Raw genomic sequence first — 288,358 nt, 5'->3', positions numbered from 1 at the left:
GCAGTTGTGGGTTTGAAGTGGGGGTGCAAGCGTCTCTGTTAGGGGTCATAATGCAGTTGTGGGTTTGAATTAGGGGGGGCAAGCGTCTCTATTAGGGGTCATAATGCAGTTGTGGGTTTGAATTAGGGGGGGCAAGCGTCTCTGTTAGGGGTCATAATGCAGTTGTGGGTTTGAAGTGGGGGTGCAAGCGTCTCTGTTAGGGGTCATAATGTAGTTGTGGGTTTGAAGTGGGGGGGCAAGCGTCTCTGTTAGGGGTCATAATGCAGTTGTGGGTTTGAAGTGGGGGGGCAAGCGTCTCTGTTAGGGGTCATAATGCAGTTGTGGGTTTGAAGTGGGGGTGCAAGCGTCTCTGTTAGGGGTCATAATGCAGTTGTGGGTTTGAAGTGGGGGGGCAAGCGTCTCTGTTAGGGGTCATAATGCAGTTGTGGGTTTGAAGTGGGGGTGCAAGCGTCTCTGTTAGGGGTCATAATGCAGTTGTGGGTTTGAAGTGGGGGTGCAAGCGTCTCTGTTAGGGGTCATAATGCAGTTGTGGGTTTGAAGTGGGGGTGCAAGCGTCTCTGTTAGGGGTCATAATGCAGTTGTGGGTTTGAAGTGGGGGTGCAAGCGTCTCTGTTAGGGGTCATAATGCAGTTGTGGGTTTGAATTAGGGGGGGCAAGCGTCTCTATTAGGGGTCATAATGCAGTTGTGGGTTTGAATTAGGGGGGGCAAGCGTCTCTATTAGGGGTCATAATGCAGTTGTGGGTTTGAATTAGGGGGGGCAAGCGTCTCTATTAGGGGTCATAATGCAGTTGTGGGTTTGAATTAGGGGGGGCAAGCGTCTCTGTTAGGGGTCATAATGCAGTTGTGGGTTTGAAGTGGGGGGGCAAGCGTCTCTGTTAGGGGTCATAATGCAGTTGTGGGTTTGAAGTGGGGGGGCAAGCGTCTCTGTTAGGGGTCATAATGCAGTTGTGGGTTTGAAGTGGGGGGGCAAGCGTCTCTGTTAGGGGTCATAATGCAGTTGTGGGTTTGAAGTGGGGGTGCAAGCGTCTCTGTTAGGGGTCATAATGCAGTTGTGGGTTTGAAGTGGGGGGGCAAGCGTCTCTGTTAGGGGTCATAATGCAGTTGTGGGTTTGAAGTGGGGGGGCAAGCGTCTCTGTTAGGGGTCATAATGCAGTTGTGGGTTTGAAGTGGGGGGGCAAGCGTCTCTGTTAGGGGTCATAATGCAGTTGTGGGTTTGAATTAGGGGGGGCAAGCGTCTCTGTTAGGGGTCATAATGCAGTTGTGGGTTTGAATTAGGGCGGGCAAGCGTCTCTGTTAGGGGTCATAATGCAGTTGTGGGTTTGAATTAGGGGGGGCAAGCGTCTCTGTTAGGGGTCATAATGCAGTTGTGGGTTTGAATTAGGGGGGGCAAGCGTCTGTTAGGGGTCATAATGCGATCAGCAGAGGGCCCATGGTTAGACCACCGAGTTGACTTGAGGTAAGCGCCGGAGGGCCGTGCAGATAGAATGTCAGTTGGAGGGCTGGGTTCGGGGTTGTGGAGAGACCAGACGTGCTGTGCCATGCATCGCCGTTCCATTCTGTGCCTCAGAGGCTCCACGTGGAGAAGAGGGAATTTTGTCGAACCTGTTCCCTTCCAGCTGGAGAGATGAGATTATACACTCCGCCAACCACATGACAGAGAAATGCTCGGTGTGTGTGTCTGTGTGTCTGTGTGTGGGAAAGAGAGAGAGAGAGAGAGAGACCAGAAAGGGCATCAGACAACTCCTTTGCCAGACCTCCTGGGGCAAAATGCATGCTTGAATACTTTAAGACACGAACAAAATAGTTTCACGGTAACATTAGCTGGTAACATGGAGAGAAAATCCCTTTCAAGATTAAACGCACACACAAAAAACCACACACACACACACACACACACACACACACACACACACACACACACACACACAATGCAAGTTTCAGCAAGTATCAGAAATCCAGACAATTAATTTATTGTTCTTTTCTGGTTATTTGTTCCTCTGGTGGAATTTATGTTATGGGTGGCATTGATGAAATCACCCACACAAACTTTGTGTTATGTATTGTAGGTGTTGTTCAGGTAACAATAAGAGTAATGTTTTGTTTTACATATTTCCGATATAACAATGATAACACAGCGTGATTCTTCCATGCAGTTTTATGTTTTCTTTCCCCCTTTTTCTCCTTTTCCAAATTCTTCCGATATAAATCACTTTTATGTTGGTCGGCCATTCTGAAATCAAGGCAGTTGGAAAAGCATGCATGGAAGAAAAAAAAAAAGATGCAAAATGACCCTTTCTTTGCCTCTGGACCCAGAGATCCGTGGTATTTGTAGGTGGTCTCAGTAATGTCGCGGATGGTTTTTAGTGAAACAGCGGGTTTTTGGTTTGCTCTGCGGTGTGTGTGCGCCCCTCTGTCTGTTTGACACATTCCAACACTGCACCCCTCTCCAAGGCTCCTAACTACCATTCAGTCGCTATGGTTACAGCCATACATCCATGCCAGCCCTTCACACTCAAAGACATATTTGTTTGGCTAGTGTAACTACGTTCCGGCAAAAAGAAAGAACAGCTTTTTAGCATAACACCTGCTAATCTTGGGATTTAGCTCTTTGAAGAGGATTGCTGATCAGAAATTCAAATAATATGATCTGGATGCTAATCTGAATGTTAATCCCATGGCCCCTGGCTCCTGTCTTTCAATAGCACTGTTTTATTTGCTTTTTCTTCTTTCATTTTCTCTCACTCTCCTCCAATTAAGCTCTCTAGTCTACTCCCTCAAGGTTCTTTTGGGTGGTTTCATCTTTGAATGCATGTGGAGATTTGAGATGGTTTGTGATTTGGATACTTCTGGATAGAGCAACTATGGTTGTCCATCCTGAAGAGAATTTAAGTTTTTAAATTGAGATATTTATTAACCCTGTTTAATGAATGAATCCTACCATAGTCCTTCAAACACCACCATCTTCTGACTATAAGGCCAAATCCCCCTCAGCCATATCTGATGTTGTAGTTGTTGCTAAATGTGATGAATATTGTGACTGTGCATGCCATGCACTATTTGTTGTTGGTGGTGGTGCCCTTCCCCCCAACAATCTCCTTTTATAAAATAGCCAATTTTCTTGGCTATTTTAATTTTTCCTCTCTCGTTTTGGTTTCTTTGCTAGCGAATGACGTTATCTGTATGTGTGTGTGTGTGTGTGTGTGTGTGGGGGGGGGGGGGGGGGGGGTTTCTTTAAATTATATTATAAATTGGATAAATACGTTTAAAAGGCCAGATGATAATGAAAGACAGACTAGACCAAAACACATACATCCTTACTGTAGGCTATAAGCTATTGTTTCTTATTGTCTGTCATGAGTAGTTATATAGCGTCCATGTAGGTATACATTAGTCTAAAATATCAAACATCAAACATATCACCAACCTTGCCTGCTGACTGCCAAGAGTCGGACTTAAGATAGACTGATAATATTAAGTCCAAAGACGAAGCTAGTCGGACTTAAGATAGACTGATAATATTAAGTCCAGAGACGAAACTAGTCAGACTTAAGATAGACTGATAATATTAAGTCCAAAGACGAGGCTAGTCAGACTTATGATAGACTGATACATGTAATATTAAGTCCAAAGACGAGGCTAGTCAGACTTAAGATAGACTGATAATGGTAAGTCCAAAGACGAGGCTAGTCAGACTTAAGATAGACTGATAATATTAAGTCCAAAGACGAGGCTAGTCAGACTTATGATAGACTGATACATGTAATATTAAGTCCAAAGACGAGGCTAGTCAGACTTAAGATAGACTGATAATATTAAGTCCAGAGACGAGGCTAGTCAGACTTAACACATTCACTGCCAGCCTTTTTTTTTTTACTGTAGGTAGGTTCTGCCAGAGGGTTTTTTTGAGGATTCTGGCTCATTTTACAAGAGCCGAGGATTATTTTCTGCTTGGACTTTGTGAACACAAAGTTCACAAAAGTACTAATAGAATGTGTGCTTTCTCTGTCTAAAAGAGTTAGTTTGTAGAGTTAGTAGTTATGTAGATATTAGCCGTTGAGTACAGCATGGTTTCAGCGTCTGAGAGTGAAAGCTGAGATAATCGCAGTTTTGTGAAATTCAATCAAACAGGCAGAACAGTCACTTTAACCATTTATTTTTGGCATCAGTGAGAGATCAGACATCTAAACAATATAGTTCTGAACGCCCTCTCCTTCAAACTCCTCCCTCCGTGGGCGTGTCTGGTGGCTTTCAGCAGCGTTTGTCACAAGCGAGTGTTCTGCTGCTGCTGCTGCTGCTGCGAGTTTGAGCAGCCTCCCTCCCTGGCAGCGAGTGTGGATAGGGCTCACTTGTTTCTTGGGTTTGAGAGCTTTGATGAAGCTTTGTGCGATTCTAGGCTTTATGCTGCGTGTTTCAAAGTGTGTTTTCCACCCAGTCTATTTTTGGAATCCCCCACCGCCAGCTCCCAGCGCGATAATGCGCGAAAGTGAAAGCGTTTTCGCCAATCCATTTTACAGTAGAGAATGGTTTCCTCGCGCGTTACCCTACAGTTTTGGCTCTGCTTTTCCTAGTGTGGAGAGCACTGTCGCCACTTAGTGGGTCCGTGGAATGGGTTGTACACGTTCGCTGACTCCAATATTTTTATAGGAGACGTGGGGAGCGTTGATCCACGTCCCACCATCAAAAAAAATATATTTTTTTAAGCCGAGATATCTCGTCATTGGCAGTGAACCGTTGGATTCTGTAAGCCGAGATATCTCGTCAATGGCAGTGAACGTGTTAAGATAGACTGATAATATTAAGTCCAAAGACGAGGCTAGTCAGACTTAAGATAGACTGATAATATTAAGTCCAAAGACGAGGCTAGTCAGACTTAAGATAGACTGATAATATTAAGTCCAAAGACGAGGCTAGTCAGACTTAAGATAGACTGATAATATTAAGTCCAAAGACGAGGCTAGTCAGACTTAAGATAGACTGATAATATTAAGTCCAAAGACAAGGCTAGTCAGGCTTAAGGCCGCTGTGTTGGTAAAGACACAGAGAATCAAGGGCGCTGGCAAAGCAGGATCACAAACAAATGAATCCGGATCTTGTGAACAAGTCCTAAGTCCTGGTCGCCTCGCATTCTTCTCCCCCAAACTAATTTTGGGCTTAGACTGAATCTCCATTAGGTAAACAGAGCCTCTCTCATGGACCCAGCCTCCATCACAAAGATCTCCAGATCATCTCTGCCCATTAAGACCTGGGCAAACACTTTACTTCACACCGATACTAAAGATCGGCGGAAGACGGGGAGGGAAGGGGGGGGTCTCACAGAAGGGCTTTTTTCGCCTTCTTTCCCCCAGATTGTGTGTCTTTCTCCTTCGCTACCTATTAATCCACTATCTTTCAGCCCTGGTAAACTCCTCAAGATGGACATTGGCTGGTTCGGGGTGGAGAGGGGTCAAGCTCCATTGGCCTCTGCACGGAGCTGTGGAATTTTTCATTAGTGCACAGCTGGGTCACAAGTGGCTCCAAAGCCGTCTTAATATTGTGTAGGCCCACAGATTAGAGCTGAGAGAAGGAGCCCAACGCGTGATGCTCTCCACCAGACCCTGTCTTTGCATATTTGCAGACTTGTGCTTTAGAACACCTCATATTACTGTTTGTTTTATGTCTTAGACCCACAACCTCCGGGTCAACAGTAATTATAAAGTCCCTCCAATCCAAATGTTGTGTTTTAACCATTTCGCGCGCCGAATCTGAAAGAGATGAGCACATTTATTTTCTTACTGCGGAGCGAGTAAACTATCCCAGCCACTGGTTGAGACTCCTACTTTTTCCACTGCAATAGAACATTTATATTGCCGTTATTTCAATGAAAGATTTGCTATTGGATTGCCCGGACACCAGATCGTGGTTGTTTTCATTTCTCCAGAGGTGATGTAAGCACTATGACTCGTAGTGTACCCCCCCCCCCGCCACACACACACACACACACACACACACACACACACACACGCGCGCGCAATCTTAGAGCCCCTCTCATAAAAAAAATAGAAAATAAAAATACAGAAACGCTGTATCTGTGGACAGTTATAGGCAGCCATAGCTCCATAACATGTGATAGCCATTAGACGTATTGTAGCCATCACTCTCTCTGCTTCCCTGGCTCTCGCAGAAGCAGCAATCAGCGGCGATGTGCTGCGCGGAGCAGGCCCGAGCTCCTTAATGGCGGGCTCTGCTCCACCTCAGCTAGATTAGCTTGGAAGGGGCAGACGAAAGAGAGCGCCCGGGCGATAGAATTATTAAAAAATATAAAATGGGTGCAGAGGAATTTACAGTGGCTTTTAATGGGAGCTGCCCGGGCCTCTCTCTGTTCTCGACTCCGTGCTTTTAGAGAGTGCGTGTTGTAAAGATGTCACGTCTCCAGCAGAGATGGCCCTTGCAAACAGCTTGGCTTACTGGGGCCGGCCTAAGTGACAAGAGGCAGAGCCGAGGCACTTTATAACCGCCTTGTAATTCACAGTCTCCTCGTTTATTTGGTTAAGGATCAACCCGGGCCGCTCTGAAAACGGGTAAAGATATGCGGGACGAAAACCCAGAGAAAACCATACGTCGCCATTTCTCCTGATTTTCTCACTCGTTGCTCAGAGTGAGTGTGGCCCCGTATTGTTTGTTCTGGGGCTCGAAAGAAGTGAGTCTAAATGTGACGTTGCGTTCATTTTACATACTCCCGGACAGCAGCTGTCCAAACAGCATCATGTGTGCTTGCCTGCTTACTCCTCTATTTAGCTGTGTACTTAGCCTCCTCTGCTGCCCACTGTACTGTCCTTTCACCGTGCCGGCTTTGTTCTACCTGTGTGGCTCGGGGAGGCAAATTCTTTCCATCCAGCATGCAGAGAGGGAGGCTGTTCTGCAGAGAGGGAGGCTGTTTTCCTGGATCAGACTGAGACTCATTTAGCAGGTACATGTGAAGCAGAAGCAAGGGGGTCACGTGACGCTGCGACACCATCCTCGGCACGCGCCTGCTGCCTTTGGCATTTTGCACAAACACACGGTATTGTAGGGGGGGGGGGGGGGGGGGAACAGACCTTTGACTGACAACGCATCGTGTAGCAGAAGTACCCTATCTGGGCTTTACATCAGTATCAATATGACACAAATATTCCCATATCAAGCCTCTTGTTTGCATATGATATGCATATGATATCAACCTGAGCCACAGCAACTCCCACCTGTTAAATAGCACAGTGGCAATATAAAGCTGGAAGGTAGTCAAACGCGAACGCAAGATTTATTGACAATATTTGCATGTTTTATAAGGAGGATATTGATTTATATAGATCTGTTGGCGTATACACACGGCGATACGCTAAACTGTATTTCACCGCTTGGGCTAATCTGTAAAACACACAGCCACCGGAATGAGATCATTTGAATAACGACTTGCGGGTTAGGATTTCTTTGTGCAGCTGTGTGATACAGCGTTACTGTACCTAGATACGCCTGGCTGTCTGTCTGGGTGATACAGCGTTACTGTACCTAGATACGCCTGGCTGTCTGTCTCGTCTGAAGAGCTGCACATTCCAGCACAGAGCAGCTCATAGCCATAGAAATCAAGATGGCCGTGTTTGTTTTGACAGAAGGGGACGTGTGGGATAAGATGACCCAGGAAACCCTTAGGGCCAGGTATAGCCACTGATTTCCCCATTCAATATGATTCCGATACACAGGGTCCCGATTCGATTTGATCTCTGATTCAATACGATACAATTCGATATCGATATTTCAGTTACAATACCAATTTTGCTTGGATGTGAAAGAGATTATCAAAGAACTAATGCTGTAAATTGTAGAAGGAACCCTCTAAGTTGGTGCATTATTAAAAAAAATATTAATGTTTACAGCTGTTTACGAGATCTAAGAACCAAACCACGGGAGTCCACTGAGGTTAAAGCTTCAAGCATCCATGGGAAAAAGCATTATATTAAAAGATCAATATTGGGATTCATGAATCGATATCAGTTCCTTCAAATGAATATCGATTTGATATCAATATATATATATATTTTTTATCCCAGCCCCAGATAAGATGATCCTGGAAACCCTCCTTTAGTTCAGACTTCTGTCTTTTCACATGCACAGCGTGGTTCTATTGGACCACTAGTACAGTATGTGTGTTCTGTTTGTAATGTAGGGCAGGTGCACACACTAACACGCGTCTCCTCTGCTACTATCTTTGCCGTTTGTGCAATGCCAAGAGCAATCAGCTCGTCTCATTGGTCTCCGGTGAGCTCGCGGGCAGCCGGTTGCGGCGCGGGGAAACAAGCAGGAGCCCGTGGCCACAGCTCGGTGATGAAGACGGCGCCTTTGGGCCATTAGTGGTGTACACATCTCCCGTTAATGTGTTTTACTTTTACCTGCTGGGAGTTTAATTAAAAAACAAAGAGCCTCAATTTAAAGGCCATTATTATGCTAATGTAGTAAGCGCGGGATGGTGATTAAGCAGCTTTTAGAGCTGACTGGAGCCGGCCCTCGGGACCAGAAGGATGGCACTTTCTATTTGCCTTCATTACTTTCCATGAATCTGTGCTCCAAAGAGAAGTGCTGATACCATGAAACCGGGTCAGTTGCTGAGATCACTTATGCACACCGCACTATCGGTACCATTTCGTATACTGTACTTTTCAATATTGCACTCGGTGTCTTAACTGTTGAGGAAAGTTGGTTTTAATGTCCTTTTAATTAGTTCATTTTGTTTTAATTAATTAGAAACATGTTTAGGCTGATTGTGTTTACTTGTGTGTTATAATAATCCCATTCCATTGCATGTTATTATATCTGCTTTTACCTCAGCCCCATCTGCAAGCAATTAAACACTTGTATCAGCTCATTTCAGGATGCTATTTTTAGAGCAGTGTGGTCAGCGTGCAAGGTGTGCCGTATCTAGAGAGGACAGCAGGGCCAGAGCTACATAGCAAAGTAATTTTCATAATGTCGGGATGAAGTTGAAAAGGTTTCGCCTTCATTCATCTGGATGTAGTGAAACATCTGGCCATCAAATGTTTTTCCTCTTTAGCTTGCATCCACACTTACTGAAGCTATTGATGCTGTTGCTCTGAGCCAATTTCACATAAGGTGTGTCAGGGAGCTTAGAAGGGACTGTTAAACAGCTGAGGACATCTGCTGCCTCTTTTCCAGACAACAAGCAGATATTGGATTTATAAGGTTCCACCTGAGATTTTGGACAACAATGAGTTCATTGTGGAATATAGTTCTATAAACAGCTCTACTTTAAAGGTGCTACTGATAACATTCAACGTTGATAACATTCTAGATGTTGCACTCCCCCTCCCCCCTTCCACTGCATTCACATCACAACATGGCTGTTGCTCGGAAACAGAACCTACTACAGTATAGTCTTGTTTAGGCCTATGGCCTGTAGATTCAAGAATTAAAAAAAAATATCAACAACCTCAGAAATGCTACACAGACATAAACAGAACATTCATTTCGGACCCGTCAACATTTTTATATATTTAGGCTAAGTGATACTTTTATTCCATACCTTTCTAAAATCTCAGTGGATGTATCATCGATTGATTTATTGTTATTATTATTACTATTACTATTCTTCTTCTTATTGTTGTTGTTGTTGTTGTTGTTGTTATTATTTAAAAGAAATCCAAAAATTATTCGTCTACATAAAAAATATATCAATAGGACATTTAAATTGGGTTAAAATGGGTAAAATTGAAATTATTATTTTTTATATTTCGGGAAAACATCCTCTATTTCAAAAGCAGACCAAACTTTCAAATCTGAAGCTGACGATGAGTTGGGAGTGTAGCAGACAGACGGCCAGCAGCAGAGGAAAGACAGATCGGAGACGTAGCATGCAGTAAATCAGGAAGTATCAAGCGCGCGCGCTTGACCGATTGCTCCACATGCCCTGGGTTCTGCCCGGAGGCCTTTGTCTGACCTGCCTCGCAGGCCTTCGTGTGATTGGCTGACCTGCCTCGCAGGCCTCATGTGATTGGCTGACCTGTCTCGCAGGCCTCATGTGATTGGCATGGCCACAGGTTTCCTGCCCCAACACCACAGCCCATCTTCAAAGTAATAGCTTACAGCTGCTGCCTGGATAATCCTCATCCCCTCTGTCTTTGAAGGGATGCGGTGACATAATAGCCCGGCCTATTCTTCCCTAAATTGTTATGGTATTGCTCTGAGTGTTGTTCAATAGCGCAGGGGAGTAGGTGAGACTGTTGCACGTGTTGCTAAATGTAGCATGATTATCAAGCGCCATAAGCATCTCCATACCCCCCCTTCCCGCCCGCCCTTACCCGGCGTTCATTCTTCGGGCTCTCTCTTTTATCCCACCCAGTCTTCCTGATCCTTATCACTATGGCAGAAGCATTAAATGTAATGTCTGTAGAGGGGAAATCATTGGCACCATGTGGCGAAAGCTTAAGATGTTGTCACACTTTAAGTTGCCTATAATCTGTTCAAAGGGATGGTGCATACTTCTCCCAAAGTGCCATGAAAGAGGGGGAAAGAGAGACCAGGAGAGAGACCCAAAGTCTCTCAGCTGCACTTGGCTCAGCTGAAGTGTTCATCAGACGAAATCACTGCCGGTCCAACAGCTTGGTCTTCTTAATAATGCTATTTTTTATTTATTTATTTATTTTTTACTAAAAACACAACAGCCTTTACAAGCCTCAGCGGTGTGATGCGATCTGTCAAGCAGAGGCAGAGAGATTCTCTCCGAGACGACCATCGATAACGTAGGAGGGAACAGACGAGGGGATTACGTGGACATAGGATTAAACAGAAGGACATAATGATTCCTTTGGGAGAGAGCTATGTGCTGAGATGGGCACCTTTTTTCCTCATTTATGAGTGTGGTTCTGGGGAGGCCCGGGTGGTTCTGGGGAGGCCCGGGTCAATATTGACACTTCTCTGCTTGAGATGTGCTCATTGATCCACTCAGGAGGGTCTCCTCACTTGATCTGTGCGCTCAGGTGTGGGAGGAGGCAAGCGAGAGACGGGACATGAGTTTGGTGGTCTCTCCTTTAGTGGCTCGCTCTCTCTCCCTCTCTGTCCCCTCCCTACCTCCCTCTCTCTCTCTCTCTCTCTCTCTCTCTCTCTCTCTCTCTCTCTCCCCCTCTCTCCCTGTCCTTTATAAACAGACAAGCGTAGGTGCTGATCACCCCAATGTTGACCTGCTCCTGCGTCAGTGGGAGTCGTATTACTCCGAGCGGTTGAAATGCTGAGGGCCCAGGAAAGTGGATTTGAAGGCGATACACGCCTTTGCGCGATGGGTCACTGGGATCAAGTAGAATAGCAGAGGCGCAGACTGGTATATGATCACCTAAATCACATTAAGTCAGATTCCAGTCACAACTACAGCTCCTTCATCTCGTCTCTGATGTCCCAGCAGATCTTTACGGAGAGAGCTTACACCACAATCTAGCCTCCTTTTCGGGGCTAATGCCATCCCCGGATGCCAGCAGAGCCCCCCGTGTTGTTGATCTGCTTATTAGGTGGTGATTTTTGATATATTATGTACAGTATATAAATATATAAATGCATAATCATTTACACCTTCTCCCCCTGTCTTCTGCTGGCATGCTGGCCCAATGGCCTGGGCCTCAATGCACTAATCAGGTAATGTTAGGGAGGTTGAATGGCGTGCCTCCCCCTGGTCAGCCTTCACTGCTCACACAGCGGTGTTGTTTTAAAGAGCATTCTTTAGCAGCTGAACTTGGAAAGGTATTAAAGTAGGATTAGGCTCCTCCACAATCCACTGCTTGTGTCATTCAGGGAGTTGTGTTCTGCTCTCCCCACTGCCACCTCCCCACTCCTCCTCTGTTTGATTGTGGCGAGCCGCGGGAGTGGGACTGACTGTGCCTTTTCAAAGGAGAGGGGTAGGGTTAAATCCCTAGTCCACTGCTCCCTGCTAATTCTCCTTGTTCCTTAGAGAAGGATTTACTTCTGCTGCCAGCTTCTCAAAGGCCCTCTCTGCCCATCCGAAAAGTCGCCGTTGCCTTCCTGGGGAGGTGTGGTTGCCATAGAAGGGGCGTCATGCATGGCTATTCCATCTGAACCCCGCTGAGAATGGGGAGCGGGGACTGAAAACAGGCCGAAAGTCCGGATTAGAGCCGAGGACAAAAGCAGGACAGGAAGATTCCAGAAGGCACGAATGGGAATTACAGCGGCAAAAATAATGCAAAGTGACAGAGAGGGGAAATAGAAAAATAATGGCTTACAAGATTAGACTCGGCGAAGGAAAAGGAAGAAAGGAAACCGGGGGCTTGAATGAGAATGTTTTCATCTGGATGAGAAGATTTGAGAGAGGCGCTTGTAGGTGAATGCGGAATCCTGGACATATCAAAACCATGCTAACAAGTCATTTCCTCCGCTTCTTTTTGGGGTCTCTTTCTTAGGCTAAGCCCGCCAGTCATTAGCTAAACATTAGAGTTAGAGCTGGGAACTATCTTGACAGATTCATCACCTCCTTTTCCCCCGATCCCAGCATGCAACAGGCTAATCCCTTTGAAAATTGGAAACAATTGTGGTCCTTGAATCTTCCGTTTATCTTTAGAGGTACGAGTCGATGAGAGGTTATTATTATTATTATTATTATTATTTTCTGAGTGTTCTTAACAGTCTTGATAGTTTCTCAGTGAGCAAAGTTGGTGAATTGTTTAGAAGATAAATCCAGGTTGGCAGGTCACTTAAACACGAAGCCCGCTTGTTTGAGAAACATGCCAAAATTTCCTTTTCAAGGGATTATCCTTGAGCTTTTTCCATAGTTGAATAATAATCTTCTTAACTTATTGTAATAAGATTCAAGATTAAAGGATTTTATTAACCCCGCGAGTGCCAGTTTTTGATATCTCTGTTGTTTTGCTGTTGCACGAGAGTGAAAAACAAAATAAGGCGCTAGAGCTGCTGTTTGCTGTGTCGGGGATTAACGGTCGTTGCTATTTCTTTCATTATAAGCGATGAACACGATCTAGAAGCGGGTAAAATTACCTATCAATTTGTTGCGATGTAATTAAGATAGCGAATGTGAAATTGAACAATGGAAATTGGACTTATACCAATGCTGTGCTGATAACGATCTGCTGGGCAGAAAGCAGAGCAATTATTTTAGGAAGCTGTAGCACGGGCGGCAACAAAAACCACACTAACTTGTTTCCGCCATTGCATACAGCTGCGGGAGTGAGCTGCGTGCCATACACACACACACACACACACATACACATGCACACGCACACAACACATGCACACCATATCAGTACTCAATCAGCACCTACAACGATATTACCATAACAAAACCATCCTCGTATTTACACATTATATTCATCACTATCGCTCATCCCTGTGTCCCGAACCAGCAGATGATGTCAATTGCTGCTCTCTCTCTCTCTGCCTCCCTGCCTGCCTGCCCGCCTGCCCTGCACAATGAAATAGATGTTCACCACAAACAGATAGGCGGCTGCCAGCTGTCTTCCAGACCAGGGCAAACAAAGAGGCCACTAATAAATCCAGCTTTACGGCTGGACAAGATCAACCACACGCCCCGACTTCTTGCTCACATTTAATGTGGCTTCTTCTGAACAACAAGAGGAGGAATTAAATGCCTCTCAGCCACCAATAAAACAATGCAAACATCTTCCTCACAGGAGATAAAAGAAGATGGAGGTGTTGTCTGGGAAATGGTGAGATAGAGGCGGCGGAGTAGAGCCAGGCATAATATTAGACTGTAAGATGAGATATGAACAGACCACAAGGCAGCCCCAGTAGTGAGAGATGAATCATCATCATCAGCACTCAGATAGGCTGTCTGTCTGATGGCTGGAAGACAACACGCCATCGCCCAAGCAATTGTAGTTTCTCAATAACGGGGGGGGGGGGGGGGGGGGGCCTATAATTGTAGAATCTCCACGTGAATTTGAAAACAAATGTTGGTTCATTTGAAAACGTCCCACAAATGAAAACAACATTGTTATGTATAGGCAACTAACAGTTGGTTATGTTTAGGCAACTAAAACAACTTGGTTAAGGATGGTTTGGGTTACGGTTAAAAACGGGACGTGTCGGAAGGCTCTCGGCTGAAAGATGAGGAAGTCACTCATACATCAATGCCACGCCTGTGGACCAACATTGCAATGTCACAATTGTGTTGAGAGACTGGGCTGGTGTAGAATATATGGATCTGAAAGAAGTGGTAAGCAGAGGACTTGATTGGCATCATCAGGGTTTTGGCTGAATCTCAGTGCTTTCATTAAGCAGAACAAAATGACCCATCTTCTCTTTCAGCTGGGTGAGAGAGAGTGTATGTGTCTCTTTCAGCTGTGTGTGTGTGTGTGTGTGTGTGTGTGTGTGTGTGTGTGTGTGTGTGTGTGTGTGTGTGTGTGTGTGTGTGCGTGTGCGTGTGAGAGAGAGAGAGGGAGGGTATGGGTCTCTTTCAGCTGTGTGTGAGAGAGAGAGAGGGAGGGTATGGGTCTCTTTCAGCTGTGTGTGTGAGAGAGGGTCTGGGTCTCTTTCAGCTGTGTGTGAGAGAGGGTCTGGGTCTCTTTCAGCTGTGTGTGTGAGAGAGGGTCTGGGTCTCTTTCAGCTGTGTGTGAGAGAGGGTCTGGGTCTCTTTCAGCTGTGTGAGAGAGAGTGTATGGGTCTCTTTCAGCTGTGTGTGAGAGAGGGTCTGGGTCTCTTTCAGCTGTTTGTGAGAGAGGGTATGGGTCTCTTTCAGCTGTGTGAGAGAGAGGGTCTGGGTCTCTTTCAGCTGTGTGAGAGAGAGAGGGTCTGGGTCTCTTTCAGCTGTGTGAGAGAGAGAGGGTCTGGGTCTCTTTCAGCTGTGTGAGAGAGAGGGTATGGGTCTCTTTCAGCTGTGTGAGAGAGAGGGTCTGGGTCTCTTTCAGCTGTGTGAGAGAGAGAGGGTCTGGGTCTCTTTCAGCTGTGTGAGAGAGGGTCTGGGTCTCTTTCAGCTGTGAGAGAGAGGGTATGGGTCTCTTTCAGCTGTGTGAGAGAGGGTATGGGTCTCTTTCAGCTGTGTGAGAGAGATAGGGTCTGGGTCTCTTTCAGCTGTGTGAGAGAGAGGGAGGGTCTGGGTCTCTTTCAGCTGTGTGAGAGAGAGGGTCTGGGTCTCTTTCGGCTGTGTGTGTGTGAGAGAGGGAGGGTCTGGGTCTCTTTCAGCTGTGTGAGAGAGAGAGGGTCTGGGTCTCTTTCAGCTGTGTGAGAGAGAGGGAGGGTCTGGGTCTCTTTCAGCTGTGTGAGAGAGAGAGGGTCTGGGTCTCTTTCAGCTGTGTGAGAGAGAGGGTCTGGGTGCCCATGACTGAACAGGGTTGGGATGATGCAGGGCTGGGTCCACCCTAGACATTTTAACAGATGAGCTACTGTCAAAGGAATCACCTCCTTGGCTGCCCACAGGATCAGCCGGCCAACTTGACTCTTAATCAAAACCCCCTGATGGACAAGTCAAGGGGGGAAAACGACAAAGCCACACATCTAGGAAAGGACTACAGCTAGCTAGGTCGGGGCAATATGGACCAAAAAGCATATCTCACTATTTTTAAGCTGAATGGCCATATATATATATATATATATATATATATATATATATATATATATATATATATATATATATATATACTGTATATATAGTATATATATATCTCAGTATTTTCTATGAAGGGGGCTAAATGTTCAGCTTTTACAGTGAAAGCCACATGTGAGATGTATGGCTGGGCGATACGGACAGAATCAAATATCACAATATTTTTTGACCAAATACCTCGATATCGATATTGCCACAATATTGTAGGGATGACTATTGGTGCTCTCACAAAATATTTACACAATGAGTAATGTGGTGGATATAATGACTAAGTGGATAAAGGCAAATAATAGAACACTAGAACAGTCTGGTAAGTTCATAAAATGATATCACTTTACTGTAATGCAGCCTTTAAAACCAGGAAAAGACAACACTTACGCCATATCGCCATATATAAAATCTAAGACGATATCTAATCTCATATCACAATATATATATATTTTTTATATATCTAATTTTCAATTTTCTGAACAAAGCACAGACAAGACAAACGAACACACTCAGACACAGGAAAAGAAAAGAAAAAATAACATACATATATTATCAACATTCGATATTACAATGTGATTACCAGCCACATAAGGTGCTTAAGTGCTTGTGAGAGACATTGTGTCCGGGATCCCACGCAAGGGGTCCATGAGAAACCAGCCAGGCGAGTCACCCATCACCCCTAACCTCGTCGAGTCGAGTCGAAGGTAGGCTAGAAACGGGTCCCAAATGGTTGAAAACTTTTTAAGTGAATTGGTCTTCAGGAACCTATATAACAGAGGTCATGTCCGTCAACCACAGTTGGAAAGAAGGTGAAGAGGACTTTCATTCCTTCAAAATGATTTATTTTGGTAAAATTGTCCCGTGTCAGAGACTGTTGCACGGAGATGGCGAAAATCTCATATCACAATATTGAAGTGGGAAAAACTGTCAAATTCCCCCAAACTACTGTATCTCTGAACTATCTCTTTAAACAAATCACACACATTTAGGCTATTCTATGTGATCTCCTTTTGATAACAAATAATAACTAATGTAATATGTTTTCACTTCCATTCACTGAGCCTCCCCTGAAACTGCTTGGAGCCCCCCTGGGGAGGGAGGCCCGCCTCCCACATTGAAAACCTCTGATGTAACTCGTTACTTTGTCCTCACTACAACTCCATATGGTCGTTTTTCCATAGGTTGTTTGCGACCAAGTGCAGTGGATGCATGGAGAAGATCGCCCCCACGGAGTTTGTGATGCGCGCTCTGGAGTGCGTCTACCACCTGAACTGCTTCTGCTGCTGCGTGTGCGAGCGGCAGCTGAGGAAAGGCGACGAGTTTGTCCTGAAGGAGGGTCAGCTGCTCTGCAAGGTGGACTACGAGAGGGAGAAGGACCTGCTCAGCTCCGTCAGCCCCGATGACTCAGACTCAGGTGAGCTCTCTGCCCTCTCTCACACAGGAGTCAGAACCACACGGTGGTGCTACCATGGTGTGGCACCAGGGTGTTGTATTCTCTATGCTGTATTACCGCTACAGTGCGAGCCCCCATAGAAGTCCTCCGTCATGGATCTATACTCATCTGGGTTACTTGCAAGATAGAGCTGCAATGATTAATCGATTCATGTCAACTATTAAATTAATCTGCAGCTATTTTGTTAATCAACTAATCGGTTTGAGTAATTAAAAGAAAATCGAAATTCTCTGATTCCAGCTTCTTAATGAGAATATTTTCTGGTTTCTTTACTCCTCTAGGACAGTAAACGGAAAATATTGTTGGGGTTGTGGATAAAACCAGGCATTTGAGGATGTCATCTTGGGCTTCGGGCAACACTGATCGACATTTTTCACCGTTTTCTGTCATTTTAGAGACTAAACAACGATTCGATTAAACGAGAAAATAATCGACAGATTAATCGCCATTGAAAATAATCGTTCATTGCAGCCCTATTGTCACACACAACATGTGTATGTCATTCAACTGGTTCCTGGCTCATTCATTTTTTGGTGGGAATTTCCCCTACACACACACACAGAGCAATGTGGAGGAGTAGCTTGCTGCAGTCCAGGCAGTAAAAGAGTGGGACTTCTAAAGTTGGCTCCATCTGCGGCGTTTTGATGGCTGATTTTGTAGTATTCTAATTTGGGCCGGCAGCGTCGAGGTTTATGATATACAGTAGGAAGTGGAAACAGCACCAGAGCCAAGCCGAAGCCACCCTGTCTTAATGGCTATCCATGCGTGGGCAGGATCTGGTGCTGGAAAGAATGAAATCAGTGTATCATGGTGAGTGACAGAGGGATTTGGGGCCTTTCTGCAGCAAGCCAAGCTGCCCCTCCGCTCTTATCAGCTGGAGTGTTCCTCGCCTATAGCCCCGCCCCCTCCACACACACAACGAGGCATCTCGCCAAGCCCCACTGTTCACTCCCATCTGGCTCACATTTAAACACGCACAAAAGGGAATTTGTCAAATGCATCTGTGCCTGTGTCAACTTTTGTCAACTCATGGGAATATTTGCTTTGCTTCCCTCGCTCGTTCGCTTGTGTCCCGTGTCAGTGTATCACAGAGGCACGTCTTTTGTTTGCGCGGCTCCCAAATCCAAGATGGGGGGGGGGGGGGGGGGGGGGGGGGGGAATGTTGACATGAACAGAGGTTAACCTCGGCATGTGGCAGATGAAATGTAGGTTTCTTAGTGGAGAAAATGTCGAGACATATCAGAACCAGATGACACGAGACACTGAGCCGTCATCTCCTCGCAGTCGCTAGAGCCCCACATCATTAGGCTTCATTAACAGTGCTGCTGGTTCTGATTTGGGAATGCTGCTCTTCAGTCTCGCAGGCCGCAGATTGAAGGATACTTACTGTTTGGTTTTTTTTGTATTTACTTCATTTTTTCACGTTTAGATGGTCCTTTGGCCTGAGGGACATTGTAAAAGAGGATGAGGAAATAATCAACCCTATAATTCATTCATTTACCATTAATGGTGGCTGAATTTCACTGATATTTTGTATGGCTTTTACGAGAAAACCAACAATGTATTCAAGTTTGGTTTGTTTTTGTACTGCTCTCAGTACAAAGAAATCCATGAACATCACATCAAATATGATAATTATTCTTTTAAGTAATGAATTGCTCTGGGCCAGTATTGAAGATGTTATTATTTTTTGTGCGATAGCTGAACACACTTTGTGATTTTAATGTAACATCTCAGAAATCGAACAAAGCCAATATATCACATCGTTTTAATGGCATATTGTAGGATAGAGCCATAAAAAATCAACAGATTTTACTACCCAAAAGTGTAATATCCTGCTATAGACGGTAAAAATGAAGCAATCCATTATAGAAGTTGTCACTATATGAGGTCTGAAATAGAGAGAGAGAAAAAAATCACATCTTGTATGTATCTTGTGGTGCCTTTTCATGTTGTACTAGATATAGTATTCCTTATCAAAGATTGATTTTGTGTAAATCAGCCAAAGCTGAGAGCAATCAGTTATAAGTGACACAGTGTCCAGTTCAATGACAAATGTGCATATTTCATTGTACTCTCCTAGCAAACGCCACAGACTTCTGTAAGCCTAATCGCGCATGTGGCCTATTCTTTTTGTAACAAATTGATAACAAAGTATCAAAAACACATGTGTCTCCTTTGATTATGCACTTGTGGTGTCTGAATCTCCTGGAATAAGGGAAGAACGAAAATATATTTATCAGCAGACTGTCACTGACTAAAGGGGTGTAGTCAGTTCAAACCCACGCTGATGGTGTAGAAAAATGACTCTCTCTGCAGAGAAAAGTGACGATGAGGAGTTGGACATCAAGCCGGAGAAAGGCGTAGGAGGCCAGGGGAAGGGCGATGATGGGAAGGATCCCAGGAGGCCCAAAAGACCACGCACCATCCTGACCACTCAGCAGAGACGGGCCTTCAAAGCCTCCTTTGAGGTGTCCTCCAAACCCTGCAGAAAGGTAAGACTAGCTGCAACAATTATCGTTTCTTTAGTCTTCTATGACAGTAAACTGATTATCTTTGGGTTGTGGACTGCCAGGACAAAAGAAGACATTTGAGGATGTCATCTTGGGCTTTGGAGGAAAAGTGATAGACATTTTTCACCATTTTGAGACATTTTATAAACCAAACGACGAATCGATTAGTCGAGAAAATAATTTAGATGAATCAATCATGAAAATACTCGTTGCAGTTGCAGCCCTACTTATATGATCATGTCGACGTGTGGCGAGGCAACAACACATTTTACACGTTGGATAGACATCGCTGCCTCCTCTTCTGTTCTGAACACTGAATCTTCTATCCGCGGGCCGGGTGTGTGTGTGTGTGTGTGCTGGGCGTAATGGACACATGGCGATTTAAATGCACACCACGAGCCCTACAGTAGTTTCGCAAATAAAATTCTCAAATTCAAAAAAGTCTCCCCCACCTCACAGTTGCGCTTTGAAGTGGCAAGCAGCACTCTGGTCTGTGTTAACTGAGGTAGTGGTGTAACGCAGTCCGCCTGCACCAAATGACATACTGAGAGAGGAGAAGTGCCTGTATAGACCTATAGGCCCTGAAAAACACGCTCTGCTACCCGCTGCAAGGCTTTGAAGAGGCAATAAGCAAGGAGGTCCAAAAAAGACCACTGCATTAATTCAACATTCATTTGGAATCAAAGCAAATGAAAAGAGGCAAAGTGCCCATTTGGACCGGCGCCAGTTATGTAAAGGACACAAACGATTTCAATGTGCTGTGAAGTGTTGTTGTTGTCTTCCTTGTCTGACGCTGGGAGTCTTTTGTCTGGGTGTCTTCAGGTGAGGGAGACGCTGGCCGCAGAGACGGGACTCAGCGTCCGGGTGGTTCAGGTGTGGTTCCAGAACCAGAGAGCTAAGGTGAGCGTTACTGTAATAACACCACCACTTCACACGCATTAATCCTGTTTTTATTTAGCCATTTGTGTCGAGACACAACAGCCTAGTTCCATCTCCCGTTCGCAGGGAGAGGAATCCAACTCATAAATCACGACAACTATGTGTGTATTAAACTTATCGCCGCATTCCTCTCACAAAAGTAAAGTTAAAGTGCAAGGGGCTGCAAATCTACCTCACCCGTACGTTGTCTACGCCCTCCTCTCTTCCGATGATTATCTGTGAAGAGCTTTGATATTGGACGATGAAGTGCAGTTTTATGCAGTTCATTCAAGGGTGAACAGCGAGGAGCATCCTTTTCAAATTAAGGAGAGTGCATGTTAGTTTTGGGAGTTCCTCTCCTCCTCACAGCTTTCACTCCTTTTCAGATGAAGAAGTTGGCAAGAAGACAGCAGCAACAACAAGAACAACAGAATTCTCAAAGGCTTGGCCAAGGTACGACCAACTCTGCACACGACACAATAGAGGATCCTTTGTCTCAATACTGTTTCGCAGTGCAATTATTTTAAATACATTTGATATATTATTTATGTATATTTTACATGTCACAACTATGAGGTGAGGGGTTCCCGCGCGGTGCACGGCTCACAATTGCTCACCAGTTGAGCAGGCGAGCGAGCACGCTAGAAATGACCGCGCGAAGCGCACAATATCTCTAGTATATTTAATTTATATATTTCCCCCCACATTTTTCTAAATTATACATATATCTTACGTTATACAAGTACTTTGAAGCGTACTCGTAAGTGTAAATGTCTGCATCAGGCCAATCAGATGCTGTAAATGATTAGTTCTATTTGTTCACTGCTAAACTGGAACATCATTGGAAACATTGAATCACGGTGGGGTTTCTCACACTGTGTGCTGCTGTTAAAGCCCTAGTTATTACTATGAGCTGCGTGTCTTTACTGTAGCCAGGTAGTTTAGTTTAATTACTCCAGGGTGGAGATGTACCAGAGTTCACACATTCGCCGTGTAGTAAACAGCGAATAATACATCAGAAGTACGTCACTGCGTAAACAAGAGCGCGCTGCACATCAAAAGTACGAGTTGGGAAAACTTTTGGAAGCCAAGCGGAATGAATGGCAGACATCATTTCACAAGGCCTCACCACTGCAAAGGAAAGTGCAGGGGGTTGGGCTGCAGTGACGAAGCCACAAGGCCTGTGTGTCCCACTCACCACTCACTGAGCCAAGAGCAGTGTTTTTGAAGACTCGCTCTGGGCCACACTAAAGAGTTGGCTGTGGAAATACTAATAGACAGACACACACAGGCAAACCCAGGTAGTCGCAGTGCATAGCTAACTCGCAAAACAACAGTCTCGCCTGATGCGTTAGCATTACAAAGCTATTCATTATTACCAGTTTGCAGTCTAGCCAACAGCTAAGACAGCCAAGTATGTAAAGATCACCACGGCTAATACTGTTATGATGACAGGGTCAGAAAAATCCAGAACTACAGACATTTACATTCAGTTTAGATTGCGATGATCTAAGATTACCTGCTTTGGATGAGAATCTGCCAAGTAAGGGGGACGAGACTATACCACGCTGTCATGATCCATGTCATGGTTTTCCCCCCACTTCTCCCCATCTCCTCTGTGTGCATCCATTGTGCTTCACCGCAATTTACATTCTGCACACTCATCCCACTCTACGACCCGAATAAAACAAGTTTTGCGTTTTCTTCTCTCCCGCGCGGTGTTTCCCCCGCGTGCTCTCGCCTCGTCTCGTCTCGCCGGCCCGCCCCCTGCAGAGGTGATGTCCAATCGGATGGAGGGGATGATGAGCTCCTTCACGCCGCTGGCCCCGCCACAGCAGCAGCTGGTCGCCATGGATCAGAACGGCTACAGCACAGACCCCTTCCAACAGGGGCTCACCCCCCCACAGATGCCCGGAGACCACATGAACCCATATGGTGAGCATCCCACCACCTCCACCTACCCCCCATTCCCCAGCTCCAAAAACACACGCACATGCCTGTCCCTTGATCAACCTCATGGCTCCTCAGTGTGGGACATGTGTTCAGGCCGCAGCCCCCCTGATCTAAAGCCGATCACAGAGAGTACGAGCAGCTTCCCCTCCTCCCACATGAGATAACACAAGCGTACTCGTAAGACGTCGGGTTTTGATGTTCATTTTCAAATCAAATATGGTTTTAACCCCCAACCCCCAACCCCCCCCTTCCCCACACACACACACACACACACACACACACACACACACACACACACACACACACACACACACACACACACACACACACACACACACACACACACACACACACACACACACACACACACACACACACACACACACTTCTGAGGCACTGTTATTTTACACGATGGCTGCCAATGGTGGTAAAAGCATGCGGTCATTGTGGATAGTTTGTAATAAACGCTGATCAGAATATTGAGTGAGGCTTGTGTGAAATGACGTATCCCAATGGAAACAAACTGTGTTTGATTTCTGTGCGACTCAGCGAGGGATTCTGATGCAAACGAGGAGGGAAAGATCAGTCAATCAAGCGTTCGTCTACAGGATGTAACTGGAAGAGCACATTTCTGAGTGCTGTCCTCGACAAGTCCCAGAGGGACCATTTCCTGAAGTTCATAGCTCCCTTATAATTTGCTTCCATTTAGTTCTTCTCGGTGGTAAGAACCCAAATCCCCGGTCTCATCACTCTCCTTTTGGTTTGGGGAAAAGAACAATATTGGCCAAGGCATTAAAAGATATGTCTCATCACAGTGTCCCCATTTTGTGCAACACTATCATTAAGATCCAGAGTGTAATAAAGTTAACTATTCCCTCCAGAGAAATAACGCGTTGAGGTTTTATGAAAGGCGTAAACAGTTGCTATTAACCAGATCTGTTAGGAGGATTACATGCTCCCTCATAGACCGCAATTGTCCCAGGGAGGCTAGCAAAAAGTGAGCTTTGATGATCCAAAACAGTTTTCACAATTGTGATGACACACAATAGCAATTGCTCAAAGTGACTATTAGTAATTATAATTTCGCAACACCGTCGTAAATCTCGGATACCAGATTGCTTGCCGATGGCAGCCGACGCAGCATTCTTGTGGTTGTGAACGCTACTCTCCCAAACCGCGACTGCTATTTCCAAATCCTCTCTCCACAGGTAACGACTCTGTATTCCACGACATAGACAGTGACACATCTTTAACCAGCCTCAGTGACTGCTTCATGGCGTCGTCAGAAGTCAACTCCATGCAAGCCCGCGTGGGGAACCCCATCGACCGGCTCTACTCCATGCAGAACTCGTACTTCGCCTCATGAAAGAGTGCCAACACCAGCACGGAAAATAAACTGCCCATCTCAACGTGACGCCGGATGGCCAGGAGTTTCTACACTAATATGGACATGACAGAAGAAACGACTTCTTGCTGGCAGTAGCTCCTGGTTATGTGCGGGAAGCTTACTCAAAGATAGTAAAAAAAAACACTGTTGTAGAACAGTGGAAGATTCCGGGGGAAAAGACTTCAATATTGTTAGACATTATTTGGTAGCATTGCTTATCTGTCACAGGAGATATTACTCCCTTTCTTTGTTCACTTAAAGAAAATGAGTCGATATTGAAGCCACTGATCACACAGTCTCAAAACCAAATAACAGTGAGTTTATACAGTGCATGATCAATTGTAAACTAAATCTTTTGTAAGCCCCCCTGGTTAAGATGTGGTGTTTGGACTGTTTCTTCTCTACACTACATGGGTTTCCATGTTCAGCGTTAGCATTTTGATCACTTTCAATAGGTTTAGATATTGTGTCGATAGTAAATAGGTGCAGCATGTCTGCAAGAGTGACTGTAAATTTGTGTATGTATGAGAGTTTGCGTGTGAGACAGAATTGTTTAGAGGAGAAAAAAAAAGGCGGAGAATTTGGTGGACAAGTAGGATCAGTGAAGTGTAAATACTTTCCCCAGGCAAATTGGATGTGCATGTTAAAAATGGAAAACATTCTATTTATTTAACTATAACAGGCTCTTGAAGGTACATATTAAAACTGAAAAGCTTTATTTAAAAAAGGAGAACGTTTTTTTTTTTGTCGAGCAATTAGCGAGTACATGAGTATCACGACTCATCTGTATGCCTTTTCAATATGAAGATTAACCCTTTTGTTTTTGTTTTCAGCCAAGCTGTAAATGAGCAATGTGCTATTTATTTCGTACAGACCAGAAACCTTTCCATGTCATTGTCATAATGTGCATTCTCAACATGTTAAAGTTGCTAAATGACCAAAGTTGACTGGTTTGATGAATAAACAATGTCTTTCTCCTGATAACATTCAATAAATGCCATTCAGTGATCATTCATATGTCAACATTTCGAATCCCACGAGAAGTTCCTCCTATCACCCACAGTGACCGTGAATGATGACAACAAGCATTTGTATTATGCAAATATTCTGAACTGGGTTTTGCATCAGGAGGACTGCAGTTTAGCATTTGCGGTGAAATTGCAACCATCTCCCTTTCAGTCACCTAAGTTGCTCTTCTGTGTCTGAGGTGTCAAGACACTTGTAGCCGATCCAACGTGTGACTTGTCGCTGAAGGTATGAGGCAGTTGTTGTAGCAGAAGCAGGCACGTGTAGCAGCGAGGGTGAGAAGTAGGAGGAAAGTTCAGATGACATACCAACCCAGCTGCATGACTGGAGTGCAGGCCACGCCCCTCACCTCGGGGGCCTGTCGGGCGGCCGCTTGGATGTACCATCTGGGTGCTCCTTCATCCCTGTGACAGCTCCTCAATGTGGCCAGGCAAGCTTACATGTACCTCACCCCACCCTGCAGCAGCACCTACCTACACCCCAGCAGCACCTACACCCCACCCTGCAGCAGCACCTACCTACACCCCAGCAGCACCTACACCCCACCCTGCAGCAGCACCTACACCCCACCCTGCAGCAGCACCTACCTACACCCCAGCAGCACCCAGCACAGCATCTCCACCAGAGCTCTCTCTCTCTTATCCAACTTTACCTGCTGAACATGGCTATGTTCCCTTAAAGGATAAATTCACCCAAAAATGAAAATACAGTAATCTACAAAGCATTCATGGAGTTTTCCGTTACAGCATTCTCCTAAACAATTAAAGTGAATGGTCTGTTTAAAACGTGTAAAAAAAAAAAAACCTGTTCGTCTGGCGTAATCCAAGTCTCCCGAAGCCCTGAAATGCCAAGTTGACTTGAAAAGATGTAATTTACGGTAGGCTACGTTTAAAAGTTGGTCGCCATTCACTGCAATTGTTTAGGAGAATGCTGGAACTCTGTTTCCCTGGAAAACTCCACGAATGTCTTGTGGACTAAAAAACCTCCCCCGACCTTCCACCGGCACGGGGGTGAGTAGATAATGACAGAATTTTCTTTTTTGGCTGAACTTATCCTTTAACCTCCCACACAAAAACATGCTATGAAGTTTGAAATGCTGCCAGCAACGGCTTACAATCATTAAGCTTGTCATGTGACAATACAGCCAAATGGTACATTTAAGAATGTTCTGTGTTACAATTAGTTTATATTCATGACAGTTTTTTTTTTAACAATCTTGACAGCTATTCCTGGACAGAAAGAGAACATGAAATTGGAAAATGCTGGGAGGGTTGAGAGTTGAACTGCTCCACTGGTGTGGCAGTGTGATATATATCTCTACTATCAACTCTTGGATCTGACAGCCAGGTGTTGGAAGGAAGGTTAGACTGCCATTTATCTTCACTTGTCAGGCTGCTAGTATCCTTACCCCTGGCCCTGAAGGAGCATGCAGTGACATCATCTTAGTCTCATACCTTATTGGATGACCTGTCTGCGTATGCTTTACCCCAGCCAATCACAAACCGTCATTTTTGACTTTGCTGTGTTGGTTTGCTTTCCTCATTACCAGATGATCTGCGTTATGCTTTGCTAAATTTGCATAGAAATGTATATACATGATATTTAACTCAATGTCTAAGCCAGCGGTTCCCACCTTTTCTGACTCATGGCCCACTTGAAAATGTAAAAAACATGTGCGGCCCAAATCCGACTGTAAACAGTACGGAGGCCAAAGCACTTTTTATTTGAACGATAAAAGGAGCTGTCCATCAGCACCACACAGAAATCAGAAACTAAAAGTGAGGGGCTGTCTGCAATAGGCTAATTAATGAATAATTGACTCCAAATTAAATAACATCATTGATTCAACAATGGGGAAATGCATTCTTATACATAATAATATCCTGCCCGTAATGTTTTGTAAAATGATTTGGCGGCCCACTTGCAATACCTTCGCGGCCCACAGGTTGGGAATGGTTGGTCTAAGCCAAATTCAAGTCTAAACTGTGTGTGTGTGTGTGTGTGTGTGTGTGTGTGTGAGTGTGTGTGTGTGTGTGTGTGTGTGTGTGTGCGTGCATGTGTGTGTGTGTGCATGTATGTGTGCGTGCATGTATGTGTGTGTGTGTGTGTGTGTGTGTGCATGTGTGCGTGTGTGTGCGTGCATGCGTGCTTGCGTGTGTCTATGAATAAGGCCGACGATGACAGCACGCAGGTTCAGGTGATGGCTCTAGTGTGTGTGGATTACAGTGTGAAAGACTCAGTAAACAGAGGTGACAATGAGCTCCATTTACAGTCAACATGGATGGAAGCTGCCATGCACACGCTGTGTTTGCCCTGGATAGATAGTACGATTGGTGAGGACCTCTCCCTCCTCAGGTCAGGCCAGGTGAGCCAACAGAGAGGTGTTCAGGTGTAGAGGAAGACAGAGAGGCCTGCCACTAGCATTGTAGTGAGAATGTGACCCTTCATCAAACCCTTCAAAAGGGCGTCCGGGTAGATTCCCTGCCTACCAACACGAGAGTAGCAGGTTCAAGGCCCTGTGTTACCTCCGGCTTGGTCGGGCATCCATACAGGCACAATTGGCTGTTTCTGCATGTGGGAAGTTGGATTAAGGGTATGCATCCTGGTCACTGCACTAGCACCTCCTCTGGTCGGTAGGGGCGCCTGTTCAGGGGAGAGGGGAACTGGGGGGAATAGCATGATCCTCCCACGCGCTATACGTCCTGCCGGGGAAACTCCTCGCTGTCAGGTGAAAAGAAGCGGCTGGCGACTGCACATGTGGCGGAGGAAGCATGTGCTAGTCTACAGCTCTCCCCAGATCGGCAGAGGGGGTGGAGCAACGACCGGGACAGCAGGGGAAATTGGCCAAGTACAATTGGGGAGAAAATGTGGGGGAAATCTGAAAGAACTTGAAAAAAAAAAAGTAAAAAAAATATCTCGCATGGTATTTTTGTGAAAGACATTTTTGTGAAAGGCATCTCTGTTAAAAACTATACACTGTTCTAATTGTTAGCGCATTAGAGGTCTGCTATCATTATTGCTATCATCAACAACGCCCAAGGGTCTAGTTTCACAAGTCTGAGCGTATCTAATTTTGTCCAAACTGTCCAACATTTACCTTTCTCCACCCAGGCTCTGCACTGCAACCCAATCGCCTGAAGAAAATGTCGGCATTGTATGTTTCTGCAATCCACGGATACGTAGCCTACACGTAAATATGAAACTAAACGTCGGCCTTTCACGTTTCTAAAACGTGGCATTTATGTTTCTGCAAACCTACCAACTCAATGTAAATTTTGAAACAAAACAGCAGTTAATTTAAATCTTTCTGCCTTTCCAACGTGAGACGCAAATACAACTTTGGTTATGTTTATTCAACTCAAACAACTTGGTTAAGGTTGGGATTATGGCTTGGGTTGGGCTTAAATAACAAAAACGTGAAATTGACTTATTGAAACCTAGACTTTGGAAACCCTGGGTACCGAACACAGCCCTCTGGTGTGAAAGGCAAGTGTAAGACTCATCATAGAGTGTAGGCTCTAACATTGATATACACATATGACATATCTAGAAATGTGATATGCGACATATTTTTGGTTCAGAAACGTGATATTCTACATATACGTGGATTGCAGAAACGTATAACGCAGACATTTTATTCCGGCGACCAGGCTGTGCACTGCATTAATGGGGGTAAGCAGGGTATAAAAATATAATTAGCCCAGGATGGTCTTTATCGACCATTTGCACCTACGTCCTCGTGCTCGTGTACTTCCTGTGGTTTTTTTTCTTGCTTCCTGTCCCCACTCTCTCCAGCTGAAGTCGACCGCGTGCCAAACAGAAGAGGCAAGGAGTGAATGTGGCCTATGTCGCCGCTTGTTCGCTGGCACTGGCACTTGAATCGGCCAAAGAAGACTCTCAGAGGCCGAGGTAGTGTGGCCTGGATATGAAAACAGTTCTGCTGAAACCTGAGCTGGAGACACGCACACACACACACACACACACAAACTCAAGGAACGTTAAAGAGTTGGCCTTCAGTAAACTGTTCACACATTTTCTCTTCTGCCGTTCTGGCACCGCATAGGAAATGAGTCTAGCGACAATATTTTCATTAGATAACCAAAATCCTGAAATTTTCCGCCTAAGACACAATTGGAGGTTTGTGATTCGTTTTCTCACTTAACGATTCGCTTCACGCTCCGACCCCTGAAAAGAGGCGTGACCAAAGACAGAGGCTCGATAATAGAGAGGCAAAGTGACCGCCTACTTCCTGCTTCAGCACTGTACCAGACATTTTCATCCGCCATTTATTTTCCCATAGACATTTCGTAAAATGCTTATAAAAATAGTTTTACTTGGTCAAACCAAACGGTTCAGCTATATTTAGAATCGGGACTCGGGAGAGACCATAGAACATTTCACTCGACCAAAAAAAAAAAAAAAACGACATCGATTCCCCCCCCCCCCCATTAAATCCGAATTTGTTTTTACGTTTTGGTCCTAGTGAAATGTTATGTGGTCTCTCCTGTTTATAAATATATCTGAACCGTTTAGTTTGAGGAAGTAAAACTATTTTTATAAGCATTTTACGAAATGTCTATGGGAAAATAAATGGGGGATAAAAATCTCTGGTACAGTGCTGATGCAGGAAGTAGGCGGTCACTTTGCCTCTCCATAAGCAGTGAGGCTCAGTGTGAGTGAGTGACACTTTCAAACCACACAAATGCATTCACTCTGACATGGCCTATCATTGTTTTATATTTACTGTACTTTTAAATGGTACAGTACGCCCCCGACAGCTTCTAATGCACATTCTCAACTGTCACTTCTCAACATTATACATTTACAACAGACCCATGTCGCTTTTATTTGTTGGGTCAAACCAAGCCCCAATTAATTATATAGCACGGGCCAGGCCAAGCAAGCGCAGTGGCAGACAGACATTTGTGGGCTCAATGCAGTCTAAGATCTCTTCTCATGATTTCACGCAGTTCACAAGAGTTCACAGCTAGTCCAAGAGGGAGCAGGGGGAGCTTTTGGGTGTTTTTGTTGGGCATTTTCCATGGCGTGCGGTTAATTGTTAGGGGAGACTTTTAACCAGTGTCTGACACATATTCTTTGAGCCTTGAGGGCTTGTGCGTAATCAGATGACAGACTATGCTGTGGTTTTGACCAGAAAGAAAGAGGGGTCACAGCCAGCCATTCAAGCATGTCCTCACAGCCAAGCATTTTTTGCTTTACTGTGTCACTCAGAAACGCACACAAGTCTCCCAGCCGCCGACGTATGAGACATTGTTTGCATGCCGGTCTGACATGGTAGTAGTAAGAGTGGTTTATATTGATCCCACAGCGGGGAATCCTTTTATTGCTGAAATACCACAAGTGATACAACACAACACAAAGAACAAACAGGGACAGTGCTCAGAGAGGAGAGCACATTGGTAATATACAGAATCACAGAGTAAATCAAAATCAATGCCAACAACACAGGGAAGCCACACTAAAAGGAAGGGTCAGGTAATCCACTGTATTCATTCCGATACCTCACTGCAGTGGTTCTCAAACTTTTTCACACCAAGGACCCGTAAACCGACACAAATTAAACCATGGACCCCCATTTGATACGATTTTGTCCCAGAGCCCCCCATTTGATCAGATCTTTTTGCTTTTAGATGTTTTATTACAGAAAGTGTATGAAACCGATGACCAAAATAGTCATATATTCTGTCATTGTGTTAGAATTATAGTGAAAATAAATTATTCCCCTTTTGGCTGCGGACCCCCTGGAACCCCCACAAAGACTCCTGGGGGTCCCCGGACCCCACTTTGAGAACCACTGCCTCATTGGTCTAGGAAGAAATGAGCATTTTGAACCTCTCTGTAGACATTTCTGGGATGTAAACCTATCGCTGCAGCTCCTGCCTGTGCTCCTCTGCTGAGAAAGAGCTAGTGCGGGATTCACCCCTGACTGCCCAGGGGTAGATATAGCCCCGCCCCTCACTGCCCAGGGGTAGATATAGCCCTGGGTAGGGCGCCATAATCCCCAGCGCTATTGGAAACCATCTGTTTTGGTTTTCATTTTTCTGCGTTATTAGTGCTTATTGGTACATGGTCTAGGAATGTAGCCAGGGTGTTTGAAGTGGAGGAGGAAGGTGATGCCAGGGGCATTGGTTGAAGGAATGGTGACCTTAAGGTCTAACACAAGCCAGCACTCCTAACCTCCAGGAGTCCATCCCTTGATGTTGGAATCCAAGTCCTGCACACTCCTACCTCAGACGCCCTGGACTTTGCAGTTTGCCATTTCGTTTTGGCAACGTAGCAATTTTTTGTTTCATGAGACTTCAATGCACTATAACTCTATCCAGATTGTTCTATTTTCTTCATCAACCGTCCTAGATCTCATTTGTCTCTAATATATAAGGGGAATACTGATGGAGTTTTGTTTAATTTAAACTGAGAATAAAATTAAAAAAGAAAAAAAAAAGATGGAAAACATAAAAGTAGCCAGGATGATTTTTGAGGATCAGGATGCATTTACTGGCTCAGAACTGATAGCGCTATCGTAATATTAGACACTATAAGGTTCTCTTGGATATTAAAGTTCAGACAAACATACTAATTGTCCAGAAATTGAATTTCTCTTTATTATCAAATGTATCGCCTCCAGGCAGTGCATTGGTTAACACTGCAGATTTTAACTCTCTCTCTCTCTCTCTCTCTCTCTAAGCACTAAGAGAAAGTTGTTCATGCTTAGAAATCTCAAATAGGTTGTCTTACTGTAGATCACAAAAATATAATATAGAAATGCATGAATAAAGTGGCATTCTCCTTTAATAAGGGTTTAGTGACAACACAGATTAAAAGATATTTGTTTAGCATAAAAACAATAAACACATTGATTTATAATTAGTATTGATATGTTTTCTGGACCATGAAATGCAACGTTAACTGATACCTGTGTGTGTGTGTTCCTCACTAATCCTTGACTTAAGTTACCTTTTGGCAAATATAGCTGACACCAGTATTGACAAAGTCAACTTCTGACAAAGGACTGTTCACCAGTGTGCTGCAAGGATGTGCGTTTGTCAAAAATGGAGTGGAGAATTCAATCTGTCACCGAGGCAGATCAAGTCAGCAATCATATTAACCACAAGGGTTGGAAGCGAGTGTGCCTGCAGTTCAGGTTACTCAAGCAATTTAAAAATCGTGTCAATAAAGATTCCTTTTTATGTGCGTTACTCCTCCTCCCAAAACATGTTTGCATATAAAAGAGTAACTTTATCAGTTTAATTTGAAAGCTTGTTAAACTTTGAACACTGTCTCTCAGCACAGCGTGATTCTGTTTCTCCTGTCTGGGTGAAACTGAAAGAGGAGAGGAGAGGAGAGGAGAGGAGAGGAGAGGAGAGGAGAGGAGAGGAGAGGAGAGGAGAGGAGAGGAGAGAGCCTCCTGACTCGCACAGGGCCTTTGGGGTAGAGTTGCTGTTCCTCCAAACGTTGCCTCTGGACGGGACAGGGGGATGTGGCGCGGGACACGTTGCCTCTGGACGGGACGGGGGAGGATGTGACGCGGGACAAGGTGAGCCCTCTCAGCTGTATATTTAAGCTGTGGATTTTTCGACAGAACTCACCTGTGAGGCTGATAAATCACAGGCAGTGTATAACGCTCAGGGCCGACCGCGGACAGTAAATCTGAAAGTCAACAGCCAATAAGGGCTAAACCAAACTGTTGGGGAATTCTGTTTTGGCACACTTCCTGTCATGTACTCTCTATTTATTACATGCCCTTATGAGAGGCCTTTTGCTTGGCTTGCTGGAGACCATCACATCGACCGACCTGTAATACATACCTTTGCTCTGAAAATAAAGCTTGACCTCTGTCCTTTATGTGGCAAGTCATAAAAGAAGCCTGTTACAACGTTGTCTGTTTATATAAATTAGATCCAATTTGAAGTCATTCCCAAAGGGTCTTTAGAAAACTGTAAATCGGCGGCCGGTGAGTGCCACGCTGGACTATTGATGCCGTGCTTCCAGGGCAACTATTGCACGGAGATCGTTCTAATGACCGCTGGGTCACACTTGACCTCCTGGGTGACCTGCTCTATAACCTGATCATCGGTATATTGTTAGGAGACAGAGGTCGGTGTTGCCGTGCCCTGCGGTGCCCTTCTCCAGCGCATCATTATCAGTTCATAATCACAATCATAATCCATAATGTTACATATGAATACATTTGTCAGTGGTGTCTCTGTGCCCCCTCTCCTCCCCCCTGGAGACAAACTCCCCTAATACAGCTTTGATTTGGAGGGCATTGATTACCCTCGCTCGCTCTCCTCCAGCTAACAGCAGACAATCATCCTTTGTGTGCCGGGACGGCCCATTGCCTGTTTTTGACAGTTTTATTACGAGCGCTAAAACAGCCCAAATAAACTGCAGACCAACAGCCTCCTCCTCCTCCTCCTCCTCCTCTGACGAGCTCTTTCAAAAGGTTAGTAAATTTCAGCATATGGATTTCTTGGTGTCTCTCCCAAATGTCATGGTTTAATTATTAACTGTGGGGCCATTTTGGCGAGAGATTTGCACTTTTACAATATTGTTGTGCCTGGTGAGGTTAAGTGTTGAAAGTGCAAGGGAGGCCATTGTCCTTCGTCTGCGTGTAATGAAGATGGATTTAGAGATGAAGGCTTGGGTGTAATAAAGACAGGGTGACCTTTAACGCCTTGTCACGAAGACTAGGGAAACATTTTGATTTGTCTGAAGAAACAGACAAATAATCTACTTCAAGACATTTTTGTTCACGATTCTTTTTTCTTTTTTTTGCCGTAGTCTATGGAATGTTTCTTCTTCTTCTTCTTTTTACTCAACTGCATGAAGTTACAGCAATAGAAGTTTGGTCTATATTCCTGTGCTATAAGTGTTATCCTTGTAACTGTTCAGCGAGAGTCATTGTTTTTCCCCGTTGTTCAATCGACCCCATCGGGATCTACGGGCTCTAACTCAAGATTATAACCAATCACAAACAGCAGAGGTCGTGACCTCCCAGAGTGGCCCTTATGAGTAGATATCGATTACGCTACAGTGGGTCAGCTAAGTGGAGCCACCAGAGCTGAACACAGCCACGTACTGTCCTGTGTTTTTTTTGTTGTTGAGCAGAGCAATATCTGGCCTATAATCCCAGCCCCAACCCCTGCACATATATCAGCGTGTGCGAGTCCGCAGCGGGCTTCAGTTTCTCAGAACTCCAAGCCTCCGTAGCGGTGCGTCCGAGCAGGCTCCCCGAAACTCAGAAATTCCTCCCGCCGCCGCAGGCTTCTCCGGGGCACCGACTTGGCCGACTCCCAAGATGGTATATGGCAGCGCATGAGTTCACATAGGTCCTCTCCCCCGCCTTCAGATATGTCATCGGGCGCGCCGTGCCCTCCTGACTGAACGCTCTCTTGTTGACTTCCTCTGCTGACGAGGGAGGCTTGACCCGCTCCGCGGCGTTGAGTGCTAACCACTGAGCAGGGCCTTGAAACAGAATAAGCAAAACTCTGTTATGAAATACTTTACGTTGCCAAATATCATGTTATATATATACACTGTAGCGTTCTGTATGGAAGTAGCCTCTTTTTCGGGAGCCGGCGGTGATGTTTGACACTCATTCATACGCTACAGAGATCCGCTGTATATGATTTAATGAGTCTGTTTCAAATGATTGTTTTGCGTTTGCAAGGATTGACTACATGATGATAAACAAGGTGTTGAAGGATGTGGAGCTGCACAATCCATAGATTGACAGAATGGCCTGATCTTCTTCCTCAGGTTGTCTCGGGAGCGGGAGGCTCCGGAGGAGGCAGCAAGCCCTGACAGAGAGCTGCCATCGCACACGGCAGAAAAACCTACCCACAAACCCTTGCCTGTGGCTGGCCCTTTGAAGGTATACATGTCATTTCTTGTCAACTTGCCTTGGGAACATTGGATTCCATCCTCAAAGTTGTCCTGAGTTTGTGTTCAAACTGTCTGGAACGATGCTGAAGATAAACCACTTCAATGTCACGCGAGCGAGTACAAAGTCATTAATCCTCTCAGTCAATATTAACCATCTCCAAAAAATGTCTGTGGCCGTCTCGCTCAGATACTGGTTTGACTTCTTCAGGTCAGACAGGCTCCGACAGAGTGACGTGATGCAACGTGTTTATGTACTGGGGGGAATATAGAGTGAAATATGAAATATAGAAATCACAGGGGAGAACTTAAAGCTATAGTGCGGAACTGTTGTAGCGCGGGACTTTTGTCTCCCCCTTCTGGCAGTGAGAGTGCGTGCCCTGCATTCATTGGTGTCGTAAAAATGAATTCCCGGGCGTTTCCTTTGCTCTTCGTTGTGACGTTGTTATGTCCGATAACATCTGGAAAACCTAGAAGAGCTGCAGAATGTAATTATTTTATCCACATTGAAATGAGCAGAGGACTAACTGGAGTAGGCCTACTGTGAAATACAGAGAGTTATCTGGTGGTGATGGGCTTATCATCAACATTGTGGAAACTTGTTCGGTCGGCAAGGGCTCGAATGTAACGGACGTTCATTTTATGCTATATGAAAACGTTACGCCCTATAGCTTTAATTTACTCTCAGTTTGCACAATAGCATGGTATCCTTCTACATTCACATGTCTGGTCTGCCGAGTGTCTGAGCGAATAGACAGACACCGGGGCTGACGGGGAACATGGCATATTTGTGTCAGCTCGCCAATTGGAACGGAACAACATTAATAGACCATGCGGGCTGTAATACAATTAAAACCGTAAATATGCAAAGTACACGAGGGCGCCACCGCTGTGCCGTATCAACAGAGACAGATGCCAGCCATCTTTAGAGTTCTTGACAAAGATCCCCCCCCCAGTAAATGATATCACAGTGATCAAACTGGATTAATCAGTGACGACCGGGAGCTTGGATTTCAGCACGACTTCAGCCTAAAAAACCCTCTCAAAGTGTAAATGATCTCAGCAGGAGGAGGCCGGCTCTAAAACAATAAACCAATGCGAGGCGGACGTGTAGAAACAACTCGCCTTACTTTGGGCCAGCAAGAACCCAGTAGGCTGCCGGTGCTGAACGATGGCGTCATGAGTGTAGCTTTCCTATTTTCTATAGGCTATCTGGCTGGCAAAAAGAGGAGAAATACTCAATACATCTTCCCTTCCCACACTTCTTCCCAGGCAAATGACTTAATGATTATTTTTGGTTCCTCGTTACGATCTCTTTGATTTGAAAGGAGTGTTGTTGCAAACCTCCTGCGTGTCTGAACAGGGCACACTTGATATGCTCCAAGGCGACGGCAATACAAAGCGTGTTGGAGATAGTGGGAGCTCAGCTGACACAGGCCTGTCTGGCGCACTCATCCTGGCCTACTGACATGTTCTGTCTTCTCGCAAAGGGATTTATTGTCTCTTTCATCAGTTTCGATCTTGCGGTCTGTGTTCAATTGGTTGATTGAGCCGACGGTTCCAGTTGCCGCCTAGCAATTTCCATAGACGTGCACAAATTGTCACTCAAGTGATGGTTCAATAATATAGCCTTTACAGCCTTTGCCCAAGGACCTGTAGGCCATTACAAGGCCATTACCAGTGAAATCCTTGTCTGGACAAGTGGAGGGAAGCTAATGTGTTGGTGTGACGAGAGATTCTCCGTGTGAGGGTTGCAGCAAGAGGCAAACAGGAGGATCAATGGCAAATTAAGCGAGTAGCTGTGTGTGCAGTGAGTTTGTTGCTACAGTGTAGCCTGCGGTTCTCATCATTAAAGAAATCATAAAAAAAATAGAAAGTTGTTGTTGGGAGTGAACACATCCCATATTAATGCCTTGGAAATACTCCAGCGGTTGCCTCAAATTATAGACAAGCTTTTATTCACTTTTGTTGCAAACGTGCAAAACTACAAAAACATCTCTACAACGATGCCCTCCTTTAGGTTTTGAATGTATTTGAGATTTGACACGTGATCCAGTGAGAAACACTCGGGCCTTGTGATGACAGCTGCTGACAGCTGATGTTAACAGTGGCATGCGTTAGAATGTTTTGAAATCTTTTAAAAATGATTGACTATTTAAAATGACAACAAAGCTTGAGGTTGATGCAAACAACTATGCAGAAAATTAAAGTGTAATTCTGCCAGTAGAGGATTTGACAAATTGGGTAAAGTTGGTTTTAATCAACATATTGCCTTAATATAGCCCGTTTTTCATCATAAAAATGAGACGTCTAGACAATTTCATTGCTGCCACTGTTTCTGACAAGCTTAATTCTAGACTTCCACATCTGTCTTTATTTTCCTATGGGTTTTAACTGTCTATCACAATGCGGTTTCCAAAATTTGCTGGGTGTTTCTCAAAGTACCCACACACAAATCTTTCCAACTCTAATAAATTGACCATCATATTTTCTCCATGGTTAACCATATATACTTTATTCATTCCTTAAGATGTTTATTCAGTAAATAGCCAAATACATCAATGTGTATCAATTCCTTTTGTGCTTTGTTTTTGTATTAAACCATAAAATACACTCACAAGCAAGCTGTGGTGAACTTCAAATCAATACTGAAGACAGAATCTGCCCTAAAGCATCACTTTTAAAGCTTTAACCAGGCGGCAAAGTGGACCTTGGACAGATGAAGCCTATACGGAAGTGATAAAAGCTGTAGTTCTTCAAATAACCACTTAAGACTGGCTCCAAAAGGGAGTCATTCCCCGTTCACCCCCATGTTAAAATGCCCGAATTTACAACAGGGTTAAACATGTCTACAGCCTGGGTCCAAAAATGATTTTGGTCTATATAACTGTATTTCACCTTTCATGACAACTGTACAAGGGGTGAATTTTTACATAACTCACCCGTTTAGAATAAAATAGACGATAGACAGGTCGATTGACAGGTCATCTGTCCAATGATCGCACTGCTTGCTGATCACGGACCAATAGCAGGCAGAGCTGCGGCTCTGTGGGAAACCCCTGATCTCGCGCCGTACGAGAACCAAGATGGCAGCAGCCAAAACGCCAAACTAGAGGCTTCAGAGCGCGAGTCGACAAACCAAGGGGTGAGCTCACGGTGACTCCATCCATATTTTTTATACGGTCTATGTATGTAGTAAATTAAAATGAGCAGCATAGCCTACAAAATTCTATAGGCTAAACTGACCATGACATGAAACTATATTAGTATGCGCTCCTCTGCGGAGTGGAGCAACGTTCTGGTTGGGAGGGGGGAGGAATGTTGTGTCTTGGATTAATTAAGCTGAGGAACTCCCAGTTTGGGGAGCTTAGCATGTGCAGGGTGATGTTTTCTTCAGAGTCTTTTCCACAGGGATAGGTTTGCACTCATCTTTGATAGTTAACCCCATGTGACCCTTCCCTAGAGCCAGTCCCACTCCCACCTCCCACCTCCCAGCTCCTGCTTCTCATTAGAGCCTGTCCACTGGTCTGACTGGGTCTAAGTAGACCGCCACCCAGGCCACTGACACACTGTTCATACAAAAAAACGCTACATTATATCCCACTAAAACAAGAGATCTCAAAGTTTTGGTGACTGAGGGCCAATTTAAGGACTCAACATTGGATTGAGGGCCGCCCAAGAAAAAACAGAACGTGAAATGATTCCAAAACAAATTTTCTCCAATAGTCTATTCTAGACTGAATGTCATGTTAACTGTGAATCACATGAGAAGTGTATCCATTGTTTTCTGGAGGAGAAAAAAAATCTTATTTGTATTATGTATTATGTTTGAACACAGACAGAGAGATAGACACACACACACACACACACACACACACACACACACACACACACACACACACACACACACACACACACACACACACACACACACACACACACACACACACACACACACACACACACACACACACCTGCCAACAGTATGCTGTGAAAAAGAGGACCTCTTTGAAAATGCTTTATCCCCTCGCCAAAAATGTAGCCTAAATTTGGAGCATTATTTAGCCACCTTGCCGACAAGCTAGCATGAGATGGTTGGTACCAATCGATGCCGTAGGTCTTCTAGTTTCATATGGTACCAGAAAGGTCCCTCTGGCTTTAAAACTGAGCCCGGTACAGCCTCTGAAACCTATTGAGAATCAGACCAAAATACCGTCCTGTCACCTAACTCATCGCGGGACAACACAAATGTTCCTGAGGGCCGCAATTGGCCCACAGGCCGCACTTTGAGAACCCCTGCACTAAAAGGTAGTTCAGTTTCACTATTCTTCTGTGTGTGTGTGTGTGTGTGTGTGTGTGTGTGTGTGTGTTTGTATCTGTGTATCCCTGCGTGTTGTATACCAGTGATTTAGACATCACTGATTACTTCACATTAGGGGGAAAAAATCATCGCTAGCTCTATTTACAGTCAAATCAATGTGCGTATTTTGCATATTTCACTGAAATTAGCCTACCATTCCACCAATTAAACAATTTACTTTGGCATGTGCTAGTGTTCATGTGCCAAGTAAACATATTACTGCTTTTCACTGTGAATTACATTAAAGACCTTCACATATAAAGATCCATTTATCAACTCAGCAGATGACAGACTTGAATGCTTTGGTTACAAATTTCTTCACTGGTATAGTGTTAATAAAATGTTGAGTGTTATGAAAACATTAATTGAAATCACATGCACAGACACACCACACACACACACACACACACACACAGACACACACACACGCATGCGCGCATGCATGCATGCACACACACACACACACACACACACACACGCACGCACGCACACACACACTCACACACACACACACACACACACACACACACACACACACACACACACACACACACACACACACACACACACACACACACACACACACACACACACACACACAGCCTTTCTACAGTAGCATGCATACACTAAGGTGACATGACGGTATTTGGTCTGATTCTCAATAGGTTTACTGTCTTTCAGAGGCTGTACCGGGCTCAGTTTTAAAGCCAGAGGGACATTTCTGGTACCATATGAAACTAGAAGACCTACGGCATCGATTGGTACCAACCATCTCATGCTAGCTTGTCAGCAAGGTGGCTAAATCATGCTCTAAAGTTAGGCCAACATTTTTGGCGACGGAAAAAGCATTTTCAAAGAGGTCCTCTTTTTCACAGCATAATGTTGGCAGGTGTGTGTGTGTGTGTGTGTGTGTGTGTGTGTGTGTGTGTGTGTGTGTCTATCTCTCCGTCTGTCTGTGTTAAAACATAATACATCATACAAATGTGATTTATTTTCTCCTCCAGAAAACACAAAATACATTTCTCACATGATTCACAGTTAGCATGACATTTTTAGTCTAGAATAGGCTATTAAAAGAAAATATTTGTTTTGGAATTATTTCATGTGCCGTTTTTTCTTGGGCGGCCCTCAATCCAATGTTGGGTCCCTAAAATGGCCCTCGGTCATGAAAGCTTTGAGAACCATTGTTTTATATTCCAAATTAAATCAACTCACAATATATAGGCTACTAAAAAAAACACATACAAATAAGTGAATGTTAATTGTCATTCATCTCTCTGACAAATAGATCTCCTAAATTATTTGGCCGCGCCGCGCGAGATAAGCTGTTTTGATGAACATTTTTTGCAGCTAAGGTGACAGGGTTGAAATTGCAGCTGAGTCATTACCCTGTATCATTGCTATCTGGCTCTATGATGAGACGTGAATTTGTCTGACCTCCCAAAGGGGCAGCACAAAGGGCTGAATTCAAAGCAGGGCACCCAGGGGCCAGGCTGGCGGCGGGCCCAGCTGAGAGGAGCACCAGCCAGCCACCACCTGCATACTGCTGCTACTGGCCCCGGTCTCCCTGGATCTGCCCCCGCACCCCACCCTACCCCCACATTACCCCCACCCACTGACATGCCCCCCGCACCCCACCCTACCCCCACATTACCCCCACCCACTGACACGCCTCATCTGCATCCCAGTCATATCCTATACTCCCACTCCTAATATCTGCCCGGTCCATCTCATCTGTCGGCGTGACGACGGCAACACTGTGGCCTCAGCTGTGTGTGAGCGCTCCTTTCATTCTGTCACTATATGTGCTGTTGCCTGGCTGCCTCTCACACACACACAGCAGTGACAGCTTTTCTCTCCCCGCTCCTGCTCTCTGTCTCGCCCGTGTGATTGTGAGATTAGGATTTGCTGTTATTTTAGTTTCACATGTCAAAGTTTAATGTCGTCGAGATGGAGATTAGGATGGAATATCGGTAGCTGATATTGTCTTTTTTTTAAATGAAATCTTCAACACCTTCACTCTATTTTCTTTTGCCTGATCCAATGTTAAAGTCCAAAAGATCCAAAGTGGCCTACACACATCTTAGCGCTGCTCCAAAACATTAGCCTATGTATTTTTGTTGTGTTGGTCAAAATAGCAATTGTCATTTTATGGCTGAACATAAATTTGATATCATGTGTGACATATTATACTGTATGTGCAATCAATGTGGTTCATTTAATCAGTACTTTCAGAAATATGCACTGTCTAGCCATAACATTTCACAAACAAAAGGTACTGTATGAAGAAAAATAAGCAATTGAAAAGTCCAAGTTTCTATTTCACCAAAGTTGTTTTAGTCCAATGATGACTGCTATCCTATGACAAGGGCAATTATGACACTTATTTCAGCTGTTGAATTAATATAAATGTTTGCAAAATGTCCAGGGCCCAGACTTTGGGTTATTGATAAGGATTTGATTATTTGTCTTTTTGCCTTTCATATGGTGAACCCCCACACAGCTGAAGTGTTTCTCTCCTGGCTCAACAGCAATGTGTTTCTCTCCCAGTTCAATACTGCCCCCTAGAAAACAGTTAGTGAACTGCAGTCCCAGAAATGGGTAAGTGTATGGATCAGGGTGTAAAAAGATGGCAGCCCCCTGGACTGATGCATTTAGTCCCATCTGATCCTACAGAGGTTCTGAACTGGCAAGAGCAATGATAACATTTGGACACTTAAACATTTGGACATTTATGGGACACATAATGATGTCAAGCCAGAAGATCGGCAACGTTATGCACATAGTCCATTGGAGGCAGGCTTTGTAGTGTAATTAAAAGGTTGGAAAAGCCAGACAAAATAATAATATACTCATAATTATTCATCATAAGGATTATAGTTAATAACAATGGGGATAATTACGATTAGCATCCTTGCCAAACAATAAAAGCTCTCATCCAATCCTTGTTTATCTGCTAGAGTCAACCATAGTTACAATTTTCACCTTTATTATAGTCACTGTTTATAATTCATTTCCCGTCAAGACCAAAATGTCAAAACCCAAACGACCTTTTGCCCCTGAACAAAAACAATATCACAACATTGAGCTGGGAAGACAACGGGGCCAGACAGGGAGCACTGGGATGCCAGTCCCAGACAATGAGAGAGTGAAAACGGAGGACGGAAGAAATTCTCCTCCCAGCTGTAGACCAAGTCGGATCCCTATCCCGAATTCCTGAGCTGTCTGGAGGAGCCCTGGGGGCTGGCAGAATGGCAGGGTGCGTTGTGGGAGTCTGTCCTGTTTCTGTAAGCCCAGGCGGGGGGTTCGGGGGAGCTTTCTGGGGCTCGTTTGATAACGCTGCATTGCTGACCCCCTCACGCTCCCACTGTCTCTGCCCCAGCGTCTGGCTCACACCGAGGCATCGGCAACCCCCTATAGGCCTGTCTCGCAGATTCATGCCAGTGCTAATTCACCAGGGTGTTGTGCATGACAGCGTTTGACACTGCATCAACTTCCGAGGTGGACTAATGGCATGGGAGAGTTCAGGGCAGGTTAAAGCCGTGGTTCTTAAACTTCTTCATGTCAAGGACCCCTAAATGGACACAAATTACACCATGGACCCCCATCTGATAAGATTTTGTCACATGGACCCCCATCTGATAAGATTTTGTCACATGGACCCCCACCCATCTGATAAGACTTTGTCACATGGACCCCCACCCATCTGATAAGACTTTGTCACATGGACCCCCACCCATCTGATAAGACTTTGTCACATGGACCCCCACCCATCTGATAAGACTTTGTCACATGGACCCCCACCCATCTGATAAGACTTTGTCACATGGACCCCCACCCATCTGATAAGACTTTGTCACATGGACCCCCACCCATCTGATAAGACTTTGTCACATGGACCCCCACCCATCTGATAAGACTTTGTCACATGGACCCCCACCCATCTGATAAGACTTTGTCACATGGACCCCCACCCATCTGATAAGATTTTGTCACATGGACCCCCATCTGATAAGATTTTGTCACATGGACCCCCACCCATCTGATAAGACTTTGTCACATGGACCCCCACCCATCTGATAAGACTTTGTCACATGGACCTCCATCTGATAAGATTTTGTCACATGGACCTCCATCTGATAAGATTTTGTCACATGGACCTCCATCTGATAAGATTTTGTCACATGGACCCCCATCTGATAAGACTTTGTCACATGGACCCCCATCTGATAAGATTTCTTTATTTTAGATTATTACAGAAAGTGCATGAAAACCATGACCAAAAATAGTCATACATTCTGTCATTGTGTTAGTTATGAATGGAATTATAGTGAAAATAAATGATTCTCCTTTTTGCTGGGGGTTCCAGAGGGGGTCCCTGGACCCCACTTTGAGAACCACTGGGTTAAAGGGTTAGTGTGCTTTACTGAACCTGATCATCTAAGTAATTTTGAGAGGGGAGGGACCAAGAACATACGGACGCCTGGGGCGAGACGTGGCACAGAAGAATGGCACGCTGCAGCCTACTCTATGTGTGTGTGTGTGTGTGTGTGTGTGTGTGTGTGTGTGTGTGTGTGTGTGTGTGTGTGTGTGCGTGTGCGTGTGTGTTTGTGGTTTTGTGCATGTGTGGGTGTGTGCACGTATTTAGTCAGAGCACTAGCAACACCCAAACACCACTCAGACATTTCAGACGTTAACCCTGATGCTGCTGATGCCATATATGTAATGCAAGGACTCGTCCAGGTGCAAAACGGATTGACTTAGGACTAGTTAACAAACTAATTAACAAACTTTGAATAGTTTGTTAATTAGAGATTCAGAGCAACTAGAATAGCTATTCAAAGTGCAAACAACATGACAAAAAAAAGCACAATTATAATGCATTTGGCTTCAGAAACGTGTATGTCTCTGTTGAGTTACTAAATGAAATGGAGCAGAATTGAAAGCACTGAGCGGTCACAGATGTGTGGGTGAAAGAAATAGTTCTGATGGAAACCAAATCCTGTGCATTGCTGCTTCAGCAGAAAAATCAAACAACTGGAGAGAACTATTTCAGTTGCGGAACTCGCCAAAACTTGGCAATTGTTCTCTTTCTTTGATGTTCCACACACTCCTGCATTACGATAAATATACAGCTGAGGCACGGAAACCATTACAAACGGCCATGGCCGGTGAAGGTATCTAGCTAGAATACCTGGTGGTACCAAGCAGTCCCCTTCACCGACATGGAGGTCTAACAGGCACATTTTTGCAGGCAGACACTGATATGAGAGAAAAGCTGCACATTGCCCGCTCATAATCGGTTTCAGGCTGTCATACTGCATGAAAGTTGACATGTCATATCATGTATGTTCATCAGCCTGCTGTACCTCTCTCTCTCTCTCTCTCTCTCTGACTGCAGCTCTGTGTCGGACCAGTTCTGCCTCCGAGGGGGGCGGTTCTGGAGGCGATCCATTATCAGTAACGGGTCAGGGTCACACAATGGGGGCACTTTGTCAGATCTGTTGGGGATGCACTGCGGTAGGCAAGGGCCTCGCTTTGATCTCCGTGCGTATGTTCACCGGAGTGTGCCATGTCTGAAAGCTGATCCACTCTCTGACATTTCCCTCCCCAACCCATCTCAGGATCTATATCTGTCCTTTGAAAAAAAAAAAAAAAAAAAATGAGAGAGTGAAAAAAATTGACTATGTCTTTAAGAAGCGAAATTACAGACTCGTGCTACTAACAGCCGCTGCAGATAACATCTTTTTCTTTGGTGGTGTCTCTTAATTATATCAAAGTTAAATGGGTGCGTTAAAAGTTTGTGTGTGTGTGTGCGGGTGTGTGGGTGTGCATGCGTGCGTGCAAGTGTGCATCTGCGTCTTAGATAGGAGCCCGGGACAGCCCGGTGTTTGTCGTTTTTGTAGTCCTGAGGGCCCCTGGTGGGTGTGCTCACTTTAAAGGGCCCAGTGAACTGTGAGGACTTGAGACATGAGACTGTGCCGCCCAACTGGCCCCGGGACACGGGTTCACCCAGAGAATGTGAGCTGTGCCGGGGAACTGGGCCGCGACGAGACGGGCTCCCACAAACCTCCACTCCATTCCACAACACAGCAGTCCCATTTGAATCATTCTGTTCTCACTTGTCAGCGGGGGAAACTCGAGCTTGCCTCGGTTACTTGTTACTGATTCACATCAAAATCTGCCATCTTTCTTACAACTGCAGTGTCACTGTTGCAGATTTCTCGATATTTTATTTCCGTATCTGCGGAATTAGTTATGACTCAGGTATGTTTCCATCCAACTGTGGGCTAAAGCCAGTTTCATGCAAGCTTTTGGAATAAAATGTTGTTGTTTTGTATATTTCTGTCAGCTGGGTTGAATCAAATAAACAAACGTCCTGAATGGCAAAAAACAAAAAACAAAAACAAAACAAAAAACAAAAACAAAACAAAACAAAAACTTGTAGTCTTTCAAAAGAAAGAATTAGAAAGGTTAGTTATTTTGCTTTCCCATCATGATTTACCACATCATTTTTGTATTGAGAGAGAGAAAAAATTCCTTCAAATACTTTATTCTAATTCCATAATGTGAAAATAGCCTACACATCATAATGTGAAAATAGCCTACTTTAGGAAACTCAGCTAAGATCTGTACTTTACTGATATCAGAATACCGCTTTTGTTTATCATTCCAATAGATCACTTTTGATGAGTTCTTTAGTAAGAAGCTCGCGAGAGCATCAGAGCCTACTGTAGGCCTGCGTGTGATTTATTTTTAGCTATGGGGATAGCTTGAGAGAGATTGCACCCTCCCAAGAGAGAAAAACAGACTACAGAAGTAAAGCCCTGCCAACAGCGAACTCCAGCTGAGTTTCGATATCAGGTTATAATGTTTGCTGTTTTAACATGAGCCTCTGTTCTCTTTTCTCCTGTTGTTTCTTCTCCTCTTCAAGGGTTAGACAGGCAGACACAGCCCCGAGGGCTGAATCTCCCCAGCTGGGATCTTAGGTTAAGCTCTTAAGAGAGAATACCACATGTTGTTGACTTTTTGGCGCATTTCTTTCATTGCAAACTTTATTTTTACATGATGCATCGGCCAATTCTTTGTTGTTGTAATTCGGGACGTGGTCCCTTTAATTGCACTGATTTTTAAAACGTCATTTCCCACTTATGTCAGGGGTTGTAACAACAAGCCGCGTCCGCGCCGGCCTGCTGTGCTGTGCCCCTGATAACACAGCGTGTGTCATTCAAACATTTACAGCTATCAGATTGAATCACAAGCAACAAACCTCTTCCTGCTTTGCATTCCTGTATTCGAAAGCTACTTGTGCAGAAACTCGCTGCGAGGCAAGCTACTAAGTTATTGTCTTCAAAGAACAAAGACATTTTCTCAATGCAGAAAGCAGACACTGATAAATTTGTAGTTTCGTGTGCTTTACATTGACACAAATCTATATCGGCAGGATATTTGATAGAGCTTTGAAGCGAATGGAGCTCTATGGCAGGACTTGGGAGACATTGGTGAAATGATACAAATAAGGGTAACACTTTCAAGGTCGTGTCTATAATGCATTATTATGAGCACATTCATAAGACATTATAATGCATTTATTTTACAAGGCTTTATAAAACTTTTTTTATAAATGTTTATAATCATGTATGGCAACTCATAACATGGTTTATAAAGTATTATAAGTGGGTGTCGGTGGACATAATGTATTACAAGTTCAGCATTCCGAATGTTTTATACCTCCATGCCAAAGCGACAACAGTGTTTGAAAGAGTCATCTTTTTTGTTTTACACTTTACTTGCAGCCAGCAAGCAAATACTGCTCATAGGTCCTCATAACTGTGTTATAATATCATCCAATTACATGAAACATTTGATCATGTGACTCTAGTTAATTTGCATTTCCCCTCAGACAAGACAGGACACTGCTTTCATGTCTGAAATTTACCTCGATTTGCTAGAAAGATTAACAACATTTCACCTTTTTGCCAACTAGGGCGCTGCTTAATGATATCACTAGGTTGACTGTACAGTACAGTACAGTACAGTACAGTACAGTAGTGGAGTACAGGCTGGTTAAGTGTTGGTAGTGAGGATTTTGAATTCTAACACTCACAGCTGTTGTGATTCTGACTTGGTCTGTGGTTGTTTTGATTCATCAAAACGTTCAAAACCCTTACTACCAACACGTAACTGTACTCCACTACTGTACTGTACTGTACTGTACTGCACTGCACTGTACAGTCAACCTAGTGATGTCAGCTAGCAGCGCCCTAGTTGAAAGCAGTGTCTTGTCTTGTCTGAGGTGAAATGCAAATGAACCAGACTCATATGATCAAATGTCCCCGTTAAAGCGTATGTGCTATTATAATACATTATGTCCACCACTTATAATACTTTACCATGTAAAAAGTTGCCATGCATGATTATAAACATTTATAAAGGGTTTTATTAAGCATTTTATGAATGTGCTCATAATGCATCATAGACATGACCTTCACAGAAAGTGTTACCGAAATGGGCAAAAAATAAAATAAAAATAAATATACAAAAGCAGCATTTTCCTCGATGTTTACAGAGCACCATTCATGCTGTGCTCTGGGTGAGGTCTGACGGATGTCAATTAAAGGGCTATTTAAATATTTAAGCAACAAAGTTTGCAAGTCGTCCCTTGGGTGCAGTTATGGAGGGGGGGGGGTGTGGGGGTGGGGGGGGGGGGGGTAATGCAGCCTCAGCTCTCCCAGGAGCAGCTGAATGCCAGGCAGGCAGTGTGGATAGCTGGGGAGGCATCGCGGCTAAGGTTACAGTGTGAATTAAAGCTGACACTAAGAAGCGCTCCTCACAATGACCTGCAGAAAACAGCAGACAAAAGAGGCCATTTTCCAGCGGGACAAAGGGGAGGTTAGTGCAGATACCTGAGCCCGGCCTGGCCTAGTCAGCGTGTCTGTGGCAGGAGGAACGGCTGGTGCCGCCCGGGGGACCACCACCGCCACACCAAGCCAGCGGGACAAGAAACACACCGACAGGCACATTCCTACACAGCCATAACACACCAGGACACACACAGGACACAGGCACACACACACACGCACACGCACACGCACACGCACACGCACACGCACACGCACGCGCACACACACACACACACACACACACACACACACACACACACACACACACACACACACACACATACACACACACAGCTCCTGGTCTCCAGAATAAAATGTTGACATTGTACGTCTCTGCAGGCCACAGATTCGCAGGATGTCAACGTTTCTGAAGCAAAAACACATGGCTTATAAACACATCTAGATATCGATGTGTACAGAATGATGCAGCAATCTTCATTGGCCCTGGGCCGTTCATCTGTCAGCCAAGATCCTTGGCAGATTAAATAACTTAACTTAACTTAACATAACAACTTCAACCAATTCAACCTCTTAATAAACAGCATTCGCCTTTTTCACTTCCCACCCAATTCACCCATTTTTTGTCTAAAATGCGGGAAGTAACACAGGTGCAAGCACAAACATTAATGAGGGTTTCCAATTTCCAATCCATTTAGGTGATCCAGTGCCGGGGCACCTCGTTAATGTTTTGCTTGCACCTGTGTTACTTCCTGCCTTTTACACACAAAATGGGTAAATTGGGTGGGACGTGAAAAAGGCTAATAGATATCATTAGTTTCTCTAAAGCAATGTCCCTCTTGGTGTAACAAAGTTATAGTCTGCCATTGGAATAGTGCAGCAGCCAACGTTATACAGTCTGCTGCTATTGAAGTAGTGCAGTGGCCAACGTTATACAGTCTGCTGCTATTGAAATAGCACGGTGGCCAGTAAGGGTATTGTGGTCGGAGGGTATAAACACTTGCCTTTCACACCGGAGAACCATGTTGGCATTCCAGCATGTTTAAAGTCGACATTTCAATCGTAAGTCACATTTAAACTTTTTGATATTTAAGCCTAACCCAAACCATAATCCTTTTTACAGTTCTTACGGTCACCATTGTGACCGGTGGGATTAAATGGCTTCCAAAGTCGTTTTACTTGCCTAAACATACCAAAGTTGTTAAAGTTGTTTTATTTGCGTTTAACATTGGAAAGGCGGAGAGAGTTCTTCAAAATAACCGCAGTTTTGTTTCAAATCTATGCTGAGATCCTATCGTAAAACGTGACGTAAAATACCAATGTTTTCTTCTGGCAATGGGGTTGCACACGCACCCTCACAGATGCATGCAGGCACACAGAAATATATTGAACGAGATGAAGTGACAATTTGCAATACATTGTTTTTTGGTAGTAATATCGATGCTGTCAGTGGTTTGAGTCGTGGTTTACTGTGTCTCTGGTTAGATACACACACACACACACACACACACACACACACACGACATGATTTCACACAACAGTTCAGAACACAGAGAGATCGTCAGAGATCTGTTGTGGTCCCCGGAGGCCTCTTCATCTGTAAAACATTTGTAACTTTTCAGATCTAGTCGGAAATATAATTTTCTCTGCGGTGAAACTGATTCAATCACTGCTATAGATACTTCTGATGAAATTTACATGAACCAAAATACTTTCCAGGACAGCCTAGCGCTCTAGTAGCACCCCCCCCCCTCCTCCTCCAATCTGCCTATGAATGCTTCTGAATTCCAGAAGAGTTTGTGCTATCGCCCTTCATCTGCTGTCACCATGGTCCTCAGCATGCTTTCACCTCCATCCTAATCCCCCACTTCACATCTGAAAGTCAGGCTGACAGCTCTGGCTCTTCTCCTCTCCCTCGGCCTGTGCCCAGTCTGTCTATCTCAGGAGCATCCACCTGCTCTTGGTGTGGTGGAAACCATATATATTATTTATATATTCCCCCGCCCCCACCTTCGCCATCTTGGTTATTTGGAGCCAGAAGTGACGTGGATTCCGACGAGAAGAACCGCAGCACTGCCTGCGATTGGTCCGTGATCGGCGAGCTGTGCGATCACTGGACAGGCGACCTGTCAATCACGTCCCAAAACATAGTCTTTCCTAGAAATTGGATCCTTATTTACCAAATGACCATCATGCTGTTTTAAAGAAGACTTGGAACTGCCGATTGAGAGTGAGACCATAAACTCATTAGCTAAGTGTTTACTGGGGCCATAAATCAAGTGAGAACGACGGCCATTTTCCCCATTCACTTCCATGTAACCAGACTTCTTTTTAGAGCCAGTGGAGTCGCCCTCTGCAGGCCATTCGAAAGAATGTAGGTTTAAGTTACTTCTGCGGGCGCACTGGCTTCACAAACGGACCTACGAGCTAGCCCACTGAGGGCAAATTACAGGTAGGCCTTAATTGAAGTACCATGATTTCCATGTGGGGGGGATCCAGCATGCAGAGGATGACAAATGGATATGGCGTGCGTGGAGTTTTGTGGTTAGAAGTTATCACCACTCTAAATTATCTTGTAAATATACATCGACCGCGTCAAATTGGGACCATCAATATTTCCCCTCGTCCCAAGTTGTCTTAATAATTGATATGCTAGTTCAATCAGCTCTGCATGATGCACAGTGCATACTTGGTAATATCTTCCCTTTTTCTTTTCTTTTTTGCAGATAATACACCGTTTACTTCTAGCCAAGTTGACAGCTTCCTGGCATTGCAGTCATTTCAACTGGCACTCCTAAATTGGCCCTCTGAGGGCCACAGCTTACTCTGGTACCAAATTGGGCTCTTCAGCTTCCCATTTGGAAGCCTGCTTGTATATTCACAGTGTCACCCTCTCGATGCAGTGTTCACTCTTAGCCCTCTCTTGGACACAGCAGCGGCAGACATTAGGTATTAAGCTAACCAGTTATAAAGTTTGCTTCTACATAGCTGACAGTTGAGAAATATAACCACAATATCAACAACTGCTGACACACTTCTTGTGTCACAATCTTGTTATAATTAATTAGAGGAAATGTGCAGTCGACAATAACATGACGGTTTTCCATATGGCCTTAGGTCAAATCTAACCCTGTTTGAAAATACCTTATTTTTTACTGTGTCAATGGAGCTCAAGTGCCCCTCCTCATTTTAACCTATAGCTTAAAATTGGATATAAAACGACACAACAAAACACATATAATAACAATATTTAAGTGAAATGTGGCGTAGCGAATGTTGCTCTGTGGGATTGGCAGTGTTGACTGAATGATGACATGATTTACATGACATCGTTTATGAACACCGCCCCATTGGCACCACCATCTATCAGAGAAGCACTGAAATGAAATGTTGAAATTGTCATTGTAAGTAAATAAAAGGGGCTCTATGGGGAGAAACTGGTGTTACGATGTGCTTTTATAGGAAAAGTTTCCTTTATCAGGAAGCTAGTAAAGAATGATAGTTCTTTATTGATTGTTACATGTTTCACTTTAGAAATAAAGTGAAATAAACATATTAAAATAGGTCTATAAATCACCCAAATGTTTTTGAGTAGTTTCCACCTCAGATAGTTTTTTTTCTTCATTGATTATTCACGAATATCTATATAATAGAAAATTAACTTACAAAGTTAAACCAATTTTAATTTATAAATAACATGGCACTTCTCAATATACCCTTGCATTCATGACTATTCAATTATCGTCCATGCCCTCTATATTTTCTATATTTAATATCAGGAATATTCAGTAATTACAAATAATAACAGTTGTTAATACACCGGAACTGCTTTTCAAGTAGGCTATAGTAACAAAGAATCAATGAGTCAATTGCAAATGTTTTAACTAACTGATATCAAATTTTGAATCGTAAGCCACTCGATAGTAGTAGCCGAGATGTTAGGTTAGTCATTTCTGACACGACTGTTTAATGGTGACTTTTTATTGACACAAGTTTTGACATTAAATGCAAAGCATAGTAATGCTGCATAGTCAGACGGACTAGCCCCAGCAGGAAACCAGCAGCTTATATGTCTCCGGTCTCTACTGATTAACATGGATAACTCTGACCCACAGATGGGGTGAGGATTCCTGTCTAATTGAATTACTGTCAGTCTCCTAACTTCCAAATATTGTCTTGAACTTATACCCCTCTGTGTTGCCAGAAACTATTTACATTAAATAGGCTGGATTTTTTTCTTTCTTAGCCACAATTTTGTCTTGGGCTTTGCTAAAGGGAATGATGTTGATGGCATTATTTTTTTTCCAACAACTTTTATTATTTACAGGGACAGATAGGCTATGGGGCAAGCATCTGGTAGTGTCTTTTAGACAATTAGTGGGTAAAACATGCTGCTTTACAACAAACAACCCAGTTACTTAGTGAACGAATGACCAACTTGATCTCACCCCATTTCGTACAAATACTAGACGACAGTATTACACTTTCAAAATGCGTGCATTTAGGCCACTGAAGTCCAATTCCACGTGCAGTTTATCCGCATTTTATACCGTCAATTTGCTCGGCAGCGGCCTATTTACGAGACTGTAGTCTCACGAGACTGTGGTTACGTTAACGACCGGCAGCGGCGCCCTCTTGAGGTCGCGACCAGCGTACACACTGCACGCAATTTGGACATTTGACGTATTCACTCCATGTCATTTAATCGTGGAAAAGCGTGTTATTTGTGCTATTATTTAAGAGATCGGGCTGCAGTGACGGAGCCCTCTTATAAGACAAAAGCACGCATGCTTCTTTTTGGGAAAGAAACTCCGAGCAGGTCAGCTTGAAGACAGTCAGTTTGGGCATGCTCAGTAGGCTTCTTCTCGATTATACAGAACAAACCACCTGCTGTGTTTTGGCCCCAAAATATTCTGCTTAAAAGGTCTGATAATATGTATTCAATTATGCTGAACCCACGAGGGCATACATACAGTACATCTGTACATTGTAATCTAGAGGTCTGATCTCGGAGAGGGAGGACAGTGGTTGAAGGGAGAAAGCTTGTCTGTGAGTGTTAGTCTCATTCTTAGGTTAAGGCCAAAGTGATGTCACTTATTGCATCGCTGTGGAATGAGGTGTGAAAACATGGCTGCCAACCCTCTTCCCCCTCTGGCCCGTCGAAGCCCAGAGGCAAGACGTATGGGGGCAGTGTGTGCTACGCACGTTACCCAGTTTGCATCGCGAGGCAATGCAGATAGGGATTCCTCAGCAATAAGAATATCCCAATGGATAAACAGCTTCATTCTCACTTGTTAGCATCTAGCAACAGCTCCCTAATATAAAATGTATTCGACTTGGGCCATTCGCGACGCAGCAAACATGAACATTCTATTAAATATGCATATATCTGTCCGTGTCGGATTCCAAAGTGGACAGTCGAAGATTTATGGCACCGTTGACCCTCATTGCTTTGCTGCTTCCTCAAGAGAAGCTGCCACAGGCTGTGTGCCAAATGCTTTAAAATTTAAAGAGGTGATGAAGAAACTATCCAGGAGGAGACAAAAACACATCACTTCTACTACAATAAGACCTTCCTCTTCCTTCCCTCCAGCCTCTCCTTCCCGGTTGATCCGTTTTACCCTTGAGCACTCATTGCCAGCCATTTGGACTTGTTCTTATATTAGGACGATTGGCCATTCGACTAACAATAGTGATTACGTATGTGGAAAGCCTGGGAAAATGTGTAGTAACTCAAACTATCCTGTGTAAAAAAGAAATAATCCCTACAGCACCTGCGTATGGGGCAGGAATAAAGACTTCATTAAAATAAACTGCATAATACAGTTTGGAGAAATTGAAGAAATCCCGGGCTTAGCTTCCAACAGACAGTCCTTTGATACGATGAGGTGTGAATGACCAACAAGCTTTTACACTGCCAATGCTGCAGAGCCACAGATATTGGAAACTCCATCACTGTGATTGCCATGTGAGCAGCACTGCTCGTGCCTCCTCCCCGCCTGACTGCAGGATGAGGGAGGCTGAGGGATCCATGGCCGTGGGAGCCATTTTTTCTCTCCCTCTTCGGGGCTTTCGCTGCAAGCAGAAACACCTGCGTTCTTCGTGGGCTCTTCAGTGCGAGTAAAAGGGCATCCATGCTCCCTCAAAATGTCAGAAAGCGACATAATTCTATTGCTTCCGACACGCTCTCTCCATAGAGGCTATAGGAAGAAGAAACGCCCTTCTAAAAGGCGACGAGATTGACATACCTTTCTAAGAGTAATGGAGGGAACAAGAAGTCCCTTAGCCTCACGGCAGTTCACTGATTTGTCCGCACTTGCTGGTAAACTGATGAAGCACCTCAGGAGTGCCTCATAACTGCTCCGTATTGACCTGAAAAGCATTTGCTGACCACAAATAGTAGCATGAACAGGAGGGCAGTTCTCCTGTGGGCAGGAGATGAGTTTCTCTGGCAGGCACACAGGATCTAACTGTCTGGTCCTCCCTGTGCTGGCCTGACCTTCCACTGCAGCAGCAGCAGCTCTTTCAGGCCTCCAGCCTGCGAATCTCTCCTCTGCAGGATGGATTGGGTTCCAGGACCCTCTCTGCCCCTCCTGGGACCGACCCAACCCGGGGGGAACAGGAGGCCTCTCCCCCTCCTGGGACCGACCCAACCCGGGGAACAGGAGGCTTTCATGGGAGATCACAGGTGCTTATTTACAAAATGGCAATTTTCTTCTTCCATAATTCCATGTTACCGCATTACCAGATCTTATCGTGAGGCCAGTATCTCATTCCTGAGGTTTTAGACTTTAATGAAAGATGCTTTGCCTCCGGCCACTGGGGGCTAAATCAACAAGCCTAGGATTCCTCTTGGCCTTTGTTAGGGAATACCAGAGGCGGGGAGAGGACCGAGCCGAGGTCAGAGACAAGACATGGAGCTGAAGATGCAAATGCTATTCCAAAACAGCCTTGTATGCAACCTACAGTAGTCCACACTTGCAAGCCTATCTCTCTATATGCCACCTTTTTAATCCTTCCCTGGTCACAACTGTATTATTATTATACAGGCAGCTTAAATATCAAAATGAATATGTATACTCGGAGATATGCATACTGTGGGTGGCATAATGATGCAAAATGAATATCTTATTATTGTTCATAAATTATCAAATTTTGATAATAATCATAATAATTTTAATAATAATTACTCTTTATTCCCGTAGTAAAAAAAAAGAAGAAAAGCCATGGAATCTGACAGAAACTATCTCAACAATAAGTGTTGTGGAGATGTAATTTCAGCCACTTAGGATCATTAAAAAGAGATCATATTGAATATCACTTCTCGAGAGTGGAAAGAGAAAGCGAGAAAGAAATAAAGAAGAGATTTGTTTGTCAGTCAATTCTGACCTCACTCAATCTCCTTAGCCCTGTGAAAGAGGGGGGGGGGTGGGGGTCGGGGTCAGCTTTCTGTAAATCTGCTGATGAAATGTTGACAAAACAGCCAATTTTCTGTAATTTCGCCGCGGCCCCTCTTTCAGCAGCTCACTCACTCAGGACCCCTTCATTTCAAACAGCCAGCACACTGCGACCTCTGACATGTATCTCGTCCCCGACTCCTTTGGCCGGGCAGAGAGACGTAACAGTCGTGCCTCTTAGGTCAGGTGGATGCCGTTTAAGAAGCGGGCTTCATAAAGGACGCCTTTGTCTGCCCAGCGGGCTCTCCTGGGCCCCCAGTAAAAGGATAAGAAATGTAGTTAATAGCTCAGGAGTGGCCTAATCATCAGCTGCCATTACTGCTCCAATATGAGCAGAGATGACAGAGTTATCAATAAGAAAGGGCCAGCTGAAGCCTCATCTTGATCTTTGCTCCACTAATCAGGGCTTTCATTTGAGCTAAGCACCGGGCAGCACACCTCTCCTCCTCTTCATGCTGTGCCAGATATCACTCATCTTTACAAGCCACTCTGTATTCCCCCCAACCCCAGGCCACCATTTCCACAAATTGGCGTAATTTCTCAGGCAAATATATGACACATCTGAGAGCTAATTATCCCCGCAATGCATGTGCTTTTTGTACGTACTGGTGCAGGTCTCTTAGTTTAAATTCATTCTGTGTTTTTTTTTCTTGGCTAGCTTTGGTTGGAGCCAAGCTGATTTCAAAATGAAATGAAATTAATTTTTTAAATAAAGATATATGTCAAACTGACTGTCATTGTGGCAGAGAAATATGTGATATGCTTGCGCCGTGTTTACTTTAATAGTAGATTGTGCTCTTCCAAAATTACAAGAAAGATTTGTGGCATGTTTTTTTTTGTTTCCATTGTCCATGGTCACAGTGCCAATACAAAGATTAGTACAGAGTAGAGCTGTCATGTGCATGGAAGGAGACATTTGCAAAACAAGAATGAGACCTATGTTTTCAAAAGGCTGTTCATCATCCAGTCCACAATACATAATAGTCTTTGTCACTGGCTTCAGAGAACAAATTCCCCTTACCACATGCAGAATGTTACATATCCAAAAAGGGGATGATGTATACGCTTTTCCCATTGGTATAAGTCACTCTAATGCCAATATTTCTCTTGTTCATTCTTCCACAAAAAAGCCCCTCCGTCAAGGAGAAACCTGAGAGGGGCAGAGAGGTGCTCCCGCACCTGGACGAGCTGGCCCTTTCTTTTACAGTCATGGTGAGGATCAGGCACTGACTGACTCAAACACCTGCTATTGGGAAATATGTTCTCCATCAGTGAGCTATAGACTATTTCTGGACAGGAGCACTGGGAGGCCATTGTTCTCCCAGTGCACTGACGGCCAAGGTATTCTGGGACTCCTGGCGCACATAGAAAACAATGTGTTATTCATGTTCAACTTAAAAAACTGGGCGCCTTATTCAATATTACTAAACTAACAAATAGTTTGTGCTTGTTTACTGACACTTACAGTGAAAATTGAAGATTGTGACACAATGGTCATTAACCCCAGTTAAAATTTGAAGATACAGTAGCTACACTAAAACCTATTAGATAGAATGAGCATCCATATCTGATGAAAAAAACACTTTGCTATCAATTGAATTGATGGACCAAAATCAGGAGGAGATTTAACCCAAGATACAAAATCAGATTTTCTTTTTTTTACTAGAGTATATTACCCACACCGTATCAAATTTCCTTCAAGACAATTAAGACATATTCATCTTTGATATTTCTATAATCTGTAGTCTCAGGCTTAGCACAAAACAGTGGAGCTCCTTATTCCTTCAGCCTGATACATGATATCTGGTCCTTAAACAAATCTGGTCCCTGCGCTTATACAGTCTTATAGAGGGGGCAGGGGGGGTTTGTAGAGGGGGGTTATAGAGGGGCAGGGGGGGTTTGGGGATTTTGCAATGTCATCTGGGATTAAAAAGGGGGCAGCACATCAGCGCCCCCGGGCCGCACCACCTGGAGCCCCTATATGATCCCTGGCGCTGCACCACTCAAAACCAGCCCCATTAGCTTACCGCCAAATAATTCCTGGTCAAGCAAATGACACTGAGCTAACAAAGCCCTATTTCAGGAAAGATTACAACTTCAACAGGAAAGCCTTTGATTATGAGTCTGTTTGAAATGTTATCAATACCCTGATCATTCCTGCAGGTCAACAAAACCATCTCTAATCAGCATACCTTGGCTGCACCTTCAGCTGTGCATCAATCTCCTGAAGAAAGCCAATGACTGTCGAGGAATAGAGGAGTGACTTGTTTAACAAGGAGCACGTGCAATGACAAAGCGATTCTTCTCTGTATGTTGATCACCCACCTGCACCCAGATTAGGTCAGATATTCACCTGAGCTGCCAAGCTGTCACTCACATGCAATAAAAAAAAAGAAACACACACACAGCACACATTCATTCCTGTCTGCTACAAGTATTGCAGACACGGTGCCACAGACAGAGGACCAGCGGGCAAGAGCTCACCCATTGCTTTCTTCCAACAGAAAAACAAGCCCCTGAAAACATTGAGAAATGGCCAACAAAATAAAACACAGCACATGTTTGCAAGCAGTTATCATATAATAATAGTGCTGCTAATAAGATAAACCGAAAAAGGACCATGGACTTTGATATTAAAGTTAGGGTCACAATAATATACACTTGGTTAAATAGCCTATAATAATGCGATCAAAGGTGATAAATGAGCCTACACATTGGTTTGAAAGGTACACATTCTGAAATCAGATTTGTGAACGTGCAAAGCATGCTAATATAAAGTTATGTACTTTGCAGGAATACAGATTTTATTCAAAGCTCTATACAGAAAACAGATTACTACAGAAAACTCACCTCTTTGCGTACATTGGTCCATGGCCAGAAAACATGAAGCTAAATTTAAGTCCTGTTCTTTTGAGCTCCTGCATGATGGTTACACTTATTTTCCATGATGCTGCTCTTGTAGTTTTATAGGATTAATGGGAGAACAATGCAGATAATCTGAGATATTTTCCATTGTCTTCTTGAGGAAATACTTTGATCTTTGTGTGCATAAAGTAATCCTGCAATGTATCCAACATTTTCAAAGTCTTCATTCAACAACCTGTAACTATAATGGACAAAGTTTTTCAAACAGATGTTTTAAAACCAGATTATTATACCTTGATTGTTCCCCCCCCCCCCTCAAAATTGTTCACCAATTGACATGGCCTGACATATATGGTAAATTAAGATACTCTGTAATCCCCTTTGATTGGTTGAATGGAATATTTACCTTTTTACTCTAACCCACTCAACTCTATGACAACTGTTTATTCAATAATGGAAGGGAGAACTGGGATTTGTTTCATCATCAATTTAGTCTCTGGCGCCCCTTTGTGGTATCTATAGAGAACTGAATGAATGCATTTTTGGAAACAATGGATTACGAAACTATAACATGTTCCAACACAGGCAAACGGGTGGATTGACCAAAATGTATCATATAGCTATGTTGTATAATATCTTATTCTTAAAAAATGACTACGAAATCGATACTTCTGATGAGTTTAATGTTGCCCAATGCCGTCAGGGACTTTATGGAGACCCCCTCAGCATTTTTGTATGATGAAGTATTTGTCAATTTAGGAAAATTTCAAATTATGAAATTGTAGTAGGCCTAGGCTATAATATTATGATATGATATTATCACTGTCATTTAGCAGTCAATACCAAAAAGAAAACTGATATTCTAGCTTTAAACGTGTGAGCAAATGAAACTGACATGACATGTCATGTGGTAATCAGGAGATAGGAAAATGAGTATAGGCCTGCCCACTTTATCTGTTGAGAACAATTGGGAGATTTTGTTTAACTGTACTTTACCTTGATATTTGTAAGTGCACATGTCCTCCTCCATCGCGTCATCTATTACAAGAACATGATGTCTCGGTACACTGACAGGAGCATGGGAGGGGCTGCTGCAAGACACACAGACAGAATGAATGCAAAGACCCCAAAGAACACTTCCTGTTGATGAAAAAATTGCAGCAGCAACTGTCTGACACATCTGGACTGGAGAGGGGGGGAGGCCTGGCTGCTGTAGTGTTAGCGAACTACTGGGGGAATGGACAACGTTTGATCTGCAAGACGGTGAGTCCGCAACACTTCAACATTGGCTTCACCGATGAGCTTAATGTGTTTAATTATGTCTGCGCGTCTTTGCACTTGTTGTAGGTAAATGGGAAACGATTGCCAGCGACCGTACGCTATCAGGCTAGCTAACGTTAGCAACCGATTGCTAGCTAGGGCTAGCCGCTAACGTTATTAGCAAGCTGGCTTGGCCGGGGATGGTTGCTGCTATCTAGCGTTAGCGGTGAACATATCTCACATGACAACTGACGCGCCCGCCTTCAAACTAACAACTCGAGATAAAGAACGCGTTATCAAGCGCGTGTACAAATAAATACATGTAGCTTAAGTGTAAACTAACCAGATAGGCGCGGATCCAACTCTGTCTGAAAGTTAAGCCATTTCTCCGGAATGCTCGCTTGATGCTAGGTAGCTAGCTTAGCTAACAGTGATTAACGTTAGTTGTGTTCCTTGATAATGGGTTGCTCGACCCTTCGAAACGACGCAAGTCTTGTACTACACATCTAATATGTTAGCGTTATAGACAACCATCAAATAACAGTTGGATGTGCTCGTTAGCCAAGCTAGTTGGCGAGGTAGACCGCCATCAAAACTGACGTTATGGCTGGCTATAAACTTTTACGTTAGAGACATGGAATAATATTTGCCCAGTGTATTGACATTGCAATTGCCATAATGTCAACATTACTTGCTAAATGTTGCCCACTCGTCCACTTATATGCCCATGCAAGTTGCATGATGAAGCCAACGATGTGAAACGTGATTCTTAATGGATAATGTAGGCTAGGTAGGTGTAGCAGAGACTTGCAGTAAATAACCCCAAATGATATCCCGAGTTTGGGGATGCCGTAGGCGGCGGCCCACATAGGACCCAGTCGGTCTCAGAACTAAAACAGTACCCCAATGATTTTCGCAGGGCTCTAATGTTAACGTTAGCAGCCAAATGGATAAAGTTGCCACTGATAAACATTGCCTTTGCTGATGATAACCATTGGCCATCTTGAAAACTCGGGGATGTTATGGCAGGAAGGGACAAAGTGCAGGGGTATGTCAGGTTATGCAGTACACCTGGGTTCATCCAGGGCTGTGCTTGTTTTTACCGTCAACATTCTGTGACATCCCATTTCTTTGAAATGTCTGATTCTGTCTGTGTTCAAAAGCTACCATACAGCATGCCACTTTCCTTGGCAATTACAGTTGGAGCCAGGCTAAATATTTTCACCATAAGGCATGTAAGAACAGAAGGATGCCAAACCCAATTACACCTTTTGCAAGAGTAGGCGTTATATGGCTTTGCACCCGTTCAACCCTGCATTTTATAGTCCTAGTTCTCCTCAGGATAAGCTGTAAAATTGTATTGGTTTTTAACCACACGCTGAACTCTGAGTCGATTGAGCAATACACTCCATTAGGTGATAACAGGTAATGTCTGTGAAAACAGTTATTGTGAGGGCCATCTTGATAAACCTGTAATAGAGATGACGATGATGGGCTTGTTAGTTTTGACATCATTATGGTGAGAACATGGCAAAGAAAACTGCTGAATAGACTCGTCTAAAGTCTCAGTTTGGGTGTGGCTCAAAGTGTCGGAGGTTACTGAGAAAGTTGTATTTCTCTGCCCAGTGTCTTCCCGTTGCATGACAGTATGTATATCAGTAACCAGTAATCAGTATTAGGCCATACCGAGCCATTTCGCAACGCCTGATATTTTTCCTCTGCTATTTTTGACGACCTTTGTGTGTACTCGTGTATGTGCCGCGCGCGCGCGTGTGTGAGAGAGGGAAATTAGGAATCTAGGCCTTCTTCTAGTTGTTGTACTGTGCCATTGTTAATGGGAAAACCCACCCTAAGACACTTAAGATGTTATTTTGTGTCTTGTGATTCTCTGTAAAGTCCTTTGAGACGCTTGTGATGTAGGGCTATATAAATAGACTTGACTTAAACTCTTTAAAAAAACAGCTATATGGTGCACTTTGCATTTCTGGCCCCATTTTGTTCGCTGCTGTATTTTTCTTATCCCCATCAACAACTGGCCAAACCTAGACAACGGCACGGCACGGCTACATATTTCCAGAACAGCTACAATAGAGCTTGATAGCAGAAAGATTTTCACATATTTAAAATACAAACTTTTTCAACGATCCAAAACATAAAAGGTCAACATTTGGTTTTGGCGTTAGGGCTAGGCCCCAACTGGAAGTGGCGTGGTGCTGTCATCATCAGTCATCATACTACTTAATATTGTGATGTTGATAATATTGTGGTATGCTGCTATTATACGGCAAAAGTGTGCTTCCATGATAACCTTTCTTCACTGTCACTCTACGCTGCATGTTATTTTCCCATAAGTTAATGTAGGCTGAGAATGAAGATGTGGTTTTAAAAAAGAGCAAAAGAAAACATCAAGGGCCACTTTCAAGACCCTTGTGTTCATCTGACAAGCATGTCAGTAGGCTAAAATGAAATATGAGCACGCCCCCCGCCCCCCAATTCTATATTATACTCTTAAAAATCAAATGGGAGAATAGACCCATAGAAGTAGCCAGTGGTCCAGTGCCAGTGGTCCTCAACCTTTTTACGCCAACTTAGTACCACCTCAGGAATTCCCAGCATATGCAAGTATGAGAGGGAGGGAGAGCCCCGCATACCACAGGTTGAGAACCACTGCCCTGAGCTATTTTAATAAGGTCTGTTATTCTCACACCAACAAAGTTCCTTTACATGAAACCTCTCCTTTAATGTTGCAAAATGTAGGCTATTTTTACCCCCTCTTTTACTATCTGTTTCATATTGCTCTTCCAACCTCTGCTTGTTAAGCAATTTTGGTCCAGTCTGCCCCATAAGCTGTTTTTCAAAATAGGCGAAATGCTGCTGATGTTGAGGAAAGCATTCATTATTGCTTGCTTGCTGACTTTAGTTTTTCCTCTAAATGTATTTTTCTTTTCTTTTCTTTTTTTTATTGTTTGACTGACATGCCCAAGTTCTGGACTCGTGTGGGCAGCTGGTCTAGGTGATGTCTGTCCACCAGGGTTGTGCTGACTGACCTTATGACGAGTCAAACATACCCACCGACGTGCTTCATATCTGCCTCAGTCAAGCAGCCGAGTCAAGTAGGTTTCTTACTGGGCAAAAGGAGGAACTTGAGCCGCAAATGGGAGTTTTTGAGCTGAGTTGAAGCATTTAGGGTTTTCCCACGTGAGCCATGCATGTGACCCTCACCCAGCAGCATGTGCATCTCAAGCACTCAGCATGCATTCTTTGGCCGTCCTTCAACTTGGCTGGGTTCAGTAGTATGCATGATGTTGGCAGACATTAGCCGATATGTTTTCCCTGTACGCACTAGGCTTACATGCTAGATTTGGAGGCTGCTAATGGGGGGAAGGAGTGAAAATAATGTGCACATCTTTACTATTCTGTCTGTTTTGCTACTTCTTCTCTTTGCCCTCTCCTGTGCCATGCCAGGCTGAAAACATATGGTTTTGCTGGACAGGTGTCTTCTTGGCAAGCCCTGGCAATCGGAGAAAGTGTTTACGTTCTCAAAGTGCTGACAGGGACTCGATGTGCAGAAGATCATGCAGGATTTGCCAGCGAGAGGCAGGCAGGGAGGAGGTGGTGTGGTGGTGGTGGTGAGAGAGATTGGAGAGAGAGGGGCAGATGGAGTGGGGGGAGCGGAGGGCTAAGCTGGAGAAATGACACACACAGACTAGGTTTTGTAACGTGCCAGTTTGCCTTTACAGGCGTAGCAGTAAGTCACCGACCAGTGCCAGCGTAAGAAAACCTGATTGTGAAACCTCAAGTGTAGTCGAGCAAGTTCTGTGGCGTCGGTCGGGCTGGGTCCTATTTCTGTTAATATTTTATAACCAGCCCAAATCAGTCAATTAGAAGTTGAAAGACTAGCATGCCATTGCCACCATTGGGAGCAGCAAGGCATAGCAATGGGCGGGAGCTGTCATTTTGCCCAACTATTCCACTAAAATCTTAATTTATAACTCATTTGCTAGGAAATAAATTGAATGCTAAGTTGCTAACAGAGGCAATTGATGTCCAAAGATATGACATTATTACCACAATGGAAGAGTTGCAAAGAGATTGCTTCATTACTGACTCTCAAGTATGCTATACGCTATATATCAACGTGGCCTTGAAGAAAAGCAGTGTAAGAGAGTCTGTTGAAGAGCAGGCTGAGGATAGCTCTCTTCATGCTCTCTTGCCAAGCAGAACCAGATTTTCTTCTTTCTCTGCCAACTGGCGCCTATAGGCTTTTATGTTTCCCTCATACGTGAGTTAGGATCCGTCCATTATCTCTACACTCATATTAGGCCTCTGGAAGCTACAGAACACTCAAAAGTACTCCATGTACTGTGATCCAACCACATGCTGTGTTACAAAACCTAATGTGTAGAATGCTTTGCATGCCAAACATAGGCCAATCATGTGCACTGTGTCATCGGTCGTAAAGTAGGATGTGCCATTTTTCTGTGCTTATTTCCTGATAGCATTTGGCATGGTGCCAGTGCTATGGTATGCCACCATGCCAAATGTACATACAAATGAACAACTTCTAGTGTTAATCTGTATGCCGCAAATGATTTGAATGGCTCGTTTCGTTTTATTTATCACCACAACAAAATTTTATGCAAAATGTCCAAAGAGTTAATCATTTCCTTCACTATCCTTGATGACAGAGCAGGTTTAGGTTATTCATTAAAGAATATGGAAACTGTATTCCACTCAAATCTTAATCTATAACTTATTTGCTAGGAAATAATTTGAACGCAAACAGAGGCGATTCATGTCCAAAGCTGTATGAGATCAACAAGCATTACCCCATGATGGAGAAGTTCCAAAAGAGGTCGCTTGTAAGTAAGAGACTCTGCTGAAGACCAGGCTAAGGCTAGCTTGCTTCATGGCATGCTCTCCTGCTGAGCAGAACCAGATTTTCTTCTTTCTCTGCCAAATGCCGCCTATAGACCTTTCTGTTTGCCTCATGCACTGTTCTGCTTTACCAGTGAGTTTGGATCCTTCCATATCTCTGCAGTCATATAGGGCCTCGGAAAGCTCCTAGCCACTAGGAGCTTAGGACCTACTGCGTGCAGAACCCTGAAAAGTACTGTATGTACTGTGATCCAACCATTGCAATATTGCCCAAATGCATCATGGCACAATGCCAAATGCTAGCTCCTCCCTAAAATATGGCATGGAAGAGACTTGTCTCTGTCTGAGCTGTTAAAATCATCTGTCTTTAATATCTAAGGAGGAATAATATAGATTGAGCTTCTTTACGCCTCCACCGACGATAGCCGTGGTGGCCGGAGCCATTGTTTTGGGGTCGTCTGTATGTACGTCCATGCTTGTTAACGTGATATCTCAGGAACGCCTTGGCGGAATTTCTTCCAATTCGGCTCAAACGTCCACTTGAACTCAAGGATGAACCGATTACATTTTGGGGGTCAAAGTTCAAAGGTCGCTGTGACCGCCCGTTCCATCCAGGAAAGGGGCGGGGCTAGATAAAAGGGGTCATAGCTAGTCGTAGAGGGTCAGGTTTGGAGGGGTGGGTAGGGGGAGTGGTTGGGGGGATGTGGGTGTGTTAGGGTTAGGAGGACCATTTTTCTAATGTTGAAAATGAGTCGCCATGTTGTTGGGGTACCCCAAAAAGAACTGCCTAAAGTGCCATAAGGCTGAATGTCCCCACACTGAGCCGTGGGTGTCGAGGTATTTGTGCTTGTACGAATCTCTGGACAGACATGGATGAAGAATTTTTGTATGACTCATGCATGGAATAGGTGAAATAGGCGTTTAGGCGTTTCTAGGTAAAGTGGTCAACAACAAGGTCCCTGAGGGACGATTAGCTAGGTGGTGTGGTTTCCTTTCATTGTGTGAAATTGGGCTTTGCGTGCAAAGCTGCCTATAAATGCTCATGTGTGGTAATAATTCAACAGATTCATATCTTCACAGCGACTGAGAGGTTGTCCTATTATTTCGACATATTATATAGTATATCATATAGAATTATCCACGACAGAGGCGGTAATATTTCTAGTTTTTTTTCTTTCTTTTTTCTTTTTTGCAGTTTTAGGTTACCAGTTTGTTTTGCTGTGGTGGTCCACCAAATCGTCGTCTTCTTGATTTTGCGACCTCTCAACACAAGAGGTTGACTGATCCTAAAATGGACGGACTATCTCATGTTTTGCATGCCGTCTCAAAACTTGGATGAGGCCACTCTTCTCCTTCACAGTCATTCCTTTGGCAAATTTACTGTGAAATTGCCCAGCTGCTGGATCTGATTTCCAATCCACATTTCCCAGATTGCACTCTGGTTCTCTCAGGAGAGTCAGTATAGTCAGCATCAATAGACCTATCTCTCTGGCTTATGTAAGATTGTGAATGAATCACTGAATTCACTCATTATGCACAATTAGTAGCATTTGAGTCTGGATGGCCTAAAATGGTGTATCACTTAGATTGCAGTGCTTAGGCATGTCTTTAAGTATTTATTTCTTGCTTCCTTCCCTCCTGAAAAGAAGTGGATTTTCGCTTGTTTTTTCTGTCAAAGATTGATAAAGCTCAAGGGACAAACTATTCCATACTGTGTCAAATACATACAGTATTTTCTCAGGCTATTGTGAACATGAAGTCAGTGTTTGTATTGTAATGCACATTGAGTGCATTACAGCAAAACACTAGTATATTTTAGGTACAGTATATTTTAAGCACAGGATTTCAGAGTGCTCATAACATAGGCATAGCTAGTAAGTATCATATCTTCAGTGCCTACTGCCCAGGTGGGGTATCTCGTCGTAAGGGCCTTTCTGTCTGTGTGGAGTTTGCATGTTCTCCCCGTGCTCCGCCAGGGGGGTTCCTCCGTATATAACCCCCCCCCCCCCCCATTAAAAACATGCAGAAGATCAGATCGTCATCGTCATCCGACCAGTGACGACAACATCCGAAGTCGGTCCCCGGGCGCTGTACGAGAAAGCAACCACTGCTCCTGGCCTTCCCCCCGGAGGAAAAGGACAAAGCCAGGATGGGTTAAATGCAGAGGACAAATTTCACCGGCCACCGTCAGCATGTGTGTGTTTGTGGCCCTCCGTGCATGTGTTGATGTGTAACCGTGTGACAATAAAGACGGGCTTGTCCGTCTGAAATCGTGTTTTTAAGTGTGTCTCTGTTTTACAGCCATTTTCAGCAATCTTGAGAACTTTCCAATTGAATTTGAGATCTGCAATTTATAGACCAGAAAGAGGAATGCTCAAATTGTACAATTCTTTGACAGCACATTGAAAATGGACTTCCGGGGCGATGGCTCACAGAGCAGTACCATGTAAGGCTCACTCCTTCCTGCAGTGACCCGGGTTCGAATCCGGCCCACGCTCCTTTGCTGCATGTCCTCCCCTCTCTCTCTCTCTCTCTCTCTCTCACTGATACTTTCCTCCTGTCTCTCTCACTATCTCGCTGTCCAATAAAGCATATAGAAAATGCCAAAAATAACTCTTCGAGAAAAAAGAAAAGGGGCTTCTATTTCTTCCCTGGCAGCCCATCTCAAACAGGCATCTCGAGGCCTAGGGAAGCCGATAGCCAGTTAACTGTGCAAAAGACCGGATGAAAATGCAGCAAATTTAATTGGGCGATCGAGCAACTCCGTTTCTTCCTCTCACTCATTAATTTTTGGCAAATAATAAATAGGACTTTAAAGAGTAAAACGTGTTGCCAGACTTGAAAAGAGGCTTGTAAGCTAAAGCTAGCTAATATTACACCCTTGAGGTCAGTGTTTCAAAGGCTTAACGTTTTCTGTTTTTTCCCCCACCGTCCTCCTTTTTTCCCCCTTTCTCCTCCAGGCTGTCGACAAACTGGAGCGCTATATCCGAGACATGGACGACGGCAGCAGCTACATAGAGTTTGACGTGCCGGAGTTCAGCAACACCGTCCTGAGCCAACTCAATGAGCTGCGGCTGCAGGGGAAGCTGTGTGACATCATCGTCCACATCCAGGGCCAGCCATTTCGAGCGCACAAGGCCGTGCTGGCCGCCAGCTCGCCCTACTTCCGGGACCACTCGGCGCTCGGCACCATGAGCGGCCTCTCCATCTCGGTCATCAAGAGCCCCGAGGTGTTTGAGCAGCTCCTCACCTTCTGCTACACGGGCCACATCGCCCTGCAGCTCAAGGAGGTCATCAGCTTCCTCACGGCCGCCAGCTTCCTGCAGATGCAGGCCATCATCGACAAGTGCACCCAGATCCTGGAGAGCATCCACTCCAAGATCAGCGTGCCGGTCATCGTCGGCGGCAGCCCCGAGGAGGGCTCCCATCAGGCCAGCAGCCGCAACGGGGTCAACGACAGCAACCTCTTTGTCAACCCCACCCAGATCTCCCCCCCTTACTACTCCCGGCACAGTCAGGCGAGCAACGTGGATAAAGCCCTGGCCCGAGTGCGATCGCAGCAGCAAGAGGAAGGCCAGTCGGACCGCGGCAGCAGCGACGGCGTGTCCGAGCAGGAGGCCCCCATGGAGGGCGAGACGGAGCAAGTGGAGTTGATCGGCAAAGACGGGCAAGTGACGGACGTGCACGTGAAGGTGGAGAAGATCGACAGGCCCACCTACTCGGACAGCTCCTCGGCCGGCGACGACGGCTACCACACGGAGATGGTGGACGGAGAGCAGGTGTTGGCTGTCAGCGTGGGCTCGTACGTTCCCTCCATCCAGTCTGCCGCCTACTCTTACTCGGGGCTGTCCTCCCCCTGCTTCGTGAGCCTCAGCGGCTCCAGCCCCTCCCGCTCCATGCTCAGCGGCTTCAGAGGCGGGCGGGCCCGGGCCAAGCGGTCCGTGGCCGTCCCGGCGGGCGTGCTGAGTCAGATCAGGCCCGGCTCCGACGAGAGCGAGCCCGTGGGGCCGGCGGCGGCGTTGGAGAACGACGTGCGAGAGCGGAGTCTGCGGAGCCAGTGGTACCCGTACAACGAGAGACTCATCTGCATCTACTGCGGGAAGACCTTCAACCAGAAGGGCAGCCTGGACCGCCACATGCGCCTGCACATGGGCATCACCCCGTTTGTTTGTAAATTCTGCGGCAAGAAGTACACGAGGAAAGACCAGCTGGAGTACCACATCCGTGGCCACACGGACAACAAGCCCTTCCACTGCCAGATCTGTGGCAAATGCTTCCCCTTCCAGGGCACCCTTAACCAGCACCTGAGGAAGAAGCACATGGGAGCGTCGGAGGGCAGCAATCACACGGACTCTCCGGAGAGGACGGAGGGGAGCTCAGGTCAGAAGGACCCAGAGGATGCCTCCGAGGAGATGGCCTTCGAGGCACAATATGCAGAGGAGGCGCCCGCCAACGATACGGAGGAGAGTTCTAAGTGCAGTCCAGAGGAGGCTCAAGCATCCAGATGTGATTTTTAGGATCTGCTTCAGGTTAAGGAAGCTTTAAGAAATGACCTTTTTTTCCTCCTCTTCTTTTTGAATCGGCTCCCTCAAACTCGGAACATACCTTGTTGCATCGAGGGCTTCTGTCAATTTTGTGAAAGTCAATTCTTGAACGCAACGAGTAAATAGAATTTTGATTCTTTCAAAGGAAAGGGAGTAACAACTTACTATTTTTGAGGAGGTCCCAATAATCAAGACCCCTGTTTTGTTTTCTCTTTTTTAATCTTTCCATGTTTTTTAAAACATATTTACAGAGTTATATAGGCATGTTGCAATAATTGATAATGTGAAAGCTCTGGTAAGATGCTTGTCATATCACCTTTTTACCTGACCTGTTTTTGCACATGTGGCCATAGGAGGTCACTTACTCACAAGGAATGATTTTTCTGCCAGTGCAAAGCTTTCGTGTGACATACAGTATATATCCGTTCAATACCTCATGATGCAACTACATACTCACAACAAGACAGTATTTTAACTTTAACAAAACACCACCAGGTTCTACCTCATAGCCAAGAACCTACCAGGAACAAGACGTGTTCAACCGTTCAGAATCCGTTATAGGTTTTATGTATTTCATTGCCAAAACCTCTGTAAAGAACATTATTCTCTCAACACAAAGCCTTGATACTTACGTGAAATATTCCTTGATGATTGTATGGATTATGGACGAAGTCCTTGTCAAATGTTTCATGGTCAGCCAGGTTAAATTGTTAACAAAGAAGGTGCTATGTTAGGGGTGCATTAAAATCGCTAGCTTACTTGTTTGTTTTTTGGCAAATGCAGAGGATAGAGTAAGAGAATGGCCCTATACAGTATACATTCAAGACAGGTTTTTTTGCTGTCTCTTTCTCTTACCAAGCTCTAGTTTGTTTTGCAAAACACTTAAGGATTTTATCTCTCATGATCACTACTGGAGATCTCACTCTGTTGGCCAAGGTGTGGTTTTAGATTCATCCATGGAATGGATGAACGACCCTCATATAGTGAAGTCATTTGTATTGTTCTATACTCTGATGGCAGTTTTCTTAGTGACTTATTGTATGTGTAACTTGTTTTGTCTGGAGGTAGGCTTCTAGGTGAATACTCAGTGCGTCTAAAAGAGACAGCGTGCTCTTCGTTAGCTCAGTCGGCACACAGGAGGAACAGCTCTGGATCTGTTCGCGTAAATCGATATAGTAAACTAGTCCGAATAATATGCAAACGGAAAGAACAAAGGAATCTCAGCCATCTTGACATGCGATTTCTTTTCTTCACCATTTGATAAGAGCTATTGGTTTGTTGTTCCCTTGTTTTTCATTTCGTCCCGCGCCTTTTTTCCGATGGAACGCTCGCCTCGATCTGTGATCTTTGTTCTCTGCATCGGAGGTTGTCAAATGCAGACTTTGAACGTGTTCTCATTTGTCAATCCTACTTTACGGTATTGACCTAGATGTGGTATAGCTAGATTAAAGCTAGGAGGAGGAGGAGGTGAATGATTTTATAGGTAGCTGGTGATCCAAAGTATTGGTGCACTTTGCGGAGTTAGGCATTGGCTTGGGTGTCTGACCAAGTGAAAAAAAAAAAAAGTGCTCATCTCTCTCTCTCTCTCTCTCTCTGTCTTCAATCTGAAGCAGCAGTGGTAATGGTGGCGGCACCGTAGTATTGGAATGAAAAACAAATTGTCACACTGTTCATAAGCCTGCTTGACAACAGTGACTTTTCCCTCTGGGTTAAAAAGTCAGTAATGCTCGATGTGAGCAGAGAGGAGACTGCAGTCACATGGATGCTATTGGCTACAAGTCATGCATATGGCAACATTGTATTTTATCTATTCTATTTGAACCATAGGTAACAGGGATGGGTATGTTGGCTAGATATTCTATATAGAGACTTGCTTTTTATTTCCATTGTGCTTTAAAACAATCTGCATTCACAGTAAATGCATAAAAATGGCGCTTGCCAGATTGATTATCCTATCATAGCGTTGCCCTTGTGCAAATTGAAAGTAGGGCTGGGCGGTCCCTTTTAATCTGTCCTGCTTTCTGATTTGTCGTTCAGCTGTTTAATGCCTTTTTTGAGGAATGCCTACTCGACGCTTTTATTTTGTCCCATCCAGTCCATGCCTAATTTGTGTCCTTTCACTTAATTGAGTTTGATTATTTTACAATTTTCCTATTATAATTTTTTATTTTGTGTGTTGTGTGGGAGGATATGGTGTTTTTTTCTTGTTGATTCTATGTCTTATGTTACATCAACAGTGCAGTCTTTTTTTCCATTGAATGTGCACTCGTGGTCTTGGCTCACTCATGTTAACATAACAACCCAAAATGTAGGGGATTTTACAAGAATCAGTATAGCTAGCTCTTCGTTATCTTTTTGTGTATGTATTTCCTCATGTAAACGCAGTTTTGATTATCATCACCCAAAGTCGGTCACACCATACAACAATACCTTTTGTCTGAATGTTTTACTAAGCCAAGTTTGTTTTGTCAGCTGCTGATGTGATGTTCAGGTTAGACCGCAGATTTGACCTCACCAAGATCAGTCACTTGACAAATTTTGAATCTGCTCACGGTGATTCTATCCCCCGCATCCAGAAGAAAAGAGGAAGTGCAAAGCTTCTTGCAATATTGTCAATAATTGTTTGAGAATAATAGGTACAAACTTCTTAAAAAAAATTGTGCCAAGAGTTCACACCAAAGACTTAATCAAAGAGGTGATTTTAACAGTAATTTCTTGACTGTATGTCAATTGAATGGTTCTCAAGAAGCTTGGGGTCTTAATTTAATGTAGGCCTAATTCCCATTTTCTGATCACAGCTATTTGCAAGGAATGTACTTTCCCCCTGCTTACAACAATCACTTGTCTAAAATATGAACAAGTTGCTAAGAAGGCATTAAGCAGCTAAGTTATTATAAGTAACAGTTAATTAAGCCATAAAAAGATGATATTAAAGTTGTGCAATAGGTATTGTAATTGTTTAAAGCCGGTGTATAAAAAGGAAAGAATTCTTCACAAAAAGTGGCATCTTAAACTTAGTGCCTTGCTACAAGCTTTATATCTTAGACTCTGGCACTTATAGACTTCTGTGCCTCGTTCCTTTTTAAATGCATCGAATAGAGAGATTATTAGAATGAAAAATGGCTACAGTGTTTATTCTAAAGTGGTAGGCTATTGAGAACGAGTAGAAATTAATTCATATTGTCCATTTTGATTGCTTTTCACTTGAAGTCCTACCCCTATTTCTCTTCACCATTTGATTCATTTTCTTTTCATGGGATGGACAGTTAATTTCAAGGTAATATGGTTGCCTGGCAACTAATTACAATCAGATGAGGCAGGCCTGTTCCCTGCATCCCTTTGCCCCATGTCCAGAGACTGTTTGTATACTGTATCCTTCCTCTCTTAAGCACTGAGGACAATCTTAAGTCATGTAGGCTACTTTACGGAGGATGGAGATTATTCCGGAAACGCTCGTGTGGACGGAGGTCGCTTTCCTTTTAGAACGAAAAACAGATCAGTGTGGATGTAGCCTTATAGTTACTGGCATTTCAATGACGAGAGGAGATGCGTGAGAAATCCAAATCGACTTCCTCTCCACATTTGTTTGGAGCATCTGGCCAGGGAACAGCTGCTTGAGTATTTAGACTCTAGGCAGAAAAATTGTGGAGCAAAAAAAAAAAAAAAAAAAAGGACAAAAAAAAATCCAAGCTTGCCCTGATATACTGTAGCTGAATTGCACGTTGCTCACCCAAAATTGTATAAAAATGCCATTGGCTATTTTTGTAACTTAACATAAGTTCTCTTGTATTTGTGTCATCCAGCATGCACTTACAATTATCAGTGGATAATACATTACCAATTCCATTGGGGAATTATAGTTAATCACTCTAGTTACACTTAAGGAACTCAGCTGTAACGGCCTCAATCACTTTGGTAAGGACCTTTTCCCCCTTAAATGGTGCTTTTAGACTAGTCAGGTTATTTATTGATTTTTTTGTTTCTTTTTTAAATCTTATTAAATGAGTATACCAGTCCATATAGTCATCATAGGTGAACGGAGGGGGGAATTTGTTTTAGTGCTTTTTATGAACTATAGTTACTAATACCATAGTACTTAGCAACAGAACCACCTGAACTTGACACACTCAGAATCGACTCTTTTTTCCAAACTTTTGAGAGAGAAACGGGAGATGCATTATGGGCCACAAGTAATCAAAAGGAAGTGTTTACAGGGAAGGCTGTCAGACTACTTTTTGAATTTGCAGCTCGTCCTATTCCTTTTCTAATAAACTCACTTCAGGTAGTTTACGAACACTGATACAGGCTTAGAAAAAAAGAAATCTTAAGTCTTCCATAGCTTTTCTGTCAGTTTCTGTCCACTGTGTATTATACAAAAGCAATAACCTTTTTAAAAGCGGTGTATTGGGATCATCAAGCCTATTGAAATATTGGCCTGTCGTATATCAAACAACTGAATGTCAGGGAGCTGTTGAATTGAAGTAGGACCAGGACAATTTGATATTGATTTATTTTTTATATTTTTCTGAAGCTTTGGACAGGTTGACTTCCTCAGAAAAAAGAAAAACCTAAGTTGCTTGCTGGTATTCTAAATGCTCATCAAAATCCTATGGCAGTCGTGAACTGCGGCAACTCGATAACTGAGCGTGTGGTTCAGTCATCAACTCAATGGCACTGGGCAGAGTTGCACCTCCAGCTTGTGTCAAATATATTGAAAGGGATTTTGGGCTGTATAGCCACTGTTTGGGAGTGGCTATTTGTTTTCATGTTACGGTTCAATGGTCTCCGCTACTCCCTCAGGCGCCGAGACTGTAGATTCAGTTGGGCAGGATCAGAGGGGAAGTGGCCACGCACGGCCGGTTTGAAAAATGTCCAGTCTGGCCATTGTCCCCTTTTCTGTCCAACTCAACTAAGCTCTACACTCTCAGGTCTCTGGCTCTCATGTATTTGGTGACAAGGCAAAAAAAAAAAAAAGACTAGAACTCAGGGTATATAGTGTTAAAAAAAAAGTGGTCATAGTATAAACATGCACTTCTCTTCAGGTCGGATAACAAGTCCTCAGTCAGTGGTTCCCAAAACACTCAAGCTGCCTCAAGCTCTCACTGAGCCCATGTTTTCCACAGAGCTGAAGCTCGAGGAATACCAGGAGACCCTGAACGTAACCATGAACGCAGATCTGCCCGCCTCCCTGTTTTGTCCACTCTACACACAACCTCACAACCCAACTGTGAACCTCAGAACTCTACTGTTTTGTACAACTATGAAGTAAATGAAGCTAGCTAGAGCTGATGTTGTATCTATTGCCATTTATGAATTTATTTTATAGCATGAAATAAAATATATTTATTCAAATTATATATTTTACTCATAATCATTCTGTGCTGCTTTATTTTGGTTCTTAAGCTTGTAAATTGCTTTTTTATGATACAAAAAATGTCAATAGAATAATGCATTTGTTTGTAAAATAAAGACGCTGATTTGGCTCTAATTTTGTCTTTTTGTGTGTGTGTGTGTGTGTGTGTGTGTGTGTGTGTCTTACCCACATCATTGGATGTTTTTGTACGATTTTTTTTTACATGCGCTTGAGAACTCAGCAGATCAATCTGGTCAATATCTGGTCTGGGTAGGGGAAGAAGTAAAGTCTATGAACACGCTTCTCAGACACTTGCAATGCCTGTAGGCCAAACACCCTGGGATAAGAAGGTGTAACATAACGGTGATAAATAGTCAAAATGTGACAGATCTATGTTGGCAGCACTATCGTCATGGCCTCCACTTAACACCCACCAACAATGAGACGTATCGCTCTGGACCACTGCTCACTTTATTTTTTATTTATTTACATAAAATAAATAATGTGATAAATGACTAGATTTTACAGTTTGTGTAAGTGGGTAGAGCTCATCTTACCTTAAAATGTATATCTTTATCATCTTTTTGTGACATGACTGGAGGGAGCGGTCATAAATTGGCTAAGGGTGGATGTACTGTATATCATTGTGCCACCAGAGGGAGCCAGACAATAAGAAATATAGCAAAGGCTTAAAAGCTCTGATCCAGAGCTCATACATTTGAGGTACTGTATAACTGTTTATCACCCCAGAATCTTCAGGCCATTGTGACCCAAAGAAGTTCTGCTTAATTTAAATATTAAAATGTTCCCAACACAAAGAGTTACAGCCTCAACTTTACATCATTTGCTTGAATCAACAGTTCTGTAAACCAATCTGAGCATGAAATAAATACATCTAAATCTAAATAAATACATCTATTGTTCATTAATTATAAACTGGCCTTTTGAAATATATTTTCTTGAGTTATAATATTATTTACAAAAATAAAGAAATAATTGTCATTTTAATTTAGGGTGCATTTCCATGCTATGTTTGTGGAAGCTTGAGCATTTCCAAAGATAACAGAGGTCAAGCAGTAGAATATAAAACAGCAAATCACTTTAGCCTCAGATGGCTAGTAACACAATTAATTTACTACCTAACAGGCCCCTTTTCCCTGCTGGCTCTGAGTTGAAAGCTTTATCTAATCTTCAGCAGTGTTATTGCTGCTGTCCCCACTGTGTTCAAAAATGCATCCAAAGGGAGAAATATATTCCTCAAGTGGTGCAGCTGTGCAACAGCTTCCCAACGTGTTAGTGGGGTTTTAGAAAGTAGAACCAGAAGGAAACTTAAGTGGCAAATAAACCACCAAATAGGCTAGCCATGTGTTCCTCTGGCTTTTGCTTAATTTGGTTTACACCGCTTAAATTTCAGGCTGCATATCACACTTTGACACCGAGGTTCACAATGAGGAGATGAGATTTTCACAATCAATTAACATAAACCCCATTTACACCTGGCATTAAAATGTGTTTCGGGTGATTGCAATCGGATAGTGCACCCAAGACACATTGAGGACGGATTTTGATCTGATCGGCCAAACCACCTCCAGAGGTGGTCAGGGAAACATTGACCCCATTTGCACCTGGCATTAAAATGTGTTTTGAGGTGATCAGATTGCAATCGGATAGTGCTTGACCACATTCATCTGATTACATTTACACCTGGTATTAATGTCTCCAGTGTCCACATTGAGATCTAATTGTGATTGGATCACACAAGCTCCATAGCTTAGAGAGCAGCAGAAAAACAGATGTGACTTGTTGTATATGGATTGAGAACGCATTTGCATTTAAACTTGTGTTCAATGTGGTCACAAAGTTTGGCTGATCAGATCACAATCCGTCCTCCTGTCTTGGGTGCATTTACACCTGTACTTCATAAAGCACTATCCGATTGCAATCTGATCACCCAAAACACATTTTAATGCCAGGTGTAAATGGGGTCATAGTGACCACATTGAGCACAAGTGTAAATTCAATGTGTTCGCAATCCACATACAACAACAGTCACCACTGTTTTTCTGCTGATCTATGCTATGGAGCCTGCCTGAGCCGATCGCAATCAGATCTCTGTACATTCAGGCGGTGTCTCGTCATAGACACGTGGTCAATGGGTCAGCGTGGGGGAAATCCTCCCGTTTTCCCCCACGGCCACACACACACACACGTTATGTTATCTATATGGAGACTGGAGACACATGATAATACCAGGTGTAAATGTAATCAGGCTAATGTGGTCAAGCACTATCCGATTGCATTCCGATCACCCAAAACACATTTGAATGCCAGGTGTAAATAGGGTTATAGTCTACCTCTACCTCTCTCTTTATACCTGAATAGAAATTTCGCACCCACATTGTCAGCTACTGATCAACTCACTAAATTTTTACTTGACACTATATTCAATGTGGATGTGAGCTGAGCATCAGTCGTTGCTGAAGATTCTTATAAAGCAGCTGAATGGTTTAAATGACAGTGTTATACGCTGCCAGTAAAACCTGACCCTAAAATAACATTCTAATTTGCTCGGTACAGTGGAATATGAGAATAAAAAAGAACCACAAAATACAAGGCCAGGAAACCCGGGGTAGTCGTGTTTCCACAAGGGTCCCATAAATGCATTCTAGGGGTATGATGTATTGCTGGGTCTCAACACAAACCCTAGCAGTAAGCTGGATGTAAGAAACTGATAGGCCTTCACACCATGTAGCTGTTGCATACATCTGTTATGTGCTTCAACTTGTCTTGATCATTCATAAGTTTGGTTATGGCACTTTTGCAACCAGAACATGACCAGTAATTGTTCAATTCCCTTCATACTTGTACTGGACTTTGGCTCGGCCTGCCTCATGGAGCTGGACCAATATAGTCCTAAAAGGGCAAACCTCTCACCATCTCACTTTTAGTTCCTTACTCGAGTCCTGCTGGAGCGCTGAATACAGTCGATGCTCTGTCCTCGGGTGTGTAGCTTGATAATATGATCCATTAATGTATAAAAATAAAAAAGCAGCTGAATGAATCAATCCATTTTCTGACGTCTGGCATTTTAGCCCTTCTTCTCTCCTGCCACGTCCCTTTCCTCAGACATGGAATGCTGTCCCTAAATGTTACCTTAGTGCTTGTTGTTGCCAGTGTGGTGTGTTGGCAGTTAATGAAGGAGCCCACTTTTGCAGTTACACGGTAACACCTTGATATTGCCAATTGCTATAATTTCAAAAGTCAACATGTTCTGTCAAATTTTACCTTATTTTCTATAATTGAACAAGTTTAACTTGACATTTTTAGTGGCGTGCTTGTTGGGCTGAATTGGAAGTGACTCCATATATAACTGCCTTCATAAAAAGGGGTGCTTGACAGCAATGGCAGGGAATCATGGATGGTCCCACACTCAGATTTGCTCGATAATACATGTACAAGCTGTTTTCAGCAGTGCGCTCTTTACCCCACAAGCGTTGCATTGTATAACTGACTCTTTAGTCACAATCTCATTTAATTGGGCCTATCTAATGGAAAGTATTCTACTATGGCTGGAAATTCTTACTTGCGTGCTAACCTCACTGCCAGTTTGCGGTTCAAAACTGATTTCATCAGTCAGAATAGGAATGGAACCTAATGGAGTTGGTGTTGAAGCCAAATGGCCCTAGGGGGAAAGAAGAGGAAACAGGTGAGGCTGAGAAGGTTGGTTCCCCCCTACAAGATTAAAAGAGACCACCCTCAGGTTCCCTGAAGGCATTCTGCTCCAACAAAGAGGGCACTGGATGGAAACTCACTCAGATGATCCCATAACCTTGGGGCTCTACAGCATAGGAGGAAATACTTGAGGAGTATGAGAAGGAGTATGAGAAGTGTTTGAGTGATTGGCCTGCTGGTCAGCCTGCTTACCTGTTGGGCAGTGCGCCCTGTGAATCTTCGAAATGCAAGGTGGTAGCAGAGCCATAGCCAAGCCTATAGAAGAGTCTCCATTCACTCCAATGGACCAGTTTTTTTACTCTCAAGACTTCCAGGAAGTAAGGTCCTGGATTAAGCAGCACTGTCGAGTTGGCGCAAAATGGACAGTTGTACTTTGAAAGGATTTTTTTTTTTTTTTTTTTTTTAGAATCAAATTATACATTATCAGCTTTATTTTAGCATTCAAAAGTAGACCGCTTCCTGGCTGTTCATTGGCTAATGAGTCACGCATTTTGGTCCTCCGCTGAGCCCTCTAAATTGCTCTGCCACCTAGCATTGAGAATGTTCACATGGACCTACGGTGTAGCTATAGCTAACAGCATGCTATCAAAGCAAAAGCAGCAAAATCCCTCTGGATATGAAAGTGAAATGTGGGAGCAGCAATAAGGTAAAGGAACTTATGTTTTATCCCTAAATAGGAAAATATTGTCAAAGGCGGTAGCATTAAAGCCAAGGAAGGGCTGTGAAGAAATTGTAGGCCTAATGTTAGCCTACATGTGAACAATGACGTAGCATTAATGGCACAAGCAAGCATGCAGCAGATGCTGTTTTTTTTAACTACTGAGCTAGCTAGCTTTACTTTTTTATTAAAAAGTTGAATTGAACAGAGTGGAAATAAGAAAGCTCCTAATGCTGTCTTCAATTGGAACTTGTGAACTTGCCTACATGACAAACTGAACTCTGAGCTTTCAGAAAATGTCCACTTTACCTCGGCTTTACCAAGTCGTGAATACCACATGAGGGGGGCGTTCATATGGACTCATGTCGTAAACACGGTAAACACCCCATTTGAAGGCAGCATAGGAATATCCCAGTTGAGTGACGTCATACTTGTTGAGTTGAGTGACCACCCAGGAAAACAGTCGGGAAACCAGCCAGGGTCACCCTAGTCAGGCTAGCTACTGTTAGCAATAAGAGTTGACAACAACGCATTATTATGTCCACAGATAGAAGTTAGACAGTGCTGTGTGTACAACTGACTTAATGAGACAGAAATAAGACAAGTGCTAATAATGGCACATTCCATTTGTATTGGTAACTAGGAATTTCCAAGGTCAAAGACGGGGCAAACCCCCTGTGACGTCACCTGACCTCGGATTTCCCCCATCTCGGGAGAGTCTCACCAGCCCCAACCTCAAAATCCAAGATGGCAGCTCCGCACTTCAACATTAAGGGACTCTTCAATATAGGTGTGTGTTGGGGGGGTTGCGGGCATTTTCAGTTTTGCATTTGTTTGTATTGTGTTTCGCTATGCATGTTATATCCTCCCGCGTGTTTCTCACTTTTCACTTTGCATTTCCGACCATAAACGAATGCAGCATAACTCACGACCTGTTCCCGACGAGTAGCTTTGAGTAGCTTAAAGCTCTTTCAGTAAAGTAATAATAAATATTACACTATTGTGTTGATGTACAGTAAGATACAACAGGAGGATTTTCTAAACTGTTTTCAATGTAGCGTAATATCCAATCAAGGGCTATGTGTGCGTCAGGTAGGCGTACATTGTACATCAGATGAAGGTAAGATGTCTTTGCCGTTTATTTTCATCACGTTTTGTGCTTTTTACATACCGTAATTACTGTGTTGTTTTTCTTGGTACTGTAGGTTGCATATTTGTGATGATGGTTAACAGGACATGCACGTTGCACATTTGACATTGCATAATGGTGAGAGGTATACATCGTTTTTGCCATGGCGTTGCGTTATGTGAAAGCATATGGCAATTTGGCAACAAAATACATGTCAGGAACAAACTAAAGTGCAGATTTTCATAGATGTGTGTGTGTGTGTGTGTGTGTGTGTGTGTGTGTGTGTGTGTGTGTGTGTATGTGTTTGAGAGGGGGGGAGATAACTGATTGATGATGTGGGTCATTGTGTGGCAATAACAATGCGTGTCATTATGATTCGTTTTTGAGTTTGTTGTTGTATTTTGCATGGTAACTCAAATAACATTGAGCTGGCAGGTTCCTACGTGAAATAGTTGAGACGTGAGAACGTGTGGATGGACGGCATTCATAGTTTTGCCCAGGGCGCCTGAGTGACACGCGCCAGCACTGTGCAGAGCCTTACAACAGATGTAACTGTTACGTGGTATACCTGACACCTTAGCTAACAGGCACCAAGACACGTCCAATGCACAATGTAAAAGTGAGTAATTCAGAAGGCCATTAGTGTCAGGGTCTTGTGTTTCCACAGTATATGCAAACCTGAAATTTTATTTTCTTCAGTTTTTCTTGTTAGCCTATATGTACTGTATGGCAAAGTAATTTGAAAGTAGCTGATGATAATTGATCAATCACTCAGAATACAAAAAGCAAGGTTTTGGGTAATCCCTTGGATTATGCTACTGACATATTACTAGTGACAATCTAGGCAAATTTTGACGAGGTCGCTACTAGCACTGGAATACATAAACTAACCTACCCAACCCTGATCGGCGCAGCTCGCCTACCACGGACCAATAGCAGGCGGCGCTGTGGCTCTTCTCATCCAAATTCACATCACTTCTGGCTCCAAATAACCAAGATGGCGATGGTGAAAATGCCAATGGGTGATGTCACAGTTCATACGTCCATATAATTATTACGGTCTATACTCTCTAAATTGTCTAATGGGCCAATCTCCCTAAAACCTGGTAAATCCTGTAACTCTTAGTGACCTGGCTGTGGCAAACATTCAGTTGACTTTTGGTGAACATGCCTTGCTGATGCATTAAATCTGTGTCCTTGGTTTGGAGAGGGCGGGACATCTATCAGATTTTGAGGAGCCGCTCCTTTTCCAGATATAAGCCTGCTTATGTTATTCATCATATTTTCCTTTATTAAAACTGAGGCAATCTGTTATGCTGGAGTTGATCCATGCTTCAGTAATAGTTGACTCATTGACAAGCAATGGCCCTGTGTATGGCAGGTCTGTTGTTGTTGTTTTCAGCTGATGAGTTTGGCTATATTTCTTGGCAAGATTTTAACTTTTGGCCTATTTTATAATGGTCTGCTTACCTGCTTTGCTTCACAGCTCTCTTGTACTGTAAGTCATACTGAATGTCTGTAGGCTTGAGCGTAAGGCTTTACATCTTGTCAAAAGGAGCTCGAGGGCCTCTGGCCTGTTTCCTCCGTTTCCCCACCAGACTTGTTCCCCGTAGCCATGCTGACACTGGTGATTTAAAATGTTTGGTTGCTGTAACATTTGAGGATTTTGGCACACATCTCTGTGTGATCACACATCTCTGTGTGATCACGATTGGCTAAAGTGAGGTCACTTTCTTTCATTTGCTGATGTCAGTCAGAAAATCGTTTTTCCAATGCATCTATAAAACTAATGCCAGATGACCAAGAAAACATGTTTGTGTCTGCGTGTGTCTGCGTGTGTACTGTGACTTTTGGGAAGTAATTGTGTCTGTATGCAATTAACAAAGAGAGTTAGGTTTGATGAACAGTACACATGCTAGGGTCTGCTCCTTGACCCCGGTTGACTCTACATTGGTGTAAACTTATAGAGCCAAAGTCACGCCCACTTCCGGGTTAGGCATACGAACCAAGCGATTACATTTATTTTCCATTCGTAAAATACTTATTATATATATATATATATATATATATATATATATATATATATTAGGGCTGCAAAATTAATCGTATTTTCATCGTCATTGCAATATGAACATGTGCAATAAACACATCGCAAAGACTGCCTGAAACGCAATGAATAACAAAAGTGGTTTTATTTACATGCGTCATGCATTCCCACTCAGCATCTGATCATTTTGTCTTGTGTTGTAAATCCAGCGTACACCTTTCCCTTGCAACAGTGCGCTCCGCCCCTCCACCAAAGCCCAAACACGCTGTGTGTAGTTTCAGCTAGAGTCAGTGTGTATTTCATTTCTTTATTCAGTGGGCATAGGCTATGTTTTGGGTCTATGTTAGCATTATTAAAGCAGAAAGACATAGGAACTGTATAGCTAATATGCATACTTTAATATTTGTTTATTTATCGCAAGTCGTATCGTCATCGCTATATTGCACAATGTTATCGCACATCGCAGATTTTCCTCATATCGTGCAGGCCTAATATATATATATATACCGTATATATATATACTGTATGGTCCGAGTGAAATGTTAGTCTCTCAGTCTCTCCTGATTCTAAATATAGCTGAACCACTTGGTTTGACCAAGTAAAACTATTTTTATAAACATTTTACGAAATGTCTATCGCTGCTGTTGGGCGGAAACCTTGTATCGCCGTATATGTATATGTATGTATATGTATGCTATTAATATTACACAAGGTTTCCACCCAACAGCGACGCTCTGGAAAATAGAATGGTGGATGAAATCCCTTGGTTCGTATGCTTAACCTGGAGGTGGGCGTGACTTTGGCTCTCTTAAATACATTAGAGTCTAATGTAATTATAGAGATAGTGTTAATTTCCATCAGATCAGAGTAGGAAAATAAAGTTCTCTTCTCTTCTCTTCTCTTCTCTTCTCTTCTCTTCTCTTCTCTTCTCTTCTCTTCTCTTCTCTTCTCTTCTCTTCTCTTCTCTTCTCCTCTCCTCCTCTCTCCTCTCCTCCTCTCTCCTCTCCTCTCCTCTCCTCTCCTCCTCTCCTCTCTCCTCTCCTCTTTGATATATAAGGTATTGCTCCATATATGACTGACAGGTTTCCTGTGAGTTCCCTGCACCACAGGCATGTGTTGGAAGCACATGAAAGAGTGGTAATGGCGTGTGACTGTAAAGCAATAAACCGACCTGCACATCTCCACAGTTGGAAATCAGCTCCAATGCTGAGCCTCTGGAAAACGGAATAACCCGGCATTCAAAAGTTCTATTATATAAGTAATAAACAATGATGCGGCTATTCTCTTGAAGAAAACCTTCACCACATTATTATGTGTTTCTATTTAAAAACAGCCATAATAACTCCCATATGGATCACAATAATTTTGCAACAGTTATGAGGAGTGGTTTGAATAAATGATTGGGAAAAAGACGTCGGTTAGCCTTTTATTACACCGTATTTTATTGGCTTTTACTATTCGTTATTCCATAGTGTCAGAGCGGTGTGTTTTCGCTGACTCTTGGTGACAACGATGATGATGATGATTGGTTGCGCGCAACTGTTGTGTGTCATATATGCCACCTCAGTGGAACACTCCAATAGACACAAAACAGAGACAGAGAAGTGATCCAGACACTGAAATGATAACATGGCTGCTCCGTCGCAGTTTAGTGTGTTGGTCTGTGGTGAGCAATGACAGCAAGATGGAGTGATCACATTGAAAAGGCGAATGGACGGAGGCTTTGAGAGAGGAAAAGGAGAGGTGACAAAGATGGATGTGATCGTCTTTGCAGGCACTTCATGGCTACTGTCAGAGTGAAGTGTGTTTTTGTGACCGCGGCTTTATTTACAGAATATGAGATTCCGCATTGGAACAGGTGTAAACATTAAAATTGTTTTAATAATCCTACTTTATTGATGATTATACTCCTTGACCTTAATTCACATTTGCACTGGATGCTTGTACGAACAGATTGCTTTTACATGCCACGAGGCCACAACTACTGGAAAATGAGAAATGGATCCGCTGGAAAAATATCACTTCCCCCCACACACAAATATCTCTTCTCCCCCACACCATACCACGAAGACATACTCTCTTCCCCCACCACCATACCATGAAGACATACTGAATTAAGCTGTGTTACAGTCAGAGGCAGAAGGAGTGCTCACACCGGTCATTCAAGTCAATTATAAGCTCTGAATGTACTCAATAATAATTAGGCTATTAGTTATCCAAACATCATTAACAGTCCGTTTTGCCATGGCTTCTGCTCATACAGTAAGTAGTAAGAAAAGTTAGGATCAGATGTGGGTTGTAAACGCCACAATAGATTAACGACAAATGTATAAAGTGGTCACCAGTAGTATGTATGACTAAATTGACTCAGAAGTTGGAGTGAAAAAGAGGGGTGAGTGAAGGCAAGTGAAAAATGATTCTATTCAAAGCTCAAATACAGACTTTTACAGATGTGAAACAGCAGCATGAAGGTTCAGGTTTGAAGGTTGAGGAAATGTGGTGTGGTTCTCTTTGTGCTGAGTGAGCAGTGTGTCAGCTTCATGGTTTTTCCATGTCGGTGAAGGAGCGGGGGCTCCACGCAGGCCACCCTCACTGAGAGGCTTTTCCATAGTGGTGAGTCCTCAGACAGACACCACATCCAAAGAGGCTCCTCTGTGTTTATGGAGACCATGAAACATGGCCCTCTGTTTGACTGTGAATCTTGCCCAGGTTAATGCGAAAACCAGACGTTTGGCCGGACGTTTGCACTCACGTAGACGATTCACTGATGCGTGAATTGTGATTGATTGGAGGATGATGCAGATCTGAGGGGAGGACTCGGTCAGTGCTCTCAGAATAAGACAACAATATACTGAAAGAGTTCAAGGGGCCACTGAAAACAAAGAGAATGCTGGAGCACACGATTCACTGGAAAATGATTGAATAAGCTGCAAAGACTAACGCTTCGACGCACACAGCGGCGTCTTCAGAGTCAAAACAGTAATGACAAATATCAATATCATAAAAACATGTTTGTGATATTGATTGTTTATTATTTGTTTCTTATTATGTACAGGCTGAGTGCTGCTTCAGAGTATAGTTCCTCCCTTTTTAATGTGTGCTGTCAAGGTATTGGCTAATGATTGATCACCTCCCACCACTTATAACCAATGAGAGACTATTTTCTGTATGGAGGCTATTTAACCTGTTTGAATATTTGCCATTTGACTCTGAAGAAGACGCTGTGCGCGTCGAAATGTGAGTCTTTGTTTGCACCTTATTAAATAATGTTCCAGTGAATCGTGTGCTCCAGTCTTCTCTTTGGGTTTCGCTCACATGAGAAGTGGCCAATTGACCCGTTTTTCAGTTGTTCTTTACGGTTAGGATTTAATTATTATTGTAAGGAAATCATTGAATAGCAGTTAGATAGCGTTGTCCCCTCAAGCAAGACAGAAGGATCTGGTGCAATGTGTGTTTTACTGCCCCATCCATCTCCAGTGAAAACACAGCTGACAGCAGTGACGGTCCTTAGAGATGGATGTCTTCCTTTGTCCCATCCAAAGCCTCTTTGTGTTTGAGAAGAAAACCTCTTAGCTTTTGAGTTGTGAGCCAGTTTTAGCAGCCAGTGTTTGTCAGTTTGATATAGGACCAGTGTCTTGGCTACTATCACATCAACATCCATCTTCACTTTGGCGGGGCAAAATACTAACATGTTAAGTTGGGTTTTACTCTGAGAATGTACATTTTAAATAGATACCGCACTCAACACGTTTTGCTATGTTGATAATCACTCTCTTTAGTCAGTCCATCTTGGATATGTCAAAATGTCGATTCACTCACAGACCTACAGGTCAAGTAGTATTTTCATTTCTTTCCTTTTTCTTTATTTTATGGACTTTTCTCCCATTTTCTCCATAATTGGACTTGGCCAATTCCCCCTGCTGTCACGGTCGTTGCTCCACCCCCTCTGCTGATCTGGGGAGAGTTGTAGACTAGCACATGCTTCCTCAGATACATATGCAGTCGCCAGCTGCTTCTTTTCACCTCACAGCGAGGAGTTTCACTGGCAGGATGTAGCGCGTGGGAGGATCAGGCTGTTCCCCACTTTCCAGCCCCCGAATCGTCACCCCGACCAACCAGAGGAGGCGCTAGTGCAGTGACCGGGGATGAATCCGAATAGTCACTCCTAACTCCTTTTCCTACCTTTTCCTTGACCTCACCGGAAGTAAAACATGCAGTGTTTTGTTTTAGTTTGTTTTTGCCCCACGTAGGCTACATTATTAAGCTTCTCTGGGGTCAATACGCCACTGGTGACCGAAACATTAATTTGTTAGCAAGTAGGAGGAGCTTAATGTAGCCTACGTGGAGGGGGGGGGGGGATTCTGATGGAGCCCAGGACTCCACCGGTGGCTGCTTCCCACCCGCAGACACGGCCAATTGTGTCTGTAGGAATGTCTGACCAAGCCGGATGTACCGCTGCCCGGCTGCCGGGATTTGAACCTGGGTCTCCGTCGCGTGGTAGGCGAGTGTCTATACTACCCAGATGCCCCGGTCAAATAGTATTTTCAAATAAATAAATAAAAAACTCGACTTTGTTGTCAGTCGCGGAAATTCATGCAAATTGATTTCATAAACTGCCTAAACTTTCCTCAACCCAGGCCTGGTCAAATCATATTACGGTAATTGAGCTCAAACTCATGGCAGCGTAAATTCATTCCTGCTACATTTTCCAGCTGTCTTTGGAAATGTCATTGACACATTGTGAAATAAAGGTGGTTTCTGCTGTGAGCGGAAGGGACTGCCGCATGCCTGAGGTTTTACAGTCCTGTCACTTTTGATTTGTCATCCACTCCCTGTTGCACTGACTCTATCCGCGGCTGATACAAGATGTATCACAGACTTTGTCACTTCTCTCATATGGACCAAAGTTATCCAAAGGACAGAACAAGAAGACGACAACTTCTCCAGTAATTGACCAAAAAATCTCCACAGTCCCTGTGTGGAACCAACGCCTTCAAGAGAGAGAGAGAACAATTTAACCACAATAACGCATTCATTTGAGTGGGTTATGTTCACAGAAATATGATCTGATTTTGTTGGTTAAGCTCAATTCTCACACAGTAAAAGAGACTGCCAACTGCATTAAATGAAGTGACGGAGAGAAACAAGTTAAAAGGGTACTTCACCGAAAAACAATGCTTATTTATTTTACACATGATCTCGCAAATAATATGAAAACTGTAAACAGTTTTGCAGACATTTGTTTAGTTTGGCAGTTATTGAGAGTTGATTGGAGTTAAGTTGATGTCACCAGAACACTTGTAGTATACAACCCAATGATTCAGTGCCTTCTGGTGACATCACTGGGATCAACTTTACTCAAGATAGCTCTCAATAACTGTCGAACTGATTAATTGGTAGGACTGGGTATTACAATCTCTGAACAATTGACTTGAGTTGGGTTGTTCGTGGAGATGACCACTAGATGATGTTGCTACCAATACGACACATCTTCAGTTGTGTCCCCCTGCGTCATTGGGTGTTTCGGCCTTTTATCACAAGAGACCCTCAGCCAAGGCAGGCCCACCACACGCTGATCAGACCTGGGTGTGTGTCAGCCGAGGCAGGCCCACCACACGCTGATCAGACCTGGGTGTGTGTCAGCCGAGGCAGGCCCACCACACGCTGATCAGACCTGGGTGTGTGTCAGCCGAGGCAGGCCCACCACACGCTGATCAGACCTGGGTGTGTGTCAGCCGAGGCAGGCCCACCACGGGCTGATCAGATCTGGGTGTGTGTCAGCCGAGGCAGGCCCACCACACGCTGATCAGACCTGGGTGTGTGTCAGCCAAGGCAGGCCCACCACACGCTGATCAGACCTGGGTGTGTGTCAGCCGAGGGGGGTTCCTCTGCCTTTCCGACATGTTGCCACTCCGAACGTTAACTTCCATTATTCGGACTGGCGGTCGTTCACCTTAGAAGCCGCAATGCCGACCTTAGGTTTAGGCGTGGGGGTGGGAGAGGTTAGGTTTTGGGTTAGGGTCTGGGGGAGGTTAGGTTTAGGCATGGGGGGAGGTTAGGTTTGGCGTGGGGGCTGGGAGAGGTTAGTGAAAAACGGGGAATATAGACCCCCTTTCGGAGTGCCGATATTTCGGAATGGCAGAACGTCGGAGTGGCAGCACGTCGGAGTGGCAGCATGTAACCCAGCCGAGGCAGGCCCACCACACACTGATCAGACCTGGGTGTGTGTCAGCCAAGGCAGGCCCACCACGGGCTGATCAGACCTGGGTGTGTCTCGTATGTCTGCAAAACTGTTCACCGTTTTCGGATATGTGTGAGATCATGTGCAAAATAAATCAGCACTGTTTTTCGGTGAAGTGCCCCTTTTTAGTTTGTAGGTTTTCTGATGAGTGATGTTTTCAAATCTATGAAATAAATGATATGATATGATCTACAAGATATGTGTCTAATGATATGAGTTTGAACAAAATTTTGAATTGACTCTACTATTGATGTGGGCTTTATATATATATATATATATATATATATATATATATATATATATATATATATATATATATATATATATATATATGCAGTTAACAAAGACTTTGTAGCCTATTATGACTGCTTATAACTGTATCAAGTATACACCAAGAGACACATGGAAACGACACAAGCTGTACATATTTTATTGCAACATAATAGTGGCACATAACAGGTTTTGTTACATTATATTACAAATATCTTTGTATGTACAGACGCAATGTGTTGGCTCTATTGACATCAACAAACCACTAAATTTATACAGTAAATACACTGCTTGATTCATACAAGCAAATGGATACCTGTTCAAGCAATTGAAGTTTCAAACATTTTAATATGTATATTGAAAGAATGACTTTGAGACAATAATGTACTTCCTCAAAGGTTTTGTGAGTTGACTTCTGTTCTGTTCTGTTCTCATTTACGTAGTCAAGTATTGCTATCGACAACAAGGAATTATTATTTCAAAAATCAAGAGAAAATGGCAATACGTTTTAAGTTGTATTGTAATGGACAAGACTGGCCAGAATATTAACCCTGTATCACAAGTCAATAATACATGTTATTGTTCCTATAAATTACACACCTGAAGGATTTATTTTAAATGAAATTAAAAGTTAGTCACTGGATACTGTTTCCTGTGTCATCCTCAGTTGCATGTGATTGCATTATACAACATCACATGCATAGTAAATATATGCCGTAGGATTTCTACCTCAAAGCTACTCAAGTGAATTATTGTAATCTGCCCTCTTCATGTCAAATTATATCTGTTTTTCTCCCCTCTCATACACAGATCAAAGGAAAGTACTGTCGATATCCAGTCAAAAGTGCAGGCTATCGTTTGATCAATGACAGTGTATTCACACAACCCCTGAGCCATAAGCATATCTCTGAGTCTAATGCAAAAGGGCTAATGGTAAGGACAAGTGAACGACAGTACACAATATTCTTTGGGTTGTCAGGAGGTACCAGAGACACACCGACAGTTCCACCTGATGCTTCGATATTGCACTTTCAACATCATCATCCTCTTTGTCATCTGGCTTTGTATGGTGCCATACTCCATTAAAAAACTTGAGTTTTTTTAGGAGCTGCAACATTTTTTGAGTAGTGAGAGTCAGATATGTGTTCTTTGGATGTTCCTAGTGGAAGGTGTTTGGGTTTGGACGGATCATCATGACCACTTTCTTTAGGGAATAGGCTCCTCCTCTGAACTCAGCCCAGTAGACTCCATCCTGGTAGCGGCTGCGGTAGTGTCCTCCTCTGTACCAAACTCCATTCAAATTAGAATGCGCACAGGAGTTGTACCACCAGCCTCCCTTCTGGTAGTGGGCACAGTTCCCTGAAAAGATGAAGGTGAAAATGAATAAAGCATCTCCTGCATGCACACAGACGTGCATTGTGCAACAATGGACAGAGGCATATTTGAGCATCGGATGTTTTACGCTTTCTGACGCAGTGATTCCTACCTGTATACACGTCATGGTCTCTGTCCAACGTTGTGAACTGTTTGCCGTTGTGCCAGGTGAGGGAGTCTCCAGCGTTGCCGTGGTAACGGCCCACCCTTAGCTTGTAGAAGTCGGCCTCAGGCTCCACTCTGAAGCTGGCGTACTCTGCGAACACCTTCCTGCCAGACCAATCCTCCAGTGTGACCATCAGTTTGTAGTTTGCCTGGTTTGTCAGCCAGTAGATGTTCTCCAGACCCAGCCAGTACTCACCATCGATATTGCCAAAGCCTTGCTGTGAAGTGCAGAGGCAAGACAACATTATCACTGTGCACAGACAAGACAACATTATCACTGTGCACAGACAAGACAGCATTATCACTGTGCACAGACAAGACAACATTATCACTTTGCACTGACAAGACAACATTATCACTGTGCAGACTCAGACAAGACATTATCACTGTGCAGAGGCAAGACAACATCACTGTGCAGAGACAAGACAACATCACTGTGCAGAGACAAGACAACATCACTGTGCAGAGACAAGACAACATTATCACTGCAGAGGCAAGACAACATCACTGTGCAGAGACAAGACAACATTATCACTGTGCAGAGACAAGACAACATTATCACTGTGCAGAGACAAGACAACATCACTGTGCAGAGACAAGACAACATTATCACTGTGCAGAGACAACATTATCACTGTGCAGAGACAACATTATCACTGTGCAGAGACAAGACAACATTATCACTGTGGAGAGACAACGGCACTGTGCAGAGACAAGACAACATTATCACTGTGGAGAGACAACGGCACTGTGCAGAGACAAGACAACATTATCACTGTGGAGAGACAACGGCACTGTGCAGAGACGAGACAACATTATCGCTGTGCAGAGACCAGACAACATTAGCACTGCGGAGACAAGACAACATTATCACTGTGCAGAGACACGACAACATTATCACTGTCCAGAGACATGACAACATTATCACTGTCCAGAGACACGACAACATTATCACTGTGATTAGCAAATCCTTTCCGAATCCCCTTTGAACAGCTTTGAACGGTTAGTTTGGATGTTCGGGGGAGGATTCAGGGTCGCCGCTCTGTGCTCTGGAGGTAATCATAGGTTTAGCTCGTCTACGGTGTTGTTTATTATCAAGGAACATTATAATTAATGGACCGTGAATCAAGTTTATAGCGAGCTGTGGGTGTCCAGATTTCCACTATGATTCAGATCATGAAAACACAGCAGTCTGCACTGACTGTACTAGGGGATCGGAAATACTGTCTGCTGCTCTGTCCTGTGCTGGTCATAAGTTGCTATGTGGCGTCCACTACCCTAGAAATTGATAATAAAAGAAAGCGTCTAAGGTACTTTTTTGATCCAGCACCCCTCCCAATGGGTATTGTGAAGTGTGTGTCACTGTCCTTTATACTATTTTGCATCCACCACCCTACACACGTGCTTTGAGTCACTTCCTGATGAGCGTCTACACATGTCATTTCAGATCCCATGTGGTTTCAGGTTGATCGTAAAAGTCTTGGAAAGATCTGTTGTGTTGACCTTGGCCGGGATTTAATCAGGGAATGTGTTCCCCTCCGGTAAGTTTTCCCTCACTCTCTCCTGCTCTCCACAGACCTGCTCATTTACTGAGCAGAAGAATTCCTTTTGATGCCAAATTATATAAAAAAATGAAAATGAACATCACGAATGCTGGCACAACCGACTATTGTGACATTTATTTCCAATATGGATGCCTGTCTCCCACTTTCTTTTTTAATTAATATGTGTCCTGTGTGAACCAATTACACAAAGACCCAACTGATGTTGCTGGGGCAGAATGAGTCATGAGGCAGCTGGAGCAGAACCTTGCAGGTACGACATCCGACACTTTGAAAGCTTAACAATTACCTATTCATTATTCACTCACATCTGGTTAGTGTCACACATACATATAAGCCGCCCGTGTCCCTTCAAACGATGAGAGGTTTGCTCACCTTGTACGTCTCCCAGTTCCTGAAGAAGTTGACGGAGCCGTCCACCCTCCTCTGGATCACGGTCCAGCCGCCTGGGTCATGTCTCTGGTCGCACCACACCTGCATAAGCCTATTGGCATTCTCCGGCTTCACCAGGTACATTCCGCTGGAGGTGTGGCCATCGTCCATAGCCTGCATGCAGTCCTTGAATGGACCTGCGCACGCGGGAGATGACGAAGAGGCAGATGTGAGACCTAAAGCATGAATTGCTGCCGTACCATTACAAAGAGTGCACAGAAAAAGCAATCGAGAAAAAGATAGCGACAAAAGAGTTTTTCTTCTCTGCCGTTAGGGAATCCCATATTTCAGCAGGAGATCGAGGCTCTCAGTTTAAGAGGAGAATTGACTTTGGCTGCTGCTCTCACCAGGGAAATGGCTGCAGGCTGCGCAGCCAAAAGCAACACTGGCATGAGGGCAAAGGGAGTCCTGACTCAATGAATGACGAAACAGTAGCAAAAACGTTCAGATCATCGGGTGATTGCTCTTCAGTGAGGGATGATTATTGTGTTTGTTTCACTGGGGTTTTATTTGATATTGTACTGACAGATCAAAGCTTTTTGGCAGGGGGGGATGGAGAGCACTTTTTTATTGTGGAAATTTCTTAAAACTCGCATTAAATAGCGCATTAACCCCACTTGAATTTGAATTATCATTTTCAGTGGGAGCAAACTTATCTAGCCCTTTGCATCATTGCCCCGAAGAGAGGATTTCCGGGACAAAATTAATTTAAGACGATACCATGTAAATCACATTGCATGCCTTTGCCAAGTCTGCTGGAGTCTGCTACAAATTGAATTACAATAAGTTGTGTGAAGTAATGGCCATGCTGTGATGGGAAGATGAAATACTTGCGGGTCTGCGGGTGACAAAAGAGATCTAAATGGGTACACCAACAGCAGGTCTAAGAATTATGTTTAACACTGTCATGCAGCATTAAAATGGTTGAGGAGTTAAGTTTATGCTAATAAAATTAGAATCAAATTTTTTGATTCTGCGTAGGTTCAAAATGGTCTCATTTGGTTTTCTGCATGGTGCAAATCAGTTGCTCAAACTGAAAACTAATTGGCATCACATTGCCTCTATACGTTACTATTCTACCCTAACATTTTCCAACTCGCTAGATATGGAAAAAACACTCTAATGGGGCCACTGGCTCCCCTGCTCCAATTGGCTGTGAAAGTGTTTAACTTCTCGAGATTTCACACTTGTTTGGTTTGCCAACTGGCCCAGTTCAGAAAGTGCCCAAAGACAATGGCGACAAATGAACAGAAGATGCATTAGGGGTCACACAGAGGAGTAGGGGTGAGGCGGGGGAGCTAGAGGCAGGGGGTGGGGGAGGCAGAGAGAGAGAGAGGGAGATGATAATGAAAGAGGAAAGCCAGTGAAACGAGCCGTTCGACACCTCGACTATTATAAAGTTATATGCTGCTCAGTTGACAAATGCCAAGTACGAGACCTTTGAAAGGGTTCACGTGAGAAGCCAGGAGCTCTTCAGTAAGTGCTTGGAAATGAGGAGTGGAAAGAATAAAGTTGTTTTTGGTGGTATTAAATTGTTCTGGACGATATCTGTCTCTTCGCCATCCATTTACTCCAAGGAATGTCTGTGTTGAGCTGATAGGAGCCAGAGAGCTGCCCTGCCTTGCCCTGCTGTGTTCTGCCTGATAAAGTCTGCTGCTTTGGTGGAACATATGACTGATTCTTGCCTGGTGGAAATGGAACAAATGACATCACTGACTCTTGGTATCTTTGTTCATACTTTAACCCCTCCCCCCTTTCTTCTTCCTCCCCCGATTCTTACACACCACCATCCCACTGTCTCTCCCTCTTGCTCATTCTACCAGGTCCCTCTCTCTCTTTCTCCCTCCATTGCCGCATTGTGTGTAGAGCTCTCTGTTCGTGTTACGCGTTTATGTAACTTTTGGGGTGTAAGTTGCATGGCTGTGGGCAGGAAATTACTTGCCTCCTTTCAAACATTCCATACAAAGGGTACTGTTCACATGCAGCCCAGTGCAAATGGCAAAGCAGTAGCACCAAATGTCAATGGAAAAAGCATCAAGTAGCCACGTTGGGACTGGCTTGGGTCTTTTTTCCCCTTCCAATTTAAGGCCGCTTCTAAAGAACAGGGCCTGTAAATAGTGAAAAAACAACAATTCACTGCAACTATTAACATGAAAACACCCTTCACATCATTTTCAAAGCTTTATCGTCCAGTAACGTGTTTAAGAGACCAATGGGCTTGAGTCCAACGGTCCATTAGGCGTGTGCAGTTACCCTTTTATATTATGCTTTGTTGTGGGTTGTATCATGGCAATTAGATGATATGCATCTCAAAGGCCTCAGGACAACAGTCTTTCTGTTTTCACCAAGACCTCTTTTCCCAAGGAATGTGTGGGACGTATTATTTAAACTGACTATGGCTGGAAGAATTGCTACTTGCAGTTGTCTTGTGATGAATGATTAAGAGGTCCAATATAGCTAGCTAACACTCTCCAACACAAGCTCAGGCACACAGTCCTATTGTTTGTGGCCCCCTAGTTGTGATGCTGAGTGGTGTGTTTTGGTGAGATTTCATCATAAATTACCAGCCTCACTATTTCAACATAAAGGAAGCCACTTATTCAAAAGCAAAGGTCCCCTTTCCATGGCTGACTTTGAAAGACTCACCAGATGGCTTGTTAGTGGTGGAGGGGCTGTGTGTGCCACTGGGCATGGTAGGAAGGACGGGTGGTAGAGACTTCTGGTCACTCTGGATCTCGTTGGTGATCTGGTTGTTGATGCGTGGAAGGGTGGGGGGCTGGTAGGGCTTGTTGAGGGGCGGTGAAGGTGGAGGCGGCTGAGGCCGGGGCTGGGGGACAGGGACATGGTGACGGGGGGCAGGGCGACTCTGGCACCGCTCCTCCAACAGGGCAATAAGGGTTGACTGGTTGGTGGCCAGGGAAGCCAGGTGCTGGTACTTGTGCTCCAGGTCTTTGTAGCGGCTGGTGAGCAGTTGCATCTCGGAGGTCTGGTTCAGGATCTTGTTCTCCATCTGAGCCAGCTCTAGGGCATTGTCTCTCTTCCTGATGATCTCATGGAGCAGCTGCATGTACAGCTGGGTGACTCTGGAGTTCATGTTGCGGCTCTCCTTCCTCAACAGCTTGACCTCGTTGACGATGCCTCCGTCCACCTCCACCAGTTGCTGCAGCGTCTCAATTTGACTCTTCTGTTTCTGCAGCTCCACATTCAACAGCTCTAACTCCTGCTTGTTGACCCGGTTCTCCAGCAGGGCCTCGGGCTCCTTGGAGTTGACACAGATGGCTCCGGTCACTTTCTGTTGGGGCACAATGAAGGTGTAGGAGCACTTGTCCTGCTGCTGGTCAGCTGGAGCACGTTTACTCCTTCCTGCATACAGGAACTCTCTCTCCAGACCATCCTCGCTGCTCTCAAACTCGCGGGTCTTGTCCTGACCACCATCCTGGTGCCCGGCATGGCTGCTGTCCGAGGGACTTCCCTGAGTCTGCTGGACGCCACAGACTAACGTTAGTCCATACACTAGAAGGAGCCCCAGCAGGACCATTGAAGGGAGCTCCATCAGTTTGCGTCAAACTCACCAAAGTCTGAGGGGAAAGAAGACAAGCAAAGAAGACAGGAGAATGTCATTATATTGTAGAGTGGTCTCTCAAGCAAGTCTATCTCTTCCACAATCTTTGAATGCTCCACAGAAAGTCTGTATGTCCACCAATTAGAATTTGATGGAAGTTGTCATCTTCAAAAGAGAAAAAGCTTCAGATCGGAAGGAAATTCGATTGTATTTGACCAATCACAAGTGAGGAAATTGGTGGACGTCCCACCTTATTTTGACTGGACATCCTGCCTTACTTTTTGACTGACTTTGAGGTCTGCAAAGTACAGACGTCATTGTCTGGAGCATTTGCAAATTGTGGGAGCCAACATGTCTTGTTTTAAGAGACTAGAGAAAAGACTGTGTCATAACTGACTCACTGGCCTGAGTCACTGTATCCCTGTTACAGTAAGCGGTGAGCCGAACACTATACGAGCATGCCCACACTAAAGGCTTTTCTTGTAATTGTATGACTCCTTGTCCTGACTCTAGAAGTTGGGAACCCTCAGGATTGCGCTGCCTACTCAGTCTGACAGGACATCAATAGAGTCCTTCACAGGGCTTGCTGATTGGGACCAGAAGCAGGCTGTCCCTCAGGATCCTGCTCCTATAGCCTCCATTACCTGACAGAAGCAGGCAGGCACACAGCTCAGGGAGCTGCTCTGCCCAGGGAAGCCCTATTCATTACACATCCCACCAAGGGAAGGGCTGCAGGTCATAAAGCTCCCGAAAAATATAGGCCACCGAAAATATTCGTGCTGAAATGAAACCACACACACGTCCCCTGCGGAGTCTTTAAGTGATGTAATATATAGGACACTGTGATATATTCATATGTGAATGTAATGTAGAAATAACGATTCCCATGGTTGCGACGCACAGTGTGTATAGTTACTGGCAAAACACAGCATTGTATTCCCCAAGGCTGCTTTGTCCAAGTCTTTGAATACATTTGGCCACAATCCTGGTGCGGCTAAATCAGCGTACCCACTATCAAATGTATTGAATAGAGGTTGTTTGAAAGTCACTAATCTTCTCGCACTCACCCTAAGAAAAATATTTCCTTTGTCTAATGATGTGCTGATGTCTCTGTTGTATTTCTGTAACATTGCTGTCAGGGGAGTGTGTTTAGCTTAACTCGCTGTCCTGGCACAAGTTCTCCTTGGGCGAGTGCCACTGCTGGGCCTTGACACATAAAAACACTCACTATCTGCTCTCCTTCTGCAGGCTTGGACATCTTTGCTTACGGAAAATCTGAGACACTAGCAGATGATGCTATTCATGGATCTGTTTTAAATGTGATCGTGTTGCATCAGACCGATCCAATGGCCCTTACCAAAAGAGGTATGAGTTGCATTCCCACATTGAAAGGCAATTAATCTGTCTTCTTTGTATTCTTTGTGAACATTGGAATTTCTACATCTCAATTTAACTGTCACCAAAACGAAATAATCGAATAGGAATGTTACATAACAACACCCTTATCTACCTCAGTTTTAATTTCTGCTAACATCTGAGATATTGCCATGTTTAGATTGCAATCTCTTCAACAGTGTTGTCTCCACAAGCGGCCTTTTGAGGTGACCTGTAACTTTCCTCATGAAGTACAGAAACAAGATGCTTCTAGCTGTTTGTCCCAGAATTCACAGTGCAGGTATTTTTATGAGAAGAATAAGTGCAGGCAGTGTTTGAAGGTGATGTGGTGTTATTAGAAGAGGAGGGGATGCCACGGCACTGAGTGCAGAGCAGAATGTAACTCCTGTGTAAGGATAACAAGGCCCTGAACTCCTGGGGCTCCTTAATTGAAAGCTGCTGCATATTGGATTACAGAGGGGTCCTGTGCAACACCTCCCCAGAGAAGGGTTGCCTGTCTGATCACAATGCATTATAGAGACGATCGTATCGGCCCGGTTTCGAAGAGCTGCGTAAAGGGTTGCCGATCTTACACGCGCCTCCCTCACACCTTATTTCTCATTTTTTATTGCTACGAGAAAGATAACCAACCATATAAGAAAGATAACCAACATAAGAAAGATAACCAACCTTATGATAAATATAACCAACCATATGATAAAGATAACCAACCATATAAGAAAGATAACCAACCTTATGATAAAGATAACCAACCATATGATAAAGATAACCAACCATATAAGAAAGATAACCAACCATATGATCAAGATAACCAACCATATGATAAAGATAACCAACCATATAAGAAAGATAACCAACCATATGATCAAGATAACCAACCATATAAGAAAGATAACCAACCTTATGATAAAGATAACCAACCATATAAGAAAGATAACCAACCATATAAGAAAGATAACCAACCATATGATAAAGATAACCAACCATATAAGAAAGATAACCAACCATATGATGTCCGGCTGAAGATCAGACGAGAGCAGACATGTTTTTGTCTTGTTACTCTGGGCATGCTGCCAGCACATTAGGTTGGAGACATGGAGAAGAGAAATTCAGCACTTTCCAAGAACATGACCCTTTGTGCATTTGGACCATCTGTCCAGAATAGAACGTCTAAACACTTTTTTGTTACTAAAACAATAACCCTCGAAAAGACATCCCTGCATGCTGTGCTCTAGTATAGATTGTCAGTTTTGTTGTTTGGTCTACCACCAGAAAAATCACCTGAACACAGGAGATTGTTGGGTCTGACACTGACTTATTTTGCTTTAAAAAAAAACGGTGAAAAGTCTTCCCTGAAATATACCTGTTGACTGTCTAGTTTCTGTTTCAAATGTACCACGAGACTGTCTTCTGTCATCGCTGTCTGATGTCTTTCATAGGACTAATCCTACCAACAAAGCCTGGTTATATGACGTCACCCGGCACACGATAACTGATGCAGAGAATGTAGCATCATCATAAAGCATTTACCACACTGAAAAGACAGATCCTTATCATCAACATACACTGAAAGACGTGAAATGGAAATTATATGCCTTGCAGATCAAAGTCCTTCAGAAATCACTAATAATAGCTTACGAGTAAACCCCAACCAAGATAATACAACCAGCCGGCCCCTGTCCCATCTAATGTGCTGATGAGTGTATTTGGCTGGTGGCTCCTGCGGTTTCTCCCCCTGGAACATGAGCTCTGCCTCGGAGAAATGCTGTGTGATTTGCCCCTGCTGTGGAGGAGTCCCACGTTGGACGTGGTTAGCACGGAATCTCCTGCTCTAGGTCTCGCTATACGCTTCAAAGCGGAGGGGAAAACGTTTGCAGCTTGTGATGAAGTGTGTGTTTGTGTAGAGTGCATGTGTGGTACACGTGTGTGTGTGTGTGTGTGTGTGTGTGTGTGTGTGTGTGAGTGAGTGAGAGAGCGTCTTTCTGTTAATGTGTGTTTTCAAATAGCAACGCTTGCTGGGCCCCGGCTCCCAGGGACCAGAAAGAGTCCCATCTGCCCCGACAGAGACAGCCTGTTATTAACCCATCCGCCGTCTGCCGGGGGGAAACAACAGCCACCCTCCTCCTCCCCTTCTCCGCCATTACGGCCCCCACAGCTCATTATTGTCCCAACATCAGTTCACTTTAACAACACTGCTTATCGACTTTACCAACAGCTCCAGTGATTAACTGGTGTGTGGAGAAGTGTCATATACGCTAGCTCTGCTACACTTGATCACCACCCTGTGCTTAGAGACAACTGACAGTGAACACTCTCTCACTAACCTCTTTGATTGGCAGCTCCTAATTGCGCGGAGTCTGCTGCTTCACACTATAAATGTTTTGGTTTGGACTGTCTTCAGGTGCTCAGTCTGTGTTTCCTACAGTACCTCAGGATTTCACTCCATGTTCAACCAAGTGTGAACAGCGGGTGCGGCGGGCAGGTCAGCGTGTCTCTGACCAGCGTTGTGCTCCAGACGTTTTGCTCATGCTCAGCACATAGTCATTAGGCAGTGGGCAGCAGAGCTGATGTCTCTCACCCCCAGCCCCTCTCATTTGAGCGTGAGCAGGGCATTCCTCACATTCTTCGCCACCTCATTAGAGTGAGCCTCCATGCACACACACCAGAGGCGATGGTGGTGAGCCTCCATAGACACACACGAGAGGCGATGGTGGTGAGCCTCCATAGACACACATGAGAGGCGATGGTGGTGGTAGACGGCGAGAGCTAGACCCTCTCTAGACACAGTAGCACTCACTTCCCTCACCCCCCGCTGTAGCTATAAGACAGATCTGCTGACCCCATTCGTCCCCGCTGTCCTACTTTTTCTGTCTGAATGCTTCATAATCACATCATGGTCACCTGGGATCAGGAGATCACAGCACATCTACACGGCACCTGGCTCGCCAGTAGCCCCGAAAAAAGCAGTGGACGCTTTGAGACTTTTTTTTTTGTACTGCATGTTCAAATTAGCGCCAACTGTGCTGAGAACTGGCAGAGCCTCCTGCAGGACACCCAATATGTGTTGGATCAGAGTCCAATTCAATTTGCTCATGGTAATCTGCACTATTGCATTACGTCGAGGGTGACCTCATTCTTTCCCCCCGCGAGCATGTAATCCTCGTAAGCCCATAACATGACATTTTGGAACGTGATTAACCTCAACTACCTGCTCGATTTGACGGCGCGGGACAGTATTTGCTTTGGCTCACCACGGAACAGGAGAGTTCATGGTTTTAGTTCATATTCAGGTTTCGTTTGAGAGTGTTCCGTGCCTCTTATAAGTGTGTTGTTTCGTCCCCCGCTTGTGATGTGAGTCAGACGGGGGAGGCAGGGGGTCTCTGGAATTGTTTCGATAAGCTCCAGCATTCTACCTCAAAGCCCCTCTTATCCAAACACGGCCCTGGCAACAGAAACAAAGGCGGGATTCAACCCGCCTGCCTCCCTGTCCTCCTCAGCCCAGGGGAGCATCCTGAGGCCGTCGTCCGCTCGACACAGTCACTCTGAAAGCACGGTCTCCTTTTTCTTTTTACAAGTGGTTGGTCCTTTCTTTTTAAGGTGCCTTGTGTTGTGTGAGCAAAAAAGTTTTCTATATCAGGGAAAGATTTACTTTGAACGCATCATATAAAGAGAGAGAGAGATTGACTTTGAACGCATCATGTACAGAGAGATCTTTTTGTGGTATTGCTGTCTATCAAGAATGTGGATGGTGATCTTCATCACCCCCTATTGACTGCTTGCTTTGTTGTCTTCAGAGCCCTGTGTTTTCACAAGCCGAGTATTTTATCAGTCGTTAAGAAGCACTTAGCCTGGAGAGGCCGCTCTCTGGCATCCCCCCCCGTATTGACCTGACCTCTCTCTCTCGACCACGTCTATCAGAGCCATCTGTCTGCTTAAAGTCCTCACAAAGTGGAAATGCCCCCCCGGGCACCACATATTTCTTACAAACCAAGCTAAAGAGGATGACTGCTGAATTTGAGATCGGAAGAAATCATTACCTATCTGAAGTAGGGGCGATTTCAAAGTGAGCATGTCTAACATAACATTTCAGAAAGTGGCAATAGAAATGTGTTAAGGTTAGATTTAGATTTAGATTTTTAGCTCGGTGGCAACCGGCAAGAGAACTCATCCATTACTCTGCCTCTTCTATTCCATCGTACAAACATGCACATAATCATCCATGCAGAGAGTGAAAGTTAAAGGCTTACAAGATAATTGTAGAGCGTTGGTGAGGCTCCTTCAGTTGCCTTGCCCTCCTGGCAGAGCTGATTGAAGTTTCCCCTGGTAGAAAGTCATCCCAAGTGTGAAAGCTGCTCCGGCTGCCTCCTCCTCTCGCACTACTCACTCTTTGTTACCTGAGTCCATGCCGCCACTGAAGAGAAGGTACAACTGCCTTTTTCAAGCCTGTGATTAAAACACCGTCATTAGCCCAGCAGAAGCTCAACTTGCTGGGAACTCTTCAGTAAACATGCAGCAGGGGGTTGTTCAAGAAATCCACTTAAAAACCAAAACAAAAAGTTGCAAGACTTTGGAATTTGTAACTTTAGTTTGCTGATGGAGGTATAGTTGTCCTGATAAATAGTGGAGAGTCCAGGGCAGATTGTGTGCTGCCTGTGGCCTGTGAGGAGAAGACTGTCACTTTCTGAGGGCTGAATCCATCACTTCTGCCCCCACAGCTCTAAGAGGCTGTCTCTCTCAACTGCACCTCTCTCTCTCTCTCTCTCTCTCTCTCTCTCAACTGCACCTCTCTCTCTCTCTTTCTCTCTCTCTCCCCCCCCCCTCTCTCTCACCCTCCTTGGTGGATTTAAATGATGAAAAATCCTCCAGCGCACTGTTTCAGTAGGCAGACAAATTGAGCTTAGGGCCCCCCCCCTCCCCTCTCCCCTTTCCATTAAAATGAACACATTCTTATTTAAAGCCACAGCCTTTCTCCTTCCCTCCTCCCCATGGCACAAAGAGATCCACAAGCATGCACGACACATGGCCCTACACACACACACCCCCACACGCACACGCACACACACACACACACACACCCTACTCAAATTTCCCCGGCCCCTGCCCCCTCTGTCCACTGGTTGACTACCACCACTATTCCTGGCTGGGACCGGTGCATGTGTGGTAGTGGACTGGACAGTAGTGATGTTGCGGTAATCAGATCCTAATTGAGCATGAATGAAGGTTTGCCCCCGGAGAGATGGGAAAGAGCTCCCAGATAGGAAGCAGCTCCAGGTGTTTGACAGAGAGCAGGTCTGGGTGAGGGACAGTTGACCCTGGTTTATAGCCTGGAGATGGGATGCGTCTGGTCTAAAACAGGCTGCAGCTCTGTAGCACACTTAGACGGCATGTCGCCGGGGGACATTTAACCCACTTAAAAACCAGAGGCGTATTTCCGTGTTTCCCTGTTTGTTGATGGACATCGACAAAGGGTGTTGTTGAGATAAGGCAAAGATACGGTGATACAGTATCTCAACATGGTGTGTGGGAGGTGTGTGGATACGCCTGCCAACACTAGTCTAGACAATGCTCAAGCAGAGAGTTGGCAGCCATACTGTTCCCTTGGATGTTGTCAGCTAGCTGTTTCTGTGTTGTTTCCCTGTTTTCAATAAACCGTCAGACTTTTTTGTCCAGCCAATGATGTTGTCGTTGGGTTTTCTGTTCATTCTGAGGTTTAGCAGACTTTAATAATAGTTTTCTATCCAGTGTGGATAGAAACTTCAAAGGACTACTTTCCTAAGGGCAGTACAGAAAAGTCACGAAAGAGGTAGGTCGTTATCTGGGATTTTCAGCTTTGCCAGCTACATTGTTATTAAATTTGCTGCACCAGAACGGCCAATGCACTAATTAGTTGTTGTTATAGTGTTTCGTATTGTTTTGTATTGTATTGTAGTTTATTTAATTGCTACAATATAGTGGCTTACCATACCACCGTGTATCATTAAACAACCCTAAAGATTGTCCAAATACTTACTTCACAGTGTTTTAGTTAGGCAACTCAGTTTGTTTTACAATGCACACCGCACAGGATGTGTGAATGTCCCCCCTGGAGCATTCACAATAAATATGTTACAGATGGTAACCATGGCAACTAACTTTTATATGTTTTAACATTAAACTCCAAAGTCTCGGGGAGCATAGAAAATAGTCAAGGAAAGCAAGTACTTAAACAGTAAATGGGAGGAAATGTGTATAGTCTAGGGCTGGACAATATATCGATTTTGGATATCGTAATATCGTGATACATATGGCATAAGTGTGGTCTTTTAAAGGCTGCATCACAGTAAAGTGATGTCATTTTCTGAGCTTACCAGACTGTATTATTTTCCTTTACCCACTTAGTCATTACATCCACATTGCTGATGGTTATCAAAAATCTCATCCCTACAATATTGTCCCAATATAACCAAGGTATTTGGTCAAAAAATATTGTGAGATTTGAGTTTGTCCATATATCGCCCAGCCCTACAGCTCACATGTGTCTTTGACTTACAACTGAAAATGTAGTTCACAATCACTTCATATAAAATAATCATGATATACCGTGTATTGCTTTTTCAGCCTAAAACACAGAGATATGATTTTCGGGCCATATCGCCCAACCCTACTCCTCTCTCCATTTGCTGCAGCATTTATTTACATGGCAATGTTTCAGCTGCATCGCTTTCGTCAGGGTGTGAATTGTCGTGCACTTCCAGTAGCGATCTAGCCAGTTTTCCATAAGACATATAGAAATACTCCAGGAAGTGCAGGGCATATGGATGAGTCATTAGTTGATGTATTGATTCCGTACATGACTGAAGCGCTTTCCTGTTTTCTGCTGGGAATACTTCAGGTGTTCCTGCTGATGGGAAAGACAAGCTCACCATGATTCATGCCATGCTTCCCTGTTTTAAATTTCCATGCAGGATCCCCCTTAAGCCTTCGGATTTAATACTGGCTACAATTCCAGGCTGTTGCACGTTTACATTCATGTATTTTTGATCAAAAGTAATGCTTTTGCCATAAAACATACCTTTGACTTTTGGCCGGCCTATTACTATTAAGTAAATATAGTAGGACTGGAAAAGCTATTTGGAACAGGTAGCGTTTAGCCTGTCTGATGTTGCGGGCCGGGGGCATCCTCAGGGCATATTTTAGTGGTAACACTAAGAAAATATGGTACTGAAGATAAACGTGCACCACCAGCATCAGGGACAAAGCTACAGCTTAGAAACGTATCCGCTCAAGAACGTCAACGCTGCATCATGGAATTTGACATATCAGATTTATGTTTTAAATCCTTTGTTATGGGCACACATGATTTAATAGCCTGCTGGAGGGCAGTTATTGATTTATTCCATGATCTCTTACATGAGTGGAACTATCTAAATGTTTCCCTGATGCTACAGCAAGAATATACCACTGGATTTATGGAAACAAAGTTCCTGGCACAAGTTATGGGAGAGAGAAAAAAAGAACAAGACAAATGTATTTTAGAATATCCAAGTCAGCATGACAGATTGGTCACACATTGAAACTAACCTATTAAAGTCATCTTTGATCAGAGCCAATGTTATTAAATGTGAGCATGTGGATTATGTTGTACTGAGCATCTAGTATCTCCCACAGGTATCAGGCAGCGATCTTCAGATGGTGCTGCCAGCCGAAGGCCTTTCGCCTGGCAGCCGGCTGCCATACCAAAGAACTGAACTTTGTTACACCATAAGGGACATTGCTTTAGATAAACAGACATATGGTTAATTAAGTGGTTGAATTGGTTTAAGTTATGATAAGTTAAGTTTAAGTATATTAAGTTAAGTTTCTGTGTTATCTTTGTTTCATCTGCCTAGGACCTGTCAAGGACCTGCCAAGGACCTGTCATGGCCCAGACACGAAATTGAAGTTCGCTGCATCTGTAGTGTTTGTTATGGCCAGATACTCCCTCGCGGCTTTCTGATTGGTTTTCGGGCTGAGGGGGGGTGGAGCTTACAGGGTTATGCCATTGAGGAACTCTAGAAGAAGACCTTCTAGGTAAAGGTCACACAGATGAGACCGCACGGCTGGGAGCCATTTTGTGACTGTGTAAGCAAGATGTCTGGCTAAAGGCTGTGATGCACCATGGACAATGGGTACTATTCCCCTTTCTAAATGGAGTTTGGTTTCGATGTTGTCTGCATGTTGCATGTCCAACTGAACTACCAAACAGACACAGAGGAGTGCCGGTGGATTCAAGAGGAATGTGCTGGCCAAAGACGAGCGATTTGATCGGCGTCAGAGAAGCTAGCGTCTCCTGCTACCAAGTAAGCTCACACACTCACCTTACTCAGTCCCAAATTCCCTTTTCTTTTCTGTTCATAGTGAATTAGACCGCTGGAGGTAACCTGGTTAAAACCATCCTGATAACATGATCTCACATGTTGTTTCGCTCTACGTATCAGTCTGGACTCCAAGCTGTCCACAGCAATTTCAGTGGGTGGAATAATTACCTTGACAGACAACTCCTTCAGCCAATCAGCGTTGGATCCAGTCCAATTCAAATCCACTCTGAAGAACGGTGAAAACATCTTTTCCACTGACAAACCGCCTGTGCATACTCTGTGTAAAGTCTACAAATGTTGACGTTCTCGTTGTGGGTTGCCACAGGAACCGCCATTACTGTTTTGCCAGCGGCGTCCCTGATTGGCCGGTTACGTTGTCAACTACAATGCAGGTCCCTGATTGGCCCGTGGACTTTGTAATTTCTGAAAAGTACCGGGGGCGGGCTGGAGGCCAGACGGACCTGCAGAACGAAGCAGAATGTGAGTTCACATGATCAGGATGGTTCACCAGGCTACGCTGGAAGCCCCAGACAACGAGATAATGCCCAGTAATGATAATATGCCCGGTGTCTTGAATCTGCCGTGACATATAATCTCCTGTATAGTTTTGACCCTTCCTGGTGAAAGCAGCTCTTACTCAGAGGCATGGAAGCTGAGCTGGTTCTGAATGCTGAGTGTTGGAGTGACTCATTGGGTCACTTCCCAAACCACGGTGTTGCTTCAGTGATTACTTCTTCTCTTTCCATCTCGAATCCTCGGCAGGTGGAGGAACACCGGATCATAAAAATGTCAGGGGAAAATGTTAGTCACGACTAATATTTGAAATACTAACCAATCAATGCATTTTAAAGCTGCTGGTACCACATGGGAGAGATCATGGAAAGTGGGTTCACGACGTTGGAAATGTTTCACAGATGGGCTTCTCTGTTGGTGAATGAATGTCGAGAGAGTTGTCTGGTTGTTAACCAATTCATATGGGAACACCAGGAGGAAAGGCTGCTGCCAGAATAACTATTCATGGCCATATAAACGAGAAGATAGGTTTAAGAGTGGGTAATGTGCTTATTTGACTCACCGTGGTGTTTGGATATTTCAGTCGGCCAGGGGAATATTCTTCAACGGATCTAAGAATGGATTCTTGGCTTTTGAATATTAAAACTTTTTTACAACAGAAATAAATGGGTAAACCCAAGAAGGACCGGGAGCACATGATTCACTGGAATAAATTTAATTCACTAGGTGCAGACCAACGTTTCGATGCGACAGCGTTTTCATCAGAGTCTGACTGATCTTCATCTTCATCTGACTCTGATGAAGACGCTGTCGCGTCGAAACGTTGTGAATACTGTCCTGTCCTGAGAGCACGGACCTCCCTCTGTGGAGGGGCTGAAGCGCAAGAGGCTCCTCTACCTCATTAAAACTTTTTATCAACACCTAAATGTCGTTTTCATATGTTCAACCTCATCAACTCTAAACACTAATACTGAATGTATTCTAGATAATTTGATCATAATGATGCAAATGATATCTGTAGTTTTTCTTTGAATTGGCAAGTGGTAAACAAGCTAACCTGTCAATCCTGTAGGATTCATTGCCATTCCCATTCGACTAAAACAATCAACATTTACTATAGTAACCAAGGATGAGTCCAAGAGATTACACGCAATCAGCAATTTTTATATCAAAAACAAATCTTCATATCAGCAGATGTTGTAACAATTAGGATTCAAGTGGTTCACAAAAAAAGTGCAACTTTGGGGGTGCCATGATGTTGACAAGTCACAAGGTCATTCTACTGTACTGTATGTTGGACAGTGACATTCAACTGATAAACATGTTAATAACTGCAATCCATTAATTTTTTGGGCATATGTTGCTTGATATTCAACTTAACCCATGACACATAATTCCTCGACCGAATGAGATCTAATGAGGTGTTGGTTTGGCTGTCAGAGTGTGTACCCAGTGTGAGCCATGTGTGAGACCACCATAGAGACCACCACAGCGACCTCTGGATAAACATGGTCATGTACAAGGCCAGCGTGTGTCCCTGTCTGCCAGGGCATGATGGATGGTCCCCTGGTAACCTATGGTGACCTCGTCACCCCTGGCCTACTACTTGCTCACTGTTTGTTATGCATGCTTGATTGACAGGCCTGTTACCGCTGAAGTCATGTTTACAAAATAGTTCATGTGTCGGAGCTTTGTTTCCTTCTTCTGTATGGATATATTGTAAATCTATAAATGAATCAAAAATACAGTAGGAACATTTTGCTCAGCGATGTGACGTGGAAAGAGTTGGGGTAATTATTCCCTGGCCGTGCTCTGCAGAACACACTGTGCCTGCTGGTGGCTTGACCCACAAGGACTGTTCTGTTGGGAGAAAAAGTCCGTTGAGTTTTATGATCTGAGTGGAAAGAATGGGCCTGGCTCACTCAGGACTTTGTCAAACTCACCCCGACTGTTGCTAAAACCACCAAATGAGCCCAGTAAATACGGAACGTGTGAGAATTCAGAGGGAACGGGATTTCATTCAGGCTTTATTAGTCTGATGTCGAACGCATGAGAGCCGCCTGTGTGGCCTCGTCTGAGACGGGGGTGAACAGATGTCCCACTTTGTGAGGGACATGCCTTTCCCCATGTCCCACATACAGAGATGATGTCCCACATTTTGATTGGCTCTAGTTTTCAAAAGTCAAACCACTGAGAAAGAGCGAGAGAGACAGACACACACACAGAGATTTTTAAGAAAGAAAAATGTGTTCTCTTGTTCCAGCTGTCTGATGTCTAGTCTTCTATGACAGATCTATCTTTGGGTTGTGGACTGTTAGGTCAGGGTAAAAGAAGACATTTGAGGATGTCATCTTGGGCTTTGGGGGGAAAATGATCGTCATTTGTCACCATTTGGCGACATTTTATAGACCAAACGATTAATCGATTCGCTTAAAATAATCGTCAGATTAATTGATAATGAAAATAATCTTTAGTTGCAGCCCTACTCAGCATTGGTAACGTGTCCCACATTGTCCCAAACAAACATAACCTGTCCCACATTTGGTTTGCTGGGATCTGGTCACCCTATCTGAGACTCACTCTGTCGTAACTCATGCAATGGTTTAGGAGTATAGCACTAACAGAACTGCAGTTGCAAACAACATTAAGGAGATTTGGCCACATACATATTCAAGTATATAATTCCAATAAATCAGATATTTACATGATATTTCCCGATTGTGCAGCCCACTGCGGCCTATTTCTTGACAGCTATTGAAGAACCTTAGCTAAACCAGCTCAGTACTCTACATATATTACACTTGACATCAGGCCTTGTACCGTGCAATTTAAAGATCAAGGCTACATTACTTATTTGTCAGGAGTCCGAAGGACCTACCTTATGGTTTCCAGACATGTTTTACAACAGGGACTCCTTTACGTCACTTGGAAGGAATCCAAGAGTGGAGAACATGGTCACTAGGTCCAGCAGGCGTTGTTAACAGGTGCTGTGGCTCGGTGGAGGGGCTGGACAGCACAACAAATAAAGGCCTATATGCCATAAGAGGATTGCTCTGTTTGAAAAGATAATGATGTGTGATCTAATGAGCAGATGAAAGGCAATGGCAGCTGTTCTATATGAATATTATATACATGGGAGAATTCCAAGCAGTGACCTGATGGCCTGTCATCTCAGGAGAACAGTGTAGTAATACAGGAGAGGCCGGAGGTTCTCATGGTAAACACATAGCTCAGTCTTCTGGGGGCACGCTGTCAGTAGTTCAGGTTTCAGGGGCTCAGCTCTCAGTGAAGTGTGTGACTCTCAATGAGCAGAATATTTGACCTACTTATTCTGCCCAGTGACCATCACCTGTGTTACTAAGCCAGTACAAAAGAAGCCTACAAAACTGGAATATTCTAGACGTGACTAACTATTACACATTGCAATATAACAATGTAATATTTAAATGCCTCGTATATGTTGAGCCATTTTGGTAGGCATGTACTATCCATGCAGGCAGTGCCTGGTTAGTAGGGATGTCACAATATATCGTCCCACAATATATCGCTATATCAAAACGTGACAATATGTATCGTTGAGATGAAATCTCATATCGCGAGAAAAAGAAGCTGAACATGGTGCCACTGATCTGCATCTGATTGCATGCTCGCTCTCCTTTTCATTGCTTTGCTTGAACAGATGAGGGACGTTACAGACACGGAGGATGAAAATGGTGAAATTATTCAAATTAGTGTGGAGGATGCCCCCTCAACTTACAAATCGATCGCAAAAAAATATTGTTAAAATATCGTATCGTTATCGTGAACCCAATATCGTGTATCGTATCGTATCGTGAACTGAGTGTATCGTGACACCCCTACTGGTTAGCAATGCAATTTGGATAAGCAAGTCTCAGCTCAAGCAAATCAGTGACCCTTTCTCAGTTATGCTAATATAGTCATTCAGCGTGTTTATAGGACAGGTTTGTTTTATAGCAGCAATGATGACTCTTTAAGAGTCACATTCTTGGGATGTGTAAAAATCCTGTTGGATGTTTACAAGGGAACAATATCATTTTTGAACGGGCCTTCCTCCGAGCCAGGTGTGACATGTACTGAAGCCATGTTAACATGGGAGTCAGAGGCCGTTTCCCTCCGGTTTGGACCGCTGCGCTGTGGAGAACAAGCTGCATTCTGTTGCTGTGTATTTAGGTTCAGGTCTGCTAGCTTTAATGACCGATGTCCTGGGGAAAAAGGACAGCCGGGGGAACGGGGCCGACTGGCACCTCGACTCCGGCTCGGGCCATAGCTCATTTCCCCCGCTGTTTATGTGGTGGCAGGGACACCCCCGCGTGCGCCCCCACTCTGACAGCAAACACTGCTGCTCCACACAGACATATATATATATATAGGCTACTGTGGGATCCCCATGTTGACCTAAGCAGCGCTACAGAAGCGTTCGATTTGCGGTGGAAAAAGCTGTGCAGCCTGCAGAATCTTTGAATGATGTTCATGCCGACCATCCAAAATGGGCAGTGTTGTAGCTGTAGAGCCTGTTCTTTGTCTAAAAGTCTCAGGCTCGTCTGAAAAAAGCTCGGTTTGATCATTTCCCGTGTGAGGAAGCAGATAGGAAGCAGCGCTAGTCTGCTGATTAGGAGTCTGGTAGAATTCCAACAGCAGGAAGTAGATCCCCACAATAAAGTCTTCATTAAAGCACTGTGCTGCTTCCCATTAACGCTGGAACATCTGCCCTTCAAGCAAGGCACAAGATGGAAATCACTGCAAACACGTCAATTCATTTGACTCTAGTAAGCAGTTCATGGTTATCTTCTTTTCTCTTTTTGAAGATTGAAGGAGAAAAGCTTTTGCACACCTAAACTCAACAGGTCTCTTTTTGAAGATAAAATACAATATTAATCAAAGGCAATAGTAAACATGCCCCACAAATGATGCAGTCCCTCTCTCGGTCAATTAAGAAATATGTAAGAAATATGAACAATTACAAATATGCAAGTTATTTTGACCTGTAATCATAGCACCGCCCCCCCCCCCCCTTAGGCCAATCAGTGCAATTTTGAAAATTATGTCAGGTTTAACCAAAATCAAGAGCAGAAGTATCATGGATCAAGAGATACCAGCAATAGAAGTGCACTCAGAGAGGGCAGACCTCCGCCATGATATGCACATTTTGTGAGTCAGATCAGAACCCTGACCTTGACCTACCCACATCCCCCAGCCACTCCCCCTACCCCCTACACATTCATGGTTGAAGTGGCCTGTCGCCATCTTGGGGTCCTTGTGCAGCTCATGCAAGACGACACAAGATGAGATTTTTCCCAGAGCCGCAGGCCGCTCCACCTGCTATTTGTCCGTGATCGCCAAGCTGCACGATCACTGGACAAGCGACCTGTCAATCACCCCCAAAACAGTCTTTTCCATTGTCTATTTGACTCTAAACGGGCACGTTATATAAAATGTTGCCCTGTACAGTTGTTATTAAAGGTGAAATTAGCTATATAGGCCAAAACTATGTTTCAGTCCATTCTGTAAACATGCTTAATTAATCACTGTTACAAAGTGGGGCATTTTGTGGCGGTGAACGGGAACGTAGTTCCTTGTATGGTCTCAAGTGGCAATACAAGGAACTACAGCTTTCAGGATCACTTCTGCAGCTTCCTTTGTAAAACCCCGAGCTAGCCCACTGGTATGACATCATTGGCGACCTGGCAACTCAGTCCCTAGTGGCCACGTATAACATCATCGGTGACCTGGCCACTTTTTTTCAGCGTTCTGGCCACTTTCTTTCTTGGGGACATCCATCCATACATCAATACATCAATACATACATACATACATACATACATACATACACAGTACATACATACATACAGTACATACATACATACATACATACATACATACATACATACATACATACATACATACAGTACATACTGTACATATCGAAAGACAGACCCTCTTATATACAGATGCCTCGGCCCCCTAAGTGGCCACGCCGTAAAAAAGAAGAAAAAAAGTCTGATCCACTGCCCAATCACGCTCCCTCTCCCAAATTCCATCATGGGCGGGGCAATGAGGTGTCCAGTATCTCCCAAGAGTATAATCTTCATGAATTGTGCCTTTTGTCCTCGATTTTATCCATCTATGATTTCTATTCTACAAAATTCCCACTTAATGAGCAAGTTTCCAAGTGAAAGCATTGACCTGGAACTCCAGGGAGTACTCGCTCCAGTTTATTTGACCAAATTCAGTCAAGTGTGGCCTTTTCCACCCCAATGTTTGAACAAGGCGTGTGTATTTGCGTGACCCTACCATGAATATTGAACCTACTGTGAGCACTTCAGTTCTTGGCAACTTGTTACAGTACTCTGGTGATAGGCTCTGCACTCTTTCAATTTAAGAAAAAGTTAAGGAAGCAATGTAGTTGACAACCTGGAGATTAATGGGGATAAAGACATTGTTTAGATTGGACAACCCACTTTTTGGATCAGGCAGTGTGTCTACATTGATACAAAACATTTGACAAAAATTCGCTGTAAAGGAAAGTGTGGCTGACAGACTCAATGAGACTTGATGAGACCCTAATAATCACCATGCTTACATAAACAGAGGAACCTGGATACTGGCCACACTCTGTCCGGTTAAGGTCTTATCCGCGTTAAACACTTTACACCCTTGCACTTGCACTTTTGATACCCTATGATTGAGTCTCCCTATTTCTATTCTGACTAAACCAATTCAAATCATATTCCTATGTGAGGTGTCACAGATAGCTACCCTCTCCCTATTTGCCTGAGGTTATTTCTAACACAGGGGTGCCATGATGGACTGATGATCCCAATAGTAATAGCAATAGTAAATCAATACTGATCACTGCCATGTTTTTGTTGGCATCAAAATGTAGCCTACCTATAGGCGGCTGCATATATGGAAAAAAACACCTTACCCTAAAAAAATTGTAACAAAAGCTTTCTCAATTGTTTTTTGTAGTATTAGGTGTCCTTAATAACATACTAAAAGTCTACCAAAGTCTGACCACTGGAAAGGTGTAATTTTCAAGATGGTGTCCAAGATGGGCAAACATTCATTAAAATACCCTAACTCCTTCATTATTTATCCTAGACAAGTAATTTTTGTGTCTAACCCTATGTTCTTAGGGCCTAGAAATCCATTGGACTTGTCCAAATTGCAGAGATACAATTACATAATTGTGAAATCCAATATTTTGTGTGTGACTCTATTCAAACATAATATGTAATAAATACCTTTTTTTTTTTTTTTTTTACTGGAACAAGGCTTCATGGTATCCTCAAAAACAGCTAAACAGAACAAAACTAATTGTCACAATTTTCAGCAATTCAGAAGGTGGTGGCAGAGAATATTGGCAGTCGATAGATATATTGCTTGCATTATTGAAAAGTTGTGGATAGCTAGCTCTGTGGATCAAATTTGGCTCAAACAAAATTCATGTTTGACTATACACCCTATACAATTTGAGCCTGACCATGACTGCTGGTGTCATAAACCAAGAGACTTGCAAAATCTGCCATGAAGAATTAGGAGATGCTTCTGATGTGGTTGAAGTTCATCAGAAGGGAGCTGATGGAATCAACAGTGCAAGTGTGCAAAGAGGGGATGACATAGTCATTTCAGCTGGTGTGAAAAAGCACACTCAAAATGTTGAAAGCAGTACATCAATCTAAAAGACATTAAAAGCCATAAAAAAGAAAGTTGAGCCACCAAAGAGAAGTGCCAGAGTAGCAACTAGTCCTTTCAACAGCAAAACCGATTGTCTATTCTTTGGGACTACATAACACATGGAAGTGCAGACTCTAGTTATGTAAAGACCGATACGTTCGTGAAGTCCATTATTGAGTGTTGTGACAATCGTTCAGATGAATAGGCCTTCACCGTGAAAGGCAGGATTGAATATTATTGCTGTGATCTACATGCTGTGGAGTGGATTTACCATCACACATGCAGTGTTAATTTCCGTAATGGGCCACTACAGTTCCACAAAGTCCCAGAGGCAAAGCGCAGAAAGTCTGGCCAGCCCAAAAACAAAGATCAGGAGCAGGCATTCGTGAAGGTTTGCTCTTACCTTGAGAATACTGAAGTTGACAGTTACACATTTACGAGATAAAATGGAGGAATTTCTGACAAATACAGATTCCGAACCATTTGGAAAGGCCTACCTCACGACAAAAAGAAAAGAAAAGTATGGGGACAGTGTACATTTTGCTGAAGGAGAAGGCAGTGACAATGAGGGAAAGAACATCACAGATACTGAGATCTTATTTCAAAATCCAAGCAAAGGACGAAGAATCACAGAAACAAGTGACCATTGAAACAGGGGCGAGATTGATTAAAAGTTATATAAAGTTCAATGTCCCGTCCCTTACACATCAGTATCCAAGTGCAAAGTCGCCTGAGCTTGATTCTGCCCTTTCGTTTGTTCTGACACTCTGCGGACATTGTTAAATTGTCTTTTTGTGGGTAAAGCGCATGGTTATGCGCAGCCACGACTTGGAGCCTTGCCGCCGATGAGCGGCAACAGCGAGACTGTGCATACTCGAACGTACCTCGTCCAAAACGTTATCTTGTCGTTTACCAAGAACTTGCAATCATGTCGGTGGGGGGACATTTTATTAGGAAATGGCATTTCCGCATTCCTCACAACAATGACTTGATGCCGCGGAGTCACATTTTGGAGGAGTCGCACGCCCCCTACGCCGAGCTGCGCCGAGAGGACGCCCAGCTGCGGCGACCCCCTCGGCGCAGTCAGCGCCGTCGATTTCGCAGGAGCATAAGTTGCACTTAAGGAGACAAGCCGAAAGGTTGCAGCAATTGGACAGCCAATTGTCCAAGCAGTTCGACCACGTGCCGTTGTTCGCTCCCTTAAGTTGGCCTTGCAGTGCAGGCACATCATTTCTATCGGTCACAATTCCTTGTGGATACCCATCATGGGATGGGATTTAGTTAATCTTATGAAGAAGTCTTGCGTTTTGAAAATAATGCAATGTGATCTCGCTATCAAACACCATGTTCAGCCCATTATTAAGTTCGATCAGTGGTGGCCCTGTTTTGACTAATTTCACAGTACCACACAGTAATAATTAATTTATTCCTTATTGGTATCAAAATAAATCTCCTGAAAGCTTCAACAGAATGTGAATGATAAGTGAAATCACCATTATGCATTATGGCATGTGGAAAAAGGAGAAATGTCCAATTATATTGGAACATTTTCTTCACTTTTAACATAAATATGCTTATAACCAATTGCTCTAATATATACTTGTACTTGTAATCACTTCGCTATAATTTATATATGCTAATTTGATTCCTAGATCACCAAAACATGGGGTTAGGCACCAAAATTACTGGTCTAGGATGAATAATGAAGGAGTAATGGTCTTTTAAGGAACTGGCAGCGGCCATCTTGAAAATTAGACCTTTCTAGTGGTCAGATTTTGGTAGACTTTTGATATGTTATTAAGTACACCTGATACTACAATAAACCATTGAGAAACCTTTTGTTACAATTTTTTTTAGGGTCAAACCATATTTGCAGCTGACTAATAATACTGAGCGAGTCTGAGTGAAAATGCCACATTCGACTTTTTAATATTATGCAAGCAGATATCTTAACCAGGTTTCTCATAATCAGAGGCTAATTGTAAGGCGGTTCTGATCAACCAGCATGCACCTAAACCCAGTTAATTCTCTGTGCAGGTTCTGTTTTGACTGATGTGTGAGGCGGCGCTGATCCACATGGCCTCTTGTGTTCAGTGTACATTAGAAGCCTTTGTGGAAAGACTACAGTATGGGCATCAGTGGCGCGCGCTGACACAGGGCGACACGGACCACACACACTCAGTGCACGGCAGGCATACTTTGAAACGGCAGACTGTTTGTCTTGGATCATTCCAGCTCAAATAAACAGCCAAAGCTTTGCTAGAGGACTTTAGGGCCACCTTTCTGTTGAGCTTCTCACCATTAGGTTTCAGCCAAAAAGCAGACCATCATAAACAGCACCCGGCATATCTGTCCCAAACCTCCCATACACACACAGATCATAGCACAAACAAAACTCTGTTGATAAGCCCTATGTGGACCTTCATAACTTCTTCTCTAACCCCCCAAAACAATCCAATCTACTGCATATAGCCATTCAGCTGAAACACAACAATTTATCTGAAGAATTCAAAAAATTGACTATTTCTGAGCTGTTTTGTCCTTGTTTTTCCCTCTCTCTCAGCAGTCTCACCTTTTTATGAGATGTTTTCCATACTTCATCCCAGCAGGAAGAGCACGTCGATTAGATTTTCCCATCACTAGCAGCCCCTTTGGTGATTTTTGTGAGACAACAGCGTACAAATCATTTGTTATGGTTGCCTCTGTGAAAACAGTAGTTAATCAGTTGCCGGAAGGCATTGGCTGTCTCAATGTCAAAAGCAGGAGGGAAGCGCTCTGCTTTGAAGGCGGAACTACTTGCTCCATTAGCCCCAGCGTGTGTTGATGGCTTCTCCATGTGTGAAGAACACGTCCTTGAGCGAACACGAGAGGCTTTCCATGCAACACAGCAAGGACCTTGTAACACCAGCGTCATCCATTACAACTCTACCGGCAGACGCTATAGCATCACCTGAACGCTCAAAGCAAGAGCATTCGTCTTTGAAATGATCTGGAGCAAGGCCAGCCCTTTACGCGGAGCAGATGATGGATCTGTTCACCCGGGGGACTCGCGCTGCCTGTTCCCGTGTGCAGATCTCCGGCCCGTCCTGCTTTTTCACAAGGCCGGAAAGACTCGCAAAGTGAGCTCCACTTTAGCGTGAGGTGGAAAAAAGAGTAGCCGGAGGATGGAGGCCAAGTGGGTAGCTGTGGTAGGCGAAAATTGCAGACTACAGCATATCTCCAAAATCACAGAGCCCCAGAGGACGGAAGAGGAATCCTCTTTGTGTTATTGTTTCCCATGTTCTTCCACCCCCGGTAATATTTTCCAGATTAAAGCGTGCTCCTAGCCCCTCTTGCTGAAGACTCCATTTCACAGGAGAAAAACCAAAAGCAGCCACAAAATGGGAATTGCTTTTTCCACGGCATATGAGATAATGTGTTAAGAATTGTGTCCTGCCTCGATCCAGCTGCCAACAAAGCGGAACATTATTTCCATCTTTCACAGGTCACTTACTGAGATAATGTCCGCTTCACACTCCGTTTTATGTAATTGTATCGACCCGGAACCTTCTCAGGAATAATAACAGCATTCATTCTGTATGTTAGTGATGGAGAAATAATGGCGACTTCCATGTAAGGTCCATTGCATTCAACAGTAGGGTGTTGTTTACAGTTATGTAATATCATTTCAAGTTTCATAGTTGATATTATGAGTTGTAGATGACTTTGGAGAGATTGAAAAAGAGGGATGTCTTATGTCATGGAGTCATCTGGCCACAGAATGTTTACAGCGCCAAATCTAAACACGGCTTAAGTGGCGCAGTGAGGCATTTCCTGGACCACATCAGGAAACTAGACAAGCTTAATATCCCCACACTTCTCAACAAACACATGTATACACTTAGCATCCTCTCGGCGCGCGCTGCCCTCAGTGGCCAGCGCTGTGCTGCTGCTGAGCTCATACTTTGGCTGTGTGTCTGCAGGCTCTTTGTACTGTAAAGCCAGACTACGACAGAGGGACTGCACTCCTACTTTGGACACCAACAATCCTTTCCTGTTTAGCTTGGAAATGTACCCTTTGGAAAACATTTCTGAGCATGTAAGCTCTATCTTTCAGTTCTTCCACTTCTTCAGTCACGTGCAGATATGATTATGAAAGCCATGATGGTCCTCAGCTTTATTTGCTTGTTGTTAGAGCATATGAATGGATCGTATCACCTGGAACATTAACGTTACTTTAGAATAAGTTAAGTTCTCCTTTATTTATCCCCGTGGGGAAATTCATCCTCTGCATTTGACCCATCCTCTACTAGGAACCTTCCTAGAACTAGGAGCAGTGGGCAGCCGCAGTGCAGCGCCCGGGGACCAACTCCAGTTCTTTTTCCATTGCCTTGGTCAGGGGCACTGAGGGGAGCATTAACCCTAACATACATGTCTTTGATGGTGGGAGGAAACCGGAGCACCCGGAGAGAACATGCAAACTCCACACAGAAAGGACCTGGGACGGACCGGGGTTCGAACCCGGGACCTTCTTGCTGTGAGGCAACAGTATTAACCACTGAGCCACCGTGCCATCAGAATACAGCCCGCACCCCTGTAGTTACCCTATACTGTAGGTACCCAATAGTTACAGAATAACCCAATACAGAATAACTACAGTATAAGTTCTCCTAAATTGAAATTAAGTTTAAATGATTATTTCTCATAGGTCATACGTACCCTGTAACAACAGCATACTGTAGCTACCCGGTAGTTACAAAAATAGGTACGGTATCAGTTCTTTATTCATCTTATTCTTTGCCCTTATTCTTTGCTTCTGCATGACGTCATTTCATAATCGTCTTTCCGGTTTTAAACACGGAAGTAGAGTACGCCTACCGCAGTCACTTTAGACTTGCCAAAAAGCCAGTTTTCAAGCTAAAAAAACAACCCCAAACTGTTTTAAAGTTTTAATATTTGTCGGGTGAGAACGTAACATATATGTGACCAGTTTATCAGAATAACGCCTATTGGAAATCCTTAACGAGCAGCGAGGACCGGGAGCGCTGACTGTGCTGAGACCGGTCGGACTAGCTATCTGTCAAACCCTACTGTTGTAGTTAGGCTACTGGCAGTGAGAAAACACTGTCGACATGCTTTTGTAACTAACATTAAATGCCGATCGGGTACAGCCATCGGCTCCTCGCAGCAGTAACGTTATGAACATGGAACTTGAAGTTGCCCGCAGTGTAGCTTAATTCTGAATGTTGCCAAACTTCATTCATACTGACGTTTTATTTTGAAAATGGCCGCAAACTAGCCCTGAACTGGAAGAACAAATAGGTTGCGTCGAACACGGAAGAGAGAAAAAGTGGGCGTGGTGAATAAGGTGAATAAGTCCCCTTTATTACCCCCTTATTCCATAGATTCAGATTTATTTACCCTGTAAGTTCAGATTTTTTTTTACCCTGTACTTACCCTGTAAGTATTTCTAAAGCGTTACCCAAAACTCAATATTATGGGTCATTTATATTAGTGATTCTCAACCTTTTTCATATGGAGGACCCCTAATTTAGTCTACACAGACCCCCATTTGATGAGATTATTCTGTCCCAAATCTGAAAATATTTTTAATTTGATTTTGTCCACAATCCCACGACTATCTGTACTATCAATGAAGTTAACAATTTATACATTTGCTGGGGAGCCCTAACTTTGCGATGCAGCTGGATTCGCGTGAGAACGAGATCACGATCACTCGACAAATCCATCTTGCCCACAGTTTGAATCCAAACCACATCAGCGTCCGAGGAAGCCCTCGGCAGCCCTAAGTGGTTGAAGTTAGCCTGTGATAGACAGACGGTTCATCCAATCACCTGCCGAGTTTTTTTTTTACCGGTTTCCAAGATCGAGTTCCCAGATGGTGCTGTGAAACAAACTAACCATCTGGCAGCGTCAGTTTAGGGGATCCCCTGGAACGCCCTCAAGGACCCCAGGTGGTCCCCGGACCACACGTTGAGAACGGCAATAATGGATCATTTGAGCACCACTTGGCTCAGAGTGTGCGGAAGTTGTCCTGATTGTCCTCCACCCTCCCACAGCGGCGGCCCCAGGCACATGCCCATTCATCGGCATGGCGCGTAATGTGAAGCTGGGGTCAATGAGATTCTGGATGTGCTGTTCACTGTTGAAACACTACCCTTCTCCCGCTGGGATGCCTGCAGATATGGACAGTACGCAGAGCAGTGTCAAGTGTTTAATTTCCTCCAATTGGCAGAGCACATAGTGATAATCATTTTCCGTTTGACAGATCGTTATAAATTTCACATGTCATTGGGGGGGACTTGAAGTTGCGACATAAAACGCCTGCTAGTACTCTAGAGGCATATTCGTCCTGCGACAGTATTCAAATGAAATATTTTATTGGTTTCCCTTTGCAAAACTGGCAGCCACCTTCACTTTGGAACAATAGGGTGCCTGTTGATTGAATTCTCTCATAGGTAAGAGTTTAGCTGTTTGTCCAGAGCCATCCCGCAGTCCGATTTTTGTTTCCAAGCTGCATGTTCCTCTACCCCTGCCTGGATGATCTTAAGGTAGCAATTAGCTGAGCATTCACTCAAAAGAGTTATTGTTCTACACACAGTTAGTGCATCGCTGTAGTCATACACCTAATCAAGCTAAGCTCTCATTTGTACAGCTATTTACGGTAGATGCCATACTACAGCCCTATTCAGAGAAAAGGTTTAGAAAGAGGAGGGCAATATTATTAATTGCTCGGTTGACTCAATAACAGATGCAATAATATTTTAACCGTCAACCCGAAAGATTATTTTAAATGCTCTCATAATTATGCAAGTGTGGATCTTGTGTTACTACTGTAAGTGCCTTGAATTGAAGGGAAAGGCCCACAGTTAGCTAATGGTTGTCAGTCATAACTTCCATGTCCTCAGAGCCAATATTTAGTCTTGACAATCCGGCCAATGTTTAGTCAGCTCTTTCCACTGGCCAGACTAAGCAGAGCCCGTAAAAAGGCCCAAGTCCTAGACAGACATTATAACACTAGTCTGACTGTCCAGACACTGCGCCCATATGATGTAAACCCAGTGTTGATATGCCAACATATAACCGGGTGTGTTTACACCTTATCATTGCTCTCATGATACCCACGGGTATCTTTAAAGCACAATGCAAAGACCAAGCTGAGCAGCATGGCCTAATCACTGTGTTGAATGATTACATAGTCTTGGACGATGGCTCCCCCAACCTTTTTCTTCCAGCTCCTCAAATTCGCCAATAATACAATCAATATAGCAAGCGCCTCATCAATCACTTTCAAGCACATGCTATATTTCACACAATTGAATCGAGTAAAAGCCAATGAGAGCACGATTTGACGACATTTTAAGTTGTTTTGCAATGAAAAACACATTTGAAATGATTGAGTTATTATAACGGACGGATCATTTTGTCCTCGGCTCTGGTTTTTGCCTTTAATAAGACTCGTTTACCTCAACCTCTGTAAGTTCCTCGCGCTCCGTCCCCCCTATAAGATCTCTGGAGCCGCCTCAGGAGGGTCCCAGACACCAGGTTGAAGTTGGGAACCACTGTCCTGGACAATGAAAGCAGGGGAAGCTGATGGAAAAGCCATCTCCAGTGAGACAGACTTTATTGCTTTCCAGGCCTGCTGTCCCTATGAGGTCATTTTGGTGGAATGTCCCGGGGAGTAAAGTAAAAGTCAGGTCAGAGTACTTAACCTGTTTGTTTTAAAACTTTCCACTTCTTTAACCATACAGAAAAAGAGATTGGATGTCCTCACTCTCAGCCTCACTAGCTGGGACTTCATTCTACAATCTGTGGAGCCTCCGCAAGAATGGGCCGTGCCGGGCTCTCCAGCACTCTTTACTGAATGCCCCACTTCAGGGGGAACTCGGGGAACCCAACTCATAGTTGCAAAGCAATGAGGGTAGTCCGCTTCAGTCATTGATTTGTAGGGGACAGACTGTACAGTGAGCCTTGGCTGAAAGAGCGCTGTATCAGGTTTTATAGACTTCTAGAAGGCCGCCAATTTTCATGATTGTCTCAAATATTCAACTCTTGCCTTTTATCGGTGGTCCTCACTGTTTATCTTACTGTATTTGGTGTCTGTTTAAATCTGTGGTGCTTATTTACTGTGTTTGGAATTCAGTGTGCTTTTTGTTTTGTTTTATTCTTGGTGATGTATAAAACGGGGAAGAATGTGATTCCTTGGGGCCTCAGAAATGTCCTCCCGAATGGTGTAGTAGGTTTCGGTTTTTAGTACCGGGCTGAGAATTGCTCACCTCACCAGCCTCTGCCTGAATAAATCAGATTACTTTTTTTATTGAGCCCCACAAAAAGGCCTCTAAATTGTGACAGTATCAGAGCTTATGTTTTTGATGGATGGATCGGTGATTTGAGGTAGCTATTGTAGGTGAAAAATTGTGCGCTATCTTCGTTTGCTACAATAACGCAGCACAGAAAGCAGAACCTGAAAAGCAATGGTGACTGTTCTGACTCAGCGTGCTTAAGTCATTTTCAAGAGCTTTAACCAATAACAGTTGCATGGGAATACAGCTTCGAGGTGAAAGATTTGGGCTGGAATGTCACAGGTTTGAATCCATGGACTGGCTGGGAGAGTCTGGGCCGGGGAAATCAATGACTCCGCCCCCTTCCTTAGCAACTGCTCATTGAAGTGAACTTGAGCAAAGTGCTTGACCCCCAGCTGCTCCAGTGGAGCTGCTCAGTGGCTAAAAGTAGAGAGGTTGTACTGGGCAGCTCCAAGGTCCGACTGTGTGTGAGAGAATAAGACCACATTTAGACTGCCTGGTACAAGTGACCCCATTCAAGATTTTTTTTTGCCTATTATGAACGTGTAAACAGGAAAAAAGCACATGGAATCAGAGATTCTCAGATCCGTTTCGGGCCTCAATCATATGTGGAAATAAATCTGATATCGGCCATTGCGACTGTCATCTTATCTGACAGATCGGATATTCCCTCTCATTGCGAGTCACGTTGAAATGGTCAAGGATCTTATACTTGTATAGTTGAGTTGGTTGTTCACCTATGAAACATTTGGATTATGTATGTAGGTAGGTAGGTATGTATATATATATGTATATGTGTATTTTGTTTATTTTTCCTCACATGTGTATGTTCTTGTGTAACATGATGTATTTTAATCCAATGTGGGATTTGCCAGAAATGGCATGACACAGAGATAAAACTAACTAACTAACTAATAGGGCTGTGGCGATTCACTTATCTCCCGATTCGATACTATCACGATTCTTGGGTGCCGATTCGATTTATATTGCGATTCTTAAGTATTGCGATTCTACGATTATTGCGATTCGATATTACGATTTATTGCGATTTTTGTTTATTTTTTTATTTTCTTTTTTCAGTTTGTTTGCTTTTTTACACTAGATTAGAACATGGGAAAAGTTGAATCATACACTAGAGACTGTATATTATATCATGAGTAGGGCTGGGCGATATAGTTAAAAACAGGGGCGGACTGGGATCATAATTCAGGCCGGGCATTAGATACCAAGCAGGCCAGGCCGATATGGGCAGACGCGCGTGAAGCCCAATTTGGGCCGTTTGAAACCAGATTTGGTTTGAAGTCTAATTTTACAATGAGATGCACCCACTTTAACCCTGAAGTGTAATTATTACTTCAGACTAACTAATAAAGTAATAAAACCACTAGTAAACCAGTAGGCGGCATCTGGCCTGCTGTTCAGTGAGTGGCCTGACTGCAAGCACCCAATTTTTTTTTTTTTTTTTTTTTTTTTTTGCGATTATCGATTCTGGAATAAAAGATCGATTCAAAAAATCGTGACATTAAAAATTGCGATACTTAGGTGAATCGATTTTTTCCCCCACCCCTACTAACTAACTGTATAGCCTAACGCACGTGCACAACTGGCACAACAACTGAGACGAAGGCTCAGGTCAGTGGACACCTGTCGAGGTTACCTCAGGCCTGGAATTAAGTCATTTTTAGGGCAAGGCCACTTTGGCCTTTGATCAAACAAATTTATTGGGGCATTACAACCAAAATGTAGGAGGGCACCAAGGCCAAAACCAACGCTTATTAAAACCCTTTTTTCACTCCTTTTTCCTCAACAAATTAAATCTCCTAATAGACAAATGAAGTGCTGCAATGTGATACAGGCTACAGCACATGCAGCACATGTAAGTCAACGCCCTCTTCCGGGTTCGGCATACGATCTAAGGGATTTCATCCGCCATTCATCTTTCCATAGACGTTTAAAAAAAAAAATCCTAATAAAAAGAGTTTTACTTGGTCAAACAAAGTTATTGGGCTACAGTATATTAAGAATCAGGAGAGATCATAGAACATGTCTCTCGGACCAAAACAAAAACAAAAAAAGGGGGGGGGGCTGTACTCCGCTTTTCTGTCCGATTATATATATATATATATATATATATATATATATGAAATGAAAAATTAAAGGAACCACCGCAACACTGAAAATGACTTACTGATGTTTATTTGTGAACAACGCATTTCGCGTACAGCTTCATCAGGTTCACCTCTGTGAACCTGATGAAGCTGTACGCGAAACGTACTGTACGCGAAACGCGTTGTTCACAAATAAACATCAGTAAGTCATTTTCAGTGTTGCGGTGGTTCCTTTAATTTTTCATTTCATGTTTATCCTGCAACCATCCAGCACCTGATTTTTCTACTGGCTGTGCACATGGGAATCCTCTCTTCACCATATATATATATATATATACAGTATCAATCATTACTTACTACAGTCCATTAGTTACCCTTTTTTGTGTACCCAAATAAAGAGCTACATCATACTGAGTAGGTAATGAGTACTGAATCCTTACTTAATCATTAACTAGCCTACTAATAGCTATACTGTATTAAATTTGATTAGGAGTTACTCAAGAACTGACCATTAACTAATAGTTCCTTACTTCCCACACTCGTTTCTCAATTAACTAGGCAAATCATTATCTAATGATTAGTTACTCTACTCACAAACTGACCAATAACTAATTGTATTATATTAGTTATTCTAAATGCGTAGCAGTGTGTTGCTTAAGAAAAATACATTTGTGATCACTATAATACACACACTCCCTTTTCAAGAGATATTCTGCTGGTTACTACTGGGTGTACTGACCTTGATATATGATCTATTTGATGAAAGGCTCTATTATCCATACGCCTGAAATATAAATTTCCCAAATCATGACCCAAGTGAGATTTATATTCCACAACTGACTGACATTTATCACCTGAAATAAAAGTGTTTTTTTGTTAGAATTCAGTCCTCTGTCTGTGGTCTCTTGGCTCTAAGTGCTAAATAGCCGCAACAAAGAAACAGCGAAGTAGTTACACTTTATTGCCATGGACAGTTAGTATTTCACAGAACAGTTGTGGGGCGTAATGTCTCATACCAAAGCCATGGGCATTTGTCGGCCTAGTCTGTGTAGTAAAATCGCAAGATGACAAGCTAAATATAAGTGTGTATTGGATTTCAAGAGGCATAAACATATGCTCAGTGGCCAGGGGAGAGCACACTCTAGCCGCGCTCCACGACGTGTCCCAGGGCACCGGCTGTGATGGATGGCTGTCAGCCCCCCAGTACCACCCCATTTCCTGGGGTCACACTACTGGAGGCAGCGTCTCTCTGGAACTCAGCCACCAGCCACTCTCAATTCCAGGAAGAAAAACTCTGATCCAATACATCCTAGACACTCATAAACTGTCCAGCGGAGCCAAAGCAGAAAATGTTGGACTGTTGGACTGGTGATAACCAAGCTGTGACTCTGCCAAGACAAACGGAGCTCATAGCGTGGGATGCTGTCTTGGTTTCCTCCACTTTTTGCTGAAGAATATATTGCACTGAGTAAGTCTTCAGAAGTGGTCAAACATGCCTTTATTGGCCTTTTTAGTTTCACTATAACCATTCTTTTATCCTGAGGTAATTCTGTGTTTGCAATTATGTCGGGGGGGTGCGTATGTGGTGATGTCACCCCTCAATGTTTTACAAGTCCGTGTTCGCTTCACAGGCTTAATGATGTTCTGTGGGCAATGTGACTTCTTATCGGAAGTGGAAAATAAGCACTTATAACTACAGCTGTTATTTATTTATTTATTTGAGGGACAATTAACATTAAACGTGCCAGTGTTAGCCAGATGGCAAATTTCCAACTGCTGTCTCTACCCTCTACACACACACTACACACACACACACACACACACACACACACACACACACACACACACACACACACACACACACTACTGAACAACACACACTGTCATGGTGGGGGTCAGCTTTTAGCCTACTAATATAATTATTCTGGCCGATAGAGCAGGCGAGGCCACGCAGCAGCCGAGCTGTGGGAGAGTCTGAGCTGTGGGCGAGGCCGCATAGCGGGGCTGCGTATGCGAGCTAAGGGGCCAGCTCGGCGAGCTGCAGGGCGGGCAAGGTCACGTAGTGGCCGAGCGTAGGAATCGAGCGCACATAGCGCGTGTGATGCCTAGTAAAGGCAAAATGCCCAAACAAATATTCTTTCAAAAGAAATCCCTCCCTTGCTGATGTGGAGCCGGGAGGAGGGGCCAGAACGGACGGAGACACATGTCACTCATAGAAGCGCCTGCACCACTTAACAATACACACACACAAAGCTAACATACTGTAGGCTACATGGCCCCTATCGTTGCATCAGCGTTGTTTCTAGGCCGAGCGCCTGGCGCTGCGCAAATCAGTGGGCGTGGACCAGCGCACTTGATATCTTCGTGTTGGCGCTCCACGCAGCCTAAAGCGTTACAACCACGCCTTTTAAGCGTAAAATTATGCACCGTCATGCTCATTGGATAAGTGCAATAAACGAATCGCACGCTTGCCTTTTAAGCTCCAATTCCAGTGGTCCAGCAAAACCAGACAAAAGCCAAGCGCTCGGCCCCCCCCCCCTCCCTTCATCCAGTCTGTCTGTCTCCATATATAGGCTATTATTCCATATTATTATGCTTCTCAAACCAATCTAACTGCAGTTTAAATACTGCAAGCATGTAAATACCCTACACTATAGCAAGATCAAAGTGAAAAGAATGTTCTAAATGCATCAGCTAGAAAAATATAGCCTATTAGATTGGTGAAAGTTTGTCCAGAAAGATATCATTTTCTCTCGCCTGCTGCAGGAAGGATGATGTACATAAATATACCCTACATTATGTAAAGTCATTGCATAAATGTGTTTTTATTGTAAAACTAAATGTGAAATAGGGCCAAGTTATTGGAGCAGACATCACAGTATAGCAGATGCCAGTAGAAGCGCGTTCCGCTATCACTTATCTAAATCACGTTAAATCGACAAGGGGTATATATAGGCCCAGGAGGACATATATGTTTCACATAGGGTGGTGTTTTCATTTCGATGTTTTATTTGGTCCAATATTGAAATGTTGTACAATTGCAGGTTGTGTTACCATTACACATTATTTAGAACTACCTTTTATATCTATTTCGGCTCATTTGGTTGCTATTTAGTAGCTAAATGGAGCATCACAATGCATGCTGGGACATGCCAGGCACTGAACTTACAACTTCTTTTTCCTATGGGAAGCTGGGTGCTGCTATGTGTTGTGTCTGTCTGAGCGAGGGAGTCACAGAGAGAGAGTCGTATTGTGCCTGTCAGACTGATATGAGCAAGAGAGAGGGAGTGACACAGAGAAGGGTGACAGAGGAGAGCCAGAGGAATGCTCCATGCAACCAGCGCACTGAATAGGCCTGGTTTTCAAAAGCGCAAAGCGCTAAATTTACGCCAGGTGGGAAGATATCATTACGCCGGCATTTAAGGCCGACACGCCCATTCTGGCCCATTCTGGGACTGCGCCACGCCCATTCGGCCTAAAGCGCATTTGGCAGCGTAAAGCCATATTGATATCTTCCCGAGGCAGGCGCAAGCCACGTTTTTTTGCGTTTAAGGCCCGTTTTAGCGCCGAAGGCCTGTGGGAGAATAGGGGCCCATGTCTTTTAATGGTAAGAGGGGGGGAAAGCACCTGTAGGAATCCCACACAAACATGTGAACTCAACACAGAAATGACCCGGGACGGACCAGGTTGGAACCTGTATCTTCTTGCTGTGAGGCAACAGTGCTAACCACTAAGGCACCGTGCCGTGCTTGAGCAGATCTTTATAGTAATGCTAAGTTCTGGAAGAATCCTCCCCGTTTTTGCAATTGTTTGAATACAACATCTAGGCCTAGCTATCTAGATCGGTTTAAAGCCACTCATAAATAGACTGAGGGCCAGGGGCGCAAAGTGTGTGTGTGTGTGTGTGGGGTTGGGGGGGGGGGGGGGGGCATCCTTGCTCAGACCACATCCATCTTTGAACTTGGCCTTCATTGTGATCTCAACTGCACCTGTAAAGCTTCCTGACTCCATCCGCACGGTTGTGATGTTATTGCGTTGACAATTATATCTGTCCACACTCCACAGACAGACAGACAGACAGACAGACAGACAGACATAAAAACACCTGGAAAAATACTCAATACCACTTCTGTGGTACAGTACTTCCTGCTATACAATAGGTGTCTCCAGGACCACATTTTGCCATGACACACATGCATGCATGCGCGCACACACACACACACACACACACACACACACACACACACACACACACACACACACACACACACACACACACACACAGACTCACAAGGTGAAATGCAAAAGGTCGTGCAACAGGTCATTTTCCTATAGTGACTGTGTGGGAGGGTCTCAGCCACACCGCTATTTGTGTGTGATCATAGATTTCTTAGTTTTCCAACTTGATGCCTGTCCCATGCAGGGCTGTAAGACTGGTGAGTCTCATACCTCATCAAGTCATGACTTTTTGCACCATTGCACTCCTTAAGGATTGTTTATATTAGATTCAGAATCATGAAACGACCCTGTCTATTCTCTTTCATTGTTACTTACGTGCAAGATAATATTTTGGGCTTTATAGACCTGTGAGGGTTAGGAGCATTGTGCTTCTCAGCCAAACTGTGACTTGCTAGTGTTGATGTTTTGATGTACTAGGGATCTCCCGCTGATGATGTCACAGTGGGGTTTATGACATCACAGTGGGACAGAGAAACAAACAGACAGACAGAGCCCCAGCTCCCATTTATATACTGATGATGATTACAGTAAATCTTATCGCGAATGTGTGAAATGCGAGTTTCGCAACTTCTGCAAATTGGGGAACAGCTGTCAAAAGCACTTAAGACGAACAACCTGAACTTTAAAAAGTCATTTTTTACAAGTGTCTGATTACAGGCATGGGCTTGCCGGGCATCTGGTTGAACACAGGGCAGGAAGAGTGGTTTAGTCGCCCTGTTGTCGCAGAGTTTGCTTGGTTTCCTACTTTCTCACACGTGGGTCTAAGTCCATCGTTAGAAAGCAGTTTAAAATAGGAGCATTGATCTCAAATGACTTTGTATAGAAAGCTTACATGACTCTTGGCTGATGATCTTTGAGTTGCACTCTGATTCGATACAGGACTACATTTCTAGAGTGCAGAACCCATATGACCAAATAGTTTCTTTGTCTTAGAAAAAGAACAATTGTCTTGGTCTTATTATGTACAGTATAACATGGTCTTATTTGAGCTTGCTTTGCGGCATGAGGTCACAGTGGTATTTTTTGCGGACGGCCTCAGGTGCTCTCACCTTGGGTTCGTGCCTTTGGCCTTGGCGTGAGAAAGCAGCTCTTTGCAGCAGTCATACAGCCAGGGCATGGGGCTGCCTGAGAGTCATCACAATGACCTGTCCAAGAAGGCAGTAAATCTCAGCCAAGTGATTAGTGAACAACTGTGGGGCTGACAAACGGAAGCTTTGGTGTCACTAATAGAGGAGAACCAAAATATCCTGAGGGGGCAGCAAACTGCTCACCGCCTGCTGGTTGTGATGGTGGTGGGGTAACTCTTCTGCAAAGTTTCTGATCACATAAAACAGTATTTCTTTATATACTGTATAGTTCAGCTTTTTTTCTTTCTTTTTTTTTATTATGTTTTTCCGATTTCCCCCCATTTTTCTCTCCAATTGTACTTGGCCAATTTTTCCCTCTGCTGCCCTGGTCGCTGCTCCACCCTCTGCTGCTCTGGGGAGAGCCATAGACTAGCACCATGCTTCCTCTGAGACATGTGCAGTAGCCAGCCGCTTCTTTTCACCTGACAGTGGGGAGCTTCACCAGCGTTAAATCGGCGTAGGTATATGATATTCTATGCTTGTGTGCATTAGTGTCTTTAGGATGATTGAATGTTTGTATGATTCATGACCGATGTTGACAGACAATTCCCCCCAACGTTGATCACATTCCCGGGGTTGATCTGGCTAGTTAATCGGCTAGCTATGCGACGCGCTAGCAACTCGGCCAGCCTGTCCCTACCCGCACTATTATGAGCTTCATGGTCTCGTCTCTGAGACCCAGGACAGCCCCCTGACCCCACCCACCCTCCAGCCGGCTTCTACTTCAACTTAGAGGCCCCTTCTCCAGGGGAGACCACCTCTGGGAGCCACCCACCTTCCATGAATCTGCCCAACTGCATAGCCACTATTAGCACCCCTCCCCAGGCTACACACAGGGCCCCGCCCCAGCAGGACCTTGTCCTCCAGGGACCTATGTTACCCAGTGGCCGGACCTTGCTGGTCCAGTGGCCCACACTTAAGCACTGTTCCCGGGGTACAGACAGCCAGCCGTCCCCCAGGAGGTATCAAACGTTAGCTTGCGTGCTTGCTAATGCGGACTTTGCTATCTAGCTATAGCTAACAACCGTGTTTGGCCCCGCTGCAGTGCTCGCCTGTCTCACTCGCACTAACTGCTTTTATTTTTGAAGGAAAGTACCTCGGGTCTGCACTTCCGGATCTGTACGTGTACACTTCCGGGTCTGAGATCGTACACGGTGGGCGCTCCAGCTTGCTTGCTAATGCGGACTTTGCTATCTAGCTATAGCTAACAACCGTGTTTGGCCCCGCTGCAGTGCTCGCCTGTCTCACTCGCACTAACTGCTTTTATTTTTGAAGGAAAGTACCTCGGGTCTGCACTTCCGGATCTGTACGTGTACACTTCCGGGTCTGAGATCGTACACGGTGGGCGCTCCAGCTTCAGCGCTGCAGTTAGATGTATCTCATTCCCTTCCGCCCCTAACAGGTCCCCCCGACCGACCAAAGGAGGCGCTAGTGCAGCGACCAGGACAAAATACCCTCAATCCGGCTTTCCTCCCGCAGACACCAGCCAATCATGCATGTATGCATGCCCGACCAAGCCGAGGCTAACACGAGGATGCGAACCTGCGCCCCTCGCGTTGGTGCAGGAAATCTACCGCTACACTACCCGGACGCTCCATACTGTAGTTCAACTTAGCCTAAGGGATTTCACTATGATTCTGAATTTGAGTTGAATTTGACTTATGCAGGTATTCAGCTATAGGTTGATATGGTAGTACAGTATGTGCTACAAGTACCACAGGCTATGGTTTTCCTCTTTTAATTTGTTAGAGCCAGGTGTCTTTTCTGTAAATGATCATATATCATTTTTTATTCGTTTCAACCTGGAAAGTCTTTTTGCTTGTGTGTGAGGGAAAAAAAGCTGGCTTGTGCATATCGGCCCGTAATTCCTGAGCTATTATGACTGACATTAACTATAGAACCGAACCCAAAACAGTAGCGTTGGGACTGTTTATGGAACGAAACCAGAGAGATGTGTGTTTTTTTTAAACACACGGTATGGTCTTTTCACCTCTTTCTCCCCCGTCGCTACAGAATGTGAGGATTTGATATGAGTCTCTTTTTCCTCCCATCTGCCGTCCCAGCGAGTAATGGTAGGAAGCAGGGCTTGGCGGGCAGATCGGGGAACCAGGATGGATGGGACTGCTGCGGTCAGCGTTGTGGTGATGAAGTCAGCGTCTGGCCCACATGAAAACCCACCCAGGCGCACACATGCATGCACTCGCACAACAACTACTGTACATCACGTTCACAGCCAAGGCAGGCGGCGACGCTTCGGACGCACGGTGGAGCCATCGATCGACAAGCCGGTGTCCTTCTTTCGCATTTCCCGGGACAAGACGACGATGGGGGAGTGAAAAGAGGCGGGAGCAGCATGGTGGGTGGTGGATGGTTGGCAGAGCAGGATCTTTCCCGGCAACAGTCAGTGATGATATCATTGGCTACATATTCTAATGACGGCCATATTAAGCCTTATACAGGGCTGTTAAAGGTAAACACATGACCCAAAACTCATTGATGTTTTTGGCAAGCTGTTGCCTTACGTTTGCAGGAAATATTCTCAAGCGAGCTGAAAAGAGTGATGTCAAGGAATATAGCACACATGCTACCCTTTTTATTGCCCCACTGAGAGGTTGTTTGCAGTCTTTAGGGGAATGCCCCCTCTGACTTTACGCAGTATTTCACCTGGGGCCGTTTTTTTTAATGCATACCTTCATGAGCTCATGAGCAGTCAACCTCTGACACCGTTGTCCCAGAAATCCAAAGCCTACACAATGTTCAAGCTTCTTTCATCACTGAGCTGCAAAAGGTGCAAAATAACTGCTTGAAAAGGTCAACGTGCAAACAAATACAACACAGTGCAACAGAGAGTGAGACAACAAATGTATTGCGTCACATCTCTATGTCTTAACGGGCGAGCACTTTTTGAACCCTATTTTAAAATGGAAAGTGAAAGAGGTTACTACAATTTAGACTGATGCTCAACTCTTCATCAGCTTCAGCTCATAATGGCAGCATGCATGGCAAAAAGACAAAACACCACTTTAAGTAGCTTACTCTTACATTATCCAGGCAGAACACAAATAGAAGATGGAATTTAAACAATAACTTAGCTTTGTAACGGGCATCTCCAAATTACAGTACATGTGCTGTATCTGCATTATTTCACTTTTCTTCTTCTTCAGTGGCCTACTTCTTCTCTTTTTTTAACATATATATTTCACTGTTGCCATGGTGACAAGTAAATATTACTATGTCATTCTTTTCATCTATGTACAAGTAATTGCCAGCAGGCGATAGGGTAATGCTCTGGGTAAGACCATGCTGCATTATGTTGATTATCACATTTACTGGCAGTATAGTCAATGGACGGGGGGAACTAAATATGTCATCTGGAAAATATACTCTTTTCATTTTGGTTTCATACATTTGTCACCGCACTCGAGTGCATGTGTTGACAATATGCGGGATACCGTTAATAGGATGGCAAATCCTATTATGGGTTTAAAAACATGTTTCGACCATCTTTATATTCATACGCGCTTCCAGCGAGGCTTGATTACATTTAATTACATTTGCATTTTCGGTATTTAGCAGATGCTTATCCAGTGCAACAGAGCCTACAGTCAGTGAGGAGGAAGGAGCTCGGCGGGTTGAGCAAGGACACAGCGAGGGATATCATCGAACCTGTAATTGTTCCACTTATGGGATAGCCAATAATCACCACGTTTTGAACCAGGACTCAAAGGTCGCTTTGGTAAATTCAGTTATTAACTGTAAATTGGAGAACCTAGTCCAAACTTGACACAAGTCAGCTCAACTTCCCATCACTCTGACAAATAAATACGCTGATTTAAACACTCCAGAGGTGTTTTACGCAACATCCCAAATTCTACTTAAGGCCACTGCTCATGGAGACTTGACACCATGCTCACATCTCCCGCCACAGTTCCACCACTGGTCCTCTTGTCACCACATCACAGTATTACTCAATCTGCCCACACTTCGCTGCAGACAGGAGAGTTATGACAGTCTGACGCTGGAGCATTACTCATGTAGCATTACTGCTTTGGACTCCAGCTGAAAAAGCGCTTGCGTTATTCCTTTCAATAACACCTCTTTGCGTAGTGTCAGAGAAAAATGTTCTAGGAGGGCATTCGATCCAATTTCTTGGGTAAACGGAAAAAAATAAAGTTTTTATCAGACTTTTGGGTTGTTGTGTTAGAGAGGTGTGGTATACATTTGAAAATCTTCATCTCTGCCTGTTTCTTGGACAATGGAGGCAGGTACAGCCAGGCGGTGCTCAAAAGGACTCCAGGCAGAATCTTAGACTCTGGGAAATGTCAGACAAGACTGGAAGAGTTATTTTGTTTGCAGGTTTAATTTGGTAACGGTGGTTATGGTCAGAGCTCCATTGCTTATAGCTAGGCTACTAATAGGCTCCAGTGTTGTGCTCATTAGTGAATGGAGCACAGCTAGTCCCCCATTCCTCCTGACATCCTGACTGTGTTAAGCAGTAGGGGAGACGGCACCGGGAGCCATTGCTAAGCCCTAAGCATTCATTTAATACTTTGTTTTATAGCGAAGGGGAAAAAGGCCTCCAGTCTACTGTCTATTACATGCGTTGCCGGGAAATGTCTGAACCTTTATGGATTACTAGATTTCAGTTTCTAATTTATTTGATGTGTGTGGTGCTGTTTTTCTCAGAAAGTAATGTTAATGTATTTTGTTGCTATTTTTAATTGCTTAATTCTGCCATTGCGCGCCATTTATATGTAGCCGTTAAAATCCGTAATGATACGACTCCTTGAGTTGCTGCTGATGGTTCAGAGAGCAGACAGCACATATTGTTTTAATTAGCTTCACAGGGCCCATAGTTAAAATAGATTAGGCTTTATGGCTGTTTGTTTAGAAACACAGTTCGGAGGAAGCGGCTCCTCCATTTGCCACTTACATGGAAAACATAGGGTAATGCACGTGCATGGAGGGCCCAGTCTGTCTGACACAGAACCACATGACAGTGAGCATTTGAAGATTGATTTTCATAACCCTACATAGCTTTTTTTCCTTCGCTGTTACAATGATTCAGATGATAACATCACTTATAGTGTTACAATTGTTTTTTAAATAAAGGTGTCAAAATAGGCTTAGCAGATAACTTCAGTAATGTATCATGGTCAATATTACACTATATTACAATCTGACACCAAATCACCCATGAAATGAAATATACAAAAAAAACAGCACCAACAGACACACTCCCAATTCCATTTAGAAAGAAAAGAAAGAAAGAAAGAAAGAAAGAAAGAAAGAAAGAAAGAAAGAAAGAAAGAAAGAAAGAAAGAAAGAAAAATAGTGATAATTAGTGTCATAAGTTTATTTCTCGCCAATGGTCAGGTCTCTCTGAATGGGGAAATGATGACATTCTCCCCCTCCTTTCTGACGTGTTTCAACAGACGGCACAACATACTGTATGACAGACAGACATGGAAGCTCGGTGTGATGGTGCTATCACCAGTTATCAGCAGGTCCATTTTGAAGGTGGGGAAACTCCTCATGGACAAAGCGAACAAAAATGCGGTCCACCTAGTGGCCGGTTTAAAGATACTTAATTTTGTGTAAAAATCAGGCCGTTTATAACACAAGAGGGCAGTCTCCTCTCAGGCCTCAACATGGTTGCAACCCAGCCATTCCCCTTTGTATGAATTAGGGTACCAGATCATTGGAAATGTCTACTGCACATGTGGTGTCCCCTAGCTCATTGGTTCTCAAATGGGGTCCGGGGACCCCCAGGGGTCCTTGAAGGTGTTCCAGGGGGTCTCCAGCAAAAAGCAATTTATTTTGATTAAAACAATGAGAGAATGTATGACTATTTGAGGAATGGTTTCATACACTTTCTGTAATAAAACATCTCTGGAGCCTGGTGTTGGGGTCATTAGGCTGTTGGAGTGCACCTGGGCCCGGTGCACTCATTGGGCTTAAGAAGACCTTCAGACCATTCAGTCTCTCTCCCTCCTCACAGATGCACCTTTTATTCTGTTAGTTTGTGTTGTCTAGTTATGTTCCCTTAGTGCAGTGGTTCTCAAACTTTTTCTGTCAGGCCCCACTTTGGAGGAAGAAAATCTTTCGGGCCCCACCGCCCCAACAAAATTGAAACAAAACGGTCCAAGTTTAACTTTTATTGACATAATGACCATTCATTTCTATATTCTGGCTGTTTTGCCCTGCACATCTTTTCAAAAACAATAACAATAAAGTGCAACCTCTACAAAACAAAATAAATTCAAATATCTTAATTGTGAGTTCAAGTCACTATCACTGTATTAAGGGCTGCCTGTTTTCCACTGCAAATCGTTTCAAAACAATAATAAGGTGCAACCTGCAGAAAATAATAAGTGCAGACATTTGTGAGGACTCAAGTTTTATCAGTATTAGTGGCTGCAATGAGCCTGTTTTCCACTGCAAATCTTTTCAAAAGAATAATAAAGTGCAACCTGTGCAGAAAATAATAATAATAATGGTGAGGACTCAAGTTTTCTCAGTATTAGTGGCTGCAAAAACCCACACAGTTCTCCCAATTCAGCCCGTGTTGTGTCAGGTAACTGTCCAGAAGCATAGCTCTTCAGCTGTTGCTCTGCTTGTAACGTACTTGCAAAACAGCAAATCCTCACTCAGTGACTCCGACGTGACAAAGCGAACATAGGCGATAAGCAAGCAGTCTTTATTGCTGTCCGTAGCCTCGTCCACTTGTAAGGCGAAACGTGTGTCTGTCAGTTTTTCCGTGAGTTGTTCCTCGAGATCATTTGAAATGTCACATATACGTTTTGCAACTGTGTCATTGGACAGCGGGATAGTCTTCAATTTTGCAGCGCTGGTCTCATCCAGCATAGTTGACACCATATGGATAGCTGCTGGGAGTATGAGCTCCTCAGCGATGGTGTGCGGCTTCTTGCACTGTGCAATTCTGTATGCGACCTTGTATGACGCTAGTTGTGCTTTGCTGTTCACTGATGCCACTTTTACAAAGCGATTTTCCTGCTTGCGGTATTCACCGAGTTTCCTCTGAAAGAACCCGAGTGGCTTATTGACGAAAGTGGGGTGTGTTGTCTCCAAGTGTCTTTTTAATTTGTTAGGCTTCATGCTGTCCGCTGCCAGAGTTTTCAGACAGAGAACACAGACTGGTCTCTCCTCGTCTCCTACCGCATTGACTGTGAATCCCAGAGCAAGATAGGCGTCATCATATTTTCGTCTCGGTTTTTTTAGTTGACTGCCGCCCTCCGACTCCTTGTTTGTCCCAGCCAAATGTCTCTTCATTGTGCACTAATCTAAACTAAACAGCCTCCAGTCTGTCTGATGAATGAACGGGTCACTACGGAAGCGCGGGGTTTGTTTATTTCCTCACGGGGAAAAGAAGTCCGACCTAAAAATGGCTAAAACATTGGTTCCGCGGATTTCACCCGCGCCCCACCTGTAATACCACTGCGCCCCACAAGTGGGGCGCGCCCCACACTTTAAGATACACTGCCTTAGTGTTAGTTAATTAGGCTATTGTTTTAACTTTTACTTTGGTGTATGACTCCCCTCATACTTTTTATTAACCTTTATTTATTCAGGGGAGTCTCACACAATGCTCTCTTTTTCAAGGAAAGGGGCGGGGCTGGGGAAAAGCGGCCATAGCTAAGGATAGGAAGGGTGTAAGAGTCTTCAAGGGGTGCAAAAGTAGTGCGAGACCCATTCCTGGCTGTTCATTGGCTAATGAGTCTCGCATTTTGGTCCTCCGCTGACGCCACTCTCTCTGTCTAGGAGACACTAGGTAGGGGGAGTGGCTATGGGTGGTGGCAAGGGCTGTGTTGAGGGAAGGGGGTGGGGCTAGAGGAAACAGGCTGTAGCCTAGGAATATGAAGGTCGTAGAGAGTCGTGGTTCGAGGGGTGGGTAGGGGGAGTGGCTGGAGGCATGTGGGTGGTTTAGGATTATGGGTAGGACCATTTTCCATGTTGAAAACAATTAGCCGTGTTGTTGGGGTACTCCCAAACAAACAAAGTGCCATAATGCTGAATGGCCACACCACTGCGCTGTGGGCTTCAAGGTATTTGTGCTATGAGTCTGGACAGATATGGATGTAGACTGCAACTTGACTTGTTGGCAGGGGCATACAACCGCGAGGTGGCTATTTCTAGTTTTTACACTGTGACAGAACTGTCCTCTAAGGGTAAGAGTGTTGTGTCACATTTTTGAAGAAAAAAATACACACCCTAGCCAAATTTAATACTGTACGGACTAACACAGCCAAAATTACCCCACCTCGCCGCACCCTAGTGGACAAAAATGTCCCCTATGATGCATGAGGATTCAATTTGGTGGAATCTGTTAACAAAGTACAATTAAGTCAATCCAATGATTATTTTAGATTTTGAGTGACACACATGCTCAGTCATTGCTATTGAAATTGGCTTTGGCCATTGTTAAAGGGGGACTAACCCCCCAGATATGTAACAAAACGGTGATTTGAAAAACCTATGGGAAAAACCAAGAAATGACGTATCCTCTTGTCTATACTATACTCTTTGGCTGTGCTCAGCTCAGGAATTTTCTCCGGAAATCGACGCCATGACAGTTTGCCCACCGCCTCGAAAATAATTTATATGAGAGCTGCAATATCTTTATAAATATCAACAACTAGCCAACGCTGGTGGCCTGTATGGAAACAGCGTTGCTCAAAATGGTTGAAAGTTATATAAATTGGGCCATTCAGTGGCGAACTAGAAATTTAATTATTTTTCTCCCATGTAGGCCTTAAAACGATTAAAAACGATTTTCAGACGGCATCCCGTCTTTTTATTGTCACACAACACACTACAACACATGCACGGAGGGCCACAACACACACATGCTGACGGTGGCCGGTGAAATTTGTCCTCTGCATTTAACCCATCCTGGCTTTGTCCTTTCCTCCTGGGGCAGGCCAGGAGCAGTGGTCGCTTTCTCGTACAGCGCCCGGGGACCGACTTCGGATGTTGTCGTCACTGGTCGGATGACGATCTGATCTTCTGCATGTTTTTAGTGGGGGGGGGGGGGGTTATATACGGAGGAACCCCCCTGGGGGAGCACGGGGAGAACATGCAAACTCCACACAGACAGAAAGGCCCTTACGACCAGTGTTGGGCAAGTTACTTTCAAAATGTAATATACTACATATTACTAGTTACTTTCATTTGAAAGTAATAAGTTACTTTACAATATTACTGTCTGTGTAGAGTAACTCGTTACTTATTACAATACTTTTTTGGATTACTTTTACCAAAACAACAGCAGCAGCAGAATGACATGGCCGCCCCGGAACATCCCGAAAAATAATTTCAACCACCTTGAAGTCAGTGTAAACAATCCAAAATTCTAAATGTTATTATTTTCCTTTGTTATTGTCATCTATAGTGGTTATTTGCATAAAAATAGTTTGATTATTTGATGGTGCTTTGATAAAAATAAAAAAAGTAACTCAATTTGTAACTTGAGTTACTTGACAAAGTAACTGGTATAATATTACTGAAATCCTATAGGTAATAAGTTATATTACTGAGTTACTGCTAAAAGTAATATATTACATGTAATATGTTACTTTTGTAATGAGTTACCCCCAACACTGCTTACGACGAGATACCCCACCTGGGCAGTAGGCACTGAAGATATGGGGGGCAACACAACCACAGCGCCCACAGTGTCCCAGGCGAGAATCGAACTCAGGACCTTCTGACTGCGAGGCGACAGCTCTACCACTGAGCCACCGTGCCCCCTATGTGGCCTATGTGTGTGGCGGCTTGTCTAACTACGTTAAAAGAGACTAGTGACGCGAGACCGCAGCACAGCACAATTATAGTCAGGACAAACGCCCCGCTCTCACGCTCATGTAATCACAATGCGAGATTTCTCCACGTCATTCCCTCGTCCAACTTGCCGCGCCATCAAATCCGTTTTTAATTTTCGTTTCTCCCTTTTCCATGATTCTTGTCAAAAGTTTGCACCTCTCCTATTCCTCTCCAGCGCAGAGTGCAGAGCTTCACCGGGCTACTGGAACATTCTCCCCCCTCCCTCCCCCCTCCCTCCTCCAGGCTGGCGGTGCTCACAGGCAAAACAGCCTCCTCCCGTTGTAACCCTCACGGAGCAACAACAAACAAACACAGACAGAAATAGCTGGTGTGCGATTTTTCTGCACAATCACTGTCTGAGATTGGGTACAGGATTGCGGGAATCCCGCATCTGGACTCACAGGTTACACAGGTTACGACTGGGCAAGCCGCTGGTCACAGACAGGCGGGCAGAGCGTCAGTGCAGCAGCAGCTCCGTGTCCCCAGTGAAAAGGGGCACAGAAGACCACCAGTCGTCCTTGAGAGGATTCCAGCATTCTATGTTGTTTCTAATATATATGGAATTCTGGACAAAATCATATCTAGGCTACATAAAAAGAAAATCAGATTTGCATCTGAGAGACCAAATCTCATCATAGGGCTCCTTAGTATGAAAAAGGTTGGGAATGATTTACAGCAACACAATGCCATGTCCTTCCTTTTATGATTATAGTGGCGTTTATTGATAGTATTGTGTTACATAGGAGTTGGTAGGAAAATAACAGGCGATTGTAATCAATTAACAGATGATTAACAGGTCAAGTGACATCATGGGAATAGGCTTGGACCCGAAAGGGTACAGGGGGAGTAGGGGAGTAACTATCTTGAAATCCCATAGTCTTTGGTTCATCGTGACGTCACGACGTATCAAATCTCCCATTCATTTGAGGGCAAAAAAAAAGCAGTGTTCCACCCATAGAGGGCACTTATGCCAGTTATGCTGCTGAAAAATGATATGAATGGTAGAATGGCAACAGTTTGCTCTCAAATGTGGAAATTTTGACCAGCATTCTTCACACACCACCCCCAAAGTCATATATATTGGTTAAAAGCTGACAAAAAGTGTTTTGGGGGTTAGTTACACTTTAAGCAAATTAAATTGGGAAAGGAATTGGGTCTGTTAAAATGGATGGCCTTTGATGCTGAATTTAAACCAGGGACACTACTTTAGATTTAAAGAGTGGGTGGACAGCAAGGGTATAACAGCTATGTGCACAGTAACTGAGGAGGGGGAAATGAGAAGCTTTCAAGATTTACAGAACACATATGATTTAACAAATCATATGGGGTATCTCGGGTATTTCGGGGTATCTCGCTTTGGGAGAACAGATGTTTGCAGGTGTGGTAGCAACGTCCATTATCATCTGTGATTCATTCAATGTAATCTCTTCGGATTCCTCTTCTGTGGGCTGAATGAAAGCCCACCTGTATGGTTTTCCTGTACAACAACAAAAAGGTCTGTTTCACAAGATCCTAGTAGTGCCGTTGTACAATTTTATATGGGCGTAAAAAACCACAGTGTCAGCACCCCCTTTATTTCCTGTTTTTCACGCCGTCTGTAAAAAACAGACAAAGGTCAAAGGTTTCATTTGAAAATCAATATTTTCAAATGAGGGATTATTATAATAGAAAAATTAAGACAAGCGTGGAGAAAATACACCCAATTATAAATATCTTTGTACGAGCATCCCAGAATGTTATCCCCAAAGTTGTGTCAATCCTGTATAATTGTCTGATGGAATCGAGCAATGAGTCAACAATATATGTGAAAGCTAAATGGGAAAGAGAGCTTAATGAAGAGATCCCAGATGAGATGTGGTATGACATGTGGAAAATACACCAGACCACGACACAATCGTTGGGTTGGAGAGAATTTACTTGGAAAAAACAAATCTGTCACTTTATTACACCCAAAATTAAGGCTATGTGGCAATATGGAACCAAATCATACACACATCTTTTGGAGCTGTAACAAAATACAATCTTACTGGGATGGTATTCATTCTGCTCTGAGTGAGGTATTGGAGGACCAGTACCTGGTCAAGATTCTTCTCGCGGCCGGAAAGAGACCACCAAGAACTGGCTCAGGACTGATGCACCGAACCTGAAGCAATGGATGACCATCATAGACGATATACAAATAATGAGAACCTCACATACAAGTTGAAAGTAAAAGATGAATGTCTCATAAAAGGCTAGGGAAAATGGTTAGTATATAAAGCAGGGAAAAAAGAGACATACTGTAACTGTAAAACTTAAGGGAAAATGGAAAAGAATGCTGACTTAACAGGCATTTTATGTTTATTTTATGTTTGTCATGTATTATGTTTTGTTTTGGTTCTCTGTAATAATAAATACTAATTTGAAAAAAAAAATGCTTTGGCAGCACTCACTGGAAAATACATGGGGGCTGAGTCATTAGCTAAACATGGCCTGTGAGCTGGACTGAAATGGAATGAGCGAGAGACCCACGGACTATGACAGTGCATTGCACGGAAGAACTAGCCTGATATCAGACTGAATGTCAACTCGTTAGTCTCCATTTGCAGGCAAAACTCAATTAACTCAGTGGAGTGGGCGGATTCCAAGGTCTGTACCCAGGACATGCTAGAACATGCTTCATTCAACTGGCATACAGCTTGAGCTGTTTCATTTCCACATAACACGCCAAACACGTTCCTTCTCTGCTCTGCAAAACATGAGGACTTCAGAACAAATGAAGGTGAGTACAATATTGAAGCTGTGCCTATAGCATTATTATTGATTCTATTGTATTGGCATAATGGCTGTGGACAATATAATGACATGGCTAATGTTGAGAATTCAAGAGCACATTCTGCTGCCAGAGAATCTGAGATGGCTGCACCTCTGTCTCTGATGTTTCCATGTGAGAAGATATTGGTGCAAATGCTGCCTATATTTAAGGGCCAGTTTAGTCAGAAATGTTTCAACATAATAAAATATGTCTTAAAACATCTCCGAGAGATCAATTGAACCATATCCAGACTTTGATGATTGAATGATTTGACAAAGTGATCAGTCTCAAGTCAATGCAGTACAGTTTAATAGGTGTTGTATAAAGAGGATAAGCAGTTATTAATAGTGGCAGGACCTGGACTATAGCTAAAAGACTTGAGACTTGACTTGGACTCTAGCTCAAAGACTTGAGACTTGACTTGGACTTGTAATGGCAAAATTAAATCTCTTCCATTTTGTTGTTTATATTTTACCTACATTTACTTATTCTTATACATTTTACTTACTTACATTTACACTTTTATACATCAATACATTTAACACATTTACTTATTCTTATACATTTATACTTTTGATACATTTATTAACATGTATTTGCATTTACCTAGTTTTTTTATTTTTACATACTCAGTGTATTGTATGAACAAATTCTGTAACATGAAGTTTCAGTTATGGTCGGCCTGGCCTAAACCAGATATACTTTGACCACTCTGCTTTTCTCCTTTATAAGAAAATAGCTAGGACACTGCCAACCATTACTCTGATTAAACTCACATTGTTCTGGTATAGATGGGCCCCACATCCTTATCATGGGCCGCCTTTTTTACTCTTTTCTGCACGTCCGCTGGCTCATGTATCTGGGTGAGTCAGGTACACTTATTGATGTCATGTGCTGGGCCAGACTTCTATAGGCCAGAGTCTCCATTGGCCCATTGTTTATGGCACTACCATATTACCTCATATTACCATCACTACCAACACCTTACAGACTTTTAAGGCCTTGCTCAAAACCCACCTTTTCGCTCTAGATGATCACTGAGTTACTTTGCTGTTGTGATGTGCGTCTGAGGTGTACTTATGTTCTCTGTCTGTCCGTCTGCCTGGTTCCCTGTCTCCATTGTCCTTTCTATTCATTTCTTTTCTTTTTTTTCCCTCGGGCTGCGCCCCGGACAAATGTAAAAGTTGGCTGAGGGGCGCAATATAAATGAAAATATCATATCATATCATATTAATCGAGAAATAAACTTGTGTGTATGGAGTGGACTTAATTGACCTAGCCGAACCTCCCCTTTTTCTTGACATTGGGCTATTGTGCTGTTTGCCATTATGAAAATCATGTGACTCTAGCTCAAAGACTTGAGACTTGACTTGGACTTGCAAAAAAATCACGTGAGCATCTCTGTCAGTGCCCGGCCACGACCCATTGCTGCTATAATTATAGTTTTGCATTTCTTTATTCGTTTTTATTTGTATTTCATGCAGTCAGTCAATTGCTATTCACATTTGTTTTGATACAGCACTCGTTGGTGAATGCACTTGGAGGCAAGCCATTAGCTAATGGTCTCCAGCAGTGAGCGGACCACCACGGTGTCCTGTTTCACTTCCGCAGTTGTTGTCTGAATCTGAATCAAAGACGTGCTTCTCTGCTCTGCAAACACATCAGGACGTAAGGATCAATGAAGGCGAGTACAATATTGAAGCAGTCACTCTCATATAGCATTGCTGATTCTGTTGTATAGGTGTAACAACTGTGGACAATATACATGTGATGACATGGCTAATTATTGTTGAGAATGGCTGAGAGCACTCAGGCTCTGATGTATTCACGTGAGATTTATGTTTGTGTAATGCTGTCTCGATTCATTATATCCAGTTTAGTTAGAAAGTGCTTCAACATAATAACATATGTCTTAAAAAATCTCGCAGAGATTAATTGAAGGTGTTTCATAATTAGAGTTAATGGAATTGGTGACATCACACACTGGAATCTAATTCTTTTTTCTCCCCCCCCCCTTCCCCCATGATTACATAGGTGTTGAATTACTTGAGGTGGATTCTAATGAAGACGTGGAAATGGACATTTGTTGTACTGACACTTACCGCTGCTTCATTCATATACATTACATGGCCATCTCTAGACACCTCCATAACACCATGCTCAGGACTTTTAAGCGAGCAAACCATAACACCAATTATAAACACCAATCATTTGATGGTTTCTGCCTACAAAGACCACAGGTTTGATGGCATGACTCGGATCATTGGCATCGTGGAGAGAGATCAACTCCAACCACTTTACTGCATTTTCTGTTGTCGTCATAGCTGCTCCAAAGGATATGTGGCAGATATTGATATACACAGTGATCATTTTGACTTCCCCTTTGCGACCACAGACGTGCTGTGCAGGAGTCAGCCTCTGAGGAACGCAACGCATGTCACTATCTCAACACACGCTGACATCTTGGAAAACCAGCGCCAGAGGTTCCTCCCCATTCGAAACAAAGAGCGCACGGCATCGTTCCCTTACACCTTCACTGTATGCGTCTCTAGCCTCTTTGGAGGCTACAACAATGTGCTTCAGTTTGTCCAAAGCATGGAGATGTACAAGCTACTGGGTGTGCAGAGAGTGGTGATCTACAACACCAGCTGTGGCCCACAGCTGGAGCGTGTGCTGCTGAACTACAAGGACGAGGGCATACTGGAGATAGTTCAGTGGCCCATCGACCGCTTCCTCACCCCGTCCAAAGGCTGGAAGATCCTAGAAGATCCAGGGGATCTCCATTACTATGGGCAGATTGCCACGCTGAACGAATGCATCTACAGAAACATGTACCGGTCTAAGTATTTGCTGCTGAATGACATCGACGAAATCATCATGCCTTACAAACACGCCAATCTGCAGCTAATGATGGAACATCTGGAAGAGAGGCACCCGAGAGCTTCCGTTTTTGTCGTCATGAATCATATGTTCCCCAAAACCCAGTTTGACGACAGTGGCAGATTCAAGCTGTCGCAGTGGCAAAGCATCCCGGGGATAAACATCCTGGAGCACATATACAGAGAACCTGAAATCCGAAGGTACGATGTCAACAACCCTTCCAAGCTGATCATCAACCCTAGAGAGGTAGAGCAGACATCGGTCCACAATGTCCTGAGGTCGACAACATGGGCGTGGCCAGTCACTGTGGACCCTACTCTGTGTAGGATGGTGCATGTCAGAGCGCCTTTACAGGGGGACCTCACTAAAGAGCAGCTGTATGTCGACAAGAGGCTCTGGGACTTTGACCTGGTTTCAAAGGTTGACGATGCTTTACAAAAAGCAGGATTTTTGATGTCTTAACATGTTTCTTTTTACGTTGTCCTAAGCTGCTTTTATAGCTCCAGTGAGCAGAACATTCCTAAAGTTTCATGCTAATAGCATCTGTCTGTATACCTACATTTGTACTGTTAACCCTTTGATGCACAACATGGGTTAAAAGGAATAGAAACTTTTGATAGTAGTTGTAGGAACAACCAGTTGTCCAGCTCGGCCTGCATCGCAGCGAGCGCCCGCTCCTGTAGGTTCTCCTCGGTACTACAACATCCGCAAAATCTGTCCGTTTCTCACGAGGGAAGCAACACAACTCCTGGTCCAGTCACTCGTCATCTCCCGCCTGGACTACTACAACGTTCTTCTGGCCGGCCTACCTGCCTCTGCCGTCCGACTGCTACAGGCTACAGCTCGTTCAGAACACTGCAGCCCGTCTGGTGTTCAACCAACCTCAATTCTCTCATGTCACTCCCCTCTCCCGGGTCTTCACTGACTCCCCATCTCGGCACTCATCAAATTCAACACACTGGTTTTGGCCTACAGGGCAGTACACCAGACAGCTCCAGACAGATCTACAATCTATGGTCAGGTTCTAAACCTCACACCACTCCCTCCGCTCCTCCACCTTTGCAGGTCACCTCGCTCCTCCACCGCTACGTGAGCTCAAAAGTCGCTCATCCCGATCGCGACTCTTCTCGTCCCTGGCGCCACAATGGTGGAACGAGCTCCCCCCTTCGATCAGGACGGCCGAATCACTGCCCATCTTTTGGCAAAGACTATCAACACACCTTTTCAGGAGCCACCTGGGCCCTTCTTGAACTAACATCTTTCTCTCTCTTCTCAAAAAAAGAAAAAGAAAAAAAATCCAAAAATCCAACTAATGTTACTTATTCCTTCTCAAATTACTTTCTACAAGTGATACTCTATTCCTTCAAAGAGTGGTAGCTGTCATAGATTGTGTTGCATAGTTGATTTCTCTACTGTTGACAAAATGTGATGTTGTAAGTCGCTTTGGATAAAAGCATCTGCCAAATGAAGTAATGTAATGTAATGTAATGTAATGTTTACTGCGGACAACTATTCACCTGCCACACATTTCACAACTCAACACGACTGGTTTTGCACATCTGATGCATGTCTTATTTTACAATTGTTTTACCAAAGAAAATATTTGATATCTTGTGAAAGATAAGTGTACGCCACATAATGTTTGAACATAGAAGTTCCTGTCAAATTCCATAGTTGACCAGGACTCCCTGGAAGAGCAGGACTCAACCTTCCTGGATAAATAAAGGATAAAAAAAAAGTGAATATATGGGTAATTTTTGACCCATTCGTGTAGAAATACGAAAACGATGTTTGTCCATAAAGTAAGAAAAGCAAAATAAAAAATAATGATTTGTGGTAATCCAAAACAAGAATGAATGAATACCTGTAATATTAAATGATAAAATGAAATAACAGAGGAAATGAATAGGGGTCATTTTTCGCTCATGTTGTGCACTAGAAAGGGTTTGCATAGCTTGTGCATCAAGGTGTTTTTACTAGAATCTTAATGCTGTAGGAATGACAAATGAGGAAGGTAAAAGCTGATCCAGCATGTCGCTGGCATCATTTATTCCAGATCCCTAACTATGTACGTACATGTTACAGCACGTTGGTAGCTATAGCTAACAGAGTGATAAGCTAGCTAGTAGCTGCAGGCTGTGTGGAGTGGTCTAGTTGCCTCCTGTGCTAGGAGACAGACTCAAGAACAAGAGACATTGATTAGCTTAAATAGCCCCAGCTGCTCAATCCACCATAGTCACATGACTGCACTTGAGGTTTCTGTCCCAAGCCTGCTAGATCACTAGCAGACTATGTTGTGGTCACCACAATGCGACTTCCTCTATGAAACTAAGTTTTTCTGTTAGTTAATTTCTATTCAGTAAGTTCAAGAGACTCGATTTTACTGTATAGTTGGAAGTAGAGTCAAAGTAGGCTATACTGGTGATAGGAGTCGAAGAAGTAGGACGAGGAGAAGGAATAAGATAATATAAAGAAGGATCAGATAATAAGAATAAGATCATATAGAACATGAAGAAAGGTGTGAATATGAGTAATACATATGAAAGTAGTTTTCCCAGCACTGATGATGGTCTGAGGAGGGAAACTTTCACAGATTTGTTTTCACGTTGTAGTGCGTTATGTAAATACATTTTCATTTTTTGCATCCATAAAACCTCCTCGGTTTAGTGTCAGCCTTTTTCAATAATAAGTGCTTCACAGATTTCTTGAAAAAATGATATATTTGTGTGATAAAGAGGGATGAAAGGGGCCAGTGTTACAAAGGGGATGTTTTTTTTACCTTTTTTTTTATTTCAAGGTGGATTGCATCATCTCACATCCCTCTTCAAATCGACTACTGATTATGATAGGCCTATAACTTACACCAGGGGTGTCCTCACTTTTTTGAATGGGGGCCAGATTAGATAATGTGAAAATACCTGGGGGGCCAGCTGCTTCTCACATCATATGGGTTTTTTTTTTTTTTAATCACATACAATTGTACTCTAAGGATTTTTCATTGCCATATTAGTCCTTAAATCAAGAGTAAAGGTCTTTGCACACACAGTCCGATTGTTTTCGTATGCGTGTTTTTTAATCCGTCATCTGAAAACACAGACGGGTCTCAGCTCGCAAAAATCTATTGACTCATGCGAAAAACGCAGAAAATCGAACCTCGTCCGAAAACTTAAATGACGGACGTAATTGTCGGACTCGGTGTGTCAACGATGATTGACACAAATTAGGTCCTATTCTCTTTTTTTTCGTGCGTCAATTTCGGACGAAAATACGGACTTGGTGTGCAAAAGCTTTTAGGATAAACAAAATGATTAAAAAGGCTGGCTCAGTGATTGGCCTTCCCCCTGATTCCTTGGAGATCACTATAGCCAGGAGAACAAGGAGCAAACTGAACTCTATTCTTTCTTTTGAAGGCCATCCTTTGTATAATGTATTTGATGCTTTGCGTAGTTCGTTTAGTGATAGGCTTTTGATGCCTCGGTGCTCTACTGAGCGATTTAGAAGGTCCTTTGCTCCTGCTGCTGTAAAATTCTTTAATGATCACTGCTAGCTCTGCATTGTGAAGCTCTCTCTTTTTACTGTGTTATTGTTATTGTACTGTATGTTACTGTTTCCTGTTTGTCTATCTGTACTCGCTCTGGTGGCAAACCATGTTTCCCCTCATGTCACCGTGGTTTATGACATCACTGATGATGTCATCAGTGGGACTGATGTCATCAGTGGTTTATGACATCACCGATGATGCCATCAGTGGGACTGATGTCATCAGTGGTTTATGACATCACTGATGATGTCATCAGTGGGACTGATGTCATCAGTGGTTTATAACATTAGCTAATGGTCTGCAGCAGTGAGCGGCCCACATCGGTGTCCTGTTTCACTTCCGCAGTTGTCTGAATCTGAATCAAAGACGTTGCTTCTCTGCTCTGCAAATACATCAGGACGTAAGGATCAATGAAGGCGAGTACAATATTGAAGCAGTCACTCACTATAGCATTGCTGATTCTGTTGTATAGGTGTAACAACTGTGGACAATATACATGTGATGACATGGCTAATTATTGTTGAGAATGGCTGAGAGCACTCAGGCTCTGATGTATTCACGTGAGATTTATGTGTAATGCTGTCTCGATTTATTATATCCAGTTTAGTTAGAAAGTGCTTCAACATAATAACATATGTCTTAAAACATCTCGCAGAGATTAATTGAAGGTGTTTCATAATTAGAGTTAATGGAATTGGTGACATCACACACTGGAATCTAATTATTTTTTTCTCCCCCCCCCCCCCCTCATCCCATGATTACATAGGTGTTGAATTACTTGAGGTGGATTCTAATGAAGACGTGGAAATGGATATTTGTTGTACTGAGGTGGATTCTAATGAAGACGTGGAAATGGATATTTGTTGTACTGACACTTACCGCTGCTTCATTCATATACATTACATGGCCATCTCTAGACACCTCCATAACACCATGCTCAGGACTTTTAAGCGAGCAAACCATAACACCAATTATAAACACCAATCATTTGATGGTTTCTGCCTACAAAGACCACAGGTTTGATGGCATGACTCGGATCATTGGCATCGTGGAGAGAGATCAACTCCAACCACTTTACTGCATTTTCTGTTGTCGTCATAGCTGCTCCAAAGGATATGTGGCAGATATTGATATACACAGTGATCATTTTGACTTCCCCTTTGCGTCCACAGACGTGCTGTGCAGGAGTCAGCCTCTGAGGAACGCCACGCATGTCACTATCTCAACACACGCTGACATCTTGGAAAACCAGCGCCAGAGGTTCCTCCCCATTCGAAACAAAGAGCGCACGGCATCGTTCCCTTACACCTTCACTGTATGCGTCTCTAGCCTCTTTGGAGGCTACAACAATGTGCTTCAGTTTGTCCAAAGCATGGAGATGTACAAGCTACTGGGTGTGCAGAGAGTGGTGATCTACAACACCAGCTGTGGCCCACAGCTGGAGCGTGTGCTGCTGAACTACAAGGACGAGGGCATACTGGAGATAGTTCAGTGGCCCATCGACCGCTTCCTCACCCCGTCCAAAGGCTGCTATGTCCTAGTAGATCCAGGGGATCTCCATTACTATGGGCAGATTGCCACGCTGAACGAATGCATCTACAGAAACATGTACCGGTCTAAGTATTTGCTGCTGAATGACATCGACGAAATCATCATGCCTTACAAACACGCCAATCTGCAGCTAATGATGGAACATCTGGAAGAGAGGCACCCGAGAGCTGCCGTTTTTGTCGTCATGAATCATATCTTCCCCAAAACCCAGTTTGATGACAGTGGCAGATTCAAGCTGTCGCAGTGGCAAAGCATCCCGGGGATAAACATCCTGGAGCACATATACAGAGAACCTGAAAACGATGTCTTCAACCCTTCCAAGCTGATCATCAACCCTAGAGAGGTAGAGCAGACGTCGGTCCACCATGTCCTGAGGTCGACAACACGGGCGTGGCCAGTCACTGTGGACCCTACTCTGTGTAGGATGGTGCATGTCAAAGCGCCTTTACAGGGGAACCTCACTAAAGAGCAGCTGTATGTCGACAAGAGGCTCTGGGACTTTGACCTGGTTTCAAAGGTTGACGATGCTTTACAAAAAGCAGGATTTTTGATGTCTTAACATGTTTCTTTTTACGTTGTCCTAAGCTGCTTTTATAGCTCCAGTGAGCAGAACATTCCTAAAGTTTCATGCTAATAGCATCTGTCTGTATACCTACATTTGTACTGTTAACCCTTTGATGCACAACATGGATTAAAAGGAATAGAAACTTTTGATAGTAGTTGTAGGAACAACCAGTTGTCCAGCTCGGCCTGCATCGCGAGCGCCCGCTCCTGTAGGTTCTTCTCGGTACTACAACATCCGCAAAATCTGTCCGTTTCTCACGAGGGAAGCAACACAACTCCTGGTCCAGTCACTCGTCATCTCCCGCCTGGACTACTACAACGTTCTTCTGGCCGGCCTACCTGCCTCTGCCGTCCGACTGCTACAGGCTACAGCTCGTTCAGAACACTGCAGCCCGTCTGGTGTTCAACCAACCTAAATTCTCTCATGTCACTCCCCTCTCCCGGGCCTTCACTAACTCCCCATCTCAGCACTCATCAAATTCAACACACTGGTTTTGGCCTACAGGGCAGTACACCAGACAGCTCCAGACAGATCTACAATCTATGGTCAGGTTCTAAACCTCACACCACTCCCTCCGCTCCTCCACCTTTGCAGGTCACCTCGCTCCTCCACCGCTACGTGAGCTCAAAAGTCGCTCATCCCGATCGCGACTCTTCTCGTCCCTGGCGCCACAATGGTGGAACGAGCTCCCCCCTTCGATCAGGACGGCCGAATCACTGCCCATCTTTTGGCAAAGACTATCAACACACCTTTTCAGGAGCCACCTGGGCCCTTCTTGAACTAACATCTTTCTCTTTCTTCTCAAAAAAATAAAAAGAAAAAAAATCCAAAAATCCACCTAATGTTACTTATTCCTTCTCAAACTACTTTCTACAAGTGATATACTCTATTCCTTCAAAGAGTGGTAGCTGTCATAGATTGTGTTGCATAGTTGATTTCTCTACTGTTGACAAAATGTGATGTTGTAAGTCGCTTTGGATAAAAGCATCTGCCAAATGAAGTAATGTAATGTAATGTAATGTAATGTTTACTGCGGACAACTATTCACCTGCCACACATTTCACAACTCAACACGACTGGTTTTGCACATCTGATGCATGTCTTATTTTACAATTGTTTTACCAAAGAAAATATTTGATATCTTGTGAAAGATAAGTGTACGCCACATAATGTTTGAACATAGAAGTTCCTGTCAAATTCCATAGTTGACCAGGACTCCCTGGAAGAGCAGGACTCAACCTTCCTGGATAAATAAAGGATAAAAAAAAGTGAATATATGGGTAATATTTGACCCATTCGTGTAGAAATACGAAAACGATGTTTGTCCATAAAGTAAGAAAAGCAAAATAAAAAATAATGATTTGTGGTAATCCAAAAAAAGAATGAATGAATACCTGTAATATTAAATGATAAAATGAAATAACAGGAAATGAATAGGGGTCATTTTTCGCTCATGTTGTGCACTAGAAAGGGTTTGCATAGCTTGTGCATCAAGGTGTTTTTACTAGAATCTTAATGCGACTTCCTCTATGAAACTGAGTTTTTCTGTTAGTTAATTTCTATTCAGTAAGTTCAAAAGACTCAATTTTACTGTATAGTTGGAAGTAGAGTCAAAGTAGGCTATACTGGTGATAGGAGTCGAAGAAGTAGGACGAGGAGAAGGAATAAGATAATATAGAGAAGGATCAGATAATAAGAATAAGATCATATAGAACATGAAGAAAGGTGTGAATATGAGTAATACATATGAAAGTAGTTTTCCCAGCACTGATGATGGTCTGAGGAGGGAAACTTTCACAGATTTGTTTTCACGTTGTAGTGCGTTATGTAAATACATTTTCATTTTTTGCATCCATAAAACCTCCTCGGTTTAGTGTCAGCCTTTTTCAATAATAAGTGCTTCACAGATTTCTTGATCAAATGATATATTTGTGTGATATAGAGGGATGAAAGGGGCCAGTGTTACAAAGGGGATGTTTTTTTTTACCTTTTTTTTTATTTCAAGGTGGATTGCATCATCTCACATCCCTCTTCAAATAGACTACTGATTATGATAGGCCTATAACTTACACCAGGGGTGTCCTCACTTTTTTGAATGGGGGCCAGATTAGATAATGTAAAAATACCTGGGGGGCCAGCTGCTTCTCACATCATAAGGGTTATTTAAAAAAAAATCACATACAATTGTACTCTAAGGATTTTTCATTGCCATATTGGTCCTTAAATCAAGAGTAAAGGTCTTTGCACACACAGTCCGATTGTTTTCGTATGCGTGTTTTTTAATCCGTCATCTGAAAACACAGACGGGTCCCAGCTCACAAAAATCGATTGACTGATGCGAAAAACGCAGAAAATCGAACCTCGTCCGAAAACTTAAATGACGGACGTAATGGTGTGTCAACGATGATTGAGACAAATTAGGTCCTATTATTTATTTTTTTCGTGCGTCAATTTCGGACGAAAATACGGACTTGGTGTGCAAAAGCTTTTAGGATAAACAAAATGATTAAAAAGGCTGGCTCAGGGATTGGCCTTCCCCCTGATTCCTTGGAGATCACTATAGCCAAGAGAACAAGGAGAAAACTGAACTCTATTCTTTCTTTTGAAGGCCATCCTTTGTATAATGTATTTGATGCTTTGCGTAGTTCGTTTAGTGATAGGCTTTTGATGCCTCGGTGCTCTACTGAGCGATTTAGAAGGTCCTTTGTTCCTGCTGCTGTAAAATTCTTTAATGATCACTGCTAGCTCTGCATTGTGAAGCTCTCTCTTTTTACTGTTTTATTGTTATTGTACTGTATGTTACTGTTTCCTGTTTGTGTATCTGTACTCGCTCTGGTGGCAAACCATGTTTCCCCTTATGTGGTTTATAACATTAGCTAATGGTCTACAGCAGTGAGCGGACCACATCGGTGTCCTTATTCACTTCCGCAGTTGTCTGAATCTGAATCAAAGACGTTGCTTCTTTGCTCTGCAAATACATCAGGACATAAGGATCAATGAAGGCGAGTACAATATTGAAGCAGTCACTCACTATAGCATTGCTGATTCTGTTGTATAGGCGTAACAACTGTGGACAATATACATGTAATGACATGGCTAATTATTGTTGAGAATGGCTGAGAGCACTCAGGCTCTGATGTATTCACGTGAGATTTATGTGTAATGCTGTCTCGATTTATTATATCCAGTTTAGTTAGAAAGTGCTTCAACATAATAACATATGTCTTAAAACATCTCTCAGAGATTAATTGAAGGTGTTTCATAATTAGAGTTAATGGAATTGGTGACATCACATACTGGAATCTAATTCCCCAACCCCCCTTCCCCCATGATTACATAGGTGTTGAATTACTTGAGGTGGATTCTAATGAAGAAGTGGAAATGGACATTTGTTGTACTGACACTTACCGCTGCTTCATTCATATACATTACATGGCCATCTCTAGACACCTCCATAACACCATGCTCAGGACTTTTAAGCGAGCAAACCATAACACCAATTATAAACACCAATCATTTGATGGTTTCTGCCTAAAAAGACCACAGGTTTGATGGCATGACTCGGATCATTGGCATCGTGGAGAGAGATCAACTCCAACCACTTTACTGCATTTTCTGTTGTCGTCATAGCTGCTCCAAAGGATATGTGGCAGATATTGATATACACAGTGATCATTTTGACTTCCCCTTTGCGACCACAGACGTGCTGTGCAGGAGTCAGCCTCTGAGGAACGCCACGCATGTCACTATCTCAACACACGCTGACATCTTGGAAAACCAGCGGCAGAGGTTCCTCCCCATTTGAAACAAAGAGAGCACGGCATCGTTCCCTTACACCTTCACTGTATGCGTCTCTAGCCTCTTTGGAGGCTACAACAATGTGCTTCAGTTTGTCCAAAGCATGGAGATGTACAAGCTACTGGGTGTGCAGAGAGTGGTGATCTACAACACCAGCTGTGGCCCACAGCTGGAGCGTGTGCTGCTGAACTACAGGGACGAGGGCATACTGGAGATAGTTCAGTGGCCCATCGACCGCTTCCTCACCCCGTCCAAAGGCTGCTATATCCTAGAAGATCCAGGGGATCTCCATTACTATGGGCAGATTGCCACGCTGAACGAATGCATCTACAGAAACATGTACCGGTCTAAGTATTTGCTGCTGAATGACATCGACGAAATCATCATGCCTTACAAACACGCCAATCTGCAGCTAATGATGGAACATCTGGAAGAGAGGCACCCGAGAGCTGCCGTTTTTGTCGTCATGAATCATATCTTCCCCAAAACCCAGTTTGATGACAGTGGCAGATTCAAGCTGTCGCAGTGGCAAAGGATCCCGGGGATAAACATCCTGGAGCACATATACAGAGAACCTGAAAACGATGTCTTCAACCCTTCCAAGCTGATCATCAACCCTAGAGAGGTAGAGCAGACGTCGGTCCACAGTGTCCTGAGGTCGACAACACGGGCGTGGCCAGTCACTGTGGACCCTACTCTGTGTAGGATGGTGCATGTCAGAGCACTTTTACAGGGGGACCTCACTAAAGAGCAGCTGTATGTCGACAAGAGGCTCTGGGACTTTGACCTGGTTTCAAAGGTTGACGATGCTTTACAAAAAGCAGGATTTTTGATGTCTTAACATGTTTCTTTTTACGTTGTCCTAAGCTGCTTTTATAGCTCCAGTGAGCAGAACATTCCTAAAGTTTCATGCTAATAGCATCTGTCTGTATACCTACATTTGTACTGTTAACCCTTTGATGCACAACATGGGTTAAAAGGAATAGAAACTTTTGATAGTAGTTGTAGGAACAACCAGTTGTCCAGCTCGGCCTGCATCGCAGCGAGCGCCCGCTCCTGTAGGTTCTTCCCGGTACTACAACATCCGCAAAATCTGTCCGTTTCTCACGAGGGAAGCAACACAACTCCTGGTCCAGTCACTCGTCATCTCCCGCCTGGACTACTACAACGTTCTTCTGGCCGGCCTACCTGCCTCTGCCGTCCGACTGCTAAAGGCTACAGCTCGTTCAGAACGCTGCAGCCCGTCTGGTGTTCAACCAACCTAAATTCTCTCATGTCACTCCCCTCTCCCGGGCCTTCACTGACTCCCCATCTCGGCACTCATCAAATTCAACACACTGGTTTTGGCCTACAGGGCAATACACCAGACAGCTCCAGACAGATCTACAATCTATGGTCAGGTTCTAAACCTCACACCACTCCCTCCGCTCCTCCACCTTTGCAGGTCACCTCACTCCTCCACCGCTACGTGAGCTCAAAAGTCGCTCATCCCGATCGCGACTCTTCTCGTCCCTGGCGCCACAATGGTGGAACGAGCTCCCCCCTTCGATCAGGACGGCCCAATCACTGCCCATCTTTTGGCAAAGACTAACAACACACCTTTTCAGGCGCCACCTGGGCCCTTCTTGAACTAACATCTTTCTCACTCTTCTCAAAAAAAGAAAAAAAAATCCAACTAATGTTACTTATTCCTTCTCAAACTACTTTCTACAAGTGATACTCTATTCCTTCAAAGAGTGGTAGCTGTCATAGATTGTGTTGCATAGTTGATTTCTCTACTGTTGACAAAATGTGATGTTGTAAGTCGCTTTGGATAAAAGCATCTGCCAAATGAAGTAATGTAATGTAATGTAATGTAATGTAATGTTTACTGCGGACAACTATTCACCTGCCACACATTTCACAACTCAACACGACTGGTTTTGCACATCTGATGCATGTCTTATTTTAAAATTGTTTTACCAAAGAAAATATTTGATATCTTGTGAAAGATAAGTGTACGCCACATAATGTTTGAACATAGAAGTTCCTGTCAAATTCCATAGTTGACCAGGACTCCCTGGAAGAGCAGGACTCAACCTTCCTGGATAAATAAAGGATAAAAAAAAAGTGAATATATGGGTAATTGTTGACCCATTTGTGTAGAAATACAAAAATGGTGTTTGTCCATAAAGTAAGAAAAGCTAAATAAAAAATAATGATTTGTGGTAATCCAAAACAAGAATTAATGAATACCTGTAATATTAAATGATAAAATGAAATAACACAGGAAATGAATAGGGGTCATTTTTCGCTCATGTTGTGCACTAGAAAGGGTTTGCATAGCTTGTGCATCAAGGTGTTTTTACTAGAATCTTAATGCGACTTCCTCTATGAAACTAAGTTTTTCTGTTAGTTAATTTCTATTCAGTAAGTTCAAGAGACTCAATTTTACTGTATAGTTGGAAGTAGAGTCAAAGTAGGCTATACTGGTGATAGGATTCGAAGAGGTAGGACGAGGAGAAAGAATAAGATAATATAAAGAAGGATCAGATAATAAGAATAAGATCACAGATTTCTTTTCACGTTGTAGTGCGTTATGTAAATACATCTTCATTTTTTGCATCCATAAAACCTCCTCGGTTTAGTGTCAGCCTTTTTCAATAATAAGTGCTTCACAGATTTCTTGATCAAATGATATATTTGTGTGATAAAGAGGGATGAAAGGGGCGTGGCAGTGTTACAAAGGGGATGTCTTTTTTTACCTTTTTTTTTTATTTCAAGGTGGATTGCATCATCTCACATCCCTCTTCAGATTACTGATTATGATAGGCCTATAACTTACACCAGGGGTGTCCTCACTTTTTTGAATGGGGGCCAGATTAGATAATGTGAAAATACCTGGGGGGCCAGCTGCTTCTCACATCATATGGGTTATTTAAAAAAAAATCACATACAATTGTACTCTAAGGATTTTTCATTGCCATATTAGTCCTTAAATCAAGAGTTCAATAGGCTGCTTCACTTAATCCCCCCGTTCACTCCCCGATAATCGCTGGTATGAATTATGCTTAGTCTCATAATGTCTCTTCACATTGAACTCTTTCATAACAGTGACAGTCTCTTGTCAAATGAGACAAATGTAACTGTTTCAGCTTTCAGTGAAAAATTCTTAAACTTTCCAGCACTCCTGAAAGCGACAGCCCTCGCTGACAACTTTACGCTTCTTTGCTGTGCATGTCTGCCAGTGCCACATAGTATATTTTGAGAGACAAGCCGTGGGCCATTTAAAATCGGTCCACGGCCACAATTGGCCCCCGGGCCATGACTTTGGACATGATTGACTTACACTAAACTTACACACACAAAAACAAGCCAATGTGTTTGTTCTATCGATCTATCTATCTATGGATGCACTGTCGAATCATTAGACCTATTATATATATATATATATATATATATATATATATATATATATATATATATACACATGTATGTATATATATACACATGTATGTATATATATAATAGGTCTAATGATTCGACATATATATACATGGCGTTTACCTGTTTTTCAAATGTCCTTTCATAGGATTTGATTTGTTCCTCAAACCTGGGCAGCAGACTAAGACCTTCCTCAGCGTTGTGCTATATATATAATAGGTCTAATGATTCGACATATATATACATGGCGTTTACCTGTTTTTCAAATGTCCTTTCATAGGATTTGATTTGTTCCTCAAACCTGGGCAGCAGACTAAGACCTTCCTCAGCGTTGTGCTAACTAAGGGAGGAAGGTCTTTGACTGAAACGTTGTGCTAACTAAGGGAGGAAGGTCTTTGACTGAAACGTTGTGCTAACTAAGGGAGGAAGGTCTTTGACTGAAACGTTGTGCTAAGTAAGGGAGGAAGGTCTTTGACTGAAACGTTCGTTGTCTGCTGCCCAGGTTTGAGGAACTAATTAAATCCTATGAAAGGACATTTGGAGTGCTGCCTTCTCTCTTCACTGAACTCTTTGCTTGCCCTGCACCCAGTGAGTTTTTAATCCATTTTGAGTGTGCTCGCTACCCGTGTTTTTCTAGTTTACCTGTTTTTGCAAATGAACTCTTTATATATATATATATAAATGGGAGCTGGGGCTCCCATTTATATACTGATGATGATAATGCTGTGTGTGTGTGTGTGTGTGTGTGTGTGTCTGTGTGTGTGAATTTATGACATCACTGATGATGTTATCATTGGGACTGATGTCATCAGTGATTTATGACAGCACTGATGATGTCATCAGTGGGACTGATGTCATCAGTGGTTTATAACATCACTGATGTCACAGTGGTTTATGACATCACTGATGATGTCATCAGTGAGACAGACAGAGACACAGAGTCCCAGCTCCCATTTATATACTGATGACTGATGATGAACTAATTAATCGCCCTAAACAGGAAATGGCTATAATTTAGCATCTAATTAATTTAGAAAGGTGATGAGTCTAAGTCCATGTTTGTGATGTCCAGAAATGCATCTATTCCCATGGTGCAGTCATCATCGGTGACGTCATCAGTGGGAAGCAGGGAAGGGATGCTGATGTCACAATGGCTCTGTGAGTGTGAAGGCCTAAAAACCTTAAATAGCGCTGTAGTGCCCCCCGTGGGTGGATTTCTTTTCTCTTTTTTTTGCATCAGATTCATTCCAGACCCCTCCCTGAAAAGTGTTTGGGCCTATTGCAGAGGCGATCGGAGCAATGGTGCGCTATAGAACTCTCAGCTCTCCGGACAGACAGCTCTCCAATTACTGTATACACTATAGTTCTACCTTAAGAGACTACACACAACACCAACCAAGATTTAACAATGTTTATTGAATGTAAGATTGTCTTTGGCGGAGAGCTCCTTGGCCAAAAGGGGGATCAGCCACGTGACCGGGAATCGGCCACGTGACTGATGATCAGCCACATGACGGCGGACCTGCCATGGATTGGCAGGGGCGTCGGAACCCTCCCCCTTTAGGAGAGGAGCCTTCACCTGGTGGTGCTGGGGTGGAAGCCGGGGCGGTGGTGGGTTGACGCTGTAGTGCATAGGAGATAAGAGCAATAGACAGGTAGGAGGGGGCCTCCTTTTAAACAGACCGCTTGCACAAATGGTAGGTTGTTATTGGATAATTGAATGAGATGACGTAACTAGTTCCGCCTCTTGGTAGAACTTCCGTAAACTCCCATTAGTGGTAAGATAAGGCGGAGGGAGGGATGCTCAACTGCGCATGCTCAGACAGCGTGGGGCTAGAAATGAGCGTGCAAATTAAGTGCACAATATTTCTAATTAGGATTATGATTGTAGGCCTATAATTTACACAACAAAAAAACAAGCCAGTGTGTTTGTTGTCTGTTTTATTTCTAGATAGATTAGACGGTACATCCATTCTCAGCAACACTGAACCATTTCATTATATACTGTATATATGTACAAGAATAGAGCAAACATTTCTGCAGTTTTTGTGGGTCTTCTGTATTTTTCAAAGCATGTCCTGTGTGTCTCACAGGAGTGTGGCTTTCCTCCTTCAGTTAGAAAGAACATTAGAAGCTTATTTATTTGACTGTATATCTGATATTCCAAACGGTGAAAATAGAAGACTAGAATGTTGTGAATAAAGTAATGGGTGCAGGAAAGACGGGGCATTTCCCCCCCTGCTCCAGCCACTTAACGCCATTAAGCCACACTGCAGAGTCAAATAAGTGCAATCAAACTCTGCTTCAGTGAAACTAGGCTAGTAGGCTGAGGTGGCAGTTAACTCTAGGGCAGGGGTCAGCAACCTATGGCATGGGTGCCACCTCTGGCACACGAAGGGCTAACCAGTGGCACGGCAGCGCACAGTAGCAACAGTGCGCAATTGAGATTCTTTTTTTTGTAGATATGTTGAACTGCCCTGCCAAATGACCTATTTCCCAGCCATTTGCAGTTGTGCGACCTGTTTTCTTTTAGGATAGTTACGGTAGTGACACACTCTACTCTGCCTCTGATTGGTTACTTTCCATGGCAGCAGAAAGCAGATGAAAAATTCCAGTGCGGAAAACAGAAAGACCCTGCTGTGTATCTTGTAGTGTTCTCATTTCAATGTTCTTATTTTGGGATAGATTAACATTACAGATCGGTTGGAGATTGACATTTTGGTGTGCGATTCATTAATCTTGGTGTGACACACTGATTGACAAGCACATTTTAAAATGGCACTTTATACAGTATAGACCCCTTGCTGTAGTGTTTCTCGTAACACCAGCACCACTTGCATCACCGCTTCACTTAAGGCAACTCAAAGATACTCAAGTACATTCAGAATAGCACCTTTCATTCTTTTTCCACATGATGATAAAAAATATTTAAAAGAAAAGAATACAAAAAGACTTAAGATAGAATAGATGAACCACAACACGCAACATAAATAGCTGCAAGCCACTGTTACAAAGTGAAATCAATGACAGCGGAACCTCATTCATTCAAACCCTCTGTGACACTGGAGGTTGTTTGAATCGATGACATGTTTAGATGACTTAAATAAATTAAAATACTGGGGGAAAACACATAATGCACATGTATGTCAAAGAATTGTATGATTTAATTTGCACTTGGAACTAATTGCATGTGAAAAATTGAGGGACTTTCATATTATGAAGAAATCTGTCTGAGATATTCGCCATTTGAAAATATGGCAGTCACTCACAAAATGATAAATAGCAAAACATTAAAGCAAGTTCAGGTACTTTTTGAAGGCTAGTAAATAAGTTCAGTGCTTGGCTGACGACATACTGCATCCTCCTAATTGGACAAATACTGATTTGAAAGATGAGCTCCTTTTTTCCTTTCTTTTCTGTTTTCTTCTCCCCCCCCCCCCCCAAAAGAAATGATTATATAGTGTTCTGGAAATGAACACAACTCAAATGTTCTGTTTGGTTGATCAGTTCAGTTCAGCTGTCTCGTAGATGACGCACTGCTGTGAAATTAATTCAACCAAACCTGCTCCTTTTACAAAACTGTTCCCACAACTTCATTTCAGTCACAGTTCAGGGTACACACATCTCCATGAAATCCATTGAAAAACCACGGTTTGCCTTAGCTTGTGATTTCTTTTAGAGCGTCTTTGCATTGGCCTATATGTCTCCCAGGCTTCCAGGCATTGGGGACTTGGTGGGCGAGATGAATCCAGAGGCCACTAAAGGGGGCAGAGTCAGCTGTTAAACAGCAATATGGGCTCAGTAGGGATACGTGGAGATGGAGATGTAGATGATGAAGATGCTCTGGTAGGTGATGCGGCCCTGAGCCGACAGGGTGGTGGCCTGCACCTTGAGCCGCACCAGCCCCGACCTGTCCAGGGCCCGCAGGGTGAAGATGATGCCCCTGCCCGCCTCGTCCCTGATGCCAAACACCGGGACCATCGCCCCCCCGCTCTCCCCTTCCTGCTCCAGGACGGCGAAGGACGTGCGCTCCTGCAGGACCCCGGACTCGGAGAACGCCGACAGTCGCACCACGTTGTGATTGGCCGGGATGCCGAAGGGGAGCGTGAGCAGCTTGTACTGCAGGAGCAGCGGAGAGCCCCCTGCGGTGCAGTCTAGAGAGCAGGGCCGATAGCACGTCCTGTTGAAAGGTCGACAGGAAAACCGCAGTGTCACCCACACAATATGTTTTTCCAAAAAAAAACACACACCATGAATACTGCAGCACTATGGAGCTCCACGCTATGCATCTTTTCCCCTCTTTAAACAGGAAACAGGAAACCGCAGTGTCACCCACACAATAGCTGTGTTCGGAATGGTTCACTCATTCACTCCCTCACTATTCCCCATGTGGTGTTTACCATAATAGTGAACTATATAGGGAACGATCAAACCAGTTTCGGACACTACCTCATTCTTCTTCTGCTTTGGTAAACATGACCGCATTGCATTGTGGCATATGGGAGAAAATGTAGGGTACATTTTGCTGTCCACTAGAAATTGCGTGCATTGTGGGTATTTTATAGTGGACTATACAGTGAATCAAATTAACAGTTAGGAATTCGGACACTATAGTACAAAATGGCCAACACACTATATAGTCCTATTACTATTTCTGTAATAGGGACCGGTTTCGAACAGGGCTACTATGTTTTTCACCATGAATACTGCAGCACTATGAAGCTCCACGCTATGCCTCTTTTCCCCTCTTTCAAATCACTTAGACAAGCAAGTTTACCCTGGGCTTCCTCCCCTCTGATAGGATGCAGGGCAGGGTGTGTCCAGGCACTGGTATCCCCCGCGGGTATTAAAACACATCTGGTTGTGTCCACACTGGATGCCTTGTACTGCACACTCGTCTATGTCTAGAGGCAGAGGGAGAGGACCAGGTGTCTTAGCTATAACAACGTAAAGGGAGGATGAATCCATCAGAACACAGTCGGGTGAGATCTTTACCTTTACAGCTCCTGCCATTGGGCAACAGCTGGTAACCCGGGGGACATTGGCACTGGAAACTGCCAATGGTGTTTCGGCACTCGTGTTGGCACGGCTTTCTCAGCACACACTCGTCCACATCTGCATGAGGAGGTAAGCGAGACAATCAGGGGAACATTTGCATGTATTTTGATTTGCATTCTAGATGCAAACGGAAGCATGGATGAGTGAGAAGAAGAAAAGGAGCGGGGTGAAAACTCATCCCCGGTTCATAACTTCCCACCTAAACCATAGTTTTAGATTGTCGGCGAACCAGTTATACAGTAAAATACTTTATTTGTTTGTTATTCATGTTAGCTATTCTGATTTTTCCATATTTTGCTATATCCACAGACCATAACCTGATAAGAGATAATAGCCTTGTAATGTTAAAAGAGAGACTGGATAAGTGCATGCTCTTGTTGGGTAATTGTTTCAATTGCCACATGACCTTGCAGTAAAATCGCCAGTGCGTGTGAGTATTGTTTCAATTGTTGGGTCTAAAATAAAGAGCCTGGTCTCCTACCTGCTCTATTTGTAAAGCGCCTTGGGATAACTCTTGTTATGATTTGGCGCTATATAAATAGAAAATTGATTGATTGATTTGCTAAGTTTTGATAAGCACTCACCAACACACGTGCCGTCCCTGTTGGTGTATCCCAGGGGACAGCTCTGTCGGGTGATGCGGGACACTCCGTGGGTACGGGACAGGATGGGCCTGCCTAGAGACGACACCAGCTGTGGGCGGACTCTGCCTCTGACGCGGGTCCCATTGGTGAAAGTCTGGCCTCTCTCTAATCCGGCACAAGAGCGCCCGTCCCCGAGCAGCACCGTGCCGGGAGGGCACGTGCACCTAAAGCTGCCGGGCACGTTGCGGCACTGGTGGGCACAAGGGCTCGGCGTCTGAAGGCACTCGTCGATGTCTGCAAGGCAAAAACGAGACTCAAAGCTCTAATTGTCATTTCCCCTGTGTGGTGGTGAATTACAATTTCATAGGTGCAGTACAGTGTATTATGGAACAGATGGTTATCCTACCCAGACAGGGGAGGCCTACTCCCTGAGATCGGTAGCCTCTGGGACAAATACAGCCATAACCTCCAATGGTGTTCTGACAGATCTGAGCGTAGCGACACATGTGACTTCCATCCTGGCACTCGTCAATATCTGTTATAGAATAGAAATTGACAGCCAAAAGGTGAACAGCAAACCACTTGAAGAAAACCACTTGTGATCAAAAGATGGAGCCAGGAGTCCGAAGCCATCTTAAATGATGTTTTAACATAGTAGATCTTGGCCAAGAGATGCAATGCACTCTTGTACAGTATATTCATGAATGGATACACAGGCTTACATCCAATGAACAGAAAGTCAAACATACTTATAGGACACACATCAGATTATATCTGTCTTGATGCACATTTGAAGGCTAATCTGCAGACAACCTATCTGTTATTCTGGCTCTGTACAGGACACAGTGACACAGTGACGGCACAGTGTGAGATACTGTAGAGAGGAGCTGCAAATGTACGCAAATGTACGCTATCTGAATATGACGTCTGTCTATGGATGTACAATAACTATGTGTAACTTAAATGAAAATGTATATGAATATATTAACTAGTGATTGTCCAAATAAAGGCTAATTTAAAATTTTCCCTATCAATATCTGAAAAATATTCAGCATGTTGTGATCTAAGAATTTTAATATTGTAATAGTCATTTGTAACACAAAACAATAATATTTTTTAAATCAAGTTGATCAAATTTTGTAATGAATGAATTAATGAATTTATTAGACGGATGTTAAAAATACACAATGAACAGATAAAAACGCATACACCAGTATTAAAATTGTCGGGGAAAAACATCCGGGACTTGCTTCCATTGTCGTCATCATCATCAGTATATAAATGGGAGCTAGGTCTCTGTCTGTCTGTCTCTCTGTCCCACTGATGACATCTTCAGTGATGTCATAAATGACATCATCACTGAATTACCCACACGCACAAGGCTATAGTTCAGTGATGATGTCACTGATGATATCATCAGTGACTGATGTCATCAGTGATGTCATACATAGGCATTGTGACATCACTGGGATTCATGACATCACTGATGATGTGAGGGACAGAGAAACAGACAGACAGCCCTAGCTCCCATACTGAATGAAATATAAAATCATAATAATAATATATACATAGATAGATAGATAGATAGAGATTAAAAAACACACGTCAAGATTACATACACCATGAACAGTGACTTACAAACAATGCATTCAGACACACTCAAGTACACACATACACAAGCTGTTGTTAACATAAAACAGGCAGCCACCAGGGTTGGAAATATCTAAACTGATCAATTTATTGATTGACAAATTCAACACAGCAGTGATAAGACGGGTACTGTATGGTCCAGATCCCCTCCCTGGCATGGTGGTGTTCAGGGCAGAGGGGTGGGGGTGGGCCCTTCCTAGTCTACAGAGCCAGGGTGCAGGTGGGTCCTTGGGGTGATCCTCGACAACCAGCTGTCTTGCTCTGCCAACATAGCTGCGACAGCACGCTCCTGTAGGTTCTCCCTCTACAACATCCGCAAAATCCGTCCCTTCCTCACAAGAGAAGCGACTCAACTCCTGGTCCAGTCACTTATCGTCCCTCGCCTGGACTACTGCAACGTGCTCCTGGCTGGCCTACCTGCCACCGACATCCGACCGCTTCAGCTCATTCAGAACGCTGCAGCCCGTCTGGTATTCAACCAACCCAAATTCTCTCATGTCACTCCCCTCTTCCGGGACCTCCACTGGCTTCCCATCTCAGCTCGCATCAAATTCAAGACACTGGTACTGGCCTACAGGGCAGTACACCAGTCAGCTCCCCTGTACCTGCAATCTATGGTCAGGTTCCAAACCTCTCACCGCTCCCTTCGCTCCTCCACCAGTACAGGGCGCCTCGCTCCTCCTTCGCTACGGGCGCTCAAAAGTCGCTCATCCCGATCTCGACTCTTCTCCTCCCTGGCACCCCAATGGTGGAACGAGCTGCCACCTTCGGTCAGGACTGCTGAATCACTGCCGATCTTTCGGAAAAGACTAAAGACTCACCTTTTCAGGCTCCACCTGGGCCCTTCTTGATCTAACTTCTTTCTCTCTCTTCTTTCTCTCTCTTTATTAAAAAAAAAAAAAAAAAAATCCGAAACTAAAACTCGTACCACTGTTCCTTCAGGATTTGTAGTTGTCATAGACTGTGCTCCATAGTTGATTGCTCTATTGCTGACAAAAAGTGTGTTATTGTAAGTCGCTTTGGATAAAAGCGTCTGCCAAATGACGTAATGTAATGTAAAATGTCCAGTCAGGTGGGTGAGTAGCTGAAGTGAGGCTCTTTAAGTAGCCCACAGCACGGGGGCGTCGCTCTTGACATCCTGGCTCTTGCTGTTGCCGCGGTTCTTGTAGCACACCAGCAGCACGGCGATGAGGAGGATGCCGAAGATAGGGAAGGGGTAGAAGAAGACAAAGTAGAAGAGGGAGTCGTTGGAGCACACCACCGACTGCACCTGTAGCCCCTCTGGCTGTCGGACCACAACATGAGTGAACCCTGAAGACTCCCGGGCCAGCTTGTACCAGGTGCCGTCCGGTTCGCTCAGCCACTCCTCCACCAGGCAGTAGTAGGCCCCCGAGTCGCTGCTCTCCGCCCTGTTCAGCGTCAGCGCGTAGAGGTGGGGCGACAGCCGCTCCGCCTGCACGCGCCGCCGCAGCCTCTCCTCGTCAGCGTAGGTGCCGTACTCGATCGCCCCCGAGCGCTCGATCTTCAGCAGCAGCTCGTCTGCCTCGCCGCCCTCCGCGCGCCACACGTACCACAGCACGGCGTGCTGTGAGTCGGTGCTGGTCTGCGAGGTGATGGCGCAGTTGATCCTCACGCGGCTGTCCTCCAGGTACGCTTGCGAGTGGTTGGTCTTCTGAACTCGGAGCTTACTTGCTGGCTGGAGGATATTGATGCCGAGCAGGTTGGAGGTACGATTGGCTACTCTGCTCCAGCTGTCGTCGTAGTTCCTCCTCCACAGGACGGCGGAACACTGGTAGGTGCCCGCCTCATGACGCCCCGCCCGCATCATCGACAGCTGGTAGATCGTGTTGGCGTGGGAGCGATCCACGGTGGTGCGGATGCCACGTCCCAGCGACTGCTCCCCCCACTGCAGCGTGCCCTCGTGGGTGAACGTCACCAGGTCTTTGAACTCCCCCTGGCCCTCACCGTCGGCCCCCACCACGCCTGATGGCTTGAAGCGCCAGGTGACGGAGGTGAGGACGCGGGGGTTGTGGCGGGGCTTGACCATGCACTGCAGGTCAAAGGATTCTCCAGAAGTCAAGCTGGGTTTCCGCGACAAGGCCTTCACGTTGAAGGAGGACTCGACAGTCTTGATGGTGACCATCTTGGTGGCTGACTTCTCTATCTTGTCCCACCTGAGCTCTGGTTCGGTGCCGATCTGTAGCCACTCGATGGCGGTGCAGTGGTACTGGCCTTCGTCCCCGGGCAAGGTGTTGTACAGGGAGAGAGTGTATGTGTCGGCCCCCACCCTCTCTGCCCGGATCTCCCCGTAGCTGGCACGCTCTCTGTAGGAGGTGGCGTGGTGCCGTACGGTGCCATCCCGATCCACGGAGGCGACCTCCTGCGCCGGCCTGGTTGCCTGCTTGTCCGTCCACTTCCAGGACACAGACAGCGGGCCTGTGGTGGAATGAACCGAGCAGGTTAACTGGACCACGTCGCCCTCCAGGGCCTGCAAGGAGTTACTTGACAGCGACACTGTGATGTTACTCTTGAGCAGCTGGACTGTGATCTGAACGTCGTGGGACCTCTTGCTGCGGTCGATGAAGTCTCCCGTGGGCGTCTTCTCAAGCTCTGTCACGTGGCAGATGTATTTCCCAGCATCCCTGGGCAGCAGGCGCTGCAGCTTGAGCAGGTGCACGTTGGCGCTCTCTTTACGTACGGTCATGTGACCGGCCGCCTCGCGGGCCACATAGTCGGCTCCCAGGACAGGCACGGCGCTGGGGCCCACCACGGCCACCGACGAGCTGCTGAAGACCCACGACACCGAGAAGAAACGCTCGGGGACATTCTGGGCTTCGATGGTGCAGCGAAGCTCCAGCGGATCACCGGCCATTAAGGACTGCCGCTCCGTGCTCACCTGGATGCTGAAGTCGCGATCAGTGAGCTGAATGTGCAGCCGGGTCTTGTCGCCCTGCTTGCGGGTCATGGTGAACCAGCTGCCATCTGGGTCCTGAATCCACTCGACAGCCTGGCAGTAGAGCAAGCCCTGGTCCATCGGCTGCAGCTTGTCAATTGTCAGCCTGTAGGAGGTGGCAGTGGTTTTGTCCAGCCTCAGGTCCCCCGCAGCCATCCTCTGTCGGTACGGTCTGCTGGAGTTCAGCACAAAGTCCCTGGACAAGGTGAGCACCTTCTGAGGGGGCGTGGCTGCATCCTCGGGGGAGCGCAGGTACCAGCCCACTGACAGGTGAGTGTGCTGCAGGGTGGTCCGGGACACCTCGCAGGGCAGCTGCAGCGTGTCACCCTCCATCTTGGACAGGGTCTGGGCTGGAGCCGTGACTGTCAGCGAGTCCGCGATGACCGTGAGGTTGGTGCGTGCGCCATAGGAGCCCAGGTACTGGCTGTCTGTGTTGGGTGTGTAACACTCAAACAGGCCCTGGTCACTGGTCTGCACCTTGCTGATGTGCAGTATGGCCGAGTCGAGGCTCAGCCTCTCCACATAGATCTCCTTCCTGTCCACCCTCTGGGCGTACTTGGCGCTGGCGCCTACATAGTTTGACTCAGCCGTGCTCACGATGTTGATCTTCTTGTAAGGCACATCCGCCAATGAGAGGTACATGGACCACTCAAAGTCCTGCTTCACCCCCTCCTCGTAGCCAGTCACCTTGCACCAGATGGTCACGTGGGAGCCATTTGCCCGTATCAGTGGCCCACTCGGCACTGTCACCACTCTCTGAGCCATGGCAACACCAGCAAGCAGCACACAGGCAATAAGGAACGCACTGGTTCCCATTGTGTGTTGCCCCGCAGATTTACTTCCAATAATCCCTTGGTGAGGAGGCGATGTCTTGTGTTTTTGACAGTGACAGTGGCTATACTTCCTCTACTTATATAGCCTCAGCAAGGAAGGATTTATGACATCACTGATGAATCACACTGATTTATGACATCACTGATTATGTCATGACTAACAGACACTGCCCCCAAATCGTGACCCACTTAGGCAATTTTAATTATGATGGTGATGATAATGTGTAAAAAATAAAATAGACTTAGATATCATCACACCAGTCACATCAACAGATCTCAAACAAGTGTAATTCCTAGTGCTAGTGTTTCTCAAAATTCAGAAGATAAGGTGGATAAGAAATCAGGTATGACAGTGCTAACCCGTGCAGGCTCCATTCTCTGCTTTGGTCATGCCGGCCGGGCAGCTGTCGAAACACTGGTATCCTCCCTCTGTGTTACGGCACTGCTGGTGACCCGGGCACACGTTTCTCATGCACTCATTGATGTCTGTAAATGGACAAGCAATAGAACTGTTATCTATTGTCTTTTATCCCCAGTCAACTAGGTGGCAAGGTGTGGTCCAACAACAGCAATGACTAAGACTGATACACTACACAATATAATTCAATTTCTTTGAATTCATTTGAATGTCCATGTCTTAATTTAATCTAACACTAAAAACATACATACTGTAGACAGGAAATTAGCATTTGTTGTTAGCATTTCTACACACGTTCAAAAAGATACATTTGACAACTTGGTTCTTTATAACCAATGCAAGTTAGTGGACTGACCAATGCAGCGGTGTCCTGAGAGCTGGTATCCAGGGTGGCAGATGCAGCGGTAGGAGCCCAGGGTGTTGAGACACTGATGCTGGCACGGGGAGAGAGAGGACTCTTGGCACTCATCCACATCTGAAACACATCACTGACAGATCAGCCTTCATCCATACACGAGACACCACAGGGAGAAGGGGGACAGAATGTGGGGAAACAGTGGATGGATAAATCCAGGAAGCGGTAAAGCAACATAAAGGATGGCAACTGCCATAAAACACCACAGAAGAAGAAGAGTGCGTGAGCAGAACTTTGTCCAGCCACAGCTATGCCATTCTATGTGCGATTGGGCTGAAACTCTCAGGGAGTGTAAAGAGCACCCGACCGTGCATGTGACCTGATGGAGCCGGATTTTCTAATTAGGTAATTGCCCTAATTACCTAATGATGTGATGTTACTCAAGTAATGATGTCATCAGTGATGTCATCCTTCCTGGCTGAGCAGACTGGGTTGCGTCTACCGCATTCATGACAACTCGGACCACCGGAGGTTTCATCTCGGAGCGTCCGCTTGCGTTCACGCTGCACTTCCCTGTCGGAGGGAAAACCCTGGGAAAAACCAAGGAGGGTTCTGGCAAGTGGAGGTGGTAATGCAATTGTTGCCCGCTGAATTATCAGCATTTCTGTTGATTTTCTTTGGCATTTTTATGGTGCCCCATGTTTGACTGTATGTATTTTGTTTTATGGTGCCCTATCAGGGACTACAGATGTAAATTAGCTTGAAGCTATAATCTGGTGCAAGGCATCTCTTTGTTCTTTACTCAGAATGATTAATGTACATGCACACTGTCCCTGCCAAATAAACAGAATAAAATGAAAAAAAAAACACATTTTGGATGAGATGTGTGGATATGACGTCAACTCTGACAAAGCGGAGCTCTGAATGATGCCCGAATTTCCGAGCTGTAATTCCGGCCTGGACAACCGTTCAATTCACTTTTTACAGGTCGGAACCCATTTTTCCCAGGTGGTCCGAGTTGTCTTGAACGGGTTATAACTCCTGGGTCTAACTCCCAGGGGGGGGGGGGGGGGTCCAACTCCCACGGGGGTCCACTAGTAGAGTATATAAGCCCACAACTAGAGTGTAAAAGTTGTTATGCATCCATGCACAGTGTTAAGAGGCTTGCCTTCACAGCTGGCTCCCATGGCACTGGGCTTAAAGCCTGGGCCACACTTGGCCTGGCAGCGGTACGTGCCCACTGTGTTGACACACTGCTGGTTGTAGTGGCACATGTGGGAGCCTTGGGCACACTCATCGATATCTGCATGGGGAGAGAGACATAAACGTGAAGCCAAAAGCAAGATTCACATCCTCATCTTGTACAGCTGGGAATTAGGGTAGCGGAAATATGCCGCCGACATGTCATGTACATGTAGATACAGTATGAATGTCGTTGTATGGGTTTTGTCTGACCTTGGCATGTGTTGGACTCGGTGGAGATGGTGAAGCCAGACGGACAGGCACAGGAGAAGCCTCCCATGATGTTGTTGCAGGAGTGCGAGCAGGGAGACTGGGCTGCACACTCATCCTCATCTGATGATGATAGGCCATTTAAAAAAAAATGTTTTACTCATTTGATAAATTATTCATGACTCATTATCTTTAAAGTGAAAATGTTGCCAAAAAATACAGAAGAAGAAACAGACAAAAAGAGAGGGAGCCTACCAGCACAGTAGGAGGCTGTGTCCAGGATGAAACCTTTGGGGCATGTTTCTCCGTTACCATCTACAAACAAAGACAACTATGTTCAGTCGGTTTATTAGCTGTTCCAACATCCACATCCAACATATCCTGTGGTCTAGTGATAGTGAATGGTTAGGTCAAAGGTCAGCAAACTGTTGGATCATTTCTTCTCCCCTCAGACCTGGTATGAGAAGGCCAGCAGTGATGTGGAAGTCCAAGCTCAGAGTGAACATGCTGTAGACGCTATTCATCCCGGACACCTTCAGCAGCTGGAGCAAGGGCCCCTGGCGCTCCTCCTGGTCCTCGTAAATAATGCTGTGGTTACAGCGCAGCACCATGGGGTTCCCCCCTCTGTGGTGGGCCTGGGATGACCAGGAGTACAGCTGCCCTTGGCCTGTCTGCACGTATGACTCGTCAAACTCCTGCAGGGCACAGATTGCAATGGGGTCAGAGGAGCTGACGAGGAGTTTATCTGAGCAACAACTTCTGATCTTGAGAGACTTTGATTGAGATTTTGTTTGGGGTAACCGTGACAACAGCAAACATACCTGCAGACTCAGATGAGACGTTGATAATGAAGGAGGGACAAATCCGTTAATTACGATGTCAATGAGTAAAGCTCCCTCAGAATCCAGGCCTCTAGCAACGTGGGTCAAACGAAGGATCTCCCCTGGTTGAAAATAGTTACAATTACAGGAGAGCATGTCATGAAACTCATATTATGAATGTCAATGTAGAGCAATGCCATCTGCTGGTTATTTTGTAAACTACAAAAGAAAAGACAAAGGAATACACCACATTTTTGTGATGTTTGCATGATAACACAGAGACCAAAATCAGTCATGTGTCCCTGGAACACATGGATCCTTTTTGCTCTGGGACTCTCTCTCAGGGGTGTCAAACTCATTTTAGTCCACGGGCCACATGGGATCCAATTTGGTCTCAAGTGGGCCAAACAAAATCAATGCATAATAACGTATAAACAACAACAACACGTCTTTTAGGGTGAAGATGAGTCCTACAGGTACTTTCTAAGAACACGTTTTCACATAAGGTTCTCTCAGCTACCATAGGCCTATCATATCAAATCTACTCTCTAACTATGCAATTGACAGCACCTGTGCAATTCTTCTCTATATTCAAGGGTATTGAAAATAGTTGAACAATTATTTAGTAATGAATACAGAAAACATGAATAGGCTACTTCATATTGTAACTTGCTCCTGAAACCTGCTACCTCTTAGCCTTCACAAGTGCATCAATATCAGGTGTCAAATCCCCGAGCTTGAAAGATGTAACTGAAGGACTTCTCAGTGCAATTTTCACACTTTGCAAAGTCGGGCTGGTTCTGGGCTGCCCCCCCGGTCGTATGTTTGACACCCCTGCTCTACATCATAGTGATATAGTTGACCAGGCCAGAATTATCTCAAAAGTGAAACAATGGCAACTTGTAGTGGCTCTAAAAGCGAAGTGGTAAGCAACGTATGTGGTCAAGTCTGGCAGATTTGTGAAGAAAAATGGTAAAATATACATGAAATATGACCTAAAATAGCATGAGGTTTTGAACTACAGTACAGTACCAGGGACTAATACTTCACCATTTCCAAGGGATAAAAGAAATAAACCTGGTTAGATCAGCTCTATTAAATAATTAAATTTATGAATCTACAGAACTAAAACTCTGTCTTCTTAACTCAGATTAATGCTAGTAGCCTGATAGGATGTTATCTGTGAAAATGTACTGTATGTATGCTGGGTGTAATGCTGACCGGTCTCAAACTCCAGCTGGGACTCCTGTCTGAACTGGCCCTGGGTGAAGGAGTAGCCGTTCCTGGCTGCTCCGCTCTGCAGCACGGTGCTCCAGTAGATGGGTGCAAACACAGACACAAGCACCCGCAGCAAGGGACCTGCAACAGAACAGCATCAGAGCTCCACCCTCTCACAGTACCATATAGAGACACACTGTCTATGACCCTATGTAATAATATTACGACCATATTATCTCAAATACCACAGCCCTGTTTGCACGATTCATGCCCCAACTCGTCTCAAGTCTTTTAAAGTCCCCTGACTGAAGTGAATTTAGTGAGTAGAATCACTAACAGATTCATCTGTCAGTCTATTCAAGGATGCACAGTAGTGGTAAATTAAAGCCGGATAAACTATAACCTCCAGCTGGTTATAATAAGGCAAACATATATGTAGTTATATTTAAAATCTGTTATATATTCATATACCGTAAATTCCGGACTATAAGCCGCACCTTTTTTCCCGTTTTTTGGGCTTTTTTGGCCCCTGCGGCTTATATAACGGTGCGGCTTATCTATGGATTTAAAAAAAAAAAAAAAAAAAAAAATCTCTTTTTTAGCACTCTTTCTAACTATAAATCCTATATAACTATAATAAGTTTTAATTTCCTCTCTTGCCCTCTTTTCACCACACTGTATGACACTGTGTGCACTGTAAAAAACAACACAGGTGGTGTTGTGTTATGTTGTTTTGTTGAAATGTTAATAAATGGGAGCTTCCTCAAACAGCCATCTCTTTCCCGACAATCCCCTCTGTGCATGAACCCTTACATATGGTAATTAAACATTAAAACACAAAACACAAAAAAAAAAAAAAAAAAAAAAAAAGCATTAAAACACCCGCGGCTTATAGTCCGGTGCGGCTTATATAAGAAAAAAATTGTCAACTTTGCAGGTGCGGCTTATACACCGGTGCGGCTTATAGTCCGGAATTTACGGTATTCATAAAAACATTCATAGAAACACTAAATGATGCTTTCGTACCACTTACCAATACTTAACGTTATATCAGCTTTATAGTATAGATTTAAGTCTGAAAGATTAATTTATCAGTCTAAAAAGGTGGAAGAAAGAGTGCACTGTCCTATTGTGTACACTCAATTTATATACACAACAACACACTAGCCTCAGACTAAAAATGGTTTCATGAAAAGAAGCGGCAGAATTATTTAACCTTTTTTTCCCCAGACAAAATGTACACAGTGTAGAGATATCGACTTGGCTGGTACTGTATAACATGCGTATACTCACCCACACTGGGAGGGATGTTGTCCAGGTGTGCCTGCAGAGTGCTGGTCCCATCGTCCATATTGTCCGTAATGTTGGCCGACAGGAAGGACACACCAAACTCCCTCTCATTCACCATGCCTATCAGGCTGCCCCTGGCCTTACGCGGCGCCTCCCCTGTCAGCCACCAAGCACAAAGAGTGGTCAGCATAGTCACTTATTTACCATTTGACCATTTACTTAACGCGTTTACATGCACGTGAATATTATTAGTCACCCAGGTTTTCCATTTCTGAGTTGGTACATGTACACATACAGTAAATCCCATCCCATTTCTTCAATAACAGCAATAACCCCATGTCTTTATTATGAGAAATGTGCTATATCCAGGTACTACTGAGGCATATAAATCGGTATTTGTGGTCCATGAAAGCTGTTTCCAAAGTAACATTCAGAATAATTCTGTGCACTCATGTATACTATTCCAAGGGCATTCGATGGCACACAGGATGTGGGGATGCATATAAATAGCTCCTCCTTCATTTCACCTTGCCGAGGATATGAGCTGGTATCCGTAATGACTATGACACCCTGAGGCGATGACATGAACATATTATCAACGCCGCCCGTGTGAAGTGAAGAACGAGCGTACCTGGGCAGAGACCAGCGTGACACTTCCTAGAGTCGATGCTGGGGCCGTCGCACGATCGCCCCCCATTGGCCGGTTCTGGGTTGTTGCATAGTCTGACTCGCTCTTGGAACCCTTGGCCACAGGCGCTGCTGCACGGGCCCCACTCCTCCCAGTTAGAGTAGCCTCCGTTGACTGCGTCATGAAAGGATAATTAACTTATTTTATATTGATAATACCCGGCTACTTTCTTTCATAATCGTTATTGTTATTTTAAAACAGTGATGATGACACGTGTTAAATGTGATGCAGAGAGAGATGAGATGGAGACAGAAGCGTGGATCGATTAAGCACAGAACTCACTCTGGACTTTAAGGGTGATGGTCCGCTCAGCTACTCCGGCTTCACTCTCGGCCACACACTGGTACTCCCCTGCATCTCCAGCCTGATTGATTGATTGATTGATTGATTTTATTCAATGTTTGGATGAATACATGGAACATAAAATACATGCAGCCATCAACATCAAGGATAAAAACACAATAAAGTCCGAGGACTTGTTTTCATTGTGGTCCTTGGTCTCAGACATACAGTTCAAGCAACATAAAAACAGACATTTATACATAAAAATACATACCGTCCTTTATGAAATTTTTTACCTACTTAAAAAACTAAAAACAGATTTATCAAAATCATCAATTTAAATAAAAGAACCAATCCTAAAAATAAGACGTAATTAAAGAACTTAAAACCATCAGACTGTCTAAAATAAATTAAGAATACATTTATATTTACCCTGATGTGCAATTGGCCATAAGCCAGTTTTTAACTTAAAAGTGCTCAAGGAGTCAGTCAGCTTCAGGCTATCGGGTAGGCCATTCCACAGCAGAGCTGCCGAGTATAGAAAGGAGTTTTTAACCATGCAGCTCTTGAATTTGACGGGAACAATGTTGTGGGAGCTTCCTCTGGTGGAGTAGCTGTGAACATCACTGACCTTGGTGAAGTATTTTTGGAGGTATTTAGGGACCGCATTGTGCATGATTTTGTGGACCAAGCACAACTTTATCTGTTTTACTCTCTCCTCCACTCTGAGCCACTTCAGGCTGGAGAAGTGTTCCGGGAGAAGGTGAGTCCTGGGGTGGAACACAGGTGCAAGCAAAACACTAATGAGGGTTTCCAAATTCCAATCATGGAAGTTGGAAACCCTCATTAGTGTTTACCCTGCCTTTTCGACACAAAATGGCCCCCGTGAGAAAGGTCTATTGTCATTGTCATTGTCATTTAGACCTCTTGGAGGAAAGGGTGTCCAAGAACGTACACATGCTTGCTTAACATTTTCATGCTGGAAAGCTGACATTTTCTTCAGGGCGTCTTGAGTTTATTCCATGAAATTGTTTGTCATAATAGTCATTATCGGGTCAGAGAGAGAGAGAGAGAGAGAGAGAGAGAGAGAGAGGGAGGGAGAGAGAGAGAGAGAGAGAGAGAGAGAGAGAGAGAGAGAGAGAGAGAGGAAATTTTGCATTCGAGCAGTCGGTGGGAAGGAGAGTGATCTGTCTGTGAGAACGCCTCAGCTGCAATGACAGCAGCACTTAGACATTTAACAAGGTTACGGGCTAGAGAAAAGAGGCCTGAGTCTGGCAACATCCAGCTCTCTGTCCCTCTCCTCCCGCCGCTGCTAATGCTGTTAGCTTCTCTGACTGAACTGCTTCCAATCTGATTTAGCTGGGAGCAGGACGCCGCGGGACGGTCACGCACTGTTCCTCCACCCAAGGGGACTGCAGATGAAACTTGGATGGGCTTTTTGTACACACCCGAATCCTGCGCCATTGTTCTTCCATGACATTTTTATTATGATTATTTGTGTATAATGTCAAATGTATTTTCTGTATGTATACTGTTTTAAGAAGCGTAATCATTTTCTAGGGAGAGGGCGACTGCTTGTAAATGGTAAGATAAAGAGGGTGTGGCTAAGTGAACTGTGTTATTTACAGTGATGCTGTAGATAACCACGGAGCCGTTGTGGAGGGTTTGCAGTCGGTGGGAACGGAGGAGGGGTCTTCCATCCCGCAGCCAGCGGAGCACAGGACTGGGGTCTCCGTGGACGGGGCAGTCCAGCATAGCAGTGCCGCCCTGGGTGACTGTCTGAGACGTGTGGGCCTCGCCTTTCAACACTGGAGGCTCTGGAGACATAAGCCACAGAGTATATCATCATTATTCAACGCATAATGTGGAATATGTGGAAGGTTACATATATGGCCTTGAGTGATGGTTGACAGTGCTGCTCACTCATTTTGGGGAAGTTACTCAGAAAATGTAATAACTTACTTGTTACTCCTTTATTACTTTGCTTATTACTTGGTATCAGAAGTAATTAGTTATGTTACTCTTTTACATTACTATATTACTTTCCCTACCCTACCCCAAAGTGACGAACACCCTGTCTTGCCAGCTCCTTTTAGATCTGAATCCACTTTATTGGAGGAGTCACAATCAGTCAAACTGCACACTTTTTTCCCCTTATGTTTTTGCCTACCTAGGACAAAAAACTAACCGCGTCCTGGCAACGCAGTAGTCTAGTCTCGCATAGCCAGAACTATCTCCACAGCGCTGGAGAAAGTAATGCAGTCACTTGAAGTTACGTGGATTAGGAACTGTGATATAATTACATGTCTTGGAAATTGCAATCCCTTACATTACCAGTTACTGGGGAGAGTAATGAAATGACAGTAACGTGTTACTTTACTAACGTGTTACTAACGTGTTACTTTACTACTGCCCAACAACACTGCTGCTCACCTCTGATGCGGACGAAGGAGAGTGCCCGGATGGAGCCCACACTGTTCTCTGCGATGCACACATAGGTCCCCGCATCGCTCATAGTCACATTCTCAATGACCAAGGAGCTGCGGCCGGCCTCGTCGACATTGGCACCTGGGAGAGAGAGAGACCACTGTGATCAATAATGTTCAGATCAATCAATGCAAGTGAGTAACAGCTGTCACAATAACAATGCTATCACAATACCAAACAGCACAGTATCACAATAACACACCAACAGTGGAAACTCAAAGGTTGGAGCACATCCTAAAGCACAAAAGTCATCTAAGAGCACATTATTTACTTACAGAAATTGACGCAATCAACACAAGTTGTTGTCCTCTATGGTGCATGAATTTAGAAAGTAACGAAACAGTCATTGGTCAGAATTTGGTACTTGGGCTGTATTTGTAAGTATTGTGCAACTATTCCCGTGAAACAACCAGAATAAAATGTGGACTATACCTGCGTGGGGACTGTTGTTGGCGCTCCAGGAGATGATGGGAGTAGGTGTCCCCTGGGCATGGCAGGACAGCGCCAGACTCTGGCCTTTGTTCAGAGTGACATCACCGGGCAGCTCCTTGAAGGCGGGCCTCATGTTGACGGACAGGCGGATGTCCTGTCTCACAGAGCCTGCTGCATTGGTGGCTACACAGGTGAACACACCGCCGTCCCCTGGCTGTGGTGAGGGAGACCATCAGAATCAGAATATATTGATTTATACCCAAACCTCTGCAAAAAGACGGCACTGAAGCGATGATGAATTATGAATCACGGCATGGCTAACCTCGGCCCTCTCAATAATCAGCTCCCCTGATCGCAGGACGGTGAATTTGCCTGGACGGTTGGGCACAGCGGCGCCATCTTTCACCCATGATACTCTGGGTTCTGGCGAGCCCTGAGCAGCACATGGCAGCAAGGCCTGGAAGCCCTGGACCACCGACAGCTCTGTCTGCCCAGCAGGAATCATGGGCGGGACTGAAACAGGAGATCATTATTATGAGTTCGTTGATATCACCATTCACCCTAAACGTGTTCTATTCAACCTTTACGCAAGCGGAAAACGGACCTTTAAAGATTATCGACCCACCCTGAATAAGCAGCCTCATGTCGTGGCTGGCTCGGCCGGCGAGGTTTTTGGCAGTGCATGTGTACAGGCCGGCGTCGCTGCGCTGGGTGGCAGTAATTGTCAGGGTTCCATTGGCAAAGACTCGCGCGTGAGCGCCCTCCACCACGGGCCTCCTCTCCTTGTGCCAGCTCACTTCAGGCTGGGGCTGCCCGTCAGCGCCGCACTCCAGACTGACCGGCTGCCCGAGCACAGCAGTGTACTCCACACGAGGCACGCTCAGCACGGGAGGAACTGGAGAAACATCATCCATTCACAAAATGACAACATGACTGTTTTAAAAACTCATTTGTGTTTGTTTGTTTACATATTTCTACACAGATACATGTATACATTCCACCATAACTTTCTGGCTATGTGATGCTGTCCTGACACTGAATTCAGTATTCACCATTTTCTTCCCTTAGGCGAGCTCAAATGAAACTCCACGTTACCTTGCAGGACTAGCTTGGTCCTGCCCACAGCTACGCCAGCGTCGTTCTGTGCCAGGCACTGGTAGGTCCCCGCATCGCCCAGGGTGACCCGAGAGAACTTCAGAGCTCCATTTGAAAGCACAGCCAGTCTGTGACCTGGGATGCAACGGTGACAATCGAGTCAGTGGCAGCATGTACACTAGAGTAGCGATGTGTTTATACTAAATGTGTTTGATAGAGCATGGGCAATAAGAGTTATTATTATTTCATATTGTTACCTGCTGCTATGGGAACGCCCTCTCTTTGCCAGGTGATGGAGGGTCTGGGGAAGCCTTGAACCTCACAGGAGAGAACAGTCCCATGATGCAGCACCACTTGTACTTCCTCTGCCATTGGCCTAATCTCTGGGGGCTCTAAGTGCAAGAAAGGACATAGACGATGTTGTGCACAGTGAGTTTCCATGGTTACCATTAAGCATTCCGACAGATAAGCTATTGCACATTTGCCTACAGTACAGCAACTTCAGAACGCACCTTGCACAGTGAGAGTGATGTGCTTGTGGGCGACTCCAGCTGGGTTACGGGCTGAGCAGGTGTACCTGCCGGCATGACTTGGAACAGCAGCAGTTATCTCCAACACCCCTAAACAGAAATGCATTCTATAATATCACACAAGCAAAAACTCTATACTCCTTATAAGGCTTTAGCCTTTTTTCACGAAACCATGTTGTGTCAATGGCCCCTAGAAAGCTCAATCTAAAAAATGTAGAAAAGCTGTCTTTACCGGTGGGCAGGACACGATAAGTCCCTCCTCTGGAGCCCAGTTTGGCTCCGCCCTTGGTCCAGGTGATGGTGGGCTGAGGGCGGCCCTGGACGTGGCAGGGCAACACCACAGGCGCCATTTTCACAGCGGTGACTGCCGTGACATCATCCTCAATCGATGGCGGGACTACAAGAAGAAGAAAGAAAATCAATGAAATCATTTGAAGTGCGTCCCTATTTAGTCTGCTGACTGGACAAAGCAAGGCAATCAATACCTTGCAGGAGGACCTCAATGACCCTGCGCTCCTCTCCCACATCGTTGACAGCCGTGCATTCAAAGTAACCCTCGTCCTCATTGGATGGTGAGGAAAGGACCAGGGACCCAGAAGACAGTAACCTGGACAGAAAAGCACAATTGTGCTACTATGAAGTGTGTGTGTGTGTGTGTGTGTGTGTGTGTGTGTGTGTGTGTGTGTGTGTGTGGGGGGCTGATCTGCGCTGTATAGCACACATGCACATCGTCTATTCAGAGGTGCATCCACAGCTCCATCTTTACCTGTAAGCGCCAGGCTGTTGGTTGATGTCTAACGGAGTGCCGTTCCTCTTCCAGGAGACTGTAGGGGGCGGTATACCTGTGGTCTCACAGCTCAGCACAGCTCGGAGCCCTGTGGTCACCGTCACATTGAACGGGCCCGGGCTGATGGAAGGACCCACTAATGGAAGAGAGCACAGATTCAGCTGGACAGACATGTGAGCCGCGCTGTATCTTTTTACTGCTTCACCACAGTAAGAGAATTACCATTACCGCTTTGAGAAAATGTGAAGTTCAAATGACAGGACAGTTTCGCCAGTTTTCCCTTCATGTTTTTATTGCCCGGCAAATTGTTTAAGCACTGCAAGTCATCGCTTTCTCACAGATGTGCGATCAAAACTTAAATTACCGCTAATTTCCCCAGTTAAATAAAATTACAGAGGAAACGCTGCCAGATTTTTTGAAGGGGACTCTTTATTTCTGAGCGCTGTATTTACCAAACACCCGCAGGTCCATTCCCCGGTGATCTGAGCCAGCCTGGTTGGACACAGTGCAGTAGTATCGACCGGCGTCACTCAGCTGAACCCCATGTATACGCAAGGAGCCCTCTGACAGCATGGTAAATCTGAAACACATACACAAAATACTGAGTGGACAGAATATTGGGAAAAGCAGTTCTCCCCCCGTAAGACCTGGTAAAAGTTATGATATTGTGAATGTATTATACCTGATCATAGAAACATGCAAAACCCAAAAGGCTGGGACCTACTTGTTGTTATCCTGAATCACAGGGAAGCCATCTTTCCTCCACATGACTGTAGGAGAAGAGTCTCCTTCAACTTCACAAGGTAAAACCGCATCCTGGCTGATGTGTGCTATCACCACTGAACTGCTCTCCTTTATAACCGGTGGCACTAGAGGAGTAGAAAGTGACATATTCATGTAAGGCTTTGTGACAAACCTGTAGAACCTTCTTTGATCAAATAATTTCAATTAAACTATTTTTGTCCCCCATCAAAAGGGGATATAATGGATCGGTCTCCGATCACTGTAATGTTGAGTTTGTGCCACTAGGGGGTGACATTGACTATGAATGGGACTAGATCTAAGGGTGGATCTACATCACTGGTGGGGGGCAACATGTTTACGTGCTTACATGAACCATATTGTGATATACACTGGTATTGAGAATGACCCTTTGATTATCGTGATATTGATTTCAACCGTATCGCCCAGCCCGAGTATACCCTGTTTGTTCGGTTGTCTCTCTTGTCTCCTTCCCTTCTCCCTCCGTTCTCTCGCTTCTCTCACTCCCCTTCTCCCCCCTCCTCTCTCTCCCTCTAATATAAGATTGTTCAAATCCTGCTTATTGATCGTGCTTAGCTACACCTAGCTAGGCACACTCTCTGTAAAGCCCTCTTAGACATGCTCGTGAATGAGGGCTATACAAATAAACTTGACTTTAGTCATTTGCTTGTATTCTCTGTATGGTTGACTCACAGAGAATCTCCACGGTGAAAAAGAGGCTGCTGCTTCCGGCGATGTTGGTGACCACGCAGCTGTACTGACCGCTGTCCTCGGTCCTGACCTCCTGTATCTCCAGGTACTGGCCCCCTGCCAGCCGCTGGATACGACCGCCCAGCTGACACAATGGGGGAATGGTAGGAAAGTCACATGACAGGACATACTCACAGTGCACATCTTAGCTTTTTGCTTCCCCTGTCCCTGTGTATACCTGCAGTTTGGCATCATCCTTGTACCACTCTATATCAGGAGGGGGGTCACTGTCCGCCAGGCACTCCAGGGTGACGTGTCCCTTGAATGGCACTGCCACGGTCCTCACATCACCAGAGCCAAGGAGGGTCGGTGGCACTGGAACAACAAAGTAATACGACCATTGATTATCAGGGGGCGGACTTCATTTAGGTGACCTTACGGTGCAAATCTCCGATCATGAAGAATGCACCCATCAAAACAATGGCACCCAGATCATAATGTGACAAAGTATCCCTGTGTGGTTGACTTGACTCATAGATGAGGGGTTTCCTCTCAAATGAACAATGTGCAACAATGTGGCAGAACAGTGTGCGTCACCTTGGACCCGGACCCAGTGGTTTTGTCCATCCTCTCCAGCTAGGCTGCTTGCCAAACAGGTGTACAGCCCCGCATCCTCCACCTTCAAAAAGACCACATTCATCATGTGGAGTGCTTCTCCCATAACAATGCTACAGCAGCAGGGGGTGATACTGTTACAAGCTTCAATCCTTTACTTCTTTTGGCCAGCTGAATTTGATATTGAAGAGCTATTTTTGCAACTTCATAACTCAAAATGCAAGTCTGTCTCATGCCAAAGTCATACATTACAAATGTCATAAAAAATGTAGTCTCAAACTACGAGTAAACCTCATGTCGTGCTGTCATGAGCTATCAGCCCTTGTGTGAAAGGTTCAGGCAATAAAATTGAAAAAATGTTTCCAATTCAATGAATCACTACATAATCAAAACCATGTATGGCACAAGTTCAAAGCCTTTAAACACATGCTAAAGCTGCATTACGCTGCATTAACTTCACAATTTGGCGCCCCGAGTGGCAGGATTTCTCCCTTGCTGAGACAGTTTGCACCTTGACCTTAAAAACACCTGAAATTAATTTGGGCAAATTAAGCAAATCTACATGGTCTCAAGTACAGTAGGGGAGATGGGACACTCCCCTTTTGTTACAGCTCCAATTTGTCATTCAGGCTGATTAAAACAAGGATCTTGCCTTGTGCAGCTTCAACTTGCCGATTATGATCAAATACTGTAGGTTTTACCTGAACTTTGCTAATCCTGACAAAGTGTCCATCCTGCTGTACAATGTCAGTCCCTTCCAAGGGGCGGCCATCTTTGAGCCAGCTGAGGGTGGGAGGGGGAACCCCCGCTGCAGAGCACTCCAACTCCAGTGGACTGTTAGCCGCTATGGTCAGCTCCTCCGGCGAGCTGGAGCTGGATATCTTTGGAGGCTCTGGATTAGAAAGCATGATGTTTACAGCATTCGTTCAAGCAGTTAATTATGACTCGACCCAAAAAAAGAATCTCAATCTCAAGGTTTTGCGATTACCGAGCACAGTGAGGTTGAAGCTCTTGGTGCTGCTTCCAGCCTGGTTGCTGGCCACGCAGCTGTAGAGCCCGGCGTCTGAGGGCCCCACGTCGGGCAGCTGCAGCCGCGTCTCCTGACCGTCCAGCAGCAGGTTGCGGTGGAGGGACAGCGGCTGGCCGTCCTTCATCCACGTCAGAGTGGGAGGGGGGACGCCCCGCGCCTCACAGGTCAACGTCACCAAGGACCCCTGGACCACTGTGACTGGCTCCACTGGTTCCACATGGTCCACACCGGGGGGCACTGCAGAGCACACATGCACGTCAGTGTGTACAGTAATGTTGGGGAACATCATCAACTTTTACATTTCTAAATTACAGAGGATCCAATTAAGGTTAAGGTCACTATTAGCCAAGCTCTCAACAAGTTACCTTATATCTATTCAAAAATACGATAATTTGTTTTTAATTTTTTTTAAGTCATTTTGTAAGAGCTGAGGTGACTACTCCAACAAAACAAATTGTAGAAATCTTATAAGCAAAACCCTCCTGCTGTGGACCTGAATTGGGCTTAATTCTACTAGGGTGCTAATGATAAGATGATGATTTGGAGGTGGGTCAGTACCTTGGACCTGGACATCATAGCTGAGCTCGGCGAGTCCAGCTCGACTGCGCGCCACACATGTGTAAACTCCAGAATCAGACAGCTGCACAGGAGAAATCCTAATAGACAATGAAGGGGAAAAACACTCAACATCACCTCAGTTGAACACTTCTGGACACATCACCCTGTTTATGAATCATCTTTATATCTTAACTGACCTGACCACAGAGTCACCAGAGAGGAGGCGTGTCCGGGGAGAGAGGAGCAGGGGGCGCCCATTCTTCAGCCAGCTGATCTGGGGTGGGGGGTTCCCTGCTGCCTGGCACTCCAGGGTCACGACACTGTCCTGCGTGGTCTGCACCTCTCTGGGGGCAGTGGTCTCACCAGAGATAGATGGGGGGACTGTGAAAAATCAGATTGAATCAAAATCAATCAAATCCACCTCATCATCCCACATTATTCAGTCCTCAACTCTATACCGTGATAGCTGATGTGTAAAGCAATTTGAGTATCTAGAAAGGCACTATATAAATGCAATAATACAATTATTATTAATTATTATTATTATTATTATTATTATTATTATTATTATTATTATTATTATCATAATCATTATTATTATTATTATTATTATCATTATTATTATCATTATCATTATTATTATTATTATTATTATTATTATTATAAACAGCATTAAACATTTAAACTGACCTAGTACAAACAGGCTGTAGATTTTGCTCTCCTGGCCAGCAGGGCTGACAGCCAGACAGGTGTATGTCCCAGAATCCTTGGGACTTAGCCTCAGTAAGGTTAAGGTGCTGCCATCTGGGGTTATACTGCCGAATGTCAAAGACACACAACACATTGTTATATTACATTTTCCTTTGCCCCGGCCCTAATCCAAACCAGGCTCTTATTTGTCCAACCAGGGTTCCTATCCCATCACCATCACCATCCCTCACCGACACCCACACACACACCCAGACGCACGCACACACACACACACACCCACACACACACCCAGACGCACGCACACACACACACCCAGACGCACGCACACACACACACACACCCACACACACACCCAGACTCATGCACGCACACGCACACACACACACACACGCACGCACGCACGCACACGCACGCACTCGCGCACGCACGCACGCACACACACACACGCACTCGCACGCGCGCGCACGCATAAATAAGTACATTATGATTACTACTACAAACTAATACAATCATCCAGTGATGTATGCATTTACAGGGGACTGTGAATGAGAGAGGATTACTCTATGTGCTGGGTGTCTGATCCCTCTAGAGTCACTCCATCCTTCAGCCAGCTGAGTTGGGGTGCGGGGATTCCAGTGGCTCTGCACTCCAGGGTCAGCTCCTCTCCCATGGGAGCACTCAGGTCAGATGGGTGGCTGGAGTCCAGGATGGTGGGCGATACTAAGAAGTCAGTATCATGGGACAAAGATGACTGTTAAATACTACTCAAATGAATTTGCCCATAGATGGATCATTTACAGGTTGTGTGTATCTGCTATTGCTCAGATTGCAAATAACATTGTTACCCTGCACGGTGAGCGTGTAGTCTTTCTGTGTTACTCCCTCGCCGTTCTTGGCCATACAGGTGTACGTCCCAGCATGAGACAGAGTGAGAGGCCCCAGCTCCAGCCTGTTGCCTCGAACAGACCACTGCCAATGCAGACTGCTCTCTGGAAAAGCAAACATATTGACTTACACCAGCTTTCACACATGGGAAATAACAATTTGTCCCTAATCATTCCCTTCCTCTTACCAATAGGGGTGCCATCCTTGAGCCAGGCGATGCTGGGCACAGGAACCCCCGAGGCCTCACACAGCAGCGTCACATGGGAGCCCAGGGTCTGGATCAGGGACTCCTGGAGAGGCCCGTCCAGGACAGGGGGAACTGTGGAAGTTAATTATGTTATGATTAAAAATATATACTGATGACTAAATATTGGAGGCAGTTGTGATAGCGTTACTGTACGTGAGAACACAATAGAGGCATTCTTCTCACCATGAACCGTCAACCTGAATGTCCTGTCCACCTGTCCAGCCACATTGGAAACTTTGCAGGTGTAGGTGCCACCGTCCGCCACCTAGGGAGCAGAAAGGAACATTAGCAAAAAATAAAAAAAATAATTGTATTTTCTTTTATTGCAGCATTCTAAAGCCTGCAAATATTTAAAAAAAATAAAAATAACAAGTGACCTGAACTCCTATGATCTCCAGCTGGTGGCGATCCACCTTCAGCCCGTTCCCCGGAGCCAGCTGCAGGCCGTTCTTGTACCACGTGACGTCGGGCTGAGGGGCGCCGCGGGCCTCGCAGCGCAGGGTGACAGAGGAGCCCACCTGAGGGGTCAGCACCTCGGACTCAGAGTCCAGACGCGGCTTGAGGCTGGGCAACACTGTCGGTTTGTACATTCAGACAAAGGAGGCATGATGACCTCAACGTGATTCATCTATAATGGCTGTGATTCACCCCTCAACCATCCCACTGTTACAGCTGCTCTGTTGCCTGCAGGTGTTGTCGTTTATGAGATGATATAAGTTTTTTCCCAGGCGATGTTTTGAGATCTGATCATCTGTACACATTGCTGACTCGTACAGATGAGATCACTGTGTGGGTTTTCTCACCGTAAACACTGAGCAAGAGGCTCTTTTGATCCTGGCCAGCTGAGTTAGTGGCGGTGCACACATATTGTCCCGCATCTTCCACTCTTGCCCGGGGCAACTGCAGCATCTGGCCGCCTGTAACAGCAATAAAAAGATACTGTAAAATGTAATATTTGTGCCATATGATTAAATGGAAACGAAGGCGACGCTCCTGTTGTGTTCTGGTCAAAGTTCAGAGACGGTGAGAAACAAAACACAAGTATCATAGAGTACCGCAGGGATGATGGTTTTTTTGTAGGCCAGCCCAGAAGTTAGCATCACGCTGGTTCGCTTGTCTGGACTTCAATGGGATTTTTGTATGGGGATTTCAGTTAGATGCCTGAAATAAGGTCTGTGGTTAACGCAAATTTATGAAACCGAGACCTTTGTGTTCATCTCCACAAATGAACGCCACTTTTATGATGTTTGAAGCGTAAATGTGATCGTCAAAAATCACGATTGCCAGAAAACGCAGGTGACTTTGGTGGTTTTGGGACTCATTCCTTGCGACACTCTATTTGGGTGCTGCAGACAGCCCAGATCTGACCTGGGAGGATTTGGATGCCGGTGCTGAACTGGAGGATCTGGCCGTCTCTGGTCCAGGTGATCTCCGGTGGAGGGTAGGCCTGGACGTCACACAGCAAGGACACCATGTGGCCCTCGATCACACTCACCTCCTCCTCGTGCGGGCCGATGACCCTAGGGGGCACTGGAGGAGAGGAAAAGGCTTTGATTACACACTTACAAGGGATTCTGCAGCAGTGTCTCCGTCCTCTCAAACTAACATCCACTTGTTTTAACTAAATAACACAATGAAGTATCAAGGTCCTATTGTGATTGCCTCATGGAATTATGGAGGTAGTAGTGGTAGAAGCATTTTGAGAGTTATGCTTCTCTCACCTTGCACCGTCAGGCTGAAGAGTTTCTCAACTGCGCCGACCTTGTTCTCGGCCACGCACAGGTACCCAGCCATGTCGGACACCTGGACACTGAGGAGCTGAGAGAGATGGAAGGGGGTTAGGGGGGTTATATTCCTCAACAATACACCATGTGTTTGTTACGGTTGGCTGGTTTTTCTCCCATTTTCTCCCCAATTGTACTTTCCCCTGCTCTCCCGGTCATTGCTCCACTAGCACGCTTGTTGTAGACTAGCACATGCTTCCTCCAACACATATGCACTCGCCAGCCGCTTCTTTTCACCTGACAGCGAGGAGTTCACAGCAGGACGTAGTGCGTGGGAGCATCACGCTATTCCACCCTGTTCCCCTCCACCGGAACAGAGGAGGCACTATAGTGCAGCGACCCCACCGGCTTCCCACCCGCAGACGCGGCCAATTGTGTCTGTAGGAACGTCTGGCCAAGCCGGGAACGAGTCTCCGTGGAGGTAGGCGAGTGCTTTTACCTCGACACTACCCAGACGCCCGCTTCATTGTAGTATTTGAGTCTAACCCCGACTAACCTGGAGTCGTGTCCCCTCCTCACTGATGTGGTGCTGTGTGTCTGTGTGCACTGGCTGGCCGTCCCGCAGCCAGGAGATGGCGGGTGCTGGGTGACCCGTCGCATCACAGTGGAGGACCACGGTGCTGTTGACCACCGCTCCGATTTCCTCCATGAACTGCTCTGATGCGCCCATGATCACAGGAGGGACTGAGGAGGTCAAATTCAACAACAGTCATCATCTTCAGAGATTGTCATCATACTGAATGTCTAATCATTAGACATGCGTTAGACTCTAATGCACACGACATTTAAACTGCTATGCAAAATGTCCACGCTCACCCAGGACCTCCAGTTCAAAGTGCATGCGGTCCTCCCCTGCCTCATTGACAGCCTGGCATGTGTACTTTCCAGCGTCTTCCTTCTGCACTCGGGGGATCTGTAGCACCTGTCCACCTGAGAGGACAAATCAACTCAATCATGGATTCATCCATGCACATATGATGGCCCATTGGCACGAAACAACAGCATTCCTGGTTTAATTGCCCCCTGGGTTAGCCCTGACCTGGAAGCAGTACCACTCCATCAGCGGGGGTAAGTTGACGTCCTTCTCTGTACCAGCTGAGCTTGGGCGGGGGGATGGCGTTGCTCGAGCAGGACAGGCTGATGGAATGGCCCAGGACCACGTCCCTCTTTTCTGTCATGTCCTCGTGGTTATCCTCATCCTCATCTCCCAGACCCCAGGCTTCTTCCCTGTTATTCACCCGGTGGAAGATTGGAGGAACTAGCAAAGCAAAGTATGAGTCAATTCACGTTCAAAAACTATTTTTTTTTTTACCTTAAAAAAGTCCATGAGGAAATTCTAGTGAATGCATTTGAACTGAGTAAATTGAATAATGATCCCAAGGAAACAGGTTTAATTGAACGCTGCTGACTGGTAACACACCCTGGATGGTGATGTGAAAGTCTCTCTTGTCCTCTCCTGCAGAGTTGGTGACCACACAGGTGTACTGCCCCTCATGGGACAGCATGGCGTTCTCTATGTGGAGGATGTGGCCACTCTCTCGTATACCAGCATGGAGGCTTCCACTCAGCAGCTAAACAAGAAACCAGTAGGGTGATACAATATTCTCATTTCCTGTGAAGCACTGTGAACATTTGACTGCTCCATTGCCCAAAATCAGCATAATATACCTGCAGAGGCTTAACATACCTGCAGGGGGTTAATAGGTTTGTTGATCAGTACCAATTATTCAACTATTACTTCACCAGCTGCTGAGATTTTACTACTATTACAGTATTCTGCATCATTATATGACCTCATCACTACAGTATGTCTCTGTTGGACGTCTGCTGTATAAATTTTAGCTACCTTACTCATCTCTGAAAATGTGACTTTCTAATTTGTGTCATTTATAGGCCACCGTAACACAATGGAGTCCTGTGCAGGCAGATACAAGTTCTAAATGCAGGTCCTATTTCAATGATTTCAATAGCACTTCATCAATATATTTGATCTGACTCCATGTTTGCAGCAGTTGGTGATACAGGTAATACAACGCTTAGGATCACACACACACCAACCTGTCCATCTTTGAACCATTGAGTCTTGGGTTCAGGGAAGCCTTTGGCCAGGCAGGATAGAGTTAAAGTACCATTGATCCGGCACTTTAACTCCCGGCCACCAAAAGTCAAGGACGGAGAGTCTCCTTCTATCTGTGGCGGGACTGCAGAGAGGAGGGGGAAAGGACATAAGGGTAAAAAAAACGATGTGTACGCGGTGTACATCAGATAAAAGCAAGACCGGGCCGGGGGCATATCTCTTACCCAGGACGCTCAGGGAATAGTGTTTGATGGCGGTGCCAGCTGGGCTGGTGGCCCTGCAGGTATAGAGGCCGGCGCTGTCTCCCCGTGCCGAGCCCAGTCGCAGAGCCTGGCCGCCACGCGTGTAGGTCAGCTGGGCGCTGGACACGATGGGCTGGTTGTCCTTCAGCCAGGTGATGCTGGGCACGGGAGAGCCCTCCACATCGCAGGGCAGGACGGTGGGGAAACCCAGCACCACAGACACCTCAGAGGTCCCACTGGGGCCCCGGATGGTAGGGGGAGCTGAAGAGAGGGAGAGAGACGGGGGAGGAGGAGGGCACTATGATTTTCACACTTCCACTCATTCCAACAAGCAGAATATATCTGCAGGGGGTTGATAGGGTCGTGCTGTGTGCTGGTTGGTTGGTTCGTAACACTTGTTCATGCATTATGCATACCCCCAACCCTCCACCAAAGCACCTATTAAAAAACACACACAAAATAAAACTCCACCCACGCACCACATACAGTACTTGTATTTTCAACAATAGAACAGTGCTAAGGGTGTGACAGTATTGCAAGACCTACAGTGATATATGACCTCTTCACTAGACTCTGTTGGATCTGTTGCTCTAATTAGCTAGTCTGCTCATGCATATTGTGAAAACGTGACTTTATTGTTTGTGTGAATTACAGGATACTATAATGGGCAGAAGAGGGTAGAGGCTTTACCAGGGACTTGTGTGGGAGGAGATCAGTTCTAGCGATGTTGTTGCAATCCATACTGGTCAGGTCAATAAATGTCATAGATACCCAATACGCATACCACTTTTAATGTTATCTTTTAAATATATATATTCTCATTGGATTTAACCCCATGATGTCATGAGTGCATGGCTGGTGCATTTTAGCCCACTGAGTCACTGCGATGCCTATATTTGACTTCAGTCAAGTTATTTCATGGGAAATCAAGGTAGAGGGCTTCACCTTGCACAGTGAGTCTGAACTGGCGCATCTGAGTCCCTGCGTTGTTGCTGGCCAGACACTGGTAAATTCCCTGGTCCCTCAATCTGACTGACTTCACCTTCAGCACCTGGCCGTCTTCCAGAAACTCCACATGAGGGTCTCCATCACGGGACAGAACCCTGGAGAGAGCAGGCGATGGGGGATCAAATCGATACAGCGGTTAAGGCGTTTCTATGGGTCTATGGGTGAAACGAGTCGAGTCTGTATGCTTACTTACTCTCCATCGCGGCTCCACTCCACTCGGGGCGCTGGACGCCCGCTGACCCGGCACTGGAAATCCACCTCCTGGCCCAATACCACAGTGACCTCCTGCAGTCCGGATGTGCCTGAGATCACCGGTGGAGCTGTGCCAGAACACACGCACGCACGCATGCGCACACACACACACACACACACACACACACACACACACACACACACACACACACACACACACACACACACACACACACACACACACACACACACACAGCAGATGAACAAAGGAAAATAGACACTGGATGGTTTACTTAACGTTACTGGCAGTGTTTACGAGCTCACCTTGCACCACTATGTTATATTGTCTCCTGGCCTCTCCAGCTGAGTTGTGGGCTGTGCAGGCAAATTGGCCTGCATGTTCTGACTGAACTCTGTAGATTCTCAGTAGTCTATTCCCATTCTGCAGATATACTCCAGGACTGTCCACCTAGACACAATCCAAAATAGCGATTACCTAGTGTTACACTAGTGTAATTATCTTTGCAACCACTTGGTGGCATTGTACAGCTAGATATCATCGAGACATAAACAAGTACACAAGTTTGAAGTATTTCCCCTTGAAACTCACACGCTGACCATCTTTAGTCCAGGCGATTGATGGAGAGGGGATCCCAAAGGCATCACAGCCAAGAGTGAGAGGCTGCTTCAAGGTGACAGTGAGGTTCCGGGGCTGGCCATCTTCTTGGATCTCAGGGGGAACTAGAGCAGTACAGGAAAGAAAAGAAAGATTTGTTCATCTCTACTATCAGACATTTCAGGGTGCCATTGATCATGTGTAGCTATTGCTGTTAGGTGGGGGGGGGGGGGGAACATAGATTGAACTAAGTCTCACCATTCACTTTCAACCTGGTCTTTCTCTCAACAGAGCCGGCATCATTGCTTGCGACACATTTGAAGTCCCCACTGTGACTGGCAGATGCTGCAGTAATCACAAGAGATCCGTCCCTGGCCAGAGAAAGCTCTGATTGGTCGGCTTGTATCTCCAGGCCATTCTTGAACCACCGCACTTTGGGCGGCGGTGACCCTGCAGAAGGGGGACAAGAAGGGGTTGGTAGTGAGGTAAGGTTTTAAAATGAAACTTTATCGATCATGTCTGACAGAAAGAAAAGTTACCCCCATCTCTGAGCTTCTCTACGGGAGAAGTCCATGGGCAAGCGGCCCAGACTAGGAAAAAACAGGGTCTACATTTATCTGCGGGACAGCGGGGGGAACTTTGCCAAAATGGTTAGAGAGTCCTCTCAGCCCGCAAGCTCAAGATTTCAAGGTCAGATTCACATTTAAAAAAGCAAGACACAATATACGGGGTAGATGTGACATAATGCGAGCATCGAGATTTATCAGCGGAAACTGAGGCGAGGGTCTTCTTGAGCAGTAAGAATAGGAGTGGTTGGACAAGCAGTTCAAAGGGCTTGGTGCACGCACTCAGGTGCCTAAAACAGATGTGTTCTGGGCAAGAAGAGACAGATGGAATGGGGGAAAGAGAGGAGACAGAGGGGCAGATCGTGTACCCCACAGAGCCAGGACAAGGACAGGGCCACACCAAGACTGTCCTGTGCAGTCGCAATGAAAGCGCAGCACAGAGGAGCTATCCAAATGCCATATGGCTCTGTCTATTTACAGAGGTGTTACATATCCAAACACCACAGAGGAGGCAGTGGAAACCAAACACACCATCCATCCCCAATCCAACAAATACACTAAACACAGGAGATGCAGGAGAAGCGAAAGGTGATGTGATCATCCAGCCCCTCAGCAGCCCCTGAACACATGTTTACAGTTTAGGAGCTCCGAAGCAAAGATCTCATTGCTGGGAGGAAATGCGTACAGATGTTCTGCTTTAGATGTGAACAGATCTCATTAGAAGACTTTGAATTTATTTGCCGGGGCTGACGAAGTCTATCTCTTCCATGTGTTTCTTAAATCATTACCTCTACCGAATGCAATGTTCTCGTTTGTAAATTAATAATATCGTTCTGGCAGAGACAGCTTCGTATCCCCCCCATGCAGCAGCAGCAGCAGCAGCAGCAGCAGCAGTCCATGATGGAATCCTTATTTTGCTGGTGCTGGCTGCTTCTCTGGGGGTGTCAAGAGCTTCAAGCATCCGTGTGTGAGCCCTCTGAAGGGGCCTGCCTGGCTGGTACCGTCTCTCCCAGCTAACCTGCCTGCCTGCACGACCTGGACAGAGGGTGGGCTATTGTAACTCATCGTCCGGACCTCAGACATCTCTGTCCCAGCAGCCGGCAGCCTGTAATTAGGATTCCTCTCCCAGCAGGCCGCGTCGCAGAGGAAAGCAGATGTGGCTCAGTGAGAGGCAGGAGGCAGACTGATGTTCCAGCTGTTGCTCCACATTAGCCCGGGCCCTCACCTTGTTTCTCACACATAACATAGACCGTTACCATGGCAATGGCATGCCCCCATATAAACAATACCTGTGTGCACAGCCTGTCAGAGGGAGGGTCCACAGATTGTAACTTAGGAACCAAATCACACACGGGGCGAAAGTATCAGGCGATGCATCCCACACAGATATACACCAATAGTAAACCGCATTGTGTAGTCCCGCTTGCCCGGGTCCAGACCTTCGAATCCTCCCACTCCACTGAGTTATGTTTGGTATTGTGATATGCAACAGTGATTTCCTCGGTTGAACAAATGATTAGCCAATCAGTGCCGAGCGGGACTGATGATTAGCCAATCAACTGGCGGAACTAATTCGTTGTCAAGCGGTTGTCAAGTGCGCTGAGGAGTAATAGCAACAAGACGCTGATACCAAGGCTGTTTTAAATCGATAAAAAGTACCAATTACTTTGAAATGCGAAAATGGAATTCCCCTGGGGGATTCCCCTCGTGGAGATTGCTTAAAGAGGGGACAATCTCAGACTAGAAGATGGAAATGGAGTGTAACGAGCTGACAATTCAGTCTGATATCAGGCTATAGTCCCCCCCGCAGCTGGGGGTCGAACGGGAACCTTCAGCATGGGAGCGAGACGCTCTATCAAGGAGCCTAAAACCCATACAAGCTCTAGCAACTGTCTTAAGGTGTCTGGGAGTGAGCGCTGGCTACGTTACACCAACACTTGTATCTTTGTGATGAAATAGCAAGCAGTCCCTCCCATCCCTCCAGGGTGCTGCTACATTGTAGTCAGAGATGGTAAGTAGACAACATCATGTCATCATGGGTGCTGCGATAGAAAGAAAGTGCACTGTTTTAAGGTGGCAAGGACGTTGAATCTATTTTTACGGTTTGACAACTGAAAGTCTACGGCGATCGATAGCGGAGCGTTGCTTTGATAGTGCACACACACCTGTCCGACATTTTTAAACTATGTTTCAAATTTGCTCCGGCAATAAAGAAAGTGTCACCTGAGCAAAATGAACCACTGCAACCGTTTGGTTTTATTGCACTCTGTAAATTGTGTCTTTTCTGAGCGCCGGGCCTTTTCATTGCCCTATCCTTGTCTGTCAGTCCTAGGCTGACTCATGTGTGAATCCTTCCGTACCTTCAGCAGGGCAAGGGATGATGACCTTGCTGTTGGCTACTTTCTCCATGATGGCATCTCCAGGCTCTGCGAAGGATGGGGCCTCTGTGAGGACAGAGAAAGATGTCAATTAACTGCCAGGTGGAAAGTGTGAAGGCAGCTGATACAGTGAACATGGAATACAAATTGGAATAAGGATTATTAGTCAAACAGGTTGTGTAACAGCGGATGCTCCAATGTAGATAAATAAGCAAGTGATGAATCCCTCAGCTCAGGGCATCTGCGAGTCTCTCCCTGGCAAGCTTAAATCCAGTCTAACTACAGTAAATAGCAACCTCAGGCTAAGCATTAGTGAACAGGTTCATCTGTGAGGTTAGGGGGGAAATTAAGCCCTGTTTGTACTGACAACGTGACTCATGGCTCCTGACTCCTGTGCCCCCCACTCTCTCGTTAACCTCAGGCTCCCACTTCCTCTGACCAATCCCTCTGCAAACAGATTGACCTTTGAGGGTCAGAGCACCTCAATCAACACCCACAGCCGGGCTGACCCCTTATGCAGCAGTGGTTCTCAACATGGGGCCCAGGGACCACTAGGGGTCCTCCTATAGGGGGGTTCCAGGGCATCCCCAGCAAAATGGTGATTTGTTAAACTTCACTCTATTGATTCATTTGACAAGAAGTTAACACAATTAGAGAATGTAGGGAAAAAAGATTGTTTGGATCATATTTTCACTGTTATCTCTCTACTATACCTACAATACCGAGTCATGGGATTCTGGACAAAATCATCTCTCTAATAAAGGCAGGAGCGTCTGTATGTCTGTCCTCCGCGTATCTCAAGAACCATTCGTCGGATCGACTTCAAATTCGGGGTGTGCGCTTAGGGCAGGGGTGTCAAACACAATTTCATCCCGGGCCACATCAGCATTATGGTTGCCCTCAAGGGGCTGGTTGTAAATGTAACACGATATAAATGTATCTAGCCTACTTGTTATCATATTACATAATTTCCTCTGATTTGATTATTATAGTTTTTCAGTAATAACTTAATAATTAATAACGAGCTCTGAAAGCAGAATTCGGACACGCATAGTCATAGCGCCACCTATTGACAACACAAAAAGCGGTTTATCTTGAGAACCGTTCGTGCAAACTTGGCGGGTGCACTGCTGGGAACCCGAGGAAGAGCAGTGTCGAATTTTGTGCAGTTCGATCAATCAGAACATGGCTTTCACGTATCTCCAGCACCGTTCGTCCGATCGACTTCGAACTGGGAACGGGTACTGCACTAGTATATAATAATAAAAATATTTTCAGATTTGGGTCAGAGTGAGAGACAAAATATCATCAAAAGGGGGGTCCGTGGCCTAAATTAGGGGGTCTTTGCTATGGTAAAAATGTTGAGAATCACTGGTTTAAAGGACTGCTTGTTCTCTGGCAGTGTGGATCTTCCTCAGGAGAATGCACCTCTAAAGACTCCGCAGACTGCACAGAGCCTAAAACTGGGACACAGCACATTTATGTCTAAATGTTCAAAGTGCCTGTACCAGGAAAATGTAAATTTAAATAGATCTCAAGATAAAAGCGTAGTTCACTATATATGTTTGCAGCGTTTTATTCATTTTCCACGTATTCTCATGGTTACCAAACAGGGTTTTGGTTAGGGTTAATCTGGAACTGCAGATATTCACCAAGAACTTCCAGTTTGATCTCCAAGGTGTCCTGTCCAGCATTGTTCTTGGCCACACATCGGTAGGTGCCCTGGTCAGCAAGGCTGACCTGCTGGATCCTGAGGGCCGCAGTGTCTCTGACCCCAACAGGAAGTCCATTGTGGGACCAACTGACCTCGGGGCTGGGCTCCCCCTGGACCACACAGGGCAGAGTCACCGTTTGGCCAATCAGGGCTTTCAACAGGGAAGGTGCTGCCTGAATCCTAGGCTTAGCTGAAGACAAACCGAGCAGATGGATACAGTTGTTAGAAAAAATGGGACGAGGTATTGCAGTCACAAGAAGTTCTCCTTATGTGCAATCACACACATGCTGGGTCAAGTTTCTAAATCATTAATTTTGTGCCACCTGGAGTATTATTCAACAGTATGGTCGTCTGTATACAAAACAAATCTTGCAAAATTACAAGTCACACAAAACAGGGCTGCTAGACTTCTTCTGGGTTCCTCTATTAGAACTAGCCCTGATTTGTTGCACTCCAGCTTCTCATGGCTCAGCATTGAGCAAAGCATTTCCTTATGCATGGCCAAATTTTTCAGTTGCACTATCAAAGAGGCCAACATTTTTATTTGACCAAATAATTTACTGTAATAGCATACTGTAGGCTACACGACTTCAACAGCAAATTTGCCGGTAACGGTCATATTGTGGTACCCAGCCCAAGGACTCTCTTAGAAGAAAAATGTAATTTAGAGAGCCATAACAAACTGGAATAAATTACCTCTTAATATCCGCCTAATAAAAAAAATGCATCCTTCAAAAATAATATGCAGAGGCATGCACACGACTAGTCTCAACACCAGACCCATGAGAGTTATTACGCTGATACCCTACGTTACCGTGTGCTGCAGATCGTCTGAGGTAGGCTATAACTGTGTTTTCTATAATGTTCCACTTCATATGGGTTGATAATTCTCATTCTTTTAAATGTCATACAGTATATATATATATATATATATATATATATATATATATATATATATATATATATATACAGTATATATATAAAGGAAGATTAGTTGATTGCCATGGCATTAGCTAATGGGGATCCTTTAAATAAACAAACCTATATTCCCATATTTGGGAAGTGATGTATCCCTGTAGAATGTATCCACATGACTGCATCTTGAAAGGACAAGTTAAAAGGTTTCCGAGTTAAACGTTCTACGGAGCCCCATGAAGTTACCTTGAATGTGTAAATTGTAGCTTAGGGACGCGTTGCCTGCTGGGTTTGCCGCAGTGCAGGTGTAAAGTTTACTATCAATCAGGCGCACATCAGTGATCTTCAGGGAGCCTGAAGGCAAAACGGTGAACCTGGAGAGTGGTTAGGGGTCAAGGGCGAAGAGACGGAGAAAACAACACTTCATCAGTCACAGAAGAGCCACAGCCTCCTCCCGTATGTGTTGGGAGTAGGTGTGTGTTTGAAGTGCTATTTCACTCAGACACAATCCATTCAGTTTTGAACTTGCGTAACATTACATGCACATGAACACTTGATATGAATACTAATACTGGCTGTTCATGGTATCCATAGAGATCTCACTCATCCATGTCTACGTCTAACATCTAAGACTGTTACTCATACTAATTTCACTAAGACAGACTTTGATCCCTGATCATATTTGGACCATTTTCAAAAGGCTATTTTGCCTATCTGCAATTATTAATGGATGAGTTGATGAAAAAAGCCTGTTCACCATCAGAGACTGTAAATTCCCAGTGCAGCAAATACCAGAGGCTCGCTGTTTATGAACTAGTAACGTGGAAGTGAAAAATGTAGATAATTAATAAATACATAAATAAATAATTAATTATAAAATCTTACCAAACTTGAATAATTTATCATAGATCTATTCCAAAATACAGTATTACCCATGACATGACTTTTGCCCTATTTTCAGTGTTGTTTATTTATTTTGTTTGTTGGATTAAGACACTTATTTCATTTTCAAAGTGATTCGCTGAGTTCTCAAGAGAAAAAAGTAACAGCATGTGACAGGTAGCCTATATAAGAGTTGATATTCACTCACTGACCACTTTATTAGGTACACCTGCTTGTAAATAGCACAAACTGCCTGCTCCTCCACGGCAAATCATGTGGCTGTAATTCAATATATAAAGCCTGCAGACATGGTGTAGAGCTTTAGTTTTTTATCCGACCAAACACTAGAGATGTATGGTTCTCAACGTGGGGTCCGGCGAACGCCACGGGTCCTTGAGGGCAGGGCCGGCCCGCCCTATATGCGAACCAAGCGGCTGCCTAGGGCCCCAGGAGTTGGGGGGCCCCCCCCCCCCCAATTTTTTTTTTTTTTTTTTTTTTTTTAAATAAACATAGGCTATAATATTATAGGCTGTGTGTGGTAGTTAAAACATAGGTTGACGTTTATTTATGTTTGTAGTTTAAACAAAAACATAAATACTGTAGGCTACATACAACACAAAAGGCTGTTATTTACCTTTTGTCGCCACCTGGTGAGTAAATATATATGTAACTAAAACCATTAAAATTGACAACCGGTCCTGCATGTATCTACCGGTCCTTGGCACAAAAAAGGTTGGGAACCCCTGGTTTAACTGACCTGGCAACCCCTATGGCTGCTGGGTTCTACACGCTTGCTTGACACTGATAGGGCTACAAACGAGCGTCATTGTCATGTTTGTTTGTTTTAAATATTCTTCTAAATATGGCTAAAAGTCCAAAAACGTCAAATTTTCTTATTTGCCCGCTAGGGCAGCGCCGAAGAAAATTGACGCACCCCCTACTTAAAAGTACTTCCAGCGCGGATGCCCCCAAACCCCCGCCCCTGGGAGGGGGCCCCTGATCTATATCCTGCTTAGGGCCCCCAGATGGCTAGGGCCGGCCCTGCTTGAGGGGGTTCCAGAGGGTCCCCAGCCAATTGATACAATTATTAACTTCATTATTTCATTCACAATAGAACGAATAGAATGACTTCACTATTTTGATCATAGTTTCACTCTGATCTCTCATACAGATAGCCTACCAGTAGTCATGGAATTCTGGACAAAATCACCTAACAATAAAAATATTTTCAGATTTGGGACAGAGTCTGTGGCCATAATGTGTACTAAATTAGGGGTCCTTATGAAAGGTAGAGAGAGAATCACTAATCGACGAGACTTTTTGAATGCAGTGTGACTGTTGGTTGAACATCTCAGAAGCAGCTGCCCTCATGAGATTGACACACTGCAGTGTGTGTATAGAGTTTACAGGTAGAGTTTTACAGAGGTGTGATAAACAGAAAACATCCAGTGAGCGGCAGTTCTGTGGATGAAAACACCTCGTTAAAGGGATCGCCAACTAAAATACTAACACTAAACTTTTTCTCTTTTTTTGGCCATTGTTGTTGGGTGTAAAAAGCAACACACGTTTCTCCACTGAGAAATAAAGAAATTCAGTTGATTGGATTGTGCAGATTAAAAACGACTTTCACACATCACAAATGGGAAATCCAATCAGAACTGGACCGCAACACGGCGCACTCTCTCCAATCTCCAGCGAACCTCGCTTGAGTGAGGGTTGGAGCAATGTGTTTTATGCTTATACAATTATTTAAAAAAACTAGACTGTACGTTTTGGAATTTATCAAGATTAGTGGCCTCTAAGGAAACAACTCTCTCTCTCTCTCTCTCTTTCTCTCTCTCTCTCTCTCTCTCTCTCTCTCTCTCTCTCTCTCTCTTTCTCTCACTAGTGTAGTAGCCTCATTCTGATGCTGTATCTGTACATTAAATCGTAGTCTCACTCGCCAGGCCCCTAAAACTGTTTGGGGCTACCTTTATACCGACTCTACTTTCCCATACATGTAGCCAGTGGCGCTTCTAGAGTCTGTTGGGGCCCTAGGCAAAAATTCCAAGGAACCCCTTCCAACCAGGGTTCTTTCACTTTCAATTCAAGAGAAAGTTCATGAATCATGCAAGTTTGACAGGAAGGATTCACATGTTCTCTTAAAGTGAAAGTGAAAGTGAATGACTGTGAATCATGTCTATGACATCATCAGATCATCAGTGATGTCACTCGAGCACTCGATGATGTCATCAGTGATGGTCACTCAAGCAATTGTGATGTCATCAGTAGGCGAGGCCACACAGCAGCTGAGCTAGGGTTAAAAGTTGCAATGAGTTTAATATTTGTCATAAGAAATTTCTACCTTCTACCCATTGAAATGTGGATGGATGGATGGATACATTAAAAAAATCCTGGATTTGGGGTGTGAAACAAAAAATAAGTGTAGTTAAATCTAGGTCAGCCATTTTAAATGGTTGTTTGTGTGACCAGTGTACAACAACAATGACAACATATATGCAATTAAAATACTTGTTTCTATGCTGCACTTCAAGCTCTTGAATAGCCATAACTTGAACTGCACCAGAAGCTATCCAGCTGCATAAAAGCATATAATATGCACAAATATAAACACATCCTCCATGATTTTCGCCTGAGATAAGTGTCTCTGCTAAGCAACTGACTTATAACAATAACATGTTCATTTAAGTGGAAGTGAGCTGGAAGCACAAAGACCTCACTATATTTCAACTGCACATGTGGTTAATGCCTCCCCCCCCCCCCCCCCCCCCCACCTCCTGAAAGAGCCTGAGGAACATCCATCATTGGAACCAAATGACGGGTCAATCTGTGCTGAGGCAGCAGCCCCGCTCCGCTCTGCACGGCACTACCTGGGTGCAGACTGACACGAGCTCAAGCACACATGAAGTGAGCCTCTCATCTCGCCTATCCATCTACCCCCCATCACTCCCCCCCCATCACTACCCCCCATCACTCCCCACGTTGGTGTCAAGTCATCTGTGCACACAGCCTGACACCGAGGCTAACTGGGACAAATTGGCCTCATCGGGGTAGGCCTAGTTTGAACAGATCTCCTGACTCAGTGTGGGCTAGCTAGCTCTCTGGATCTCTCTCTCTCTCTGCAGTGATGCAAGATGCATGGCTATGGCAGAACTCTGGTCACCCACTGATTGAGTTATTTCAACAATCAGTGCCCCCTGGTCATTCCGTCTGGCCTGGAGGATGTATGGGGAGTAGCTGACCTATTCATAGCCTGGAGAGAATGAATCTCCCTTTGCACAGCTTGCCAGTTTCCACAGGTCCTGTACATGTAAAGCGTTGGGGGCTGATGTGGGGGTAGTTCGCAGTGATGTGTTATTCTCATCAGACAGGACTAGTAAAGAGTCAGCATGTTGTTTTATGGCCGGAGCACCCCAGGGAATCCCAACATCAGGCAGACAGCACTTGTATCTGTTCCTCTGTCAGTCGGTTTTCCTCCCTTCTTCCTGGCACGTCCCTCCCCCGCATTTCCTCCTTCCTGGCCCCCCACGCAAGCGTATCCGACTCAGGCACCACCGCAGCTTTCAGCCCCCCTCCGTCATCTTCTATCTACCCAAGATGCGTTCAGTCTGGTGTCTGCCGGGCCCAGAGGGTCCGTCTGTCATCTACCACGTCTGTGTCCCGAGCCGGCCCGCCTGCTGTCTGCACCCAGAGTGACCACACTAGAGGGGCCGGGGAAGCAGCGAGGCGAGCCATGTGGGACCAGATGTTCCTCCTCGGTTTAGCCAACAGCAAAGCTGCAACACAGCTCTCTCTCCATCAGCCTGCTGCTATCTATCGCTGCCTGCCTGCCTGCCCTTCAAAAAGCTCCACTAAACGGAGCTTTATACTGACTAAACACTAAACACCGACCGTTAACAGCGGCTTTGGACGGCAGCCGGTTTCAATCAAGAGTCCCTTGTAAAAAAAAAAAACGGGGAGCGGGTTAGTGAAGTCAGAGGTAAGGTATGGTAAGAATGTTGTCCTTTGTTGGGCTGTTGTTTACCTATTTTCCCTGCATCATTGCTACAATATGAGAAGCCAGTTGCTCTTACCAGGCTGTGACGGGAGGGATGGGCTGGCCGTTTCTGCTCCAGGTGACCGAGGGAGAAGGGCTGCCTTGGACGGCGCACGGCAGGATGACCTCTGTCCCCACCTCGGCAGCCATCTCCACCGTGTTGTCATGGCCGCTCACGCCCATTATCTTGGGCATGGCTGGGGAGAGGGGACGCACACATGTTGACTCAGAAAGCTCAGGTACTATAGAGACAAAGGTCGGTCATTGTTATGCCAAAACGCTGGGAAACGCTGCTGTGTTTGTGTGAATGCAGCTGAATATTTGTTTGCCTCACTGTTGACAGTGAGCTGGACCTCTCGGCTGGTGTAGCCCACAGGACTGGTGGCGGTGCAGATGTAGATGCCCGCGTCCTCGGCGGTGGGCTGGAGGATGCGGAGGTATCCGTCGGGGTGCGACTGTGGAGAGGCGCGCTCCCTGGGTAAGACCTGTCTCCCCTGTGGTCACAGCAGGCATGACAGCAGAATATAATGTATATTAAAGTGCTGTACATAACTGTAAATACGTCAAACTGACACAAATTAGACCACGGACCTCCATTTGATAAGATTTTGTCCCATTTGATATTTTTGTTTTTTGATGTTTTATTACATAAAGTGTATGAAACCCATGATGACACTGGCAAATCGTGGTATCGCCAGATTCAATGTGAATACCCACTTGTAGTGATGATAGGGGATGTTATACAGTAGTTGGCTGTGATAGTCAGCAGAGATGGGAAAAGTACACACATTCTTTACTTAACCCATTGATACGTGATGCAGCATTTGCGTGTATATCCCTCATTTGTGTGTGTATATCCCTTTAAGACCGCGAACCACGGTTCGCGGTCTTAAAGGGATACACACACAAATGCTGCATCAGGTATCAATGGGTTATGTAGTACAGATATTGTGTTGGTAAAAGTAGAAGTACTGATTCAACTTGTTTACTCAAGTAACAGTAAACAAGGCTAGGTCAGAACCTAGAATATGGCCAGCGCGATAAAGCGTTCACGACCATCGGCAATAAAATCGGCACGCAAATTGGACTGGACAAAGCCAGATATAGGGCCCGCTTGCGCTGGCCAAAAAGTACAGGCTCTGAAATGTAATCAAGTATAAAAGTAAAAAAGTATTTCTACTGGCTGTTTCTGTGCAAAGCTAACTGAACCTCACATCATACAGTATTAAGATGAACAAAACTTTCCTCAATCCTAGATTGGGGACTCTGGTGACGATGAACCGAGCACACACAGACTCAGACACACTGCTCTCCAATTATAGTAGTAAGGATTGGCTACAGGTGGTGTATGCTGATGGTATTTAATCTCTGGTCGTGGATTTGTTTTAAACAGTCACTGAAGAAATCTAGGAAATGAAAATAAATAAACTGACAATCCTTAAAGTCAGTTTTGGTGGAGCACGAAGTCCTTCATCACTTGTGTTAGTGGTAGGGAGTGAACTTGGTTCAGGCGATGTGTGTCCAGCGCTTGGCGGATCCGGATCCGACACACGTGGGCCAGACTGCGAGGACATCTCTTGGCCTCCAGAAAGACCCTGAAAGCCTCGGGATCCGCCCTCTCCTCCAGCTGTGCCTGCTCCCAGGTCACCAGGGCCAGGTTGGCGCCGTGGTCCAGGAGCTGCTGGACGAAGGCCGCCTGGCACGCGTGAAGCAGCACCACCTCCAGCAGGCGAGAAGCTACGTCACAGGTCAGAACGCCAGCAGCCTGGAGCAGCAGGTGGAAGCAGTCCAGGTGGTTGTTTTGAGCGCTGGTGTAGAGAGGAGACCTGTGGAGGGTCAGGGTGTCAAGACTTCCAACGGGAACGGCATGGAACCTGATGAGTTCCTGCAGTATGTGCAGCCTTCCCGTACGGGCAGCCCAGTAGGCCGGAGTGTATGACGGTAGTCCGCTTATGTTGGGGTTGGCCCCGGCTTCCAGGAGGATCCAGACACAGTCCAGGTGACCGTAGTACACGGCCAGGTAGAGAGGCGTGCGGATGCCATATAGCTGGTCTACCTGGGCTCCCTGGGTGATAAGGTAGGCTACACAGGCAGCGTGACCCCGCATGGCTGCGTGCCCCAGACGGGTGCAGTAGGCCGTGCCGTAGTCTGCGCACTCATTGAGCCCCCTTTTGAAGCGGTCTTCCTGCAGCAGGGTCCTCAGTTTGTCCAGGTCTCCTGCGGAGTGGAGCGGCCAGTAGCCATGCTTTGTTCGAGCAGCCATTGCTTCAGATCTGTCGGAGTCTCAAACGGAAGGCATTATGAAGGGATAGATTGTTCGAATTGCTCGAGTGACATTGAACGCTCGATTTCTAAGGTGGAGACTCAATCACAGTTGCTTGAGTGACATCACTGATGACATCACAACTGTTTGAGTGACACCACAGTTGGCAACTGTGCGAGCTCTCCAATTGACATCACAGTTACGTCACCTGTGCGCCTGTGCAACTGTGCGCCATCGTGCTCAGAGTTGCTCGACAACTGCCTTAATGACATCACAGTTGAGCAAATGTGTGCCGCGCCAACATTTGTCCAGGAAATTATGTCACTTTCATGACACAAAACGTGACTTACAGCGCTACCCACCTCACTGATGATGTCACTTCCGTGACTGACACCCAGACACCGCCCACTAGGGCATTCACAGACTAGTATTCGACTAGTAAAACCACTAGTCGACACTGTGCTTAGTAGTCGACTAGTCGTTAAAAAAAAAATAATAATAATCTTTAAGACAGAACATGAGGTATTTACACGACATACATCAAAGTCAAGTCAAAGTCCCAAACCTGAGTGTGCGAAATTTGTTCTCGGCATTTGACCCATCCCCTGGGGGAGCGGTGAGCAGCAGCAGCGCCGCGCTCGGGAATCATTTGGTGATCTAATCCCCCAATTCCAACCCTTTGATGCTGAGTGCCAAGCAGGGAGGCAATGGGTGCCATTTTTATAGTCTTTGGTATGACTCGGCCGGGGATCGAACTCACAACCTCCCAGTCTCAGGGCGGACACTCAGACCACAAGGCCACTGAGCTGGTACATGGTACATGGACTATTATCCCATATCCCATATCCCCCACAAAGAACATCAAAACACAACAAAACAAAACAAGAAAACTGCATAAGATACACAATAATCCAGAGAACAAACAAGACTATTGGACAAACAACCAAACAAAAACAATGCATTCAAAGTAAATACATAGATCTTGCCCTGTTGGCAGCTAGGAAATGCATAGCTTTAAATTGGAAAGCATACAATCCCCTAGCTGTAGTTCACTGGTGGAATGAACTCTCAAGCTACCATACGTTGGATAACATTTACTACAAGAGCAAAGGCAGATTCTTAGACATCCCCAAAATATGGCAACCACATACAGAGTTTGACTTTAAGAACTTTTTACCCCAGTGTCATTAGGTTTATCAGGATAGGAGCTGAATGCATTGTTTTTGTTTGGTTGTTTGTCCAATAGTCTTGTTTGTTCGTGGATTATTGTATCTTATGCAGTTTTCTTGTTTTGTTGTGTTTTGATGTTCTTTGTGGGGGATATGGGATATGATAGTCCATGTATGTCGTGTAAATACCTCATGTTCTTTCTTAAGATTTTTTTTTTTTTTTTTTTTAACGACTAGTCAACTACCTTTAGGGACGACTAGTCGACTAGTAAAATTCACTAGTTGTGAATGCCCTACCGCCCACTTAGCCAAATATACAAACATTCAATCGTTTTTGTCTGCCATGCATTAAAACTAAAGAAACTAGCCTGTTTTAAGTAAGTAAAGATTTGTCAGAAAAACTAAATACTCAGTAGTAAAGTACAGAAAATTCTACTTAAGTACAGTAACAAAGTATTTGTGCTTAGTTACTTTCCATCTCTGATAGTGTCATATACATCTAGGCAGAACTGCAGTATGATACATAATAAAGTAATAACACTATGATCTGGGCCATCTTTTTTTATTCCAGGTGGACACAACATGTCCATTAAATGACATCTGAAGATATATTCTCCATTCCTCAAACTCCGCCAATCAAAGAAGCATTATTGGATGAAGATGACTACTCCAAATCATTATGTTAATAGAGTTTTCCTAATCCACTGGATGAGTGGATGGGTTCACCTTTACAAAACTACCAGATCATCATCGTCGTGTCGGGACTGTACGTTGGCTGTTTGCCTTTGTTTTCGACTGTAACCCGCACAATATTATTTCTAAAAATGATTGATAGCGTCTTAATGGAGATTTATCTTCGGATAACCAGATGCCAAATGTGATCCTCGCTAGATTGCGGTTGTGAATCACAACTAATCCATTAGTCATGCATAGATTCATGGGATGCGGCCAAAACAGTCATTAAGAAAAGTGGATTTGGACTTCGAGCGGGACGTCCTACAGTACCTTGGACCAGACAACAGTTGGCTTGGGAACGCCGCTGGCCTCACAGGACAGCGTGATGGCCACGCCCTCGCTGGCTATGTAGTGGTACGGACCAGCGTGGATCTCAGGGGGCACTGTGGAAGAAGTAGGTCACAGAATTCAGCTGTCTGATGGGCCATGAACAAGCGGGCTCATAGAATTATCAGCGGCCTTAGCTACTCAGCAGCGTCAGTGTTCGAGGTATTTCTTCATTACAAACTGATGATGAACCGTCATCTGGCCTGTCCGTCATTACAGGCCCATGAACAGAATGAGCTCATTCATCAAAGCATGCGGTGCGTGGAACCCTCTCACTACGATGAGAGCAGGTGTTCGCTGTTGTTTTCCACGCTGATTCAGCACATTCTTCGACCGTCTGTCTCGATGGGCCGGTGTCTCATAGCCTGAGCATCTTCTAGTCTGAGATTGCCCCCTGTTTAAGCTATTTCCATGAGGGGGATTCCCCCAAGGAAATTCGATTTTCCCTACTCAAACACAAGAGACCAACGTGTCTGCCTGAATCTAACGTTAATCCAGGTGGGAGAACGCAAAATAAATAAATAAATAAATAAATAAATAAATAAATAAATAAATAAATAAATAAATAAATAAATATCTCTGAATCAGAATCAGCTTTATTGGCCAAGTATGTAGACATACAGGGACGTAGATTCAAGTAATTTGTACTTTTAATCGATTTAAAACAGCCTTGATAGCAGCGTCTATCTCGTCTATGGCGGCCGCTATTGTTATTACTCCTCAGCGCACTTGACAACCGCTTGACAACGGCATTAGTTCTGCCCGTTGCACTGTTATTTATTGGCTCTGATTGGCTAATCATCAGTCCCCCTCGGCACTGATTTGCTAATCATTTGTTCAACCAAGGAAATCACTGTTGCATATCACAAAACAATGATCAGTAGCATCCAAAACTCAACTCAGTGGAATGGGCGGATTGGACCCAGGCAAGGTGTCCCTAGCATGCAGACAACTCTTTAGGGATTTGGGGACTACACATGCGCACTCACCATGGACCTCCAGGTCGACCGTGATGTTCATGGTGCCCGCTACATTCACCGCAGTGCACACGTATGTCCCAGCATCCTTTGGGGTGGTTCTTTCAATGTACAGGCTGCCATCACTCCTCAGGGAGGTCCTCCCATTCAGCTGCACCTATAGAAGAAAGGACTAACTGTCAAACAATAGCAGAAATATGATCTATGTGACGGACACACATGTCAAGTCAAATTTTATTTATATAGCACCTTTCATACACAAAGGCAATTCAAGGTGCTTTACAAAAAAATAATCGAAAAAACAAGCAGCAAAGCAATGCACATATAAAAAACACATAAAAAACACAGCCGACAGTTTTAGTTAAAATATATACTCAAATTAACAAACATGAAACATTATTTCTGTTTTAAATAAGTTACAAGGCATTCTTCAGTATTATTATTACATGTACAGTCCATTTGTTGGAAATGTACAGGAAAAAAAAAAAAAAAAATTACAGGCCGAGAGAGGCAGTAGTTTAGTAGCAGTTAAAAGCAAGAGTAAACATAAAGGTCTTTAGCTTGGATTTAAAAATAGGCAGAGTAGGGGCAGATCTAATGTGTTCAGGGAGTTTGTTCATTTAGCACTGCTCAATCTTACAGGTTTTCCATTTTGGGACCAGTGTCTTTCCGGGAGAGGTATTCCGTCCAATAGCATGCAGGGAATACTGAGGGATTGACCAATCCCAGCGGTGATGACTGGGGCGCCGTGGGCCAAGAGAGGGGGCTCTGCAGACAGACGCAGGGATATCATTGCATGAAAAGAGATACTGTAAATACCAACCAGCTGCAGGAGAACTTGAAACTCTTTTATGGCTACAGACAGGCTTTTTGGGTTGCAGACACTGTTTGTACTAAATGTGCTGATGTAGAGCGAAAAGACAGACTAGACGAGCCCTACCCAGTCCAGTGACACTAACTCTGGCCTCGGTTTTGACCGTTCCAAACTGGTTTTTGGCCTCACAGATGTACAGTCCTTCATCGTCCAGCCAGACACCTGCAGTCAAACACACAGAGAAAAGCCGATTTACACACACACATATCACACCCAGTAAAGTTGAAGCAACGCACACACTTCCAAAGTCACCACCCCTCCCCTCTCTGTTTCTCTCACGGTGGCTCAGTGGTAGAGCTGTCGCCTCGCAGTCAGAAGGTCCTGAGTTCGATTCTCGCCTGGGACACTGTGGGCGCTGTGGTTGTGTTCCCCCCCCATATCTTCAGTGCCTACTGCCCAGGTGGGGTATCTCGTCGTAAGGGCCTTTCTGTCTGTGTGGAGTTTGCATGTTCTCCCCGTGCTCCCTCAGGGGGGTTCCTCCGTATATAACCCCCCCCCCCCCATTAAAAACATGCAGAAGATCAGATCGTCATCGTCATCCGACCAGTGACGACAACATCCGAAGTCGGTCCCCCCACTGCTCCTGGCCTGCCCCCCGGAGGAAAGGACAAAGCCAGGATGGGTTAAATGCAGAGGACAAATTTCACCGGCCACCATCAGCATGTGTGTGTTGTGGCCGTCCGTGCATGTGTTGATGTGTAATCGTGTGACAATAAAGACGGGCTTGTCCGTCTGAAATCTTAATCTTATAAAGCGTATGTCAAATGTGAGATTTTCACTGCATTCCATAAATCCTCATGTAATCTATACATCAATGTATATTGAGATGTTTGCAGTCCTTCTCTAATGATGATTTAGAGGAGTTGTAATGGCTTTTAATATACTTTCATAAGACACTTCCTGGACTCCTGGCTTCTATTATTATAAATGTCTGGTCTTATCCTTTTGGCTAGAGACTGTCTGATCATGCGGATGAGGAATAGTGTTATTGGTATAAACACCATTTCTACAATAACTGGCGTCACGATACAGGATACCTACGTTTTCTACGTTTTTCAATTTTCCACATCACTATCCATATTCATTGGGAAAGGAACGTGATTATCTAGAATGGGTGGCGTTGCATGCTAACAACAAATATGTCTTCCTCGATAATGAGTGGTATTATTGGGCTGACTGCCCGGTAATTAGAGTTAAAAATAGAACATAATGGGATTAATGTGTTTGGCTCAGCTGTCGGCCTGCTGACACACACGTCCCACTTAGGCAATTCTCTGGAGATCATATGTTGCAAAATCAACATATGATTCAATTCTGCTGTTTAGAGAGTCGAGCCTCGTGTCTAAATAGGCGATGACAAGACATGTAAGCATTAACGTAAAACGTCAGGAAGTGAGTGGGACACGATGGCGATAGACGCACCTCTCAAAACGATGACAGGCACAAATGATGCCATATGTATAACAGACTGAGATCATTAGGTCGCATGGCAGCCACACATGGGAGCAGTGATGGAAGTGGTCCACTTCAGCAGTCCGTGCAAATACTTCTCCGATATAATATTACGCACACTATAAACATTTAGGCCCCTATCGTTGCATCGGCGCAGTTTCTAGGCCGAGCGGCAGGCGCAGATCAAAGCAGTGGGCGTGGAAAGGCGCACTTGATATCGTCGTGCTGGCGCTAGATGCAGCCCAAAGCATTACAACCACGCCTTTTAGGCGTAAAATTATGCACCGTCATGCTCATTGGATAAGTGCAATAAACGAATCGCACGCTTGCCTTTTTAGCTCCAATTCCAGTGATCCCGCAAAACCAGACGAAAGCCAAACGCTCTGCCCCCCCCCCCCTTCATCCAGCCTGTCTGTCTGCATTATAGGCTATTATTCCATATTATTATGCTTCTCAAACCAATCTAACTGCAGTTTCAATACTGCAAGCATGTAAATACGCTACACTATAGCAAGATCAAAGTGAAAATAATGTTCTATGCATCAGCTAGAAAAATATAGCCTATTAGATTGGTGAAAGTTTGTCCAGAAAGATATCATTTTCTCTCGCCTGCTGCAGGAAGGATGATGCACATAAATATACCCTACATTATGTCAAGTCATTGCATAAATGTGTTTTTATTGTAAAACTAAATGTGAAATAGGGCCAAGTTATTGGACGGACATCACAGTATAGCAGATGCCATTAGAAGCGCGTTCCGAAGCGCGTTCCGCTGTTACTTCTCTAAATCACGTTAACTCGACAAGGGGTATATATATGCCCAGGAGGACATATATGTTTCACATAGGGTGGTGTTTTCATTTCGAGGTTTTATTTGGTCCAATATTGAAATGTTGACAATGGCAGGCTGTGTTACCATTACACATTAATTTAGAACTACCTTTTATATCTATTTTGGCTCATTTGGTGGCTATTTAGTAGCGAAATGAAGAAACACAATGCATGCTGGGAACTCAGAGAGAGAGAGAGAGAAGGGTGACAGAGAAGAAGCAGTGAAGGCAAAGAATAGGCCTGCTTTTCAAAAGCGCAAAGCGCTAAATGTAGGCCAGCTCCCAAGATATGACTAGGCTGGTATTTAGCGCCGACACGCCCACTTTGGGACTGCGCCACGCCCATTCGGCCTAAAGCGCATTTGGCAGCCTAAAGCCTATTGCTATCTTGCCGAAACAGGCGCAAGGCACGTTTTTTTGCGGTTAAGGCCCGTAATAGCGCCGATGGCCTGTGGGAGAATAGAGCCCTTAGACTAAGGAGCACAGAGGGTCTCTGTCGGTGGCCAAGATTAGTCATATTTGTAGACTGAAAGAAAGGCTTCCAGAGTTCACAGCTGAAGCTGACTTCATTCACCTTGATTTCAATGGAAGCCTATACGGCCTCCTGTTCTCCACTGAAGCAGATATGAACTTGCCTGCGTCCAATCTGGGCACCTGTAGACTATCAGTCTGACGACTAATATGACTCTGGGATTTTCCAACGGTAAAGTGGATGTCTGCGGCAAGACTTCCGCACCGCAGTTATTGTTTACAGTCCAATTGACACGAGAATGGCATTGGAGCTGATCGATTGTAGGTCCAGACGACATTTCGACTAATAATAACAATTATATATAGCTGCATGTGAGACGTCGTCGGACTGGAAAAAATGAGGGAATGGGCGGGACCGTCAGCTACTGCGGAAACCCAGAAATATGGGCCGTCTGTCCCAGAGTCATCGTCGTCAGACTGAGAGACTCTGGGTTCCCAGGTTGGCCTGGCTGGGTCCGGCCCTTCGAATCCACCCACTCCACCAAGTTGAGTTTTGGCTGCTTCTGGTCTGGCATCGTGATACAACAGCGATTTCGTCGGGTGAACAAACAATTAGCCAATCAGTGCCGAGGGGGACTGGTGATTAGCGAATCAGCGCCAATAAACAGTGCAACGGGCGGGACTAATGCCGTTGTCAAGTGCGCAGAGGAATAATAACAACAGCACTCTGCTTTGAAGGCATTTATTCAAAAGGGAGATGTTGTTTTTTTCCGTTCTCCTGAATGGATTAACTAACGTTAGATTCAGGCGGATAAGTTGGTCTCTTGTGATTGGTTAGGGACAATTGAATTCCCCTGGGGGATTCCCCTAATAGAAATTGGGGGGCAATCTCAGAGTAGAAGATGGAAATGGAGTCTAACGAGTTGGCAATTCAGTCTGATATCAGACGAGATATGAACAGTTTAATTCAAAAATGAAATATTGACCATTTGAACAAAGGGTCTGTACAGCACTTTTTAAACGAGACTGGGAAAGTTACGCGAGGAGAACAGTTTTAAAACCAGAACCAGATCCCCCTATTTCAGAGATAAACCTTGCATAAGGATTTGTTTTGCGCAGAATGGATACAGTGTTTTGAAATAGAGCTATAATACTATATTGCTTTACCAGCACCAATGGTCTCCTGTTGCATCCCCTCTCTTAAGAAAACGTCCGCCGAATCTGATATGAGGGGCTGCGCCTCTTCTATATATAATCACTCTGAGAATGTCAGCCATGCCAGTCAGATGTGCAAGGCCACCATTGAAGCTGTATCCTGTGCAGACCAACGCTGTTGTGATGGTGTTTGAGGGACGACTCACTCTGGATTAGAAGATGTCCAGTCTCCAGCTGCATTGTTCTACTGTGGCTGTCTGCCCTGGGAAGGATCTGTCGGCCATCTTGCCTTCGCCAGGTCACAGTTGGCAGTGGGAAGCCTCGGGCAACACAAGGGAGTGTGATGTTCTCCCCTACATTACCTGTCATGTCAACTGGTGCCTCAGAGAACAATGGCCCCACTGTGAGAGGGAAAAGGAGAAGTTTTATTTTATTTTTTATTTTCTTTGGTTATTATTTTTGTTCTGATATTTCCCCATTTTCTCCCCAATTATACTTGGCTAATTGATCCCCATGCTGCCCTGGTCGCTGCTCCACCCTCTGCCGATCTGGGGAGAGCCGTGACTAGCACCATGCTTCTTCCGACACATGCACAGTAGCCAGCTGCTTCTTTTCACCTGACAGCGGGGAGCTTCACCGGTAGGACGTAGCACGTGGGAGGATCACGTTATTCCCACCAGTTCCCTTGCACCCTGACCAGGCGCTCCCCGACCGACCAGAAGTTTTATTTGTAGCGTGAATTGGAATGCAAAAGAAAAATAGGCTCTATCTGAATGCAAAGCACTGAAATATGCAAGGAGCCATGATGCCTCATGCTGTGTCTACTCGTAACCTTGATGTCATGACTGACCTCCGACCTCCAGGACGACCGTGTCAGAGGAGGATCCAGCAGGGCTGCTGGCCACACAGCGATACTCCCCAGCATCCATCTCCTGGACCCCTCGAATCTGCAGGGACCCCCGGTATACATCCTGCTCAACAAAAGGAGCAGAACCCACCTCCAGATCACCTGAAAATACACACACACACACACACACACACACGCACGCACGCACACACACACACACACGCGCGCACACACACACACACACACACACACACACACACACACACACACACACACACACACACATACACACACACACATAAATACACCTGTTGGGTTTCTAATATGGCCATTTTTGTTATTACCTTTAGTGTAAGTCACCCTGACCATCTTTTACCTTTGTACCACCGGACAAGGGGAGGAGGGACACCTGTGGCGCGACACTGCAGAGTAGCATCACCTCCAATGGCCACACGCACAACGTGTTGCACCACTGTTATAATAGGTAACTCTAGGGGGATGGGAAGGAAAGGAAGACATGATAGTGTTCAATTAATTCACTTTTTTTTTTTTTTTTTTTAATTCCAGATTACCATAATAGTAAAGTAATCTCAGTTTAAACTGGGAGCTGCAGTATTAGACCTGAGGTAAATATGGAAGCAAAGCTGACATTTCGCACACTTTGTGTGTCAACAGAGCCGAGATCGATGCTTTTGGAGCAGGGGGACAGCCGAGCTGAAAGGATGACATGATGCATTTTACCAGGCTCTTGCTGTCTTGACAGATGGATGTTGTTAAAAATGACACGCAGACTAAAGTGTGTATAATACTGACAGCACCCGGGGAGAGGCTGCCAGGGCGCATCAGTGCTGAGGTTCCTGTCAACCACTAACTGACACCCAGACTCAAACTTCGTGCCCGTGACTGTCAGCCGTCACTACACAAGGACAGCAACGTCCTATTGTGTGTGGCGGGGAAAGATGTGGCAACATCTGCCACATCTGAAAGCTAACGTCTAAGTTCTAACTGATACTGGAATCATTCACAAATTAATTCTAATCACATGCTTTTGAAGGATAGTCAACAACACATGCAAGAAAGTAATAAAAGCAAGCATCCAAGCGTTGGAAAACGAGGTGCAGGACTAAAGTGGGACTGAAAATAGGAAATTAAAGTCCACACACTAGATGCTGCTCCCACCATTTATTGGTATTACCACCAAAAAAAAAGTGACGTTTTGGGCAAAGCCCTTCATCAACAACATCTTCTCTGAGGAAGGGTTCTGCCCAAAACGTCACTTTTTGTAATTTCCTATTTTCAACAACACACAAAAAGTCATCGGATAGGAACTCGGAAAATGTATGCCAAGAGAAATATAGTGATTTAGAAGAGAAAAACCTACTTTAATGAGATTTCAAAATATCCTCAAACCTTCAGCCTGAAATCTGCGGCCATATCTTGATTTACCTGCATAGGTGAGTGATGCAGAGTGAGAGGAGGTCCCAGCCTCGTTGGTCGCCAGACACGTGTAGTTCCCTGCATCCTCTGGGAGGGCCCCTCTAATGGTCAGGCTGCCATGTTGGTTTAGACTCAATCTGTATCATGTAGTAGATGACAGGAAATCTTCCGTGAGGAATTCGTGCTTGTTGATTCTTCATGATTGCATGTGCAGATGTATCAGTGAAATGCATCTCAAACCCCTCTTCCTGTCCTTGGGTAGTGTGAGACATATTTTCTTTGACTACGCATTTAAGGGAATCACGCAAAGCACTTGCGGTTTGGGGAAAAAAAGATCCTACGCTGTTCGATGTAAATCTCCAAAGTGATGCAAACAAGATGTGGCAACTGTGCATTTGGAGAATGCAGTTCAAGTGGAATCTAATGACTCTCTGAGGCCTCTGTGCCGGAGGTGTTGAGTGGGCAGAGTTTCGTTACCTCGGCCGATTAGTCAGGAACATGTTTCCGTGGCTCCAGAAGAGCTGGGGAGGGGGAGAGCCGGACGCTGAGCAGACCAGGCGGATCTCAGCCCCCCGGGAGAAGGCCTGGCTCTGGGGGCTGACTTCCACAGAAGGAACCTCTGCAGCGGGAATCAAACAGAGAAGGGGGGTGGGAGGGAGACATGACTCAGAGCCTTGTCACCGCTATATGATGTCATGTCAACATGTCTCCTATCGGGGGCTCAGCGACGATAAAAAACCCTCTGATGGCCCCGGGCTAGTCTGCGATTACCAGCGCCGAGTGTTCTGACATCATGACTGGCGGATCAGTGCCGGGGACATGTTTTGCCTTTCTGTTTGGGCCGTTTTTGAAATGCATTACAAACGTCTGAGGCCGAGCCCACAATGGAAGCCGCAATTTTCAACACGCATCAATTTTGGCTGACGTGAAACATGTTCTGACGAGGAAGTGGCCTCGGTCCGACTGCGGGGACGCTGGGCCAGTAATGGAAACCAGATGATGGAGGCATGAGGCCCCCGGTGCGCTAAGTGTTTAAGCAGATGAGCCGTGGTGTTTCGCTCCTACCGTACCTGGGACGAGGAGCCACACAGTGATTCGGCTGTTGCCGTGGGCGTTGGTGGCCACGCAGTGGTACTCCCCCGCATCCTGAGGCCGCACCCCGCTGACCTGCAGGGACGAGTCGGACAGAAGCTTCACCCTCCCCGCACGGGCCAGGATGGTACGGCCCGCTCTGTGCCAGGTCAGATTGTGGCGCATGGAGCCTTCCACCTGGCAGGGCAGCACGGCCACGGCGCCCACCGACGAACTCACGTTGACAGAGGCCTTCAGGACAGGAGGGGGCTCTGTCTCATTGGAAACACAACCAGAACATCAAAAAGGGCGCTATCAGAGTGAACACACATGCAGCAATGGTTTACTCTAAATACTCATGTTTGTACTGGCATGCTTTGTATGGAGTGGATGTTTTTAGCCACGAATGTGAGATAAGAAATGTTGGAATGCATTTCAAAGCTTTGCAAAGACCGTGATGAATGAATGCATGGGGACACTGAGGAGTGTGTGTGTGTGTGTGTGTGTGTGTGTGTGTGTGCGTGTGTGTGTGTCTGTGTGTGTGTGTGTGTCTGTGGTTGTGTGTGTTTGTGTGTGTGAGGCATACCTCTAACAGTCAACTGTGTCAAGGCGCGTCCTTGTCCCGCACTGCTCTGCGCCACGCACTCATACAGACCTTCATCCTCACCTGAGGCATGGGCGATCTCCCATGAGGCTCTGGCAGAGTTCCTGATTCAAAGACAAACTCACTTAGTTGGCCGGCGTACGACGACGATAGGAGCGAGATCCCATTTTACATCACATGCCATTAATATCTCTGGCACACACACACACACATTGGGAATAGTTTTCGCCACGAGTCAGCTTCACTTCATGAATGTAATTCAAAGCAGAGCGCCGACACCGAGGGAGAAAAAGTTGTTAATCTTTGGAGATGACACAATCGGATGCGTAACGTTCACAAAGCGCACCGTGTGTACCTGCTTCCTGACAGATGAACTCGTAAAATGCAAGCAGAGTCAACCAGCGCTAATGCTTTGCAGCCCTGCTCACTGGTGAGTGGTGATGAGAGTGCACTTCTACCGAGTGAGTGACCTAATTAGTGTTTCTCACAGTGTCATCGGTCGGTGCGTGAAGCTGTAGCATCCCAAAGGAGGGCAGGCCAAGTGTTACAGAGCGCCGAGAGACTCACTGAAAGAACTTTTCCTCTCCCAGGGTAATCCCACTTCTGGTGAATCTCAGCCTATAGGGAATGGCGCTCTCCACCGAGCAGCCAATCGCAGCGGGCTGCATGTAGAAACCTTTCACCACATCGGGCATGCTCACAGCTGGGGGATCTAAGCGAGGGAGGAAACAAAGGCCAAGGATCACAAGAATGACTGATGATGTGCGAGAGACACTGCAGAGTCAGGGGCTTTGGTGAGGGCGTCGCAGGGGGGGAGGGGGGGTATACTTGCCTGGAACGATGTTGGTGTAGGAGACACTGGACATCCTCTGGAAGCGGTAGCCCTCCTCGTCTTTCCCCGTCGCCTTGATGAAGAAGCTCTGCGAGGGGGTGCGGAACTCGGGCAGGCTCCACAGCCCTCGCGTGCCCAGGTCAGAGGGCAGAGGCACGGGGAGAGTGCGCAAGGAGCGGCCCGAACCCGACACGAGCTCCACGTGGCTCAGCTGGCCTGGAGGCTTCAGGCCTGCGCATTTCAGCAGAACGTGGGCCGGAACTCCTGAGGGAGGACAGAAGAGCCATCATCAAGTCATGGTCCGTGCGTGATCTCAGTCAGACACGGTTTTGAGAGAGAGAGAGACACACACACACACACACACACACACACACACACACACACACACAGAGAGCCATACCGAGCCATACCTTTGATCGGCCTCTCCCTGGTGCGGTTGAACTCGGACACAGGCACGCTGGAGAAGCCGGCTCGGAAGTCTAGATTGCTGACTCCTGTGACCCTCAGAGTATGGCGCCCACTGCAGCTCACCTGGACACACAAAGCAATAGTCTTCAGTTGTCCCACTCTCATCAGATGACTTCTAGACCATTTCACTGGAATTCTGTTGCTAGGGAACTGTTTGGATCCTAGTTTATTTCCTGTCAGCTATTGTTAGCAAACACTGCAACAGCAAATAAAGACGCTAGGGTCCATTTAGAATGTTTACGTCGTCAAGTTGAAACCAACTGTCTATACTAATCAGTAAAAACTATTAGCACCTTCAGACTCCAGGCTCCAGGTCTAGGGAACTTGAGGTTGACAACACGGGCTGAGTTGGGGATGTTCAACAGCTCCGCAAGGCCCTGCTCCACACCAACAATACGACCTGGGGAAGGGCGACATGAACAGAAAACGTTTTTTTTCTATGTGAAATACATGTCTTTCCCTTCCGTGCCGGTACAGTTCATTGTTATTTCATTGTGGAAAGAAAGCTGAACACGGTCTACCGAAAGGATCTCTGAGCTCGATCTGCGGCGCCGGTCCACTGAGCGACACGGTGACCTCTCTGAGGCTGGGGTCAAAGGGCACATCCCACTTGTTCTCCTGGGCACTGTCATGGTTGGAGGACAGCAGGTGGACCTTGAGGGCCTGAACCGTCTCCTCGACCCACTTCAAAACCTGACAGGGGGGGAGGAGAGAAAGGGGACTTTAGCGGTTGGCGGACGAGGCTGGGACCTGTCAAAACACAAACTGTCAAGGATCGCCTCCTGACGTAGAGAAGACAGGACGAGGACAGGAAGGACGTGGACGTGACATTTCCCTGAAACTTCACCTCCGACCCCCCCTCTCCCACTCCCCCCCCCCCCCCCCCAACCAGCGGGCTGCTCTTTGTCTTTTGGGCCGCTCTTTCATCGCTCGAGTATTCCTTGGGGGGATTTTTGCCTAAACAAAGGGAAAGTGAAACAGCTCCACTGTCAAAATGATAGCATGCAGTTTTGTGCGCTCTCCGGCGTGTGTTCCCAGAAGAATGTGTCTCACAGTGGAAGTCTGTCAGGCAGCAGCAACATGAATCACAAGGCTTGTTCCTCGGAATAGAAAGCAGTGGTGGAGGTGTGGGGGAATATGTCTTTGCATTAGTCATACCTTTACGCTACAAACACAGCAGCTCCCGAAAGCGCCGCCAAGTGTGAATTCAGCAGGAGCAGGAGCCGTTCACACCAGACACGCTTTGCTGGATACAACTTGTACCCAGTGTAGGACATAAAAAAAATGTTTAGGGCAACTTTTGCCCCCACTCTCTAAAAACGGGGGGCATTTACAAAATTTTGGGGGCACTTTAAAAAATAGTAATTAGTGCATGAAGTTGCTAAAGCGTAGTGTGAACAACAACGCTGTTTGTGTGAGTGTGTTCTTCGTCGTCGTCTTCTGTCAACCAGCTTGCAGGTGCTGAGTGTGTGTTAGAGATGGAAATTAAATTAATTGAATTCAAAAATAAAATGATCAAGATATTGGGGGCAATTTTTGCCACTGGATCATGATTTTTAGGGGCATTCTGAGATTTCTTGGGGGCATTTTTGCCCTTTGCGTCTGGCTAAATTCCTACACTGCTTGTACCCACTTCCTGCCTGGCTTTACACAATAAGGTCTGAACGGTCTAATCTGTTAACAAGGGCGCCAAAAGGAAACTGGCTGTGCTTCCAGGCGCTTCGCAGCTATTCCGCGGCGCTCCAGCGTCTGGTGTGTCCGGCGTTCCAGAGTCCGCGTTATCACCCAGACCGATATGCACGATGAATTTAGTGCTGAGTTTGAAATGCTAGATGAGGCCAGAGAGGAGAGTGACATGTTAGCTTCTTTAATGACAGCCGTCCCACCACTCGGAGAAAAAGATTACCCGACGCCTGAAATAATGGTGGGCAGCTCGATTGTAGCAGAGCAATCATCACATAGAGTATAATTTCCTCCAGTGGTTATTATAGAGAGAAAAAATGTAAGACTACAGTATATAGAATTTCAGTTTTTTCAGGTGCTTGGCCCTCTGGGTAAAATCATTATTCTGGTATTGACAAAGAATACAAAGTTTTCCCTTTGTTTTCCAAGTGGAAGCAGCGCCGATGTTTCATGTCAGTGGCCACACTGGAGCCGGTCTTCCATCCAAATGCTTAACAAGCAACTGCTGTCTAGTATTTATTTGAACCTCATCTGGAGAGTGCAGGCATTATGACTGCGCTGTGTCCATAATAAAACAAACGCAAAACATTTATTCAGTGGGACCCTCAGAGAGGGGGCCAACGGCAACACATTTTAATACATTAAGAAATTATTTATTTTAAGCGGAGAAAATCGGAAACAAGTAAAAGCCTTTGATAATTTAATTAGCAGGCCTCCCGCTCCCTGTGTATCGGGTCCACTGGGTGCTGACAGCAGCTGGTTCCTCTCGCCGTTTACAACTGGAAACAGCTGTAATGTCTGCCACATGTGCAGCCATCCCCAGCAGAGCAGGAAACTGCTAAGAAGTGACCTACATCTGCCCGAGGATAGCGTCTATTTCATCTGCAAGCATTCGGAGAGGAGGAGTGGGCAAACATCTTCCCCAGACCTCTGATGAGAGGGGACTGCCGCTGTCTGGGCCCAAGGTGGGTCTGTCGGGGGAACATGCCGCTCCCCGCCTGCCTGAGCCACGCGGGAATGGACTCCTGTGAAACCTCATCCGGTGTGTGTCAGTTGAACGGGCCCACGGGGGGAAGTTTCAGGATGGACCCCCTTCGCTATTCTTAGAAGCATGAAAGGAGGATGGGCCGAGGAGGAGGAGGGGGGAGGTTATCTAAGGATGGGGTGATGATGCTCTCTTCTTCTCCAGGTAGCTGGCTGTCTTTAGGGACTCGTCTCAGGCTCTGACCCCCTCAGCAGACAGGCGCACAGCCCACTCCGGTAAGCCGGGACGGCCAGACGACAGACCTCCCACTAGGCAGGGGTTCACCCTCACCTTAACCTGGGATAAAACACCATAACCACAAACCAACGACGTGCTACGAATCGGGGTCAGTAGGGCAAATCAGTCCCAGATGGACCCCCGACTCCATCTCGGTGGGACTTTCGAAACACCTGCCCGGGCTTTCCCCCGTCACAAGGCCGCCACCTCTGCCTTCCTGTGTCTGAGCGAGGCGGCGAGACTATAGACGCTGGCTTTGTTCAGCTGACTCCCAAAGACGACTGGGGGATGAAGGCTAAGCGGGTTTCATCTTACGTCTGACAACAGCTCCAAGCCCTTTAACTCACTTCTGGATCCACCTGATGAGGAAACCATCGGGACAGGGTTACCAACGACTCTTCAAGGCACCCGGGTTAAGTGTTAAGTCAAGTGTGTGTGGAGGGTCCTGTGAAGAGCCAGCTCTGCTCAAAGTTTCTTCCCCGTTAAAGGGGTCTTTTCCTTGCCGCCGGCGCCAAGTGCATGCTCTTGTTGGGGAATTGTTTCAATTGCCACATGAACTCGCAGTAAAATAGCCAGTGCGTGTGAGCATTGTTTCAATCGTTGGGTCTAAGATAAAGAGCCTGGTTCTCCTACCTGCCTGTTAAGCGCCTTGAGATAACAGTACAATAGAGACACTGCATGTAATAGGCCACGCCCCTCACGGGGGAAGAGCTCCGTTCATTTCCACACACCAGCGTCATTTTCCTTGAATTAAACATAGCTAAAAGCTGTTGTGTGGTGGGCTGCGCAGACAACAAATGTAAAAAATCGCCAGTTAAAGTTTTTTTGTACTCCTGAGCAAAACAAGAAAGCCATTGAGAATTGGAGAGAAGAAAAATGTGGATCTAGCTGTCAAGAAGTAAGTTGGAGTGTTCATCTTCCGTATATACGATCTTTTGGTGCAACACGCAACCATGCACGTGACATAGGAGAACGCCAGGATTGGACAGGAGTTTGTGTTTTCCCCCGTCTTGGGCGTGGTTTCTGAATGATGACGCATTACGCAGTGTCTCTATACAGTATGATACAGTACACACATTGGCTGCTCTGCCCACGTGGCTGTAAAACAGCCAAAACTTGTACTAGGAAAAAAATCCTGTCTTCTTTCTCACCCTGTTTTTAATCTGCAAGTTGACATGCCGGCAGACATTTTTTCTGGAAGCTAACAGAGAGATCAGCTCTCATTTTCTGATCAGCACTTCAACATACTGACAACTACCAACGGGATCCATTAGCACAAAGAACAGCGAGACGACGGCCCAAGTTTGACAGAACATTAGCCGTGGTTGGTCTCTTCCCCCGGGGGGCTCGTTGTTATCCCATTCTGATACACACAGAGTGAGGAGTGTGATACACACAGAGTGAGGAGTGTGATACACACAGAGTGAGGAGTGTGATACACAGAGTGAGGAGTGTGATACACAGAGTGAGCAGGAGTGTGATACACAGAGTGAGGAGTGTGATACACAGAGAGAGGAGTGTGATACACACAGAGTGAGGAGTGTGATACACAGAGTGAGGAGTGTGATACACAGAGTGAGCAGGAGTGTGATACACAGAGTGAGGAGTGTGATACACAGAGTGAGGAGTGTGATACACAGAGTGAGGAGTGTGATACACAGAGTGAGGAGTGTGATACACAGAGTGAGGAGTGTGATACACAGAGTGAGCAGGAGTGTGATACACAGAGTGAGGAGTGTGATACACAGAGTGAGGAGTGATACACAGAGTGAGGAGTGATACACAGAGTGAGGAGTGTGATACACAGAGTGAGGAGTGTGATACACAGAGTGAGGAGTGTGATACACAGAGTGAGGCGTGTGATACACAGAGTGAGGAGTGTGATACACAGCGAGGAGTGTGATACACAGAGTGAGAAGTGTGATACACAGAGTGAGGAGTGTGATACACAGAGTGAGGAGTGTGATACACAGAGTGAGGAGTGTGATACACAGAGTGAGGAGTGTGATACACAGAGAGAGGAGTGTGATACACAGAGTGAGGCGTGTGATACACAGAGTGAGGAGTGTGATACACAGAGAGAGGAGTGTGATACACAGAGTGAGGAGTGTGATACACAGGGCTGACAATGAGCTGTTGTGTGAGCACTTGGAGCCCTGCTCTACAGGGCAGCTGTGTTGGGAGGAGGCAGGGCTTGACAGATCATATCCTGGGATTAGACGGTAAAATAAGCAGTCTGTTTTCTCTCCACTCGTCCTCCTGGAGACCACAAAAAGACTGTGTATATTTGCTTTGGCCGCGCTTTGTTAAACCGCTATTAAGTGGGAATATTTCGGTTAGATTTGTAGTACTTCAGAGGTTTTTCGGGATTAAGGGATTTGCATTAATTTGGTAAAGGCTTGCCACCCAAGCGCTATAATCACACAAGGCTCAAATACGGCTGAAATACACTGATTCATTGTGGATCTGCGAAAAACAGCGCAATAAGAACATGACTTTAGACTGTGGCTAGCACTGGTCACACTTTGGCCATCTGGAGCTGAGGTATGGGGGCTATAGAGCGTTGAGTTTGCCCTCCTATTCCCTCAGTAAAGCACACTGTAACACTGCGGCACTGTAACACGAGTGTGGCGCTCAAACACTTCTTAAAACGCTGCTGGGATTATGGAGTGCTAATGAACCGTGCTGCCCCCACACACATGCATTGTATGTTGAGCTACATGCAAGCCTGACTTGAGAGGAAACAGACCCGTACAGACACACACACGCACACACGGACACACACACACACACACACACACACACACATCTGAGTTCAGAGGTTCAGTGGGCCAGCAGTGCACAGCGCTGCCCTCTCCTCTCCTCTCCTCTCCTCTCCTCTCCTCTCCTCTCCTCTCCTCTCCTCCCCTCCCCTCTCCTCTCCTCCCCTCTCCTCTCCTCTCCTCCTCTCCCCTCCCCTCCCCTCCCCTCTCCTCTCCTCTCCTCTCCTCTCCTCCCCTCCCCTCTCCTCTCCTCTCCTCTCCTCTCCTCACTCAACCATCTCCTGTGTTGACATGCAGGATAGCAGTGTCTCTCTCAGAGGAAACTCTGGCTTCTTTTAAGTCTGCCTGGGAATAAACGAGCCCCGCTGCCTTTGGCTGCTCCGGCCAGGGTTTCTGTTACACGCTGCCTCAGATGTAAAGGCATCACATCTCATATGACTGGTGGTGGGCTTACACTTACAGTAATATCAGCTTTTGGAATCATTTTTATTGAAACCTCTACGATTACATCGGCGGGCTCATACCCGGTTGGTCCTTTCCCTGCTGCTGCTATTCTATTGAGATAAACTGCTGAATTCCACTTTCAGATAGAACTTATTATGCCCATGTGTTACGGACACCAGTGGCGTCCATTTTTCCTATATCCCCCCCCCCCCCCCCCCCTCCTTTCTATTCTTCTTTATGGAGCTGATTTATAAATATGAGATTATAAGCAGCTATGCATTGCTCTGTGGTAATATTATTATGTGATTGGCATTGCTACAGGTATAATATTGCAAACATTTATTATTATTCCGTGCACTTCCGTGCAAGGTGACTCCGCCCACATTCTTGCACGTAGAGACTCCGTTCCAACTTTAAAACATACAGCTGGGTGAGTACTGGGTTGCTTGTATTCAGCGTTTCAAAATGTTTCATACATTTTTCGCAATCACCGTTCAAATGTATTTTTTTTTGCCATGTGAATGGGAGAGATTTTCAAAGTCAACACAAATTTAAATGAGGTTTTGCCAGCTTGTTTACACACACACACACACACACACACACACACACACACACACACACCCCAACCCCGCCCCCAACCTGACCCCACCCCCAACCCATAGTCCCGCCGACCACCCGCGCCCCCAACCCCAACCCCTAACCCCATCATCCAATAATCTAATCATCTCGTATTTATGAATCGTGCTCCAGCTTCTGATCTTTCTTTCTTACTTTACTACTCCAGTTGGGACAGCGTTACATGAAGGCATGTTAGCTGTTAAAGAGACAGACCACATCATAAATATTACAGCTTACAGACCATGTTGCAAAACCACGAGTAGAACACCGTGAATAAAGGCCAGATGGCAGGAAGCGCCATTGCAGTGGCCGCACCTCTCCATCACGCTCTCACCTCGTTGACTTGCTGCTTGTCCAGGTGAAAGATCTGTCCAGAGGAGGTGGCAGCGATCTCCTCGTAGGCTCTGTAGCCGGGCTGAGAGCGATCCCCGCAGTCGCCAGTCAACACAAATACCACCTGGTGAACGAAGGGGGCAGCAGAGAGTTAGGGGGATTATTAAAATTCAATTCTTGCTTTCTACAGGCTAGCTTTCAGTGGGACTGAATGCAAGACTAATGTTCATTGTCACGCTTCATGTAGCTGAGACTGAGTGAAGAAGCTTCAGAAGAAGCTTTCCCTGGCTACGCTGAACACTGGGCAACTTCAGTGGAATGTAGATTGCTTATTCCTTTTGTTAAATGTTCAGATACTCCCTAGTGTTCAGGTAGGGGTATATGTGTTCCTACACATGCTTTCTGCTGTTTTTTTATAGTTGATAAAAGGTGAAAAATGAAAGAACAAAAAAATAACAGATGGTACAGGTGAGATAGCAAACCCCAGTGAGAGGTCCTGCACTGTGTCTGACAGGGGTTCCACTGATGTGAGTTTTTGAAGGCCGATGCCAGTGTTTTTGAATGAAGCCACCAATATTTTGTGCCAAGATCCAATATATTTAAGTATGACCATTCTCATGCCCAGTAAACCCAGACAATTACCTGGAATTAGTGTTTCCTCAAGAATTGCATTCTCATGGTAGAAAAGCGTTTAGACCGTGGGACACTAAACCTCAGAATAATAAAATGATTTTGAGGGAGTGGGGGGTCTGGGGGTAAATTAGACCTTTAAATGAAGGCTCAATTTACAAAAAACACTGTTTAACAATGAAATTAATCCAGAAAATGTGCAAAGATGTGCAACATTTCACTGCAGCTTGTACAGACCTGCAAACCTTCATTATTAACACTGACTAATATCCACGCTGATATATCAGAAAACCCGTGTGTGCTGTACCTGTGACTGGCGGAGCTGCACCAGCTGCAGCACATCTCGTTTGAGGCGGTAGTCTTTGGCCCTGGCGTCGGTGAAGACGTAGATGAAGGATCCAGGCAGGGACACTTCCAAAGCTTTCTTTATGGCTCCTATACTCATCTCAGGACAGTCTCCCCCACCCTGAGACACACAGTCACACATGATGCTGATCCTATACTAATCTGAGGACAGTCTCCCCCACCCTGAGACACACAGTTACACATGATGCTGATCCTATCCTCATGTCAGGACAGTCTCCCCCACCCTGAGACACACAGTTACACATGATGCTGATCCCTCATGTCAGGACAGTCTCCCCCACCCTGAGACACACAGTTACACATGATGCTGATCCTATCCTCATGTCAGGACAGTCTCCCCCATTCTGAGACACACAGTTACACATGATGCTGATCCTATACTCATCTCAGTACAGTCTCCCCCATTCTGAGACACACAGTTACACATGATGCTGATCCTATACTCATCTCAGGACAGTCTCCCCCACCCTGAGACACACAGTCACACACGCTGCTAATTCAATCAAGCTGATCATCTGCTGCTGTCTGTGTGAAATGTACTCCATAGGTTTGGTTTGACTCATGCATTACTTACTTACTTACTTAGACCTTAGTATTCCCTGAGGAACATAGGCCATAGGCCTTGCCCTTGATAAAGACTCAATCAATGAATCATGAGTGATTCATTTTATGAATTTTTCAATTCCTTCTATGTAGAGTCATAGTTCTTGTGGAATTAGGGATTAATTAAGCATGAAATCAACCCAAATCAAATGTAGTCAAAGTGCATTTCACACAGTGACTTCACAACACAAATTAAAAGCTCAGAACTGACAACACAACATCAATCCTTAGACCAGTTGTCAGTAGCCATAATGTGGATTAGTGTGAACCTGTACACCAGCCCCAGTCCTACAGAACAGTCCTAGCCAGTGTTCTGGTGCCCACCTGGACAAACAGCTCTTGCAGGTCCTGCTGGAACTTCTTTGGGTCAGTGGTGATGGACACAGGGCCGATATCTATGAGGAAACGTGGCGTGGGTGACGGTTAACATTTTTGCATCATCAAAGAACCATGAACAGAAACAATCAAGTATAAAAATCAAAGTCAGTTTAATAAGAGGCTTTATAATCAATGAAATGTGTCTGAATCTTTCTTCAAACTGGAGAAAGCAAGACAAATCAGAACCAAAGATGATGTTGTTTGCCTGTCAGCAGAGAACAACGAGCATCTACAGACTCCAAATCCCTGCTAAGCAACAGTCTAATAATCTGTCAGCAGCAGTGTGATCTGATGCCCTGTGGCTTCTGTGTAAGACAGGAATATGAATTGAGCTGATTCTCACAGTGAAACAAATGCCGCTATTGTTGAACACATATTGCCTGAAAGAAAGCCAACGTTTTGATGATGACAGGACCATCATTATGTGTGTGTTGTGTTCTGCAGCTGGAGCACTTTGGACTGGGTGACCCGGACCCCCTCAGGTCTCTCAAGCAGCAGTAGACCCCCAGCATGACAAATACAAGCCTGTCAGGAGCTGACACTTATTTGGACGCCTTCTGGTGCTGATCGATGGAACAGTAAACATTAACTAATGCACGGACGGACGACATATTGTTTTTGCCATAGAACTCCTTTAACCCCTGTTAAGAGCTTCGAACCCACACTCTCCCGTTTCCAAAGCACACGCACACTAACCACAACAACAAGAGCTAGCTCCCTTGGCGGAGCTGGTTTATGGTCCTTAATACTGGGGAGTGAGTTTAACCAAAAACTCAATACCACTCTGGACTCACAAGGACCCTGATTCACTCGGTTACACTCACCCCCTCCCCCTAAACTCACTCCACACCTTCCACACCCACTGGGCATCCAGGTCACGGCACCAATGTAACCTCTGTTAGGGGCTTGCCCAGGCGGGATTCGATTCCACGCTCTCCCGCTTCCAAAGAAAACCCCCAAGAGAGCTAGCGCCCTTGGCGGAGCTGGTTAACGAGTCTTTATACTAGGGAGTGAGTGTAACCAACAACTCGCTCCCACTCGGGACTCACGAGGACTCTGATTCACTCGGCTACACCTGCTGGACATAAACAAGTCTTTCATAATGGTTATTACAGAGCAGACCCCCGTCAGGTAGGGTGGAGCTGCATGACTTCTCTGTGTGAATGTGTGTGTCTGTGCGTGCGTGCGTGTGTGTTCCTGTGTGAGCCTGCGTGCATGCGATTTGGACTGTTGGAAGAATACACCATTGAAAGACTAATGATAGAGAAGTTGGCAGACATGCGTCAAGCTTCTGACATCTCTTACTCTCGTCTCTATCTATTTTCCTACAGTCGAGGCTTTCAAGTCCTCCTCTCCTCCTCATGAGAGAGGCCAGTAAAACACTGACAGCACCGGTCACGCCTCTTTGTCAATCACACGGCTTCTTTGCAATCCTGGAAGTTTACAAGGTCCCCAAGGGCAGGGCACATTAAACACAGACAGAATGTGTGGCGTTAGCGCAGCCCCCCACCACCATCACCCCCCCAACCCCCCACCACCACCCCCCACCACCTCCCCGGACTAACTGGGGCTGCGAGGGCTTTCCGGAGGCTTGGATGGGGATGGGGAGGAGGGGGGGTTTGGGGGTAATTACACACAAGCAGACAGCATATGCTTCTCATCAGTGCTCAAACACCCTCCCCCATTAGGGAACTCTTATTTTCAAGCTCCGGCTTCCCGTTTATCCCAGCAGAGGACAGATATACCGGGGGGCGAAGAGCCTTATATACCTGGCTGTCGCCACAGCCTCCCTCATTCTAAAAGCTCACATTATGCCTGCTGGAGTGGCCTGTATTCAACTTGTTTGAGTTGAACTGCATGCTGCTGCATTATGGTTAAGCCTCTAATCAAGCTGTTGTACCCTACTTCTTGGTAGCAAGCCTGTGATAGGCTACAGGGTTTCATGATGTTGCCCCTTGATGTTTCATTGATCTTTTCAAGTAAGCCTGTATGCTAGCCAGAGAAGTGAAGCAAAACAGGTGCTGCTGTCTGTGGTATTTATATTCAGTTTGTAATAATGTGAGTATAGCCTAATGCTTATGCCTTGACAGGCAGTCCATGAGTGACAATTAGCTAGAAATGGGCTTTGGCCAAATTGTTTAGTTAAGTGCTACAATTAAGCTTAATTATGTGCATTTAGGCTGAAATATAATTACAGACTAATTATAATATAAACTGAATATAATTCACACAGAGAAAAGTGGATCATGATTCAAGTAGCTATTCAAGTCAACCAACAATGTCACAAATAGTGTTTAAACTTGAAATTCTAATAAAAAAAAATCTAAGGAAAAAAACGTGTTTGGTCAAACAGCTACCTGGGTCATGGAATGGTACCAGGACAAAGTTTTTGATGGGTCTGGTCCTCCGGTTTAGGGTCTTCTCCAGGATCCTTGAGGCGCCCTCTATCACCTGTTTCAGGTCGTCGTACATGGAGCCGGTAACATCGAACACAAAGGCCAGGGTCGAGGCGCTGTCACCGGATTCAACATCCTCCTCAACACGCGGTTCTGCCAGGACGCTGTGCGCGCTGATACAGAGCGCCAAGACTAGGCAATTCAATACAACACCCCTCATTTTTTAGATTTACTGCATCTGTATCTGCTGGAATTAGGCAAATCACACACACAAAAAAAGTAAGAGGATTTAAAAAAAAAAGTTTAGGTTTCTCTGCAAATCAAACAAGTCTCTGGGACTGCTTAATCCGCAAAAAAGATGGATGTCTGAAGTCGCCTCAGCTGAAACCCAGTAAAATCCAATGTAAAATACTTCCACAGGAATACATCCGTGCGTAAAGTTTGGAGGGACTGGAGCGTGTGGACTGGCTGCGTGCTGGAGAGCCCCTAGAGAACTGGTGCGCTGACGCTTCACACGGGGGCGGAGATGGGTATTAAAAGGGTCCCGAGAAGCAACCTGATTTCCCCTTCTTCTTTGTGTGTGTGCGTGTGTGTGTAACTTGACCCCACTGTGACTTCCAGCGTTAATCCTATTCAACATTGTCTTTCATTTCGATTTTACTCCGGTTGGGCCCCAGGAGACGCACTTCTTGACAACTTTACGCACATTACCAATGGAGTCTGGCGCCTATATCTTGGTCATGCGCCGAGAACATTGTCTCAATAACGCCCTCGCTTTTATAAATAGCCATATAGCTGACACACATCTAATTTTATACATAGCCCACACTGGGAAATATCCCTTTGACATATGAATGGATGGAATGGCGTGCCACAGAGAAATGCCAGTGTCCCCTTTTATTTTGATTGTTGATCTGGATAAAATGTGCTTAACTGACAAATTACAGATAATTCATTATCGGTCATCAAGTCCTATCAGGAGAGGAGTGGACTTCAAAAAAGTGAATGGAAACAATTCAGTGCCCTTCTCTAAAGGTTGTAGAGTTGTTTTAATGTGTTGTTTTGGTGTTCAATTCACAGCATTCTTTAGTTGCCCTATAGGTTACAGATGGAGTCATTACGTACTGTATATCACCCTCACACTGTCTGTGTGACTCCCTCACAGATTGTATGTGAATAAAACATGGGAGAACAGAATCTACATTTGAACCTTGCACAGAAATCAAATAGCAATGTCGTGAACCAAGGATCAGAGCAGCACTGCACGGTAATAGCAGCCAAAAGAAGGAATATAATGGTGCACTCTCCAGTCTGGGCCCTCCGGACTTAATAGCTCTGGATATTACTTGCATCCATCCATGGTAAGAATGAAAAGCAATGCAGACTAGTGAACGGACAGCATCTATAACCAGTGAGCTGCAGGAACATGGCCCCATCTCATCCATGCCAAAATAACATTTCATACAGTTCATTGTTCATTATACAACCACACAGTGCAAGTTCACACCATAGACTGAGTTGGCATTTAAAGAGTCTGTATTTTCAATGAAACACACACACTACAGCTCTACATTACATTGCTCATTAGTGCAGCACCTCAGTGCAATACTTGAGTGATAATGTATTCCAATTTCAATACAAAGCAGATGGGTGTGAGGGCGGTCTTGGATTATTTTCTATTATTTACTCTTTAACTTTGATTATCGAGGGCAGTTTATCATTTTACATAGACATTGGAGCAAAAGTAATTCCACTTGTGCATTAAACAAAACAGCCTGTTAAAATTACTCACATATATAAAAAATAATAATAAATCAAACACAATATTTTTTATCCACTTCAAAAGACTAAGAATAATAGAAATGTTAGCCACTTACAGTAAATGCATTGTATTCTGTGCTCTTATACTGTTAACCAACAGGTAAATGACATTTATCATTAGTAAATTATCATTTGCATAAGGCAAAATCAGTGAAGCTGATTATACATCTCGATGCTCAGTGGACTGAAATGACCATGGCGTTGAGAAAAAAGGGCCGTCATCACATGCTCTGGCTTCTTTAAAACACAGACAGGACAAATACAAAGTTGACAGTGGCAACCACACAGCTCGCAAAAGCTTTACAACCAGAATTGATGTCTGTTTGTGCCTCTCAATGACCGAGGCCTTGAGTGCACAGAGGGTGGTGCGATGCTCTCAAAGGAAATACTTAGCCTCAGTTCAGAGGTCAACGGCCAGGATTTGCGGTGCTGCTGGGCCGTGTCATTCAGGAAGTGGCCGTGCAACACTGCAGACACTAGACGCTGCTGCTGACCGGGAAGTGAAAACACAATGGGATGCAAACATAGTAAAATAATCCATATAAAACTCTCACTCCTTCAACTTTCTTCTTCTTCTTCTTCTTCTTCTTCTTCACAAAAAAAGGTATTCTCTCAGGAAACGGAAACCTCAGAATGTGAGGGAGGGGGAGGAGCAATCCCTTTACGACAATACTAAAAAATACAGTGCAATACATTTGAACACCTTCGATTACAAAATAAAACTTCAAACTTCATTCCATTTTTATGAAGAAATTCCAAGAAACGCAGAAAATAAAATATTACAATCATATTTACAGCATACAACAATATACACTATACGGCTTTTGTAACTTAAGTTAAGTGTCAACACGCTCAGCAAGTAACACATTTTTCCAGATGCTCTCGCAGCGTCAGTCTCTCCAAGTGATGAATCAGCGCGGCGCAGTTCTTCCGACCGGTTCGCGTGCATCTCAAGGTTAATGTGAATAAGACGCACAACACTGTCTCCGAGGGAGTTCAGTCCCTTGGACCGTCCGAGGTACACATTACCCACAACACCTTGCTCACAGAAATGCTCTCTCACGCAGTCCACAACATGTAAGGGCGTACGCACGCAGCGCCACATAGTGTTAGAAGCACAGATACATGGCCCGAGGGTTTGCTGACATTATTTTAAATGCTCTGTCACATCAAAGGATATGGATTTGCACAATCCTTAGTAGAAATGTAGATGTGCAAGCTGCTGACACAAACGCCGTACGGGCGTGCGACAAAAACTTCCACGCAGTCCACGTCCAGGTGAGCAGTTTACATGGTGGCTTCCTCCGGTTACAGGTGTGATGGTGCTGGATTGGCTTATTATGCATTGGAGGATGCCGAGTCGGGTCCATCTGGGAAAATTGTAACAACGATCACCATTGAACTGATGTGTGATTATGATGCGTGGAGATACTTGTACATAATTCACAGCATGCAAGTGACTCAGTACACAGCGCCACAGCATGGTAAACGCATGTCCTCACAGGCGCACTCCACAACACATTGAGCGAGAGGTCAGCAGTAATTGGCGGTGGCCAGTGCAATGCATTAGGCAGCGTGGGGAGAAGGCTGACACGCTCTTCACTCAGCACCGCAAGAACACTTGATTGCCAGCAAGCAAGTGGGCCACTTGAATAATGCATAAGAACAAACTGAGAGCTGACAATGGCTTCTTCACGTTGTTTTCAGCCCACGGTCTGAATTTCCTTTCTTTTATACTCTCCTCAGACAGAATAACAATCAGTCTGTGTTATCTCAGAGCAGAAGCACAGCTTGAAATTGAATAAAAATAATCAAGCGTAGAACGATGTAGCCGTGTAGATCGTGAATACCCCCACTGACTCACCTGGCGTTCCTACACAAGTCCGTCATAGAGAGACAATGCCTGAACAATAGAGGGATCTGCCTTTGAGCCCTCCTGAAACTCCTGCAGAGTCAGCTTGCCATCTGCATTCTGCAAGAAGAAGAGGAACACAGAGGACACAGTAGTGAAACTGAAGCCCAAGAATTGATTGGGATGCTTTTACACCGCGCTACCAGCAGGGGGCAAAAGTGCTTCTCAAGTAAAATGATGTGTCACTCCTGTTCCACACTATTTGGACTGATCTGGTTCAATGGACTTGGATGGTAGCCCCTCTCTTCTGCCAATACAAATGACTGAGCACTGCTGTGTTGTACAGCTAGTCGTCCAATGAGCCGATCTTGGCAGTGGTGGCTATGCAGCTGACAAACACGCCCAAGCAGGCTCCGTCTCATCTTTCACTGAAGCTGGGTAGACTCTGAGCAGGGCATTAGCACGGAGCGCTGGTGGTGGAGGAGACTATGATGTTTATAGACTTGCAGTGTTAGTGACGCTGCGATGGCTAACAGCTAACAGCTCTAAACTTAACAGCGTCTGTGTCAAAGCCCCTTGGGTGGGGTGGGATGGGGGAAGAAACAAAGGCACATTCAGTCTTCTTCAATGGTAAACTAATAATCATTACTGCACTAGTATCACAGCATCATGCCGAGTTTCATGTTGCACTATGGGAAGTAACATCAAGCAGTTCCGCAGCTAATGCATTCGCCAGCTTGTTTATTACTTCAGTATTTTGTTTATTAGTTACTAGTTAGAGATGAAAAACATTATTAACCTTGTCCATCATGGCAAAAATACGGTCCACCCTCTTCTCTGGTGTGTTCTCTTCTTCTGGCAACTCCACCGTGTTCCCCTGAGTTAGAAAACCATTACAGTAAGTATACTTAGTAGCATTCCAATGATTCAGGTTTCAAATTTCAAAAGTTTGCGATGACTTACCACCATCTGATATATGGCATCGACGATGTTCAACATCTCATCGCGAGTGATGTAGCCGTCGTTATCAAGGTCATATAATTTGAACGCCCCTGTATAGAGAAAACCATTCAAAAAATAGATCCAGTTTCCTGACCTCAGCATGGTGTCATTTAAAACAGATGATTTATACTGATTACAAAGCACATACGGTAGTTAGACATGGTTTAATTTCTAAAAGCTACAGAAATTAAGCTACTCTTTAGGGTGGAGGTATACTTGCTGTTGGCTGTGTAACCTGTGTCCGAATTAATGCTACGCACAGGATACGCGAGGCAGCCATCATGTGCACGCAAACACGTAGTTAAAAGCAAGTAATGTATATCTGCGCCCTTAGAACTGGTCAGACAGGCAGCATGGGCAACAGGGCTCTCACCGTGGTTTTCCCTGTTGCTCAAAGGCTGACGGTGATAGTTTTTTCATTGTAAAATATTAATAACAAACAGAAATTGTTACAGGCATTTCAGTTTGATCACAAGGTTTTCTAGGGATCCAACTTTCAAAGAAGGTCCGGACCCCCAAGGCTGCCAAAGCCTGCTGCGGCTTGTCCTAACAATCTTTTATTTGCTGTCCTCCTCTAGGAGGCTGCCAACCCTCTTTGTCATGCGACGCATAACAATCAAACCTAAATCCTGTCATTCACGTGTCAGGACACACTGAGCGAGGTCAGGGGGGGTCATCTACTCACATCTCAACTTCTCATCCAGGGTTCCCCGCGAGGTGACCGACAAGGCCTGGATGAACTCTGAGAACTCGATGCGGCCATCCTACAGCGTGGCAGACAGGGGAAGAGAGAGAGAGAGAGAGAGAGAGAGAGGGAGAGAGATAGAGGGAGAGAGAGAGAGAGAGAGGGGGAGGGAGAGAGTCAGACAGACAGGATGGCCCAGAGAGACATGATGAACATCTCACGTCACGCCTGCTGTACTTTCATGAACTCCTCGCTGTTACTTTGAGAAGCTCCATGCTGTATTCTGCTGGAAACGGGGCCAGACGTTTGCTCTAAGTCAGCTGCTATTTCTGCCCTGCACCTGGCTCTCTCCCGAGGCAGAAATATGCCACCTCTGGTCATTAGTAAGATGGATGCTAGTGGGCTCAAAGTCTGAAACTTATACTGCACAAATATACAACCACTGTATATCTGTGACAAAGATGTCTCACCTTTTTTCTAAAGATTCCACACACCATGAATGGACTGTGCAGATATAACTCTGCCCGACAAGTTAAAAAAATAATCTGCCTTGACACTTTGATTTCCTCTGTTGCTTTGTTAGAATGCCATGCGCAGCATCTCTTACCACAGCAGCTCAACATTTCCAATTACCCTCCCAAAATTGTGGCCTGCAGCGTTCTACAGTGAGGCCACGTTTTGTAACAAATAGAAAACGGCTGCTAACCACAGATAGCGGTCCAATACAAACTGAGAATACTAAATTAGCAGCACTTATGAACACTGCTAATTCAGACTCAACTCATCAAGTTATGAATATGAACCAGGCTCCAACCTCAATCAATTCGGGACCTACTCAAATCAAACCATGACACTGCATCAAAAGAAATGTCATTCAAATGATGAGTGAAAAACAACAGCTTCTGCACAACAACAATGGATGTAAACTGACTCTGTGTCTGTGATAGTGGAGCCATCAGCTATTATTGATCACTTCAGATTGTTAGCACACAAAATGACGGTGCGAAGCGTGCGGCGCTAGAAATGAGCACGTGAAGTGTGCGATATTTCTAGTAGGCTTGTCTTGCATTACACAGGCGTCTCCCTCATGCTACTACTATGTCACAGCCAACCTGGAAGCACAATGCCTGAGTCAAGTTATGACACCGCCGACGCAGACCAGGAAGCACAATGCCTGAGTCAAGTTATGACACCGCCGACCTGGAAGCACAATGCCTGAGTCAAGTTATGACACCGCCAACCTGGAAGCATAATGCCTGAGTCAAGTTATGACACCGCCAACCTGGAAGCATAATGCCTGAGTCAAGTTATGACACCGCCGACCTGGAAGCATAATGCCTGAGTCAAGTTATGACACCGCCAACCTGGAAGCATAATGCCTGAGTCAAGTTATGACACCGCCAACCTGGAAGCATAATGCCTGAGTCAAGTTATGACACCGCCGACCTGGAAGCATAATGCCTGAGTCAAGTTATGACACCGCCAACCTGGAAGCACAATGCCTGAGTCAAGTTATGACACCGCCGACCTGCAAGCACAATGCCTGAGTCAAGTTATGACACCGCCGACCTGCAAGCATAATGCCTGAGTCAAGTTATGACACCGCCGACCTGCAAGCACAATGCCTGAGTCAAGTTATGACACCGCCAACCTGGAAGCATAATGCCTGAGTCAAGTTATGACACCGCCAACCTGGAAGCACAATGCCTGAGTCAAGTTATGACACCGCCAACCTGGAAGCACAATGCCTGAGTCAAGTTATGACACCGCCGACCTGGAAGCATAATGCCTGAGTCAAGTTATGACACCGCCGACCTGGAAGCATAATGCCTGAGTCAAGTTATGACACCGCCAACCTGGAAGCATAATGCCTGAGTCAAGTTATGACACCGCCGACGCAGACCTGGAAGCACAATGCCTGAGTCAAGTTATGACTCTTCTCTCAGCAGGAATGCTGAATGCTCTTCTTGGCCCCGGGGTCGGCTGCCTTAATCTCTAGCAGACATCTGAGCAGCCATTCTACACTGACATCAAACTGAGAAATGATCCTCATTACCTACAAGTCAGAAGAAAACCGTTAGGATCAATGACTTCTCTAACTATAGGGTGCCTAACGCTAATGAACCTCATAGATAAACATCAGACAGATCTGATCTCAAGGCATCTTTATTCTTTTTTAAAGTAAATAAACCAGTGCCAGGGCCTTCCATACCTAGCAGGAGATGTTCAGCTACAGCTCATCACCCAAACAGAATTTGAATAGCCAATTTGCAATCCTCAAATCCTGCTTGGAGGACGTGCCTCACGGAACACAGACAGGGATTACTTTCATTCCCAGAACGAGATCATATGCAGCTTTTGAAAAACTTGGCACCTGCTATTACAAATTGATTGCTGCCATAAAAGTGTGGGCTACTATTACTGTATCTGTTACTACTGAAGATATGAGTCATCATCACATCTTTGCGCACAAAATTGAGAACAGAATCATCTGTATTTTTGAAATACATACTGGCGATTTTCAGGCAGCAAAATGTTTTTCAAAATATAAGTGCGTATAAGGCACTTATTCATTTGTGTCTGGCCATCTCTGTTCAATTCTCCGTTCATTCAAATTAATTTTCAACGAGAGCCGTCCGTTGTTCGGGCAGTACTGATGACGTGTCCGTCTCCGTCAGATTGAATCGTCACCGTCCGTTTAGGAAATCAGAGTCGAGGACGCGTCCTGTCCTGAATGCCAGAAGGTTGACGTTCCAAAACAGCCCAACAGACAGAAATCCATTTGTTAGTAATTCTGTCCTTTTCTGACGCATCAGTGTAGCTGCTGATTTAAAGCATTTTGCAATGAAAGTCTTCAAATACATGCAGAGAGCTATCACGTCGGTCAAAAATACAGCCGAATCTTCTTTATCCAAAGTTTCAACTTATGAAACGATCTGTCTTCTGAACAAACGCAAGGAACAAAAATGCTGCAATATATTCTAATGTTGGAATACAGTCTAACTCACTGAATGCTTCCAACTAAAATAATAACAGCCAATTTAGCTGCACAAAGCCCTTCCAAATGTGTGTCTGCATCTCCTGATTATATTTGGATTAAAGCTTTGGTCTAAAACACATTTTAGTGTCCAAAGCACTTACGGTAATCTTCCTTAATAACAGCCTTCACTCTTCAGGGGTTTTCAGGCTAAAGAAGCTTCTGCAGTACACTAACCTGACAGCATGCCATTCACACACAAGCAACTAGTAAGGAGGGCTCAGAGTCTAGAGAATAAGCAAACAGGCACAATGAATAGGATTTCTATACTTGTTTTGAGCAACGATAGCATCATGTCGCCCTCTCCAACCGCTGGCCGGCCAGACAGAAGGAGCTCTTGTTCTCGCGTGCTGGCTTGACCTCTGAATAGACCGTTAGATGAACCGTGCCTTCGAGGCTTTACAGACTTTTAACCTATCTTCACTTATCTAGCAGCCACCCCAGACACAGTGAGCCAATCTCAAAACCGTGTGAAAGAAACAGAGGAATTTGAATATCTCACACTGCTTTCTAAAAGAAAGGTGCAACGTGTAGAATTGGATTAAATAAAAACCTTATTTTCATCAAAGACGTTGAAGACAAAGGAGGCAAACTTGGTGGGATCTCCAAAAGGGAAGAACTGCTTGTATATCTTCTGGAAGCCCACCGCATCGAGCTGCCCGCTTGGACAGTCCTTTATGAAGCCTTTGTACCTGAGAAACACAACACAGATTGAGGTTAGCAGATGTATCTTTCACATTGTAAAAGAGTACACAGAATCAACACTGGAGATCAGTTAATGATCAATGACTAAAGTCACTCCATCGTTTGTACAATAATGATTCATTACTGATTCAGTTTGAAAGAGCGTGTGATTTAGGTGCATGTGATTAGATCAAAAGGGTACAGCGCAGAGCTATTTGTCTCTTTAGCAGATACCACGATTGCCCTAATCCAATAGCAGGCCCAGAGAGTGTTTAACTCTAATTAAATTACTCTCCAGTCCTTTTTTTTATAATATGCATAGCCGCAAGCTAAGTCTGTGAGCTTCCTCTCACGGTACCCTGGAAATGACATATCTAGAGACTAGAGTGACTTAACATCTCAGACAGTTAGCCTAAATATAGAAGCGTTTCATAGCCAATTTGAAGTGCAGTCACTCAAAGGCAGGCAGTCTCCTTTTATGTCTCAGTAAAGAAACGCAGCACTGGAGTCTGTAATGAGTCAGGGAGCGTGGAAGAGAGTCAGGGTGCGTGGAAGAGAGTCAGGGTGCGTGGAAGAGAGCCAGGGAGCATGGAAGAGAGTCAGGGTGCGTGGAAGAGAATCAGGGTGCGTGGAAGAGAGCCAGGGTGCGTGGAAGAGAATCAGGGTGCGTGGAAGAGAGCCAGGGAGCGTGGTGGAAGAGAGTCAGGGAGCGTGGAAGAGAATCAGGGTGCGTGGAAGAGAGTCAGGGAGCATGAAAGAGAATCAGGGTGCGTGGAAGAGAGCCAGGGAGCGTGGTGGAAGAGAGTCAAGGAGTGTGGAAGAGAGTCAGGGAGCGTGGAAGAGAGTCAGGGTGCGTGGAAGAGAGTCAGGGTGCGTGGAAGAGAGTCAGGGTGCGTGGAAGAGAGTCAGGGTGCGTGGTGGAAGAGAGTCAGGGAGCATGGAAGAGAGTCAGGGTGCATGGAAGAGAGTCAGGGTGCGTGGAAGAGAGTCAGGGAGCATGGAAGAGAGTCAGGGAGCGTGGAAGAGAGTCAGGGTGCGTGGTGGAAGAGAGTCAGGGAGCGTGGAAGAGAGTCAGGGTGCGTGGAAGAGAGTCAGGGTGCGTGGAAGAGAGTCAGGGAGCGTGGTGGAAGAGAGTCAGGGAGCGTGGAAGAGAGTCAGGGAGCGTAGAAGAGAGTCAGGGAGCGTGGAAGAGAGTCAGGGTGCGTGGAAGAGAGTCAGGGTGCGTGGAAGAGAGCCAGGGAGCATGGAAGAGAGTCAGGGTGCGTGGAAGAGAATCAGGGTGCGTGGAAGAGAGCCAGGGTGCGTGGAAGAGAATCAGGGTGCGTGGAAGAGAGCCAGGGAGCGTGGTGGAAGAGAGTCAGGGAGCGTGGAAGAGAATCAGGGTGCGTGGAAGAGAGTCAGGGAGCATGAAAGAGAATCAGGGTGCGTGGAAGAGAGCCAGGGAGCGTGGTGGAAGAGAGTCAAGGAGTGTGGAAGAGAGTCAGGGAGCGTGGAAGAGAGTCAGGGTGCGTGGAAGAGAGTCAGGGTGCGTGGAAGAGAGTCAGGGTGCGTGGAAGAGAGTCAGGGTGCGTGGTGGAAGAGAGTCAGGGAGCATGGAAGAGAGTCAGGGTGCATGGAAGAGAGTCAGGGTGCGTGGAAGAGAGTCAGGGAGCATGGAAGAGAGTCAGGGAGCGTGTAAGAGAGTCAGGGTGCGTGGTGGAAGAGAGTCAGGGAGCGTGGAAGAGAGTCAGGGTGCGTGGAAGAGAGTCAGGGTGCGTGGAAGAGAGTCAGGGAGCGTGGTGGAAGAGAGTCAGGGAGCGTGGAAGAGAGTCAGGGAGCGTAGAAGAGAGTCAGGGAGCGTGGAAGAGAGTCAGGGTGCGTGGAAGAGAGTCAGGGTGCGTGGAAGAGAGTCAGGGTGCGTGGTGGAAGAGAGTCAGGGAGCGTGGTGGAAGAGAGTCAGGGAGCTTGGAAGAGAGTCAGGGAGCGTGGAAGAGAGTCGGGGAGCGTGGAAGAGAGTCAGGGAGCGTGGAAGAGAGTCAGGGAGCGTGGAAGAGAGTCAGGGTGCGTGATGGAAGAGAGTCAGGGTGCGTGGAAGAGAGTCAGGGTGCGTGGAAGAGTCAGGGTGCGTGGTGGAAGAGAGTCAGGGAGCGTGGAAGAGAGTCAGGGTGCGTGGTGGAAGAGAGCCAGGGTGCGTGGAAGAGAGTCAGGGTGCGTGGAAGAGAGTCAGGGTGCGTGGAAGGGTGCGTGGAAGAGAGTCAGGGAGCGTGGAAGAGAGTCAGGGAGCGTGGAAGAGAGTCCGGTGCGTGGAAGAAATGCTAGATGAAAAGAAAATGAGGTAGCCAGGGAAACAGTAGTGATGTGTGGGTTCATGTACAGGAGTAGTGCTTGTTCATCTATGATTCTATGAAGGCTGCTCAAAACCAGGCGAGGCTGTAATTAAGGTCGCAGGGAGAGAGACAGTATTCTGATGAGGAATGAAAGCCAGCACAGACCGCTTCCACTCTCACTTTAAACCCTTTACTTTTAATCTGCCAAGCTCCATCGTCAAAGAAATGGAGAGAAGCTCTGAGGAGCAGCCAGGAAAAGTTCAGTGAGAAGAGAAAAGAACCATGTAATTCTCTCACATTTGCATTATCTGGAGATACGCATGGAACTTAAATCCTAAATCGCTACAATGTAGAATTCTACCTAATTGGTATTCAATGTGCAGAACACACAATGCATATCATAATCCAAAGATGACCCATTTCACCTGACTTTTTTTTTGCCAACTGTATGTGAATCATAGCCTGGTAAACATCCACTCACGTCAACTCAGATTTGTGTTTCGTTCTGCGAGACCGTCTGGCCTCTGGCCTCTGGACCATAGCGAAGCGATAGCAGGTACTGATATTCTTTACTGTCAATGGTGCTAACTCAACATTTGACATACTGCACGCGGTGGAGTCACACATGTGGCAGGCACAGACTGCAGAGTGCGTACCCGTTTCAAAATGTTGTGCCAAGTGTCAGCTAACTGTAGGCTTAATGTAACTACTTTGCCCACTGTCCTCGCTTCCAGGGACACAGTGCATGTGACACTGAGCATCAGACTGCGCTCGGGAGCCAGAACCAAGAGAAAGTATTTATCACTGGCAATGGCTTCTACCACTTTGGCGTTTACCTTGGTGGTTGCTACAGAGTTGTGCAGGACAGTTTCTTTTGCACCCGTCTAGTTGGCATTTAGTTATTGATTTCAGGCAAGCCCCAAGCATACTAATGATGTTCCCTTAGAAGAGACTGAAAGAATGGAGACTTTTTAGAATGTAACACAGGCATTTATCTAAGCATGCTAATTGTTCTGTGTCTGTGCCTGTGCTCTAATTACACACCATCTGGCATTTCCCCGGGTAAAACTGCTTCTCAGCCCTCACACTCAGCCCTCACACTCAGCCCTCCACACTCATCCCTCACACTCAGCCCTCACACTCATCCCTCCACACTCAGCCCTCCACACTCATCCCTCACTCATCCCTCACACTCATCCCTCACACTCATCCCTCCACACTCAGCCCTCCACACTCATCCCTCACTCATCCCTCACACTCATCCCTCCACACTCACCCCTCACACTCATCCCTCACACTCACCCCTCACACTCATCCCTCACACTCATCCCTCCACACTCAGCCCTCCACACTCAGCCCTCACACTCAGCCGTGTTTATTGCTGCTGATCTTCAAGTGAGGAGTCGTGCAAACTTTCCGTGAGAGTGAGAGTTGATGGTGAGCTCAGCTGGCCACACAGCCGCGGGAGGAGAGTTATTCCGCCCCGGTAGACCCAGGCAGCCCCGGGGATGGGCCGAGCTCAGAGGCTCTGGACCTGCCGATGGCCAGTGGTGTCTAAAGATACAGAGGCTCTGGACCTGCCGATGGCCAGTGGTGTCTAAAGATACAGAGGCTCTGGACCTGCCGATGGCCAGTGGTGTCTAAAGATACAGAGGCTCTGGACCTGCCGATGGCCAGTGGTGTCTAAAGATACTGCTGCTGCTGCTGCGTGGCTGCTGCTGCGTCCCGGCTTCAACCCTCCAATGGGGGGGGGGGGGGTTATGTGGCTAGCAGCTAGCTCACGAGGCGCTGCTCTTTTCATGCATGCAGAATTAGGCTGTGAAAGGCAAAATCAAAGCTGGAGACCAGCAGAGAGAACATGGAAGAGTGAGCCTTTTCACAGCACTCCCTCCTCTGATATAGCCTATTCTTTTCTTGTGTGTGTGTGTGTGTGTGTGTGTGTGTGTGTGTGTGTGTGTATGTGTGTGTGTGTGTGTGTGTGTGTGTGCGTGTGTGCGTGTGCAGAGAAACAATAGCCTAACAGCAGTATACAGGGAGTCAAATAAGGACGCTACGCATGAATCATCTCTATAATGAAGACGCATTGTCCCCTCCCCCCCCTCCCCCCCCTCCTCCTCCTCCTCCGTGTGCCGGTGGCTGACAAATTGTGCCTTCAGAAAAACCTCGAGTAATGTGATGTATGCCTAAACACCGACAGCCTCTGTTGTGTGATTCTCCCTGACCAGAGGTGTCTGTTATACCAATGTTTTTCTTTTCTTTTTATTATTATGTTTCTGAATCTTCCCCCATTTTCTCCCCAATCATACTTGGCCAATTTCCCCCCCTGCTGCCCCGGTCACTGCTCCACCCACTGCTGATCTGGGGAGAGCTGTAGACTAGCACCATGCTTCCTCTGACACATGCGCAGTTGCCAGCTGCTTCTTTTCACCTGACAGGAGCAGAGCTTCACCGGCAGGACGTGGCATGTGGGAGGATCACCCTATTCCCACAGGTTCCCTTCCACCCCGACCAGGCGCCCCAACCGACCAGAGGAGGCGCTAGTGCAGCAACCAGGGCACATACCCCCATTCTGGCTTCCCACCCGCAGACACCAGCCAATCGTGCCTGTATGGACGTCCGACCAAGCCGGAGGTAACACGGGTTGCGAACCTGCGACCCTCGTGTTGGCAAGCAGGGAATCTACCGGACGATGTTATATAAATTATGTTCAATCTCAAGATATGTAAGTACATCATACAAAAAGTCCAGGATTAGATCCGAGAAGGGATAGAGCTCTGCAAGACGATGCAGCTGTACACGGGCGTAACCATGGTATAGACATTGGGGGTCCAAATGAGAACCCTCCCCCAGATTTTTTAAGTATTGGTATTTTCTAGATTTGGGGGGGGGGGGGCAGACTCAGCCAAAGAATGCGTGGTTAGTTACCCCCATGCTGCTGTCGCTCACACAGATTAATGGTGTCAATACTGTAGGTATTCGACAGATAGGATCACTAATGGACAACCTCGTGGAGGCTCTGCCTGTCATCCTGTAGTCATTTAGTCTCTCAGGTCAGTCTATCTCCGCCAACTGGAACGACTCACCAAGGAAACATCCCTCACTGTCCACCACGAAGCTTACAAACTCCACCTCTCCACCTACAAAGATCCCCTCACTGCCGCCAAGTCTGCATGCTTTTCCTCCATCATCACTGACTCTATCCAGAATCCCAAAACCCTCTTTTCCACCATGAACAGCCTCCTCAAGTCCTGTGCCGACGCCTTCTCCACCTCCTCCACAACTGAAGAATGCAACTCATTCCTTCAATTTTTCCATTTTTTTTTTCTGTCATGCCCTCCCCCATCCTTCCCTGTGTGTCTGTGTCATGTCTGTCTGCTGTCTGTTGCACCAGTCCCCCCGTAGTCTTTAGTGTATAGTGTCATCTTTGTCCGCTATTTGTTCACTAACGTCATACAGTGTTTAGTATGTTGTGTAAAGCGTCTTTGAGATCTTGAAAAGCACTATATAAGTTAAATTTCTTCTTCTTCTTCTTATTATTACGATCTTCGAATGCTCCATAGACAGTCTGTACTTCAGCTCATTATATTTCGGCCAGGGGAAGTTGTCATCTTCCAAAGAAAGAAAAAAACGCGCTTCAGACCAGAAAAAGGTTTGATGGTATTTCGATCAAATCACGACACATGTAAACAAAACCGAGGCAGGTGATTGGAGAAATCAGCGGATGTCCCGCCTTGAGTGCATGGCGGGTAGGTGGGAGGGAACCAACGTGTCTGTTTGAAGACACTAGTCATTAAGAGCCTGGAAGCAAAACAACCTTTTGGCCCCTCCATGTTTGTGCTATCAGAAATCTGTCTGGCAAATAGAGCAAAAAGGTTTGTGAGGAATGCATCTTGGAAGTGTTTGCATCAGTGTTGTTATCAGCCTTCAAAGTCACTCAGTCTGAGTATCATCAGGCTTCAAAGCCATGCTATTTTCAGAAGTCATCTGTCTTTGAGACAGAGTGAGGTAGAAGACTGACAGCTTACAAAAAGCTATCAAACCAACTTTAGTAATAACAACAATAATAATAATAATACATTCAATTTATATAGCGCTTTTCTAAGTAGTCAAAGTCGCTTTACACACAATAAAATCATTCAGTGTTTCCCCTACCATTCTACAGGCCTGGCGGGCCCGCCAGGCCAACGACGCCCCCGCCAGGCCAGACTTTGTTTTGAAAATAAATAAATAAATATATAAATATTTTTTTTCCTGCTCTCCCCAAAATTTCAAGAAACCTTTATGGCATATTATTACAATACAACAATACTGGTGTTGACAGTAATAGAAGATGCCAAATCATTCAAAACAATAAGCATTTTGCTTTTAGGAGCATTGTGCCAGCGTGCAGCGCTGTTCCAAAACGTGTCAACATGTGTCGTTGTCTGGGAAATGCACATCCCATAATACAACTGTTCGCATCGCATCCCATAATAGTATGATGATACTTGGGATGCCATTGCGAACAGATTAGCTAAAAGTTTAGCGTCGCCAGCGAGGGCCCCCACCATTGCGGTCCGGGTACGTTTGGAAATCCCTCCAGGCCTGAAAAAATTTCTAGGGGAAACACTGTCATTTAATAGCTACAAAATAGAATAAGAACATAACATTTATTATTAACAATAAAACACAAGATAAGAAAGTATGTAATTTAAAACTTGAGTCATGAGATGGAGGGGAGGATGTAGGTGAAAGTGAGTTTGAACTTTAAATACTTTAAATATATCCATAAATGTCTTTAATTACATTCTGGAAAACAAATATCAAAGTGGGTTTGACAAGTGGGTCAAGACAGGGGCCCTCCCTCTTGTGAGTTTTGCCAGTGAACAACACACACAGCCCAGACTATGACTAGTCTAGTGTCCCATCAGGAATGGAGAAATTCTCATGGAAAATGTACTGTATGTATGCTGAACTTACCACTGCTGCACTTCTTTCTCTGTAACTGTAAGAGAAACAAAGAGTGACATTAGCTCAGAGGCAAAACTTTGGGTGGCCTAGTAAAAAAAAAGCAGTTTGCTATTATTAGATCCAATAGTAGGTGGCGCCAAGCGGTAACATCGTTGATCATCTTGGCCTAATCCTTTCTCACACCTGTCCTCTACACCCCAAAATATGAAAGAGCAGCAATATGCGATCAAAGGAAAAGATGCCCTTGTCTCGCTGATTTGAGATCTCACCCATTCTAACGCGCTCTCTCAAAGAAGATGAGCAAATAGTTCATCCTAAGCCAGTATGGCAGTGGACAGGTGGGGACAAACCACAGGGTACGACGCAAACTGCAAACACAAGCAAGGTTGAAGGAATGAAGGTCAGCGCTGTTTAGGGAGCAGGATGTGTTATCATGCTCACACACACAAGCATTATTATTATTATTATCTACCACTACATAATCAACCACTCCCTCATGGCTCCTCCTAGGCATGGGTCGATTTCCGGTTTTACCGGTTCGGTTCGGTATACGAGCCCAAACCGGTTTGATCACGTGCAAACCGAAAAAACCTTAAAAAAAAAAAAAAAAAAAAAAAAAAAAAAAAATTCCAGTCCATTCTGATTGCACTATTGTTCGTATTAGCCTCTTCTCAAGTTGCACTAGTAGGCAAAAGTCTTATTTTGTTTATTATGTTGATGTTTGAAGAAAAGTTAAGCTGAATAGTTATGAGAAATAAAAACAGTGTGTTGTTACAGTTAAAAGGTTCTGCTTATTTGTATTCAGTGTTCGTGCTGGTTGGCAGCATACCAGCTTAGAGGTGCATTATCGCCACCAACTGCAGCCGCTTTGATACGTTTTTTTGGGGAATATCGAACCGGTTTCAAAATGTTCAAACCGACCCATGCCTAGGCCCTATATTGTGTGAATTTGTGAGTTTTGAAGTTTATAAGGCAGCTCAGCTGTAAGCCAATCCATTCTGATTGCACTGCTTGTGTTTTTATTAGCCTTTTCTCAAGTTGCACTATAGGCAGCAGTCTTATTTCATTTATTATTTTGATGTTTAGAAGAAAAGTTGAGCTGAATAGTTATGAGAAATAAATACAGGGTGTGTTTGTTACACAGGTGTCCTGCTTCTTTTTATTCAGTATCATTGCTGGTTGACAATACCAGCTTAGAGGTGTATTATCGCTATCAGGTGGACTGAAGTTGCACTACAGACAGTTATGGGCCACACTCGGGAGCCCTGCTTTAAAAAATTTTTTTTTTTTTTTTTTTTTTTTTTTTTTGAATTACAAAAAAAAATCGGTATACCGGTTAGATCCGGTTTAGACGGCAATATCGAACCGGTTTTAAAATTTTCAAACCGACCCAGCCCTAGCTCCTCCCTTGTCTATTTACTCTTTCCAAAGTAACCAAAGCAATCTTCGTCCTCTCAACCCCCGGGTGTTGCTGCTGAAAAGCAGGGCTGGAAAAATCAATGGCATTACTTTAAGCAGGTGGTCCTTCCAGAGAGAATTTCTGAATACATGCAGCGATAAGTCTGGAGGATAGACGCCCTCAATTACCACCTCTGTTGGGCCTGGGGCAACACAGGTGCCTTGTGTTGCCATAAATACAACAAACAGCCGGCTAATTCTACGCTTTCTTCAATATTGCACTGTTTCACTGTGGAGCAGAGAGTTTCAGTGCTAGACTTTCACACATGGGCACAAAATGCGGCCCCAGGCCCGGCCCCGGCCCCTGGACCATCTCAATCCGGCCCTCAATGTCGTCAAAAGAAAAAAAGAAAAAACTCAATAAAAGGCAGAATTATGTTAAAGGAGAATTTCGTTTTTTTTTAACCTGGACCCCTCTCCTCACATTAATTATGATCTGACGACTCACCCAGTGATCTCCGCAGCGTTTCTGGCCGTCCTACGCGTTGTTTTGAGATCAATACTCTCCAATCCAGTCGTAAAATAGAGCTCCGTGGGGGCCAAGTGGCAGCCTGTCTTTCCTGCATCTAAATAGCCAGTTTTATTCCCGTTTTCGCCACATATCGTCATAATCTCATCCCTAAACAACCACCAGACTAATATTTCCCCCCGGGCTGTTCCCTGGAGTCTCCCAGGGATCAAATTACCTCATTCGTGATCTCGGTCACCAAGTCTCGTCAAGTCCCGTGATACTTTCCTGCCGGCTGGCCAACTACCTATATATCAGTCTGGTGGTTGTTGAGGGATGAGATTATGACGATATGTGGCGAAAACGGGAATAAAACTGGCTATTTAGATGCAGGAAAGACAGGCTGCCACTTGGCCCCCACGGAGCTCTATTTTACGACTGGATTGGAGAGTATTGATCTCAAAACAACGTGTAGGACGGCCAGAAATGCTGCGGAGATCACTGGGTGAGTCGTCAGATCATAATTAATGTGAGGAGAGGGGTCCAGGTTAAAAAAAAAAAAAAATTCTCCTTTAATAAATCTCATCTGCTACAGTCATTGGATTTGTATCGCTATATATTCTATTATATAAGGGGATTACAGCAGAAATGATCAATCACAGTAGGAGAGAGCATTCAAAATAGGGAGACTCCCACGAAAATCAGGAGTGTTGGCAGGCATGATGTCCAATGTGTGGCCCTTCGCTTACTTGATGTAAGTCAGTATGGCCCTCTGGAAAAAATAATGTGCCCGCCACTTTAGTCGCTACAAAAAAGGACATTTTCTATTACACTGATCCCATTCAGCTAAACAAACAAACAAAAAATGGCTATAAAAGAGACATCCTCAAGCCTTTGTCCAAGCAACATAGTTTATACAATACAAGAAATCCATAATGTGAGTATTGCAGTGCTGGAGCAGAGTAATACAGAGGACATCAATAAGGCAGCCAGGTCAGATATGTCGTCTACGCCGACATACATCTCTTGGTCTCTCAGTTTGCTTTGCTCAGCGTATCACCAAGAAGAAACCCATCATGTGACCCATTCCTCCTAGGCAATACATGTCAGGGTCAATCTCACCACTGTCAGCCAAGCCGAGCTACCATTAAATTGGCCTCAGAAGTCAATGCAGCCAAGAATAAAATGGAGGTAATTGACCACGGCTACGATGAAATAAAACATGATGACATAACTCGGTCAGAGGCAGGAATGCAATGGGCCCATGCAGGAAAGAGCAGGGCACACTCTGGCTGTCAGCGCCGCCCTGCAGGCTCTGCAAGAACACATCCGGCTTGGACTCTGTCACACGAGGCGCGTCCACCACCCCCATGACAACTTACCAGATCATCACGCTAATACAAAGGCCTAGTGTAGTACATCCTGCGGCCATATAGGAGTGCTGTTTGGATTTGGATAGGATTGTTGACTGGTGTTTCCACGCGCCGTGAGCAGCACCCATTTGGAAAACCCTTTCTGCGTCGATTTAGCCTCTCTTTAAGCATAGGTAATAATATTCAGTCATATTCTAACCATTTTCCAACCCGTTTTCACTAAGAACAGCAAAACATTGGCTACTAGCCAGCATCTTTGCGTAGCTTAGTTTTGCCTTTGGCTAAACTGTGTTTTAATGATTAATATACAAGGTAATAATGATTAGCTTACAAAGGCGTTGCAGCATTTCTCAAACCTACCAGCACAAAGTGTCGACGGGTACAATACATATTATTCTGTCGCACTGCCAACAGAGAGAGTAAACTGCCATTTGAACTCGCAGACAATGGTGAAATGAATAGCAAGCCTCGCAGGCATCATTGTTTTGAGCCTGGCCTTGTGGGTTGCCAGTCAACAGAGGGCATTATTTGCTAAGGGGGGAAAAATGTACCCTAGTTCTCTCTTACCATTAAAACATCAAGACACCCACAGGCAGAGAGACACTTACTAAGTCCCCAATCTGTCAGGAGCCAAAAGAAATCATTGACTTCAAACGGCCCGACACACCTTCTCATGGGAGCGAGCAGGAGAAGGAGGCAGTAAGAAGATGAAGGCCCAGATGATAAAGAGTCTCCGTCAAGCGGGAGCAGAACAAGGCAGAGCGATCATGCTGGGAGAGAACGCTTGGTGCCCCTCTCAGCAATGCTAACCAGATAAGATGCTAATTATACTATTCCATTCCCCGCACAAAGAGGGCAATTAGGGGATAAAGCGAGAGAGAGGGTGAAAGGGTAAGAGAGAAAGAGAGCGAGAGAGAGAGAGAGAGAGAGAGAGAGAGAGAGAGAGACTACAGGACAGCAGCAAGCAGCGCAGCCCAGCACGAAGCCCAATCTTCCTCCACAGCAATTTCCTGCCACAGCAGCCTGCCTTGGTTCGGCTATGGAGAGACAACTACACACAAATAACACACATTAAGCAGCCATTGGCTGTCAACTCCCACACACACCTGCACACTGTACTGTTCAAACGAGAATAACACATCAACCATTAATAATTCATTGTTTTTTTGAGCACACATCGGCAATCTGCGGTAATTATCAATGTGGTATTTGCTTGTTATGAAAGCTGCAGGGGTGGGAGACACTCACTTTAGCTTTGAAAGAGATCATCACTCATTTATTATTAGCAAGGTAAAAGGAGCCAATTCTTAACTCAGTGAATCTGCCACGTTCTAATAAGTCAATAGGCCCAATCGAGCCCATGTGCTCGAAATGTTGTGGGTTCGAATCCAGCTTTCGCCCTGGGTCACTCCCTCTCTTGATCCTATCTTTCCTGTCACTTTCCAGGCTATTCTGTAGTATACAACAACATAGAAATGACAAATATCCCTATAGCATGAAGAGCATAGCATGAATTGATGTGGCCTCTCTTTATACAGATATTTAGATCTATCTCTAGTGTATCTGTAAGATCCATAATGAAAGTCAGACAACCCCGCAGCCTGAAAGCAGACACTAAATCTTCAGCATCTCCATAATCCATGAATTCCTTCAGCGTGATTTAAAGATGCTGATTAGGACTTTTGCCAGACCTGAACCATTGACAATTTGTTACACAACTTGGGGATGTCATTTGAAATCAACAAAGGGGGAGTGTCTGTCTTCCCGGCTGACATTTACTTGGTACTGTAGCACTGTTCTGCAGATAATGAGACGCTGGCTTGGACTCTCAATAACAATAGCAAAAGCAGACAGGCAAGACAGACTATGCATTGACTCAGACTGTCCTGTCTCTATATAGTACTGTGGGCGAGAACATGTGCAATGAAAAATGCAACAACACCAAAAGACATGTTCTGCATTCACATCAGACTCTCTCCAGTCTCCACATAGTCATGATGACTTTTTACCTGTGGCCAGAATGCTTCTCATGGGCCAGCAGAGGAAAGGCAAAAGGAAAAGAGCTGAAGTACTCACAGTAGGTTTTCCTCGTCAACTCCTCCACCACCTCTGGCTTGAGCTTGCTGTTGGACTTCCCCATGATCTGCACCTCTCCTCCTCCTCCGCACCTCCAAATCCACCTTGGCACGCAGCACCCGTTACGACCTCCTCTCCCCTCTGTTCCCCTGCCAAACACAGACACAAACGTGGAGCAGGTTAGCCGCAATGACACCAGAGAAACACACCCTTTTTTGTTGTTGTTGTTGTTGTTGTTGTTTTGTTGTTGTTGCTTTGGGGCCGGGCAGTAAAAATAGAACTCCCTCCCGCTCAAAAGCTAAATCAGGTCTAGCATTCAATGTCGTCCGCTCTCCTCCACTCTGGATGTGGTCATGATCTGCACAGTGGTCGGCCTCGACACACCCCCCCCCCCCACGCAGCCAATCGGAGGCCCTGTGAAGAAGAGCCAGCAGGTGGTGGCGTGCACTCAAGAGCCCTGCGTGCCTGTCAGTCTGCCTCGTTTTCTTCACACCAGTCCGTGGGCGAAAAGTGTCGCTGCTGGGATGCGTTGCTAGTTACCTTTTCGTCCTTGGATACAAGAGTCACTCAGTGGCTGGGTTATGCTCGCCCGCTCACTCCCTCACATTCTCTGTTCTTCTCCCTCCCACCTCGCTCTTTCCCCACAGCGCTATCGCTAGTGCTCTGGGTGACTGTACTGTAGAAACCAATCGTCCCTCTTGACAGCTGAGATAAGGAGGTGTGTAAACTAAAATACAATGAACAGAGCTCCGTCTGCACTTTGCACTCACTCCAAAACGTTCGCTCTAATCCCTGGAATTTACACAGACGTAGCAGTTTAGCGGCTGCCAAAAGTAACACAAAAAAAAAAAAGGATTGGAGTAATAATTTATGGAAATCAAAAAAGAAACGGCTCTGCGCAGTTGAACAGTTAAAAAGGTCTGAGGTCCATGCTCTTAAAATAAGCATGTGAGCTGTCTACCGAGCTTCTAGAGGGATTTTGAGAGGGATTTAAAGAGCGACAGCTTCTCTGCAGCACAGTGTGGTAGCTTCCTCCTCGTCTACCTGGCATTAATGTTGGCATGTCTTGATGTCTAACCACAGCACCTGTCAGACTCGCCACAGAATAGGAAACTATGTACGAGGCACCTTCACTCCAAACATCTGCTGTTCTCTCTGTCCAACGCTGTCCTTAGGCACGCCACGCCGGTAATCAGCATCTTGTGTTCGCTCGAGTCTTGCTGGGGTCCCGGCTGTTATACTCAGACAGACACTATGAAAACAAGCAAACACACAGCAGTTACAAGGGTGGGATGACAAGGATGCCTTACTTACTGTACGCTTCTGTAGAAAGCCACACCACCAGCATCAGTACCTGACTGGGAATATTCACACAGAACAGACAAGTGACCTTTTTAGTGGACGCCAAAGCCCTGTAGCTAGTTTGGCAAGGCAGTGGAGCACGAGTTGGGTTGGTAGGACTGTCACAGCTGGGTAAGTGCAGAGGCTATAGCTCCTGCGGCTATTAAACTTAACAGCTCCAAGTCAACACAGTTTATTGTGAAGCAAATTAACTCAATGTGTCTCATGAATTAAAGAAAGGCATTAATTCAACATTGATTCGATTCAGTCACCTGGAAACAGGTGGCCAACAAGAGCAGCACTGAGATACATTTATAGCTAATTATATAGCCTAACTTTAATATATGTTTTTTTAAGCACATAAACTCACAACATGCATGATTGAATGATAACACAAGTGCAGTTCCTTTGTTCCCGTGTGCTCGTCGTGTGTGGCGCAGGTGGAGGAAGACATGCAGTGACAGTCAGTAGCAGCAGGTGGGATGTTGCCTTGCGCAGTGCCATAGCAACACAGACAGTTTGTGGCTAACAGTACAGCAGCTACAGTACAGAAAGGGCTCGCTGTTCATTGTAGCCGCGCAACGGTTAATAAACCCACCTCGTTCCGTATTGTGGACTAAAACCAAAAATAAATAAATAAAATACTCGTGGAAACTGGTCAATACAGTTCGTGTCAAACTTTACGGTTTACCTGTGCTCTCAAAGTGGAAAGTCTCCGTCCTCCGTGAGTCCCGCGGCAGAGCGGGCAGAGCTGCTACAACATTGCCTTCCGCCGAGTTCCGGAGCGACTGACTGACTGGCTGCTGGCTGAGCCCCGTCCGCCCTGCTCTGATGCCGCCCGCCCGCAGGGAGTGACGTCGCTGCTGCTGCTGCCCCGACCGTTCAACTCGGTGCAGAAGAGGAGACTGTCACGTCGCCACTCGATGAGTTTAGCATGCTTTAGTTTACCGACTTTTGAGCGTAACTTATCACCAGGGATGTGGATGTGGTGGAGGGTAAACCCACATAAACTCAGTTGCTGAACCACTATTATTATTATTAGATTATTTAGCCAGGTTGTATATCCACTATCCACGTTTTTTAGGCTGATGCATGTAGGCTAGTAGTGCAATGTGAGGTTGGGCAAGGCTGCGGGCAGTGGTTGTCCGGGGACACAAGGGATTGGGTTCCAGGCAGTGGTTCCAGGGGGTCCCCAGCAAAAAGGGGAACAAATTATTTTCACTATAATTCCATCCATAAGAAACACACATTGACTATTTTGATCATGGCGTGGGTTTTATAATAAAACAGCTCAAAGCCAAAATCTTATCAGATGAGGGCCTGTTGGACAAAATCAATGGGCCCTTGCTCATCAGTTCAGGGGTCCTTGATGTGAAACTGAAAACGTTTGAGAACCACCGGGGGGGAAGGGGGGGGGGCACAAATTGTTGCTGTTGTTGCATGTACAGCATGGGCAAGACGAGGTGTTTTGTGATGTCATCGGTGATGTCACTCAGCCACTGTGACGTCATCGGTGATGTCAGGATTCGACAGGTTGGCCTCTAATCAGTAGCCAAAATGCCTCAACACAGCTTCAGCACCATGGAGAGCTACAGAGTGGAGGGGCCCACAGGTGCTCCGGGTGGAGGAGCCCACAGGTGAGCTGAGTTATCGCTTAGACCCTTTTCACTGGGGCCATTTTGTGACGAAAAGTCAGAATAAACACAGGTGCAACTTGCAAGCAAAACACTAATGAGGGTTTCCAAATTCCAATCATGGAAGTTGGAAACCCTCATTAGTGTTTTGCTTGCACCTGTGTTTACCCTGCCTTTTCGACACAAAATGGCCCCCGTGAGAAGGGTCTATACGAGGGATCAGCCGAGCAGCATTTTTGTAAACAAACCGCGTCACTGGGTGGCAACGGCAATGGAACTCTATGGAGCCCAAGTGGCGCGAGGCCTCTATAGCCATCTAACTCTGTTTACATTTTAAAAACTGCGACAGTTCACACAACTTTAACACGACATGCATTATATTATACATCAAACTCTTGAGCTACTTCTCTGCTCTCACTCAGAATGTCAAAATATAAGCGATGTGATGTATAGTTCTTGAGATATTAACGTTTGTTTGGCAAAACTCATACTAATAAGTGCCGCGGGGTTCCGCATTTCTGGGTGGCAAGTGACGTCAGGCTGATTCGTCCTATTGATGTGGACTATGAAATTCTCTGGGGAAAGAGAGGAGAGGCTGCATGCCAACTCTGTGAGTGAGGCCTGACTAAATGGCTAGTTACACAGGGGCGGGTATTCCGCTAGCAAGCTATAAACTGCAAAAGTAATTGCAGAACAGGGTGGAGTAGACTATTCATAGCCAAAACCATAACGATTCATAGGCTACCTACAATATTCATATAGGGACGTGTTACCTATACGTGTTACCCTACTATTAATTAGTAGGGGCGGGGGGGATCACAGGTTTGATCACGATGCGATCCGATCTCGATTCATTTGACAACAATGCGATTTTTGCCGATATCACAAAGTCTGCCACGATATGCGAATCAATTAGATTCAGGGGGCTACGATCGATATTAGACGATATGCCCCACGATATATTTATGCCCACAATCAGTTAAACCATCAGTTAAAAAAAGCAACTAAATTATAATTTGACAATTTTATTGTTGAGCTCTTAGACATTTAAATGAAAAACAATCTATTATTTTTTAATAAAAGCATAATGTTTATTGTTTAAGCAGCAGGAGCGAAGGCTTCAGCAGGTCTTGTTTGGACAAGGCCATTCCCTGGTGGTGAGCTAAAGTTAATGGCTGAGTTTCCCAACAAAGAAGCTTCTTAAGAGTTAAGAAGCTTCTTAAGGAGTTAAGAAGCTTCTTAAGGAGTTAAGAAGGCTCCAAAGAAGTGTTTCCCAAACGCCTTCTTAACAGAAGAGAAAAATAAAAAAAATAGAAGGCTCTTAAGAAGCATCTTAACTGGAGCGGCTCACTTGATGGCACTCTGAGCCCAGCAGTGGGCCACGACTCAGTGGTTGAGAAACACTGTTAACACCTAATCATGGTCATGTTAAACTTTATTAAACATTATTTATTTCAGACATGGACTGCAGTTCAAATTGCTTTATATACACAGCATACAACAAAACAGAGAAACACTACAGAATTTAAGCGACCTTGGGTTCTGTGAAAGGTGCTATATAAATCCACAACATTATAAAAGGAATCCATTCTGATTAGAGGAATATAGCCTACGGTAAAACATTTAAAACACAAGTAACCATACATACAGGGGAGATTTTCAAGTGTTCCCTAATTTTAAACACTAAAGGGTACATGAAAGAAAGGAAAAAGGGAAAAACACAAGAGGAACAGTGGACACAAGTATCTCCTTTTGCCTGACGCGGCTGGATCTGCCAGTGTTTTGTCATTAAGAAGGTGTTAAGAATGCCCCAGACCCTTCTTACAAAACCTTCTTAACGAAAGATCATCTTAGCGCTAAGAAGCTTTTGGGAAACGCAGCCTTCTTAACGGAAGATAATTGGAAGATAATTTTAGGCTAAGAAGCAATCGGGAAACACGTTGGCTTCGTTGGCTTCTTACGGGAGCCTTAAGAAGGGTCAAAGAAGCTTCTTAGCGCTAAGAAGCTTTTGGGAAACGCATGCCTTCGTAAAGAAGCAATTGGGAAACGCGTTTGCTTCTTAAGGGAGCCTTAAGAAGGGTTAAATTAGCTTCTTAGCGCAAAGAAGCTTTTGGGAAACCCAGCCAATGTCACTGAGGACGGTGAGTGACGTTAACAATATGGCCTGCTTTTATACATCCTAGATTGACTAGGCTGATTTGCATGCAAATTTTTCAGTGTTGCTATATATATATATATATATATATATATATAAGCGTGATTGGAATGGTTAAGGCAAACAGAGCCACCAGAGTGCGGAGACGGTGGGAAATATAACTTAAACCTGCATTCTTTCTCATGGCCTGCAGGGGGTGACTCCACTGGCTCCAAAAATAAGTCAGATTTGATTTATGAGCTCAGTAAACACTTTCCTAATGGGTATATGGTCTCATCGCTAGTTTCAAGTCTTCTTCAATACAGCATGATGTTCATTTTGTAAATTATGGTTCCATTTTGAGTAAAATAGATGATAAAGCAGATTATATGTTTGGGGCGTGATTGACAGGTCGCCTGTCCAGTGATCCCGCAGCTCACCAATTGCGGATCAATAGCAGGCAGCCCTGCTCTGTGGGAAACTCTGGTCTCATGATAGCTGCTTCTGCCTCCAAATAACCAAGATGGCCAACGGTCAAAATGCCAAATTCGAGGCTTCAAAACAGGGTCCATATTTGTATACGGTCTAATGAGTTTAACACTTCATCAACTTGCTGGGGACTGCCTGGAACCCCCCAGGGACCGCTGGTGGCCCCTGGACCCCACATTGAGAACTGGCCTATTACACGAGGCATGCAAGTCTAAGCCATGTTCCCAGTCTCATCACATTTGTGATTCATGCTTGGGACAAAATGGAGCAATTAGAGCTTTTTTTTTTAATGTGCATTCCTTCTTAAAACTCTGGTCCCATCGTGGCCAGCAGGGTGCCAGCAGATGTTATAGACTAGAAGTTACAGGATTTGTACATTAACAACTACTACAGAATTGTGTGTGACGTAAGTATAGGTTGTGTTGTATATGTTTTGATATGTGCCTTTGTCATTTTAAATTACTTTTAATTTATTTAGTCTCTACCCCTCTCCCTGAAGAGGCCTTCTGTCTTTTGCCAGGTCGCCATTGTAAATAAGAATTTGTTTCTTAATGACTTGTCTGGTTAAATAAAGGTTAAATAAAATAGAAATAAATGATGTGGCTGTTTGCCTTGGCCAGCTTTTATTCACTGCCCTTCCCTGCAGTCCCTTGTGGCAGTCAGCTGCCGTTACAGCAGTCTCACAGGAGTAGGACAAGCAAGACTGAGCATATGGGAGAAAGAGGCCACGGCAAAAATGGGCTAAAATTCCATGTGATCGGATTGAGGGCAGTTTTCGACCCAGGTGAAACTGGAAGGAATAGCTTGTGTCTTTATGGGAACGGACTCACTAACATCAGCTAAATTTAGCCACTGCCACCACGGCTAAATGAATAGTCATCAGAGATTATGATTATAGTGGAGAATAAATCCACCTAAACTCAGTTTACGCACTTTTTATTTGGCCCACTAACTTTTTAGGCTGACATAAATCTTTATGCAGTAAATGTTATAGGATTATGTAATGTTATACATAATGTAAGTTATAAGAATGTCCTTTAAAGGGACAATGCATACAGGTAACTTATTATTGATGTGCAAGTATAATTGATTTGTTATAGATGTTTGTTTGCCATATTATGATGATCATCTACCTGAGGTCATTGTTTACCCGCTTTTTATTTACCACTATGGAAGTCATAGGGGGAGATGCACCATGCTTCTTGCTTTTGCAGGTAAGTCCACAGAACAGAATGAAACATGTCGTGGCTGCTACAATAACTCCCATTGTTGTTTTGCTTATTTCTTTGTCTATATTTATCAGGCCAAAGAACCACCTTGATAGCCTATTTTGGGGGGGGGGGGGAGTGGTATTATGATGACATACATAGAGCACAACAGAGTGAACAGACCTATCTCTCTCTCTCACTCATCCCCTCCCTCTCCCCCCCCCCCCCCCTCTCTCTCTCCTCTCCCTCTCTCTCTCCTCTCCCTCTCCCTCTCCCTCTCTCTATCTGGCTCTTTTTTTATCATGAATAACAGAAAGCCAGCACTCAAAATGTCCCTTTTGTCATTTAATTTGACCAGATGTCTTTTTTTAGATACATATATATTTTCTAGATATCTATTATAAAAAGCTATACAGGGATGTGTATGCACTGTGGGTTGTCTTTTCCTGGTTGGAATCTAATACTTAGTGGAAACTAGTGTCTGACAGCTCTTTTGCTCCTGTATTTTGTATGGATTGATTGATTGGATGATTGATTGTATTGTTTACACCTGTGTTTTCCTTCTTTGATTCACCTGATTGGTCCACAAATATGTATTTAAACGTGATTTCTGCTGTATGAAACATAACGCTGATGAAGGCTTTGTGCTGAAACGCGTCCGTTGACGTTGGTGTCTGACCCAGTGGTAACGTTAAATGACAAAAAGGACATTTTGAGAGCTGGCTTTTTCTTCTGTTATTACTAGTATCCTTTGGCCGTGCACCTGAAGTCATTTTCATTTTTTGATTTGTGCACGCAGCTTGGTTTCTCTACCATCACACACATTGCAGAAGCATTTCCCTGTGAACGATTCCCTGTAATTAATTTAATTACCTGGAGATATTTGTCCATCTATCAGACAGCATGCAGCATCATTAAGTTCCTCTGTGTTGTGCTTGCATCACTATGATATGCTGAAATATGCTGAAACAGCTGGAGGGCTACCGGAAGAAAACTACTGCCAGGAAAACTGACAATACACCGTCAACACTAAATTTGTCTTAATTAGCACAGCACAACAAGGTAGTAAAATGTCCATCAACAGGAAGAAACATCGCACAGATTCTCTCTCCAGCTCGATTTTACAGATGTCTTTTGCTTGTTTTTTTATGTTGCAACTTGAACAGAGTCCCTCGTACATAAACAAAGCCCATAACAATGGAGGGAAACATCCATATATTTGAAAATCAGATGTTGTGAGGCTATTTAATGTTGACGATATTTTTTATTTGTGGCTGCAACTTTTGTTCAACATCTGATCAGTCACCGTGACAGTTTTATAAATAGTCGAGCACGCAACTTTCAACAGTAATGCCGCTTTAATGTGTCACACTTGAAAGCTCTGCCAGATTTAAACAATGCCCATGGGTTGCAATGATTGACAACGAATGGGGGGGAGAAAAATAGCAGGGTCAAGCCAAGGGATTCTGCTTGTTACACAGCCTGTCACATCTCTCTACCTTGTAGGCTGGATCTAAATTAAATCAACATCTGTGTAGCCTAGCGTCTTTTTAACACGTTCACTGCCAATGACGTGTTTTTACGTCAAACAAAATCCAACGGTTGACTGCCAATGACGTGTTTTTACGTCAAAAAAAATAGTTTTTTTTTTTTTGACGGTGGGACGTTGATCTAACCCTTTTACGTCTCCTATACCAATATTGGAGGTATTGAATGTGTATAATCTATTTTACCGACCCACTGAGTGGCGACATGTCTCTCCACAGTAGAAAGAGGCGAGCCAAAACTGGAGGGAAAAGCGCAAGGAAGCCGTTCTCATACTGTAAAATGGATGGCGAAAACGCTTTCACTTTCGCGCTGACGCACAGCGGTGGCAACGGTGGGGGGTTCCAAGAATAGACTGGATGCACACTTTGAAACACGCACCATAAATAAGCCCAGAATCGCAAGAGCTTCATCAGAGCTCTCAACCGGACCGCCAAGAAACGAGCGAAACCCATCCAGCGAGCCCCATCCAGACTGCCAGGCAGCAGCCAGGCAGCAGCAACTCGTTTGTCACAGACCCGCTGCAGAGCCAAGGAGGGCGGAGGAGAACGCCCACGGAGGGAGGAGTTGGAAGCAGAGGGGGGTTTCCTGCTGTTATGGAGGAAATTACTGTTCAAAACTATTGTTTAGATGTCTGACGTCTTACTGATGCCAAAAATGAATGGTTAAAGTGACTGTTCTATCGAATTTCACAAAAAGCCCTTTATCTCAGAATAATTTTTCAGACGCTGAAACCATGCTGTATTCAACTGCTAATGCTTACATAACTACTAACTCTACAAACTAACTCTTTTAGACAGAGAAAGCACACATTCTATTAGTTCTTTTGAGATATTGTGTGGTCACAAAATCCTAACAGAAACGAATCCTCGGCTCTTGAAAGATGAGCCAAAATCCTCAAAAAAAAACCTTGGCAGAAGCTAACTACAGTATTGAAAAACGGCTGGCAGTGAATGTGTTAAGATAGGCTACATCTGCACACAGAGAAATGAATGTTGTCCTGGCATTGATGCTTTTTTATCCATATGTAACACACAAAAGTACAAATCCTACGCATTTAGGGTTTCATGGAATCTTCCATAATAGTGTGACAGATGGAGGGCGCAAAATAGGGCCAGCAGATGATGGAGAATCCTTTTATGTACACGGCAGACTCACTCTACAGAGATGTAGGCTATCTCAAAGTGAGAGACTGAGAGAAGGGGCCTCACAGCATAATGTCTCTTTAACCAAATGTCTATTCACAAGTTGCAGTCCTTTTCTTAGCTTATTGAGTGCCAATATTATTCGTAACTAAAAAGTGCAAGAAGCGCAAGTTGCACTGATAGGATAACAAAAAACCACAGACACATCTCAGTCTGCTACACAGAGATCTCCTTTGACAGATCATCCTTTGACGGCACGTTGGCTCAGTGGTTAGCACTGTTGCCTCACAGCAAGAAGGTCCTGGGTTCGAATCCCGGTCCGTCCCAGGTCCTTTCTGTGTGGAGTTTGCATGTTGTCCCCGTGTTTGTGTGGGTTTTCTCCGGGTGCTCCGGTTTCCTCCCACCATCAAAAACATGTTAGGGTTGATACTCCTGTCAGTGCCCCTGACCAAGGCAATGGCAAAAGAACTGGAGTTGGTCCCCGGGCGCTGCACTGCGGCTGCCCACTGCGGCTGCCCACTGCGGCTTCCCACTGCTCCTAGTCCTAGGGAGGTTCCTAGTAGAGGATGGGTCAAATGCAGAGGATGAATTTCCCCATGTGGATAAATAAAGGATAACTTAACTTAAAAAAAAAAGCTCTCAAATGCACATCTACAAACAGCATCCAGAGCAATGTGTTGTGAAAGTGGGCTAAGTAAAATAGCAGTTAACTGTGATTAACTTCAACCACACACGAGCATCCTCTCTCTTCTTCAGTAATTGCTGCAACCCAACAACATGCTCCTAAAGCATCATGTTGGGCCCACTTGAGTATCCCATATGGCCGTATATGTATAATTTAGGCCATCATAAATATGCAATCCCTGGCCTTCTCTGAGCAGACGCGGGCACGAGGCTCCAGCCACACGTTGTTATCTCAGTCTGTTGTGCTGGCTCTGTAAATCCAGCAAGGCACTGAGGTTTTAGTGGAGCAGTGCTGGTGTGATGATGCCTGACTGTGACACCCACCCACCCACAGTGGCCAGATATCTGACAGAGGAACGGCAGATGGGGCTTGAATCCCAGCTTTATGGAGATAAACTAGACCCCCTCAGGAAGGAGGGGATGGAGAGAAACCGAGAGGGAGGTCAGCCAATTTTCCCAATGCAGCTTTACAACACTGAAGTGTGTGAAAAGAGGATAGCAATCTGGCTGCTGTTGCGTGGGACTTGAGTTATTATTGCAGCGTTATCATCATGTGTTGAATGGGAGCAGGCGGGGGATGTTGCTTGTTAAACAAATAAAACGACTTATTACCACGCGGCTAACCAGATTCTCCGACGTCGTCTGGGAACTATAGGGCAATAATATCTCACTCTACAGCCAAATTCTGTGAGTCTGACAGCCTCTTTAGTCTCACACTGGCCATATTTACCCATTTGTGTGGTGGTCTGAAAAAAACCCTTCACATGGTGGGAATTTGACATTTTCATTTTTTGACATGTCTCTCCCCTATATATAACTTTGAGTGTGAGTATTTTAATCTGTTATGTGTCTAAATGTAAAACGAGAGAAAAACATTCCACAACGTTGTATTTTCTACAGTGACATTCCCCCAAAAGCCATAAAAATAAATACTTTCCCTTTTGTTTTATACAAATAATTATTCACCATGATGTGTAGGCCTACTACGGAGATGAAAGTAACCAAATCACTCAAAATACCTGCAAAACTCTTCTTTGGCTCATTAGCAACAACGTGCAGCAGCGACATCACGTGAAGGCTTCCTGCAGGCCACCACACATTTGACATCATCAAAGGCCTAGAAAGTAGTAAAGCTAAGATGCATCATAAATAGTAGAGTAGGTTTTAAATATTCCCAGGTCCCAGAGTATCAACAGAATACACACACAGTACTATTAGATGAACGGGGAGTCGAGACTCTCTTTTTGCATCTGTCCCTAATTAGGCAATAGAGGAAGATTGTTATGGCCCACAGCAGACAGCAAGGCAGTTCCACCTCTATAGCTGTGATGCTGTTTTATTGTTTGCAATATTTCCCACTGTGTATTTTGTGTGCCAATTCAATGTGAGATGAGGTGTAATGGCTCTCATCGACAGCAGGGATGCCATTCTGCTATGAGAGCACTTCAGCTTGGCGAATGGGGCACTTATGTTCCCTCCCCAGTTTCTTTCAAGTCATCCAGGCAGTGGCACAGCAGCAGAAACAGAGTCATGCCTGCCCTCTAATGGCTGTGACAGGCAACAACACAAATGGTCATCATTCATGATAACCATGAGAACGAACATACGATTCATCATTGATAGACCCTTCTCACGGGGGCCATTTTGTGTCAAAAAGGCAGGGCAAACACTGGTGCAAGCAAAAACACTAATGAGGGTTTCCAACTTAGACTCATGGAAGTTGGAAACCCTCATTAGTGTTTTGCTTGCACCTGTGTTTACTCTGCCTTTTCGACACAAAATGGCCCCCGTGAAAAGGGTCTATTGTGGCCGACGCCGTGAATGCCCTTAACTGACATGCGTATGGGTATAGGGTCCAAAGTTGGATTCTAGTCGCTGGCTAAAGCATGCAAACCATAGGCTATCACTGATAATAGACCCTTTTCACGTGGGCCATTTTGTCTCAAAAAGGCAGAATAAACACAGGTGCAAGCAAAACACTAATGAGGGTTTCCAAATTCCAATCATGGAAGTTGGAAATTTGTGTTTTGCTTGCACCTGTGTTTACCCTGCCTTTTCGACACAAAATGGCCCCCGTGAGAAGGGTCTATTGCTCTCCACATATACAGCAAAGTCGTCGGTGACTGTAACAGCTCTCTCAAAATGATAGACCAGAAAAACAATACTATAATAATAATAAATGATAGTAATGTTGGGATTGTGTCACTGAAGGAGACGACACCACGCAGGAAATGACAAATGAGTCAGAGCACCAATCAAACAACCAATCAGATGGTATTGAACTTTCGCCGTACGTACTCCCCCAGTGGGGGGAAAAAAGGGAAAAACGGAGAAATGACGCGTGTGACTCATCAACTTTGTCCCTACTGTTTGTTTATGTACACATACTTGACTCTTACCCTCTTGGCTGGGTCCCGTCCCGACCGAGTAGTAGGAGGATCACATATATTCTATCTCAGTATTAAAACGGACCAATTGGGCCCACAGGAAGAGAGGAGACATGGTATTTATGACACTGCTCTATCTGCTGTTGCTGCCGCCTGGCTCTCCGGCTCGTATGGGATCTCCATCGGAGGAGGTAGGTGGAAAGTACAGTTCGAACAGAAGCGCTGTGGTTAGCGATTCCTCTGCTCTGGGACATCTGTAAAGTACATTGAACTCTTCAACTTTAAACTGTTTATCATCCTCTTGGAACCTGGACCTGCAGAGAGAGAGAGCCATAACTATGTTTGATAGGATTTGCATTAAGACCATTAAACAGTGAAAGCCTTAGACTACCCTGAAGTAATGTATTGCCATTAAGTAATGTAGGTCACAGGCCTAAACGTCTGGCAAGTCTAAAGCTGCTCCTCTCCAAAAGACCTCAACATGATTGATTGTTTTGTGCCCTCCAAAGCGTTTTCATCGCTCCCTCAGTCGACGGGATGTGACTTCCTATCCTGCTCCTGCTGCCTCGGGTAGGTGTCCAAACTCTTTCAAGACTGGCATGTGCCACAGTGGCATGTGCCACAGTGGGGAGGATCCTCTTATTGTTAGGATGAGAGAGCGCCTGATCGAAAAAACAACAACATCCTTTTAAGGCTGGAGTTTTTAGTTTACCACTAAAAAATAAGCACTACAGTCCAATGCTGATCACCTCTGTGTCTGTACAGTACACTGTAGTGTTTTCCCTCCATCCACAGTTGGCAGGCGTTTGCGCCGGTCGTCTCTGACGCCCACCCACCTGGAGCTGCTGGTGGTGGTGGGGCCTGATGTCCAGCAGGTCCACAAACAGGACACGGAAAGATACATCCTCACCAACCTCAATATCGTAAGTGCGAGCACAGACTAGCATTAAACAGCATGAATGAATGAGGATCTTTTCTTGAATATGTCCTCTTGATTGCCATTTGTGGGTATTGAAAATACAGTACATGGGAATTGAGGGTGTCAGAGTAAGTACCGTACACATAAACATGAACATCAGCATAATAATCCTGAAATATACATGTGAAATCTATTAAAGTATCTTGAAATACATGTACTTACGTGGCCAAAGAAAGAGTCAACTGCAATGCTATGGTCATATTATATTTGACGTGTAATTTCCACCCAGGCCTCCGAGCTGCTGAGGGACATGACTCTGGGGGCAGACATGAGGGTGCACCTGGTCCGCATGATCGTCCTGTCAGAGCCAGAGGTCAGTAGCTGCTTATTCTATTTGAACACTTAATGCTGTGTGCGCCCACAATGCAATTCTTCTGGTTTCACCCCCTATCCCTCTCATTACTGTGCTCTCTCTTCTAGCCAGAGATCCAAATGTCTACCGACATCACCTCTTCCCTTAGAAGTGTGTGTGACTGGGGCAGGAGGATCAACCCGCCCAATGACACAGACCCGTTACATGGTGATCTGCTGCTGTACATTACAAGGTATACTGCATGTGGCTGGCTGTACTGCAGAGATACCCAACTTGCAGATGCGGCCCGCGACAGGGTGCAGAGTGGCCCCCCGACAATTTTCTAATAATTATGCCTCCGCCGGCGATAGCCAGGCCGGAGGCATTATGGATCCGGGTTGTCCGTCCGTACGTACGTCCGTCCGTACGGCTGTCCGTACGGCTGTCCGTACGGCTGTCCGTACGGCTGTCCGTCCGTCCGTACGATGTTTGTTAACGCGATATCTGAGGAACGCCTGGACGGAATTTCATCAAATTTGCCTCAAACATCGACTTAGACTCAAGGATGATCTGATTACATTTTGGTGGTCAAAGGTCAAAGGTCAAGGTCACTGTGACCTCTCGAACGCCATTTTCAAGCTTGTTAACGCGATATCTGAGGAACGCCTGGACGGAATTTCATCAAATTTGCCTCAAACATCGACTTAGACTCAAGGATGATCTGATTAGATTTTGGTGGTCAAAGGTCAAGGTCACTTTGACCTCTCGAACGCCATTTTCAAGCTTGTTAACGCGATATCTGAGGAACGCCTGGACGGAATTTCATCAAATTTGCCTCAAACATCGACTTAGACTCAAGGATGATCTGATTAGATTTTGGTGGTCAAAGATCAAAGGTCAAGGTCATTGTGACCTCTCGAACGCCATTTTCAAGCTTGTTAACGCGATATCTGAGGAACGCCTGGACGGAATTTCATCAAATTTGCCTCAAACATCGACTTAGACTCAAGGATGATCTGATTAGATTTTGGTGGTCAAAGGTCAAAGGTCAAGGTCACTGTGACCTCTCGAACGCCATTTTCAAGCTTGTTAACGCGATATCTCAGGAATGCCTTGACGGAATTTAATCAAACTTGTCTCAAACATCGACTTGGAGTCAAGGATGAACTGATTAGATTTTGGTGGTCAAAGGTCAAAGGTCAAGGTGAGCTCTCCAACGCCATTTTCAAGCTTGTTAACGCGATATCTCAGGAATGCCTTGACGGAATTTAATCAAACTTGTCTCAAACATCGACTTGGACTCAAGGATGAACTGATTACATTTTGGTGGTCAAAGTTCAAGGTCACTGTGACCTCTCACACACCCAATTTCCAAGCTCTGTAATGCAACATCACAGGAGCGCCTTGACGGAATCTCTTCCAATTTGCCTCAAATGGCGATTTGGACTCCAGAATGAACTAATGGCGGAGGCATAAGTCCGCGTTGCGGTCGTTCTAGTTTCACATTAGTTTTCATTCTGAATTTGATTCTAATTCACAATAAAAACTACCGTGAAACAAAGTTTGACTGAGCTCCAGCTAAATTGTCAAATACCGCCGTCTGCTCACTACCCAGGCACTTATGTATGTACTGTACTTAACCTAACTAACTTAACCTAACTAACTATCCGGTGTGCACAACATTGTCAGACTAAACTCCGGCTGACACCCCAAAAACCTACAATCCGCTACAGAAAATTGTATATTGTTTGTTTATTAACTGGCCCCTGGTCTCCTATCATTTCACGGAAGTGGCCCCTGGGCAAATCAAGTTGAGTATCCCGGCTGTACCGGGAACAACAGATGTGTCATATTTTAAGGGATAAACGTCTTGTTTTACTATAATGTCATCAATCACAACCAGATATGACCTAGTGTTGCCGGATGGGAACAAGCAGGTGCGGGGCGTGGCACAGCTGGGCGGGGCTTGCTCCAGCGAGTGGAGCTGTGTGATCACAGAGGACACTGGCTTTGACCTGGGCATCACCATTGCTCATGAAATTGGCCACAGGTAAAGGCACAGCCAAACACGCCATCATCAGTCACTAATCTAGGTGGTATGCAAATATGTCTTAATGAAGTTTAGGTTATAGCAAAATATCAGTATTATGTGCTTAAAAATCATATATTATTGAGTTTTCCCGATTTTGTTTTTCAATAAGAATAATGAGATTAATGATCAGGAATAGATAGCTTTGTTAAAAGGGTATTAGTCCTCATGCAGAATAGTCACAAAATATAGTAGACCTGATTGGCCAACAGCACGAGTTCCTCCAATTCAAATGAGGTAAACCTGCTAAGTGGACACTTTCCAGGTCAGATGCTGCAAACTGCTCTGATTGGAAGGATTCAATCAATTGATTAGTTATGGGAACCAATCAAGAGTCAAGACCAAGTCCAGTTATGATCCATTGAACGCAATTACGGTAGTCTGAAACTGCCTTTAACAAAATTGATTTGTTTAATGTCTTTAATAAACATCTTTGATCATATATGGATGTAAATATGGGAGCATTTGAATTCCTCTAGTAGGATCCCCTTAACTCATTTTAGTTTCCTTTTTATTTCACCTAGTTTTGGAGTAAACCATGATGGAGTAGGAAACACCTGCAGCAGGAGTGGCTTTATGATGGCCTCTGACGGGGGCTACAACAGTGTGGATCTGACCTGGTCCCAGTGCAGCAGACAGCAGCTGCTCACATTCTTCAGGTGAGCCACCATGTTTAGAGCAGCTGTGCACGGGGAAGTCTCCCACAGACCTGGCACTGTTGACGGGCCATTTCATCTGTAATTCATATATTGATGTTTTCACCTCAAGCTTAGGTGCTAATGATTCCCTCACAAAGATGTTCACTTTAAACTTTGGTTTTGAAGATGCTCATTTTGATTTTTTGTTTGGATTTGAACTTCTGTGAAAATTCTATCAAGTATGTATTACATTTTAAGTACCGTATACCAAACAGAGCAGGCCTAGTGCCTAAAAGTCTATCTCTAAGTGAGGTTTGGGCTGTACCGTCCCCCCCTCCCTTTTTTTGTGGAGCTGTAATTAACACAAGGGCTCAGTGTCCTCCAGATGACATCACTCAGACACAGAGTACTGCAGGGATGATGTATTTTTGTAGGCTTTATCCAGAAAACGCCGCAATTTGGTTCTTCAGTGGAAAAGTCTATGGGGTTTTAGAATGGGGATTTCACTTAAATGCATAGAATAAGGTCTGTGGTTAACAAAAGTTTTTGGGAATGCGAATTTGGGTTCAGCATGATACTCTTCACAAACGTGAATAACTTGTATGCCTTTTGAAGCGTTTTATAAAAATCACGTTTAAAAAAAAGAGATTCATTCCTGCGGCTCTCTATTTAGGGCCTCTCAAACTCAATAATTCCGAATCCAGTACTATCTATAGTTTTAGGCGGATGTAAAACAAAGCAGTACTTGTTTTGTGCTTCATCTGACTCATATAATCTGTGTGTCATTAGTTAAATGCCTCAGTGTAGCATATTATGTACACACATGTGTGAGGTCCAGACTCCAGATACAGGTACATCTGTTACAGTCTGATGATGAGTGACGCTGTGCAATGGTGTTCTTCTCAGTGAAGGACGAGCTGAATGTGTCAAAGACCTGCCGGCGCTGGGAGGCTCTCTACAAGACTGGAAGCCAGGTCTGTACTATGGAGTCGACGACCAGTGTCGGATAGCCTTTGGTAGCACTGCGAGAGCCTGCACTTTTACCAATCCTGACCTGGTAAGTCACGTGTTGTGGCAGCATGACACCACCAGATGGCGTTTCACACTAGAAATATCACAAATGACTGTTAGTGTTCTTTACCATGATTTTCTCTCCCATCAGCCGGTGTGTCGCGTTCTGTCCTGCCACGTTAACCCCGGTGACGACAGCTTCTGCAAACGCCTCCTGGTCCCCCTGCTGGACGGGACAGAGTGTGCACCCAATCAGGTACTGCTCTGTGATCAGCTCCAATAAGTGACTGCAGTTTGAGTCTGAGCCTCTGTTTTGATGGGATGAAATCCTCCCCTGCAGTGGTGTTTGAAGGGCCGCTGTGTGTCCCCAGACCAGTTGGGCTCCTCTGTGGTGGTGCACGGCTCCTGGTCCAGCTGGTCTGAGTTCAGCCCTTGCTCACGGACATGCGGTGGGGGGGTCACTCACCGCACGCGCCAATGCAACAACCCAAGGTAACAAATGTGGCCGCAAAGCATTAGTCATGGTCCCAAACAGTAATGATATCGATTTCAACTCTGTCTTCTCTCCCTTACCTCCCCTTGTTCTCTCCCTTCTCCCTCCTCTCTCTGCTTGCTCTCCCCCCCCCCATTCTTTCCCCTCCCTCCTCTCTCTCCTTCTCTCTCTCTAATATTAAGATTGTTCAATCCTGTTTATTGATCGTGCTTAGCTAGTCCTAGCTAGACACATTCTCTGTAAAGCCCTCTGACATGCTTGTGAATTAGGGCTATACAAATAAACTTGACTTGACTTGACTAATGAGGCTCCTAAGATAAGATAAGACTGATTAAGAATGTTCCATTTATGTTACAAGTCATTCGTTTTTTTGTAAAATATCTGCCGTTGTCTGATTTCGCAGACCTGCTTTTGGAGGGAATGACTGTGAGGGTCGGGATATTGAGGCTGAACTTTGTCACCAGCAGGTAAGTTCTCACTGGTTATGTCCACAATGAGCCACCATACAGTAGGGCAATACTGTTTACTCAGTGGCTCATTGCACCCTCAATCCTCCCAGTTTTAACGTCCTTAGAGGCCGGTGCTTAGCCTCCAAAGATATCCGCGTTGATGGGACGCCTCCGAGAATTCGAGGCGAAGGAATAATTGAAGACAAAGCCATAAAAGTCCAAAATTCCCTGTTCTTCTTCCCAGCCATGTGATCGGACCCAGCTGGATTTCATGGCGCAGCAGTGTTCCCAAACAGACTCCCATCCGCTCTACCTGCTGCCAAACACTGCCTCCTTCTATACCTGGATCCCGGCCGTAGGTTTCACCACAGGTGGGCCCACACACACACTACACGACTACATCTATAAGGGGATACAACCCCCCACAAGAATCATTCTGGTGACACTGTTGTGACTCGCTTTGCATCTTGTGCCTCTGTTAACTATCATACTGCCATCCCCAGGGGATGAGCAATGCAGATATATGTGCCAGTCAGAGGGAGAGAGCTTCATCGTGAGCCGCGGCTCTCAGTTTGTGGACGGCACTCGGTGTGAGTCAGACAGTCCAGCTCCCTTTGGCTCCACAGCTGCCTGCCTAAGAGGCAAGTGCCAGGTAATGAGTGAGCGTGAACGTGCCACAGAATGATGTGCCATCTCATAGAGAGGCAAAGTGAACGTCACTTCCTGCTTCAGCACTGTACCAGAGATTTTCTTCTGCCATTTATTTTCCCATAGACATTTCGTAAAATGCTTATAAAAATAGTTTTACTTGGTCAAAGCAAACGGTTCAGCTATATTTAGAATCGGGAGAGACCATATAACATTTCACTCGGACCAAAACTTTAAAAAAACAACATCGAAAAAATATGTCTTTACATCTGCATTTTTTTTTTTTAACATTTTGGTCCGAGTGAAATGTTATGTGGTCTCTCCTGTTTTTAAATATATCTGAACCGTTTGGTTTGAACAAGTAAAACTTTTTATAAGCATTGTACGAAATGTCTATGGGAAAATAAATGGCGGATGAAAATCTCTGGTACAGTGCTGAAGCAGGAAGTGACGCTCCACTTTGGCTCTCTATTGCTTTAGAGTTGAAATTCCTGTTTCTGTGTGTCTGCTCAGCTGTTTGGCTGTGACGGCGTGCTGCATTCGGGGAAAGTGCGTGACGTTTGCGCAGTGTGTGGTGGAGATGGGGCATCCTGCAGTTTGACCTCAAACTCCTACAGTGGTGGTCAGGCCAGAGGTAGCAACATATACAACCGCAGATCATACATTACATATATTTTATTGAACACAATTTTAACTTAATTATTATCTTTTCAGAGTACATCACCTTCCTCTTTCTGCCAGCGAATGCCACACAGGTTCACATAGTCAACAGAGCTCCTGTCTTCACTCACATGGGTGAGTGGCATCAGTTTACAATACATTCTGGTTCATAGCATATGGGACTATACTATACTAAGAGGTGTGTTTGTCATCCACAGCTGTAATGGTTGGGGATCAGTACATTGTGTCTGGGACGGGGAGCATGGCACTGAACGTGACACACCCCTCGCTGCTGGATGACGAGCACCTAGACTACCGTCTCTACTTGACCCCTGACCTTTTGCCCCAAATGGAGGAGCTTGTGCTGCCTGGACCCGTGCAACAGGAGATACACGTACAGGTCAGGAGAGACTATACGACAGACATACATTAAAGGAACACTCTGCCCATTTTCAACCAGCTTTGTATCATTAGAACATCAGTAGTATATCAGAAAACTGTAAACTGTTTTGAAGTCTGTCATTTAATTTGACAGTTATTGAGTGTTAAAGTGTGGACCAGTGACATCACTGATCCACACTAACTCAAAATGAATAACTCATTAACTCAAATCAACTCTCAATAACTGTCAAACTATTCATCATTCATCTAGTTTGACAGTTATTGAGAGTTGATTTGAGTTAATGAGTTATTAACACGTTCACTGCCAATGACGTGTTTTTACGTCAAACAAAATCCAACCGTTCACTGCCAATGACGTGTTTTTTTACGTTTACGTTCGATTTTGTTTTTTTGACGGTGGGATGTGCATCTAACCCTTTTACATCTCTTATATAAGTATTGGACGTGTACAACGTGTACAACCCATTCCACCGACCCACTAAGTGGCGACAGTGCTTTCCTGACTAGAGGAAGGCAAGCAAAAAGCAGTGTGACGAAGCCATTCTCATGTAAATGGATTGGCGAAAACGCTTTCGTTTTCGCGCTGATTGCTGGCGGTGCAGGATTGCAAATTTGCATAATAGATTACGGGTGGAACACACTTTGAAACACGCCGCATAAATATGACCAGAATCGCAAAAGCTTCATCAAAGCTCTCAACCAAAACTCCAAGAAGCGAGCGAGTCCATCCAGACTTCCTCAAAGAGCGGCCGCGCAGACAGGCACAGCAGCAGCAAAGCAATGAGACTGGTGACGCGAGGTTACAGCAGCAGCAACGAGCTTGTGACACGGCCGCTGCAGCCAAGAAGACACACACGGAGGGAGGAGTTGGAAGCAGAGGGGGGTTTCCTGCTGTTATGGAGGAAATTACTGTTCAAAACTATTGTTTAGATGTCTGACGTCTTACTGATGCCAAAAATGAATGGTTAAAGTGACTGTTCTATCGAATTTCACAAAAAGCCGTTTATCTCAGAATATTTTTTCTGACGCTGAAACCATGCTGTATTCAACTGCTAATGCTTACATAACTACTAACTCTACAAACTAACTCTTTTAGACAGAGAAAGCACACATTCTATTAGTTCTTTTGAGATATTGTGTGTTCACAAAATCTTAGCAGAAAAGAATCCTCGGGTCTTGAAAGATGAGCCAGAATCCTCAAAAAAACCCTCTGGCAGAACCTACCTACAGTAAAAAAAAAACGGCTGGCAGTGAATGTGTTAATTTGAGTTAGTGTGGACCAGTGATGTCACTGGTCCACACTTTAACACTCAATAACTGTCAAATTAAATGACAGACTTCAAAACAGTTTACAGTTTTCTGATATACTACTCATGTTCTAATGATACAAAGCTGGTTGAAAATGGGCGGAGTGTTCCTTTAAGGCTATTTTTGAAGTTGGGTTCAGATCATATACAATTCCGACAATTGAGGACAGGAAGTGGATTTTCCTCAAAATTTGAAATTCTAAAATAGAACGTAATAGAAGTGAGAACACATGCTCTATATTTCTTAATGATATTTTTTAGATTATAGTTTTAATTTATGTTTTGAACTGACTGAACTGAAAGTGCATCGGCCCCAGATGTGTTGAGACAAGAATCGTGTAATCATGTCTTTCCACAAACTAAATGGGGAAAATTGTGTGTGAAACATCTGACATTTACATCTGAGTAGTATTACTCTTTTTCCCCTGCAGATCTATCGCAAATATGGAAAAGAATATGGAGAAAAAACAAGTCCAAACATTAGCTACCAGTTTTATATACCAGCCAGTGATAATGATTTGACAGAAACCATACCTAAGGGCAAGTGGGTTGTCTTCACAACGCCCTGTTCTGTCTCTTGTGGATCAGGTAACTGTTAATCACAGAAACACACACACACACACACACACACACACACACACACACACACACACACACACACACACACACACACACACACACACACACACACACACACACACACACACACACACACACACACACACACACACACACACCCCACAACACAATATGTAATTTCTTTGGGCGGGGGGGGGGGGGGGGGGGGGGCAGCATTGGGAACAGTGCCCTGGAATTTTACACCATTTCAGTGTTTCAAGCTTTTCACCAGTTTCAACAACTTCCATTCCTAAAGGGTGAATACTTAGCCTATAGTAAAATGGAGGTGGAATGTGGAAAATTGCCCCTAAAGTGAAATTTGACATTGATACTTTCATTAAAGGAGTTCTTAAAGATAATTGTTCTTTTGACACATAATTACATTTTCTTGCAGGAATACAGAAGCATGTGTATGCCTGTGTAAATGAAGATACCAATGATCATTTGGAGGAACAGTGTTGCAATGCATCTCCTCCACCCATACCACTGCAGACAACCTGTCAGCTCCCGGCATGTCCCGCCAGGTTGAGTTCATATTTACTTAGTTCTTTCCCCTGGCCCTGACATACATACATCTCAATACAAACTTAACAGATTACATTATTTACTGTTTTACAGGTGGGACACAGGGGAATTTGGACCTTGTAGCGCCTCCTGTGGCGGAGGAGAAAGGGTGCGTCCTGTGAGATGTGTTCAAAGGCAAGGAGCCGATGTTGTGAAGGTGGTAGCCTCTGAATGCGCAGTTGATGCAGCTCCAAATGCGGTTGATAAATGTAACCTTCAACACTGTCCTGCCAGGTACAGTTGAGCTTACACCGTACTGTTGATGATTCACTGCTTAATTGTTAATTGTCACATTTGCATTCTAGCCATGTATGGAGCCAACCATAGTGCCTGAACAATATTCACATGATCACAAAAGACGAGAAGCGTTTGGAAAATACCAAATATGAGCTGAGCAGCCAGATAGAGTGGATTTGTTTTTCTGTTGATTGCTATAGCTTGCTGCTGCCTGAGTGTCAAAATCACACTTGCAGATCAACAGATTTGCATTTGTGCAGTGGTGTATAAAGTACGTGAAAGCCACACTAAGTACAGATATCTTACCAGAAAATCACTTTGGTAGAAGTCACCTAGGCCTATTAGAATATTACTTGAGTTAAAGCCTTGAATATTTATTGTAGTCAAGTATCAAAAGTAATTTTCTGATATTAAATATAGGCTACTTAGAAGAAAGCAAAACACATGCCTGGCCTCGAGTGGAATGTGGATTGTGATTAACGTAACTTGCAAGCTAGGAGCACTGATTTGCCAAACCTGCTTGCTTGCAGGCTACCACATTTCTTCAGATTTGACTTTGTAACTAAGAAGCTTAGGGGGAAATTTAATGGAGTAAAAGTATACAATTTATTTAGGAAATGTAGTGGAGTAAAACTGAAAGTTGACAGAAATACAAATACTCAAGTAAAGTACAGACCCCCCCCCCCCCCCCCCCCCCCTCCAAAAAATACTTTAGTACTGTAACAAAGTATTATTACTTTGTTACATTACACCACTGCATTTGTGAAATAAATGTGCTTTGCAAATTGTGTTTTGCAGATGGCATGTGTCGGAGCCAGGGGAATGTTCAGCAGTGTGCGGGCCTGGAGAAGCCGAGCGCATCGTATCGTGCGTACGGCCAGAAGGCGGTCAGGACGTTGACGTGGATGATAGCTTCTGCTCACAGCAAATCAGACCACCTGATTTTGTGTCTTGTGTAGTTGATGTTTGTCCCATTGGGTGGGAAACTAAGGGACAGGTAAAGTGGGAAATAGACAATATAGTATGTCGATTTGATACATTTATCTCAAAAAGTCTGAGCCTTCTGGACATAATGTAATTTTTTCCTTGATCAGGACCAGCCCATGCTAAAGTCGTCCAGTTTGTTGCCACGCTCGAGACAAGCTCCTGTGTATGTGTGGAGCCCAGTCATTAGCCAGTGTTCAAAGACCTGTGGCAATGGTAAGTCACCTCATATACTCACCTTCATTCAGACACAACATGCCCTCATCCCATAAGATCATCCAAAGCCTGATACTTGTGTAGGAACCCTGCAGGTGTGGTTTTCCTGTGTCGACCACCAGACCAGACTGGGGGTGGCAGAATTCCACTGTGATGCTTCTACCAGACCAACACCTCAGTCCGAGGCCTGCAACACGTCTCCCTGCCCTCCCATGTGAGCCATCATTTCATACACATAGTACAACAGTATTTATTTAGAACATAATCTCATATTTCTCTATAGTATGTGCTGTGAAGTGAGTGACCTAAATTTGTGATTTTCTTCTCGCGGCTGTGTGGCATTGTAGGAAAATAACAGAATTAAGTCTGTTTTTGAAAATCCCTGTCAGTCAAACCAAGTTTAAAGATAACTTGCATCACTTGTAATGTTGCTGTGCGTCAGTGGGTCCTTTAATTAAGACTTTAATTAGGATTCGTTTTTTTCCAAGCTTTTCCGAGAATTTCTATACACTGAGCAACTTTTTATTGTGTGTCTTTGTATGGGAAACACTGGATCTTACAGTCAAAAACGTCCTCTTAAAGAAAAGGGTCCTCTACAGCCCATCTAACGTGCATCATCTCACTAAGCGTTACCTGACTGACTGACTGACTGACTGACTGACTGACTGTCTGTCTGTCAGTCTGACTGACTGACCTGAAATCGGCTTGTGATGCCCTCGGCAGCGCCGTGGGAAAAACTGTACATTCAATCAGGTGTGTCCAAACTTTTGACTGGTAGTGTGTGTTGTTGAAATTAATGAGTGAGACAAAATGACAGCAGCAAGTAGTTTTTTTTTTAACAAGCAGGTGGCGCTCTAAGCAAGGAGTGTGCAGTCTGACGTGTGGTGGAGGGGTGGCCAACCGGGTGCTGTACTGTGCTCGAGAGACAGAGGGGGGGGAGGAGGTTGTGGAGGATACAGAGTGCTCTGACTTCCCCAAACCCACAGCAGTGGTGTCATGTAACACCAATAGCTGCCCAGCAAGGTACAGTAAAACACACACATAAACACACACACACGCACGCACCCGCGCACGCACGCACATGCACACGCACACGCACACGCACACGCACACGCACACACACGCACACGCACACACACACACACACACACACACACACACACACACACCTGACAGGACAGTTTCACCAAAGTGAATGTCATCTTACTGCCACTGGAATGTGTCCAGGTGGAAGGTGTTGAGGACATGGCCCTGCTCGGTGTCCTGTGACCTGGGCGTGGCTCAGAGGACTGTGTCTTGTGTCCAGTTCATCCATGGCAGGGAGAGCGTGGTGCCGGAGGAGAGCTGCCGCACAGCCGTCAAGCCAGCCACCACTGTGCCCTGCCTGGTGCAGATCTGCACCTTCAGGTGGGAGGTGAAACAGTGGAGCCAGGTACGGGTGCCATGGAGACACTGATGTATTAGACTAGAATGGACTACCGTATATTAGATTAGATTAGACTACAATACACTAGACCAAACTACATTAGATTAACTTGATGATCCCCATATGAATAATTTGCTGGTTACAGATAACCAAAAAGATTACAGCACTACATAAGAATAGAGAAAATAGAAGGTATTAAAAATAACATAACGGCGTTGCAATGCTAAAATACATGAATGAAAAACATTAAATTCTGTGAATTTACCTCATAAAGTATGTAAAATAATAGCAGTAGAAACATAGGTTACAGGCAAAAATTAGTCGAGCGTGAAATAATAGCAAGTATTCAATTGGCAATTGACCATTTATTTATTATTATAGAAATTAGTATCAAATAATATTATTATTAAGCATTATTATCATCCAGTTTCCAAGTCCACTACTAGCAGCCGAATGTGACCTATACTGTAACAACTGCAGGGAAACATCATGTGTGTTGTTATGGTTTCTGCAGTGCTCAGTGCCCTGTGGCTATGGGATCCAGTCCAGAGCCGTGTCCTGCATGGGGCCCTCCAAGCCGGAGCCCCTCAGCCCGCTGCTCTGCATGCACATGCCCAAGCCCATCACCATCCAGGGCTGCTCCAGCAGCAGCTGCACCCAGCCCACCTCAGCTGCTGCTGCCCCCACCACCACCAGGGCTCCAGTGGCTCGTCCCACTGAAGACGCACCTCTCCTGTCTCCCACTCTGTTCTCACAGCTTCCCCCTGTTCCAACAGAGACCACCACTACTGTCCCTCAGACCAGCGTGACCACACCCACCACAAGGCCTCAAACCAGTTAGTTGGCATAAACACCCTCCCTCTCTAACCATCATCTGTATGAGCTGAAGGCAGTTGCAAGGTAATCATATCAATGTGGGCGGTTTTCCAGGTGCATGTGGACTGCTGCTCCTGGAAGAATCGGGGACAGTGGACTTAAAGAATGTGACGGGCCGCTGCACGGTGTCCATTGGTCGACCCCTAGACGAGGTCATTCACATCAAAGTGGATTCTAGCTCCTTGAGCTGCGAAAAGAGTGAGTGTGAGATTCAATCCCTTATGGATGTCACCTCCTACACACCAGAACTAACAGTATATATGATATAAACTGCAGTCACTGTAACTCTGTGCTGATGTCTCTCCTCTGTTAGAGGAGTATGTGGTATTTTTTGACCGCCTGGCGCTGGTGAGGAAGTGCAAGCAGGTGGAGCGCACTGAGCTGACCACCAGGACCAACGTCCTGCTGGTGCGGCAGAACCTCCTCACCCCAGGAAACGGGGTTGTGCTCACCTACAGCTCTCAGAAGAACACCAAGAAGAGTCATCGTCAGGGTAAGAGAGCTTCCGGGGGTCCTAATAAGGGACAGAGCTGGGGTGGGGGAGCGGAAGTGGATTTTCTTCCAAAAGGTTCAAATGATAGGATGATGACAAATGAGATTAGCTATTGAATAGCAGCTTCACTTAATACTTTGAAAATGACTGAATTCAAAGTGAATTGACCCCGATTTTGGAGCATATTGCAGCATAACAAAAGTGATCAAATTATACTTATGAAAACCAATGATGAGATGTTCCTTATGTCTTTGCCCCACAGACTGTGACGTGCAGCTGTTTTCCCCCAGTGGTGTCTTTGAGAATCCAACAACAAGCCGTAATCACACCTCGGCCTGTCGAGTGCTCATCAATGCCCCACCATCAGTGAAGATCAGAATCCAGGCACTCAACATTGGACTAGCGTTCAACGCCACCAATGCCCAGTCTACATACATTATGGTGCGTAGAAGCTCTTTAGCACTTTAGCACTTTAGCATCTCGATGAGTGTTCAGTAAGAAAGTTAAATCTTTTGGGTGTCAAAATAATAATAATAATTGTAATAATAGTGCTAAAAATACTTTGTTCTTATGATTGTGTGTTTCTTGTTCATTCATATTTATCAGATCCGGGACATGGATTTCTTAAAGACCAATGTGTTTAAAGGCCAACAGCTTTTTCTCTGGCGCTCTTCTGGAAACATGGCCGAGATTGAATTCCACGGAGACTACCTGCATTCCAAAGGGAGCTTCAGAGCTGAATACTCCTTCATGCGGCTTTGATATACATTCATTTGAAGGAGTTTGCTTCGTTTGTTTCATAAAAAACAATAGATGAGGTTTTATAACATATTCAAATGAATGCCACTGCAGCCTTCAACTTCTATTCTGTTGACTAGAAAAATAAAGTTTATCAATACATTATGCTTTTTCACTTAGTGTTCATTACTATGTAGTAATTACTTTAAAATATTAAACAAACCAAACCACTCTAGTCTTGGAGTCAATGCAGCACCAATATACACTCATTCTGAAAGCAGCGCAATGAGCCGGTAAATAATAAACAAAAAATATATATATTTCACATTGAGCTAATCTATTTTGATGTCATGTTTTTATGTAAACAAAACAAAATATTTCAATGATAAGTAAAATATAGAATTTCCCTCCTAAAGACTTTCTTTTTGCTATGACGGCAGTGCTTTGACAGTCACATAATATACGTCCCAGGACTCTTCCACAACAGACGTTATCCCAGCTCCAACACGCTCAGTGCATTGTGCTTCTATGCCAGTGTGGCTTGCTGCCACTGCTCCGGCACCAGTTCGATTCCACCCTCCGTCCAGCCCAGTGGGACGCGCACCATGCCAGGCCGCGGTGTGCAGGGATCACTGCCTGGCCTTGGCTGCATCCTCCAGGAGAGCTCTCATGTCCAACAGGGCATCCTCTACAGCCTGGGAAAACTTGGCGGCGTGGGTCTCCTCACAGCTGTTGAAGGCCGTGATGGCGATGTTGATGTGCTCCTCCATGGGGTTGTAACACACTCCATAGCCATCTGGCACCATTGGACCAAAGCACATCACACAGTCCGTTTTGGAGCCGACCTGGCCGCAGAGATGGGGATGAGAGCAAATACAAACAAATATATAAACCACAACAACAATCATTTGATAATAGTAGATTGGTGATTTTTGTATTTGTTTTTTTAATAAATGAAACTACCTGGCTGGTGGAGAGATTATAATGCTGAAACACAGCATACGAAGTATCCATGAACATCGCAGGCAGGGAGGTCAGGTCTTCAATGCCCTGCAGCCTCAGCCCGAGAAGGTGTCTGTCTATGGCTTGTCCGTGAATAGCCTGAATAGACACATTGTATAAAGCTGAGATGAATCAGATCAGAAAAAAACAGACATTATCAAGTTAAGATATGTTGGTCCTCACATTGAACGTGTTCTCCCTGTGGGACTGAACAGCCTTCTGCAGCAGCGCCACCTTCTCCGTGTTCTGTGGACATACGGGTCAAACACAATGCTTACTGTGGAGTCACACAGCCTGCATGCCGGATACGGCTACTAGTATACATTTACTGTGTGAACTTCCAGGTTCCAAGAGTGGTTTTACCTGTTTGGCCGGGTTTTCCATGGCCTGCACAAATTGGAATGAGTCCGCAGTGGTTGCGTGGATCGTGTCTGTTCGACCATATTTGAACATTCGCAAGGATGCACTCTCATAGGTAGAGCAGCAAGTATTATACATCCTAAAAAAGAGCACACAGAAGATATGAGTATACAGAAATACTCTCAATGTTTGAGTGCAGTGTTGGTGGCAACTTAGGGTTATTGCTATGAAAAGGATGACTTACCTAAAGTAGGCCAGTTGAAGAGCCATTTGGACAAATCCATCAGGACTCAACTTGTGTTGTTTTGGCACATTTTTACCAAAATGAGAAAACATAAGAACGTTCACATCCAAGTCATTCACCATTCTAAAAAAAGAAGAAGAAGAGAGAAAACATTCAGTTATACAACATCTACTTTGATTGCACATCTAAGCAGAGACAGTAAGATCATGACCGTGCTACACTTACATGTTCATATTTTGTTTGGCCTTCTCGATGTCCCTCTTAACCTCGGGAGTAATGTTAAAACGCAGCTTCTGAGGCATGGCAAGGGGAACCATGGGGGAGCGGACTATCTCCGTCCTCTGCCTGTTGAGAAGATATCAAGTAACTGCTCAACTCAAGTTCACCTGAAAATGGACAAAACACTCATCTACAAATCATCAATCCATAAATGAGACTTACATGCATTCAACAACATAATCGATGAGGAATACGATGGGCGGGCCCTCAGCAGGCGCGTGTTCATACACCAGTCCGCATCTGCCGTCTTCACCAACGATGAACTGAGGACGATTTATACGAAGTATTAACAGGGAATAGGATCGAAGTCCAGTTTATTATTTTGAATGTAAACTCTGTGTTTTATAGAGAGACCACTACACATTCAACGACATATCTTTGCTAAGGTGCCAGAGGCCAAAATAAAATCGGTTGACTCAAACTGACCTGTATTGTCTTATCGAACCAGCGGTTGCCACTGTTCCAGCGAGCGCCTCCTCCATGCAGCATCTGGGCAGCCACGCGGCTCGGGTACTGGTTATCTGACACCCGTGGCATCGGGGCGTCCAAGCAAACCGTGAAGATGCTCTTCTGGATGGCACGGACCGACTCCTTATTCGTCTTATCTGGGGAGAAAAATCGATACAATAAGCAATTTACATCGCCCTTTGTGATATAATCTTTCTCTCTGAAGCGCCTTCTCTGGACTCCTCTAACCCCCAGACTCACCCTTGATCAGGTTGTTATAGGCGTTGCCCCAGGTGTTGCGGTGCTGGGAAGTTAGGATGCCGATGGGCTCCTTGTTGGTCTGCAGGGAGGAGTTATAGATCTTCTCCAGTTGCATGTGAATCTGGTCCACAGTCAGCGGTGAGCCGTTGCTGTTGTACACATCCAAGACAAAGAACTGGGGGAGGGGTAGAGGGGTCACAATAATCTAAGAATGCGTCCAGTCCAATGGTTCAAACTTCATCAAGATGATACAAAGAAAATCCTTTGAAATCTTAAGCTGAAATATTAGAAAAGCACCATAAGAACAGCAGCGCCATCTAGAGTACCTGGAAGTTGTGGACCACAGTGATGTGAGTGGGAGGTGTTTTTCCAATGGCGTGATTCACGGAAGTATCTCTCTTTGGTCCAGGGACACGGCAGGAGGACAGGATCTGGTAATATTGGTCCATGCACAGCGGCTTCCCACTCAAGTATTCTACAGGCAAGGTATCACTGTGACACAGCGCCACACATTATTCCTTTGCAGTTTTGTACAAAAATTGTAAATCACACTGATCAGAACCTTTCTGGTACAACAATATTTTATTTGTATGATTTAGTTTCAGTCAAACTCACCTGTCAACCATTTTTTTAAACTCCAAAACCCCTGCAATCAATTTGGCAGCAAACCTGCAGGAAGGCATCATTATGTTATTGGTAGATTATGGTCCTCGTTCATATTTTGTATATGAATGTCCATTGTGAACAGTGCATAATGAATGGACCACAAATAGGGATGTTAATGATTTAACACCACAAGGGTGAAATTTTACTTTCACTGCTCATACAGAAGAAGAAGGAAGCCTAGCTAGCAGGCAGAAAGTCCAGTGTGGGAGAATTACACCCAGAAATACAACAGTATTCCTTGTTAACATTGTAATACAATGTTGAAATATGTCACGTCCACAAGCACAATGACAGCTAATGCAGGAAGTTTAATTTGTTGATTAACTTGTTGGGTAGGCCTAAAGACAGGTGTCAAACCCTGCATTTTGTATATTCTATTTTGTATGTCAAAAGCTGTTTTTTAATATAATGATTAATCGATGAATTGATCGTTGACACGACCAATTAATCAATTAAGGAAATTGAAAAAAATGTGCATCCCTAACCACAAACATAATATTCAATTATCAGTAAGGTGAAATCCTATTGTAAATGTTCTTCCATATTAAGTAAAAATGCCACCCCTGACGAATGAGAAACAGCCCATTGTTATACACTTATATCTAAAACACTAGCACAGGTTTTGCTGGAGCGTTTCTCCTTGGTGCCACCGTGTTGACTGCATATCCCATGGGTCACTGTCAGAAAAAGCTGAGCAATGCTACGAGCTGCCAAAGAGCCGAAAATAGCCAGCATGTGGAGGGAAGCCTGTGTAAAGGTCGGCTTGAAACTGCAGCTAGCCAGCTAATTCACAAGTTCATATGAGTTGAGCTGTACTACAACAACAAGCAAATCACTGTTGAAATTAACAATATGAGAGTGTGCCTGTAATTAGAAGCTTCTCAGGTTTTGAGCAGAGCATAACCAAACCAGGAATTGTTTAAAACATGAATTAAAGGTATTGACACATTTTTTTTTTACGAGAGTAGTACCTCTTTAAATAGCATAAACAGCTTAGTAACTATGGCTGCTTTTAGTCTTTACAGCGTTCTTGAATGTGGCTCCTGGTTGCTCACCTCATCTGTCCTTGACAATCGCTGAAGTGCATGCGGGGCAGAACGACCCCGGGACTGGTGTAGACCGCCACCGGCATCCGGCAGTCCAGAAAGGCAGACTGCATCCACCATTCCGACAGCTACATAAACACAACAACAGTCAGAGAGCCGGCTACAATACGTTTACATGTGTTACTCCGTCTATTCCGTGTTTATATTTAGCAGAGATTACAGTATGTGGGTGGATATGTGTCTCTGAGGCAGGCACATAAACATGGGCAACTTTTATAGATGTCTGATGCAACAAATGTTCCATATTGCTTCCTAAAAATAGGCCTAGGCATAGGCATTATCTCACCATGCAACAACTTCAAAGTCGAGTTGAGTTTGAACTCACTTTTGAACTACGCCCATCTGCTTCCCCCACTGTTCTATTTGACGATAGAACTGCAAATTGATGTTAAACAGAAACCTCTTTTTTGTTGAGTTTAATTATGATGGATCGTGGGTCAGACTGAATTAAGAGCGGCCTATAGTTGGTTTTCTATATAGGCCTGATCCCCTGCTCTGCGGTTGGATTATTGCCTTTTGAGTGCTTATGTCACAAATTTTGACTTTTTTCACTTACCTACCGCCCATGTGATTTTGATTGCATTTGTGCTCATGTGCATTGTTTGTCTGCAACATTTATATTTACCGATGTTGCTCTTTTAAGCAGATCTCTGCCAACAGGGACGTTTACCCTCAGTGGAACCCCACCCGGCTAAATAAACCCGAACAAAGGAGAACAAAATGAGATGTGAAATGAAATATGTACCCAGTTGTCTGTCTTGCGTGCCCGCCGCTCCAGGCCTTTCTGCAGCCTCTCTCCTACTCCACCCTTGAGGAACTCCTCCACCAGCTGGCGGGTGTATTCTAGCTCCTCCTCGCTGACAATGGGCTCCAGCATGGCCAGGTAGCGCTCACATGTTTGTTTCAAGGGCGGCACGGGCAGCTTGGGTAAACCCTCCTCGACCTGGTGCACCAGGGACCTCTCTGGCATCTGTGTGACTGGTTTGGCCAGGCGACACGGCTTCACCATGCCTGGCCGCAGCTGGAAAACATGTTGGTCAGGCTAGCAGCGCTCCTCATGGACTCAGACAGATAATATGAATATATAATTCATCATGTAGGCAAAATATTCCACAAGGTAACACTAGAAAGGTGTTAGAGAGGTTGCTATAAAATGATTTGCTTTTATGTGTTGTTGTTTTGTAGTTTATAATCCATTCATAAACATTAAATTAAATTATGTAATAATAAACAGAGCTGATTGATGCAACCTCAACTGTCAACAAGTCATTAAATGTTATGTTTATACTAGAAGCCTCACATATTAAAAGACTGGGAAAGATTAGGTCTGTGAAACTGGAAACCAAAACAACTGAGGAAAGTAGTCAGACTATTCCTTTGGACCAACTGCTGCCAGCTCTGCCAGCTTATAAATAGAAATTTGACCCACTTCATGGACCTTTGGAATGTAAGCTAATACAAACACTTGCCAGCAAGAAATCTAAGTGCCCTTATGTTCCGTGGTGGTTATCAATAAAAAGATTGTTGATCTGATAATAATGGTGATCAACCTTGAAAGTGGCATTAAGGTTGACAACATGATGTCTTCCATAATGTCTCAGCAGCATGTCTGTGAGTGAAGGAACAGGAGTCAACATAAGTACAGTCAACAGAAAGAATAGAAATCCTTCATTCTAATCAGTATTGGCACCAAAGTCAAGCCGGTCAGATTAAAACTGGACTTCCGGTAACACGTTTCAAAATAAAACTGCTGATGACGAACATCTGTTGTGTGTGTTGTTTTAGGCCTATTAACGCAACGTTAAATGTATGCGACATGTCATAATAGCATGTAGCGTAGGCTAAAATGCACTCTGTCAAGAAGACTCGGTCTCAATACAGACATATAAAGAAATGTCTACTATGGCGACAGCAGGCTACATTTCAATCTGTGTTGTTGCTGTCCTGAGCAGCGCCCCACCCCCTTCGGCTTCAGGAACGCTAGCCTAGTCTAACATTACGGTGGTTATTACGCCCATAAAATACACGCAGACTAAAAAACACTGTACTCACCACGGTTCTGACAAAAAGAGCCAACATCACGTCAGGTGGACGCACTGACTTAATGCGCTGACTGTGCCGGGAATAAAGAGGCCTGTCATGTCTCAAGGACAGACGCGGAGTCTCGCAGCTCTCCGCCCCCCCTCCGGCTTGACGAGATAAGACAACTGAACTGAGCACTCCTCTAACGTCCTGCTTCCTTAATTGACTTCCATTAGATTGCTGTTTCAAATTCAAAATGATATGGGGGGGTTATAATATGATAAAAATAATAATTGGTGAATAAATTTAGCCTTAAATTTGATCAGCCCTTTTATTCTAATAAATGAAATTATGGATTCCAGTGAACTTACGCCTAATGATGCCCTATCATAAGTTTTAGTAGGATGTGGTGCAAAACTAGAAACTAATATCACATGTATATTATAGTGTTTCTTAAGTAGCTACAGTAGCCCTACTTATATAAGGTCAGTAAATCACTACTGTTAATATGTAGGCCTACACTAACATTAAGATGATTGTGATTGATTTTTCGTCAGGGGTGTTGCAATTTATAGCCCAAAAGTCAGTGATCTTAAATGATATTAGTTTTATTGATTAATAATAAAGAAAGCAGGCCCTGATATACATTTACAGAATAACATAGTGCGTGGATTTGATGCATGAGGTTGTACAGTGCTTTACCAGCCACATGATGGCGCTCGTCCAACATCTTTCCAGAGAAACAGAAATACAAATCAAACACATACCCCAGTAGCCCAAACGAATAATCATAGAATACGATATGAAAGGTACAATTTATTTTTCGTCAAGTTATACTTTTTGGGGGAAATGAAATTATTGGCAGAAATATGAATGTGCAAAAGTAATCCCGGATACGATGCTCTATTACGAATCACATCTCATCAACAATTTTCAATAACAGAGGAGAGATAAATTGCAGTCGTGTCATGGTTTATTTGAAAGCAACACAATAAAATGATACAAAACAACCCCTACAAATCAAAACGCTTCGATTGCTCTGGTCCAACCGCTGCCTGATAACAATTTATGTTTCAAACAAATTGTTTGAGCGGCGAAAATGTGCTCAAGGTCCGTCTGCTGCCAACTCACAAACTCAGATAGTCCTCCTGAACCCAGCACCGAGATGAGGTTGGAGAGATTGGAGTTTGTTGCGTCCAACTGTTCAGAGTCTGAATGTAAATCGTCATCAGTCCGCATCCTTTTGCATGGCACTGGCCCAAAGTCTGGCAAATAAAACTCTGGATCAACAATATAATAACTTGAGTCCATCTTTCGCTTTTTACTGTAGCCCTGCGGCTGTTTGGGCAGCGCGCAACAGTCTGAGTGGAAGTATCCATTGGTGACGGTAGTCACCACATGCGTGTCCAAGTCCAGGACGGTCTTTTGGTTGGCTTGTGTATTTGGGACAGGTAAGTCCCAGGAGGATTTCTCTGCACAACTCCAACATGCTTCCGAAACCATGAGGTCAGAGTCACCCGGCGAAACCATTGCGCAGGCAGAAGACGCGTCTTGGTGCGCCACCTCTGCAGGGTGGCCGCTGGACTGGTGCGCTCCGCAGTGCCAAGTGTCCGACTCAACCCCACTATTAAAGTTGCAGTAGAAGTCATCGGCCAACTCCGTAAAGCTCCCAGTCAGTTCAAGGTAATCTTGCTTCTCGCGGACTGCGGTAACATCCTCATACTGGTGCGTCCTCTGTATTTGCGAGAAGTTTTTGCTCATATAAAACTGTCTGGCGTTTCGGAGTACGTACGTTACCAGCAAGTTCTTATGGAGCTTGATGCCTCCTCTCTGCGTCCTGGAGCTTTGGATTTTCCTCAAAGAAATAGAGATCAGATTCTGTGCGTCAAATGCACACTCCATCCTCAACCGGGCCACCCTTCCTTCCCGTATACTCTCTCAAATCTTAGTTATTTCCTAACTGAAGATATATATTTGTGTTTAGTTGAGGTTCCTACTTGATTCGTGTACTGTAGACTGTCCATAGCGCTCCATGTCTTCCCAGTAAGGGCATGGATTTGCAACTCTCATCTTTCCTTGCCACGCCCTCACATAGACATTGTCCAATGGGAGGGAGGCGGTCCTTCTGTTATACGCAAATGTCACTACTAGCCTCATTCAGGATGCACATAGGAGCCGGCATGCTGCATTTCACCAAGTGTTCTAGGTTTTATATCTCTTAGTGCGGACAAAAATCGCCACACATTATTGCCTATGTAGAATATAATAGAATACAATACAATACAATACAATAAAATAGAATAGAGAGTGGAATGCAGCGGAGATGAATAGAATAGAATAGGACAGAGCAGAATAGAATAGAATAGAATAGAATAGAATAGAATAGAATAGAATAGAATAGAATAGAATAGAGAGTGGAATGGAGAGGAATGTAATAGAATAGAGAGTGGAATGAGAGGAGAGGGATAGAATCGAATATAATAGAGAGTGATATGGAGATGAGATGAATAGAGTGGAATAGAGAGGAGAGGAATAGAATAGAATAGAGAGTGGAATGGAGAGGAGAGGAATATAATATAATAGAATGGAATAGAATAGAGTGGAATGGAGAGGAGAAGAATAGAATGGAATAGAGAGTGGAATGGAGAGGAATAGAATAGAGAGTGGAATGGAGAGGAGAGGAATAGAATAGAATAGAGAGTGGAATGGAATGGAGAGGGACATAATAGAATAGAGAGTGGAATGGAGAGGAATAGAATAGAACAGAATAGAATAGAGAGTGGAATGGAGAGGAGAGGAATAGAATAGAATAGAGAGTGGAATGGAGAGGAGAGGAATAGAATAGAATAGAGAGTGGAATGGAGAGGAGAGGAATATAATAGAATAGAGAGTGAAATGGAGAGGAGAGGGATAGAATGGAATAGAATAGAGAGTGGAATGGAGAGGAATAGAATATAATGGAATAGAATAGAATAGAGAGTGAAATGGAGAGGAGAGGAATAGAATAGAATAGAGAGTGGAATGGAGAGGAGAGGAATATAATAGAATAGAGAGTGGAATGGAGAGGAGAGGAATATAATAGAATAGAGAGTGGAATGGAGAGGAGAGGAATATAATAGAATAGAGAGTGGAATGGAGAGGAATAGGATATA

The 288,358-nt window shown here is 44.8% G+C and overlaps 10 protein-coding genes and 2 pseudogenes across 14 annotated transcripts in view; 6 read left to right on the top strand and 6 right to left on the bottom strand.

The window, feature by feature from the left end:
- The window catches only part of lmx1bb (LIM homeobox transcription factor 1, beta b), a gene marked incomplete at both ends in the record, with an annotated part of 60,956 nt that extends 37,157 nt beyond the window's left edge, over positions 1-23,799 (top strand). For 2 of the 3 annotated variants that reach the window (XM_083644998.1, XM_083644996.1), the window contains 6 exons: positions 16,778-17,010; positions 19,369-19,544; positions 20,385-20,462; positions 20,867-20,933; positions 22,254-22,415; positions 23,642-23,799. In XM_083644998.1, coding sequence (XP_083501124.1) covers positions 16,778-17,010; positions 19,369-19,544; positions 20,385-20,462; positions 20,867-20,933; positions 22,254-22,415; positions 23,642-23,799 — 874 coding nt within the window. Of the gene's footprint in view, positions 1-16,777; positions 17,011-19,368; positions 19,545-20,384; positions 20,463-20,866; positions 20,967-22,253; positions 22,416-23,641 lie in introns of all 3 variants that reach the window. The other variant, XM_083644997.1, reaches the window with a different exon arrangement.
- Positions 23,800-67,408: 43,609 nt separating this feature from the next.
- Positions 67,409-69,165, top strand: zbtb34 (zinc finger and BTB domain containing 34). Its single transcript, XM_083644062.1, has one exon. The coding sequence runs from the start codon at positions 67,424-67,426 to the stop codon at positions 68,945-68,947; it is 1,524 nt and encodes a 507-aa protein (XP_083500188.1). The 5' UTR covers positions 67,409-67,423; the 3' UTR covers positions 68,948-69,165.
- A 19,392-nt stretch (positions 69,166-88,557) lies between these two features.
- On the bottom strand, positions 88,558-101,472 carry angptl2b (angiopoietin-like 2b). Its single transcript, XM_083645175.1, has 5 exons — positions 101,142-101,472; positions 94,584-95,515; positions 91,881-92,074; positions 89,891-90,161; positions 88,558-89,763 (listed from the first exon to the last, which is right to left on the bottom strand). Exons 2-5 carry the CDS (start codon positions 95,488-95,490, stop codon positions 89,564-89,566), a joined length of 1,572 nt encoding a protein of 523 aa, XP_083501301.1. The 5' UTR covers positions 95,491-95,515; positions 101,142-101,472; the 3' UTR covers positions 88,558-89,563.
- Positions 101,473-143,919: 42,447 nt separating this feature from the next.
- Positions 143,920-146,545, top strand: LOC310783585 (uncharacterized protein). Its single transcript, XM_083644477.1, has one exon. The coding sequence runs from the start codon at positions 144,070-144,072 to the stop codon at positions 145,195-145,197; it is 1,128 nt and encodes a 375-aa protein (XP_083500603.1). The 5' UTR covers positions 143,920-144,069; the 3' UTR covers positions 145,198-146,545.
- A 2,257-nt stretch (positions 146,546-148,802) lies between these two features.
- On the top strand, positions 148,803-150,386 carry LOC310784373 (uncharacterized protein; the record flags this gene model as incomplete). Its single annotated transcript, XM_083645383.1, has 2 exons — positions 148,803-148,836; positions 149,449-150,386. The coding sequence occupies 2 exons, from the start codon at positions 148,803-148,805 to the stop codon at positions 150,384-150,386; spliced, it is 972 nt and encodes a 323-aa protein (XP_083501509.1).
- Positions 150,387-153,504: 3,118 nt separating this feature from the next.
- LOC310784372 (uncharacterized protein) lies at positions 153,505-155,031 on the top strand (the record flags this gene model as incomplete). Its single annotated transcript, XM_083645382.1, has 2 exons — positions 153,505-153,538; positions 154,205-155,031. The coding sequence occupies 2 exons, from the start codon at positions 153,505-153,507 to the stop codon at positions 155,029-155,031; spliced, it is 861 nt and encodes a 286-aa protein (XP_083501508.1).
- Positions 155,032-161,411: 6,380 nt separating this feature from the next.
- On the bottom strand, positions 161,412-229,660 carry hmcn2 (hemicentin 2; the record flags this gene model as incomplete). The annotated part of the gene is made up of 81 exons (XM_083643815.1): positions 161,412-161,793; positions 162,391-162,517; positions 162,609-162,728; positions 163,256-163,549; positions 163,662-163,790; positions 169,052-169,177; positions 169,465-169,584; positions 170,633-170,767; positions 170,920-171,039; positions 171,172-171,231; positions 171,371-171,611; positions 171,738-171,859; positions 172,959-173,096; positions 174,249-174,401; positions 174,877-175,047; positions 175,216-175,297; positions 176,842-177,032; positions 177,649-177,783; positions 178,135-178,348; positions 178,457-178,647; positions 178,760-179,029; positions 179,230-179,364; positions 179,487-179,621; positions 179,742-179,849; positions 179,992-180,156; positions 180,245-180,366; positions 180,526-180,682; positions 180,999-181,126; positions 181,271-181,415; positions 182,002-182,143; positions 182,237-182,373; positions 182,596-182,677; positions 183,315-183,505; positions 183,602-183,880; positions 184,202-184,299; positions 184,399-184,582; positions 184,892-185,016; positions 185,473-185,632; positions 185,758-185,901; positions 185,985-186,116; positions 186,228-186,309; positions 186,422-186,618; positions 186,848-186,961; positions 187,413-187,574; positions 187,766-187,862; positions 188,325-188,512; positions 188,645-188,758; positions 188,868-189,086; positions 189,249-189,399; positions 189,887-190,029; positions 190,130-190,408; positions 191,093-191,250; positions 191,349-191,475; positions 191,672-191,816; positions 191,958-192,088; positions 192,222-192,413; positions 194,890-194,973; positions 196,560-196,811; positions 197,783-197,910; positions 202,492-202,651; positions 202,789-202,948; positions 206,892-207,004; positions 207,938-208,082; positions 208,566-208,693; positions 208,866-208,961; positions 212,914-213,108; positions 213,558-213,716; positions 213,931-214,044; positions 215,001-215,128; positions 215,469-215,610; positions 216,062-216,334; positions 216,649-216,770; positions 217,234-217,378; positions 217,499-217,762; positions 217,909-218,029; positions 218,260-218,366; positions 218,488-218,659; positions 225,069-225,191; positions 226,005-226,163; positions 226,991-227,061; positions 229,402-229,660. 81 exons carry the CDS (start codon positions 229,658-229,660, stop codon positions 161,412-161,414), a joined length of 12,609 nt encoding a protein of 4,202 aa, XP_083499941.1.
- Positions 166,005-168,674, bottom strand: LOC310783743 (immunoglobulin superfamily member 3 pseudogene; annotated as a pseudogene). Its single transcript has one exon. The product of its transcript is annotated as an immunoglobulin superfamily member 3 pseudogene (transcript).
- A 2,838-nt stretch (positions 229,661-232,498) lies between the features above and the next one.
- On the bottom strand, positions 232,499-251,233 carry LOC310783526 (neuronal calcium sensor 1). Its single transcript, XM_083644409.1, has 8 exons — positions 251,133-251,233; positions 245,787-245,811; positions 238,391-238,529; positions 234,801-234,879; positions 234,077-234,165; positions 233,913-233,990; positions 233,126-233,233; positions 232,499-232,631 (listed from the first exon to the last, which is right to left on the bottom strand). Exons 1-7 carry the CDS (start codon positions 251,194-251,196, stop codon positions 233,135-233,137), a joined length of 573 nt encoding a protein of 190 aa, XP_083500535.1. The 5' UTR covers positions 251,197-251,233; the 3' UTR covers positions 232,499-232,631; positions 233,126-233,134.
- A 10,382-nt stretch (positions 251,234-261,615) lies between these two features.
- adamts13 (ADAM metallopeptidase with thrombospondin type 1 motif, 13) lies at positions 261,616-278,855 on the top strand (the record flags this gene model as incomplete). The annotated part of the gene is made up of 28 exons (XM_083645381.1): positions 261,616-261,754; positions 264,495-264,622; positions 264,908-264,991; positions 265,099-265,223; positions 266,874-267,020; positions 267,584-267,718; positions 268,604-268,754; positions 268,860-268,964; positions 269,049-269,200; positions 269,605-269,668; positions 269,895-270,021; positions 270,154-270,302; positions 270,812-270,932; positions 271,013-271,093; positions 271,177-271,358; positions 273,099-273,255; positions 273,680-273,809; positions 273,904-274,083; positions 274,885-275,083; positions 275,181-275,286; positions 275,371-275,500; positions 276,133-276,309; positions 276,514-276,718; positions 277,227-277,548; positions 277,643-277,786; positions 277,902-278,081; positions 278,344-278,522; positions 278,688-278,855. 28 exons carry the CDS (start codon positions 261,616-261,618, stop codon positions 278,841-278,843), a joined length of 4,155 nt encoding a protein of 1,384 aa, XP_083501507.1. The 3' UTR covers positions 278,844-278,855.
- Positions 278,856-279,077: 222 nt separating this feature from the next.
- LOC310784370 (carnitine O-acetyltransferase-like) lies at positions 279,078-285,917 on the bottom strand (the record flags this gene model as incomplete). The annotated part of the gene is made up of 14 exons (XM_083645380.1): positions 279,078-279,664; positions 279,783-279,920; positions 280,005-280,067; positions 280,185-280,320; positions 280,426-280,548; positions 280,651-280,770; positions 280,867-280,967; positions 281,131-281,309; positions 281,413-281,587; positions 281,739-281,904; positions 282,028-282,081; positions 283,134-283,252; positions 283,930-284,226; positions 285,909-285,917. The coding sequence occupies 14 exons, from the start codon at positions 285,915-285,917 to the stop codon at positions 279,449-279,451; spliced, it is 1,896 nt and encodes a 631-aa protein (XP_083501506.1). The 3' UTR covers positions 279,078-279,448.
- A 69-nt stretch (positions 285,918-285,986) lies between these two features.
- Positions 285,987-287,207, bottom strand: LOC310783398 (immediate early response gene 5-like protein pseudogene; annotated as a pseudogene). Its single transcript has one exon. The product of its transcript is annotated as an immediate early response gene 5-like protein pseudogene (transcript).
- Between the last annotated feature and the right edge of the window lie 1,151 nt (positions 287,208-288,358).

This window comes from Poromitra crassiceps (genome assembly GCF_964638095.1).
Source record: "Poromitra crassiceps genome assembly, chromosome: 10".
Classification (NCBI taxonomy): domain Eukaryota; kingdom Metazoa; phylum Chordata; class Actinopteri; order Beryciformes; family Melamphaidae; genus Poromitra; species Poromitra crassiceps.
Note: the sequence above shows the minus strand (reverse complement) of the source record. Positions and strands in the feature narration are given on the sequence as shown.

Excerpts from the sequence above, each read along its gene's own strand:
- LOC310783526 (XM_083644409.1), bottom strand. The coding sequence starts at position 251,196 with ATGGGGAAGTCCAACAGCAAGCTCAAGCCAGAGGTGGTGGAGGAGTTG. Across the intron at positions 238,530-245,786 it reads GAGAAAGAAGTGCAGCAGTG|GTACAAAGGCTTCATAAAGG; the intron begins GTAAGTTCAGCA and ends TGTGTTTCTCAG. Across the intron at positions 233,991-234,076 it reads ATGCCATATATCAGATGGTG|GGGAACACGGTGGAGTTGCC; the intron begins GTAAGTCATCGC and ends TTTCTAACTCAG.
- angptl2b (XM_083645175.1), bottom strand. The coding sequence starts at position 95,490 with ATGGAGCTCCCTTCAATGGTCCTGCTGGGGCTCCTTCTAGTGTATGGA. Across the intron at positions 92,075-94,583 it reads CACCACTAACAAGCCATCTG|GTCCATTCAAGGACTGCATG; the intron begins GTGAGTCTTTCA and ends CCGCGTGCGCAG. Across the intron at positions 90,162-91,880 it reads GGAACTGGGAGACGTACAAG|CAAGGCTTTGGCAATATCGA; the intron begins GTGAGCAAACCT and ends TGCACTTCACAG.
- LOC310783585 (XM_083644477.1), top strand. The coding sequence starts at position 144,070 with ATGGTTTCTGCCTACAAAGACCACAGGTTTGATGGCATGACTCGGATC.
- zbtb34 (XM_083644062.1), top strand. The coding sequence starts at position 67,424 with ATGGACGACGGCAGCAGCTACATAGAGTTTGACGTGCCGGAGTTCAGC.